Genomic DNA, 278,300 nt, shown 5'->3' on the forward strand with positions numbered 1-278,300 from the left:
CATTAAGGGAGCTCGGATCTTTACCAAGTTGGATCTTCGTGGTGCCTATAATTTAATTAGAATCCGGTGCGGTGACGAATGGAAGACAGCTTTCAACACCAGAGATGGGCATTATGAATATTTAGTAATGCCTTTCGGGTTGTGTAATGCCCCCGCTGTTTTCGATGGCTTCATTAATGAGATCTTTCGGGACTTGTTATATGTATGTGTCGTTGTCTACCTGGACGACATATTGATCTTTTCACAGGACCTGCCGTCTCATCACCAACATGTGGCAGAAGTTCTTTCCAGACTCCGGAGAAATTCATTATTCTGCAAACTAGAAAAATGTTCATTCGAGTTGTCCCAGATTCCATTTTTGGGTTATATTGTCTCCGGAGTTGGCCTGCAAATGGATCCAGAAAATGTGAATGCTGTGTTACATTGGCCTCAGCCAACTACTCTTCGTGCCATTCAGCGTTTTTTAGGTTTTGCCAATTACTATAGACGCTTCATTCAAGACTTCTCTTCAATTGCATCTCCTATCGTGGCCCTGACTCGTAAAGGGGCCAATACTAAGCAATGGTCATCTGAGGCTCTCCAAGCCTTTCAATTTCTTAAAGAGTCCTTCTCCTCTGCTCCCATTCTTCGACAGCCTGATGTGACGCTTCCCTTCTTCCTAGAAGTAGATGCCTCTAATGTTGGCTTAGGAGCCATTCTCTCCCAAAGATCGGAGCAACAAAAATTCCATCCTTGTGCCTTTTACTCTCGGGGTCTTCTGCCTGCGGAGAAGAATTACACCATCGGAGACAAGGAGTTGCTGGCTATTAAAGTAGCATTAGAGGAGTGGAGATACTTGTTGGAGGGAGCTCGTCATCCTGTGACAATTTTCACGGATCATAAGAACTTGTCATATCTACAGTCTGCCCAATGCTTGAATCCTCGTCAAGCAAGATGGTCTCTTTTCTTTTCTCGTTTTGAATTAATCATAACCTTCAAACCAGCTGCAAAGAACAAGAAAGCTGACGCTCTATCCCGAGCTTTTGTGACGTCCTCTGACGTTGAAGAGGTTTCCAACCACTCTATACTAGACCCCAAATGTATTTCGCTGGCTGCTTCTTCCACTAAAGTGCTACCATTTGGGAAGACCCTCGTGCCTCCTACTCTTAGGAGAAAAATTCTTTCGTGGTTCCACTCTTCTTGTTTTTCTGGACACTCTGGTGAACACAAGACTTTTGAGATTCTCTCTTGAAGTTACTGGTGGCCTTCTATGAGGAGAGATGTCAAAGAGTTTGTAGCCGCTTGTGAATTGTGTTCTCAGTTTAAGACTTCCCGCAGAACTCCAGCGGGTTTACTTCAACCACTACCCATTCCGTCCAAGCCCTGGACCCATATTAGTATGGACTTTGTTACTGATCTTCCTCCTAGTAAAAACTGTAATACTATTTGGGTAGTGGTGGACAGATTTTCGAAGATGGCTCATTTCGTCCCTTTGTCTGGTTTGCCTTCCTCTTCTACTCTGGCTGAGCATTTCGTCAAAGAAATCTTTCGTATTCATGGATGTCCGTCTGAGATTGTGTCAGATAGAGGAGTACAATTCGTTTCCAGATTCTGGCGGGCCCTTTGTAAGACCTTGGGCATACGATTAGCACTCTCATCTTCCTACCATCCTCAATCAAACGGACAAACTAAAAGGGTCAATCAAGATCTTGAAACCTTTATAAGGATGTTCTCATCAGCCAATCAAGACAACTGGGTAGAATTGCTTCCTTGGGCTGAATTCGCTCATAACAACATGTACCATGAGTCATCCTCCAAAACTCCATTCTTTGTGGTTTACGGTCACCATCCGTCTTTTCCGGAATTTCCTGCCCTCCCTCCCACCCAAGTTCCTGCTGTAGAGACTGTTTGTCAGACCTTCAAAAATATTTGGTCCCAGGTCAAAACCTGTTTAAAGAAGACATCTGCCAAATATAAGTCTTTTGCAGATAAAAAGAGGCGGGCTATTCCACCATTGAAAATTGGAGATCGTGTCTGGTTATCTACCAAAAATATTCGTTTGAAGGTCCCATCTATGAAATTCGCTCCTCGTTTTATTGCTCCGTATAGGATCATTCAAGTGATAAATCCAGTTTGTTTCAAACTTCTACTTCCTAAGAATCTTCGTATTTCCAACGCCTTCCATGTATCCTTGCTCAAACCTTTCATCATCAACCGGTTCTCGGTCCCTCCTTCAGCACCTCAGCCAGTTCAAGTTCATCAGGAGGAAGACTTTGAGATTACGCACATATTGGACGCAAAAATTTCGCGAGGAGTTCTTCGTTTCCTCGTTCATTGGAAGGGCTTTGGTCCTGAGGAGCGTTCATGGATCAAAGCTGAAGATCTCAACGCTCCAGCTCTTCTTAAGAAGTTTTATTCCAAATTTCCGGACAAGCCCGGTTCCAGGTGTTCTGTGCCCACCTTTAAAAGGGGGGGTACTGTCACTCACCAGACTGTGAGTGCTTCTTCCCGTATGTTTAGGAACCGTGGCCGTCCACCATCCTGAGGGTCTGCGCATGTGCAGCCCTTTCAAACCTTCAGTATCCGTTCCTTTGAGTTAATTGGCTGATCAGGCAACACTCCCTATTTAAAGCACCTGCTGTCTATACCTGGTTGCCTGATCTTGGAGTCTCATTCCCCATGAGCCTCTGAAGGTGTTCCTGTGTTTCCTCGTGTATTCAGCCCTGCTGATTTCTGTGGTTTCCAGACCACTTCAACTCCCTTGTGGTTTCCAGACCACTTCAACTCTCCTGTGGTTTCCAGACCACTTCTACTCTCCTGTGTTTCATCGTGTCCACTCCCGCTGATTCCTATCCGATGCCTCCGTGCACTACAGTTATCAGCTCACTTCAACTCTCCTGTGTTTCATCGAGACTGCACCAGCTGATTCCTATCCGCTGCCTCTGTGCACTACAGTTATCAGCCCACTTAAACTCTCCCGTGTTTCATCGTGACTGCTCTAGCTGATTTCTATCCGCTGCCTCCGTGCACTACAGTTACCAGCTCACTTCAACTCTCCCGTGTTTCATCGAGACTGCACCAGCTGATTCCTATCCGCTGTCTCCGTGTTCAACAGTTCCAGCTTACCTCAACTCTCTCGTGTTTCATCGTGACTGCACCTGCTGATTCCTATCCGCTACCTCCGTGTATCTGCAGTGTCCTGCTTATCGCTACTCTCCAGTACTCCTCGTGTCTGCAGCCAGCTGATCCGCTCTCCGTGCTTCTACAGTGTTCCTGCCTGTGTTAACTCGCCTGTCTGCATTGGATCAACGCTCCGCTGCTGTCTTCTCTGCCATACCTCTTCTACTCTTCAGAGATCTCCAGGCGACCAGTCCTATATACTACTGCTTCCTGAGTATTGTTTCCATCGTTGCTGGTCTACCTACTTCTGCGCTGCACCTACTTGGATTCCGCTTCCATTTCCCTGGGACTTCGCATCCTGCCGGCCTCCTGCCGCTTAGGTATCCCTGCACTCCTTTCTGACAGCCTGCTCTTCTGAACCACGGTATGCATACTTATCATTGACTGTGCTCGTGTATTGCATACCTTGCTGGACTGAGTTATTCTTCTCTGGAGTTGCCTATCCACTGAGACTATTGCCATCATTTGACTGTGTTACCTTGTAGTCTGGATAGTTCCCGTGACTTTGTATATTTGTGCAGTGCTGCTCAGTTATTGATACTTTGTGCATATCATCGTGGGATCAAGTTCAGTGTGCCCGTGTATACTCTGTATTACATTTATCTCCCCGTGCTCCTCCTCACATATATTTCAGTGGTACAACTTGCTAGAGGCAGACCACTGATTCCTGTTCCCTGTGTCACCTGTTTCCAGTATCCTTCCACATAGCAGTGGTACAACTTGCTAACGCAGACCACTGACTCTCCGGATACCTCCACCTAGGATTCCATTCCTTCACCTAGACAGCGGTACAACTTGCTTAACGCAGACCGCTGACTCTCATCACCTCCTCGTTATTTCTGGACATTCCTCCTCACTATAGCAGTGGTACAACTTGCTATCCGCAGACCACTGACTACCCTCACGTTTCCTTTGTCCATTCAGTTCCTCGTGTACTATTACCTATATATTACCATTGCTGCTAGTCATAGACTTTCCTCGAGCATTCTCTACCATCTGCTGTCTCCTGTTCTGTGATCACCCCGCTACCAGAGTACCATATTACCACCTATATTGCTCTGGTAAGTCCATCACCTGGTGATCCCTGGGTAAAGACTCCTAGTGCCCGTGACAATTGGTTCTGTTACACTGTAATTCAGGAGCAGATAGTATTCGGTTTATTATTAGTCTATATATATATATATATATATATATATATATATATATATATGTTGATTATATGTACATTGTAGTGTTATTAAAGGTTTAGGTAATAGGAAAGGTGTCATGCCTGATATCATATTGAAGCCCTAATCATAAGCAGCTGTCTGGTGCAGTCGGCAAAGAGATCGCACATTGCATACTTTAGTTATTGATATTAGAGAGTAAACCTTTGTATGATACTGGCTATGAAAAGGAGCAGCCCCCTGGAGAGAAGACCCCCACCTTTGGATTCCTTAGATTGAATCAACCTATTACCTGTCTGGCCTGGACCCACCCAACGTCTGGACCTATAGAAACAATCTACGTCATCTCTTTTTTTCACAATGAAACACTGACTGTATATATATTAGCTGCATCTCACTGGGGCCTCAGTCAACTCTGACACAATATTCTATACAGAATATTGTCCATTGGGTCCCGTGGGTGCGCAGCGAGCGCATGCGATTGCAGCGGTATGTATGTATTTATCTTTTGGTATTGGCTGTGCTGTACTGTACTTTATCATTATATAATAATGTATTGAATTGTTGACTATTTACATCTGCTAAAATAAATTACTTTGTGCTTTGGACACTTATACAATTCATTGGGCAATGCTTATTTTAAAACGATAGAATTACTTTAATAAGACAAGGAAACACAGGTGGACATAATGTGCTCTACAAGGGAGTGGGCTTATAAAACATGGTAGCATCTTATAAGATTTAATTGTGAAATTATCTGTCCTAAAACCCCAGGCACAGTATATACGTAAAAAAATTAATGGTGACACGGAGGGTAATATGACCTCTTTATAAAGCCTTAAAAAATGGTAAATTTATCACAAGCACGCTAATATAAGTATTCACTTAGAGATAAATGTGGAATATGCTACATGCTGTCAGTGGTTGCGGCGGCAGCGGGCACCGCCGCGACTCTCTGGGCTCCCCTGCTGGCGTCCCGGCCGTCGCTATGGCGACCGGGACGTCACTTCTGGTTTCCGCATCCTGGTTGCTGGGCAACAAACGGGACGCTCCAGGCTTCCTGTTGCGGCACCCGGCCAGCTGGTTAATAGGCGGGCGCGCGCGCACAGGGCTAGTTAGGTGATAGCCAATCATGGCTATCCAGGTGTTTAGGAGGCAGTGTTTATGTGTGGATTATTTATTATGCAGCTAAGCACTGCATTGCTATTGGCCACCAGCACCAATATCTATTAGGCTACTCCTGTGAATACTTGTAAGGGCTCTTCCCTGATTGGCTACTTGGACTATTTAAGGCAGTGAGGACTGAGCCTCACTGACGGTTATAGTGTCCTGTTTCAGTACTGCTGCCTGCTACTTTGTCCCTGTGTTTGGTGTTTAACCTAAGATTGATTTCCCATGTATGACCATTGCCTGTTCCTGGACTCTGAACCTCTGCTTCTGACCCTGATCTATTGCCTGAACCCGGATTCTGATTCTCTGTTAGTGACCCTGATCTTACGCCTGTCCCTGGATCCTGAACCTGTGCCTGTGACCCCTGACCTTGGTTTGTTCTCTGGAAACGTTGTCTACTGCCGGGCCCGAGTCTAGCCTGGACTACACGCTGCTGTCTGTCGGTACACTCTATTCCTGGGTTCTCCTTAGCTGGTACACATCTCTCGACCCTCTGTTTGTCTGCAGCCAAGTCTGTCCCCACCACTAGGGGCAACAGTGAACACCAGACTTCAGAGCAGACTCCGGGTTTTGCTGTACCGGCTGGAGGGGTTCCTTACACATGCAATACGATTGATGATTCAAGAAAGGAAAGGACAAGCAAGGACATGGTCTAAATCCATCAACGCGTTTCTTACAATAACGGTACCCAGGAACCGGAAGCCCAACATGTGTTCTAAAGAGAATACCCAGAATTGTCAGATAGTTTTCACATGTACATCATGCTGTACATTTATTTGTAAATTGATACTTTCAATTTTGTTCTTGCAATAAATATATGATTAATGTCCAGTGCTCTCATATTCTTAAGATTCCCTCTTTATGTGGGCAGTGAAGACCGGCAGCAGGGAGAATATGGGATTCTGAAACAGCCGGATTGCCCAGATCAGCCATCAGAGCTCTCTTTATTCAGTCCAACATGTTTTATTTTTTCATCTAAGTTAAGATGAGAAAAGAAGAGAATAAAATTGTGAGTGAGGTACAGAATCTGTCATGTTACATTTTCTTTTCTATGGTTCTATGGTTTGAATTACAAGGAGATCAAAATGTAAATGGATTTACTCATTTACGAAAGTGGAGTTGGACATTTTATCAGTTTGGAAAGATGCACTTAGAAAACAAGTTTTATTTCCTCTTAAACTGATCCAGTAAAGATAAACTGTTGCACTAAATTTTCCAGTATTGATAATTACTTACTACATCATTCACATTTGTTTCTTTATCCACTCCCCACCATGCTAATGCAGTTTTAAAGCCATGCAGATAAACAATAGTCTATAAATGGCTGCTGGACCCCACAAGTGGAACAACTCTGTATTCCTCCTTTGTGTAACTCACATCTTGGTATTAGCGGTGTCACTCACCGGACCGTGAGTGCCTCTACTCTGGTGCGAGGTCCTCCATCTTTTCTCCCTACACCTGTGTGGAATCGTGGCCGCTCGCTATCCTGCCATCTGCGCATGCGCAGGTCTCGCTAGTAGCTTCACCTGTCCATGGAGGTGATTGACAGATCAATCACCTCACCCTATTTGAGGCACCTGAAACCCTAGGTAGGGGCCTGATCTTGAAGTCTCATTCCCAGTGAACTTCTATAGGTGTGTGCAGATCCCAAACTGCTTCCAGATGTACTCATTATACAGTTTCCAAACTGTGTGCAGATTGTTCTTACTACAGCTTCCACGCTGCTCCCTTGTTCAACTCAGCAGCGGTTTCCACACCGCTACAACACTATCATCCCGCTGATCGTGTCACAGCTTCCACGCTGCTCCTGGCTCCACTCAGCAGCGGTCCTCTGACCGTTCCAACGCTGACACCCTGCTGATCGTGTTACAGCTTCCACGCTGCTTCCCTGCTCAACTCAGCGGCGGTTCCCATACCGCTACAACGCTTCATCTCCCAGCTGATTCCGGATCTACACATCTGGGTATGCATTACTAACTATTGACTATTATCTATTCTACTCACATACCAGTTGCATCCATTGTTGTTTATTGCGCAGGGTACAGGTACCCATATAGACTGTGTTTCCGCATTGCTCCAGTTAGGACTGCTGTCACTCAAGCTCGTTACCTACTCACGCTACTACTTGGCGTCATTGTGCACAAACTGCTGTGATCAGCTTCTCTCCACTGCAAGGCACCAACTATATATACAGACTATTCATTGTACCTTCCAAGACATTGCTCTACTCGCGCTGTTCCCATACAGCCACAGTTTGCCTTTCAACTTCACTCTCCTGCACCTGGACAAGTCCTCACTCCCTCCACAGCAGTGGTACAACTTGCTGCACGCAGACCTCTGACTTCCCTGCTACATACCTGCACCTGGACAAGTCCTCCTATCACAGCGGTGGTACAACTTGCTACTCGCAGACCACTGACTTTCCTATTACCTACCTACACCTGGACCCGTTTCCTCACCATAGCGGTGGTACAACTTGCTGCACGCAGACCACTGACTACCCTGCTACCTACCTGCACCAATCCTATTCTTCCCATCAGAGCAGTGGTACAACTTGCTGTACGCAGACCACTGACTCCTCCTCTACCTATCATCACCGATCCACGTCCACTCCTCGTGTGTACATTATCTCCAGTTTCCAGTTTACAACTCCAAGTCGTTGATTGCCTCAGACTATCTCTACTCTCCTGCTGTTGTGTCGCTCCAATCATTCACCTGCCTGCTTTGAGGTGCGTGCCATATCCCCGCCTCTCCAGCAGAGTACCATCTGGTGAAACTCGGGTAGCAACTCCTAGTGCCCGTGACAAGCGGGTGCTCTCCCAGAAGAACATGTATTATCCCACATACAAAAGAAAACAGATTCTGATTTAGAGACACTCCTTAGGTTCACACTATGAACTGCTGGTTGACCAAAAGGTGATGACACAAAATCAGCAAACACAAGTACTATATAACAGGAAGTAGGATGATCCAAACCCAATGATTGGAGAGGGGACATTCGGACCCAAAGGGACTTAATATAGATATAAATATATCGGCCTTTCTATAATAATCTTTAGCCTTTACACTGGCTCATTAGTATTAGGTAGAATGAATATATCTATCATTAAAATCCATGTTTTTACTGATTACTGTTTATTGTTCAGTATAGTATTCACTTTATATATTATTTTTAATACATCGTTTTTAAGTTTTTTTTAAACATTTAAATTCACTTAAGATTCTAGTGCTTACATTTTTATATGTTTATGTATACACACAAATTTAGGTAAAATGTCCATTTATTAAGGATTATTACGGATTCTCATTGATTTCAATTCTGATTAGAAAACTAAGTGAAAATAGTTGAAGTTGATTGACTGACTGGTTTGCCCAAAAGCAGCCTTATGTGTTAGTCTGGCTTTACCTGATAGGGAATAAAATCACAGACAATTAATGGGATAAGATTTTATTATTAAACATGACACGCAGAACTAGGTGCCATGACCCAAATGCTCGTGGATCACCGTACCAAACCTAACATACAACCCTAACTAACCGGAGCTATGGTCACCATCTCTAGGTAGTGCTGTCCCGGCTGCTGAGTCACGGTTTTACCTCCTCTATCAGCGACGTAAGGACTGAGTCCAATGTCTCTCCATTTTTGGCGTGCTCACAAAGCGACAAAGTCCATGGAGGCTTCTACGAGCAGTCAACAAGCACCATTTACAAGCACCTCTCCCAATTACACTGAAAACAGTGTATCACCCTAAGGGTACCTCTGAGAGGCCTTCACCAGCACATGGAGATCGATGCACTAAACCATGTGGGACTATCATGTGGCTCATCACAGAAATGAGGCCTGTCAGTGCAATCACCTGCTGGGAAAAAAAAAGTGCATCATTGGTGGTATCCAGCTCTGGCAGCAGCTTATAAGAAAGACCATGCTGCCTTGTGGTTACTAATCAGAACTTTCCGTTAAACTCCTAGGGTCAACAATCAAAAGAACTGTCTTTCACTGCCACACTTCTAGGTAAGTTACGTACTACATACTATTGCTAAAATCCTCATTTGTAGAACTTTAGCCAGATTAAATACACAGAGGTTTATATCTGGCATAAAAGTAATATATTCTCTGCCAGACTCTACTTTTATCCACAAAGTGCTGGTTGAAGCCTGTCAGCCTTGGCATCCATCCAAAAATAATTCAAAACCATAAGGTCCTACATCCAGGTACAGCCCAGCCATCACACATAATGGCTATACTCAACTAAGCTAACAGACTATTTTGCTTCTAGCAACTAGCCTAAGTATATAAACTTTCTGGCTGTTTGTAAGAGGATTTCTCTCCACCTTTGAATTTATATATATCCCTCAAAAGCACTGAACTCAATATACGAAGTTCAGTCCACACTCTCTACACATCCAGAGTTTCTGACTCTCTGCAAGAGACTAATTCCATAAATTGTTACAGATAACTACCAAACCTTTTATCATGCAAATTTGTGCAACAAAGCGAAAAAAAGCTTCACCTGAAGTTACACTGTACTTTACGAGACAGATCTAGATGACTCTCCAGCAAACAATGGGAGACATATTAACCCTACAAACCCCAATTTTCAAGAGTTAATTTGCTAATGAACTACAAATAGGCAGTAGGACTTACTTTTACTTGATCAAGTTATAAGTCTAATATGTTATAGCTGATAATGTATGATAGTGTTCCTTACTTGATAATTAAGATTGTTTAAATATAAATAGGCTGTTAAAACCTCAATTATGGTTAATATGATCTCACACATTGGTATGGTTCCTCCCTTTTTCCGATCTAATAGCATAGGAACTCATTTATTGGTATCTTTACCTGAGCACTGACAGCTCACTACATTACCAGTCTATGATCTAAGAGAGACAGAATTTATTAACGCTACACATTCTGCATAACTATTGTAAGTAATATAATGTTATCCCTGAAATGGTAACATTATGTAACATCTCACTTTTTACACGTCTCTCTTGATTAATACTAGTCTAACCATTCCATTGGCCCTTTTCAGCAAGAATTATACCCAACCAGGATATTTTGGGAGTACTGGTTGGATCTACTCAAATCAAAATACCTCTGTTCATGAATGATGTATTAATGACTCTTATTAAACCTCACATTCATTTGTCAAACATATTAAACAAATGTAATTCAACTTTTATTGGGCTAAAAAAATAAATCATTCCAAAGCTAAAGCCCTGACCCTTCATCTTACCTAAAACGTATTGGAGCTTACATTTCTCTGCCACTCATCATCCATTCAATACTTTGGAATATACACAAAAGAGTATACTCAGAGTTAAACTAACTGTACTGCCTAGAATACTATTCTTAGTTCAAACATAACTGATTCTCCTCTCTAACCAAACAATTTTCTCCATGCAACCAACCATTTTATTTTCAATATGTATAAAGTGTTTTAAACTTAAGCACATAGGAGCAATCTGCTTATTACCTAATTATAATAAAATTATAGTATATAATAATAATAATAATAATAATAATAATACTATTCAATTGAGTTTGTTTTTTTAGCTTCAAAGTAATATGTTTCTGCTCTACTTAAAGATTCTGTTGCTGCCTTCCATAAGGCTTGGATGCCTCAGTATAAATGTAACAATTATCCCCTCCCTGGGTTTAACTTGAGGGACTTGGGCTCCGGATTTCCTATTGTTGGACTGCCCTTCTTTGCTCCCTATGCCCTTTTCCTAAATTACTTTTATATCCTTTATCCTATTCCTTCCCCCTCTATGTAATAAAATGGATGTTTCATACTGGTCTGGTACAGAAGTATTTGTCAGGTTACTATATTGCATTATCATTGCTTTTGTTACCATAAGTATAATATATATATAAATAGATGCTCCATAGAAATACAAAATAAAAAGCAAAATAGAAAAGAATTATGCCCGCACACAGCCTTGCCAGTATTATGGGGCAGCACATTGGCCTAATGGTTAGCACCTCTGCCTCACAGTACTGGGGTCATGAGTTCGATTCCTGACCATGGCCTTATCTGTGAGGAGTTTGTATGTTCTCCCTGTGTTTGCGTGGGTTTCCTCCGGGTGCTCCGGCTTCCTACCACACTCCAAAAATATACTGGTAGGATAATTGGCTGCTATCAAAATTGTCTCTAGTCTGTCTCTCTCTCCGTCTGTCTGTGTGTTAGTGTGTCTATATTAGGGAATATAGACTGTAAGCTCCAATGGGGCAGGGAATGATGTGAATGAGTTCTCTGTACATCACTGCGGAATTAGTGGCACTATATAAATAAATGATGATGATGATCTATTCATAAAGGGATAAGGACTTTCTTTTTTATCTTGCTTTCTAATATGTCCAAAACAAAGCTTATAATCTTCTTAGAGTCACCACCTTCTCTCACATCTCCCTCACTGTCGACAACACAATTTTTGCTACTTTGGTGTCACCCTTGACAACACCCTCTGCTTTTCTCCTCACATACAGTCTCTCTCACAGTTCTGTTGCCTCCAAATTTGTAATAGAATATGCTCTATTATTAACCAAAGTGCAAACAATACTCTTACCATTTTGTCATAACTTCCTCTTTTCTACCATTCTCTTCCCTCATCTGACCCCGCTCAAATACTGTATGCATCTTCAAGACTTCATCGGCCCCATCACTCTGCAAGGAGAACCTTTGGGGAGTGCAAAATTTAATCCGGGAGGAGGGGGACATGCTCTAGGTGCTATGGCTCTTTGCTATGCCCCTGGGTGACATTGAAGGAAAGCAGCCTGTGGTAAGACACAGGAAGGCTGAATTGGCGAAACAAATGATGGCGCATAAGCTGGATAAGATAAGGTCAAAACATCCATAATAGTAGAATCAGAATAGTCGATGGCAAATTATGTGTATGTTCTAATCACATAATGTTAGAGTAGGTCAGTCAAAGGATAGGAAACATGTGAGTCCTTTCCGACTGCTGCAGTAAAGGTGCTCATATAATTTTTAAAGTAGTAAATAACGCATGCTGGCATGTTTGTATATCATTACATTTTATATGGAAAAATGTGTCTCTCACACTTATTAATAACTCTCTTTTCTCTTGTGTATATGACACTTCATTACATTATTCTATAGATTGTAAGCTTTCGAGCAGGGTTCTCTTACCTCTCTGTCTGTATGTATTACCCAGTATTGTCTTATTAATGTTTGTTGTAAAGCGCTACGGAATTTGCTGGCGCTATATAAATAAATGTTGATGATGTTGATGATTATGTACAAGCAGGCCCGGCGCTCCCATTAGGCAAGGTTAGGCACTTGCCTAGGGCGCCGGGCTCTGGAGGGCGCCTGGAGGGCGGCGGTGGTGAGGTAAGGAAAGACGGGGTGAGGGGGGAGGAGGGAGGAGGGAGGAGGGCGCCGATTGTTGGGGGGGGGAGGCAGGGGCGCTGATTTTGTAAAAATGCCTAGGGCGCCATGGAGGCTAGCACCGGCCCTGTGTACAAGTAGGGTACTGAGACATGCACATTTACTAACACTGTCAAGCTGCACCCCTATAGTATCATTAAGCATAAGTACACACATTTGTAGGTCTAACATAGGGATAGTGTGATTTTAGAGTTGGATGTATTTGGAGATACTTAGCTGTTTGTCACTGTGGTGCACTGCGTGTGCTGTCTTTAAGTCCTGTATATGATGGATTTCTGAGGTGATCTTGAGCCGGAGCCGGGCGTCTATTTAGTTTCCAGCTTTCTTAGTAGGTTCTTATCTGAGTATATATGTGTGACTCAACATACACATAAATACAATTATTTTGCAACAAAATCCTTAGGTATAGGAGCGCAAAATGGGTTAAACTCTAAAGGAGGCATTAAGATAATAAAATCATAGATAAGTATTCATTTGTCAGTAAAGAAAATTTATGTTGATTAATACCACTTTCACACTGCCGGCCCGGCAATATCCCGGGTTTTTGAACCCGGGATATTGCCGTGTCATAGAGCATCCCAGCTCAACTGACCCCATTCACACAGCACCTTGGACCCGGGAATTTCCTGGATCGACCCCATTCATACTGAACCCAGGTCTGCCCTGGCAATAATTGTCGGTCATCACAAGAGAAGCTTTGATTGGCTGACAAAGATGAGGTCATTTAAAATAGCTGTGCAGAAGTCATTCGCACCACCATCACCGCCAATCTATCATCACTAATCAAGTAGAGCAGACAAAGATGTTTATTAAATATGTAAAAGATCTTTTTATAGGTTACATATTTAGTCATATGTACCAATATAATTAAAAAAAAGTGTGTGAATTTTTACAAAGGTCTGTATTCTATATTTTACACAAAAAATTTATATATAGACAGTTTTGACAAACATATGTCAACAAAACTACTGCCAGGTAAACAATTGTCCCAGTGCTTCAGATACAAACATTGTAAACAGGTAACATTCTAACTATAATTTGCTCATACACAGGCAAACATTAAAACTTTACAATATATTGTGCCATTACCTATAACTGACGGTAATGGGGGTACTTAGCCAGGTACTCAGAGTTATGTGGAGCAACCGGGCACTCAGGGTTATGTGGAGGAATTTGTTGCAGATGATGTGGGTTTTTTAGTGACGTGCCTGAGTTTGGGGGAAAAAATTGTTGCCCTCTGTTATATAAGATGGTATGTCGAGTGTGGTTGAGGTTGTTCAGGTCCTTGCACTCTTGACAACAGGCGATCAAGAAAAGTAATTTGAGATTCTCTATTTTCCCTGCTACTCTGCTCATGCATACCCATTATTTGCTTAATGAAATTGTTCTGCAACTCACTTAACATTATCAAAGAAGCATTGGAGATGTGCGTTTTGTTGCGCCTGCATAGCCATATCCATTTCTATGAGCTGTTCATCCATTTCTGTGGTCATGGCTTTGTAGCTTGTTCCATCTTTGTGAGCTTCTTCTTCTGTTGAGGAACATTGTAAGCTAGAAATGGGAAAAACAAACAAAACACATTAGGGCCACCGAGGAAGAATAAATGTTGCTGCAAAATAAAATAGCAGTCTTGTAAGTTGATATGTGCTTGAGGCCTCCTTTCTCCTGCACACTAGCTTCACACTGCAACATATACGTGTTGTTTTACTATGTATTTCCGTTTAGTTTTTTTAACTAAAAATGTTATTAAATCATCATGGATGACAGCAATCAATTAACAGATAACAGAGAGAGAAACTCCAAACACTGCAACGATACATATCAGAATTGCTTTGTATAACGAAATATGTTAATGACAAAAAGAAAAAATATTTGAACTGCATCAAGCAATAGCAGTATAATTAAGGGGGGAGTGGGAAGGGGTGGAGTGTGTGGGGGGTGGGGATGTCGGTTTGCGGCAGACTTAGGAGAGGAGGATTCTTAGAGCTGGAAAAAAAAAAGGAAAAAACTCATGGTGAAAAAGAAAACAAACAAAAAACTATGAACTGGGGTAGGGGGTATGTAATATGCAGCCTATGGGGTGGGATCAGTCTGGAGCATTACTGATATAGCCAGTGAGCCCAGATTTGGTGAAACCTGTCTTCTCTGTCTCATAGATGGAAGGTGATTCTCTCCATGTTAGCAATGAACCAGATATATGTTTTTAGAGAAGAGACGTGAAGGGGGGGAGGGGCCTCATGAAGATATCAGATTTGAGTTTGAGGAGGAGTGTCAGATAGTTCTCTTGGTATAGGGACTCGTATGTGGTGGTGATATAGATCCTGAGATACTTCAACCTTTTCTTTTGCCACCTAAAGTGGAATTGGGAGGTGATATATTGACATTCGCAGGGAGGGAGATTGAGAAGCAGAGCCTCAGATTTCGTAATATTAATTTTGTAGCTGGAAAGGCATCCGTAGTTTGAGATGGTATCAAATAAATTGGGTAGAGAGGTCCTCGGCTGCTGGAGGGTCAAAAGCACATCATCGACGAATAGAGAAATCTTGCTCACCAGGTCCATCGTGGCCACCCCTCGTATATACAGGGAAGCTCTATTAGCCGCCAAGGGTTCGATAATGAGGGGAAAAATAAGAGGGGAAATGGGGCATCCCTGATGAGTGTCGTTGCTTATCAGGATAGGGTCCGAAGGAGAGTCATTGACATTAATCTTGGCAGTAGGAGAGGAATATAAGGCTTGGATGCCAGCTAGGAAATCTCAGTCCAAAGTGCTTCAGCGTATGGGTCATAAACTGCCAGGAGATCCTATCAAAGGCTTTTTTGGGATCTAAAGCCAAGATAATTGAAGGAGTCTTCCTGGTATTAAGTATATGAATAAAGTCAATGGCTCTCCTTGTGCTGTGTCGGATTCACTGAGTCAGGCTACGGCCAGGCAGGTCAATTTAGGGAGATGGGCATTTGACAGAAAGTCCTATATGCAATCCTCCTGTTTTTGGCAGGCAGGAGTGTCAAGAGGTTGGGGGAGATTGTATAGCTTTAGGTAGTACTGTTGGAATTCAGAACAAATCATTTTTGGGTCATAGTCTAGCACCCCAGCAGAGTCCCTAATAGCCAGTAGATTGCGGGCCTATATTCTAGTGTGGAGCCGGATGGCCAGGAGTTTGTCGGCCTTATCCCCTTTTTCGCAATACCGCTGGTTCAGCCATTTCAAGTTATTGGCCACACGGTGGGAAAGCAAGAGGTTAGGCTCGCCCCTTACGTCGACTATCCGTTGAAGGGTATTAGGGTCTGGGTTAGACTTATGTTGCGCTTCCAGCTGTTGTTGGGAGGCAGTAAGCTGGAGTGTTTTAGCGATTCTCTCCTTTTTGGCGTTGTAAGCTAGGGCCATGAGGTGTCCCCTGATGTTAGCCTTATGGGTGTTCTATTGTCATGGATGTAATGTCGGGGGAGTCATTAGTTTCTAAATACTCAGATAATAGGGAATGGAGGTGGGCCACAATGTTGTGGTTATGAAGTAAGGATTTGTTAATTCTCCAGGAAAAGGATGAGGGAAGCAGTGCTAGTGAGGAAAGGTTGGCGGAGAATGGAGCATGGTCCGACCATGTGATTGTATGAATGTGAGAGTTAAGGAGTTGAAGAGTGAGGTCATGGCTGAGCAGGATCATGTTGATTCTGGAATATGTGTTATGTGAGGGAGAGTAGAAAGAATAGACTCGGGCAAGAGGGTCAGAGATAAACCATGTGTCATACAGGTTATGAAGTTTTAAAAATCATGTAAGGCCTTAGAGTTCGTCCTACGTTTCCTGTCGAGGAGGATGGCTGGGTTAGTGGATCTATTTAGGTAAGGAGTAAGACAGGGTTGAAATCACCCTCAACTATCAGATCCCCCTTGCGAACCTGAGAGAGCAATGTTCCTGGACGCTTAAAGAATTTATGCTGATCCTGATTCAGGGCATAAATATTGACAAGGGTACAGGGAAGATTGTCCAAATTGTCTATCAGAATGAGGAATCTGCCCTCCTTGTCATTATGTGTATCTATTGGGTCAAATGTGAGCTGGCGAGCAAAGAGGATAGCTTCTCTTCTGGGTATAATCATGTGTATGGTAGGTGTAAACAATATAATGTAATGAAGTGTCATATATACAAGAGAATATTGTCTTCTTACTGTTATTAATAAAACTGAAAGTCACATTATAAAGTATAATTAAATGCAAATATATGTTTTCTACTTTAAAAATTAAATGGGAATCTTCTTTATGACTTTAGTCCAAATGGAAATGTCAATGATGTAATGCAATAGAAATCCGTGATTTTATATAATATAGCTGTAATATAATTATTAAAGTACATCATTAGCTGAAGGGGTCAATACGCAATCAGCAGAAGTGGATGCTGCTTATAGTCATAGCCGGTTCCACCATTAGGCAGCTGCCTAGGGCACTTGCTCTGGGGGGGGGGGGAAGCACTGCGGCTGGGTATACACATTAATAATGTCTCAAAATGAGACATTGTTAGTGTGCTAAAGCCTGCCCACTACTTACAAACTCTGCAGACTGTATTGTGGTACTGCTACAGAGCAGCACCACATCTTAGAATGTGCCCGGCGCTGGCTCCCGGCTCCTGGCAGTGTTGTGACGTCATGATACTGTAAGTGAGAGGAGCTTAGAGAGTTAAACAAGAAAAGAAGCAAGAAGTAGAGAAGGAAGAAAATAAGAATAGAAGGTAAGTACAGGCTACAGAAAACAAGGGAGGGTAGAAAAGGGAAGGCTACAGAAAGCGAAGGAGTGGGGAAGAGGGAGGGCTATAGAAAGCGAGGAAGGGGAGGAGAGGTAAGGCTACAGAAAACTAGGGGGGGAAGAAGGCTACAGAAAAACAAGGGGGAGAGAAAAGGCTACAGAAAATGGGGGGGAAGGAGAGAAGGCAACAGAATAGGAGGGAGGAAGAAGGCTTCAGAAAATGAGGGGGGGAAGAAAAGGCTACAGAAAAAGAGATGGGGAGAGAGAAGGCTACAGAAAATGAGGGGGAAGAAAACTACAGAAAATGAGGGGAGTGAAGGCTACAGAAAACAAGGGGAGGAGAGCAAAGGCTACAGAAAAGGAGGTGGGGGAACGAGAAGGCTACAGAAAACTAGGGGGGGAGAGAAGGCTACAGGAAATAAGAGGGGGAGAGAGAAGGCTACAGAAAATGAGAGAGAGACAGAAGGCTAGAGAAAACAAGGGGGGGTTACAGAAAACAAGAGGGGGTAGAAGAAAGAAGGCTGCAGAAAACAAGGGGGGGAGACAGAAGGCTACAGAAAACAGATTGGGAAGAGGAGGCTACTGAAAACAATAGGGTGGAGCTGGAAATGTTGGGAAAAAGTGGTGGGATAAAATAAGAGGGAAGAGGGGTACACTCAGAATTCTCCATGCATTACTGCCTATGGGGCTCTATTTATTATACCATAAGCCATGCGAATATGGCTTTTTCACATGGTTTAGGCATTTTTAAGACAACTAGCTATCTAACAAAAGGAGGTATCATAGATATCGCCAGCATTAGGCAAAGTTTCTAATTAAATGCAGTTACCATCATTTTCAATGGGGACTTCGGTCTGGGGCAATGTAACAAGCTCCAAAAGCCGTTCTACCCTGTGGGGAGAGCATTGTGGTAGAGGAATCTTCTGATCCCTCACTGCAACCTTTCTCCTCTTCCCTTCGCTTACTATGGCAAAATGGTTTTGCGCAAACTTCTACAGAATGCATTGACACATGCAAATAAATGGCTAATTTATCTATATCATTACCTTTCTCTATTTTTTGAAGGTGTTAATGTATTATGTAGATGTAAAATTAATTATACTAATAGACAGCAACAGAAGAGAGCCAAGTAGTGGGCATATACATTATTGGCATTAAGTTGTTTATTTATTAATAGCTTGTGGGCAAAAGGGACATGTGTGAACAAAAGCTGGCTAGGATGCCTAAGGTATGGGTGTATGTGAGAGATAAGCCAGAGGGCAGGGGGACATGAGAGTAAAGTTGGTGTTATGTGGGTAGTATGTGTGACAAAAGCTGGTAGGCAAGGGGTGGTATATGTGAGAATAGCTAGGGGGCATTTGGGCATGTGTGAGAAAAGTTGTTGGGCAGCACGGGTCATATCAGTGTATACAGGCCCGGCGCTCGCATTAGGCAAGGTTAGGCAGTTGCCTAGGGCGCTGGGCTCTGCTGGGAGTCTCAGAATTAAAAAGCATTTATTAGTGTAGTTTAAAACTGTGCAGCGGCCGTTTAAGGTATGCTCAGCGGTCGCCGCACAGTTTTTTACATTGTGCCGGGGAAGGGGGGCGGATTTTGACATTGGGCGCCTAGGGCGCCGAGGACCCTAGCACCCTAGCACCGGCCCTGAGTGTATAACAGGTCTGTGGTGTTGTTTTTTTATTTTTTTCTGAAATCTAACATTTGGAGCATCCCATCTAGGTACATTGCATTTTCTCCTGGGCAGCAGTGAAGCCTGGACAGCATTCTGCGTCAAACATCAGGACATCTGGACATCAGTACACCTGAACTGCAGTCTTGTCAGCCAGCCAGGAGCATTTAAGAGTTATTATTTTCATTTTACAAAGGTCAAGTGTGTGAGGGGGTATTGGAGGAAAAAGGGACAGTGGGACGGTGAGCACCGAGCAACCTTGCACCAGCCCTGCTTATAGTCATCATTATTATTGTGCATCATTGTACTAGCCCTCCTAAAAGTCATATCTGCGGATGTGTCCACGTTAATTATGTAGTAATTACGTGAAGACACCCTTATTGTACTCTTGCTCACTTTTGTTACAACTTTCAATGCGAAAGGAGACGCTAGTTAATCATGTGCAAAAATGTATATATGGGCTAATAGGTATGCCCAGTGGTCAAAGTGGAAATTTAGAAATGGCGAGATGAAAAATGTGATGGGAATGTAAGTGAATGGAATTTATTAGCTTTACAATGATGCAGTAGAAGTGGCTGTATGGCATATCACTGTATACACCTCACTTCAACCACTGGGTATGCATATTTGTGCATACACAGTACAGAAATGCATATCTTAAGCAAAAAAAATAAATATATGTACATCCAACTCTACAAGAGCCTCTTAGCTGGTAAAGTCATAATAATAATTAGTGTGTAAGAAAAATATTATGAGTTCTTTGGTCAGTAAGCTTTAGTCTGTCAATAAGTTAAGAATTATTTGGTATTTAAATAGCAAATCAATAAATAGTCATTAATCAAGTCCAAAGTAGTTACAATTTGTAGTTAGAAACTATAATTTAGCAAAACCTAATGTCTGTACAGTGTTGTATAAAGACAACAGACTGCCATTTACTGGCAATATATATGAAACATTTGATATATCATTTGTCAAAAAATCATGGGATGTCATGAATATTGTGCTTGTGATAGTCCCATTCTACTATGCATTTTACATTTGGATACATTTGCTAAAGTTAAAGATTAGAGTAAGAACAAGTCTGTGTGGTATATTTACAAGTGTAATGCACTTAAAGCCATTGGTAATATTCATTTTAAGTATGTTTTACTTAATATTAACTATATTAAGACTGAGAACTATTTTGCATTTGTTGGTAATTGGATTGTCTACTCTTTTTATTTCTTCATTGTGAATATACATGGAGAACTACTCATGTACTTACATGTGTGCTAGCTAACAAATACATCCATTAATGAATAAGCCTAATTATGGGTAAAAGCCTAAAAAATCTAAATGTATGTAAAATTATTCAACACCAACTCTTTAAAACAATACATTATATAGTCAGTGCAGACAAATGCTCCATATAAAAGCTTATTTCACCCCCTTCCTACATCTCTATATGTGTAACCTTTTGCCTGCTAGCAATTATCTAGAGAGCACAGACCATCCATTCATCATGTTAAAACAGAAATCTAACAGACCAAGAACATTGGTGCATTGTACACATCTTTGTTGACTTTTAAACACTGTGTAGTTACATTACCGCACATAAAAATAATTTAATAATAAACGGTTGGAATAACAGTCCCCTGAAATTTGGCATATTTTGTGAAGTTAAATAAAGTAATATCTTACAAAACGAATAACATTTATTTAAATGTATTGCTAAAAAATGAATAGTGTTTATATTAAATGACATGTGGTTATATATTATGTATTTTTCTGTGGGAACCCATAAGATTTTTAGAATAAAATATTGAAATGCATTATTCAGAATTGGGCCTATATTTGTGTATACATATCAGAATACACCCACACTGAGCACAGTCATCTTAATCCATCCTAGCTCATTTAAAAGCAAAATGAAATTAAATTATAATGCCCCCTAAGGTGTAAGGATGTGTGATGCTTGATGTGGGAGGTGTTGTGAGTGTGAGTCACAACTGAGTGAGGGAAATGAGGAGCTAGTTTGGAAGCAGAACAAGTGTTACATGTTCCGAACTCTGAAAAGAGAATCAAGTTCTGTCTCAAGATAAGCAGAGAGCACAAGATCAGTGGCAGAACTACCAATGGTGCTGCAGGTGCCTTACACCACGGCCAATGGAGATAATGGGACCCGCTGCATGGCAGATGCAGAGGGTCAGGAGCCTCGGTTCCCTCCTCCCCACCTCCCTGTACTGGGGTCCACAGCTTGCTAGTTCCGCCTCTGAACAAGATAGTCGTGTTGTGAGAGAGATCGGAGCAAGAGAAGTCCCTTTAGTCAAAATAGACATTGAGAGAGAGAGAGAGAGATGAAATTGTTATGAACGTAGAGTCTGTGTATACTAGGAGAAGTACCTAAGTGAGCTAGAGATTGTGATTACCCATTCAAAGTTTTTGAGAGGATGATGATGATTGATGTATATTCTGCTCCGGACACATCTATAAGCTAGATATATATATATATATATATATATATATATATATATATATATATATATATATATAGATGAGGAAAGGTAAGTGCACAAAGTCGTATTTGTGCTTAAGCAAACCAACATCTTTTGTATTCAACTCTAAATCACCCTTTTTATGTATGTATAGAGATTGTAAATAGAGAAATAAATCATTTTCATTTATTTATTCAAGATAATCTTGCACCCAATCCTTTTATCTTCGGTAACTGCACTATATAACCTGCTGCATCTGCATGACATTGCTCTTCTGTTATCAACCCTGCATGGGACAATTGTTTGCTAACTTTAACCCTCTTGTTCTTGATATCTGAAAGTATAAATAAAAAATCCAGTCACTAAGATCAAAATAATACATTTTATTCTTCAGATCTTATATTCATTACACATATATTAAAGTAAGCACATGTTAAGCATGTAAAATAAAGTAAACACTCAAAGTGATGGTTTTATTTACATACCCAGGTGCCATCCCTCCAGCATTTCATCTCTCTTAAACTTCCCATAGAGGTTGACTGACGTAGCACATAGGAGTGACGACATGAGCCAGGATAGCCCTCCACTACATCCATGATTCTCATGCTTTCCTCAGAGACAATCTGCCTGCACATAGCGAGAGTGAAAATGGTGGTGGCTGATGTAGGTCTCCCCCACTGTGGTGAGTTGGTCTCAGCCAATATGTGTGTAAACTATGGCTCACAAGGATATGGAATGGGTCCTTCAGCTCATGACACTCTGCATCCTGACAGGGAAAGCAGAGCCCTTAAACTTGAGCCTGTGTGAGCCTTACCAGCTGTGAGCACACAGACAGGAATGACCCTGTCACCATAAAGTAAAAAGCGCACAATAATTTTGCATCCCAACCACTGCAGTGGAGCATGATGTTAATGGCTTCAAATCATCTCTTACCTGTTCATAAAGATGCAGATTGTTTGTGTGGTTTAACCTAGACATCTGCACAACCTACTGATCTGACTGGGAACTCAAGGTTAAACGTAAACTGTAGGTCTATGCTCTGCAGAGCCTGTCGTACTCTTGTAGCAGCAATTTTCCTCATCTCCTCAAATTCTAGCAACATTTGTTATGCAACTACAGCTTCAAGTAGATAGCCTACAACAGCAATATTGCCAGACCCACAGTATCAGACAGGTTTGTGACACTTTTGTTTTCTAGAAACCGTAGGCCTGCATAGCCAATGGCTGGTATTTTTGCAATCTCTCAGAACCACATATATTTGTGTGTCCTTTTTTCCATCAGTTTGTAAAACTGCCACCTGATGCATCTCATGCTTTGTATTCTTTTGTATTTCTTTTGTATTCTATTCTTTTGTATTCATGTCTCTGCTAAAAGTTTGTAATTTGGGGCATTTTAAAACGCGATTTTCTCTTTCATACACCTGCATCTTTTGCAGACAGTGGTCAATTTTCAAAAAAACACAGCTTAATACATTTCCCCCAAAGTGATTTAACAAGGTTTTAGAAGACTATTTTCCAGAATAAGTTATATTCTAGCTTAAGTGGACACTGTCCAAAATTGGTGTTGGGAAAGTTCTTGAATAATGGAGTATAAAGGTAGTAATTCTCAGAAACAACTTCCAGCAGTCATGGGAAAAACAAACCTAAAGGGATTTTAACACACTTGGAATACGCAAGAGAACGAAATACTACTACGTAGAATGAAGAAACTTGAGCTACAGCTGGAGCCAAAGGGTGTTCATCTAGCATTAATATTCTGTGGGTTTAATGGGAATATGCATTAATTTTTCTTTATAGAATCTGGCTTAATTACAGTCCAATAACATCTTGCTAGAAGGACCCCTGCTGCTTGGAGAAATGTCTGCTTTGCTTAATTCAGCGGAAACAAGTGGTGCTGGAGTCTTACCAAGCAGAGGGAAGGATGGTTTCAAAACATATTTATGTAATATCATCAACTTCAATATTACCCTAAAGTTGTGGTAATGTTAAACTGAAACACATTTCAGGGGGTGGATTTTCAAGCACTTGGCCAGTGAAATAGTTGCTTTTCCAAACCCATAACACACTATAATATTTATATGAAAGTTTCTGTTCCAAATCTTTTAAAGTATTGAATTGTAACTTTGGAGCTCAGTTACTAACAAGACATTTAGGTGTGACATCTATAGGCTGCAGTGCATTTTTCAGGTTAGACAAGTTTGAGCTGTGCACATACAAGATAGTATAATCTACATACACATACACAGAAGTCACTTATAAATAACGAAAACAGCAGCCTCAAAACAGAGCCTTGAAGGACCAAACAGGCAGGAGGCTACAGTTGGAACCAGCGATTGACACAGACTTAGACTTTTCTGAAGTAAAACCACTATGGCGCATGTGTTCCAATACCTGAGTGCCAAAGGCTGTTTAACAGTATAATGTGATCCATGGTGTCAAAAGCTTTTACAAAATCTAGGAAAAATACACCAAACAACTGTCCATGTTCCATTCCATTCTGAAGTTTTTGCTATTGAATGGTTTGTTCCAAAGTCAGACTGAAGCAGGCTAAAGAAATATATTGCTTTGTAAAAGCTGCTGATTTGGGAATTAAAACATTTTTCCATGATTTTAGAGAATATACTCCATAAAGAGGTAGGTCTGTCTATTGACATAGGCTTCAGTCACCACTTTTGTGGATCTGAATAATTTTAGCTGTTTTACATGCCTTGGGAATATGAGCAGATGACATAATATATTCAGTTTGGTAAGTAGAAAATCGGCCCCCCTAGATCGCCACGGGTAGAAGTATTCTCTAGATCCGCCCCTGTTATCATCATTATCATCATCTATTTCTACAGCGCCACTAATTCCACAGTGAGGTACAGAGAACTCACTCACATCAGTCCCCTGGATAAGGTCTCCCCTACTGGGCAGCACTAGTAAAGATCCATGTAAATCCTACTTTCCAAGATCTCCACACTGTAACAATGACTCTAGCTGGTGAAATATGGGATAGTGTTGTGCAAACTCAAAAATACATTCAGGCAATGTAGTGAACAGTAAGGAATTATAGTTGTAAGGATTAATAAATAACTTAACTGTAGTGAGCAAAGCATAATCATATGGGTTTGCATTGTAAATCCTGTATATCAAATGTATCCATTTATAATTTGTGTTTTACTGTAAGTTAAATGCAGACGACTTCAAAGCAGAGTCCTGCTCTCACAGGGTTAATGAATGAACTCAATGTTGCTCTGCAGACCCTAGAACTACCAGATAACATTGGCACCTTATGGGGAACTGAACAGCTTCAAAGGCTCCCTGGGGTGAGCCATGCCCTGGTACTGGAGTAGTTTTTGGCACAGAACAGACTTTCAGAAACAGCATGTGGTCTTACACAAGGAGACAACATGATGGCTTACTATATTTTATGTTGGCAAATATAATTCAATTTACAAAATACAACTTACAATCAATATATTTAGTGATCAACCACATATTCATAAATAGTATGATGATAGAGCAACCCTCACATCAAATAAAGTTGCCTGTCACTCCAGGAATGAGAGGAAGTCAGTATCAGCACAACTAATCCGCTGCACCTATGCATGATTGGTATCGGCAGATTCATTAATATGTATTGGATTTATTAATGATAAAATTGGGTCTGTGTGATATACCCCAGGAAAGTTACGTTACATTTTAGAATTTGTTATTAAAACAGGGAAGCTGCAATATGTGGGCCTCCCCTAGAGACCAAACCCCTGGAGGAGGGGAAAGGTGACAAAATGTCTTTAAAAAGATGAAACCACTTGCAAGAAAGGGTCAGTCTTTTGATAAATCAATCAACATTGATAAGCTGTCCATCTTCCAAGCCATTTTCCCTTGGCACAGATTATACAACTTGTATGTAAATATATACTCCGAACGTTCTCCTTTTATTTTACCTGTTTGCCATATTTTTTGTCATCTTTTCTTAATTGTTTTTTATTATCTGTGTCACTCACCAGACTGTGAGTGCTTCTTCCCGTGTGTTTAGGAACCGTGGTCGTCCACCATCCTGAGGGTCTGCGCATGCGCAGCCCTTTCAAACCTTCAGTACATGTTCCTTTTAGTTAATTGGCTGATCAGGCAACACTCCCTATTTAAAGCACCTGTTGTCTATCTTCGTTGCCTGATCTTGGAGTCTCATTCCCCATGAGCCTCTGAAGGTGTTCCTGTGTTTCCTCGTGTATTCAGCCCAGCTGATTCCTGTGGTTTCCAGACTACTTCAACTCTCCTGTGTTTAATCGTGACTGTATTAGCTGACTCCTATCCGCTGCCTCCGTGCTCAACAGTTCCAGCTCATCTCAACTCTCTCGTGTTTCATCGTGACTGCACCTGCTGATTCCTATCCGCTACCTCCGTGTACCTGCAGTGTCCTACTTGCCGCTACCCTTCAGTTCTACTCGTGTCTGCAGCCAGCTGATCCGCTCTCCGTGCTTCTACAGTGTTCCGGCCTGTGTCAACTCGCCAGTCTGCATCGGATCAACGCCTCGCTGCTTTCATCTCGTCTAGACCATCTCTACTCTTCAGGGTTCTCCAGGTGTCCAGTTCTATATACTACTGCTTCCTGAGTATTTGTTTCTATCCCTGCTGGTCTACCTACCTGTGCGCTGCACCTACTTGATTACCGCTTCCACCCTCCTGGGACTTCCCATCCTGCCGGCCTCCAGCCGTTCAGGTATCTCTGCACTCCTGTCTGACAGCCTGCTCCTGAACCACGGTATGCATACTTCTCATTGACTGTGCTGGTGTATTGCATATCTTGCTGGACTGAGTTGTTCTCCTCTGGAGTTTACTATCCGCTGAGACTATTGCCATCATTTGACTGTCTTACCTTTTGCCCGGATAGTTCCTGTGACTTTGTATTATTGTGCAGTGCTGTTCAGTCATTACTATATTGTGCATATCATCGTGGGATCAAGTTCAGTGTGCCCGTGTATACTCTGTATTGCATTTCTCTCCCCGTGCTCCTCCTCACATATATATTCAGTGGTACAACTTGCTAGAGGCAGACCACTGTTCCCTGTTTCCTGAGTCACCTGTTTCCTGTATCCTTTCACATAGCAGTGGTACAACTTGCTAACGCAGACCACTGACTTTCCGGATACCTCCACCTGGATTCCATTCCTTCACCTAGACAGCGGTACAACTTGCTATCGCAGACCGCTGACTCTCATCACCTCCTCGTTGCTTCTGGACATTCCTCCTCACTATAGCAGTGGTACAACTTGCTACCGCAGACCACTGACTACCCTCACGTTTCCTTTGTCCATTCAGTTCCTCGTGTACTACTACCTATATATTACCACTGCTGCTAGTCATAGACTTTCCACGAGCATTCTCTACCATCTGCTGTCTCCTGTTCCGTGATCACCCCGCTACCAGAGTACCATATTACCATCTATACTGCTCTGGTAAGTCCATCACCTGGTGATCCCTGGGTAAAGACTCCTAGTGCCCGTGACAATCTGTAAGTATTGTACTTTTTATATATTAAATCTAAAAATGTAATAAGTGCTGTCCTTATTGCTCTAAATGAATTCACTGCCTGTTTAGAAGAGGTGAATTGGCTGTGTTAACCCTTTAAATACCAGTTTAGGAAGGGTAACTATTTTCGCTATCAGAGAGCAGTGTGTACGCAATTGGGTAATTAAGTCATAGGTTTGCTACAGGCCTTATATGTAGCTGATGGAAGTTGCAAAGAGGTGGAGAAGTGTGTGCATGTGTTGGGAAAGGGACCAATTAAACCTCTAGCCTTATTGATAGGTGTGAGTGAGATGGAGACTGGAATCATGTGTGTTCTCTTACAGTAAACTTCCAAAGTCACGAGTGCGCAGGAGCAGTTTCCAGACAAAATAAAGGTGATATATTGTTTGACTGTTTGAATATATGATAAGATATTAAAGCAGGGGCTGGCAGAGGCAGAATCGTGGACACCCCTGTTTTCGTCTACTTACTATGTATTTGAGGACTCTCCAGCAAGGTGGGAATGATTGAAGAATGAGTGAGGAGATATATGGTTGTTGTATTATTTTTTGTTATTGTTAAAAGGATAAATGAATGAGCACTTAGTGTGCTAATAGCATGTCAAGCAGGCAGCAGCATATAAACTTCATACATAAAGCACTCTGCTTCAGCATCAAAAGCTACAAGACTACAATGCTATACCCTGTATGTTTCTGACTTCAAAGGGCTAATCTATTTTTTCTACTTACTACCTGGAGAGCTTTTGACAGTTGCCTACCTCAACAGGTTCACTACAGGACCTGTCACTGACATCTGGTGGTCTCCCTGCGAGCTGAACTGTTCTATTTTCACAATTCAGCAGGTCGCCCCCATCTCTCAGTCTTGCTGCTGCTGATAGCCTTATATTCCGCGGTACTCTCTTGTATGGCTTAGCAAGCGTTACTATGTTGGCAGGGAGGAGATTGCCTTGTCCAAATGTCTTGATCAGACTTTACTAAATTTTCTCTTACAGTGGGCTTATTTCTCATACTACATTCAACCTGCAAGTTCTGCACTAATTTACTTACCTCCATTTATACTTCCGAGCAAGACTTTTTTAAGTTTTATCTATCAACATGCCTAAAGGCAGAAAGTCTCATGCCCAGGGCCTTTTTCAGTATCTCCCAAAGCAAACAGTCCTTCCCACTGGGTCTACTTGTGCCTCCTCTCTGCACACTTCTGCAGACACTAACTCCAATGATAACAGATCCGCCCCCATCACCAGGCGAGACTTTCTGACTCTCATACGGAAAATGAAAGAGCTGCAAATTAGGAGTGACATTGAAGCTGTTTGTGAACAAAAGTAAGATATGGGCAGTAAGGCCAGATGGAACAACCAGAAGATCAAAGGGATCCCTGAATCTGTTGAACCGGCCAACTTAGACCCATACCTTAAGAAATTTTTCACTGAGTTGGACCCTGAGGTCGCAAAGGAAAACCTCCTATTGGATAGGGCACATAGAGCTCTTAAACTGCAAGATCAAAATCAACTGTGGGATGTTATTCTTCACTTTCTTTTTTTTTGTACAGTAAAGGAAATAATCATCAGTGAGAATTGGAAAATATTTGCCAATTGCAACGTATATGCTTATCTGATGGTTCTGACCAAAGATATCCTATTTCTGGGATAAGTTCTAGTCCCTTCTCTCCTCGCTCCTTCCATGTACAGTCCAGAAGGACCATTCTATTCCAAATGCGGACAACCATTCTGTGAAGTTGACCTGCCATATTCTTGCTGCTGCCTGTTGCCTAATTGCCAAATCCTGGAAGCAACCTGATCCCTCCCACATCTCTTCACTGATATTCTATGTTTGGTTCATAGCCAGGATGGAAAAAAAATACTTACCACATGCTTGATAAGGAAGATAATTTCGTCAAATTTGGGCTTTTTGGCTATATTTGTTGTCTTCCCACCCCTGACTCTCTGAATGACCCTGAAGCGACTCTCCTTCTCCTGCCCCATAAGCGCCTCCCTCTCACAAGCCCCTGTTTTGCTCCACTACCTCAAATACACATACTGATCACCATCCCTCTTCCATGGCGACCATCCATTCCACCCTCCTCCCTTTGTCACATAACATAAGTTGTGTTCTCAGTTCCAGTTCATTTAGCTACATAGATATTATTGTTCATTTGTTTTTCTGGTTTTGTCTTTCACTGTGATTACAATCCATCCCTGTTTTACTGCTTTCTCTATTTGCTTGTAATCCAAGATTCTTAAATAAAGAGTTAAAAAAGAACTGAAGGGATATATTTAATTCATTAATTCATGAAACATATCTGTTAAATATGCCAGCCTTTGCAGCCATATAGCATCTTCCATTAGGCCGAGAGGTCAAATGGTGATCTAAAAAAAAAAAAAGACTTGGGGCTAGATTTGCTAAGAATTGAGTATGGTGGCGGTTTGAAACTGCCATCTATCGCCGGTGGTTTAGTGGTCCAAACTGCTGCATTTACTATAGGGCGGTTTCAATTTAAAATGAATGGCGATGTATGGTGGATTGAAAATGCTAAACAGACGGTGGTTTTGTCCATACCGCCATCCAAACCGCCATCCAAAAGACAGGACAGAGCAGTTTTATTACCTGCTTCAGAATGGCTTGATAGCTCAAACATGCTGTTTGCACTATTTTGCCATTCAGAACATAAGAGAAAGCACACTTGACATTTAAATTATTTGGGCAATCATTATTTATTGATTAAGGGGCAAAATTAATTCAATATTAACTTATGGGGAGGGGTTCATTATATTAAGGGGACAAAATTATTTAATTATTATATTATTCGGGCCCTATGTAATGCCAAATTGTGCAACATAAATAATTATATTCACCATTAGCAACTAGTTAATATTATTATATATTGACATTTCCCACATAATATAATGCTATAATAGTGTCCCCTTTAAAAAATATTTTAAAAAAATTCCCTCATAAGTTAATAATAAATTAATTTTGCCCCATAATTACTAAATGATGTTTGCCCAAAAAATGTAAATGTCAATGGTGCTTTCTCTTATGTTCTGAATGGCAAAATAGTTCAAACAGCATGCAGTTTGAGCAAATTTCGCCACTTACAACTACCTCTTTCATTTTGGCTGTTTGGATGGCTGTTTTGAGGCGATTCTGAAAACCCCCGCTTAGTAAATCCGGCAGTTTGTATGTTCATCATTGTTAAAATCGGGATGGCGGTTTGTAAAGTGGTGGTTTTGAAAAATGTAAATTCTGGCCGTTTTAACGGCGGTTTGGGCTTTAGTAAATACAGAGGTTTCAAAAACGCTGGAAAAATAGCTGAAAAGTAGCAGTTTGAACCAACCGCGGGTTTAGTAAATCTAGCTCTTGGACTTCAGACCTCAGTTCAAACAAACACACAAGAACTTTGTCACATGACAGCCACCTTACTTCAATATGCAGCTGCAGAGTAACATGCTGGCTGCCAATTTATTCACATAAAACAGTAAATCTTGAATTTGTGGGTCGTGATTTTATAAAATTGTCAATTTTGGCTGCATTGTCCACCACTCCCTTTTACTTCTCAGGCATGTGTTTTGCTGTAAGAGCCTGTCTTTGTATACTGCAGTGAGTCCAAGATATGTTTACTGACAATTTCTAATATATATACAAGCAACAAGCCCAGAATCTGCTCCTTTCATTGATTTGGCACCATAAGTGCAAATATCAACACAATAAAACATTTTAATCAGGTTATAATTGTCTTCATCTGTTGTATGTCCAATCGGAGGCCGACGGAATAATATACCTTCTACAAAACCTTCATTATATATATAAATTCCTATCCGGTCAAGACTGGAAACCAGCACTCCGTATAAAAAAAACCTTTATTATTACTTTTAAAGTCCAAAATGAAGCTTTTTCATTATACAACCCATAGTAGCAAGTCAAATAAAGGCAATTCAGCAGCAAGTCAAAAAAGACAGATAAGCGGCATAATTATTTCACAGTATACTTATCTTGTGCTGGCACCGATGGAACAGAGTTCATGATAGTTTATGTCATAAAATACCCAACGGCCGTTTTGGTGCTCCTATATATATATCTAATATATAAATGCTTAGTGGCGTCTGTCTGTCTGTGTGTGTGTGTGGGAAAAAAAAAACCAAATTGCAGCGCCACCTGCTGGGCAGAGTTATACACTGACCTACTAAATTCTTAGTGTGTGTGTGAAAAAAAATTCAAAAAGGGCTGAAATTTGGTAGGGCTCAAACTCATTTTCGTGAGGTAATTTTACCTCATGAACACACATGTGTAGAGGCGTGCGTTAGAGTGTGTGTGTGTGTGTGTGTGTGGAAAAAAATATTTTCTCAGAAAGGGCTCATCCAATTGACCTGAAATTTGGTATACTGACATTATTTGACAAAAAAATTAGAATAGTCAAGTCAGTTAACTTCCATCATCCCCCCTCCCCCCCATGGGAGGGGTAGTAAAGGCTAAATTTACGAGTTGAGGGGTCAAACTCATTTACGTGAGGTAATTTTACCTCATGAACACACATTAAAAAGGGCGCTTGCGTCGGGAACTAACGCTCTTCCCCTGAGGAGGCCTGGGCTAGGTCCAAATGCATGACAAGAACCTTTTTAAGACCTTAAGTAGCTTGATTTGACTAGAATGCATGAGTATCATGCACGGGTTAACTTGTGTATATATATATATATATATCTATATATATATATATATATATATATATATATATATATATATATATATATATATACAGTCATGGGCAAAAGTTTTGAGAATGGCACAAATATTATCCCTCACAAAGTCTGCTACCTCAGAATGTCATATAGAGTGATCAGATGAATTGCAATTCATTTCAAAGTCCCTCTTTGCCATGACAATGATCTTTATCTCAAAAACAACATTTCCACTGCATTTCAGCCCTGCCGCAAAAGGACCAGCTGACATCAGGTCAGTGATTCTCTCGTTAACACAGGTGAGAGTGTTGACAAGGACAAGGCTGGAGATCACTCTGTTATGCTGATTGAGTTAAAATAACAGACTGGAAGCTTTAAAAGGAGGGTGGTGCTTGAAATCATTGTTCTTCCTCTCTTAACCATGGTTAACTGCCAGGAAACACGTGCAATCATCATTGCTTTGTACAAAAAGGGTTTCACAGGCAAGGATACTACTGCTAGTAAGATTGCACCTCAATAAACCATTTATCGGGTCATCAAGAACTTCAAGGAGAGAGGTTCAATACTTGTGAAGAAGGCTTCAGGGCACCCAAGAACGTGGGTGCCCTGAATGCAGAGCTTGCTCAGGCATCTGCACGCACAGTGAGGCGAAGACTTTTGGAGGATGGCCTGGTGTCAAGAAGGCCAGAAAATAAGCCGCTTCTCTCCAGGAACAGACTGATATTCTGCAAAAGGTACAAGGATTGAACAGCAGTGTACAGCCCTTCAACCAGGGGAGTTTTAAGAAATGTGTGGACTTGTGTGCAACATTAGTCCTTGGGCCCCCCAACCCCTGAACAAAATTCAAATAAAGATGTGCACAGATTCAAGCTAAGCAAAAAGCTATCTAGCCCACTGAACTTGCTGCAAAGGAGAATAGACTCCAAAGTTCCTACATCAAAGTTTCATATCTATAGATACTGTAGAACTACCTTGCTAGCTATAGAAAATCTGTGGCAACCTGCAGCTCTCCAGATGGTGACAGGCCATTCTGATAATTCTAACTCCTACGTTCCTGGCAGAACTTAATATGTAACCTGACAGGAGACACATCACATGACAATAAGGACAATAGTGCAGCCATTACTGAGAACCCTCATGGGAACACTTAAATTAGTCCTAGGGTTTCTCGGACCCCTAGTTGGGTATCACAGCTATTCAGCAATCACAACCACTTTACTACAATGATATCCCATTAAATTATTTCTACCTGGTAAATTGAACTCTCCTAAAAGTGTTTCCTGCTATTCACCCCACACATCTGGAATGATTATTCTGGATGACAATCAGACATTCATAATTACATAAATTATGCTGCTAGAGAACTGACTGGAGTGTTCTGAGTTTTTGCAGTAAGACCCTTTAGCTTTCAGTGCAAACATCAGTACAGATCGTTACATTACAGTAATTTATAATATTTTATGGGTTCAGACTCTCCCACACCAAGGGTATACTTTTATAGCCAGATAAAGTACTGAATTAAATCCTAGTCATGGTCTAAATATTTAGACTTTAATTGTTGTGGATTGCTAAATAATTACATTTAATTTGTAGTGAATGCAGGACTCAGAAGGCACAATGTAAAATGTACTGATATTTGTTAACAAGGGAACATAAGACTCCCAGACCATTTATTTAAAATTACTCACTATTTTATATAACAGCTGTTGCAGAACTACATCACTAATGATGACCAGAGAAGCTTGTGTGCCGGAGGCTCTAGAGCCAATTGCAATACAATGTCATTAAAACTGTATCTAAAACAAATGCATTACAGAGGTCCATGGTACATGCAGCCCTTGCTATGGAGATTTACTAGAGTTTGCTATAGCAAATATTAGTGTCAGAAACAAATAAAACATTATATATATATATATATATATATATATATATATATATATATATATATATATATATATTAAAATAGTCATTAAATTGTGACGTAAAATAAGGGTAGCAATTTAAATGAGATGTAAGCATAGTATGATACCCACCCAGAATCATAGAATATCATAGAACATTGTAGCCATTCCTAAAGTAAAGTGTCAGTTCTTTATTAAAAAATCAAACATTTTAGTAAATCAGCTGGAAATACCAAGCAAAACAAAAAACAAAATTATAAACCAATATTTGCTTCTGCTAAAAAAATAATAGCTTTTGTATATATATGTTGAATTATAAACATACATGTCTCCTGTCTGCAACGTTTTAAAACTGATATCAAGAGAAACAAGAAAAAGAGAAATGTTAAAGGAGAACATCCGTCAACATTATATTTTAATGGAAAGGATCCATGCTATTAATAAAACTCATCTCCCCAGTACCTTCTCCAGCACTAGGTACTGCTGCCTGGTGTACTTTGAATGTGAGTAGATCTGCAAGCAAGTATCTGAATGTGATGGACAGTTATGCAGCTCAACCCTCAAGAGACCCCTCTCAGATCATCACCTTATCAGCTGCAATCTCTCCCCCAGTACTTTAACTGCTGTCAAACTCTACCCAGCCTCCTCTTATCCGCAGAAATCTTAACTCTTAATTCTCAACAGTTTTCCACCTCTCTCCAACACCTTATCTTCCCAATTTCTATATTCTCCTCTCCTGATATGGCAGTACCACATTTTATTCCTTGCAACAGCCCTTGATGAAGTAGCTACTTTTCATACTCTGCGTTGACTTTGATGTCAAAAATGCAGAGCACGAAAGCAATACAAACATTTAAATCGAATGCCACACAAGAAACGTTTCACATTAAGAGCAAACTCACATGTGACTCTAAGGGAGTAGTTTATCTTATCACCTGTCCCTGTGGACTACAGTATGTGGGGCGAACAGTGAGGAAACTTAGAGTCAGGATCACAGAACATATCCGGAACATTAGGCTGGGTATAGAAACACACAGTCTATTGAAACATTTTAAGGACATCCATGGACAAAATCCATCTGGAATCACATTTGCAGCTATCTGTGAGGTAAAGGAAGACTGGAGGGGAGGGGATTTTATTAAGAGGATTAATTGTGAGGAAGCCAAGTGGATTTATAAATTAAAGACACTGACGCCAACAGGATTGAACATTGATTTTGAGCTCACCTCCTTTTTTTAATAGAGAATAACAAGTAAAAAATCTATAGGGGATTTAGAGCAGGCTGCCATTTGAACTACTTAAAGGACACTATGGTCAAACTAAGATTTAATATATGTAAAAAGGCACATGACTGCAACTTTATATTGTGCTTAGAACCAACTCAAGATGTGTAGATGCTTTTGGCACTGCGACCATTGTAACTGCAATATTGTATATGCAAGAAAAAGACAACTGGTATTTGTCCATTTTATCAATATTGTGCTTAAAATCAATTCAAGGTGACAGGTGCTTTTGCCACTGTTATTAATATAATGATGAAATTGTGTATGCAAGAATGTGGAAACTGATATATCCATCATATTGATAAGCAAGCTCTGATATATTTATTTGTATTGAGTTCAAAATATGGACATCAACATTACAATGGAGTATAGCGGACAGCAGTTCAGCTGTTCTCAGTGAGCCAACTAATATCCTATTGGCTAACGAGCAGTATATCAAGTATGGAGTTAGACCTTTGAACACACCCCCTGATGAAGTCACAATCTGTGACGAAACGCGTTGGGTCAATCGGAATCATACACGTGGAGAACACACCCCCCTGACGTCACAGGGTCCCTGTCGGCGCGCTGAGACTGAGGGCTCAGGCTGAGACGGCTGTGTGGAACCGGGAACACGGAGGCTTATTAACATCGTGCCTTCACATAAACGCAAGAGGGTGGAATATAAAGATACCTTTATGGGAATCATTTCCCCTACTCAAATGTGAGTGGTTTTAACGGATTGTTTTAATAAATCTTGTCATCGTTTTTACACTATGAGTGTTTTCTGTCTTTCTCTCCCCATATATTGAATGTCTTTGGTGAGGAGGAATTTGAACAAACCTTAAGGAGCATCCACAGACATTGACGGTTTTCTCATCACCTGATTGTGTGATATTTCATTTTAACCAGAACTGGCATTCCCCAAAGAAAGTGGGGTATGACTCTAAGTAGAATTCTTAGAAATTGTTTATTGTTTGTCACCCTATTGTTATTCTAATATCCTATCCTTTTGCGCCGACCTCTGCTTATATATTCTGGTTGAAACTTGTGGAGTATAGGTTATTCTTCACTTGAGGCACTGGCAGCATCCCCATCCCTTCCCCATATCTTGGAGAGCGCAGACCTGTCAGTTTGTTTTTCGATTCACTTTTTTAGCCTATAGACTCGTCTAGCAGCCCCATTTTTGTGTTATGTCCCCCACTACACCATTAAGAAACATGACAGAAAATATAACTAGTATAAGGGGAAGAATGAGTACCCTAGCCCTTTCAGTATTCAATCAGTTTTCAGACCCACAAGTGCAGGGTATGGATGAGGGATCTTTCTGTGATAATTTTTTGCAATTAGAGAAAATCCTATATAAGGAAGCCAAAACATGGTGGGATGCAAATACATTACAGGTTTATAGAAATAGGAATATCATCCCTAGATGCTTGAGAATTTTAAAAAAACCAACACACAACATGGATAATAACATATTTATGGAAAGATGGGATAGTATATTGGACAGCTGCTCATTTCAGCTGATGGAATTGATTATAGAGAGGAGAAGGGAGGAGCTAGAAATCCTAGATACACAAATCAAAGAATTATATGGAAAAATGGAAGAATATAAAAATCATCCACACTTCATAAAATTTGAGGAATAAGCCAGCCAGAGATTGATGAAAATAGAGTCAGATAATATTACAGTTAAAACACGGAAAGTGAGAGGGGATCAAATAGATCATGTACAAGGGATTAGATCCAACAAAACACTGAATTTGATGCTAGCCCCTAAACAAGGAGAGTCTAGGAAGGTATATGAGCAATTAGATATTACATACCAGCAATATATGAAACTCATACATGAGGATAGTAAATCTCTACAGGAAAGGAAAGGATCCACAATAGTTACTGATGCACGGATGGAAGAATACTCTGAAATAGCGAAGGAATCTTTTGACAGAGGGAGAGAGGACATGGAGAAGATCATACTAGAATCAGAAAAATTAGATAAGAATAGATCAGAGATAGAGGAATCCATTGTAATATTAGCACACGAAGAAGAAAAAATTGATGCTACTCCAATTTTGGAAAATTTGGAATATGATCATACTATTACAGAAGGGAATACTCAAGACATGCCTGATACACCTCCCACAGCACAACATTTTTTAGAGGTGGAAGGGATAGACAACACATCACCGGGAGCCACAATAGTTATGAAAAGAAGAAGGGGATCCTCATTAGAAGAGGGAGGAAAGGGGAAAGACATCTAAAAAGAGTCAAAAAATAGATCATAAGGACCAGAAAGAGGACCCTTCAGTAGGAATTTTTAATTTGAGTACCAATCATCTATCTGCTAGTGACATAACCCTTCTTCATAAGGGCCTGAAGTTTGCACCCTCTAACAGGATGGATAAGTTCAACACATACATTGATCTACAGAAGTATGTACGTAAAATAACTTTAAAAAAATTATTTTTGAGAGAAGGAGTTTCATATGAACCCAAAGTAGATGTGGACATATACAAACATTCAGGATTGAAATCAAAATCCACTTTTTATCCATCATACATCAAAGGTAACTATATCACCACATTTCAAAAGAACATTGAGGAAGATTTGAGGAAAATAGAAACCAGCAAGAGAGAGAACAAAAGTAATTTAACTTTCAAGGAAAGGAAATCCTTAGATGCATTAACTCAAGATCCATCCATTGTAATCAAGCCAGCGGACAAAGGGGGTGGACTGGTTGTTCTGAATAAAGAGGATTATTTAGAGGAAGCATACCACCTCCTGAATGATACCACTACATATAGGGAGCTGGATAATAATCCTATGTACGAGTTTAAGGAGGAACTCTATCACATTCTAAGGTCAGGAGTAGAGGAGGGTATCTTAAATGGGGATGAATTAAAATATGTCAGTAACACCAGTCCCAAACTTCCATTGTTTTATTATCTCCCCAAGGTACATAAAGATGCTGCCAAATCGCCAGGCCGCCCTATTATTTCGGGGATCAACTCCCTTACCTCATCCCTGTCAGAGTAAATTGATTTTTATTTACAAAGTATTGTAAAAAAACAAAAGTCCTATATTAGGGACACCACTGAGATCTTAAATTTACTAGACAAGGTTACATGGGAAGAACAGTTTTGGTTAGTAACAAGTGATGTCAAGACGCTCTATACTTGTATAGATTATAACCAGGGAATAGAGAGTATTAGATCTGCTCTAGAAGAAGAGGGACTGTTGACATCTAAACAAGTGGAGTTTATTGTTAGAAGTATTTACTTCATATTAACACATAACCATTTTTGGTTCGAGAATAAACACTACCTTCAGGTAAGGGGCACCGCCATGGGAACCAAGTTCGCACCCAGCTACGCCAACATATTCATGAGTAGGTGGGAAAAGGAATGTGTGTGGGCGAATCCATCTCTGGTTGCGAACTTGGTCCTGTGGCGGAGATTTATTAATGATATTCTCTTCATTTGTGTCACTCACCGGCCGTGAGTGCGTCTGCGCTGGTGCGTGGTTCTCTAGCCTTCCTGCCAGCGCCTGTCCTGAGCCGCGGCCGTCCGCCATCTTGATGGGCTGTGCATGTGCAGCATCCAAGAACTTATGACCTTTTGCTTTTAATCTAATTGGTGGATCAGGCACCTCTCCCTATTTAAGGCACCTATGCTCATTACATCGTTGCCTGATCTTGAGTCTCATTCCCTGTGAGTCTCTGAAGGTGTCTCCTGTGTCCTGCTAGTGTCTTCAGCTTCCTGCTGATTACCTGCTCTACTCATCGGGGGTTCCCATACCCGCTACTGATTCCTGTATCCTGCTCGTGTCCTCAGCTGGCTTCTGGATTACCTGCTCTGCTCATCAGCGGTTCTCATACCCGCTACAGCCGTTCAGCGCTCCTGCTGTACCTGCATATCCTCGTTGGACAAGCTTCTCTACTCATCAGCGGTATGCTTACTTATTATTGACTATCAGTTGTTACCTTGCATATCCGCTTAGGATAAGCTTCTCTACTCAGCAGCAGTATACATACCGTTATAGACTATTTAGCTGTAACGCTGCATATCTGTTTGGAACAAGTTCCTCTGTGCTCTCATTGTCTTCATACAGTTATTGACTCTTTTCATGCCTCCACTTATCCACACCTGAACAAGTTCTCACTTACTAGCAGTGGTACAACTTGCTATACGCAGACCACTGACTTCCCTGCTACCTACCTGCACCTGGACAAGTCTTCTCATCACAGCAGTGGTACAACTTGCTATACGCAGACCACTGACTTCCCCGCTAGCTACCTGCACCTGGACAAGTCTTCTCATCACAGCAGTGGTACAACTTGCTATACGCAGACCACTGACTTCCCCGCTACCTACCTGCACCTGGACAAGTCTTCCCTTCACAGCAGTGGTACAACTTGCTATCCGCAGACCACTGACTCTCCTGTTACCTTCCTTCACCTGCTCACGTCCACTCTGGTCTCCGTGGTTGAAACCTGCCTTTCCACTATAGCTGCAAGTCACTGACTCATCTACCAGTATAGCTGCAAGTCGCTGACTCATCTACCAGAATAGCTGCAAGTCATTGACTATCATCAATTCCATTGGCATCCTCTCTCCATCTGCTGTTATATATGTTCCACTATTCACCCTACTGCCAGAAGACCGCTGTGCAAACTCCGCCCCTCTGGTAAGCATAGTCAACTGGTGAAATCCTGGGCAAAACTCCTAGTGCCCGTGACAGTTTGGAAGGGTAGCGAAGCATCCCTATGTAAATTCATCTCAGAGATGGATAATAATGATCAAAACTTATCATTCACTACCATTTGGAGTAAGAATCATGCAATTTTCCCAGATTTAGAAATATCTATAAATGAAAATAAGATAGAAACAAGCACACATTTCATGCCAGTGGACTGCAATAGTTTTATTGATACAACTAGCAACCACTACCCTAAGTGGCTACAGAATATTCCTTCGGGCCTTACTAGGCTAAGAAGGAATTGTTCCAGTCTAGAGACTTTCAATATACAAAGTGGAATGTTAAAAGCCAGATTCACAGAGAGGGGCTACAATTCAGGCGAAATAGATGAGATTATAGAAAGTACAAGCAGTAGGAATAGAGGGGAACTCCTTGTATATAAAGATAAGAAAAATGAGGAACAAACAGCGAGAAGTTTCTCGTTTATCACACAATATTCAGATTCCGCTCCGCAAGTCAGGTAACTCCTTTAAAAACATTGGCACTTGCTGTTGCAAGATGAAGTTTTAGGCAAAGTACTTCCCAATAATCCACAGATCACCTTTAGGAAAGCTCCAAACCTTAAAAACAAGCTAGTACATAGTCACCTACCTCGAAAGTCAGAAAGGGAGACAAATTGGCTTACGGAAGAAGCTAAAAAATCTAATTTCTACTACTGCACAAGGTGCCTTCCATGCAAAACCTCAAAAATGCAGAGCACGAAAGCAATACAAACATTTAAATCGAATGCCACACAAGAAACGTTTCACATTAAGAGCAAACTCATATGTGACTCTAAGGGAGTAGTTTATCTTATCACCTGTCCCTGTGGACTACAGTATGTGGGGCGAACAGTGAGGAAACTTAGAGTCAGGATCACAGAACATATCCGGAACATTAGGCTGGGTATAGAAACACACAGTCTATTGAAACATTTTAAGGACATCCATGGACAAAATCCATCTGGAATCACATTTGTAGCTATCTGTGAGGTAAAGGAAGACTGGAGGGGAGGGGATTTCATTAAGAGGATTAATTGTGAGGAAGCCAAGTGGATTTATAAATTAAAGACACTGACACCAACAGGATTGAACATTGATTTTGAGCTCACCTCCTTTTTTTTAATAGAGAATAACAAGTAAAAAATCTATATTGGATTTAGAGCAGGCTGCCATTTGAACTACTTAAAGGACACTATGGTCCAACTAAGATTCAATATATGTAAAAAGGCACATGACTGCAACTTTATATTGTGCTTAGAACCAACTCAAGATGTGTAGATGCTTTTGGCACTGCGACCATTGTAACTGCAATATTGTATATGCAAGAAAAAGACAACTGGTATTTGTCCATTTTATCAATATTGTGCTTAAAATCAATTCAAGGTGACAGGTGCTTTTGGCACTGTTATTAATATAATGATGAAATTGTGTATGCAAGAATGTGGAAACTGATATATCCATCATATTGATAAGCAAGCTCCGAAGCTGTCAATTATTTGATCACTGCTAAATCTAAAGGCCATTACTTGCTACTAATTCTCCTGGATATCTCTGCTGCATTTGACACTGTTGACCACTCTCTTCTCATGCAAACGCTACAATTCCTAGGTCTTCAGGACACAGTCCTATCCTGGTTCACATCCTATCTATCTTATTGCTCTTTCAGTGTTAGTTTCTCTGGATTACCACCTCTCCTCTACCTTTATCAGTTGGAGTATCACAAGGCTTGGTCTTAGGACCTATGCTTCTTTATCTATTCCAAAACTCTTGGGAAACTAGTAAGCTACTGCTGCTGAGCCACTCTGTCAGTCTCTACATTGTTTATTGTCGAATTCAATATATTTTTCAATACTTTTACTAACATACAAGACCATCAACAAAACTGCACCAACATACATCTTTTCACTTGTCTCAAAATATCTCCTAACTTGCACCTCCTTTCTGCACAAGATCTGGGTCTCTCATCCCCACTCATTACCTGCTCCCATTCCCGCTTACAGGACTTTTTTTGGGCTGCACTCAATATGTGGAATGCCCTTCCTCGCACAATAAGACTATCTGCTAGCCTCCAAACTTTAAAGTGTTCTCTTAAAACCCACCTCTTCAGACTAGCTTATTTTCACCATTACACAGTTCACACAAGACCTGACACTGACTAACATTGCTGTGTGACTGGATCATATAGCCCACTAAGCACTTTTTACCTTTGACCACCTTGCAATGTGTAGAACTTAACCTCATGTTTCAAACTCCCATTGTCCCATAGATTGAAAGGTTGTGAGCAGGGCTCTCTTGAAGGGCCCACAGGGGGATTACAATGGTAGAGATTCACCAGAGGGGGTGTGGCCAGCCACTAGAGAGGCGTAACCAAACTACTAAAGGGGGTGTAGCAAGCCCACGAAGGACAGCTAGCACCATAGTGTAGTATATAAAGAATGCAGTGTGTATATAAAGAGTACACAGTCTTTACCTATCCCTTAGATTGGGCAGAAAAATCACCAAAAATTGGGATTGTCCCATTAGAATCAGAACTGTCCTGCTCTATCCTACCTGTTGTCACTTTCACCACCTGTGGCTGCTGATTTCTGTAGTTGCAGCTTGTCTGGATCCTGGAATGTTGGGGGCCCTATTTGCAGAAACAAAGTGGGTACATTTAGAAAATGCCAACCAACCCTGGTGTTAAATCAATAGCACCCACGATTAATAATTAGGCCTTCCTCCAGGTCCAACATTAAAATAATAGTATTCCCATTTAATAAATAGATCTATATCTCTCCAACCAAACCAAACATTAAAGTAATTGTATTCCCATTTAATAAATAAACATATTTCCTTCCCTTTACATTTAATAAATATACTTATTTTGCACAACCATCGTTACCATTAATTAATTCATATTCACATTTAATAAATAGATCTCATTTTCCCCAAACTCACCCCCACATTCAATTAATAGCCTCCAAACCACCCTATCTTAAATTAATAGCCTCCACTATTAAAGTACATTGCCCCATCATCACCCCACAAACAAAAGTGCACCCATTAATTAGCCACCACCTATTACACACACATTACATTGCCACAAGTCCCCTGTGCCATCACACAGACACACACACATTACATTGCCACAAGCCTACATGTGCCATCACACACACACACTCTACATTTCCACAAGTCCAATGTGCCATAACACACACACTACATTACCAAAAGCCCCCTGTGCCATCACATCCACACACTCTACATTGCCACAATCCCCCTGTGCCATCACAGTCACCACATATTTCATTGCCACAGGCCCCCTCTGCCATCACACACATATTACATTGCCACAAGCCCCCTGTGCCATTACACACACTATATTGTCACAAGCCCCCTGTGCCATCACACACATTACATTGCCACAGACCCCCTGTGCCATCACACACATATTACTGTGCCCCTTCACCACCACCACGCTGTGCCCCCTTATGATCACACTGCTCCCTCCATGCTGCTTTTCCCCCATTCACCTGGACCCCTTCATCACTCTGTGCCATATTGCTCCCCCCTTCATTACTGTGCCATGCTGCTCCCGCCCTTCATCACTCTGTGCCATGCTGCTCCCCCCTTCACCACTGTGTGCCATGCTGCTGCCCCAACTTAATCCTGCTCCCCCTTCATCACTCTGTGCCTTTCTGCTTATCCCCCTTCATCACTCTGTGCCTTTCTGCCCCTTATTGATCACTCTGTGACATCCTGCTCCCACCCTTCATCACTCTGTCCCAACCTGGTCCCCCCCATCATCACTCTGTGCCATCCTACTTTCCTCCCCCCTCTCCCTTCATTACTTTGTGCCATGCTGCTTGCCCTCCCCCCCCCCGCCTCCGTTCTTTTACCTACCTCTCTATTGGCTTCTTTCATCTCTTCTCTTTTCTTCTTGTCTTGACTTTTGTCTTCTTGCTTGCTGGCTCCTCTCTGTGCCGCTCCTCACTTAATGTCGGGCGTGATGACATCAGGCGTGACATTTAGTGTGAATGTGCTGGTGCCACGATGAGGTAAGTATTTTTTTACATTTTTTTTAAAAGTACCCTGCTCTCCCCGCCAACGAAGAGGGCAGAGCCATCAGGCGTCGGTGCCCACCGGGGAATACCCTGGTTCCCCGGCGGGCAGTCCGAGGACTGCCCCCCCACAGCCATTTCAGTTGGCAGAATGTACTACTTTCTCCGACCTGTTCTTGCAATTCTGACTACTACCTGCTACTGTCTTAAGCTATGTTGCTGCAGTATTAACCATCTGGAAAGCTTAGCATAGGCCCACTCCCCCATCCAGCCGTGATATTAAATCAATAATACCCACATTTAACAAGCAAGCCTCCTTCCCATCAACCAGCCCTAACATTAAATAATTAGCCCTCCCATTTAATATAGAGAAACCACGTTATGTTACTGGGTCCTACAATATATTAGTAGCCTCATAATCCCCACATTACATTAATGTCTTCCACATTTAATTAAGGGACCCCATATTAAATTAAAAGACCTCATCAGCCACTACATTACATTGAAAACTACCACATTACATTAATTGTCCCTATTACATTAATACCATTTATTTTGTTACATTATTGCCCCTGCAACATTACATTAATAAACCACCACCACCACCACCACACTTACTTGCTCTGAAGAGCAGAGCTTAAGTGCTAAAGAAAACAAACTCCTCAGTCTGCCTCCTGTGTAGTCTCTCCACACTGGGAAGCCAGCACAAGCCCCAATGAACTGAAGCATAAAGGGGTGCTGGACCACACAGACGTGGGAGGAGAAAGAGGGGAAGAGTCAGGAGAGTAGGAGTGAGAAACAGGATGGGAGGGAAGGGGATTGGCAGAGGGACAAAAAAGAGTAGAGCGGTAGGAAGGGGGAGCAGTAGGGAAGGGAGGAAAAGAAGCAAAGGTGAGCCAGGAAGACAGGGAGTAGGAGTGGATTAGCCCCTTGACCTGGCTGTCTGTGCATCCATTCTGTCAGCTTAAGCATCCTGCTTTAGGCTGACAGACAGAAAGCTAAGCCAGAACAGTGGTCTGGTCTCTGCTGACAATAGCAGGACATTTAAAAGGGTGACTGGCCACTGAGGTGGGACCAGGAAAAACATAAATGCCAGAGTTGACCCCAATAAGTTCGGACCGACAGGGACCCAGTCCCCTGCCAAACTAAGCCAGTTAAAAATAGATAAAACAGGAAAAACAAGTTAATAAACAAAGAAACAGACAGCAGGCCTCAGTGTGGATGACTGTCACCAGCACTGGGGGCTCACTGCACCAGTGTATCATTGCACTAGCCCATCAGCACATGCAAGAGATATGACTCCTAAAAGGCAGATGCATACATGCTTGATTGTGTTGTAATTACATGAATAGGCACTTATTGTACTTATCCAGGCACTGCCCGTCCTGTTACAACTCTCCATGCATAAGAAGATATGCCAGTAAATAATACACAAAAAACATTCTATGGACTAAGCTATGTGGTTTTGGTGCACACACGCATTATGGAAATACGTGCATCCCACTCTAAATGAGCCCCTATGTTGGTCAAAAAATGATCACTTAAATATAAAAATGAATTATACATTGGAAGCAGTAAAAAATAAAAAACCCAAAAATCACATGAACATATACATTTTTTTTAAACATAGAAATAGCTTTTAGAAATGTAAATGTTCTTTAGAATATAGTTTAGAAAATGTTAAAATACTGAATTTTTATCATTTTCACAGTTAGGAAACTACGTTCACTTAAAAAAAAAATATATAAAAATCTAAAAATAATATAAAATGTTTCCATAATATATCACATTGTGCATCTTGTGTAACCATGTCTTTTTTGACATATTTATAAAGGTATAGGCCTGTGGCAGTGCTGTTCGGGGGGACTTTGTTTTATTTTGAGTGATCTAGCTGACGGCTTTAACTTCACAATCCATGTCATAATTAAGCTTTATTCCATTCCATTCACATAGACGGTGGTTTTACAGTGTGTGGGAGCAAAGCAACAACAGTCCCCAATGAACATTTGTTGAGAATCAATCACATATTGATCAGGTCTGGTGGAAACTGCATTTGGATGATTACTGCTGTCTGTCAGTGTGTGAAGTCAGTAGACCTCCTTTACAAAGCCAACTGTAAATTGCTTTAGTTTTGTACTGGTGCACTTATATGGTCCACCCAGCACACTTAAAGGTGCACTTCCTACTTTCTGTCTTTGGCGACAGCTCTGGTGCACCTAGGTTTTGTATGGAGTTTTAAAAACCTGATGACATGTACTGTGCAAAAGTGTAAATATCCCAACGAAGTCTACTACAAAGTCCTACCACTTTAGAATCCCTTATTTTATTAGATTTATCTCTTCCTTTTCCCCTAAAATGCTTCTCAGTTTAGCTTCACCAATGGCTTTAAATAATTTAGTAAAGGAACATGGTCACTTTTGTGTGTTAGAAGACAGTTTTTACATTGCTCAAAGTGTGCCTAGAAATGTGCTTCTTCCCTGAAGTGCTACTGAAAAGGGCAAAATATATTTTACAACTATAGAACGAGATCTGGTTATCACCAGCTATGAGCTGGTATAAAAAGTAAGCATTTTTTTCAGAGAGAAAATAGCTATATGACCTTCCGCAAAGAAGATAATTATTATTATTATTATTTATTTATTTATTTATTTATAAGGCGCTACAGATTCTCTAGCAAAGGATACAGAAGCAAGTAACAAATAGATGAGGTAATACATGTTAGTAGTACAGATGAGTGTGAGTAATGCTATGGGGACTCACACGGACTGCAGCAAAAGATGTGACAGGACGTACGAGGGACAGTAGACAGACGTGGCACAATAGGTAGAGAGGACCCTGCCCGCAAGGGTTTACATTCTAAAGGGAGGGGTGATGAGAGACAGTAGGACCAACTTTAGATGGCAGAAAAGGAAGAGGAGGTGATGGATAGAATGGTTAGGAAGTAGTAGGATAGGCAAGCTTCAAAAGAAGAGTTTTGAGTGAGCGTTTGAAGGACTGAAGGTTGGGGGAGAGTCGAGTGAGACGGGGTAGGGAGTTGCAGCATGGCAAAAGCTTTAGGGGCGAGCATGGAGAAGGTAATGAAAGGTGAATTTAGGCAGAACAGAGTGGCCGGGTAGGTATCTACCTCGAGATGAGAAGTGGAAGAGGTGCGGTGGGAGAGGAAGATGAGCCTAGCCGCAGCATTCTGCATGGATTGAAGGTCAGAAGTGCGAGAGTGAGGAAGTCCAGTGAGAAGGAAGTTTCAATAGTCGAGACGAAAAATGATGAGTGAATGGACCAGGAATTTGGTTGCTTCCTGAGAGCGGAAAGGACAGATTTTCGTAATGTTGCGGAGGTTGAAGTGGCAGGATTTGGTGAGGGACTGGATATGAGGGGATAAAGCTAAGGGCTGAGTCAAGCGTGAGTCTACGACAGTGGGCTTGGGTGACAGGAGAAAGAGTGATATTGTCAACCAAGAGCAAGATATTGGGAGGGATAGCAATATTGGCAGGAGGAAAGATGGTGAGCTTGGATTTGGAGATGTTGAGTTTCAGGAAGTGTTGTGATATGCAGGTAGTTACAGCAGAGTGACAGCTATGTAGCTAGGTTAGGATGGCAGGAGAGAGGTCAGGGGAGGTGTCATGTGCAAGCTAATTTTTGGGCATAAATTTGCAAATATATGTTTGTGAATTACTTCCTAGAAATAGTGTGACACAGAGACTGGGTTGTATGTAAATGACAGATTCCAGCTAAATAAGGTCACAGGAAGGGGGGGGGGCTGTGGGCCCTGTAGCTGGGTTTTAAAACTGTACTGAAAATGTAACTCCTGGTTCTTCTGAGGGAGTCATTTAATTGAAGAGGTTCCATTTTTTCTGCTTCTCCCAGCCCAGAAACTTGATTGTAAGTGAGGTATCAATTCTGTGTTTTATCCTTTTTATTTTATAAGAAACAATTGCACTATATTTGTATGTCATTTTATTATCTTTTTATCTTAAGCATTGTGGATGTATTTTTCATATTAAATTAGACTTAATAAGTTCTAGTCTCTGTGTTCTTATGAATTCAAGTTTGGTCCAGACGCTACCTAATTGAAACTGTGCAAACCTTGTGGTTTATGTGAACTCTGATTAAAGTAAATTGTGTTGGATTAATGCTAGGGAGAACCGAAGGCTTCCTAAATAAGAGTGTCAGCTCTTATCCGAAAAAACCTTGGTGGTGGTAATTGGTATCGCAAAGCTAATGTGTGGCATAGATAGGGAAGGATTTAATCATTTTAGACAGACCAGGTGGTTGTCTTTGTGGTTGACCCTGTGTCACATATGCATCACGCAGACTCAGGTGAGTGCTGTTCGTGACAAATTGGTGGCAAGCTTGTGGCATATATTTTTAATTTTTTAAGAACTTAAGTGAATTAGGGTGTGTGATCCCTGAGAGAGGAAATACAGACTAATTCACCAGAGACTGAACTCAATGCTTAAAACATTATAAGACATACAGCAAATGTTTCTTTCCCTCCCCTTCTCTTTTTTTTCTTATCTTTTTTTATTTGGCATTAAACGGAGGAGATGGCTGCTGCATATAAACGCTTGACAAAGGAGGCGCTGATTTCAGACTGTGAGGATGGAGGAATTCCCACCAGTGGTAAAAGCAAGGAGCAATTGATTGAAGCTCTTGTGCAGAGGGATCAGCAACTCACATTTGTGTCCGAGGAAGAGCATAGCCAGAACTCAGAAGCGGACCTGACTGTGGATATTCCTCAAAACCAGGGACTGTTAATTTCGGATGATTCTAAGGGTTCATGTGTGGACGCTACTATGGACGTTTATATGCAAACTGCCCTAAAATATTTGGGCCCAGTGGACATTACAACTAAAATGCAACTCATACAGCAGTTCCAGGAGAAGGAAGCTGCTGACCGTCAGGAGAGAGAAAGAAGTGTGCTGCTATGGAGGCAGCAGAGAGGCACGCTGCTATGGAGGCAGCAGAGCGCCAAGCAGAACGACAGGCAGAAAGAGAATCTGCCGAGCGAGAGGCAGAGAGGAGATATGAGCTGGAGCTTGCCAAGCTCAAACGCCAGCCAGAAGCCAGAGAGGCTGGTATTAGCAGACCCCGTCCTGAGAATTTCCCTGTATTGGAAAAAGTTGGGAATTTGGATACTTTTTTGCGAGGTTTTGAAAAGACATGCCGGCAGTATGGACTGGCCAAAGATCAGTGGACACAATATTTAACCCCTGGTTTGCAAGGTAAAGCATTAGAAGCCTTTGCAGATCTTCCACCTGAGATGGACGGAAATTATGAGGCAATCAAAAGTGCCCTGTTGCAACACTTTAACATCACCCCAGAGGCGCATAGGCAGAAATTCAGAGATTTAAAACGCAGTGCCTCTGACACATATTCAGGACTTGTGGCCCAGCTGTGTGCTTCATTCAAACAGTGGGTTGGAGGGCTACAGATCCCCACCTTTGATGCTCTGCAAGATTTGATGATCCAGGAGCAGTTTCTGACTTTGTGCCCAGCTGATGTGAAGGAATGGGTAGTGGATCGGGACCCTACATCATCTGCGGAAGCAGCTAGACTGGCTGACAAGTACACTGTCACCCGGGCACCTGCAGCTAAAAGAGGAACTTTTGTGCCAGGGCAGTCGGCCTGGAAAGGGGGCCAGCCAGGAGGATCCACGCCACCCCCCTCAACACCATCACCCACTGTTTCTTCATCTTTTGGGAGGGTTGGGGCCAAGCCTGCTGTGGGAGACACCCGCAGGTGTTTTGTGTGCAACCAGGTGGGGCACATTAGTACCGCCTGTCCAGAGAAGAAGACCAGTTCACCCTCCGCTGGGGGGGTACCTTCCCTGCAATCTTCACCAGCTGTCCTGTGTGTTGCGGGACCAGAAGGGGGCCGGACTGACAACCTACAAACAGTCACTGTGGGTGGCAAGGTAACTGTGGGGTTAAGAGACACTGGTGCGGATGTTACATTAGTACATTCAGAACTGGTAGGGTTAGAGGACTTCATTCCAGGAAAATGTATTTCTGTGAAAGGGGTGGGTGGAATTAACCTTACTGTACCTGTAGCCAAAGTTTACCTTGATTGGGGTGCTGGAAGAGGTATAAGGGATGTCGGGGTCTCGGATAATATGCCTATACATGTGTTACTGGGGACAGATTTAGGAAGAATGTTATCTCAGTATGTCTGTAATGACAATCTCAATGCCACCTCTGTTACTGTGTCAGAATCAACTGAAAGTACCAAAGTTTGTTCCCAGGTAGCAGGAGGTGACAAGGAAAAGGTCTGTTCAATTGCACCTGAAATGTGTAAACCAGGATGTGACAGGGACAGGGAATGTCTTATTATATCTGATGTAGGTAATGATGCTAATGTCACTGTGTTAGAATCAGCTGAGAATACCAACGTTTGTTCCCAGGCAGCAGGGTGTGACAGGGAACGGAAATGCCATATTATACCTGAAGTGTGTAATGATTTTAATGCCGCCCATGTTACAGTACCAGAACCTGCTGAGAGTAACCATGTTTTTTCCCAGGCACCAGGAGGTGACAAGGAAAGAGAATGTATTATTGTACCTAATGCGAATAATGAGCATAATGCCAATAACAGTATTGTGTTAGAATTCAAACCTGTCTTCACACTGACATCTTGTCATGGAATAGGGACAGCGGACATTGTTATTGCAGATATTGGCATTAATACTGGTGTAAATATTATGCTTACTAGAAATGGGACAGATGCCCATGTGATTACTTCTGTTGTGCTAGAGAAAGACAATGTTTCTACCCAGGTAATATGCCCAGAAGATGCTGTACAAGGTAACTGAGAGGGCAGGCAGAGTGAAGATGTGTATTCTGTGCCTGAACCAGCTGCACACAGAGCGGGTGAGCATGTGGGGGAGACACCTAGTCCTGACCAACGGGAAATAGCGAGTGACAGCAATCCTTACCTTGCTGCTGGGACCTCTAGTTCGAATGTTCACCACTCAGATCCACATCTGAGTTCTGACCATTCATCTGAGTTTTCTATAGAGACAGGTGGGTCAGTGGCTAGCCCACACTCACTTAGCCAGCCATCTAACAGCTTAGAGGAGGTAGATGAGGGGCCCAAACTCCCTGTTACTCTACACCCCCAGATAGATGAGTCCAAGAGCGAGGGGAGCATCCTGTTCCGTAGCCCCCAAGATAAGAATTGCATAGTGTGTCCCCACCTAGAAGTGCAGTGTCAGGAATCCCAGGGCATTGTTCCCTCAGGCTTTAACTTAGAGGACATGAGAATTAGAGACAAAGTGCACACTGCAACAGGGTTGGTACATGAGAACATGACGCAGGCCCAGACAAGCCAGAAGCAGTGATATGATCCCCCTGCCAGGATGATAGAGAGAAATTGTCATGATAATCTGTTGAAGGCTCCTAATAATAGTGATGCGTGTGCCCTGACAGTCTGTAGATTGCCAGATGAGGGGAATAAGGACTTGCCATTGGATCTAGTAGCTGCAGCGCAAGGGATAGGACCCCTTAAGATTGCAGAGGTTAGCCCACAGATATTGCCGGACCAGAAGTCCCAGCTGTCCGAGATATGTAACCCCTTTGTAACCCTTCTCCCCAGAGAACCTATTGAGACCCAGCTAACAGCTATTCCATTTGAACCAGGTGGGATCTGTGGGAGATGGCTTGGGCAATGACCTGTCAGTCAATTCCCATGCCATCTCTTAAAAAGGGTAGGTGTCATGTGCAAGCAAATTTTTAGGCATAAATCTGCAAATATATGTTTGTGAATTACTTCCTAGAAATAGTGTGACATGGTTCTCTTAGAAGCTGTTAGATCAATGGGTTGTGTGTATGTTAAACTGCCCAGGGAGGCTGGTAGATAAGAGTAGCACCTTATGCCATTTATGGCAGGACGCAAATGTTAAAGCCTTTGAAGAAATCTCTTGCAAGACAATGAAATCTCACACATGTTTGGGAGGCCCCAGACATGCCGACTGCAGAGACTGGGTTGTATGTAAATGACAGATTCCAGCTGAATAAGGTCACAGGAAGGGGGGGGGGGCTGTGGGCCCTGTAGCTGGGTTTTAAAACAGTACTGAAAATGTAACTCCTGGTTCTTCTGAGGGAGTCATTTAATTGAAGAGGTTCCATTTTTTCTGCTTCTCCCAGCCCAGAAACTTGATTCTGAGTGAGGTATCAATTCTGTGTTTTATCCTTTTTATTTTATAAGAAACAATTGCACTATATTTGTATGTCATTTTATTATCTTTTTATCTTAAGCATTGTGGATGTATTTTTTCATATTAAATTACACTTAATAAGTTCTAGTCTCTATGTTCTTATGAATTCACGCGACAGTTTGGTCCAGACGCTACCTAATTGAAACTGTGCAAAACTTGTGGTTTATGTGAACTCTGATTAAAGTAAATTGTGTTGGATTAATGCTAGGGAGAACCGAAGGCTTCCTAAATAAGAGTGTCAGCTCTTATCCGCAAAAACCTTGGTGGTGGTAATTAGTATCGCAAAGCTAGTGTGTGGCATAGATAGGGAAGGATTTAATCATTTTAGACAGACCAGGTGGTTGTCTTTGTGGTTGACCCTGTGTCACATATGCATCACGCAGACTCGGGTGAGTGCTGTTCGTGACAGAAGGAAAGATAGATTTGTGTGTCATCTTCATAGAGGTGGTATTGGAGGCCAAATGATTGAATGAGTACACCAAGTGAAGTGGTGTAGAGAGAGAAGAGCAGAGGACCAAGGACAGAGTCTTGTGGGACTCCAAAAGAATGGGGGGAAGAGGGGGTAGAAAGAGTCTGAAGCAGACACGCTAAAAGAGCGGCCAGAGAGGTAGGAGGCAAACCAAGAGAGAGCTGTTTCACAAAGACCTAGGAAGTGAAGGGTGGTGACAAGAAGAGAATGATCAATGGGGTGAAAAGCAGCAGAGAGGTCAAGGAGTATAAGAAGAGAGAAGTGACCACTGAACTTGGCTGAGAGTAAGTCATTTGTTACTTTAGTGAGGGCAGTTTCAGTTGAGTGCATGGGATGGAAGCCAGATTGGAGTGAGTTAAAAAGAGAGTGGGAAGAGAGAAAGTGGGTCAGACGATTAAAGACAATCTTTTGAGAATTTTAGAAGCAAAGGGAAACAGAGATATGGGGCGATAGTTCGAGAGAGAGGATGGGTCAAGGGAAGGTTTCTTGAAAATAGGAGAGATGTGAGCATGCTTGAAGGCCGAAGGGAAGATACCAGAGCAAGGTGACAATAGACATTGGAAGAGAGGGAGTGGAGGTACTTGGAGGGGACAGGATTGAGAGGACAGGTTGTAGAAGAAGAGGAGGAGAGAAGAGAGAGGACCTCAGGCACAGTTACAGGATGGCAGAGTGAGTGATAGTGAGGACTGGTGGGGGGAGGCAAGTTTGACGAGAACAGATATCATTGTGTATAGAGTCAATTTTGTCTTTGAAGTAAGTGGCAAAGTCAAAAGTGGTAATTGCTATAAAAAAGTGTTCCCTCACCCCCTTTAGCCCATTTTATTAATTTTGCTCCACAAAATGAAACCTTGATTTAGTACTGTTATGCATTTCTAGGCGCTTGACCACTTACTCCATGCTTTCCAAGGAATGCCCATGCTCTGCCCAACTCCTATCTTGAGCACACTTGTCTTTCTCTGCAAAAACTGCCATCTTGGTTCGCAAACCCATACATTTTGGTGGAAAGCTAGGTTCACCAGAATATCACGTCACCAAAGAGAATTTTCCACCAAGCCTCGATCATTCTGCGCTTACTAAATTACCTTCAATGTGTGCAATTGCACTTATTGCCTCACTGATGTGATCCAGCTGTTTGACCAGAGCACCAAGCAGTCAGATCTATCCATGTTGAACTCACATGTGAAGCTGGATTTGCCCATGTATTTTACTGTGTTTTGCAACAGCCTAGAGACTGCTAAAACAATTCTAGACAGGAAACAAACATAGTAGATAAATCCATCACTTTAAAAGTTAAGCTAGATGCACACTACAGAAAAATTCTCTTGATGCGATATCATTAACAATTTTACCAGATCAGTCCCGATCAGCATGCCAATTCAGGTATACACACTGTGCTCTTCATCTGTCATAACTGTGATACTCAGAAAACCGCTGGGCACTAGGATCCAGTGAAACAGGACTGTCTCAGCATGATACAGGAGAGATTCTAGGACCCAGAAAAAGTCCAGTCTGTAAGACTGCTGGAAAGTTCCAGGGGTATATTTACTAAGCTGCGGGTTTGAAAAAATGGGGATGTTGCCTATAGCAACCAATCAGATTCTAGCTTTCATTTATTTAGTACTTTCTGCAAAATGACAGCTAGAATCTGATTGGTTGCTATAGGCAACATCCCCACTTTTTCAAACCCGCAGCTTAGTAAATCTAGCCCCCAGGGTTTTGTGATAGAGATTGTTGATAGACGGAGACTCAGAGTGAGTGAATACTGAGGGGACATTTTGTGAAAAGAGACATGTTTTTGCTGTTGTAAGGAAAAGTGAGGCAAGTGTTGTTGCTGAGAGATAGACTGCTGCAGAGGGCTGTGGTGTGTTGCCAGCCAGATAACTGCATGTAAAAAGACTTGAAGACAAGGGCTGATACCAGTGAGTTAGATTAGAGCTGACAACTATCTACACAATAGGAAACAGGTCTGTGTATTCTCACTCACTACACAGTATATCCTAAAATATAAGAGCTGTGAGCTAGATTTACAAAGACATTTGCTTAACAAGTGGAGTACTTCACCCAGCCTTCCAGCACATACCTGCAGCATATGACAGTTATAACTGAATTACAGATTTAATCACCAGTGCCCACTTTGATAGTAACATGGTATTTGAAGCATCCTGCAAACCAATATAACCAGAATATACCAGCAAAGGAACAGCATCATTGCTGATTTTCTTCTGCAAGATCAGATTAAAGAACAATGATAATAGCCCTGACAACACACAGCATTGTGCTATGCCTGTAGTGAATTTACAAGACCATTATGATTGTGTGCCTTCATTAAAATAAAAGTGCTTCCCTGTCTGGTTCTAATAGGTACACGTACATAAAGTCTGGCCAGTGAAAACATTTATGCTAATTAGCTCTGCTGAGGATGGACTTCTTTTAAAGGGAATTCATTAACTGTGATATTGTTTGCTTGTGATGTATTGTGTGAAATCAATGTTCTTTATGATATTAGGGGCTAGAACTGTATTATTGTCTTTAGATTGTACTTGTTGCTAATTATTCTTTGTTCAGAAATATTTTAGTGATGTATTGTTCTTGTACAATAAAACTGTTGTCACTTCATTCATTTGGTGTCCTACTTGTATTGGGGACTCAGGGGTTCTCCGTCACACTGCTGTGCCGCAATCAAGTGAAGAGGCTCCGGAGACCAGGTATGATCCGCACTAAACTCTAACAGAATCCGCCTCTAGGGTTTTACATAACCATCTGCTGAAAAGATTGTGACTCTGTAAACTCTATGGAGATCTACCTACACTGCTGAATGTGAGTGCATACACACTTCAGAATTTGCCCGACTTCATTCCATTGTTTATAGAGATTTTTTGTCCGGTTATAAAATCAAATGAAATGTTACAATGTGCTTTGGTACGATACAAAATGATTGTGGGAGCGTACACACTAATGCAACATCGGACCTAACAGTCGATTATCGTGTAATTGAGACAATAATATGGTGAAGAACCTGTAGCGCCTAATTTATTAAGGAAAGTAAGTCAAAAAAATTAGTTTTCTCCTCGACAAAACTATGTTACAATGCAATGGGTGCATATTATTTTATTATTTTGCACTTAAGTTAAGTACTGACTGTTTTTTTCATGTAACACACAAATACTTGGTAGCTTTAATTTTACCCTAAAATTTATAGTTGATACAGGGCATGCCCTATCCCAACTATATATCTGCCATCATACTTTAAATTGAGTTCCCTCTCCAATGCAACATGTTTTTGCCAAGGTGCAAAGTTACTTATTTTTTTTCTTTACTTTCCTTAATGAATCAGGCCCGTAGTGTGTACCTAGCTTTAGCTTGGTAGAAACTTGCATTTTAAATGTTAAGGCTAATGGCTAATTCATGTAGTTTAGAAAAGTTTAGAGAGAGGTCTTCACAAAGTGAAGTGGCAGGGCTTGATAACGCTATTTACACACAATCTGCATTCTTTCTTATAAACTTTACTTGAAACTCAACCAAAAATGAAAATGTATCAAATACCAAATGCAAAATTTCCTAAATATTCTACAGATTAACAGATTTTAACACTATCACTCTATGTATTTAAACACATGAATTCTGCTTTGAAATGATGTTTGTCTAAGGTATCCAGCATTCTCTGAACATCAAAGGTGACAAGGCTTAGTTCATTATACCAGGCCAGATCTAGCGGTTTTGCAAACATTATTTTATAATGCTACTTTATTTGGCTCCCTGTTTGAATTGGTAGACTGGGTAGAGCCATTGCCTCTAGCCAGTCAGTGTTTATCATAACAAAGCATACCGCAGTTTCCATTTAGTTCTTGTTAATACTACTTTCCAGGGCTCTGGTAAGCATGACAGTTTTAGCTGCTGTATTAACCCTTGCAATGATGGTACTCTAAATATAATCCAGCACTGATAAAGTTGTAAATAGGTTATACCTTTAAAAAAAATCACATTTAAGCTAAAGCTGTAATTAGCATTCCCAGTCAAATAAATGAATTGAAAATAAAAAATATAAATTTCTTGTTATTTTTCAGTTATATTGTAAATCTATGTAATAGGTATTTCTTAAATTAAAGAGGGAGAAAAGCAAAGGGAAAGTGGACCTACACAGTTTTTACTAAATAGCAGCTATCAAAACAGTTATTAAAACTCCTTCCTAATTACATGAGTAATTGGTACAGCATACTTGCCAACTCTCCCGGAATACCCGGGAGACTCCTGAAATCTGGGTCAGTCTCCCGGACTCCTGGGAGAGAGGGCAATTCTCCCAATTCCCGAACGGCTGTGGAAAAGTAAATGGAGTGGATCGGGCTTAATGACATCATGGACGCGTGATTGTGGCCCCACCCCCTAGTTTTATTGGTCGAAAAGGGTGGTTACAGCATTGGGGGCGGGGCTAACAGCACGTTTCTTGGAGCCACACCCCCACACACCCACTTGCCCCCTGGAACACAAGCTGCCAATGTTGGCAACTATGTGGTACAGCCATTTTGTGGGTGGAACCAAAAATAATTTGACTACAGGCTATCAATTCACTAGGAACCTCTGATTATTCTTTTAGTTTAAGGCCACACAATGGCATATGTCCATTGGGTGTAGGCAATGGACACACTAAAATTTTTACCTCCAAGTGTTCTTCAAAAAATTTACTTTCGTTTCTTTAAGCCAATATGGAAATCGGTTAACACAGCTCTACAGTTGCTTGCCAATTAGCATTGTCTTTTTATATTATCCTACTCTAGCAACCATAGACTCTGATTTATTTTGAAAAGTAGATTGTTGAACAAGAAACTGTTGCTGTTGTATAAAGAATTTGTGTTTCCCTTTTATTATGGCAAAAGCAAGGGTGATGTGAAATCCATCTGTACTGGGATGGGTGTGGCACACACAAACTGGCAGTATGCTGATTTCTCGTTATAAATTTTATATATCGGAACACATGGAACATTTTTAAGTATTTTTTTGAGCTTTGAAAGTGTTAGACACACTACCAATGAATGTAGATTATATGGCCTATTTATCATTATTTTCCAAATCCAGGAGAAAAAGGTCATTTTTTATCACTACTTATCAAGGAGACAAAAGATTACCACTCCTCTATACTTATCAAAAAATATTACCAGCGCAGTGGAGCATAACTTCATAGCTGAGTGGCCTGGAACGATAAAAGTTACTTGCCACTTTTCCGTGCAACTCACAGTCCTTGGGGTAAATGTATGAACGTCCAATTTTTCCAACTCGCCGGAAATCGGCGACTTTGCAGGTAAAATTTAAAGCGGCGATGGCTTGTAAAGGCAAACTTGAGTTGAAAAAATCGGACTTTCGTACATTTACCCCCTTGTGTGCATTTGTAAGACATGTTGCTGGCTCGCTTATGCGCAATCAAATTGAAAGATCCCATTTGGGTGCTCAGTTCCACTGCTTAAAAATAAAATCCAAATAAAGTATTTTTAAACACACAAGGACATGAGGAATATAAAATATAATATATAACTTATATTGTGTTACTAGAACAGTGACTGCGGCTGTGCATGCACCATTGCGATACTCGCTAACTGCTGTCTCACCCACCTATAGCTATCCCTACCTTGTCCTTAAATACGCTCCTAACATCCTATTCAATCCACCCGATCCACTACTGCTACTACTATACCTCAGTCTACCCCACTTCTTTCAATCTGTAAAATACATCTCCCACCCCTCACACTACTACTGCTGCCTACATCTCCCCTATTAGTCGCAGACACATCCACACCCCTACCTTCCCCGACCCACCAATATCTCATATATTTACCATAAACAAACCCAATAAAATACCCCCATACTTTATCCCACTCCCTCTTACCTACCCCTGGATTCTTTCCTCCTCTCCCCAATCTTTGCAATCCCACACACCCTTACCAGACGCCTCCACTCCCACCTGTCGCACTGACCCTTCTTCCTCCACCTCCACATGAAAATACAAAGAACCCACTATACTCATGAGACTGCACCTCACACACAGAGCCCAAAACACAACTGACACCATATTGAGTTACACCGATTCCTTAAGCTCTGATAACAGTTTATATCTAAGCTCACAATATTACCTCTCTTACCTATAGCTCTGAAAAGCATGGGATAAACCAGATCTGCAGGCCATGCTCTCACCCCATCTAATCCCTACAGACCACAGCCCTGATACAACACCAGGGCAACTTACTACCAGGGCCAGATTAAGCCAATGTAGGCCCCTGGGCTAAGTGTACTGTGAGCCCTCCATCCCCACTGCAGCTAATTCATTCCCCCCCCAGCCCTAATGTATGACCACTGTTTCTCCTCTCCCACCCTTTTGATATGTAGAGAAAAAGCACTTACCTATTTGCTGTCTCCTGGTCCTCTCCTCTTCGCTGCAGGCTCGAGGTGGCTCTTCATTCTTCTTGCCCTGTCAGTGCAGGCACGGTCTCTGTGCACGGTCTTAGTGTGGTCAGGTCACGTGAGATCATAGTCTAATGAGACCTCCTCACTAAGCCTCTTCACTGCGCACTGCTCCCGCACTGACAACAGCTGGGCAGCTAAGAGTTCCTTAGATTTGCTGTTAGCTGCCTAACAAGATGGAATGGGAGGGGAATGGCCACACATAATGACAGTTGGGGGTGGGGCCGACCCTCGACACGATCGCCATCATTGGTTATGAAATAATAAAACAAAAACAATTATAGAACGCTACCCACTAAAAATCTTTGTTAGGGCCCCCCAGCTGCCCGAGGCCCCTGGGCTATAGCCCAGAAAGCCCATTACGTTAATCCAGCTCTGCCTACTACAAAGCAGCGCTCCACGACATGGGGGGAGATTATGTGGTGATAACAAGCTCTTAGGTGTTTTTTTAACACATGTTTTACTAACTGAATTTTACTTTTATTTGATCAGAGATATGCAATATCCAGATTTCTGTAAAGCCTATACCTCAAACAAAAACACATCTGTAATATTTTTATGTATATTTCGGATCTTGTAATCCAAACTAAACCAGAAAATACACTGTGTTCAGTCACACAGCTGATATACAAATAAATAGCACAATGAAATGAATGAAAACGGTTATAGTCTGTGTCATTGTGCACTGCCTTATGACTTTACGAGAGATTGTAAAAAGTGCTGTCCCTCATCATGTCATTTTGATGGTTTTTTCCTTCCATCATGTCTCTACACAGACATTATTCACCCTCTAGCAGCCTGGAAACACTTTATGAAAGGCGTTTTCTTCCTGGTAGAGCAAGCAGAGAGGTTTTTTTTCCTTCTTAAAAAAAAAAAAGAAGAATAAATGATTCATTTTAATGTTAGGCATGGAGTGTAGGTAATGTTTAGCTGTACAGAACTATATAAACAGACTTTGAGCCAGCTAACAAGCGGCTCTGAGGAATAAAATAAATAAGGGCAGCCAAATGCTGCAGTGATTTAACCCTTTGATATGATAGGATGAAAAGTGGGTAATATTACTTGTTTTGTAGCCATTTAACCCCAAAACGCTTTTATTACAGGCCAACTGCTCAGTAAAAGTCTAAAGGAAAGACTGATGTTTCTTCTTGTTGCCTTGCGGTGCAGGGAAAAAAAAAGGTTAAGACCAAAGTGGTTTCATTCAGTGAAATGGCATCTTTTATGCACATCTGTCTCACTGGGCGGTATTTAAAATGCAGAGACTCAGGCAATTATGATTTACTGGCAAGCCACTCCGTCACTGCAGAGCAAGAGAAGAGTGAAAAAAAAAACTGTATGAAAGTATTGCTGTGAATGTGTTCAGCAGCAGAGCAAGGGAATACACTCCAGAGTTTTAAGCACTGCAGTCAGAAACATGGACCGGCCGCTCAGCCTCAATCAGGGAAATAACTTTGCGTTAATGAATTTGTAAAGAAGATATTCAATATTCTTGGCAATGGTAAGTCGTTTTTTTTTTCATCGACTAAAGTTTTAGAGACTTATAAAGTGGGAAACTATTCCAGATGTTTTTCATTCACAGTAGCAGCAGCTTGTCATGAGTTATTTCTAATTAAGACCGACCAAAGAAAGAGCTGTTTTATAAGAGTGCAGAAAATGCAGTATTGCTGTGGAATTGAGACGAATAACAGAATAGAAATGTATTGGTTTGTAGCGTGAAAATAGCTTTAATCGTAACCCGGAGGAGGCGAATTTGTTGATATTCTGAACTTTCACATTTTGATTACAATGGCAGATTGTCATAGAAGTAAATTTGTGGATGAAAAAAATGTTTCCTTTAGATGTTCAACATTTATAAAACAATATTTGACTGTTAATGTAAAAATGATAGGTCTTTATATCACATTTGACAAGCACTACAATTTACATGCATACTTTCATCATCAACATTTATTTATATAGCGCCAGCAGATTCCGTAGCGCTTTACAATACTTTTACTTTATTGGGCCCTACAGCACCAATGTAAGCATTAGCATTATATGTACTGTAGCATAATAACTCTACTATCTGTACTTATAGGCTGCACAGCATGGATTTGCCACTAGTTCTGATCTAAAAGTTTTAACTAACTATGAGCCTATCACATGCTGAATCAAGAGCATGGTATTCTGTATACTGGGAGTTATGTCAAATAAGTATTCTAAGATTCTATACAATCATCACAATGTCACAATCTGTTTAATGTCAGAGCGGAGCTTAAACAATGTCATTATACATACACTAACATAAGCTACTGTAAGACTTATATACACTGTATATGGCTCCTGTCTAGAACAGCTATCTCCCCTAAAAGAGAAGTTTCACGGGTTGCATTTGAAAGACAGATCACTTATTGGTGGGCTATACATTAGAGATACCATAATATTATTATCTTACCCACATGGACTAGTTGAAAAGACTTTAGTTCTGATTCTCTTCTGATGCCAGACCTGGCTGGCTGGTCTTTTGAATTGCTACTTGTCTCTAGTACAACTGTCAGCAACCTGTACGTCTCCAGTTATGAAACTACTTATCTCAGCATGCCCAGGCAGCCATGTGTTGCTTATTCCCACTTTTGATGACCCCCATCCCTTAATGCACAACATAAAGCAGCAAAGTATATGCGCAACCTAGACAGAGGAGACTGGTATATGAAGCTGAAACTGTAGTAGCCTGTATCTAGCAGTATATTTTATCAGATGAAACACAACAAATACAGATATGGGATATTTTATCCAGAAACCTATTATCCTGGAAGTACAGAAAATTAAAACGATTTTAAAAAGCTAAAAATTGCTGCTGCTTAAATATAATGTCAACAAAGGTCATTTAAAAAAGTGCAAACTGTATGCCACCTACAGTGCTTATGCAAGTTGTGTCTTTTTTACAGAAAGCCTCATGGTTTTTCAAGGGCAGATGTCGGTATCTGTGGGCTGCTATAATTGTCATACTCTGATTTTCCATCCTTGGGTTGGGGGTATTCCATGCTAAATGCACGCTTGATACATTAATGCTCCCACGTGAAAAATGAAACTTCCTTTTGTGGGACAAATTTATTTAAATTAGGGATGTTCCCTGTTTACCATTTTCCTCCCCACAAAATGACTTTGAAGTCTACATATTAAGATTCCCCAGAAGTCTAAATTTTCTATCACCGTGTATCTCAGCGAAGAAAAGAGGCGTCTTACCATGTGCCAAGCCAGTCCTGGGAGCTTGTGGTGGCTCTGACATGCGAACGGGAACTGGAAGCCTGGACTTGGGCTTCCAGTTCCAGATTCCACAACAAAATATTAAACTTTAAAAAGAAAACAAAAAAAATGTAAAAAGGGAATTAAAAGAAGAAATAAGACATTTTTCTATTTTATTACTAAAGCATTTTTTTCATATGGGCTGCAATCCTTAGTAAATATGCTTCCCCATAATTGGCATTGGTAAAGCATGGCAGGTCTTTACCAGCTTTGGGGCTTTGGTAAATAGGGAGCAGCCCCAAATCCTGAGAAAAATCCCCTTTTCGCAGGATTTCGGGCTTATCTCCATTTAATAAATAAATAGACTCCTTGAATTCAAGACGTCCACAGAGATAGTGTAAGCCAGGAGTTGACCTATACTTTCAATCGGTCATCGCTTCACCATTAGGCTGCAAATTGCTCTGACGGGACTTATGTCACTGAACGCAATTACATGTAATACATGTCCACGCACAACAGACTCCAATGTCTATGACTTGAAAGGCAGAATGTGGGTAGGAAGTGGTGGACTAACGTAGGCAAGGTACAGTAATGGCGTGCCAGGGTTGAGCGCATGCACATGTAGCTACTTCTAAGGGCATCTCATGTTTTTTTAGCTGTGTCACTTGCAACAGCCACAGGGTAGTTACCTGGACATTTAACCTGTATGATTAGCAAGTACATTGCATCCCACAAACATTGACATAGGGCAAAGCCATGATACACCCACTTACCACACTTCAGTTGGAATTAGGATTTTTAGATGGAAAGTAGTCATATTCAGGTTTCTTGTTTATGCCAAAAGGTTTCAACTTTCATTTTACTTAAACATTCTTCCAGCACTCTTCTGGGGTATGCAGGTGGTCTTTGGCAAACTTCACATAAGTGGTATTTTTTTATTTTGAACAGCAATGGTTTCTTACTTAGCATAAGTAGTGTTTTAATTTTGGTGGATTTAACAAGACTGGCATTTAAAAGAGACTGGCTAAATGGCTGCAAACTACGGCCCAAAAAGTCAGCCAATTCAAATTAACAACTGATTGGGATCTATTACATGCTGATTGAGGTTATTGCCTGCATTTGAACATGTTAGTAGTCATTGTTCAACCACACTTTCAATGTAATCCCTGCCAATCTGTGGGATCATTATGATCATTGATAAAACTACATGTTAAATTACCCTTCATAATATAAAGGATAATTCTACAGGTGCGCATACAACAAAAACTGTCTATGATCAGGTCAAATTACTGTAGAATAACAAAATGTTTTAAAGGATTCCCAAATCTTTTCCCACCACTGTACTATTATTAAGTAGCAAAGGAGAGTAAGATGATTATGTACTCATGACAGTAGGCAAAAATATTTGTCACATGAGAACGGACTTCTGTTGGTCATAAGTGTTATTATGTAAGCCAGTAGTGTATACAGTATCAACAATTCAAAAATAATTTCCATATACGTGTATACTAGGAATGAGCCATTGAAATAAATGATAATTTTTGGTCATTAAGTGTCTAATGAATCAACATTTATAAGAGTACTTGAGCTCTATAGTATATTATTATTATTATTATTATTATTATTATTAATTTTTATTTATAAGGCGCCACTAGGTATCCGTAGCGCCGTACAGGGACAGACAGAAACACGATACAGGGAGAGACAGCACGGAACAGTTAACAAAAAGCACAGTAACTCGGAATAGTATATCATTACTGTAAATCACTGCTGATGTTTAGCTTTCAACAAGGAAATACTGGTAGCATAACTCAACCCAATAAATTTAAATGTAACACATTATTCATGCAATGCCATTGAGAGATCTCACAACTCTCAATATCCTATTTAAATAACCGTTAACGTAAAGCCGATATTCAGCATAGGAGATAATGAGGTAACTCCAATAAGACTTTAAAGTTGAAGCATACAAATACCCAGTATAGCTGTAGCCATGTACTCTCAATAGGGTACAAGAACCTAAGCTTTAGAAGACCTCCATATTTAGGGTTTTTATGTTTAACCATACTCCCAAGTTGCTAGTTTTGCCAGCAGAAAATTGACTCACGTTTACTTTCCTGAAATTCTGGCCCCTGAAACACCTGCAATATATTGAATAATTGAAATTAGTTTCTATAATACTTTTACTGCATTCGGTGTCCATAAAGACGCAAGCTTCAATGGGCTGGACTTCATGTCACATAGTTGTCTCAATTTCCTGTTTTAAAACTATTACACAGTTAACTATGTTTGGTCTACGTTCTGGATGTTTTATTTAATTTTTATTTTAGAGAACTCCACTCACTCCACTCAATATGTACATTTTAGTTTTGTATGGGGTTCAGGAAGATAAGCTAAATTACAGTATAATGCTCATCCTGTCAAGCAGGCCCCAAAACCTCTAATGTTCTGATACTGCTGCTGAGAAATAGCATCTTTAAAACAGATAGAGACAAGCAATAGCTGCGTCAAACTGCAGAGGTATCAATGGACCTTCCAGATTTCAAAAAAACAAATCACTGATAGTAAAACTCTATATTTTAGCTTAACATACTGAACTTCACCCCAAACAAAATTTTCAATTAAAGTTCTATATTAATCCAATGTACAGAAAAAAACACAATATACCGCACACTCACAAAGTATACAATGCTTACAGAAGGAAACAAGATTAGTGCTAGAAGACAACTTTGCTCAGAGACAGAAACGCTGACATTGGGAACCAGCAGGGCAGTGCCCAGCCATTCAGCGGCCTAATGATGCTCTTTTCACCCCACATAAAAAAAAATCCATAAATAATTGTATATGAGTTGTGTGCACTTCACAAAAAATATCATAAAAATGTTTCATAATTATTAGATCTAACAACAATACAAATACTGGGTATATACCAGGCATATCTGTAGTGAATATTACATGTTAGCTGAATCACAAAGCTAAGAGATAATTAAAGTGCACAAGATGCAATGCACTTACCACAGGCTCAGGAATTTCACATTGCATTCCAATTGATTTGGGTTGTACATAAAGTACCCTTATTTTACACTTTAAGTATAGTCATATGAAACACTGATACATACATTTTACTGGATAAGCTCCCTTAAAAGCAGTATCATTCCATTAGGTTTAGCTATTTTATTCACAGCTACAGTGTTATTCAACTCGTTACTTAACCACAACAAATTGTGAATAAAATGAATGTTACTAGTCTTAAAACACTGCCTGTCTTGAGTAGAGCACGTGAGGCAACCAAAAATATGCTGTATCCACTGTATCATGGAAACACTGTGCTTTGTAACATGTACCGCGTGTTACAACCATTAAATTGATTTGTACTTCTTTCAGTTTTTCTTATTATGCAACTGATACAAACCAGATCTGATAATAAAAAGCACCAAATTCTAAATGCAACACTGGCATCATAAAGGCCATTTTGTATTTCGACATTTTGGAACAGAAACGTGCATTCCTTCATTTAGTTATGCTATTATGAACCTCTTTCTTTCCATATAGAACTCATTTGTGGCATAGCTGAATTACGGGAACATAGTTACAAAGTAATCATATTTTGGAAAAATTAAGCTTTATGAGCGAAGATTTTACTTTCCATTCTATACAACAGTGGATCTTAAAGGATATAACCACCTCTGTGGATATTTTGTTATATTTCAATGAAAATACTTTCAAGTTTATACTGTCAATAGTCTGATAGTAAAAGCACACTGTTTTTCTCAAAGAAATAAAAAATATACTAGTTAGTGCAGAGTGAGATCTATCTATCTCACAAAAAAAGACTTGCCTGAGTCATTCGGGGGCCAGCGTTGTAAGGGAAAGGAGCCCACCCTTTCCGCTGCATCATTAGACCTATGCATCTTTTGCATTTAAATACATCAAAATGTTTGCAGTAGTAGACATATCCTTAAACTTTTTTTAAATCAAGGATATTTTGTAAAATAAGATGAATGCAAAATTACAAGATGTTTTGTACATATAAGGTCTGAGTCATTAAGGAAAGTAAAGCAAAAAGCATGAGTAAATTTGCACCTTGGCAAAACCATGTTGCATTGGAGGGGGAAGTAAATTTAAAATGTGGGGACAGATTAATAGTAGGAGTAGGGCATCGCATCTCCTAGATCAACTTTAAATTTCAGTGTAAACATAAAGCCATGTAGTATGTGTGTGCTACATGAAAAAGCAGCCAATATTATCCTTATGTGCAAACTAATAAACTAATCTGCACCCCTTGTATTGTAACATGGTTTGTTTAGGGGCAAATTTACTCCTTTTTTATTTGCTTTGTTCTCCTTATTGACACAGGCTCATAATATTTTTAAAGTGGAAAAGTATTTTGTTTATATAAACAGAATTTCAAAGCAATCTTTACAAATAATAAATGGTGTTTTCCTGAAATAAATTAAATATATCCAAATTGGGTAAATAATGCAAAAGTAAACTGAATGTTGTTCAAAGATACTGCTGCTGTTGTCTAGCTCTGATAAGAAATTAAAATTGTGGTGTGGTCGTTGATGGGGAGATTTGCTGATCATGTTTGACATACCATTGATTCGAATTAGAGCTCCCAATCAGTAGCAATCAGAGAGACTTTCAGGATGCGATCTTTAAAAAAAAAATCCGAATAAGCTTCACCAAAATGAGAAGGGTCTTCTGCAAAATGTCATTTACATGACAGCTCTATGAGTCAATACCCCATGTGTAACTGGTGTTTTTTAGAAGTCCCTTTTCCTTTCAAAGAGACTTATTTGAAGTAGAGCTTAATTGTACAATAATAACGGTGACTGGGCTCCTGGTGGCAAGGTCTAGCAAAACCATGGCCAGGCAGCAGCACATATAATCCAGGTTTATCTTCATTAGTATATAACTTAACAGCATGGAGATTGTATATTGAGTTATCAATGTATGTCACATACATTATGGTGAAAACAGAAATGAATAGTAACATTTGCAATGTTAAACTCATCTTCCGTCCCTTTAATGCTGTTTTGTCCTCACGCTAGATAAACAACTTATGAAACAAAACTTTTATTTGTGAGTTATGAAGTGCTGTATTGATGAGGCCTGCCCTACCCATTGCAGCCTACTTAATAGGAGCCAGCATTCCGCCTCCTACAGCCTGTGGTCTCAACAACTCATATTTAGAATGCCTGCCCTCTTATACAAAGGAGTTTCTTTGTTAAACATGAGACCATGTGCTTTTCGGCCGTATGACAACCTGTGAGACATTAAAGAAAGTTCAGAACACTACTACTTGACAAGGTCAGTTTTTATTTCGCTTTGCAGAAAAAAAAAAATCGCAGGACTTTGCGATCTATCCAGAAACTGCATCCAGAAATATCTTATTCATCTATAGTTTATTATGTTAGTAATAGGAGAACGAAAGCAGACGTGTTGCTGGATTGAATTCCAATCCTAATGGCTGTTGAATATGAGTAGCCATGACACTTTCTGCATTCATTCAGCTTCAACGTATTTAACTCCTTAGATTTCAAACCCTGGCTAGAAAGTGTTTCATTATTCTGGCAGACAAACTGAATGTCATGCTGATAAGATTTACTATTCAGAGCAATTCTATATGTTTACAGGGGCAGCCTATCTGAAGAACGCATGAATTGCCTTCCTGTATTAAACATCTTGTACACCTGCCTCTGACTTGTTCAGTTCATGACATAAGTAGCCTATCCTGCCAGCTTTCTAGACTTATCTTTAAATGTGGCCACAAATAATTTTCTGTGCGATCATGTGACCTGGATGCTCCTCCCATTCCATAGCCATCTGATAATGAATGACTTGAAAACATACAGAGACAGTGCTGAAGCCACAGACTTTTTTCCACATACTTTTTTCATACCTAATTACCTATTTAAAAAAAAACAAATAAAATCTCTAAAATTCATTTGAATAAATAAGTTGAACACGGCCGGCCATACGGTCTTGCACCATAGGCAGGTATGCTCATGGGACATTGCAGAATGGGAGGACCCAATGTGTATGTCACAAACTGGGAGGAGCAAAAATAAAACGTGCTTGTGCATAGAAATTAGAGATGAGCGGTTCGGATTTCCTGACATCCAATAAAATCCGCCTTGGGGATCTGAGTAAATGTGAGCTGTGACTCATTTTTTCCCGCCAAGCTCAGATCTCAAAACGAGGTAAAACTTCATTTCCGGACGTTTTTGCAAAACACGCCCTAGAAATATATTTAAGTCCTTTCTTCTTTTCTTCAGTGTCATTTTAGAACAGACAGCGTGTAGGGAGGAGGTTAGCTACAGTACTCTGCTTTGTAAATAGCATTCAGGGTGACATACAGGGACAGAGGGACATAGAAAGCAGTAAAATCCTGTCATTACTGTAAAGCACTTCTGTAGAGAATAGTCAGCTACAATAGTCTGCTGATCAATTGCTTTTAATTTCTATTTTAAATACACTTTACATACACTAGTGGCTACTGGTTGTTGTTAATGCATTACATTGCATATATAATAGTACTAGCCAGTATACAGACTGAGATAGATAGATCTCACTCTGCACGAACTAGTATATTTTTTATTTCTTTGAGAAAAACAGTGTGCTTTTACTGTCAGACTATTAACAGTATAAACTTGAAAGTATTTCCAGTGAAAGTAATCTTGTGTGTGGGGCAGTGACAACTGAGATAATTTAGTAAAAACTTGGTGTTGGTGTGTGAGATTCAGCAGCAGTTTCACGCCCCAAAAAACTCTATATATTCTAATCTTTTAAATTTTTCAATACTTTGATATATTATGGAAGGGTCAGTCAGTGAAATCTATATTTCAAGAAGGCTGTTACTGAGGGTCAGCACGCAGCTAAACCCCCCAAAAAAGGCTAAATATTCAACTCTTTTCTACTTTCAATACATTTATATTTTGGAAGGGTCATTCAGTGAAATCTATATTTAGAAAAAGGAGTTGTTGTAAGAGTTTGTTTTCTGGTCATTTTCAAGATTCAGTGACCGCATGTAAAACATTGCAGCGGCTGCAAAAAAAATGTCCCCTGCCATGCCACCAACTGAAGCAAGCCCATTGGATAAATTAAATAACCAAAACAATTAGTGTAATGTGCAAGAGATAAAAATGTTGAAATGCTGCGCACACACTAAATTTGAAACTTTATACAGGTATTATGGCGAGTGAAGAGGCAGTAACAACTGTCGTTAGATGGAGAGAGGCATCAGTAGATATTTACACAAGTAGATACCCAATTGTAATGAGCTACTTACTAATTTGCTGCCGCTATATAAAAAAAATGAGGAAATGAGGATGCTGAGAGATAAATGTGGCCTGCATCCCTACTACAACAATTCAAAGATTAGCCACACAATACATTGCCAGAGTATTCATTGGTTGCCAAGAGTATGGCTTTCACTACCTTGCCACTACATAAATAAATAAGGATGCTGAGAGACGAAGATGTCCTGCACCTATAGTACAACAATTCAAAGATTAGCCACACAATACATTTCCAGAGTATTCATTGGTTGCCAAGAGCATTTCATTACCTTGTTTTACAATTATGCTCTGTGCCATAATGGTTCGCTTCTGAATCAAATCAGGGGACTCGTGTAAATTTGTGGGGAGAGAGGGAGGAAAAGTCATTCCCCTAGGGTAATCTTTATCCAACCACGGGGTAATGGGGACTGATCGAGACTTGCAGCTGAGGTGGTCCCCAGGACCCATGTATATAAATATGGAATGTATATAAATTATATTTATATGTTCTATTAGTGACATGTAAGAAATATTTAAAAGAGACAGTTCAGATAGGCCAATAGTGGCCCTTCGCACACACGCAAGTATGTATAATACTTACATTGATGCAGATTTGATTGCCCAAAACATGACTTGACAATGCAATTGAAAGTCCACATTCTGTGAAATTAACAGGACAGATTTTGGACCTTGCAAAGAATACATGTATAGATGGAGATATGATGGATGATGATTTATGCTATCTGATGGAGTTAGAGAACCACAAAGTATGGCTAATTATTTTTAGTATTGAATTGGAGAAAGCAAATACACCCGTGGAAGATTTACAAAATCCTTCATCAAGACAACAGTGGACAACTACAGACAGTGGCATTTGCATTAGTAACATTTAAAAGATGGTGAGAGGGCACAATGTTAAATGGTGCAAGTAATCATGGTATTGTCCTTGGAGTGAGGTACATCTGTACCATAATTATGCTCAAACCAGGAGACTTGTAAATATTTATGTGGGAGGAAGGGCGGAAAAATCATTTCCCCCGGGTTAAGCTTCGTTCAACCCAGCAGTAACAGGGACTGCCCAAGACTTTGGCGGTCCCCAAGAAGGGGCGTACTCACTGTGACACCAGGGTAACTTTGACGCCTCATAATGCTGCTGCGTCCCAGCTAGTGACAGGCAGCCAGTGCGCACGGCTATAACTAAATTAACAGGCAGAGGTCATTGGATGGACAGTGGTATGAATGAATTAGACATTTTGGAAAGTAAATAGATGGACCCATACTACAAAAATTCAAAGATTAGGCACACAATACATTGCCAGAGCATTCATCGGTAGCCAAGAGCAGGGCTACACTACCTTGTTTTCTTTATATCATCACCATCAGCTAATTATATAGCGCTGTACAGTGGACTCACTCTCATCAGTCCCTGTACCATTGGCGCCTACGGTCTTAATTCCCTAACATAGACACACACACAGACTGAGAGAGACTAAAGTTAATTTAATAGCAGCCTTATATGCTCTGTGCCGTAAGGCTGCCCTTATGAATTAAACTAGGGGACTCGTAATCATGTATGTGGGAGGGACGGTGGAAAAATTATTGCCCTGGGTTAAGCATCATCCAACTCCGGGGTAACAGGGACTGCCCAAGACTTGCAGTAGAGGCGATCCTCAAGAGGGGGTGTACTCACTCTGATGCCAGGGCAACCAGGAAGCCTCAAACTGACGCTGCATCCCAGCTAGTGACAGGCAGCCAGGGTGAGCGACTGTAATTAAATTATTGCTGCCTCTCGAGTGGATGTGTTGGGTGTGCTCTTAATCCCATTTCTCCTATCTTCATGCTACCAATTCCTGCTCATAAACTTTTACTACATTAAGTCCTGGGGGCATCCAAGTACCTGTGAGTGCGTTCATCTCTATGGGAAAGGTGGCTGAAGACCTCTCCTGATGGTTCTAAAAGCTTATGACAGTTATTAGGAAGCCATAACAACGTAAAGGATTATATCCTGGGACCAGTTGTGTAATAGCAATCTGACCTTCCACTGTTTGGTTTTGCTATCAGTTGCTAGCTGACTCGCATTGCTCCCTATGCCATCATTTTTGTTTAAATAAAACCTGTGACCTTTTGCCAAATTTAAATTGCTGTCTCTGTGGTTATTTATTTACTCAATTACCTTTATAGTAAGTCTGAACATGCAAAGGAGGTTTGGGTACAATGAAAGGAAGATATCAACACTATTCTGTTTATTTTTTTAAATTGATTCAGAGAAAGCAAATGCAATGATGGCAAAGTTTCAAAATCCTTCATTAAGACAGCTCACTGCAGACTTTGGCCAACATTGATGAAAATTTAGACTGCTGTGAAGGGATTATTAGAAAATACACTGGAAATGACTGGAAATTAATGTTAATGCTATAAATAGTAATAGAGGAGCAAAAACAGTTCAAATTGACATTATTTTACCTATTTTTCACAATTTTCAATTAAGTCCAGATCCAAAACTTTTTGCACAATTTTGATAAAAGTTCGGCAAGTGTCCTGGACTGTTGCCTGGCCAGTATGTAGTTTGGACTGTTACTCAAGCTGATCTCTTGTTAACAAGGGCTGATTTCTACCACAATTGAGATGGTGTACATTTCAAGTCCATTTGTGAGACTAAAAAGCACCGGGATGTCCTGCAAAGGCTGAATGTTCATTAGCAACTAGCCCAAGGTATGAGCACTGGGGCTTGGATCACTTTAGGGGGGAGAGCCCCATTTTATTATATTTTTTTTATTTATTGTAACCTTTTTTCGACACTGCAAAGATCTATGCTGATCATTCACGCTAATCATCATCAGCACAGATATTTGCTTCAGAGGTTGTGCGCCTGGAACAGATACAACTCATGAGAGGCTTATCTGCGGCTAAGAACAGTTAAGTGTAATTGTACACAACATACAGTGCAAAAAAGGTAATATGGTGTGAGGAAAGCTCGGACGGTGGTTACGCTCTGTGGGATTCAACTCACTCAGGCAGACCAGAATATATTCAAAATAAGGCTTTATTAGGATAGCACAACACCAGAGACTCACAAAGATACAGGGTAAATGGTAGCATGTAGCCTTCAGCAGCCTCTTGCAATTAGCCCCCCAGAGTAACAATCTCAGTATACTTCAGAGTCTTATTCTCCCACAGTATTACTGCTACCGTTTTGCTAGGTAGTCCTGTATCCCCAAGTCTGGGCTACTAGCTCACACCAACCATGTCCTGGTAGGGTTTCCCCTGGCGGCACTGCAATATCTCTGTCCTTTGTGCTGATGTCTTCTTCACCAGGATCCTCCAAGATAGAATGCATCTATTGGCATTCTGCTCTCCTTATTTTCCTGGTTGATTACACAGGAAGTAGGGTAAAATGTCTCAATCCACCCTCTTTCAACAGGGGTCTATCAGTGGACACTTAAATTATTTAACTTTTAGACATGTCTCTGTTATGTTGATTATACAATAGAATGCCTTGACTGAATTAGCCATTTGGCTGGATACACTTAACAAAGGGTTAGAATATTTTATCAGGGAATGACACTTCACGCTTGGGTGAAACATTAAGACATTTGACACATTGTATCTGCAGCATTACATGATCTAAGCCTGTGATACATTTTGATACAATAACATTCATATTAATACATATTAATACATTTTCCAATCCTATTTCAGCCAGTATAGTAATGTGGAGACACATTGTACATAATCTAGAATGTCTAGCCTAATTACATCTCAGATTACCTGTTGACCTAGATAATTACCATGGGCTGCCAGCTAGTTATTTTACAAGTCACTCAGACATCTTTCTGATTACATTATTAATAAGCCAGATCTAAGCCACACCTCATAACAATGGACATTTAAGACAAATGGTAATTACCTTAGCTAACACAAGCAAAATTGCTTCTGCTGCCCTGCTATTGTTACACAACATGGCAGCAGTCTCTATATTTCTAATACATGCAATACTGTAGGTAATAGCAAGGGCAAAATGTAGCTAATAACGAGAAACAACAATACACTGATGCTCTGGTGTATATACTTAGACTGGGCCAAGGATTACAAAGTACAATAAACTGTGAGAAACTGGTGATGAATTTAAAGTCCTCAGTCCAGTGGGACCCCGTTTCGTCACATATGGTGACATTGTGTAGGCATACAGAATGAGAACAGATATTCTGAATTACACACAGCATACACAACATGATACGGGCACTGTGCATACATTAATGAGTTACTTAGATTTCTACATAGCATACAGAGCAGTAGAAGTACAATGATGCCACTGTGCATATATACAGAATAAGAATTTATACTGAGAATCCAATGCAGCAGAATAAGAAAACGGTACTGTGAACCAAAGCAAACAGCGACCATTGTTTAAATACTAGAACCAGGGCCGGATTAAGGGGGGGGCACAGGGGGCACGTGCCCCGGGCCCCCCTCTCTAAGAGGGCCCCCCGCCGCCTTCTGTCCGCTGATCGGATCACCTTGATCCGAATCTTCTCCTGCTGGTGCAGCTGTGGGAGCCCCGCTGACGCATGCGCACACAGATAAAATCCTTGTCAGCGGGGGCAGATGTACAGCAGCACCGTGGCTGCTGTACATTCTAAGGTGCCCGAAATGGAGCTAATGCTGCGCATGTGCAGCTGCAGCAGCTCCTTACAGGCAAGGACCACTGGGAAGACGTGAAGAGTGGGCTGATCATGGCTTCCTAGGTGAGTCACACCTTCCCTGGCCAATCTTAGTTTCTAATAATAATTCATTTAAATATATCATATACAGTTTATATTCATTTATAGAGGTAATGAAGAGAATAGGAATAGGTATGTTATAGAAGAATCCCCTACTTTATTAATCATTATTAAAGTAATACTGAAGCCAGCCACTTGATTTAAAGCTTAGATTTCAGTCATTTTTATGTGTATGTGTATGTGTGTGTGTGTGTGTGTGTATATATATATACATATATATATATATATATATATATATATATATATATATATATATATATAAAATGTATTTTATATGCAGTATCGTTGCTAGTTTTCACGTGCGGCATCAATGGTATTTTTCATGTGCGGTATTAATGGTAGTTTTCATGTGCGGTATTAATGGTAGTTTTCATGTGCGGTATAAATGGTAATTTTCATGTGCGGTATTAATGGTAGTTTTCATGTTCGGTATTAATGGTAGTGTTCATGTGCGGTATCAATGGTAGCTTTAATGTGTGGTATTAATGGTAGTTTTCATGTGCGGTATAAATGGTAATTTTCATGTGCGGTATTAATGGTAGTTTTCATGTGCGGTATTAATGGTAGTGTTCATGTGCGGTATCATTGCTAGTTTTAATGTGCGGTATTAATGGTATTTTTCAATTTTTCATAGGCGGTATCAATGGTAGTTTTAATTTGCAGCATTTTAGTATGAGGAAGCATTGATTTTTCTTTTGAAGACAACCTAGGCGAGTCCCCTGGGAGCGCTGTAAGTGTCATTCTGTGGGCTTTATGCGTCATAATGCAGGATGTGCATAAAGCAGGATGTGTCAATGCTTACAGTCTTATACAGCCTTATACCTGATGGCGTTATATTACATGCATTTTATACAGTGGTGTTACAAGTACCTGCTGTAATATTCATATCTATTACATCCAGCGATCTTATCTATGTATTTATATATTACCTTATCACCTAGTTTTGCATAGACTTGGTTGTGATGAGTTGTGTCTGCTTCCCATGATGGATTAGCTGATGTGACTGCAGTTTAACAGTTAAATCATAATAACTTTCAAGTAGTACTTTTTTTCATAATTTGGGTGATAAATATAATGTTGGCAGATATTTCAGGAATATTAAAATAATAGCATTGTATTGCAAAAAGTGTCTTGCGGAAGCTGTACATTTTTCTCTTACCATATCAATAAGGTGTGTAGTCCCCAACCAGTCTGGGTTCCTTATGTCAGTGCCCTGAGAGGTGCCTATGTGTTTTGCAGAGTCCCTAGCACCAGAGCTGGATTAAGGGAGGGCCCCGGGATGCCCCCTGCACCAGGTTCTGCATGGTTCTTGGTGTTACCCCCAAATGCCGGTATACAGGGGACAGCACAGGGTCCTCCATTTAAGTGCTTAGTCAGCACTATTCGCCTAAGGTGCCATCGCGCTGGTATTATAGTGATACCATGCATGTATGCAGTTAATTTTTTTTAAGCCTTCTGGGAATAATGATGACACAGCTGCTGCCACAAAGCTGTAACTGTGATGAGGAGCAGAGAGGAGCCGCTCTGCCTCCCGGGCTTAAGGTATGTGAAGGTCTGTGGTAGTTGAGAACCTTGTTGATGAGGAGGGAAATGAGGTGAAGGTGGAGACAGAGAAGAGGATTGAGGAGGCAATGTGGATGCTAAGTAGGTGGAGAATGAGGAGTGAGAGGGAAGATAGAAAATGTGTTTGAGGGGGATAGAGGTGCAAGATGAAGAAGGGGATTCAGGAGGGGGACATGGTGATACAAATGTAGAACAGAGAGCTAGGATGTGGTGCTAAGACCTCGATTTTCTATTTTCCCTATAGCAGCTTTCATTGTGGACCCTCTCTCCCTGCCCCTGAAAAGTCGCATTTAAAAAAGTTGGCATCTTAAGAGACTGAAGAAAATGACAAAGTAAAATTGTAAAGTTACAACTGTGCCATGGATGTTATCTAATGTCTCACTTTCTGTAACCACATGGACATTTGCACTGCCTATCAGGACACTGCCAACCACAATTTACCACCTGTTTTTACCGCCACTCATTCCATCAGCTCCCCTCCTCTGGACATACACTAACTTTATATGCAAATGCATGGCGAGGCCATGTAAAAATGTTAATATTAGGAAAACAAAATGAAAATGACATAAAACACCTTCAAGCTAACTACTGCCACAGACATTAGCATCTGTTGCCTTGCCACACTCCAGACCTGCTAATGCTTAGTTGGACTAGGATGGAAGGGATGACCGATATATACATACACATGCAAAGATAATTTTATAATTATATGGGTCAATTGACATGATGGAGGACGAGCTGTCTGGGTGCAGGCTGCAAAAACAGAAAGCGGAAATAACATGTAGGAGAAAGCAGGATAGTCTGTCATCTGTCCTGAATCTGGTGGGGCAGTCCCGAATTTGGGTGACTGTGCCACTTAGTCAGAATGGACAGTTGGGATGTATGTCCCTCTTTATACTTCTCTGTTCGTGAAGGGGGAGCTGTGTGCACTTAATACTAGTGAACATAATATTGCCTGCGTATTTGGCCATATTACACCATAGGGCCCTCTCTGTCTTAAGTGCCCCGGGCCCCCCAGAGCCTTAATCCATCTCTGACTAGAACTGTATAACTGTATCAACATATGCTTTTCTAATAATCCTATTCACACTATTGTTAAAAACATTTTGCTTTTATTAAAAGCAAAACTTTTCAAAATTTGAAGTGATTTCCCCCACATGCAGAGATGCTCAGAATTATTTCAAAGTGGTTCTCAAACTGGTTTGAATTATTGGACCATCTCAAATAATAACAAGATTTGTAAATTGTTGAACATTTTTCTGCTTTCTTAAAATGAAAAATAAGCATTTACATTATCTTTCTAAGTGTCTATAAGCATAGGGCTCCCATGTGTGCCAGTTCTCCCACTGATCCCTTTGTCACACCCTTAATCTTAAACTATCCTAAAATACTAATTGGCATGCAGATGTCAGATAGATATAATTACACATTAGCTAAGCTCTATGCCTTACCTTACACATTTTAATATACTCACAAATATAAAGCATCTACGATTTGTGGAGACTGGTGGTAAATGACACAGTAGCAATGAAGAGTGTCATCACATCATAAACAAGGATGTTTCAAGGATCTACTGGACTACCATCTCTATTCAGCTGCTGGACCCATTGAGAGCCACTGTCATTGCTGTTTCCATCTTTGTTTAACCAACTATCAGTGTCTTGGAGCACATGTTGAAGCTCCAGAAGCCTACTCCATCATACAGCAGGAGCGTCCATGTATTCCATTGCTTTGCACAACTTGGATCTATTTTTCCTCCCCACTCTCTTAATACCTACCACAGCTAATCCACATTCATCCACGTCTTTCACACCACGCCACCATGCACCTATTATATTTACCTTCTCTCTTTCTCCTCTCCTCTCTCTTCATCATCACATTTCTCCACCCCTATCATTATTTCCCCTTCACTACTTGCCTCCTTGCTAGTCTGCTCCCATGAATAATTGTATTTCTTGCACCCACTTTACTTACCGGTCCACATAAGCAGAAGCAAACCTTACACCCAGAAATCATTCTCACATATTCTCCTTCTTGCTCTGCTCATTCTCATGGCTGCAAGTGACATGTCAGACAATCCTGGGCAACATGCAATCCCCTCTTTTTGCTCATGCTCCCATCCAGCCCACTTAAATGTTAGTGTCATGGGCAAGAGAGAACACTGACCCTGTTTGGAAAAGAGATAGTTACTATTCACATCAGATTTATTTCCCCCCACTAGACCCAACATTAAATTATCAGCGTTCCCAATTAATAAATATGTTTCCCTCATCACCAGCCCAGACATTAAATGAATAGCATTCCCATTTTATAAACAGACATATTCCCCCACCTGCACTGACATTAAATAACATTCCCATTTAATAGTCAGACCTATTTCACCCCTATCAGCCCCGACATGAAATTAATAGATGTCATTAACACAGTAAAACATCGGCACTCAAAGGAAGTGAAACACTAATCTCAAAAATCCATAAACGAATAAACAAAGAAATATAACTCAAGCTCCCAGATTCCAATTGTTTAAATAAAACTTATTATTAAATGTTAATGCTCTTTCCCTCACCAGCCCCAAGATCAAGTTAATGGCTTACAAATTATTAAACATAAGGAAAGAAAGGAAGTGCAAAGAATCTTCTCATTAGTATACCATCTTCATCATCATCATCATCACCATTTATTTACATACGATCTTATGCGGATTAATATAAAACACATTTTATTAAAAACAAATTAAACAAATTAACAAAAAAAAGTTTTATATAAAAACACATTGCAACCAACCATAAATATTCAAACAGTTACAAGCTCACTTAATAAACCGAAAACAAGAACCAGTCCTTTAATTATATTTCAATCCACCTACAGTGCACATATAGGGAAAGTTTTCCAATAATTAATGTTTTGTGTATTGACTCTGAATTGTATAAACCAATCACAAATGAACAAAGTCATAGATCTTTTAGAAATAATAGGCTATTCTTGCACATCACAATCATGTTGGAGGAGGTTAGATGTCAAACCTATTGCTTGAACTGGAGCCCGACTCGGTAGTCTGACTTTTGCAGACAGTGACGGCGGCTTCTAACACTGTCAGCCACAGTTGTACTGCAAGTCTGTATCAATCAATCCGTTGTATTCTCCTTGCGGTAGTCTTACCCTCTTCTCGTTATAATGAGACCACTGGTGTGGCGGAGTTACCACTCTAGGGGTTTGCTTGTATTTTTGCAGGCCCCCACGGCTCCATAGACGCTCCAGTACCACGCTGTTGTCGCAGGGAGGTGGATGTGACAAGAAGCATTTTTAATCAAATCAAAGAAATTTCTTTATGTATTTTAAACTTTTGGTTGCCATTATTGCCTATAAAAGAATACAGTACATATCATGCAGATAGAGGAAACATACATTTAAGGTTAGTGTAGTGAACATAGAAGAATTACAGCTATAAGGATTAACCAATAACATAACTGGGGGGAATAAGGCCTAATCATAACTACAGTGTAAATATGGTATATCAAATTAATCTATTCATATATTGAGCTACTAAGGTGTAAAATATGAAGTCAGAAGGTCTGAAGTGTGTTTTCCTGGTGGCCCTGGCTACCCCTATGTTAAAAAATAACAGCACCACTTTCAGGGAAAGCTGAGCAGCTTCAAAGGCCCCTGGGGTGAGCTACATACTGAAATAGGAGAGTTTTTTTGACACCGAGAGAGACTCTAAGGAGCCAATCACAGCTTGCTGTATCTTATATATAGTATATCAGTTTCCAAAATACCACTTAAAATCAATAAAAGCATAATAAAATAATAAAATCATATGTCAAATAAAGCACTCTGTCACACAGAGAAGTTGAGGAAATGAGTATAAGCTCAACTAATACACTGGACCTAGGTATGGTTGATATCAATAAACTGGTAAATTCATAGTGGATCTATTAATAGTAAAATTGGGACTGCATGACACTCCACATGAAAGTCAGGTCACGTAGTAGAATTGGGTATTAAATCCGGGGACATGCAAATTTTGGCCATAGACAGTGTCAGAGACCACAACCCCCTGAAGGGGAGAGACCAGTTGCAAGAATTTGTCAGTCTTTTTGGAAATCAATCTTTATTGATAAGCTGTCCATCTTCAAGTCGTTTTCTCTTGACGCAGGATATACAACTGTCTGTAAGTTATTCTCTGAACTTAATTCCTTTATGTCACGAACACGCTCCCAGCTGCCGTGACTTTGGGGTGTTTGCTGTATGAGGTCACACACGATTTCAGCCCGCAGCCTCTCTCACCTATCACACAGGTTCTAGACCTACGGCCCCAAACACAGCACTCTCACACCCCCAGACACTTCAGGTTCTGCCACCACCTATTGGGTACGGGCAATAGGACCCCAATACACTGTGCCACACTGGCACACAGGCGTCTAGTCATCCACAAACTAACAAGACCCACACCAACACACAAAATGTTAACTCTTCACACCTCCAGACTGTTACACAAATGTAAATACAAGCACACACAGCTTGTTAATCAAATGTATCAACAACTCACACACTGGCATTCAAAAGGTTAACTTGGTCGAGCTCTCTTCTAACAGGCTAATGGATTCGTTAGAGTATCAAGGACACAACTTATTAAATTATAGATTTAATATACAAAAATACAGGGCATACATATAAAAAAATAATGAATAACAATTAATAGATTGACATAACAATCAAAGCAGTTTAAAATGAAAAGGGTTGAATTCAGAATAGCACTTACTTGGGTTGCATAATCTGTGCCATGGGGAATTGGCTAGGAAGATGGACAGCTTATCCATGTAACTTGATTTCCCCAAAAAGTCTGACCGTTTGTCCTTTCAAAACACAGGTTTTTAAGCAAAATGAAATGGGATGGTCTACACATGGGCAGTGTTTAATGCTAATAGGGGGGCAGGGATGTCCCCTGCGTGTCACCTAAGGCCTGTTCAAAACTATTCCTAAGTGTTGGTGGCAGTTGTGGAGAAGTGTGGAAGAGTGTGCCTGTGTTGGGAAAGGGACCAGCTAAATCTATAGAGTGTGAGAGAGTGTGAGGCTTAGGCTGGAACCCTGTGTGTTCCCTTACAGTAAGCTTCAAGAGAAGATAGAGGTAATATATTGTTTGACTGTGTGAATATATGATAAAATATTAAATCAGGTGCTATTCCTGACAGTTAGATTATACTTTTCACATCAAAATACATACAAATTTATAATACCAATAAAAGGATCCAAATTCAGATCAATTTTTGCACTGTGACATTTGGTGCAAATAAGAAAGAATGTATGGTAAAGGAATGTGGAAATTCAACTTCAGGCTATTCTAGGATTAAAGGGTAAAGCACCATTTAATAGCAGTAGGATGAGGGAAGCTGAATTAAATGTGAGACTGGAATATTAATTTAAATTAAGAGAAGATGGTTTTGAAGTGAGTGAAGAAATAGATGAGAGGCATAATGAGAGGAATACAATTACATGGAGACATTACGAAATGAAGAAATTTGAGAAGTGGTCAAGGTTTATTTTCAAAATAAATTGTTCAGTAACTTTGGGGATGAACGCGGTGGTTGATGCAGATGGACAGGAAGTGAAAGGTTAGGAAATCAAGAGTAAATGTAAGAATTTGTATAAGAAGAAAGAAAGAGATGAAAAAGTGAAAGTATGGGAAGCATTGGAAGAGGGATTGGTCAGCATTAATGAATTGGTCAGCATTAATGGGTAACATAAATGAGGATAACGTGAAACATGTAGTTAGTGGGATGACCAGGAATAAGACACGAAAGGAGGATGGGTTATCAACTGATTATTTAGTATCTTGCGGGAATTAGTAGGTAGTGACGATGGCAGGGGATATATGCAAATTTATGTGGAGGAAGCAGTGGTTGTTTTGATATTTAAGAAAGGGGATAAAGGAGATTTGAAAATTTGCAGATCAATTACCTTATTGAATGCAGATTACAAAGTATTTGTGAATAAGTTGAGACAAGATATTTAGCAGGTAGTGCATGACGATCAAACTGTGGTGTGACTGGGAGGAGTACTGCAAGCAATTTAATTTATCAAATAGTGAAAAGTCCTAAATCTGTCAAACACTCATCTTTGCTGGATTTAGGCATTCTCCCTATTTAAGAAATCCTCTCTGGAAGGATTACTGTTACTAGAGCTTGCACTACTATGTTACAGAAAGTAAGCAGCAAAATCCAATGTTTGACCATGCGGTTTATGGGTGGCGCTGGTCTTATAAATTAAACGATAATTTGTTTACCAGAAAAAACTATATGTGGATTCTGGTTTCCTTTTTCACCTGCTTGCTCACTTTTGATTTGCATGTATGCTTTTTGGTTTAGTTTCATGGTTTGGAGGGTGTGAATATCCTTTATTCACTCTTCCACAAGATCTAGGAGGTTGTGTGATCCTGAGCCTCCCATCTCCCTGCACCCTTTATTGCTCCCGCCTTTTGGGATCCAATGATCAGTTGCTCAAAAGTAGCTCTGATGGATCCTAGGCTACAAGGACCAACAAGCTTTGCAGTGCAGGAGGCATAGAGATCTTTACCCCTGCCAGAGGGCTCCAGGGGTTGTGGACAAAGGGGTCCTTCTCCTTTATGAGAGACTCTGAAGACTGTATCTTAGAGTACTTTTTGGCACTTGGGTGATATTGGCCACACATCTCAGGCTTTCTTGAAAACAGAAAAAAGGAGAATCTGAGTTCCTTTCTCATGATCATTTTACAGCTCTACATAGATTATACTGGGGAGTGAAAGGCACAGATTAATGGCTGCATTTAATTAACTGAAAAATACCAGCATTCTTTAGACCTTTCTGACACCGGCCTATCTCTAGATATACAGAAAAACACATGCAGAAAATATAACCGATTTATTCTTAACATCCTTTTCAGAGTGTCAGTATGGGGTAACGTGGCTGGGAAATGATTTGGACGGTTTCTAAATTGTAGGTCAATGCCAAGGACAAGTTTATATTGTGGAACTTCTGATTCATGTTTCCCAATTGAAATCTAAAATGCACATTCTGTTTCAAAAACTATACAAGACCCTATATTTATTACTAAACCAATTAACTGACTGACTCATTGTGGCTTTTAACTTATTCAGTGCTGTAGACTCAGCCAGCACATACGTTATAGAAGCTTATCAGTTAGGGTTTACTTTGTATAAATTTTATTTCCAAAGAGCAACTGCAAACTGCTATGTTTGGTTAGATTTCTGTGGTCATACATCATTAAAACCTTCTGTTATCTCAGATTTACAGACAAAATATGCCTTTCAGCTAGGCTGTCATGATAACCTAATGTATTGCTGAGAGTAAATACTGCACTATTCCCTTGTTTCCTAGTATAGTAGAGAGTCCTCTATTATACAACACGGATAATGCTAAAACTGCAACCTAAATCACTAATGAGCCACTGGTATTGGTTGGTTTACTTATCTGTGGGCCTCCGTCAGTAGGAGGGCAAGTTAGCACAGTTAAAGTGTACATCCAACCAAAATATGTTTTAACTATTTAGTATGTGGGCACATATGGAATACAGTATGTACTTACCTCCTGCCTCCAGGAGCATCTCAGCTCCACTTTGCTGCTGTGAGCTTATCATGGCTGACCAATGCAGGGATTATTATACAGGCACACCTGCATAGTAAACATCCATCACCTGTGACATGTCCTGGCATTCTATTCAATGCAGCTATAGCAGTCTGAACCTGCCATGAACAAAGTACAAGAACATGTAAGATATATAGCCTAGAAATATATCCTCTCTTCAACTACAGCTGATTTTTGCATACCCCTATTTTTTTGGTGATGGAAATCATAGGATTGACATGAGATCTGTGCAGGAAAAAAGAGCACCTCTCAACACCTGCTGTCACTAGGCATGACTCTAATGTGCCTAATCCTAAATCTTGCCTGCATCTAATGTGCAATCAGAATATTCTCTATGAACTTGCTGGTATGCACCTCTCTGGCTGTAATGTCCTTTCACATTGTACTGAAATGGTGGCATCTATATGGAAATCAACACACAAGGAGTATTTAATCTGGGGGCTCATTTACACACATTTGTGCTTCAAATATTCAGAGAAAAAGTTGCACATAAAAATGCATACTTACCTGTAAATATTGAGTCAGATGTATAACAAACTGTGTCCAGCTGAAAAACAATAGCCTATACGTCAGGCATAAAAGGTGTATACTTATGTCCAATGATAGTATAGAGATATAGATTGAAAGCATTAGTAGTACATGGTGCATTACCCTATTTGTAGAGAGCATAATAATATCATGAAATGTCATACACAACAGACAATATTGTCTTGAGAGTCATTAATAAATGCGACAGTCACATTTTCCATATAAAATGTAATTAAACACAAACACCTCCACATCTGTTGCTATTACCTTTAAAAATCCATTGGGAATCTCCCTTCCTGCAATGGTCTAAATGGATATATCAATAAGTAATGTGAAGAGATGGCAGCAACTTTATACCCTATAGCTGCAAACCTAATTACTTAAGTACTATCATCTGGAGATATCAATAAGCCACTAGCCTATTAGAAGCGACTAGACAGTACTGGTATAATATCATACATACTGTTGCACCAGCCCTTCAGTACCCGCAAGAGAAACACCACTGAAAAAAGTGTATCTGGGGATACATCTTCATCTAATTGCGTTGCACTTACATGAATGTGTGATTACTGTACTCGGCCTGTCTTTGCCTGTCCTTTTTCGCATCTCCAGGTGTAAGGAGACACTACTTACAATGAGTCAATGATATTTAAAAATCTATGTTCTGACATATGCTAATGCATTTTTGTTGCTCATGTGCAATGTACAGTACAGAAATGCATATCTTACACAAGAAACTTATGGCCAACTCTAAATGAGGCCAAATCTCAAATATACAAAATATATACAATATGTACAAATATTATACACAATATAATTTAGTTTTTTATATACATTCTATGCTTAATTCTTATAGTGCCACAAACCCCCAAATTGTGACTCTTTTTGAACACAATCCTCCTGTGCACTTGTCTCTCCTTCGGTTGTAATATGTACATATTTATAGTAAACTGTATACTTCACTCTCACTTGTTTCCCAAATGTATCTGACCATAAGCATCCGTTCAAAGTAACTAGGAGTGTGCAGAAGTGGTATATCCAGGCACTGGCTGGCAAACATTAGCCTGGGGGACGAGACTCGGTTCAGCAGTCTATTCGGTTCAGCAGTCTATTAGGAACATTTTAAAGGAAAAAAAAAAGCAGGCAGTCCAATGACCCAGCCCAAGCCAGCCCCTGGGTATATCTGACTTTCTGTTGATCAAAACCTAGTTCTAAATCTTGATTTATACATCTTACAGTATAAAAACTGCAAATTACCTTCATAATGTAATTGGCCTCCCCCACTCCCGTCTCTCCCCCCTCCGCTCTATGCTCAATGCAACCGCAAGACTTATCTTCCTCTCACGCCTCTCCTCCTCTGCCTCCCCTCTCTGCCTTGCCTTACACTGGCTCCCCTTCCCCTACAGAATCCTTTTCAAACTACTCACCACCACTTACAAGGCTCTCTCCCACTCGACTGCCCCCTACATCTCTAACCTCCTCTCCATTCACACTCCTGCCCGCTCCCTGTGCTCGGCCAACGACCTCCGCCTCTCCTCCACTCTCATCACCTCTTCCCACTCCAGAATCCAAGACTTTTCCCGTGCAGCCCCCCTTCTCTGGAATGACCTCCCTCGTTCCATCCATCTCTCTCTTACTCTGTGCTCCTTCAAACGTGCACTCAAAACTCACCTCTTCCTCAAAGCCTACCAACCCTCTACTTAACCCCCATCTCCTCCCATTAGCTCGTCCTCCCTTCTCTCCTCTTGCCTCAACTGGTTCCTCTTGTGCCTGGTCTGTTTACCCTCCCTTAGGATGTAAGCTTGTATGAGCAGGGCCCCCTCCCCTCCTGTCTCCATACCTGTTCTTCCGCTCCGTCTTTACTGCATATGACTGGCCAGAGTTTCTGAAGTATTGGTACTTCTTGTTCATTGTTCTGTATGGTTTCAGCCTGTATAGTTTACTGTTAGTACTGTATGCGGCGCTGCGGATACCTTGTGGCGCCTAACAAATAAATGATAATAATAATAATAATAATAATAATAATCTAAAATAAGTGATGCTATGAATTTGTTAATATTGAGCAACAGTGACTAATCCTTTAATACTTGGATATTATGTCCAGTTGGCAGCTATAAACAAAGAATGTGGCATTTGTTCATAATGCAGACACCACTTGGAAAGACCTGTCTTTCGATTCACTATTTGATCGCTGCTGCTGCTGCTGCTGCTGCTAAAGGGAGAGCAGAATCCATGATTTTCAAGTGGTGTCCTTATTATAAACAAGTACCCAGAGTGTAGGTTGCAGCACTATTTTATGGTCTATTATAGGTGATTAAGTGTAATAAAATAATTATCTTTTCTCCTTGTCCAGGCAAATAAGCCAGAAACAAGCTATGAACGTCGATGTATTGAAAAACATGCTGTAAAGCAGAATGAAAGGTTAGATATTATTATTCTTTATTTATATAGTGTAATCATACTATGCAGCTCTTTACAGAGAATAGTCCCCATTGGAACTTACAGTCTAAATTCTGTACCACACTCACACACATTAGTGTCCATTTTGACAGAAACCAATTAACCTACTAATATGTTTTTGGACTGCCAGAGGAATCTATAGTACCTGGAGACACAAACTTGAGGGAGAACATATAAACAAAATACATGCAACTTGTAATCTAGCATAAAGATATGTCCATCACAAAGATGCAATAGTCACAACCAGGGTCGGACTGGCCCGCCGGTGGACCGGACTATCCACCGGTAGGCCCCAACCCTGAATCGCTCCCCTCTTCATTGGTGGGGGGAGCTAGAAACTTTAATAGAAAAAGAAAAAAAAAAAAATCACGTGACCGCAGCGCTGGCTCCGTTCGCACTGAATGCCGGGCGTGACGTCATCACGACCGACGTTCAGTGAGGAGTGCCGGCAAGACAGAGGAGAAGAAAAGGAAGAAGCAGATAGAAAAGGTAAGTGATAGGGGAGCATGGAACAGAAATAGGAGTATGGAACAGAGAAGGGGGAACATGGAACAGAGAAGGGGAAGCATGGAACAGAAATAGAAGTATGGAACAGAGAAGGGGGAACATGGAACAGAGAAGGGGGAGCATGGAACAGAAAAAGGAGTATGGAACAGAGAAGGGGGAACATGGAACAGAGAAGGGGGAGCTTGGAACAGAGAAGGGGGAGCATGGAACAGAGAAGGGGGAGCATGGAACAGAGAAGGGGGAGCATGGAACAGAAATAGGAGCATGGAACAGAGAAGGGGGAGCATGGAACAGAAATAGGAGCATGGAACAGAGAAGGGGGAGCATGGAACAGAAATAGGAGCATAGAACAGAGAAGGGGGAGCATGGAACAGAGAAGGGGGAGCATGGAACAGAGAAGGGGGAGCATGGAACAGAGAAGGGGGAGCATGGCAGAGTGAAGGGGGAGCATGGCAGTGTGAAGGGGAGCACAGACAGTATGGCAGTTTGTGAAGGGGAGCCAGGAGAAGGGGGGAGCAAAAGCAGCATGGAGGGTGCAGTGTGATTATAAGGAGGCACATCATGGTGATGAAGGGGCGCAGTAATGTGTGTGTGATGGCACAACGGGCTTGTGGCAATGTAATGTGTGTGTGGTAGGTGGTGGCTAAATAATGGGTGCTTTTCTTTGTAGGGTGAAGATGGGGCAATTTAATTTTATAGTGGGGACTATTAATTTAAGATGGGGTGGTTTATGCGCTATTAATTGAATGTGGGGCTGAGTTTGAGGAGCATGAGGTATATTTATTAAATGTGAATATGAATTATTTAATGGCAGTGACGGTTGCAGGAAATAGGTATATTTATTATATGTAAATGTGATTAATTTATTGCAGGGGCTGTCTGTTGGGAGGGAAATAGGTTTATTAAATGGGAATACTATTACTTTTATGTTGGGGCTGGAGGAAGTCCTAAGTATTAAATGTGGGTCCTATTGATTTAACGCCGGGGCTGGTTGGAATTTTCTAAATGTACCCATTATTTTTTCCAAATAGGACCCCTCAACATTCCAGGATCCAGACAAGCCGCAGCCAAAGAAACCAGCAGCCACAGGTGGTGACAAGAACAGGTAGGACAGTCTGTCAAATGTTCTGAGTCTAGTGCAGGCTTGGCTAACCTGTGGCACTCCAGGTTTTGTGAAACTACAAGTCCCAGCATACCCTTCCAGCAATAGGCTGCTATATATTGGTAAAGCATGCTGAGGCTTGTAGTTTCACAACACCTGGAGTGCCACAGGTTAGTCAAGCCTGGTCTAGTGGGATAATCCCAATTTTTGGTGACTGTTCTGCCCAATCTAAGGTGCAGATCAAGACTGTACTCTTTATTCACACTGCATTCTTTATATACTACACTATTGTGCTAGCTGTCCTTTGTGGGCTGACCACTCCCCCTCTAGTGTCTGGTCTCGCCTCTTTGATGGTTGGCCACACCCCCTCTGGTGGGCCCCTAGCGTTGCTGTCCCCTGGTGGGCCCTTCATGCCCCAGTCCGACACTGGTCACAACCATCAAAACGGAAAAATATGTCACTCCTATAGGATGTTCAAAGATATATATTCTAAAAGGCTTATCTTACGGATACAAGTCAAAATCGTTCCAAAAATTGTTATGGTTTTTCCACCTACTTCTTTGTCAAGGAATCAGTTAAAGTTCCCAACAGGCTTTTACTTATGAGAGACACAAAGCAATGTATAAAGCATGGGCTGGTTTGATAGGAGCGGAAATTTAGAGCTTGATTTGTCATGATAGACAAGGAGCAATAGAAGTTACCTCAAAATCCGTAACAATATGAACTGGCTCATATGTCTAGGCTGTGGCACATTATAATATGTTTGGGGTGGTAACTCAGGTTTGAATTCCCAGACCGGTCTCCTGCAAACTCAGCGGGGGATGAAGAGCTCGCTGTGCATAACAATAAACTATTGAAATATTACAGCTGTTTGTTGCAAAATGCTTGAAGTATGAGGCTTGCTGTAAATATTAATTTACTAGATGCTTGGTGGGTTGTAACATATTATTATGAATAGACTGGATATAAAAAATTATGTGTGGGGGATAGCTAAACATTAAAATATATATGAAGGGGTGACCCATTACTTCAGCACTGCCCAGTTACACTATAACATTATTCCGCTACTGCGTCTAGGATCCAGTCCATGTTGTCATTGTGTTTGGCTGTAACTGCTACAACTTGTGAGCGATTGTCCAAATAAATGGGTAAACTGAGTGTGCCTCTGTGTTTAATTTCAGCTTCCTTCAGTCACAACTATGTCGGTCAAATAAAGTATAGAGTCTAGGTGTGGGTCGCACAAAATAATGACTTCACAAATAGTCTTACTAATCGGTAACACTGAAACATATTATGATTATGATTTTATGATTCATATTAAGATTTTAAAAAGCAGTGACAGGTTTATATGTTATCATTCTGTAATTATTTAACAGTGAATCACGAAGGTATGAGCAATCCCATAATATAAACAACTGGAAAGTCAGCATGTATAACCACAAGATATAAATACAATAATTATTGTGTAAGCAATTAACCATAAACTGTCTACAGAACAGATTTTAATAGGTAATAAACTCTGTTGAGTCTTTTTTTAGCAAGACAAGTCAACATGAATTAGGGACATATTAAATACAAATCTACTGTAGCTACAAAACTAAAAACTGATGTAAGCCAAGAAATATTTGTAATGGTATATATTGTATTTCTGTGATATTACAAAAAACTGTTATGACACATAAAATATTTATTGTAATTTTGAGAAACAACTGTAAACCTCCAATATGATTGAAAGGCCATAGAGGTATAACAAAGATTAACGTGAGTAGAGTGAACAGATATCTGCTGTGAAGCCTGATGATGAGTGAACATGTGCCATGAATAGTGCTATTATGAAATAAAATCATGAGTTCTTGGCTTTGAAATGTTACAACATATTTATTTCCATTGTACTTCCAGCAATAATGTGCCACTGTTGGTAATATAGAAAAAACTCCTGAGATGCCGATCAAATATGGTCACGAGAGAGCCAACATCTTTATGTCCTCGCTAAGGATGGACAGACAGAACGGTGGTGGGAAAAAAATGAAGAAGACCAAAAACTTCCGTTCTATATCCAAGTCTCTTATACTTTGCAATACCAAGAACAGTGATGATGGGTCCAGTCTGGAGGAGAAATACTCTGAAATCTCCGAGATGCCACGGTCACAAGAATGTGAGTCGCCCCCAGCTGATAAACTACACATAACTAGCACAATAACAGATCCTATGACCAGGAAAAGTATCTTATCAAAGGCTGCCTCTAGTGACAAAACTCTAAGCAAGACATCTCTTAAGGTAAGTGAAGTTTTGTGCAAGGGATATATATATATACACAGTACACATTTAGATGGTGTTCCACAATAGTTATTGTTATATGACAGATTTGAAAGATCAGTTCTACAAAAATAACATGTTTCTATAATTTACTAAATACCATTCTACAGTACTGTAAAAAATATTTTAACATTTATTCATGAAAAACAAAATGCTCATATACTTTAATGGAACACAATTGATTAGGGGTGTAAAAAATAATGTTAATATCAAGAGACAGGTAATCGAGTCAAAGAGCCATAGAAGATGCGTGCTCACTGAGATATTGACAAATTACTTCTATATCTAGACATGAGTTGTACATTTTTTTTTTGCAAAAACTTTTTATTAAAGAATAACAATCAGAAGAAAGGGCATTATTACAAAAAATTTAATACAATAGCAAGTACATATGAGGAACAGATTCATAAGGACTCAACAGTAGCCAAGCCAGAGAATACATTACAAATTCTGGGGCAAATCAAACGGGTCAGAGAAACTCAAGTGATAATGAGAGGCCCCCACTCAACAGAACGATAAGTATTTTTAAGAGGGGGAGGGGGGAATACAAATCTAACAGAAATGGAACTATGGGAGGAATGTGTAGGTGGTAAAAGGTGAAGGTGGGAGGAAGGGAAATCTCAAGAATCTGATTCATAGTCTACAATGAAAAAGGAAGCACAAGTTGGAGTAAGGAGAAGGCAGGTGTATGCATTACAAAAAAGGGAGGCTGTCTAGATAAGGTAGAATACTACTCAGTTTCCTGGAATTCTCAGATCTGAAACCAGCAGAGCCTGAGGACCGCAGAGACAGCTTGGAAAGACAGTGGAGAGGTAAGTGACAGGACCTGAGAGCCTGATGTGACAGTACCCCCCTTTTGGGGGTGGACCCTGGACCATCTCTTGGACTTCAAAAGGAATTTTGCATGGAAGATACAGACCAAGCATGGAGCATATACATCAGTGGCTTTAATCCAGGCTCGTTCTTCTGGTCTGTAACCACTCCAAACAATAAGATACTGAAGATGACCATGACGAATCTGTGAATCGAGTATCCTTGCCACTTCCAACTCAACTCCTCATTGAGTTTGGATTTTAGGAGTCTTAGGGAGTGCAGAATGAACCATATTCAAGACCAAAGGCTTCAACAAGGATTTCTGGAAGGAGTTTGGGATTCGTAGATATGGAGGAAGTTTGAGTTTGTAAGCTACTGGATTGATGACTCTCTTTATGGGAAATGGACCAATGTAGTGAAGGGGCAAACTTCATGCAAAGCACCTTAAGCCTCAGGTTGTGAGTGGAAAACCAGACTTGATCCCCTGGTTTGAAGCTGAGCATTGCTCCACATTTGTGATCAGCAAATTGTTTGTAACTGGAGGAAGCCTTTTGTGACTGGATCACTTATATATAACTTCTGGTATAAATTTATTTAAAGGAAATAGGGCAGGGTGCTTATTTATATAATTGCACATGCACTTATTTTTGATATTGTGCAGATTTTGGTAAGGGAAATCTTTAATATCTGAGACCAGGGGGAAAAAAAAAAATCTTTTTTTTTTGTTTTAATCTTTCTAGAGAAGATGCCTTATTTTTGATGTATATATCTGATACAATAAGCCTTTGTTTAGAAAACCTTTTGTATATCTTGGTGTAAGGAAATGTCTTGTTTGGGGTTTACAACTTTTCCTGGGGAATTCTTTTCTTTGGAGGAAATGTGTATTCTGCAACTGTTGGAAGAAAGGACTCATGCTAATCTCATGCTAATTAGACATTTTGATGTGTGTTACAGCTAATGGTCTTATCATAAACTTGTAGAACCAGATGGAGAGGTATTCACCTATAGCAGCCGCCTTTCCCGTAGAGCTCATTATGTTCACAGGTACTCGGATGCCCCCAGAGTAGTACTGGTGTATGAACGTACCGTAGTGCAGAGTAGCGGGGTACAGCCCCTAGTGTGGTCAGGAAACAAGCTGTGGTCTGGGTCCGAAGCAGGTAACGTGGTCAGGGTCAGGCAAGATGTCAGGCTGGCAGAAGACAAGGAGAATCCAGAACTGAAGCAAAAAGTCAGGGCAACAGGCAAAAATCCAGTCCAATAAGCAAACCCAAAGGGTCATACACGGAAAATCCAACAGCAACAGGTTCAAAGGCACAAGAGCTGGCAAGTACACAGTAACTGATAACTATAACCGGCATGGAGGCTAATATACAGACACTGGCCAATGGTAGCAGGGGACCACTAGCCGTGTAATCAGCCACATGGGCTGCTTAATGAATATTATTATTATTATCATTTATTTGTTAGGCGCCACAAGGTATCCGCAGCGCCGCACACAGTACTAACAGTAGACTATACAGGGTGAAACCATACAGAACAATGAACAAAAAGTACCAATACTTCAGAAACTCCGGCTAGTCATATGCAGTAAAGACGGAGCGGAAGAAGAGGTATGGACATCCTAAGGGAGGGTAAACAGACCAGGCACAAGAGAAGCCAGTTGAGGCAAGAGGAGAGAAGGGAGGACGAGGAAAAGGGAGGAGATGGGGTTTGAGTAGATGGTTGGTAGAGGTGAGTTTTGAGTGCACGTTTGAAGGAGCACAGAGTAGGAGAGAGACGGATGGAATGAGGGAGGTCGTTCCAGAGAAGGGGGGCTGCACGCGAAAAGTCTTGGATTCTGGAGTGGGAAGAGGTGATAAGGGTGGAAGAGAGGCGGCGGTCCTTGGCCGAGCGCAGGGAGCAGGCAATATTTAATAGAATTGCACTAGCTGCACAGCGTCCCGACTGTTGCCTAGGCAACGGCCAGGATGAAAACAGGAAGTGACGCGCTGGTCATCATGGAGACTGCCGGGACACAGGTGAGTAGGCTAGTAACAATGTGTGAGGGTCATAGGACGATGTAATTAGACTTGCTGTCAGATGTCAACTGTGTCCAAATTAAGGCAGGATATCACAGCAAGGTTTAAAGATATCACAGATAAGTATACATAAGATAAGTTTCCCTTTACAATGCAGCGCCGCTTGAAATTTAATTGCCGAACACGCTGAACACGCGGGTGTTGAAGAACCCGCACGTTCATACATTTATCCCCAGTAGTTTACAGGACTGATTTCAGTGGATCTGGCCCCAAAAATTGTAATGGTGTTGTTGGGGAAAATTATCTGGAGGAAGTAGAGCAAAGTCTAGTGAGGCACAAAGGGAGGGGCCAAGTGATGAAAAACAATGGTATTAAGAGCTGCCTAGTCACAGGCTCTATAATAAAAGCACCATTCCACTCCACAGTACAAATAGCATCAGCTGATTGTTGGTGAGAGGACAGATAGCCAGAGTATTACAGCAATGAGAGGGGTCTGTTTTTGAGTGACAACCACATTTGACAGAGCAGCACCGCCCGCAGGCCTAGACACAGCATCACTGGTGCCCCTGGAGATCTTCCACTGCAGGATGGCAGCAGCTTCCACCAGACTAAGGTGCGACAGGAGTATGTCACCCACGATGCAGACGATATTGATGCAGCCAGGAAGGGCACTTGAGCAGCCGCAGTGGGCCGGGGCTCAGAGACCGAGTCCCCAGCTCAGAGTGGCATGAATCAGGTCTGCAGGGAGAATTCTGGGTTCAGTTGTAATTTTGGGTCCCAAGCGCTATGACGGCAGCGCTGCTTTATCAGAGGTAATTTAGAGAACTCTTTCACATTTTTGGGGGATGGGGAGACCCCTAATTAAGGCACCAAAAGAATCTTGGATGGAGGAGCAGAGTCAAGAGACATCCACCGTGATAGCAGGCTAATAAACGCCCCCGAGTTGTACATTTTAAGTCTAATTTGCCTCTGGGTTTTCCATCTTTGGGAAAATTAGTATGGAAAATGAGCTAGTTTGGCATATATCTCTGGATCAAAGCCTCTATATGAAGAATTTTGGTAAGTGTAACCTTTCCTGTTTTAGGCGGATTACACTGGGGACCTCCTGATGCATGTATAGGGTTTACCACTTTTCAGCAGTGAACAAACAAGCTAATAAATTGAAGTCGTTTAATGGTGGAAACCCCCCTTAGAGAGTTTGTTTTCTTCATGTTAATCTTTATGTTAATGTTCTTGATAAGCGGTTGGTAATTGCTGAGTGAACTTAAAGTGTAATTCTTGATACACATGAACAGCTGTGTATCATCAGCATAGAGGCAGTAGCTAAACAAAAAGAACTTGAAGAACTTGATGAGGGAGCCAAGAGAAAATACATGGAGGGAAATGACGACACTGATCCTTGATGTACAGCCAAGCCCTTAACAGCTGAAGAGGTATTGCCAAAGAAACATTAAAATTGCAATTTTAGATATGATGAGAACCAAGATAGGATAGTTATAGAAGATGGAGTAGACATCCAAGCCAATTGCAGCTGATAGTCCAAGAGAATTAGTATTGAATAATTCCGTTTAGATTATGTGGTATGTGGGTCATTGGCAACTTTTGTCAGAGCAGTTTCTGTTGAGTATTTTGTGTGAAAACTAGATTGAAATTTATTAAACTTACATTTACCCTGTGCTAAAAAAAAATGTGTTATTGTAACTTATTGCAGTGAAAACAATTACTTATCATCACAATTTAACAAACTTTTTTTCTTGGGTGGCAGAGCAATACTCAGCTGCCATGCCAAAGCTAGCAACTATGGGCAGAGTTATTTATCTCTCTGGAGGCCCCCATTCTTTACTACTGAGCATGCCCATGGGCTTCTAGATACACTGCTATTAATAAATAAATGAAAGTTGTTGTTTTGATAGTTTTTTTTCAGTTCTGTCCTTTTACTAACACCAAATCCTAAATCCTGAGTTGAAGGTAACAGAGTAGGCACACTTAATAATAAAATATTTTAACACATTGATTAAATATATGTATTCACATTGTGGTTTGTATTTGTACTTAGATCAAACAGTTAAAACTATGGATAGTCATGCCCAAAAGTTTTGAGAATGACACAAATATTGATTTTCACAAAGTTTGCTGCTTCAATGTTTTTAAACCTTTTTGTCAGATGTTGCTATAGTATACTGAAGTAAAATTACAAGCATTTCGTAAGTGTCAATGGCTTTTATTGACAATTACATTAAGTTTATGCAAAGAGTCAATATTTGCTGTGTTGACCCTTCTTTTTGAAGGCCTCTGCAATTCGCCCTGGCATGCTGTCAATCAACCTCTGGGCCCCATACTGACTGATGGCCGCCCATTCTTGCCTAATCAATGCTTGGATTTTGTCATAATTTGTGGGATTTTGTTTGTTCACCCGCCTCTTGAGGATTGACCACAAGTTCTCAATGGGATTAAGGTCTGGGGAGTTTCCTGGCCACTGACCAAAAATTTTGATGTTTTGATCCCTGAGCCGCTTATTTATCATTTTTGCCTTATGGCAAGGTGCTCCATCATGCTGGAAAAGGCATTGTTCATCACCAAACTATTCTTGGAAGGTTGGGAGAAGTTGCTCTTGGAGGATGTTTTAGTACCATTCTTTATTCATGGCTGTGTTCTTAGGCAAAATTGTGAGTGATAAGTTCAATGGTGCAATAAACTACGCACCCACACAGAAAAATTTGATTTTGGTTACTATTAAGGAATTCACCAGCCTCCTCTTTAGAAGGTCCAGAGCTTTGATCGTCAAGACTCAGTGTTTTGAAAATGCCCAGCAGGCAACATTGTCCTAAATAGAGTCAATGGTTATCCTATGCAGGATCCAGTGCAGCACAACCCTCAGGCTCTGAGGCCACTGTAATGTGCGTATTGTCGCTAACCAATAACGATTGTCGAACCTCGATTTGTGTTTCCAACGCACAAATATTTATTCGCAATAAGTTGAAAAAATATGCTCAAGCGATGTAATAGTAAATACAGCCGTTACTTAACGCAGGCGCTCTGGATCCAGTGCAGTCATTCAATCCTGAAGTCTGGGGACAAGAAGTCTGCACTCTGGATCACAAGCTGCTGCTTATATACACAATCAAGTACAGTAATACAATGAAGATGGTATGGCTTGCATCTATTGGTCCGGGTCTCAGGAATGTCCAAGGGGTCGTCAATCATTGGCTGGTTCATCCTAAGGAATCCAAAGGAGGGGGTCATCTCTGCAGGGGGTATGCTCTGCTCTTCCCGCCAGAATTCCTTCCTCTTAAGTAGTTCATAATTCCCTATCATTCATAACTTGCGTATGCACTCTGCGATTCCCTCGCAGAGCGCACCAAACAGTAGGATATGTAACAAGGTTCATTATGATACCACTCATGATGTTATTCCTTTAACCCGTTCTGTGTATTTCACTAATATGCATGTAACTCTGATATAACATATAAATACTACTATATTTCGACATAACTGACTATGTGTTGCAACTACCAATAATGTGTACTATTTTATAAGTATGCGTGTTTGTGCAAATGTATGGTAAAAGACCAATTACTGTTGCTGCCACGTGTAGTGGATGCGTACGCCCTTTCACGCCGTAGCGTGCCCTTGTACGACATAGCGTACCGTACGCATCTTTTCAGACAAAGACAACCAAGTTTGCTAGACTTTAATTGAAATGACTTTATCCAATTTGCTGACTTCGACAGTTCCACCCTTTGATAGTGTAATAAACTATCACCCAATCACCGTTTCAAGTTCAGGATTATACAATACTTCTTCACAGACCATGATCTCGGTATCTGGTACCACCCTTTCAGTCTCTTTCTCAGTGTTACTCTTATGAGACCGTTTTCCACACTTCAACACAGTAGGAACACATTTGACAACTAAACCAATTGCTAAGATGACACCCAGTATAAGGAGAAGGAGCTTACCTACACTCGCAATCATTTCCTGTACCCACTCCCCCAGACCAGAGAACCATTTTGCTGGGTTCAACCATGAGAACCAACCCGCCACCTTTTCCCCGACCTCATATAACGAAGAATTATGGCTCTTTCGAAATTCCCATTTCAGCTGCAAAATTTCATCCATCTTCCGGTCTATAACCTCTTTAGGGTCTTCCGTATTATTAGTAATGTACGTGCAACATTTGACACCGAACTGGGTGGCCAGTGTCACACAGTACCCACCAGTAATAGAGGTGAGATAATTTAGTACCAGTCTATGTTGCACCAACTCCTTCTTGTACGCTTGTAGCTCCCTTCCAGTATACCTGAAAGTGTCATCATACATCTCGGTGATATTATCTATTAATTTAGCTAGGTCTTGGATATACTTAAAGTTTAATGTTCCCCGAGCGGTCCTGGTGAGATCTAGAGCAACCATAACTTGGAAACCAGCAGTTTCACTAATCAATTTTGTAGCTATGGGTTCCTCACCAGGAATCATATTTCTCTTGCCACGGTGTTCATACTGTGTGTGTATGTATGGTGGTGATGTAGTCTTGTGAATATCTACCATTTCTTCATGAGTAATAGTCATGATTTCAGGAACCAGTTTAGCTAAGAAACACAAGCCCTTGGAACTCGGAGTCACCCAGGAATAAGCTTTCCTCCCACAAACAAAATACACATCATCAGGGAGAACATAAGGAACAGTATGCCCATGAATTATATCACACAGAGTTTTGATAAAACTACCCATGCCTAGTGTCTCCATCTGCTCTAGACACGTGTCGGCATTAATGATATTTTCACATTTATCTGTAGAGACTTTTCCAATAGATACCTTCTTATGTTTGGTTATACGCCCTAACTTGTGACTTCCATCAGCATTCCTGCCTAGTAGTGACCTTGTGGGTCTCTCTCTAAAATGAGTGTGGCGAGCCATTGTCTGATCTGATAGGTCAGCCTCCCAATTCTCCAGGCGCTTTGCATGAGATATGTTTAGGCACAGCAACGATCTGCCTATGGAGTATTGTCGAAGCGTCAGACTAGGGGACCTAGTGTTATTGTACCTCCCTTCTATGGGCCTCCCACCCCTTAATTCGAGTACTTCGGATATGTTTAGCGGGAATGGCACTAGTCCTATGTTATGCTGCCCTTGAGGCACGTGAGAGCACACCCAACACTCAGTTTGGTTTAGCACCTTACCCACCAGGGAGTGATAATCCTCCAATGGATGCCCGCCTATATTCAGAGTACTGGGGGACTGGCATCGTTGGATGCATCTCTCGTCAACTAGGGAGTTGCAGAACTTGCAGATACAATACTCATCAGACAATAGCCCCTCACACTGCCTCCGAGTTCCTGAGCTAGCAGACCTTTTCATAACCCCTGGACCAAGTTTGATAATGGGCTGCTCAGGATATCCTATTAACTTTTCTTCGGCCTCCATTTCATCCGTATCACTCCCAGAACTCTCCTCCATCCTCCATTCTCCTTCACAAAAATAGAATGTCCTAGAAAAAGTAAAAACAAGGAAAATCCTGGAACAAAAGAAAAACAAAAACCGCCACTCCATCGCTGGAAAGATAGTTCTGAGGCAACGTCTCTGGTTCAGGTGTCTTAACTGCAGGCTTTAGGTCTCCCGGAACAGGCTCACAAGTGACAGCTCTATGTCGTCGGTCTGAGTCTTGTCTTGCACTTTCTCCGGATTATGGACTCTCCTGCAGTGGGTGGAATGGACCCAAGTGTCTCTCTCTGCAACCTTCAGTGATGTAGTACTGGTCAGCAGCACTTGGTACGGGCCTTCCCAACGGTCTGTTAAACAACCTGAACGTAAGAAATTGCGGATCATAACATAGTCTCCAGGTTCAACATCATGACAGTTCGTTTCTGGCATACCAGGTGACAGCATTTTTAGTTTTTGTTGTTGTTGTTTCAGCTGTCTACTCATTCTTATAAGATATTGTACAGTCACTTCATTATTACACTTTAAGTCGTCTTGTGGACTCACGATCAAATGAGGTTGTCGTCCGAACAGTATCTCAAAGGGGGACAGATTAAGAGGAGGTCTAGGAGTGGTTCGAATGCTGTGGAGGACCAACGGCAAAGCCTCAGGCCATGCCAACCCAGTTTCAGCCATTATCTTACCTAGTTTGTTCTTGATAGTACCGTTTACTCTCTCCACCTTACCACTGGCTTGTGGTCGGTAAGGGGTGTGAAGTCTGCTACTGATTCCCATGAGTTTACACATATTTTGGAAGACATCACCAGTAAAATGGGTACCCCTATCACTTTCAATGATTCTAGGGATACCGAACCTACACACAAAGTCTTGTACAATTTTCTTTGCAGTGAACACAGCAGTATTAGTGGCTGCCGGATATGCTTCTACCCAACCGGAAAACACATCAATACACACTAACACATACTTCAGATTCCTGCACGGTGGTAGTTGGATATAGTCAATTTGTATTACCTGAAAAGGTCCGTCTGTAGGAGGGATGTGGGATGGCTCAGTTGGAATAGTTTTCCCAACATTTTTCCTCAAACAAGTAAGACATGACATTGCTTTCTTACCAGCTTGAGAGGAAAATCCGGGAGCACACCAGTATGCTCTCACCAGTTTGCACATACCTTCTTTACCCAGGTGAGTCAGGCCGTGTGCTGCTTCAGCCAGGCTTGGATAGTATGTTCGGGGAGCTACAGGCTTACCTTGTCCATCCCTCCAGAGTCCTGAGGACTCTTGACCACATCCCTTCGCCTTCCAGACCGCCTTCTCCTGCAGGGAACACAAATCTTGCATTTCAATTAATTTCTGCGTGTCTAATGTCTGAAAAACCATCATAGTCTCGGTCGATACAGTCATAGGTTGCCCTGCTGCCCATTTAGCAGCTTCGTCTGCCCTGTTGTTGCCCAATGACACTGGGTCTTCTTCAAAGGTATGGGCTTTGCACTTTATGACGGCTACTGTTCTGGGTAACTGTATCGCTGTCAGAAGTCCTTTTATGTGTTGTGAGTGTGCCACTGGTGTACCTGCTGCTGTCGTAAAGTTTCTAAGACGCCAAAGGGCCCCAAAATCATGCACTACCCCGAAGGCGTACCTAGAGTCAGTATATATGTTGGCTGATTTACCCTCTGCCAATTCACACGCTCTCCTTAGTGCTACTAGTTCCGCCACCTGGGCTGAGTGAGGTGGACCAAGGGGTTCAGCTTCTACCACATCCTGATCATCTACAACAGCGTAACCAGTACATAGCTCTCCTGTCTCTGTCTGTCTATGGCAACTTCCGTCTGTATAAAACGTAAAATCTACATTTTCTAAGGGGGTGTCACATATGTCGGGCCTTGCAGTAAAGGTCTGATTCAGGTGTTCCATACAGTCATGCGTGTCAGTATTCTTGCCTAACTCATCATCAACCAGGGTCTCCTCACCTCCCACCCTTTGTGTCTCTTGAGACACATACGGAAGGTATGTAGCTGGATTTAGGGTGCTACATCGTTTGATGGTGATGTTTGAGGGTGCCATCAGGGCTAGTTCCCATTTTGTGAATCTAGCTGAAGAAACATGTCTGGTTTGGGCTGAATTTAACAGAGCTGATACAGCATGGGGTGTATAGATGGTTGAATTATGTCCTAATACTACATCCTCGCTCTTACTTACTAGAAGGGCCGTTGCTGCTACACTTCTGAGACATGTTGGGAGTGACCTTGCCACATTGTCTAATTGTGCACTGTAGTATGCTACCGGTCTGCTAGCGTCACCATGTTTCTGTGTGAGGACACCTGCTGCACAGCCATCAGCTTCTGTACAAAATAGCTCAAAAGGCTTTTCATAATCAGGTATTCCCAATGCAGGTGCTCTTGTCAGACTATCTTTAAGATTAAAGAACGCTTGCTCCGACTCTTCTGTGTGTATGACACGTTCTGGTTTTGAGGAAGAGACTAGCTCCTGCAATGGTAATGCCAGAATAGAAAAACCTGGGATCCAGGACCTACAGTATCCACACATCCCCAAGAAAGTACGAATCTGCTTCTGGCTCTGCGGCAGGGTCATGTGTTGTATGGCCTCAATTCTGTCGGTTGTCAGGTGTCTTAGCCCCTTAGTGAGGCAGTGTCCTAAGTATTTGACCTTAGTCTGACATGGCTGTAATTTATCCTTTGCCACCTTGTGCCCTGTTTGTGAAAGATGAAGCAACAACAATTTAGTATCATGTAAACATGACATAAAAGAATCAGAGCACAACAACAAATCGTCCACATATTGAATTAGAACAGACCCATTGTGGGGTTGAAAGGATTGCAAACAGTCATGTAAGGCTTGGGAGAAAATACTGGGGCTGTCAATGAACCCCTGGGGTAGTCTGGTCCATGTGTATTGCACTCCCCTGTAGGAGAATGCAAAAAGGTATTGGCAGTCAGGGTGAAGAGGGACTGAAAAGAAAGCAGAACATAGATCAATGACAGTAAAATGACTGGCAGACGGTGGAATCTGCATGAGGATGACAGCTGGATTCGGCACTACGGGGAATTGGCTCTCAACAACTTTGTTAATTCCCCTTAAGTCCTGGACTAATCTATAGCCCCTCCCCCCACTCTTCTTCACAGGGAAAATGGGACTATTTGCTGTACTGGCTGTACGAATTAAAATCCCTTGTTGTAACAGCCTCTCAATAACAGGATATACCCCTAGTTCCACCTCCGGTTTTAATGGATACTGTGGGATTTTTGGGGCTATCCTACCACTTTTTAGATTGACCATGACAGGGGCTACGTTTGCCATCAGTCCAGTGTCCTGTCCATCTCTGGTCCATAGGGAACCTGGTATTTCCAGCAACATCCCCTTTACTTGAGATGGACTTTGTTCTATAACAGGAGAGTGTAACATTAACCTTGGAGGGGTGTCCAATATGTCCTGTACCTCCTGTGCAACCTTCTCGGGTATATCTAGGAACACACCATCTGAAGTACAGTATATGACACATCCCATTTTACATAACAAGTCTCTCCCTAGCAAGTTAGTAGGAGCCGCTGCAGCCAAGAGAAACGAATGCTTAGTATGCAGAGGCCCGATAGTAACTTCGGCGGGTTTAGTTAGAGGATAATGTAACACTTTTCCCGTCACCCCCATAGCTGGAATAGTTTTGCTGGTCACCTGTAGATTGAAAGGAGAGGTTATCACAGATCGGGCCGCCCCTGTATCTACAAGAAAAGTTTGTTTCCTGCCAGCTATGTCAACTATCATTGTTGGTTCTTCACTCTGACTCTCAGTTAACCTCACTGGCTGTAGACTACAGGTATGACCTGACCCCTAGCGCTGACTATTGATTTCCCGCGCAGCATTTGCTGCCGTAATATGCGCGGGTAGATGTGAGTCTTCTAGTCTATGTGAATCCTTTCTTGGAGGATATCTATGTGACCCACCCCTATGTGTATTGGGTCTTTCTTTATTACAATCTCTCTTGTAATGTCCTTCCTCGTTACAGTTGAAACACCTGATCACTTTAGGTTTCCTGTTATATGGGTTGTATGCTGGTGGTCGTGTATGCACCCCTTCTAGAGCCTGTATACTTACCGTCATTAACCTATCACTTTTCTCTTCCCTTTTTCTAAAAAGGTTCTTGTCATGCTCCACAGCAGACTCCCTAAGGAAGTCTACCGTGACGCCTCTCCAATTAGGTAATGTGGTTTGTACTCTCGTCTTTAAATTTTCCCTAAGGCCATCCATCAGTACCCCTACAGCTACCTCTCTGTGATGTGGGTCCTCACTTATGTTGGATATCCCAGTAAATCGTGCAATCGCTGTTATAGCTCTAGCAAAGTAATCTGAGGCAGTTTCACTATCCTTTTGTTTAATGGTGAAAATCTTACTCCAATTTACTACTACTGGAAAACAGATGGCTAAGTGTTTGACAATTTGTTCTATATTCCGTTGGTTAATCTCATCAGTCAGGGTGTCATCTTCCTCCAACAAACAATCTCCAATAAATTTTTGTATGTTAGTATTGGGAGGAAGACACGCCCTCAACACTACCCGCCAATCCTTACTGGTTGGTTCATGAGCATTCCCTAAGTCTTTAACAAATTTCTGACATTTAGCTAACTCTTTTCTAGGATCTGGGAATTCAGTCATAATGGAACGTAATTCTGATCTAGTCCAGGGACAATGCATTGTAACATTTCTTAAAGGAACTATACCATCCTTATCTGGTTTCCCATTGGGAACTGATATTGTGCGGACCGGGAACACACCCTCTGGTACACTAACTTCAGGGGACGCTACAGGATTTACAGGCCCTAGATTTAGAACACTTTCACTCCTAGTGATCACGCTACTCTCACCTATCTCAGCCATTTTCTCATACTTGCGCTGAGCCTCTAGTACATTAACAGCATGGGCAATGGCCGAAATCACAGTGGGTTCATCTTCGTTTTCAGATACACTTGATTGAAACTGATTTAAAACAGGGTACAACTTAGTAATTTTTCTATTTTCAGTTTTAACAACGGCTGTACTTACCCCTCCCGCCACATAAGGTGGCGGGGGCGCGCTTGCGCTGAGTTCGTCACGCTTCTCAATGGTTACATCCGCCTTGCGCGCGCTTTTCGCCACGCCTATTTCCGGTTTGCATTCGCTGCTCTGCCACGTGTTACCTTCCATTTGCCACAATTTTAAACAATCATTATGTCTATTTCTCTTTTTCGTTGACTTGATCAACCATATTCTATCTTTTACAGTATTCAGTACCTCTGCATTAAAACTCCCTATTGTTGGGAAAGGCCTATCACAAGCTTTGGTCATCCCGACCCACGTGTCACAATACACAGTTGCATATGCACCATACTTCTTACACATGAGAAACCTCGCTGAACCAATAGGGCCTTCCTTAGGCAGTACACTGACCATCTCTAGCGTATGCTTAGCACCCATGTTGAACAATATACCTTCTACCCGGAACACAGACACACCGCAATGCTCTGTTCCTTCCGGCCAAATGTGAAATACAGACACACCGCAATGCTCTGTTCTTTCCACCTAATAATTTCAACTCTGTTGCTATACTCACCGCTAGAGATCTATAATCCTCGGTGAACGTATTTCCTTTAGCCGCGCTCACTCGCTTTTCCCTAATACAGAAATATCACTGTGGGCCCCAAGGGCTATCAGCTCCTCGATACCCTGGCTAAACCACAAAATCTGCTGAGTTTATTATCGCTGGGAGCGCAAAGTCGATACAATCAACCTGCCTTTCCAGTATAATTCCTCCTAGCTGCTTCACCAATTCGCACTAACGGTGCGACCGGATCGCACTGCCTACCAATACTAATTATTAGCAAACCTTGCGATCTATTGGTAGCGCTTTGCGAAAACCCAGTTTTCGCATTCGGTATACCTGCCCTGTATACCGTCCTTCAGTTGGGCAATCCGCCTCGTCAGACAGCAACTGAGCACCTCAACAATAAAACAGTGTATCTACGTTACAACATCACACACTATACACCTTTTCTGCGCAGAAAATCAAAAGTTCCCAACAATAGTAATAATGTCTCAGAGGCTTTCACAAGTAATTATACTATGCATGTATAATAACTATCAACACGATTGTTTAACCACGTGGCAAGTTTACCGGAAGTTCGCGTACGCACAGCAGGAAGTACACATACGCTAAACAATGCAATACAGTTAAAACGCACAATGACAGAAAAAAGAAACAGTTTTCTCTTTTGTCCCTAGGTTCTAGTTAGCGTGCCCTAGATAATGCAAAACGGACATTCGGTTTCGCAACACAGAGTAAAATTCAGGTTTTGAACACCATGCGTTCTTACCCGTTTATGACGCGTCTCCACCCTTTGTTGAGGAACCGAAATCCGTTGGTCTTGCGTATCATCGGCAACGAAACCTCCAAAGCTCACGAGCCCCCAAATTGTAATGTGCGTATTGTCGCTAACCAATAACGATTGTCGAACCTCGATTTGTGTTTCCAACGCACAAATATTTATTCGCAATAAGTTGAAAAAATATGCTCAAGCGATGTAATAGTAAATACAGCCGTTACTTAACGCAGGCGCTCTGGATCCAGTGCAGTCATTCAATCCTGAAGTCTGGGGACAAGAAGTCTGCACTCTGGATCACAAGCTGCTGCTTATATACACAATCAAGTACAGTAATACAATGAAGATGGTATGGCTTGCATCTATTGGTCCGGGTCTCAGGAATGTCCAAGGGGTCGTCAATCATTGGCTGGTTCATCCTAAGGAATCCAAAGGAGGGGGTCATCTCTGCAGGGGGTATGCTCTGCTCTTCCCGCCAGAATTCCTTCCTCTTAAGTAGTTCATAATTCCCTATCATTCATAACTTGCGTATGCACTCTGCGATTCCCTCGCAGAGCGCACCAAACAGTAGGATATGTAACAAGGTTCATTATGATACCACTCATGATGTTATTCCTTTAACCCGTTCTGTGTATTTCACTAATATGCATGTAACTCTGATATAACATATAAATACTACTATATTTCGACATAACTGACTATGTGTTGCAACTACCAATAATGTGTACTATTTTATAAGTATGCGTGTTTGTGCAAATGTATGGTAAAAGACCAATTACTGTTGCTGCCACGTGTAGTGGATGCGTACGCCCTTTCACGCCGTAGCGTGCCCTTGTACGACATAGCGTACCGTACGCATCTTTTCAGACAAAGACAACCAAGTTTGCTAGACTTTAATTGAAATGACTTTATCCAATTTGCTGACTTCGACACCACGTCAGCAGGTTCCTCTGACACGAAGGCCAGGGCAGCAGGGAAACTCAGGTAGCTGGCCATAGTCAGGAACCCCAAGTGGCTCACCACAGAGAGGAAATCCTGGGAGCTGGGCACAAACAGGGACCTATGCTAGCTGGTTATAGGTATGAAACTCTGGCAGAGCAGTTGTCTCGTGGTACCCTGGGAGTAAGCCAACAACAATTCACTTAGGCAGAGAGACAATGACTGATATTAGTCTCCGTTTGGAGACTGAAACATTTTCATCGACACTGGTACTTTTTTCTTTGATGTTTACCAACAGTTTCTGTCCTAATTAATTTTAACATATGCAGGAGGACTTTGTCTTTATGTACACGTTCATTAACAATAATGTTTACAGTAGTGCTACATGCCACATGCTACAGTAGTTTGGTCAGTTTGGCATCAATGTTGGTTTAATGCTTTATTTTTTTTTCAGTATTCCATAACTATAGAAATACTAGAAGCAAAAAATTAAGTTAAACACATTGGTAATACTCTGCTCCTCATTTATTCATGCTTTTTTACCTGACCATTATTAATGTAGTATCTTATATATATTGCATGCAACTATATGTAGCTCTGTACACAGATTTCTTTTTCTGAAATTTTTCTTGTCCTGTAAGCATCTTGTTTCATGTGGGACACAACAAGACAACGTAACTTGTCCAAAACCACAAGGAGCTAACATTGATTTTTAACCAGCAATTTTCTCAGTGTCATTATTGTGCAGTCAGCCATTTAACCACCAAGCTATTCTTTCTTTATATGTAAAACAAAAAAAATAACATACTTCCAATGAATAATAAGATGGTTTGAAAATCCTTGTCATTATGTTTTCATGTTGTCATATGCTAAATCTTAAACGGTTCGGTTACAAAGCTGCTCCTCCTCTGCCTCCCCTCTCTGCCTCGCCTTACACTGGCTCCCCTTCCCCTACAGAATCCTTTTCAAACTCCTCACCACCACTTACAAGGCTCTCTCCCACTCTACAGCCCCCTACATCTCTAACCTCCTCTCCATTCACACTCCTGCCCGCTCCCTGCGCTCAGCCAATGATCGACGCCTCTCCTCCACTCTTATCACCTCTTCCCACTCCAGAATCCAAGATTTTTCCCGTGCTGCCCCTTCACTGGACTGACCTCCCTCGTTTCATCCGCCTCTCTCCTACTCTGTGCTCCTTCAAACGTGCACTGAAAACCCACCTCTTCCTTAAAGCCTACCAACCATCCGCATAACCCCTTCATCTCCTCCACTCGCTCTCTCCCTTGCCTCATCTGGCTCCCCTTGTGCCTGTTCTGTTTTCCCTCCCTTAGGATGTAAGCTCACTTGAGCAGGGCCCTCTTTCCTCCTGTCTCCTCACCTGTTCTTCTGATCCATGTTTATTGCTTTAACCTGCCTGGAGTTCCTGAAGTACTGGTATCTCTGTTTATTGTTTTGCACTGTTTCACCCTGTATAGTGTACTGTTTGTATGGTGTACGGCGCTGCGGAAATCTTGTGGCGCCTAACAAATAAAGGATAATAATAATAATATATATCAATCAGAAGTGTCTCAATTATGTCAAAGCTACTATTACCAGAGTACACAGCCTAGAACGAACAATGACGCCAAAAAGGTTTCTGTAGGTGAAATAAAAATGCAAACAATATACAGTAATTATTAACTAATTATTATTTGGCTTTTGGTTCTTTGCAATACATATATTGGTGACATACATTATTTGTCCATTCCATACAGGCATACCCCGGGCCATTGCTACCGCTAGGTCAAACTGGGCTGTTGCCCAGGGTGTAAGTGGCGCCTAAAACTCTGAATGAGTGACTTTATGCACACTTGCCTACGTTCCAGAAATGTCAGGGAGACAAATTTCAGGGTATTCTCCAGTAGAGCAGGGCACCCTCCTGGATCCCGCCCACTTCACCAGTGAAATGGGAAGGGGCTCAATGATGTGAATTGCGGCAATGTAGCCCCTTCGCTGCGTGATGACGTGAATTGTGGCAATTCATGATGCGATTGCTCTGACATACCTCACTTCCTGGAACTGCCTGGGAGCGTTACAAAGTTGAGAAGTATGTCATAAAGTCATAATGGAAATTCTGCACCTACGTTGCCTATTTTATACCATTTTTCAAAATGTATCTATTAGTAGGTATATACATGCACAGAGTTCTTTCTTTGTTTTTGGCTTACTTTTTGGATATATATCATATAATAAGTAATAAGTATGTAGACAGTAATCTACATTGTTTACACACACATCATTCACCACTATTTGATTACTATCACATTTACAATGTTATTTTATAATAGATGACTGTTGTCCCTACCTATGCTTAATTCAATTACTACTGCTTCATTCATTATTATTATTATTATTATTATTATTATTATTATTTATTCATATTTTTAGCAGAAGAAACATTTCTTTTTTACAGGTTATTCACCATTGTATGTTGCATGTTTTTCCATAAATATGTTTCTTTTGCTAGGGTTAAATCAGAAAACATTGTTGAGCTGAATCTATACACAAAAAATGTTTTCTATAAGTAAACGACAGGCTGCCAGAACTTTACCACAATTGGCATCTGGCTCCTCTCATAACATCCATTTGGAAGACCACCTCAGAATTGATATAGACAGATTAACCGCAGCATACATAGCAGCAATCTTAACTCTTTCTTGTTTTCTTTTCTGCTCATTACTATTAACAACTGTGGGCCTGATGCAGATTGAAGTCTGTTTCAGTTTGCATAGCATATCTTGCATGAAATCACTCTGCGTGTGCCCTGAAAAGTGACAAGATGCACATACGCTTGTCTAAGCCGTATTATTTGCGAATTGTCAAGGGCAGGCGCGGATAGCAGCTAATAATAATGATGACAGTCACCAGCAATAGCGAACTAATTGTGATTGGCTGTTAGCTAATGCTCCGCTAACACTGATAGGTGTTTTCTTTATTACACATTTATAAGTTATGCTTTTGTGTTTTTCCTGTATTAGAGAGAACTGGGCACATTCATTACAGGTGCAGACCTACATGTATCTTGTGGATTTACATATGCCTGCAATTGCTGCTTTTTTTAAGAAAGCGCAATCTATGGCTGTGATTTGGGGTGGAATTGCGGCCAACTCTACATGAGCCCCTGTGAGTTAAACTGAATAATGCGAAAAACTTTAATATATATTATTTTTATCTTTTTTAGGAAACGGCTCTGAATGCTTTTGTAGAAAGTCAAACTAAACTGGAAAACCACTGCCTGCTACAAATGAAAGTTCCGTGTGTCAGGACACGTAGTAATTCCACAAGTATGTTCTGTCTTTTGTTCTGTCTTTTTGTGGGACATTCTAATCATTTTGTTCCATGGATTGGTTGGAGTAAAGCAGTGAGTATTTCCAACCATAGTAAAGGGGTGTAGATATACAGCAGCTATGAGAAGATATTCAACCCCCTTAGACTTTTTCACATTTTGCTGTGTTGCAATATAGGTTTATTTGAAATGTATTCCCGTCAATCAACACAAATAACTCTATAATGTGCCCAAAACAAATTTAATCCAAACATTTGTCATGCTACATGAAAAAACAGTCAGTATTTTACTAATGTGCAAAACAGAATACTAATTTGCACCCCTTGCATTGTAACATGGTTTTGTCCAGGAGACTGAAATAAGAAGTTTCTTAAGTTAAGATCTTTAATGAATCAGGCCCTAGATCAGGCTGTCCTCCGAAATAGAGTGTCTGGGTGAGAAGAGCTTTAGTAAGGGAGGCCAACCAGAAGCCAATATTAACTCTAAAAGAGCTACAGTCCTCAATGATGGAGATGGGAGTAAATGTGCATGGGACAACAATGCTGTATGTTTCAGAAACCTGGGAGGGTGGAAAGAAGAAGCACTTGTTGAAATAAACTCACATCAAAGTCGAGCTACAGTCTGCCCTAAGACATGTGGAGGAAGTTTCTATGGTGTGATGAGTTTAACTTTTCAGCCTCAAAACTAAGCTCTATGCTTTGGCGCCAACCTAACACAGCACATCACATTGAAAACACCATCCCTACAGTGAAGCATGTTGGTGGCAGTATAATGTTATGGAGATGATTCTCTGCAGCAGAGACTGGACAGCTCATAAAAATAGAGGGGAAATGGATGGAGCAAAGTACAGAGAAATCCTGGAGGAAAACCTGCAACTCTACATGGATGTTTGAACCCAAAGCATACAGTAAATACCACAGTGAAGTAGCTTACCACCATAAGGGCTTACCACCATAATGTACTGAAGTGGCCTAGCCAAAGCTCAGATCTCGATCCAATTAAGCATCGGTGGCACTATTTAAAAACTGCTGTCCACTATCCAACCTCATGGAGCTTGAGCAATTTTGCCAACAAGAATGAGCTAAAATTTGAGAGACTGCAAGGGCTAGATATACTAAGCTGCGGGTTTGTCATTTTTTTAGAAAGCACTAAATAAATGAAAGCTAGAATCTGATAGGTTGCTATAGGCAACATCCCCACTTTTTTAAACCCGCAGCTAAGTAAATCTAGCCCAAAAACTGGTAAACACTTATCCAAAGAGACTCAGATGGTTCTACAAAGTATTGACTCTGGAGAAGCAAATATTAATACAATCAGGGTTTTTTTCAGTTTGTCCATATTAATTTGATTAAAAAATGTTTTGCCACATTATCGAGTACTGTGCTGATCAGTGGGAATACATTTCAAATAAATCCATCATGGTTCCATGTTGTAAAACAGCAAAACATTAAAAAAAAATTCCAAGGGAGATGGATACTTTTTAGATCTACTATACATATATAAAGATTGCAGAGGTGTGGTGCACTACTTCATGCTAGCACTTAGCCTTGGCTGTTAGTGATAGATTATGTGCCCAAGTTCTGTTTAATTCAGTTCACGGAATCTGATTGTAAAAAAACACAGCGTTCATAGTGCTCCACAGTGCGTAAGCTGCTGTTATCAATCTGGCTCCCACTTAACTCATGTGCACTTGTATTACGCTATCAATGGAAAAACAACTTTTAAAAATAAATGAATACATTTGTTCCAGGGACTTGCTATTGCTACACTCGGGAGACCTAGAAAAACACACTTTAGGGTACCTGTTTGGGGTTGTATGTAAATAGCTTTGAGAATAATCATGAACATTTTTAAATTTTCCTTTTCCGTCAGTTGACCCCTACATAAAAATAAAATGTATTTATTGGCATATGTTACCCAACTATGGTAGATTCCCTGTGGGTGTTTTGTAATGTTAAACTATTCAGTTTGTAATACAGAGTTATGGCAAACACAAGTATTAAAGCATAATGGTGGGTTATTGCTGTTGGTAATGATGTGTGATTCCGCAGATTAATAAAAAAAAGTCGAAAGAAAAGCAACAAATTATTTTCTATTTCCAAAAAGGTTATTGGGGATTAAAGCTAACATAACTAACATTTAAACAAACATCTAACAAGCCATCTACTGGTTGTAGCCATATTAGCTCTTACAGAAGCCTGTCTACCATCTTTGCTCTCTCTCCAACACATGTTATCATATATCCAGGCAATGAAGTACAGGGGTGCCAAGGGGGCAGTGGTCGGGAAATGAAGTATAAAGAAAATATCTATTTTTATTATTTTTGTACAGCTCTTTAACATTATAGTTAAGCCTATATATACATGAAAAGCCATCAGCTATTTCTGTAGTGTTGGTGAATGTTTTATTTTGCTTTGTCTTGTGCATTAGGTGTCAACCCATACTGGATTGGTGAAATAGACCCTTCAGCAACCAAGCAACCATCAGTGTTCAGAGAGAGACCACCAAACCTGTGTAGCAATAGGAAGTCTTTGTCTCAACAGTTAGACAGTCCCACAGGTGTTGTCCAGGTGTGAAGCAACTCTTATCCTGTAAAAAAAAATCCTGTGAATTTCGACATCGATACAGTGTAAAGTTGGACACATACATAAAAAATCTAAAGCTCATTGTCGAATGGCTGGATCTGTGTCCAATCTGGTCACTTTTTTGGTAGCTAAGTTGGATAGATCCAGCCATGCCAAGGTCAGACCACAAAATTACATCCTGCATAGAGTACCGTTAGTGTGGGCAACTAATGAACATATTCAGTTCGGCTGCATTTTCAGCCACATATGAAATTTGAGAAGATTTGAAACATTCAGGGTCATCTTTTGCGGTTGCTACAGCCACAAGAATGCAGTGCTGCAATATGTTGCACACGCGTGCCAGACAGAAAGTACAACAATTAGTCAAATGAAGACGAAAAGGGCTGCTGTACGGTGACATGCCATACCGCCACTTCTCCTACTGCCTTACATATATATATATATATATATATATATATATAAAATTCACTGTACCAATGGTTTTGTGCCTGGATAGGTTAATGTTATTTGCATTCACTTTTTTAGAATTTTAGAAGAAATATTTTCCAAAAAATGTTGCCCATCAGCGATTATTTATGATATTATCATTAAAGAATATTTTCCAGTGTTGGCAAATTAAATCCTCCCACAACCATTAGTGTGACTGACTCCACAGAGATCATACTGTCCTATTTTATGCTTTCAGGGGCTCATGTTGAGTTGAATGCAATTTGCAAAACCGGTGCTCTGTTCACATGCTCTGAAGTAAATAAGCGTATTATATGCCAAAAACGCAAATCTCACCTCAGCATGAGTCCCGATCTCAAACACTTGTTGAGTGCATCAATTTAATGCCTATGTATAAAAACCCTGTGTGTGTTTGTAGTTTTAGTTATTCTTCATTGTATTTTTACTTATATGTATGTAGGTAATAAGATATAGCTGTGGAAAGACAGTCATTTCGGGTCTGTATATACCGATAAAAATGTAAAAAGACAAATTTTTAATTCCTGATCTGTCACATTAGAAGTATCCCCTTAATTAATCAATTACTATTTTCATTTTTGTCCCCTAAAGTGTTGCTCGTTGGATCCTCACTTGTGTTTTATAAGTCAAGAGAGGCGGATATCACTTACTATGTTTTTCTGAAAATGTAAAATGCACACAATTACTTTATAGGCAAGTTCAGTATACATGTTCCAATGTGGATTGTAATTTATAAAGGTTTGCTGAGTCAGTAAAATGCTAGCAGCTATGCAGATCATGTTAAAGTTGTCAGTCATGCATGCTCAGGTCACACAGTACCTCACCCAACCTAACGTCAAAGGCAATCACTCCGTCACAATCATGCTCTCTCATACCTCCCAAATAGTCTATTTTGGCAGGAGTCAAAATGGGATAAAGTTTGTGTACCACAGGTGAGATTTTGGCAAATCTGGGTGTGTTTAGTTTAGTGTGTTGGTTTAGGTGGATCATGGGAAGGGTTTAATTTTTATCTTATTTTGCTTTTTAAAATGCACTGCAAATATTTTGATGTGTTGCCCTATCAGCTCATCGCACCTATAAAGCATAGGACCTGGTCTGAAAATGTAAACAATTGTTTCCAATTAATTCATGCACACTCGTGCTGTCACTCAATCAGAGCATTATGGCAGCAGTGTGTTTTTTGAATGTTGCCTGCTCCATTTACAGAACCCTAGGTGATCTGAACGTGAGTAAAAATGCTGTTAATAACCACATTTTAAATGTGTTTGTGTTTGACATGTGGTTTCAGTGGTATATGTAATTTTTAAAACACAACGAACGCCAATCAAATGTCAGTGAGTGCGAGGCCTAAGCCTCAGTAGTAAGCTTCGGGAGGAGTTGGTTTTCTACACATTAGCATCATCTTTTCGATGTAGTGGAGGAGAAGGTATTGTGTGAATAGAGCATGCTGTCTGCTCTGTAAATAAACTGTATCAGAGCATGACTTATAGCTTTGACACAGACCCAACTTAACTGGGGGGGCCAAGGGAGCATCAACAATGCTAATGAGTTCACTAACAGACGCAGACTGAGTAGCAGGGAAGGCATTAACATTAGGGGAACCTAATCATTTGCCTAGACACCAATGGTTAAGGAGCGCCTAAAACACTGAATGATGACATAATGTCACCCACCCAGTGTCTGTACTGTCAATGTCGCACCTCCACAGGAAGCTCCAACCTCTGACATGGAGGAGAAGCAGCCGGCAGCTTCATACCTATGATGCTGTCGGCTGCTGCTTCTCAATATCAGTGATGATCTGAGTGTTACTGGGCTATGATTTCACTGTCCAGCACCACTCTCCCACCTGCTAGAGTAAGAACAGCGGTAGTGGCTGCACCATAGCTGAGGGGAAACAGTGTTTCCACTGGCCCAGATGAGCAGGGAGGGAAGCCTGAAAAAATTAGGAAAAACACAGTAAGTGATATACATTATATTCATAAAGATTTCATTGTGATTAATTGGGCTATATACTATAATAACTTATTTTCATTTATTTCATGATAGATTTAATTTTACTTTATAAATTGAATGTGAGTTAATATTTTCATTATCTTCCTATATTGCAGATCCATGTTAAAGGTACATTGGGAGACATTTATTAAATCCAGGCCACAGCAGAAATAAAGAATTTTCTTACATTGTCCTCTGCCCAGCACAACAGTTATAGAAATGTACTTTATTCTGCTATGTCCTTTTGTACCTCTCTTATGTCTGATCCAAATGCCATCACATCAATACTGATGTTAATTGTGAACCTCTTTGGGGGCTCAACAATATCACAAAAAAAACTTGCTCAGTGCTGAAAAATTCTTGCTAAGCCACGACATTTAAGGCGACAGGACATGTAAAGACGCACCAGTTGCAAACAAGAAAAAATAAGGTGCATCTACAACTATAAATAATTCACATTTTGTGTGCAGCATTTTTGCACTTGTTTTCCAGAGCAGGAGCTTTAATAATTGTCCCCCTTCTTGTGCACCAGGCATCAAACCCAAGTAGAGTAAAACAAATGTATTTTCATTATACTCCCCATCCCCATTAATACTTGAACAAATTAGCTGTATGAATGAAAGAGGGATAAAATGGGAACATCAATGTTATCTTATTAAATCCTCCATGCTTACAGGGTGTTTCCCGTTCATCAAGGTCACTGAGTTCAGCACAGCTAATGCACATCAGAAGCTCCACACAAGCCTCTGTTATTTCCAATATCATTTTAATGAAAGGCCAAGGCAAGGTGAGCTTCGTATTATTATTATTATAAAGTGCAGACAGGTCTGTTATTTGTAATATTTAGCATTTCAATTTTCATGGGGATGGCACGACTTCTGTTAAACTGACATGTGGAATATAATTTACAAAATGATGGTCTATTTAATATTTTTGTCAATAGAAAGTTTAGACTTGATTACAAAGAGCTTCATGTATATCACTATATAACTGCTGGTCCTGCTGTCCCCAGATGTTTTCTGTGACCTTAACGTTGTCTAAGGAAATAATGTGTTCACTAAAAACAAAAGTGTTAGTTTTTATACTACAGTCAAGTCAACATACTTCTATATCTTTCTATCCTGCATACAAGAGGCGTTGATGCAGGAGCATCTCCTGTTTACCCTCACGCTTGCTTTGATCTCAGATGCAGAGCAGGGGACTCATAAGGTGGAATAACACCCCAGCCCTCACCAAATATCTGACAGGGAGCCCTGGAAGCACCGAGCCCTCCAGCCGCGCCTACCAAGCTCACTGTGTTCTGCCAGTTCTGTTTCCAAGTCTAGTAAAGAGAACTTGCGCTTGTTATGTTGCCATAGTAATGCTACCTCTCAAACATAATATGTCCAAAACTAACCTCTTCATCTTTCCCTTTTCAATTATCTCTTCCTCTCTCCTTGTCTCCCTCATGGTTAACAACATCACGCCCTGTTCCCCACGCCTGTAAGCTACTCTAGAAAGGCAGGAGCAAAAACTAACATTTTAAAGTGAGACATCTTTAAATTAGGATATCAAACATTAGAATAGTGAGACTCAGGAAGAAACAGTGCCTGTATACAGACAGCGATTGATTGCCGGGCCACGACTTAAATACGGGAGTTTGCACGAAATGCTGCAAAAAAGGTACCAAATGGCATTTAAAACGTACAATTGGACATAGGAAAAAATAATAGAAAAATAATTTTTGAGCAAAATTAATTTTGATTACACCTATTTTCATATTCCGTATTTGAAGGACATAACATTTATACTCTGGAGCAGGAACTGATCTGCCTTCCTAGGTTTGGATTTCCATTTTTAACCCAAAGTTAGTGTTTTTCAGAATGAAAAGTCTATAAAATCTGGCGTAATGTATCAATATGGCAGCCTATAACATGTTTATCATTTTACGGATTAAGGCAGAAAATGGGGTTTAATCTTTACTAACCTTTTGATGCACAGATCTCCAGACATTCAACATATATCTGAGAAGGTCTGGGAATACTAGATTGATGGTTCTAATTCTAGAATTTCAGAACAATTTCTTTTCTCCTTCAATTTTTTTGCAATGCATAATATGGTAGTATATATTTTACACGTATGATATTGTTGTTTGATACATATAGTATTGAACGGTCAGTTCTCAGTTAAAAGTTCTTAAAAAAAAAACAACATAATACCAAACAGTCATTTAACTGTGATTGCATTGTTGTTGGTCAGGGATTAGGATTCAGTATTGTTGGTGGGAAGGACAGCATTTATGGACCAGTTGGCATCTATGTAAAGACGATATTCCCTGATGGAGCAGCTGCTGCTGATGGAAGACTACAAGAAGGTAACTGTTTCCAAAGTGTGTATTTCTCTATACATGCCTCCGTGTGTGTACCCTTCCCCTGCCAGAAGAATGTGTAACTATCAATTATCATGTGCCAGCAGGGCCGGTGCTAGGGTCCACGGCGCCCTAGGCATTTTTAAAAAAGCGGCGCCCCCCCCCCCCCCCGCAAAAATCGCCGCCCCCCCGCAAAATTCGCCGCCCTCCTCCCTCCTCTCCTTACCTTGTCTCACCACCGCCGCCTCTCTGCTCCGTCTCCTCCCCTCCACTCACTGACACTAGTAAGTGGAGGAGAGGAGACGGAGCAGAGAGGCGGCGGTGGTGACAAAATAGCCTCCTCCCCCCCTCCCCGTCCATCTGAATGCTGTGCGGCGGCCGTGACAGGTATGGTCAGCGGTCGCTGCACAGTTTTAAAGTATTTCACAATTCTGTGGCGCCCTCCAGAGCCCGGCGCCCTAGGCAAGTGCCTAACCTTGCCTAATGGGAGCACCGGGCCTGTGTGCCAGGAGGAGGTAGCAAAGTAGTTGAAGTGACAAACATGGAAGAACCAGATTTAATTTGAGGACGAGTCACTTCAAATATATAATTAATTAACAATGTAGAATTGTATTAATTTCATTTTAGCAGAGCAACATACTGGTGACCAATACCCTAAGTTTTTGGAAAATATCCACTTTACAAGCTAACCCATAGAAATCAACTGCTAATTCCATATACATCTTTACAAACTACTATGGATGTTATATATGAAGGAAAAAAGAGCTGCTCCACAGCGCAAATACAGCTTTGGACCCGCTGCTCCCCTTGAAATGGCTGCATTTGGAGAAAAACAGTAGTTTGCAGTAGTTTACACTGAATTACAAAAGAGTGCTCCTTGTTTTGCAGAGCAGTGAAAAAATGAGATTTCATTTTGCGGAGTAAGATTGCTGTAATGATTTGGAGGGGCAGAGAAGTCACATTTTTAAGGGTGTTACAAAGGCTGTTGCTGAGTCTTCTGCCAACCCCCCCAACCCGCTCAAGGTCGGTGCATGTGCCGTAAAACCCAGTTCACCACTACAATGCACACGTGCGGAAGAGGCATCTGTATACCCATTCACTTGCTCTTATGCCCACGTTCTCTACAGAGCAGGGAACTGTGAATGTGGAACAGGAGTCGCCGACCTGCCTGTGCCAGAATATTTTTTTCTTACTATGGAGCTTACTGTTTTGCTGTCCCTGGCCGTTACGTACCATGCAAAGGGGCACATGACCATTTACACTCTGCAAAAGGACTTCATTTTTGCACCAGCTTAGAGTTGGCGGAATCCAGGGCATGTCCTATATTTTTTAATGGCACAAAACAATGCCCATACGCTGTGCGGTGTGCCGTAAAAATAAATGGATAATTTAAAAAATGAGCAGTGCCTCCAAATCCTCAGCAAGCACCAGTGATAGATAGCTTGGACTGATGTCCACTAGGATGGGGTTCCCCAACTACAGTTAACACTTGTTTTAGGCTGATCAGCACAGGTCTGGTACCCTTATAGGGGGAGTACAAGAAAGCTTGCCACCCCCTCCTAGGGGCTGTCATCCCCCTCTGACCAGTATAGTGAGCCAAGGAAACTAACACCATAGTTATCCAAGTATAGTGTACAGGGGTCTTTACAACCAGTGCCCATTATAACGACAGGATAAAAAAAAAGCACAAATAAACTTTAATTGAATATATGACTCCCCAAAACACTTGTTCACCACTTTATCAACTAAAATATTTTATACTTTCTTCTTTCATAATCTATTATAGTCCAAATAGGAAACAGAAAAATCCCCCCAATAATGACCCTCCCGCACACAAGGAACAATTGATGCTCTTGAGATGTCTTTGAGTAAAATAAACCATGAAACTCTATAGCTGTGCATATAAACAGAGCTGGTGGGAAACACAGATGGAATCCAGAAACATAAACACATTTAGTAAAGGTTGCAGATTTAAATGGAATATCTAGTAGGCTAAAGTCATCTGAAGGTGGAAACACTTATACTGCACTGCATGTTGATGATATCAAACTATGTAAAAGATTAAAAATCATTTCGGAGGTACAATACTGTATATGATATAAAATAAATATTACATTTAATCCTAAAATTCATCCAGTGTAGCATTTACCAGTGATGTCATGAATGGCACGATAACTGAAACAAAAAATATTGTCCTATTTTTTTTTTTTATTCTGGGTTGGTATAATCATCATTTATATTATGCTGTGAATTGGTACTGGATCTTCATACTCTAATCTTGTCTCTCACCTGCACTTTCACTTTCTACTTCTTGTCTTTACTCTCTAAATCACTGATCCTCTGTAAGGTGACTTCCCTATATCTCCAGGGCCGTCTTTCCCATTGGGCACAATGGGCAGGTGCCCGGGGGCCCTGCAGCCCAGGGGGGCTCGTCGGAGGCAGCAAAAAAAAAAAACCTGGAAAAAAAAAAAGACAATACTTACCTTGCGGTCAGCTGGCGATCCGGCTCCCTCCCTGGTCTCCTCCTCCGTACGGCGCACGCAGTGCATGTCGGGCGTGACGTCATCACGCCCGCCCGACATCCATTGCGGAGCGCGATGGAGGAGGAGACCATGGAGGGAGCCGGATCGCCAGCGTCTTTTTTTTTTTTTCCAGGTTTTTGGGTTTTTTTGCTGCCTCCGACGGGCCCCCCTGGGCTGCAGGGCCCATATATATATAATAATTTTTTAATTTTTTTTGTATATATAGGGGCCCCGGTGCACTGCTGTGCCCGGGGGCCCAAGATGTTCTTAAGAGGACCCTGTATATCTCTATATATGTCTGCAATTTAACCTCTAATTATTTCTCTTTATGAGGCTATTAATTAACTTTTCTCCCCATTAAGTCACCCACTCTTACCGCTTCCACTCTACTTGGGGTCGATTCAACTAGCCGCAAATTTACGTATTAGCCTTGCGTGTTATGTTTAGGCTCAAAAAATGGAAAATATGGTGATGATAACATCGCTCATTTTTCCTCACACCAATATGAGGTGCAAGCAAAAAATGAGCAAAGATCATTACCTAAACATCCCACAGAATCATAATGCATGTTGCTACTAGGGAATCTCACGGATAATTGAATCGGCCCCTATATGTTCTCTTGTCATCAGTCTCCTTTTCTTCTGCACCCTGCTTTTTTAAATTACCCCTTATAGTCTCTCCCTCCATACTCATTAGCTGAGTGTTAAACCCTTTGAATTTTATGTTGCTGTACACATGATCTCCGGGTAGTAAAAAACCCACTAGATATCACTTAAATTAATTTCATTATTGTTGCAAAGAACAAGTACTTTTTAAACTTCATGGAAACATACAATAATATTAAAATATACTCAGAATGATTGCAAGCACTATTCAGTAGTTAACACTATTACAGTGATCCCAATTGAACACACAATTCTAACAGTTCTAATGGAAATAAAGCATAATTGTTTCAACATATGTAGAAACAATTATGCTTTATTTACATTTTTCATAATAAATTCTAACTATATTCAGCCTGTTTTTTATTAGTAGCTGAACCAATAAATCATAATATATTTGCTGTTACATAAATACACTGCTTATACATTTAAAAATTGTACATTTGTTGAATGAGAACAAAAAATAATTTATATATAATATGAAAAAATCTTCAAAAACTCAAATTCTTATTAGATCATTTAGATTTATTTCTCCAGGGGGTAAGAACACTGTATTGAAGAATGTGCCACTGAAGTTGTGAAACCCTATGCCTCGCCTTGATAATAGATTTGCTACAAATATCATATTTCAGTTTGTTCAGGGTTACAATTTGTTTTCCTACTATATTGTTTGGACAACAACATTTAAATTGTATACCTTGTTTACCCTACATATGCTTATCCAAAGGAGCATTTTAAAAGATAGATTACATTACTGCTCTCACATGCATATAACATGTACACTGATAAATTGTTCCCTTACTCAGATAACGTATGTTGTCCCCTCTAGTGATTGAATTGCATGCATGGCACGAGACAGGGGAAAGTTCGAGAAGTGGCTAAAAAGGTTTGTTTAGAATATAGCAGATTAAACTGTTAAATTTCCTATTTTCTTGCTTCTTTTGAATGCTAAGCATGGTGAGTTGCTAAAGTACTTACCATAACCAGGATCCGTTTGTAAAATAGGCCATTATTTACAGATCATTTTTTTAATTCTTACATTTTTGAACAATAAGTATGCTTAAAATATTGTGGTGTTCCTCCAGTAAAATGTTTCGAAATAAAAGTCAAATTAATGATTTTTTCCTCACTTTTGTTACAGTACAAAATTGTGTTTATGTTGGTCCACTTTGCCTCAAAAAGATCATTGCATACACATAGAAACAGATCATTTGACGACAGATAAGAAGCACTTGGCCCATCTAGTCTGCCCAATTTTTAAAATATTGTTATGTCAAACCCTATTTGATCCTTTATTCTCTGTGAGGACATCCGTATGTCTATCCCAAGCATGTTTAAAGTGCTCTACTGTATTAGCCTCTATCACCTCTGATCAGGGGCGGATCCAGAAGTTAATTGTACCGGGGACGATTTAGGGGGGGGGGGCGATTTAGCCCCGCCCCCTTTTTGACACCTAAGGCTGCTGACGGCTGCTCTGATTGTGTCAATCAGAGCAGTTGGGCAGGACTCTCTCCCTAACTCTCTCTGCTGAACGGATCTGCACATAGTGTGCAGCCGCCTGCAGCAAGCCCCTGCTAGGGGGGGGCGATCGCCCCGATCGCCCCCCCCCTGGATCCGCCACTGCCTCTGATGGGAGGCTATTCCACTTATCCACTACCCTTTCTGTGAAGTAGTTTACCCTCAAATTTCCTCTGAAGCTACTTCCCTCCAGTGTCAGTGCATGTCCTCGTGTTCTAGTACTTCTCTTCCATTGAAGAATGTTTCCCTCCTGTACCTTGCTAAAACCCTTGATGTATTTGAAAGTTTCTATCATGTCCCCCTTTTCCCTTCTCTGCCCTATATTATACTTAGTAAGATGCTTTATTCTTTCTGGGTAAGTTTTATGATGTAGGCCATGCACCATTTTAGTTGCCCTTCTTTGTACAGTCTGTAATGTATTTATATCCTTCTGAAGATATAGTCTCCAGAACGGGACACAGTATTCTAGATGAGGTCATACCAATGATCTATACAGTAGCATTACTTCTTTCTTCCTGCTACTGATTCCTCTCCCTATGCACCCAGACATCTTACTTACCTTTCTCATTGCTTTTTTACAATGCTTACCTGCCTTTAAGTCACCTGAAATAATGATTCCTAGATCCCTTTCCTCCTCAGTAGTTTCCATTATATTGCCATTAATACTATATTTAGACTTTGGGTTTTTTATTTTGGGATGTAAGCTCTTACAGGCAGGATTCTCTCTACCCTATGTCTTATGGCTGTCCACTCTCTGTCTTTCTAGCATGTCCCTGACATGTCTTATGCTGAATTATGTCTGTGTGCTATGCTATCGGTTTACTCACACGTTTCGCACTGTATCTGTCCTAACCATCATTGTGCACACAGGACTTATTCTTGTATTGTTTTATCATATTGCTATACCCTCTAGAAAAAGAATGTTACTATACAATCATTGAATGTCAATAATGACAAGCAAAGATTTTTAGAGTAAAAAAACTCTAGTGGTGCTTTAAGAATGATCCCTTCTTTTCTAACATATTGTCAGTTTTGAAGCTGTTGGTAGGATCTTGATCTTGATGTTTTTATAGTGATCTGTATTAGACTGCCTCAAAACATCACTCATATAGTCTAACCTGTCCCACAGTAGCATCACCTTTGTCTGCCTTGTTCAAAAAAAAAAGAGGAATCTCTTTCCAAGTTTCAGAATGATAACATTTTACTAGGATGCATGTTTACTTTACTTGTGATCTGTAAAATAATTGTCATCTGAAGGCTAAAACTATATTTATTGAGGTGCTGGTTCAATATATGTCAGAATATTTCATTTTTGAATTTGACGTCCAGCTGTACCTTCCATACAATTAGAAATCTATATAAAAATATGTAAGTGTCACCAAGACAACAAATCAATAAAGTACACTGAGAGAATATAGAATGTGAAAAAGGCGCTAGAGAGCTAATTTTATTAAATACCCCTAAAACAGTATAATAAACATTGTGTGTCACTTTTACAGTATAAACCAAAGACAATGCGTGAATCCTTTATGTGGGATATCAAAGAGGCAACCTAAGACTGCAAATATAACTCTACAATAAAAGAGGAAATTGGATGATAGAGAACCAACAACAGAAATTTTAGAGTGTCCCAGAGGACAGATAAGTGTTTTGTGACTTTTGAGTGATAAAAGGTAAGAGAGATAGGTTGCAACACATACAAAAAAGAAACCCCTCTGCGAGAGCCTTCTGCTAAAGGTCTTTAGTTCAAGTTGGTCATTTTTGGTAGGATCCAACTTAAGTCTTTGATAAAACTTATCATCTTCTATAAATATAGTTTTAGCCATTAATTGACACAATTATTTTTGAAATCACAAGTCTAACTTGACATCTACCTTCTTGAACATACTGAGAGGTGTCCTGTATAATACTCCCACCTCTCTCGCCGGCAGGTTTAATAAATAATAATAATAATAATAATAATAATAGACTGATCTGAGGTAAGCATCTTACATTTAAGGGGGAGGATTTAAAGCAAAAAATTCTCTTGATGTGGAATGCTTATTTTTTTTTAATATCAAGTAGAATAGGAGGAATTGTAATAAACTCTGTTTGTTGAACCCCAAATGCCAAAAAAGTTCATATCATAATTCTTAGTATTGCATTTAAAAGTCCTTAATTTGTTTGCCACCATATCCTAAGTTTCATAATTGAATCAAAAGACATGATTCCCAGGAGTGGCTTCTAAATATAGTATAGTAATCAATGGCGAAACTACAGGGGGTGTGGCTGTTGCTGGTCCCGGAGGCGATGGGGGCCTAGCAATGTGGAGTTGCGCCCCCCCCCCCCCCTGAGGCCCCCGCTGTGCTCCTTTGTGAGTGATGGCCTCGGAGGAAGGCTTCCTCTGAGACGGTGCTTATGTAGTAGATACATGTGGCTGACCATGCATGCTCAATAGAGACCCAACTCTGCTCATTTGAGAGTGGGAGGCCTGGGAAGCTAGAGCGGCCTACCTAAATTTCGTTATATGGCCTAGCGATGTACTTGGTAGTAGCTATCTCAGAAATGGAGCACACTGACAATTAACTTTGAATAATATTTTAACTATACATATAAATTAGCCAGTAATAAACATTGGAGATGTAAATGATGTTAGAATTCTAACGTCAAACAGGATCTCTGTAATAGTAATGGTTACTGGATACTATTTGCAAAACACTATGAACTTATTAGAATATTGTTGTACACTTCCATGAAGTTTAAAAAGTATTTGTTATTTCAAACACAAGTGATATTTTGTAAATTTTTCACTAACTGGACATCACAGTAGTCAGAGTGCTGTTATGAGCGTTTTGTCACTATCCAATAACGATTGTCGAATCTCAATTTGTGTTTCCAACGCACAATTATTTATTCTCAAAAAGTAGCAGAATAATTCAAGTGAAATAATAGTAAATACAGCCATTACTTATCGCAGGTGCTCTGGATCCAGTGTACAGTCATTCAGGTCTGAAGTCTGTGGTCAAGGTGACTGAACACTATATGAGAGCTACTGCTTATATGCAAACAGAGATACAGTGAAACAATGCAGGTGGTATAGCTTGCTTCTATTGGTCCAGGCATCAGGAGGGTCCAGGGGGTTACACATCATAGGCTGATTCAATCTAAGGAATCCAAAGGTGGGGGTCTCTCCAGGGGATGAGCTCTGTTCTTCCCGCCAAACTGCTCTGTTCTTCCAGCCACACTCCAATTACAATCAGTCCATTTGCATTTGACAGTTAGTATTATTATTATTATTATTATCATTTATTTGTTAGGCGCCACAAGATTTCCGCAGCGCCTTATCATATTAAAGGTTTATTCCCTAACATCAATAACTAGAGTATGCAATGTGCGATCTCTTCGCCGAATGCACCGAACAGCTGCTGATGTAAAGGGGATTAATATGATATTAGACATGACACATTTCTTTTAACCTGAACCATATGTATCACTAATATGCATATAACTTATAATATTACACATAAACACTTCTATATTTCGACATAAATAACTATGTGTTGCAACTACGATTAATGTGTACTATTTTACAAATGTGTGTGTTGGTGCGAATGTATGTAAAAGCGTAAATGCTGTTGTTGCCACGTGTTGCGGCTGGGCACGCCCTTCCACGTCGTAGCGTGCCATACGCATCTTATCAGACAAAGACAGCCAAGTTTGCTCGATTTTAATTGAAATGACTTTGACAATTTGCTGACTTCGACAGTGCGTTAATATCTACACGGAGGTTTATTAGCTTTTGATTCAAACAGGGACATTTTTTTCCCATACATTTTGTAATCACATTGCTTGAGCACTTTAGTCACTTTTATTTTTTTACTGCTTCTACAATGTTACATTTGCATTGACAATTTGTTCCACTTTGTTACAATCATTTTATTACATTTATACAAAGCTATATATATCAGTTTTATTTATTACACGTTTCCCTAACCAATTATGAATGGCTTGGACTGTTCCTTTTAAAGCAATTCATTCAATCATTCAATGATTGTGTTAGGAGCCTCATACACAATTCATTGATTTAGGATTGCTAATACTACATTGAATATTTGTTATAAACTTGATACACTCTATATTTTTTGTAATGATTTCTCCTAATTGACATAACAGGGCTGATGCAGACATACGTCAGTTTGCATAGCGCATCTTGCTTTTGACATCGCTGTGTGCATGCCCAGAAATTGGGCGCACACATCTGCACCTATGCAGACTTGGGAGTATCTGGCACTTATGCCTGCACCTGGAGGGGAGGGACAGGGAGTGAAGGGGCGTTCTACCGCAGGCCGAGTACAATAAAGACATATTTTCATGCAAATGCTGCTCTTGGAGACCTGATGAAACAAGCATATACGCCAGTTAAGAGGTGTATACTTAGCAACTGCTAAAGGGCAAGTGAAAATATGCGCCGATGTTGATGACTTGTTGTAAGCCCGATGCATATGCTGCTGCTGCAGACGTGGATGCATCTCAAGATGCTTACGGCTCTGTATATGGTTGGAAATATGCTTGTTTTCAATGCTTTTTTAAGAAAAATTGACTACCTTTTGCATCCAGAGAGATGTTCTGGCACCTATTATTATTTTACCTTACACTTGTACACCGCTACCCTTGTAGTATCTGCCGCCCCTGCAATGTATTGTTACTAAACTTGCAAGTACAGGGGTTCCTGTCTGCCTAATTGCCCATGAAAATCCATGCAGACATAGACTGAGACAGCCAACCCTAGGGTAATACAGAGGTAGGTGCCTCAGAGATATGGACCTGCACCACCCAGCCAGCTACGTTGCGGTAAAATTAAAAGATAAAGATTTGCAAGAGATACTGTAGATTTATCTAACAAAGCAGTGTTTTGCATGCAATGTCAGGACATATAGCTTATGTAGGTGACGGTCCCTGTGCTAGGCTAGATGTGTCACAAGAATTTAGCTGTAATATAAAAAAAATGAGTGTGTAACACACTTTCCTAAATAAGGCCAAGATGAAATGTTGCTCAAATTTTCACTAAAAGGGAGTTTATAAATATAAGCTTTAAATGTACAGCTCCGGCTAATGTTAATTTGCCTTCCTGCAAAAAGTGAATATCAAACGTAGAAAGTATAATTTATCTGTTACAGTTGAACAATGAAATTGATTGAGAAAAAAAAATCTGTATGAGTAAATCAAGCAGCCAGGGACACACAATCTTTTAATTAATATATTGGATGGAACATGGGGGGGGGGGGGGTTATTTCTAACAAAGTTTGCAGAAAGATTGGACATAGAATGACTTTACTAATGGAACATATAATTAACTTCCCAAAGTGTTTTATTACAGGGGATGAAATTGTGGAACTCAATGGCGAATCGATGCATGGTCTAACACATAATGATGCTCTACAAAAATTTAAGGTGAGTATTTCATATAAGGTCATTATATGCTCTTGTTATGCTACCATCTTCATCTAGGCCTTTGCAAGTATACTTCATTAACAGGGATTGTCATTTAGAAATGAGGAATATGTCAAAAGAGTAGTCAAAATGCATACATACTGTATACACAGTCAGAACTAGATTAAGGTCTACGTCGGCCTGGAGCTGAAAATTATTAAGGGCCTATTGCTAGCAGCACTGTCTCATTGGAGGGGGTGTGACCAACATGTGTGAGAAAGCTGTATTGGAAACAATAGAATTCTTTCAGCTGAAAGAAAATAAATTTACACTTATGTGAATATTAGTGACTGGGCTAAGCTCTTTGGGCCTCAAGCTGATTCTCAATGACCTCAATGTAGTGAGAGGGTAGGATTAGAGAGGACAAGAAGGAGTGAAGTTAGCAGTAGGTGGATGGATCGGACATTGAGGATGGTGTGAGATGGATACAAGGGATAGAGGGAGAAAAAGAGCAAAAGATAGAGGGAGAGAGAGCAAGAGGAAACAAATTAGGGCTAAAGTACCAGGATGTTGGTGAACTGTGCTGTCCTCTTCTACCTTTTATTGCAGCTTTCACAACCTGCTGCTGCTTACTTGTCTGGATCCTGGAATGTTGGGGCCTGTTTGGAAAATGTATAGGTACATGAATTATGGAACACAGTACACAACACAGATCACACAGTACATAATGCATACAGCAAATCTTCAGAAGGGCCACACATTACCCGTGAAGATGAGAAAGGAAAAACAGCCCAAAAACAGACTCAGCAAGCTCAAACTACTCATTCCATAATGCCCCCACATGCTCCTCACATGCTCCAAAATGCTATTTAGTTACAATTGTATTGTTTTTAAACCCTAGCCAGCACGGGCCCCTTACATCGGTCCCCATCCCACCCCCACTTCTAAAATTTCCATACCGTCATTTCAATTTTGACTTCTGCTTTCAACTTATCACATGGCTACTTAACTTTAATACTTAATTTTCAAAGTTTAAGATAAGAAAAACACTTACATAATTTTGTCTTAACATACAAATGTACCCACACATCTAAACAAGCATAAAAACCTGCACAGATATACATACAAAGGTACGCAGAACAGATGCATGTGCATGTTGAGGGAACCACACAGACACATGTTTCATACAGATACACAGTTATAAATGATTTTCATATAGGAAACAGAAATACCCTAATCATCCCTTTTGGATTTGCACCTGCGCTGATCTTGATGGACCTATTTTAGTTGGAGGCCTGGAGCTGCAGCTCCACCAGGCCCATTATTAATCTAGCCCTGTACACAGTGCAAATGCCAATTAAACCTATCTTTGTGCTTCTGCATATATTTTTCTAGATAAATAGGGTAGCACAGTAAGATAGAATAGATTGTAAGTCAGAATAGATGGCCAAATACGAGTGTTCCATACAGAATAGTTTCAGCAGTACAAGTCACATGATTGGATGTGTGGTGATCACATGATGATCAAGTCTAATAATTTAGTTTCTCCTGACTGATAGCATTAAATTATTAGATCAGCTGGGGGATAGTCCAACGCTTTTAATGTTATTTGTTTTAAAATAATATAGGGCTCATTCTAATATTCTTGAGATTTAAAGGTGTAGGGATCATAAAGAGTTGGATGCAAATCCAACTAAATGATACAAATTTTTACATGGGATGCAAATGCCACATGCAGGGAATATACTGCCTTTGCATGCAGCACAGAAATGCTGAGCAGCTTTATTTTGACACTGCTATTTACAGCTGAGCATGGATGCATTTCACTGTCTACTCTAATCATTCACTTTCCTTTGTAGCATTGTTTTGCCAAAATGCAAAATTACACTTTCTATCTAGGTTACTGCTAACTCTAAATGAGTCTCACAGTCTTTAAGCTGGTTGCATTTACATAATTTAATACAAGAGGAAAAATACCTTGATAAAAATAGTTGTCTTAGCACCAGTTTGTCTGGCATGCATGTTCACTGTGTTATATAAACAGTGTATAGTGTTATATAGACAGGAATAGTCGTTGTAACATCTTCTTATAAGTCAAATAATCCATTTCCTTATTAAACTGCAATTAAGGTTTAACAAGGTGCCCTTACATAAGATTTGCCATGTGTGTGCACCTTTGGGAGACCAGATGTCGAGAAATTCCCTACCTTCCTTACCTTTTCTCACCCTGTTCCGACGAGTGAGACTGCTGCCTATTCATAGATATATGTTTTTATTAATGCTGCATTTTTAGAGTGGCTGGTAATATGTATTCACACGCTGATTGATGCAAAACGCTATAGTGACCTTGTATTGCCTATGCAGTACATGTGTATGATACCCTTTTGCATGTATCCTCACAGGTGAAGAAAGGAGTGCTCACACTTACAGTTCGGACAGGACTCAGTGCCCCAGATATCAAAGCCTGCAACTCCCAAATGGTCCGCTCAAAAAGCTCCAGCACCTGCGCCGTGAGAGAGCACAGTCCGCTTCAACCAGAGAGCTCTAACCCCAATGACAGGGTCTTTATGGAGGTGTCATTACAAAAAGGTACTGACCAGACAGTAGGCACTTATCCTAATAATAAACATATAAGCATGTATGTACTGTATTCAGCAAATACACATTACAGATATAATACACTTAATGTAATCAAAAATTTTGCAGGTGCAGATTATTACTAAACACAAAAATATAGCACGTTAACCAGATCCTTTTCTGTACAGCAGTTGGATCTCTCGGATTTGGAATCTCCTTCCTCTTCCCACATGCCGCATTACAGGAAGTGATCCCAGCAGAGGAACTAGCGGGCTGTGGGTCCCTTTGCCATGCAGCAGGCCCCATTATCTCCATGGGCCCCGGTGCACCAATGGTAGTTCCACCATTGGGTGCCAGCATTCTGATTGGTTTACCCATTGAAAACTGAATCACAATCTACTCTGCAAAATTGTTTGGGCCATGAAACCCGGCAATATTTTATATCTCAAATACTAAGAACATAGCAGTTTAGCCTTGCTAATTTCCATAGGTCTGCCCTTTAAGGTGTATTTGTCTCATGATTAAGCACCTTATTGTGTTAATTGTCATCTCCAGCTCATCTATGAAGTCTTCAGTATTGAAATGGGTGGGGATAGAACAAACTGAGAATGTTCACAGCAGGAGATGAGTGTGCTGACCTTGTTGGGGGTAGTGACCTGTCCACTCATCTGATTATGTTAGTAAGCACAAGGCTGCATGTGATGGGGCAATTTCATTAGGGGCCTGATTTAGAGTTGGACATGAGTCCATTTTCACCATGTAAAATTGCAACTTGCATATAATTTGTCACACTGTGCATACATACAACTTACAACCATATATTTAGTTGTTTCCAAGTTTATGAAGATGACAGTTACATTCTGGCGCCAGACGTAACTTTACGCTAGCTTTAAACTTGCACGTATCTTAAGACACAGGCAATTTAAAATACAACTGCAGTAACATAATACAAAATAACACATGAAAATTGCATTGAAATCAAAGAGCTGTGAAAAAAACCTTGACATTATCATTCATTGCAACCCAGTCATCCAGCTGAATATTATATCTTCTTACTTTCTCTTCTTACTGTAGAAACATAGTATAATTACACATTTCTTTAATTGCAACCCAAATAGACAGATGCTATCTCCGGTTCAGAAGGCTCAGTCTTTGTTGAAAAAAAAAATCACTTTATAAGGTATACACAGACAGACACACATATACACGTGTCAGTGTACTGCAGTGTTACTTGCCCTTAATTTCTTCAGAATCAGGTGTCGGGCTGGGGATCGGATTGTGCAGTGTTCCAAACTGTGGTGGCATTTCTGGAATATTTATCCATACACTGTCTCCAGGCTCTGTGGCCCATATGGATGGGCGGCTTAGGTACAGTATAACTTGTTTCTCAATAAAGGGTCCAAGCAGAAGCAAAATAACAATTTAAAATGCACAAAAATAAACATTTTTTTTTTCAATTATTCACTAAACCCTACAGGTATACCATGATTCCATTTGTTCCAGAAATGATGAAAGGGGTTCTCTACCTATAAGAAAAAATGATGCTATTGTAATGCATGCTTTTCACTGCTACTCCTCCATAAACTGCCCACAGGCAGTATATACTTCAAACTGTTTTAGGTGTCTACCCACTTAATCTAGTAATTATTTAGCCAATTTTTTATTTACCTCCTCTGTTTCTGCTGGAATTTCTTGCCTAATAGCTGTGGTGTTTATACACAGAGACAAGAATCGGCAGCATTAGTGTAGAAAGATAGATGGCTCCTATAACTGTGATGAGTGTATATGGGGTATAAAATGCATATTCCTATGATAATAAACACGCATTAAGGCTTTAAATGCAACAATGCAGTTTTAAGTGTGGAGGTAGATTTTTATAGATCCACCGACATTCTACTACATGATCAGAGACGATTCAGGGACATGTTGAGTATCGTACAGGTAGAATAAATGCTATATTGAATCCACTAACGCTTTAATGCTTGTAGGTCATAGCTGTTCTCTACATTTAACCATTTAACACTTGTAATTGGTTCCATGGGCATTTTACTCTATGAGCAACTACAAGTTCCCTTTTCTCCTTGAAATACAGCATTATTAATATTATCATTTACTTTAATTCAGTTTTCCTGTCCCCCATGATTTTACATATTGTAGAATTTGCAATAATTGCATGATTCCAGGAAATAAGAGTTCCTTCCAAACAGGCCATGGCTGTATGATATCCACAACTAAGCAGAGGTAGCATAAAACCAACGTTTGGACTCAGACATTTCCTTAGGATAAACCTGAAAGAGCTCCCAGCACAAGCTTATGAGGCTATATAGAGTGCAGATTATGAAACATAACAGCACATTTCCTCTGTAACCAATGTATTTGTCTCATGCTTCACTTTTAGAAAAGGTGATGCGATTGTGGAAATAAATGAGTATGCAGTCAGTTACAAGTCTTTGAATGAAGTATATGCACTGTTAAGTCACTGCCACCCTGGAGCAATCATTATTCTGATAAGCAGACATCCAGACCCTCAGGTAATTCCAACCAAATTTAAATACTTAGCAGTAGACTGGCATAAACATATTTAGCTCTGGTGATAAAAGTCGAGCATAAGGATAAACAGGCACACACCGATATTAATGCGCTTTACCAGGCACTTAATCATAGCGTAGAGAATATCATAAGACAGTGGCGCACGCAGGGGGGTTTCTGGTTCTACAGAAACCCCCCCTCCGCTAGCTAAGTGCCCACCATAGCGGCACTGTCCTATACAGCGCCGGACAGCGCAGCGGCTGCTGTATAGGACAGCGCTGCCGAAACGGGGGCATGCGCAGCAGCTCTCTCACGTTTTTGGGTTTTTTGGGGTCAGGGGGGGAAACCCCCCCTGACAATCCTGCGTGCGCCCCTGTAAGACGATGCATTTACAGCTCAAACAAAAATTGTGCTCAGACGGATTGGTTAATTGTTCTACATGCAATAAACTCATTTTGAATCCTGCAGATATGCAATAGCAGGTGTGTAATAACATTCTGCTGCATAAAAGGGTGGAAATAGAAAACAAACTAAACACAACACAAAACCTTCCACCGTATTACAGACAGAGTCACATATAGCACAATAATTCTGTCCCATGGGAAACTTTCCTTTATTAGGTCAGTTTCTATGTAGGATAAGGATATACAGTACTGACTATGTCAACAAGAACTTTATATTTATATAATTAATGTAGTGTAGGGATAGTAAAGGTTGAAGGGCATAGGGTGATATTATTTATATAACGCCACAGAATTCCGCAGTGCCATAGAGTACAGAACAAAGACGAGGCGGATGAACAGACTAGATACAAAACGAGCAGAGGCAAAATGCATGAAACTCAAAAAGCATAAGTGTAAGACTAGCAAGACATCAAACATACTACTGTACATAAGACATAATAGGCAACGTTTATAACAAACAAGTTTTGTACAGAGTACAGACACAAAACCTGATACTGATTTTGTAAGCATGGGTGAGAGAGTTGGTCTCAGGATATCCCTGTGAGAAATGACAGATTGTAGTCTGCCTGCACAACATGACTTTATTGTTCCTTTATGCAAAAATTAATTTGCTGTTATTTAAAGGAACAAAATTATTTAGATGAAATGAGTTTTCGAACGTAACCCCCCCCCTCCAACCTCATATTCATTTAGCCTACTGAATTCACATATTGTGGGTAATGAGCGAGTGGCCTTTCCTGAAGCTATCGTCATAGAAATGTTTTTCACTAACATCCAATAATACACGTTTTTCGGTACTCACTGTGTTGTTTGAACATTTTGCAGGTCTCCGAGCAACAGCTGCAGCAAGCTATGGCTGAGGCTGTGGAAAAGGAACATCCTCAGTGGAACATGGAAGGTAACGTTTTAGTAACAAACAAGCTTAATGGGAGAGTGTTCTATAGAATCCCTGTACAGTAAAGAAATATATGTGATATCAAAGACTAGGGCCCCTATTTATTAATTACCACATTTCTAACACAAACCCTTTCAAACTTTATGGCAAAGATAAGGATTGAAAGATTGTGTGTATTTATAAAAATCTTCAACAGGAACAGTAGTCACGAAAAACTGCTGTTCTTGCGAAGACCCCTCTACTATCTTTCCTATCACTATCACAAAGTGACCACCTTTGTGATAATGACCGGAGGGGAAAGCAGTAAGATGCGGTGAGGGATCCGAAGATCCCTCTACCGCAATACTCTCCCCATACAGCAGACCTGCCAATTTACACATACAGTAATGTACCGTATGTGTAAATGCCTTTTCATTCCTTATTAATTTGCAGTATAGAGCAGTCCCCATAGACCTCTATGGGGACTGCTCTGTATTTCAAAACAAAATGCAATGCGATTCAGCCATTCAGTGGCTGATCAGCTGTTGTGACTTTGTGTCTGCAGCTGGTGAATCACACCTTGCCCACCACTAGTTTACAGGACATAGGGTCATAATATGACCCTCTTAGAACTTATACTGCCATCCAGTGGTTGTAGAGTGAGCATACAGCACAATATGATCTCAATTATCATACCTACTCACTCATGAGTCTATATTTACAGAAACTGCACCTAATTTAATACTATTAAATACCATATGGATATTTTGATTTATAAATTGCCTTATATATTTGGACCACACCATATCATTGTTCACTGTACATTAACACTAAATATACATTTCTTTTTCTTTTAAAAACAATTTTCCCAATGGTTGTTTGACTATCATACACCGATTTAGAGTCAAGAGCAAATCCAGATAGAAAGTGCAATTTTGCACCTCGGCAAAACCATACTGTGCTGCAAGTAGGGGGGCAGTTTTAATATGTGTAGACAGATTTATAGTGTGGATGGGGGTACTACCTAGCCCAACTTTAAATTGCAGAGTTAAAATAAATATTCCCAGTATGTGTGAGTAATATTTTCTGTGCATGGGAAATTCCTTTGCATCATAATGTTGTTTATCCAGGTGCAAATGTCTATCCTTTTACTGGATTTGCGCCTAACTGTAAATGAAGCCCTTAGTGATAACGGGCCTTATTTATAGCTGAATGCGAGTTGTGTCTCGATACAAAACTGAGTCCATACACTTATGGTCCTGCGGCTGTTTTGAGTTTATGTGTAACTTTAAAGATGCCACAATCGGATACATCTCTAAGAAACATGGTTGACTTGTGTATACACCTTTATTGTACTGAACTTACGCATGAAAGCCATGAAATGCCTCTCCAAGTGCAAATGCAACATACGTGTCACTCAAAATATGGAGGCAAGTTTTGTGTGGCAAATTTTTTGCAAGTTGCATTTTTGCATGGTGCAAATGGACTTGTGTCTAACTCTAATTGAGGCTCAATGTGTTTATAATGCTGTCTACACAAAATGAAGGCACACATTATATAACTTACAAATATTTGAAATGATGTGACATGTATTTAAATTGCAGGTGATAAAAAGATGGCATCATGCTGTCATGGGAAATACCAGTGTGAGAGCTGTATAGAGAGGCACGTGGCATACTTATATTACAGCCGGAGGGAACAGAAGCAAATGGTTCGCTCCAGCAGTGACAGCAATTATAACCCCAGGTCAATGTGTGCTGGCACAGACCTCTACCAAGCCTATGACATGAAGAGCAGGGTGCATAGTGTGGATGTCCCTGTGAGACTGGAGAGTGCACAGCTGCATTATTCTGCCCCAGTGAATCTGGAAGACCATTCACCTCTTGCCAATGAGCATCTGCATACAACTCAGGTTCTCTGTAAGAAAAATAGTGGACACTCAGGAGAAATCATAGTTAAGAAACTTACATCAAAACCAGCCCCACCACCCAGGAAGTACTATAAGCAAGATACAAGGGATGATGTAAGTGCACTTGTAATCCATCTGGTGTCAGGACTGTGTAATCCATGTGTGTTAGGATTGTGTCCATCATTGTGTAGACACACAAGCTATGGTGCCTTAAGCACCCCCACCTGCATTAGCCCCACATTTTACACAGAACATACTGTAGGTTTGCTAATTGTGTTACAGACCAGGATATAGTGCAAAATTCATTACCACCCAATTAAATTTAGTGCCAGGGCCGGCGGAACACGTTAAGCACGGTAAGCGTGGCAGGAATGTGCTGTGCCTACTAGATAAGACTTGGGCATTTGCCCCCATAGCCTGCGAGTCCCCATTCTGAACAGAGCAGGGATTGGAACAGGCACATGGAAACTTCTGGCAAGGGGGCATTAGGTTTTCCTCTTCCCCCCATTTTTTTTGTTTGCTTTTTTAAAGAAAAAACAAAATAAGTTTGAGATACAGACAGATTTGGGTAGCAACCGCCTCTCAACCTTTGAAAGTATGAATTTTTCAGCTGTAACGGAGCCAGTATTTAGTGTTAAATAATTTATCAGAACTTACTAATTATTGAAGGCAATTTACTAACTGCAAAACATGCGTACAGGCAGCATAGTTAGTTTTGCATATATGATCCTATTTGTCTACCTTGTGCATACGTATCTGCATGACCCTTCCTGCTTTGGTATGTGCCCAGTGTACACACTCTGAATAATAATGTGTGTGTTTTATTGATTTTTGCATTTGGGTACAATACAAGCTGCATTCCTGCACCTTGCCAGCAAGGAACACTCCAAACTCCCATCAGTAGAAGCAAAATGTGCACCTACCTAGGGTCATCTCCATCTTGACACACTAAATCATGCACTTGCTGTATAAATGGGCAGAATCATGCAGAAATGCTGTTGGAGCATGATGCCACAAATCATCAGAACTGACATCACACTGTCTCTTTACAGTGTTATGTACGGTGGCTAATAATCCCAATGCACCTTTGCTATGGCGTCACAAAACAGCATTTGCTCTGCAGGACACCGTTTCGTAAATGCTCTTTATAGATATTAAAAATAACAGTGCTGCGAAGACATCATAATAATAGATATTCATAGTAAAAACCCAAGCACAAAGAAACGTGAAGACAAACAGAAGAAACACAGGATGTGGTTTAGCAGAGGAAGTTCGAGTTTGTGCAGTATATCACACAACACATTTCTTTAGGGGATCAGACGTGCCAAGGGGTTTGTAACAACAGATGTACAATAGCAGATTATTCTGTTCAAATTCCATCATGATTTTTAAAAAGTGTATACTCCAACATCAGACGTATGGTCATTATAGTGATTTACATGTGTGTCATTGTCATATTACTGTACCACATGTTACTGGAGGAAAAATGAAATATTTATTATACTGTATAAATAAAACATTGCTGTTTGACAAGTCTTCACAAACATGGGTCTCTCTCTACCATCATACCTCTCAATCTTCCACAGGTATAAAGGCAGCTCTTAACATTAGTGCAACCATATGTACTTTTATTTGTCTCTCAACTACACACATGTGCACATCTCCACATACTTACCACACACAACCACACAAGCAACAGCCTACACTACTAATACACAGGGTTTCTATAATTATGTTAAATGTATGACCACATAGATAATTTTGGAAGCCACCAAAAAGTTATAACTGTCTCTCTATATAATATATAGGAGGAAGGGAGTCAGTGCTTTTATGGAAATAAAGTAACTGCTCTACAAATGTTTGTTGACTTATGTTAATGATAGCTATGAGTCACCTTCTCTGTATCATTGTATAAGGCTGTGATATCATATAACCTTCTGTCATGTCCTGTCATATCCTGTGTGACATTATTACATTGGAGCAAACAAAAAAACCTCTAGTAAATCCATATAGTAAGGAAGAGATACATAGCTTGTGTGACGAACAAGAACATTGTGACGGTATTTAGGGACATAAACCAGAGGTATAACTGTCAGGCTTGCAGGGGAAAGTGGGGACAAAATGGGCTATCCAAGCCTTGTGCTGATCGCTGAAACAATGCCCACATTGGGCCTGAATCTGATTCATTAAGGCACACATACTGAACTTAATGTTTTAAAACGCAAGTAAAGCGTGTAATATATAAGCCCAAACTCAACAAGGAACGGATTTGAAGATACATGTGGTGATGAATTTAGGTCTAGATCCACTGTGCTCTAACAGACAATATACTGCAGGATACATCCAATATATATATGGAATATAAAACTGTAAAACAATGCACAGAAGAAAAACTATTCAATTACTGTTAATAATATAGGCATTAATGATAAAGCATTTAAAAATAAAATAGTTTTTTTGTATAATTTTTTTTCTCCATGAAATACATGTATTAATATGTTATAAATGACTACTCTACATAAAATACATTTTTATTGTTGCTTTTGACTGCAAACACATGCTATAGCATGTAAACACACAGCCGTCATCACTAGTAATCGGCACTTCCACTAGACCTGTAGCTGGAGCACGAGATACAGCTGAAAAACACCTGAGAGATGCCCAGAGCATGAATTGGATGCTGCTGTGTGTGCTTGAGATTGGCACGCTCTTACTGTACACTGACTATTGGCAAACGCCACTTCCCCACCCTGACTCCTCCATGATAACGTAAGCTGTAGTAAGCGTATTCTGTGCTCGAAGTTGAATTGAATGTGGGTGCGGTCTGTGGCGTATGGTCCGGTTCTGGTTCCGAGTGAGTTTGCGGCTTGTACGCACAAAATCCCCATTTACGTTCCTTGATGATTCAGGCCAATTATGTGCAGGACATGCCAGAAATCTCTAAGTCCCCTTTTGCTCAGTGACTATTCCACTTGCATAAATTGGGACTACAAGGGAAATGCATATTGTCCTGTACCCATTTGTATACTATGTTCTGCTATACACATAAACTGAGGCTGTGAATTTAACAATGGGTCATTGAAAATCCAATAGATTAGCATCTGGCTTACACCAATGTCTTTAATTCACTGTGTAACACAATAAAGAGTGTTGAAACACATCATCATTTAGCACCAAAACACTGATAACGCAAAGACTCTTTGCCTAACCAAATAATGCAGTAATGTATACTTATCACTGAGCAGTACCCTCTGACACAGATTGTGGTTTTCATGGTGCTGTTTTTGACATGTTTGCATTATTTCAATCAGGAAGCAGGAAACTTGCTACTGAAGGGAAACCAGCAAATGACAGCCCACAATGTATTAGATACATCGTTATCTTCCAGTGAGTCCTTGCACACAGCGCCTGCTGATCAGAAGTCTTCAGACACAGGTATGTCATTGCCTGACCCAGTCTCATGCAATACAGTGCAGCAATATGCATCAGAACATATATCATAGTGTTCTGTATTTTACATTGCAATCATGCATTCAAATCTGAATCAAGAGGAGAGATTATCTTATAGTAATGTACTGCTTAATTTACAATGTCAGTATATAGAGCATACTTAGTATTATGTTTTTACTTGTTAAGAGTCTTTACTTGCTAAGTGACGGTATCAGACTTATTTAATAACTTTTTAACTTTAACTAATAAATTGGTTTTCAACAATCTTGTACTAGGTAGACACAAGAATATGGGGTTCTCTACATTTACTTTAGTACATGGTATTAAATACAGTGTTTTTGTATATTGTCAAGATATAAACTTTATAACGTTGAAGATTTTAGAGTAGGCTTTCTATTAGAATTATTAGATTTACATGGAGCATTTATAATAATTCCATATATAATTATGCCAAGCTTGGTCCCATTCAAGAGCCCCACCCAAACATACAGTACATGTGAGTGGGTGAAGCCACTAAAGTCCAATCTGGCAGACTTTGAACAAACAGTCCATCTGTAGTTCTGTGGCATTATGCATACATCACAAAACACTTCTAAGACATAATGTACTATATGCTGACAAAGTAGGCTCGAATTATGAAAAGAAAGGCAAGGGTTGTTTATATAATATAATAAGCAACCTGGAATTTTTTGGGGTCTATATAATCCGAATACTTTTCCAATAGAACATAATGAGGAGAGGGGCCTTTAGATGAGATCTAGCCAACGCAAAATGCCAAATTACTTATTAGAAATGACCCTGGGGGAGGTTTATAAATTAAATCTTTTTTATGTATTTATGCCAAAGAAGAAAATTCTGCACTTTAGAAGTGGAAGATTTACCTGGAATTTAAAGGGTCCCAGTCACAGTAGAGAATTCAAGTGACAAGTCCAGGGGGGCTAGGGTGTGTGCCGGCGAATCACATCATTTTGGGCCCCACCCCCATGGTAGTCCCCATCTCACCATATGCAGTCTTTTGTACAATTAGATAACAAATTAGAGGACACACATTAATTTCATTTTGACAATGGTCAGAGGGGTTCATTGGTGTGACTAGGTAGATGCAATTATTGCACCAATCCTGCACAAAACTGAAAAACAAAAAGGAAAAATGGTGGCTCTGCAAATATGATACTTACCTGAGTGAAGGGTATTTGATAAAGAAAACTTGTAGACGTGGCCTTGATTTGTGGGTGGCCACAGAGCTTTTTTAAATACAAACTGCATTTTTATATCTCCTAAGATGTGGTGTAAATCTATTCTAATCTAATGAGAAGCAATATGTACAAGTAGGCATGCTGATACACTTGGACTATCATGGACCCCATTTATAGCATGTACTGGGTGCTCAGCACAAAATCCCTTTGTTTTGCACCAGTGCACTTAGACAGTCCTCCCAGAGTGCATCAAGGAGCATACCTACTCTATAGTCTTAGTCCCCATAGGTGGGCAAGGAGGCAGAAAAATCTGAAGAGTCGCACTGTGCAAATGTAAAAAGGGTATTAAAATCCAACCTCACTTTTGAAACATTTATTCATTTAAGAAAACTTTAACGTTTTTCTCCGAAAATACTCTTTTCCGCATTTATGGATTTAATTAATCATGAGTAGAGATGTTCAGGCTCGGTTCCCGAGAACCGAACACACCTGAAGTTGCTTCCCCCCCCCCCTGACCCCCCAAAAAACCCACACGAGAGAGCTGCTGCGCATGCGTATCGGCAGCGCTGTCCTATACAGCAGCCGCGGCGCTGTCAAAGAAGCATTCGCGGCGGTGCTGTATTGTTGAATACTGAAGTGCTGAAACAGAAATAATAGTTCTGGCAGGCTTGGTCTTCTAAATCTGCAGTCACATTGTACTGTGTTATATATGTAACATACAAAGAGGAGAGCTCCATTGCTCCATTGCTAATTGTCATTGCTGAAATACACATAATAGGGCTGGCAGGCTTGGTCTTCTAAATCTGCAATCACGTTGTACTGTGTTATATAGGTAACATACAAAGAGGGAGAGCTCCATTGCTCCATTGCTAATTGTCATTGCTGAAATACAAATAATAGGGCTGGCAGGCTTAGTCTTCTAAATCTGCAGTCACATTGTATTATGTTATATAGGTAAAACACAAAGAGGAGAGCTCCATTACTAATTGTCATTGCTGAAATAGAAATAATAGGGCTGGCAGTGTTGTTCTTAATCTGCAGTCACATTGTACTGTGTTATATAGGTAAAACACAAAGAGGAGAGCTTCATTACTAATTGTCATTGCTGAAATAGAAATAATAGGGCTGGCAGTGTTGTTCTTAATTTGCAGTCACATTGTACTGTGTTATCAAAATGGATTTACAGCAGTACACAGAAGACCAGGAGCACCAAGCAGCTGCTGGCACCAGTCATGATTATAGTAATCCCTCTTCGTCATCTGCTAAATCCTATGTTAAAGTGCATAGTATTTTTAATTCAGGGAAACAAAAATGTAAAAAAACACCTTTTACCTTGGTAAAAAAAAAGACCTGTAATCCAGGCAAAGTTATCTGCAGAGAACAATAAAATTGCCAGCATGCCATTCTACACATGCAGTGGCAAGGAAAGAATGAGGCCTTCGCCTTTCTCTATGAGTGCTAAGTCTGCAACTGTCACTGAGGCATCTTCTTGTGAGGTCAATCATGACCAAGCAAGACCTTGTCATTCTGACTCCAAAAGTGGTGTCCAAATACTTTTACATGTAAAAGCCGAGCTGTAAGAAAACAGTAAGGCATTAGAGGAAAATGTATGTTCAGATTCAGAAATTACACAATTCCCTGGATTGGTCTTGGTCTGATAAATGCATTTATCCTGAGGGGGATTCAGCGCTCGTCGCAATGTATTAGCTGTAGAATTACCACAGTTATCCAAGGAACAGTTAGAGCGAACAAATGAACCATAACTGAATTCATGATCCAAGGACAATTCCATCTTGCACCACTTTTCTTTACTACCACTGCTGTGTGGCAATGTTTCCTAGATGTGCTATGAACTGCCGTGTGTTTGAGTCATTGCTCTGTCACTTAGCATCCAGCCAGGTCGCTGCAGTCTTTGTTTGAAAGTGTATGAAAATAATATTGTGACCTGTGAGGTGGTCAAAATTGACTGCAAATGACTTGAAATTAGTGCTATTGAGGCTAATAATAATAATGTAGTAGGAAAAAAAGCAAAAGTCTGTGATTTTAGCAACAAAAAAAAAGGGATTTTAGAAAAAAAAAATTGAGATCCAAAACCAAAACACGCAAGGGCGGTTTTGCCAAAACCAAAACACGAAGTTAATCCAAATCCAAAACCAAACCCAGAACACGGGGGTCAGTGAACACCTCTAATCACGAGAGTGAAAGAAGATAGGGACTGACTTTATTACAGTGTTAGTTTTTTGTGCTTAAAATGCAACCCATTAAAAGTATAGGAGAACATTAACAGGACCAGATCTCCGCCAGCTAAGAGCTTGTGCAAAAAGCAAGACTTTTTTGTAGAGTGGAAATATTCCTGGGCCCAGGGGCAGGCTGGGCTCGGGGGACAGGGGGCATCTGCCCCGTTCCAGTCCCATAGTGGCCTACCTTTGGCTGGACCATTGGGTCACCTGCCTCTTTCTTCCCTTTAAAATGTTTCTAATAGGCTGCTGAGTCAAGTCTTGCCCTCTGGGCTAAAATTTGTCAGCCCTCCCCTGCCTTGGCTCCTCTGCACAGCAAAGAAAGTCCCTAACAATGCACCCTCTCCACCTCTTTATTTCATTTTAATAACCCTTGTTTTGCAAATTGAAATCTCATTTTTGCACTAGTCGGCACAACTAAGGGTCCTGGTGCTCCATACTTTGGAGCACCAACTCTTCCCATGAGCCACTGCAAGCACCTTGTCCTCTGCCACGATCACACCACCATTGATCCACAAATCCATGTGCTTTGGTGGAAATCTAGGCACACATGCGCAAATCTAGGTGTATGGCAACACCAAGGAGGTTTTTTTGCTTTGTATCAGCTATTTTGTTTTTCATAATGAGGCCCGATATGTGCACGGAGAAACCAATGTTTTTAAAATATTGAATAAGATACAGTTCCTTTCTCAGCTTGTGAGAAAGTTAGTGTTTAGATGTAAGTTTGCACTTAAGAGCACATGGGTTGTGTACAAGTACAGCTATGGTGTCAGCATACCATGTAAAATACGTATGCTGGAGAAGAATACATTTAATGTATATCATACACACCTTAAGTGTATCATACTGTAGAGAGATGCCTGTCATTTGCATCAATTTGATGATGATGAAGACTGGCCTGTTAATGTGTTTGTAAATTAAAATAAAACAAAAATGTGCCCCCCCTGCCAAAGAGTAGCAATTTCAGGGGACGACGAGTGTTAGATCCTCCCCTCAAGATTTGGCTGGTCACACTATAACAGGGAAACCTGCAACATGGGGTCCCCATCTCATGATATTAACCAGTATTTGGCTTTTTTACATATGGAGGAGGGGGGGAATTTTTGGCAGCCCAGTTCGCCTGTTTGACATTATGAAAGAGGAAACCCATGTTGCGGATTTCCCTGTTTTAGTGTCTCAAGGTCAGCCTGTGCTGGTACCAGATTTTTCAGGGGTCCCATGCTGTATTTCCCCATTAAATATCTGCTATCACTCTAAGCTATGAGCTCTAGTGCTGGTAGCACCTTTGGAAGGGGCTGCTTGCAAGGTCTATTCTGATGAATTTACCTTAGTCTCTCTTGGTGTGTGTGTGTGTGTGTGTGTGTGTGTGCGTGTGTGTGTGTGTGTGTGTGTGTGTGTGTGTATGTTAGAGAACTTAAGCTGGGTAGACACTGCAGTTTTTTCAGCCAAATATCGGGCCAATCACCCGATAAACGACTGCTCGGCCAGTTATCGCATTAGTGTGTATACTTACACGATGAACGACAGTCGTTCCAAAGTATCGATAGTCGTTTCATTTGGTTGGTCGTACTGTTTAATAATTTCGTTCCGATCACCTTACGATCCTGCACACTGCACACTGCACAGTGACAGCCCCTATGGTACCCGGAGGAATCAGTGACAGTTACCCCTGCCCCAGTTACCAGGCTGCTTGCTGTGAAATATATAGTATAGTATTGATATTCTAAGTAGTACAGTGCTAACAAGTGGTTTGAGAAGCGAGTGTTTTCTGTCACTAGAGTATTAGAAATGACACAGACAAATCTCCAGTAATGCAGTAACGTTAGAATGCCAAAAATCTGCAAAAGGTTATAGGACACTGTTTTCTGTGTCTTCTGCTGATTTATTCCTCTGCACATGGTTTGGCACAACAATACCCAAATTTTGGGTCTGTTTCAGTTCATAAAGATTATTTCATTCATGCGCCTGTCACTTGCCCCGATCCTGGATCAGCATGAGTTTCAGGGAGACTTGTTCCTGTATAATGCTTTTATGGAAGAGGATGAGTATCTTGCCACCACGGAGACTGTCATCAGCATGGTACAAGAAAGTACACTTTTACACTATTTCTAGAGATGGTCACTGACCCCCGTGTTTTGGTTTTGGATTCGGTTTTGGATCTGGATTACCGTCGTGTTTTGGTTTTGGTTTTGGTTTTGCAAAACCGCCATTGCGTGTTTTGGTTTTGGTTTTGGTTTTGTTTGGTTTTGTTTTGCTATTTTGTTGGAAAATCCATGTTTTTGTGCCTAAAATAACCCAATTTAGTGCTCCAACTGTTTTAGAGATAAGTAATCTAATTGTTGAGGTAATAAATCATCCAAAAAAACAGTTTAATTCTTTGTTGGTAGGCCTTCATTTATTCTACACACAAAACAGATTGTCTTCCTCTCCATCTATGCATATTGGCAATGCAGCCATCGTCTTTGGATGTATATTACACCCTACACTTATACTTAAATATGTAAAGAAATGGAAAAAGACAGTTTGCTTTCTGTCTCTATAGGCCCCCCTCCACTTTTTTAAAAAAAAAAAAAAAATTCAGCCATTATAGACTGTACAATATTAATTGACATGGAGAAAGCCAGTTTGGTTTCTGTCTCTCTAGGCCCCCCTCCACTTGTATAAAATACTAATAAATTCAGCCGTTATAGACTGTACAATAAAAATTGAAATGGACAAAGGCAGTTTGGTATCTGTCTGCATCAGATCCTCTCTCCACTAGGAGTAAAATAGAAAACTATTCAGCCGTTATATAATCTAGAATATAAATAGAAATTGAGAAAGGCAATTTGGTATCTGTCTGCATCATAATCATCAACATCATCATTAGCGCCCTCGTCGCCTACACAAATCTCCCCCTCATCCTCTTCTAATTCCAAAGTGGCATCCTCAATTTGGGTATCACCGGCTACACTCGGGCTATTAAGGCACACATCAGCAGAATGCTCACGATTAGACATCCCACTGTTGGATGGACTCTCTACAGGGATTGTTGTCATTTGGGAATCAGAGCAAACATTCTCCTCTAATGCCTTACTGTTATCTTGCAGCTCGGCTTTGACGCGTAACAGTAGTTGTGCACCAATTGTAGGCTGGGTAACTTTTTGGGATCTGCCACTAATAGCCAAAGGTGAAGGCTTCATTCTCTCTTTGCCACTGCGTGTGTAGAATGGCATGCTTGCAATTTTTTTTTTATTGTCACTTAACTTTTGCTCAGTTACACTTCTTTTTCGCTTCAATACAGTAAAAAAAATTTTGTTTTTTGTTTTTTGCACTAATTTGGAAACACTCTGTTGTTTGACATCGCCTTGGCCAGATGACGTACTGGGAACACTAACATCAGAACTGGTGACAGAACCTGGTTGCTCATTCTGATCATATGTGGACTGCTTTGAATCCATTCTGAGCGCAAAGCACTGGGGAGTGCTAAAAATTATTTGGTAGATACTGCTGACAGGTATGACTTTTGACAGCCAGAAATATTAATGCACAATTAGGGAGGACACCCCAAAAGCACTGAGGTGTGCTACAAATTATTTAGTAGATACTGCTGACAGATATGACTTTTGACAGCCAGAAATATTAATGCACAATTAGGGAGGACACCCCAAAAGCACTGAGGAGTGCTAAAAATTATTTAGTAGATACTGCTGACAGATATGACTTTTGACAGCCAGAAATATTAATGCACAATTAGGGAGGACACCCCAAAAGCACTGAGGAGTGCTAAAAATTATTTAGTAGATACTGCTGACAGATATGACTTTTGACAGCCAGAAATATTAATGCACAATTAGGGAGGACACCCCAAAAGCACTGAGGTGTGCTACAAATTATTTAGTAGATACTGCTGACAGATATGACTTTTGACAGCCAGAAATATTAATGCACAATTAGGGAGGACACCCCAAAAGCACTGAGGTGTGCTACAAATTATTTAGTAGATACTGCTGACAGATATGACTTTTGACAGCCAGAAATATTAATGCACAATTAGGGAGGACACCCCAAAAGCACTGAGGAGTGCTAAAAATTATTTAGTAGATACTGCTGACAGATATGACTTTTGACAGCCAGAAATATTTATGCACAATTATGGGGGACACCCCAAAAGCGCTGGGGAGTGCTAAATATGAAGAAAAAATAATAAACCTCTATCCTCCTCTCTGCACTAGCGATTTTGGTTAGAGCAATTGCAAGAACAATATTGTATTCTCTGTTCCTGCTCTAATTAGCCTATGACTACACCCTGCTCTCTCCCTGTCAAATGGCGATGGATTGCTGTGGAGGCGTGTATTTATAATGTTGAAGTATCGCGAGAACCGAGCCCCGAGATCCGACGACGTCACAATGACGTTCGGCCTCGATTTGGATTCGGAATGGGCTGGAGAGTACCGAGCTGCTCAGCTCGGTACTCGGATACCCAAAGTTCGGGTGGGTTCGGTTCTCGGAGAACCGGACCCGCCCATCTCTAACTATTTCTTCACTTTCTCCCGTTGTGACAGCAGAGATTGCTGTCTTAGATATGCCGGACAAGGTTTAGGAGATGCTTCTGCAAGAGCTGTAAGAAATTCTTCTATGCAAACTGCTGAAGGGAGTTAAAAAGTATCCTCGAGCTAATTAAATATTGACAGCTCTATAGTGCAGATGATTCCTTTTAACCCATTGTGACAGCTGCCCAACTGAGCATGAAGATTTTGCGCAGGATGTGTCATGTGTGTGACAGGTGTGCTATACATATGTGTATATATTATAAGTGGGCATAGCCAGGCTTCACCTGAGGGTTTTACAAAGCTGTAAGGAAGCACATTACTTTTATGTATAGCAGAAACAATGCCACTTTCAACTATAAGTTTCATAAGCATTCAAACATATGTAATGTGTTCCGCTATTCACGTGTTTCTCTGGTAGTAATGAAGATTTATTTCACTTTTGAAATATAAAGGATTAAAAGTCTGAGGGGCCTCTCCTATATAACGATGGTTTTTGTTATTTATGGCCAGGCAAGATTTATTGCACCATGCACCGTAGCTGTAAACGTGGCATTAAAACATAGACACACTTGCTCCTTACGGCATATTACAATGACAGCACATGAAAGGAGAGAGTCAGGCAGCGTAGGAGGGCAAGGGAGGCAGAAATTCACTACTATGCATTATTACAAAATAAAGCAACATTTTTGTTACATCAGGAAAGGAAGTATCATTGTAGCAAGATGCGATTTACAATGTGGCAGTTTGGATACACTTATAAAACAATAGCAGAACAATACTATAATATGCTGTTAAATACTTCAGTGATAGAAACAGTTTGGTGCAAGCAATCCAGTGTTACTACACACTATAATTGTGACTTAATGCAACTCTGGGAATATAATTTTAGAAATGTGGAGTTCAAACAAAGGTAAAGTTGGGTCTCGGCATCAGCTCCCTGCAGTTTATTAGATCCCTTGTAAAGCTTACAGTCTTATTGCGATAAAAAAACCTCACTGCTGCTGCATTTGATGCTGAGGAGGTGTTTAGCTGGGTACCAGGAGAGGACACTATAGAGAGACACTATGCTGCTACTTCTCAGCTGGTAGTTAATGACAGATGAATAGCACCGATCTGGAGGTAATCGAGTGTAGTGTGTACCCATGTATTGGCATGCTGATCGGGACTTTTTTTTTTTTGTCGTTAGCTAAATTGGTAAAATATCGTATTGTTAGAATTTTGTAGTAGGGTGTACCTAGCTTTAGACTGTATGCTCCAATGGGGCAGGGACTGATGTGAGTGAGTACTCTGTACAGCGCTGCGGAATTAGTGGAGATATATAAATAGCAGATGATGATGATGATCTTGAACCAGGGGTCGAGCACCCACAGCATACGCCACCCAACAAGCATAGGTAACAGGTGCATGAACATGCCTTTACTGTACTTGGCCTATGCTTGCCCAAACCCTTCCATCCTCTGTTACGCCTCTCAAAGCGTACTAGTTAGTAAGTGTAAGAGGCATCTGAGTCTGCATAGGGCTTGTGCTTACACTTTTTATTTTTGCACTTGTGCAGTAGGGAAGTGTGTATTTGGTGCAAAAAATCACTTGCATCCAACTCTGCATGAGCCCCTAAGAGATTTATAAGTAGATGTATTTGAAAATGTTAATGAAAAATGTATTCCCAAATTTAAATTATATTTAACAATTAAATCACTGCTGTGATTAAGATATGTAGCCACAAACACTAACTGCCACGTGTAGCCTCTTAAATAGGAGGTTTTTGACTTAGACAAAAATTTCAACCATCTCTTTTAAAACATTGGACACTGAACAAATTACACCTTTTTATTGTCAGTTAAGGATATATTCTTCCCTTTATTGTAGTTCCCATTTAATGAACTGAATACGGTTTGATAGTGGATAACATATACTTTATCCAATTGCTTATTGTCTCTTTTATAAATTAAATTAAGCAATGTTTATACTAAAATATACACATAACAGATGCATTGAAAGGATATGCCATGATTCATGTGCTCAAGAGACTGTGCAGAATGATGTAATCATTAAACTATTGTTCCTCATGTTCCGTAGGAAATCCTATTGTATCTCATCACAAGCCATTACTGAGACGACAGGCACGTGTTGACTACAGCTTAGATACAACTGCAGAAGATCCGTGGGTCAGAATTTCTGATTGTATTAAAAACCTGTTCAGTCCCAATATAACTGAAGACCACAGCCTAATGGATCTAGATGGAAACATCAGCACAGGAGAGGATAGCTCATCACTTACTCTTATAGACAGAGGACATCAACAAACTCAGGGTGGTGACTCCAGTTCTCAGATGTGCAGAACTGAAGATATTAGTAACTTGAAAAAAGGACCACCCGTGGCCCCCAAGCCAGCCTGGTTTCGCCAGAGTTTGAAGGGATCTAAGAATACAGACCGAACATCAGACAGCACTTGTCTTGTTAAGTCCAGGGAACTTAGTAATAGTTTTAGGCCACAAGTTTCAAGCAGGACATCATCAATCAAACAGAAGATAAGTTCATTTGAAACTTTTAGTACACCGCAACCAATAACAAAAGGGAATGATAGGCCCAGCAATCGATCTCCAGTGCAACATGAAAAACCAGCTAACAAGGAAGTAGAGGTAGAATGTGTAACCGTTTCTTTCAACAAAGTAACTGTGAACTCAGTTGAAAATCAAGTTAAAGAAATTAGTGATCCTCAGATAGTTTATCCTAAACCCGTGGAAAAGAAGGAAACCAAAGTGTCTTCTTCTCCACCAAAGATCAACTTGTTCAGCAGAAGAAGCAGCAGTACCAGTAATGAAACACAGCTTCACTCTTCATATATAGAGCTCACTGAGCCATTACCATACAAGGCTCCAAGTCAAAGATCAAGGAGTTACCCACTGACCTCCTCTGCATCAACGGATAACACAAAGATAAGTGAGAACTGCAGCAAGATATACTCTATTAGCAACCAAGTGTCTTCTGCCCTGATGAAATCTTTGTTGACTTTCCCTCAGTCTTCACACTTACAGGGCATTGATCCCTGGCAAACTGAGGCCACCACAGCAGAAGAAAGTCCATCCAACTCATTGACTGAAAACCATCACTTGGATACTGGATTCTCTGTGAAGTAAGAAAGCATGTGGCACAAAGTACACTAAAGGGACATAGCCCTACACACTAAAGTGTATAGTTGACACTTTCACATAAACAAATGCAGTGGTGAAAAGCCATACAGGCTTGCATATGAGCTGCCACAAACAGAACACTGCATGACAATATTTCAAGCTAAATCAATAGGCCCCACATATTATAGTGGACTTACATATATCAAGTTAGAGAATTGCAGTGATCATGTTGCTTTATCCACATTACATAATATGTGAATGAGCATTAAACTGATAAAATATATGAAACAGAAATCAAGTTTCACATTAGAAAGGCTTTTAGACTGTAAATCAGGTGACAGACAAGCTTACAGATAAGTTACAACAATGAGGCATCCATTAACCTTCCTACAGGACTTGGGACACCATAGTGATTAGCGAGCTACTCTTCTAGTAACACAAGTTGGCTGGTTCAAAGATGTCAGTGTTCTAAAACTATTTTCACATTTGTCAATACATTTACATAACTGTTACTGTAAACAAAATCTACTTATATAGTTCATACACTTATAAAATTTGCTATATAAATTGAGTGGGACAGAAGAGTTACCTGTTAAAAAAAAAAAGCACTAAAATTGGAATTTTCTAATATGAACCATGACGTTCTGATGTTCTACTGCATCTGTTAAAAAGTAAAGTATTACCTTCCAACTCCATTACAGGCAACTGAAGACCCTCCCATATCTTTAGGACAATGCCCTAATGGGACTCGATACAGGTCATAAAAGCTATGAACACAGTCATTTTAGCTAGTATGACATCACCATGTATGAGTACATCAATTCACACAGCGCATTACTGCAAAGCAAGTCTCCCTTAGTTTGCTATGGCAGCCTAGCGCAGAGGAGCGACCTTTTTACTTAAGTATAAATAGTCCAGTAATTTTGAGAATATTATTATCAAGTGTATTAATACACTGCCATTAACATATTAAAGTCAAATAGTAACTTGTTTTTTAATTTAATATGCAATTTTAAAAAATGACTATCTAAATCCAAAGCTAAGTTTTAAAGTTAAACCCTCATCACCACATATAGTAAAATCATACGGGTCCTATGCTTAGGACCTAAACAGTTCAGGAGATACTTGGCCCTCTGCCTAGGAGCAAACCAAAAAGAAGGGAGCAAACTTGCTCTTGGAGAAATCCTGTTGTAATGCCAGGTTTGCAAATGTATTTATTTTATTTTTTCTGCATGCAGGAAAAATTCTAGCTAGTTACACAAATACTGGACAGCTTTATTTTTACACTGCAGTTTAAAGTTGAGATAGGACATGTCCCCTTCTGACTGTAAGTCTGTCGAAACATTTTAAATTTGCAGCGCAACATGGTTTTGTCAAGGTGCAAATTTGTTCCTTTTTGAATTGCTCAAGATGAGGCTCAAACGGTGCAGTTGTCAGAAATAACAGTAGCTCTGTTTAACCAGCTTCTGTCTCACAATCCAGCATAGTGTAGTTTCCCTAACTGGGGGAACATTAGTGGCTATCTTTAGATGATAAAGACATCCTTTGTATGGAGCAAGCATCTATTTTGGAGATTTTGCTTTGCTTTTCTGGATATCTGTGTGTAAACCAAACTGGTGTGGATGTGGCTAGTGACAATGTGTAGCAAATCAGAGCATTAACCCTTAAGCTAACAACCAGCGTGCTGATGCAGAGTTGGCCGTTATTGAGCACCAAATCAAAGATGGATCCAAAAGCATAATATTTGCAGGTGCAAGAAAGAAAGCACCTATCAGCCTCAGCAGAGCATTCACAAATAGCCAATCACAAGCAGTTCTCAACCGTCATCATCATCTGCTATTTGCATCTGTCCTTGACCACTTGCAAACAGCATGGCTTGGGTAACACACCCCTACTGTACTCGGTCTATGAATGCCCCTTCCCCATCCCTCCTCTCCAGGCACAAGCGAGCGTAATTGCCAGAATCACAGAAATCTCCATAGGTGCACATGCGTGTGTACACTTCCTTCTATCCCAGTCAGTGAACAGCTCATTAACATATATTGAAAATGTATGTTTTAAAGCATCATTATGATCATTCAGGTCAAACAACAATGTACCAGAGAACAAAAGCCATTTTAAAGTGTGTCGGTCCATGTGTTCCCTGTTTTAAAGTTGTCAGGGATAGAACAACCTATAGTCAATCATATCAGCTGAGTGTTGACAGCAGCACAGATTTCAGGAGATGAGTGTCTTCGCTCTGTTGGCGGTAGTCCATTCATGTGATTGTGTAAGTGAGGACAGGGCTGCATATGGCAGGGGCTGTATATGATGTAGGAGGAGTAAAAGAGGGAGGTCTCAATGCTGGGTTCCCTAACATTCATTTATGGTGGAAGGGTAAATATCTTTTATACATAAAATTAAAATAGAGGAATTGCCTTTTAACAACAGATTGGAGGTGTCAAATGTACTTCCTGGGTACATAAGATAACCTCAAATTCAGTTCTAATAATCCTCCTTATGTAATATTATATACGCCACAATTATGACACTTGAAATAAATTAACTTATTTTGCATCTTTGGATTTTGTGTGCAGAGCTTAGTGCATTTGAAAGCCGCCATAAGCATGTTAAACCAATTTAAAAAGTGGACAATTTTATAGCACATTCACGAACAAGCTTAAGCTTGTGCTGGACATAAATTTAAAAATGGCACAAAACATGGTACTCTAATTTAAACTTTTCTTCTCAGACAGCATTATGTAGATTTGGACGTACCCCAATTTGTTTGCAATAGATACGTATTTCCTTACTGAGCACGTGTACCAAGAATTTATCCATATTATGCCTGGGGAGGTGAAATGGGGCAGGGAGGTGTAAGCTGAGTAAATTCGGGCATGTTCACGTAAGTGCGACATATTTTGGCATGGCCGCATCCCCTGGCATTCTTCTTAAGAGGCCCATATCTTGTGGGTACTGGAGGTTTGCTGCAGATACGTAGTGTTGATGATGAGGACCACCAGCTGTCTAGCAACTTCTGATTGGCTGCTAGTGTCATCTATTCGCTTTATTTATTTGTCATTTCCATTGGGATTACTGCAGTAAAGAAGATTGCCACTGGACAATGGCTGTGGATGTGTTTGTATTTCATAACAATTTATATGGAAAAGGCAGGTTTTGCATTTATTATAACTCAAATCAGTATTCTCTCATGTATGTGACACATCATCACATTATTATATTATGTACAAATAGGGTAATGCGGCTTTAGTATTTACTACTACTAATGCTGTCAAGCCACATCTCTACACTGTCGTTACGTGTAAGTATACATACTTCTATGCCTGATATATACGCCTGGCGCAAATCCTATTGTATTGGAACTGACTGCATCTTCAGATGCATCCAACTCAACATACACACTTAAAAACTCTTTTTTGGCCCTATCAATCCACATTAAAGTATGTATTTAATTATATTAACTCTTTGAGCTCATAAGATCTATTGACTATTTAGGTAATCAACTGTGGCTCTCCAGATGATGTTGAATTATAAGTCACAGGGCAACAACCAGAGAGCCACAGGTTGCCGAAACTGATTTAATCAAATAAACAATGTTGTTTGCACTTGATTAAAATTCCCTCCATTACAATGTTTTTGACCCAATAATGTTCTTTTTACCAAAGCCTTTCTGAGTTAAAGGGGTACGGAGCCGGGCAGCCCGATAAAGAGAAGGAAGAGAATGTCTTCGAGGCGACACTCTGCTCGCCTTCCACAACAGCAAATACTAGTCAGTCTGTCATTTCTCTACTTCCCCTCCAAGAACTGGCGCAGCTAATAGAGGAAGTCAAAGAGCTGGATGAGGAAACACTGAAGGTCTGAAATTCTGTTTAAAACTATTGTGAACTTGTTTACGTTTTGTTGCTGTATTTTCCCCAAAATATAACTATATATTGATTATAAGTGACATTAGAGAGTATAAGTAGTACATAAAGGTACATATAATTGTGCAAGATGTGGAGTTTCTCCTCTATAATAATGTTTCTTATATTTTCCTGCGAAATCCTTAATACAGTATGAGATTTCTAAGCATATTATTGGAGACAGGGGGATTTTGTTCCTGCATTACACCCCCATCTCCGGACCTCGACTGTGAGTGCAGCGATGGGGCCAGTCCCTGTGATCTATACAAACAGCATTCAAATGTGAATATTGTGTGTACCATACAGCAGTGTCAGGTTATATCTGCAGCTCTCTACGACCTTGATATAGAGCACAAATATTAAGTATCATTGGAACAATTAAACTAACACATTCCAGGGTGATTTTCTGCCAATGCTCTAAGTATGTAAAAGTTACTATGGGGAGAATGATAGAAACACAATATCCTGTGATCTGTGTCAATGCTAATGCCTGAAAAATAGAAAGTCTTCTATTTCAATATGCTACAAAAATAGACCACTATAAATCCCGATGCAACAACCAAATTAACCACCACACACACCCACACTGTATACAGTATGTATAATAGACTTTAATAAATTAAGAAATTAAACATAGATTTGCTGCAAAACTTACAAAGTGAGTCTTGAGGGTGTTCATTTATAATGAGTTATACCTCTGCTGTTCAAGGTTTTCCAAGTGGGCATATTATGGGCATGCATAAAAGGTTATAACACTACATGTAACTCCCCTCAATTTGTTACATTATTGCTCCAATGAAAATTATTTACCATATTCACAATGTGAACACATGCTCAGTTTTTAAGTGCAATTCCACCTTTGTGAAACTTTAATATGTCCATTTGTACACAACCTCCTTTCACCTCATCCTAAATGTATTGTTTACAATTTCATTTGGTGATTTTCAGCAATGCCTTTGTCATTGTTTTAAGACTTTTATTATCTGTGTCATGTCCCATGGCAGTGAAAATAAATAAATAACTGTATCAAATGATATACCGTACATATATGGTTGAAAAGCATACTGTAGGTGGAGGCTAGAAAGAATCTAAAACACATTCTGTAAAAGTTGCAGGGGGGTTGCACAAGGCTGTACATTTTTTGTGTATATGCCACCTGAATGTGATTGAATGCTACATAAATTGTATGGTATTACATTTATGTTTTGCCTGTGGTGATCTTGAATTATTCTTATTTTCATGGTAATTATGCATACTAGAAATCAGTTATCTCTTTCCTGTATAATACCAAGACACTTGCAATAAATGATCTTGCACTGATGCATCATTAGTGAGTGCAGGTGCAGAATGCAGGCCAGGACTCACCGCAATGTCTGATGAGCCACAGTGCTGCTATCTCTGTTCTTTCTTACCTTCACAACCCACATAAAGTGGCACTGATAATACTGGAGCTGTACCCCAGCCAAATGTGTCAGACAGTCCAAAAATGTTTGGTGTTTTCTATCAAATAAGCAAATAGTCTCTAGTACTGCAAAAATAAGCACTGCGCTGGTAATGCAAAAATAACTTTGCATGTTTCCCTGATACAGCAATTTGATGACATCCATGTTGTGGTCCTACACAAAGAAGAGGGCACTGGTCTAGGCTTTAGCCTGGCTGGAGGACTTGATCTGGAAAACAAGGCGATCACTGTACGTACTCACACAATGACATTCTAAGTTTCATGTGCCGTTAGTCTCGAAATACAGGTTATCATTATGTTATTGGAATGATTTGGGGGTAAATGTATCAAGCTGAGAGTTTTCCTGCGGGCTTGAAAAACCAATCAGATTCTAGCTATCATTAATTTAGTACATTCTACAAAATGATAGCTAGAATCTGATTGGTTGCTATAGGCAACCTCTCCACTTTTCAAACCAGCTGGAAAACTCTCAGCTTGATACATTTACCCCTTGGGCTTAGTTAGAAGTAAGATCAGCAGAGCCTCTGCGTTTCTCTCATTTTTCTTCCTCAGCCCTGTCTCCTGGGTTACGTACATGCTACCCTCTGTATTATCATGACAGCATACACCAGAGCTTTTTAACTAACTTAGCAATTAGATAAAATAATACTAAATAAATTAAAAAAATAAATGCAAGTAAGGAGCTTGGCAGACACAAGAGAGAAACAGTAGACATGGACCGTCTGAGCCTCTTTCTCAGTAAGGCAGTGCTGTGATAAGTATATACTTTGTAAGACATTTGTATTTGTTTTTTGGTACTACAATTTTCTTACTATACAAAGCTGTCATACAAAGATAGCTACATCATTCTTTTCTACATCACATCATTTTTAGATTTGCTGCTCTCTATTCTTTTCAGCAAAGTGTCTTAACAAAAAAATCTGAATCTTGAATATCCAGTTGTTGGTCTAAAAATGGTTATTATTAGGTCAGAATGTTGCCCTAGTACAGGGCTGCTCAACTTCAGTCCTCCAGTACCATGGCAGGCGTGATTAAAGAAATCCTGAAAACATGACCTGCTGGCGGTATTTGAGGAGTGGAGTTGAGCCCTTCTGCCCTAGTAGTTATTAAATGTAATTCTTGTTTCAGGTGCACAGAGTTTTTCCTAATGGGCTGACTTTTCAAGAAGGAACAATTCAAAAAGGAGATAGAGTTTTATCCATCAATGGGAAGTCATTGAAAAGTGTCACTCACAATGACGCTGTGGATATTTTGCGCCAGGCTCGCCTTCCCAGACAGGCTGTCATAGTAATAAAGAAAGAAAAAGATGTAGAACAAAGTTTGGTCTTATCAGACTCTGATTTCTGCATGATCACTGATGACACAACACCATCAAGTAAGTGACGAAATATTAGCTGTGTGATATTACATTCTATAAACCTATTGCATGATATTATTATAGATACTTCTTTGGTCTCACTCAGATTGACCTTTTTCTTTTAAATAACCTCACACATTGCATTCCCATCAATTCAGATGTGTTAAAATGACTCTGATAATGCTGCTTCAACAGGGATCATTGATTCCAATGCCAACATATTGTGGTGTCATCACATTGGGGGCCTCACGGGGGAATGGAGGCGTCCTTAGCCCAGGGGCCTCCATTCCCTTAATCCGGCCCTGGGTGTCATGAGCTACAATATTAAACAAGTTTCAAACTACATGCACATGTATAATGTTACATATATTTGCTTAAGCCGAATTTACCAGTGCAGGTACACACGTGTTAGCATAGGGCTCATTGAGAACTCTCCCGTTACAATATATGTTACAGCATAGGTATTACTCCTGTATTTTACAGTAGAACTAATTAGTTGCAATTACATGGTAAATTAGGGGTATATTTACTAAATTGTGAGTTTGAAAATGTGGAGATGTTGCCTATAGCAACCAATCAGATTTTAGCTATCATTTTGTAGAATGTACTAAATAAATGATAACTAGAACCTGATTGTTTGCTATAGACAACATCTCCACTTTTCAAACCTGCAGTTTAGTAAATATACCCCTTAGTGTTGAAAACATACTAGAGAAGTCAAATATCTACATTTCTCTGTATGATCAGTAGATGGATCAACAATAATAATAATAATAATAATAATAATAATAATAAAATTATCCCCAAGAGTAACATGGGGCCTGATTCATTAAGGATCTTAAATGAAGAGGATCCTTATTTCAGTCTCCTGGACAAAACCATGTTACAATACAAGGGGTGCAAATGAGTGTTCTGTTTTGCACATAAGTTAAATACTGACTGTTTTTTCATGTAACACACAAACACTCGATAGCTTATTTGTACACTGAAATTTAAAGTTGATATTTGTGTGCTACATGAGAAAACAGTCAGTATTTAACTTATGTGCAAAACAGAACACTCATTTGCACCCCTTGCATTGTAGCATGGTTTTGTCCAGGAGACTGAAATAAGGATCCTCTTCATTTAAGATCCTTAATGAATCAGGCCCAGGGTTATTTTGCACATACATCAATTACACTGTCCTTTTTGTATTACTTATTGTTAAAGGTGTTCTCTGAATCCTGACAGATTCCGAGGATGCAGCATGTATAATAACAGTTACTCTTGAAAAATCTATGGCTGGTCTAGGATTCAGCTTAGATGGAGGAAAAGGCTCAGTTCATGGAGACAAACCTATTGTCATCAACAGAATATTCAAAGGTGAGGAGCATTTATGTATCAATATTATTACTGTGGAAGACAGATTTAAAAACTAGAACAAATGATAACTGATATAACAGAGTTGCTAATGACTTGACCAAATGTGCATAGTATGAGCTGCTTTGTGGCTGCTGTAGTCATTTTTGGTTGGTAAGAAGAGAGCACCCAGATATAAGATCATTATATGGGTATTGCCTTCTAATATGGGAAAGATAAAGATCCACATTTAGGGAGCAGTTACACCAGTTACATGAGGATTGGTAACAATGACTGCACAATAACTTATTAAGTGTCTAATGGAAACACCGTTATTCTACGATAAAACTTAGCCAGACTGAAATGTTTCCATTTATTCCATCGCTTCTAGTTTACAAGTGGGAACGGTCCTGTCCTATTCTCACTACATGTAATAACTGTTTTGTTGTTTTTTTAGCCCATAGCTCCCAACTGTCCCGTCTGGATAGTCCAAACTGTGACAAGTAACAAACGTTTTGGTTTTCTGAAATAAAACCATCTTAGGAATTATGTATACTACATAAGCGACAACGGGTACTTTTTGAAGCTTTACATTAAAAAGAGCTTACATTCTACATTCTAGATCTCCCTCTAGAATGAAAGCTCTCACGGGCAGAGTCCTCTACCCTATGTCTCATGTCTGACCGGTCTCTGTCTCCCTTGTTTGTCCCTGTCATGTTTTATGCTGAATTGTTTCTGTATGCTATGCAATTTGTTCTGTTAATTGCACCCATGCTTTTATTATGCTCCTCTGCACCCATATACATGTTATTATATCTACTGTTTGTGTTTTCATGTATGCCATATTTGTACTACTATGTTAGGTTTACGGAATCTGTAGCGCCATATAAATAAATGATAATAATAATAATAATATAAAACAGACAAACAAAATAACATTACTGTTTCTGTTTGAGATTATCTCCAAATACCGATAGAGAGCAGTTGTATACTTAGTAGAGGAAACAATGGTTTCTAGGTATTGTTCATCACAGTAATGCAGCAATCACTGTACAAAGAAAACAATACACAATGAGACATAATAATGCTTCCTCCACAAGATGTGCATGTTAGTGTGATAGAGGAGGCTTGTAAATGAGGCATTGTTGAAGTGGAACTAAACCTGAAAATTGTTTTGTTTTAAACCGTATTGCCTTGTAAGCTGGCGAGCAAGGTCCTCTTATCTCCTCGTCTGCCAGTTAATACCCAGCTTTGTTTTATTAATGTTTTTGCTCCCAATTGTAAAACTCTGCAAGATATGCTGGGTTATATAAATAAATATTATTTATTAAATAATTGCTTTCCTTGAATGTCAGAACAGCTCTCAGTAACCAGAAAATAATTCCAGAGTTGCTCACTGGATGTTGACATATTTCTGTAAGAGTCCATACCACATCCTTAGTCACTGACTTTTATTGCAAAATAGACTATTGTGATCAACAATACATGCTGCTGTAAGCTTTTCTTTATACATCCATTATATGTAAACATACTATTTATAATAATAATGGAAATACAAATGGCTCTTTTTATAAGTTAGTTTGCCGGCAGTGTATAAGAGCGCCACCCAATGTAACAAACAGCATCATTACAGCTCTCAGTCAGAACAGAGAAATTACAAAACATAACTCGTAAAACATAACAATAACAAAACATAATATGGAAAACCCATTTTTCATGTGTATGAATGTGTCTCATTCAAGAAGTATTCAAATAAATGTTTTCATTTTAGAAGCTTAGTTCCACTTTTACTGTGCATATTTCTTATTGTAACCGCCCTATTCACCATTGGTGTATGAGTCAGTCCTATACACGTTGACATTTATAGTATAAGTCACTAGTTGTTTGTTTTTGTAGGTGTGTCAGACAAGAATGATGCCGTTCAGCCTGGAGATGAATTACTGCAGTTAGGAAATATCACTTTGCAAGGTTTTACTCGGTTTGAGGCCTGGACCGCCATCAAGACATTACCCAGTGGGCCAGTACAGGCTGTTATTAGGAGAACTAGCACTGCTGGCTCTGTGAACCAATAAGAACAACAACCCGATGGAGGATACATCTTGCAGCACAATGCACAACTAAATTTGTTTCTTCTGCAATGACAGATTATTCACAAGTGGAGGAATTAAAAGGAAAAGACTGTGGCAGTAATCTTCATTATGACACCCGTTATAAAGGAAGCCACACTGCTCATAAACATGGTATATCAAATTAGCAAATACAGTTTTACAATACAAAGTTGATCGATCAGGGGCCTTTCTGCCTCTCCCCAAAACTTCTCTGCTGTTATGTGATAATGACATGTGTGATGTTCTTATACAAACATATAGGCAACTCACGCCTGCATGATTATGACATATCAAAAATAAATCACCTAAGTTCTATTAAAAGGCCAACACACCTAATGGCAGAAGAGTATTTAGACTCTAGAGATGTTGCCCACTGTTCCACTATTTGCTTATGTTCAGATCAGAGACCTTACAATTGGTAACTTCTGGTCAACTTCACCTACTTATTCCTGAACTGGTATATAGAAAATTATATTTAATTAATTTGATCACTTTCTTTGTTGGTTCAGAAGATCACACATCTGTTTATAGAGTACTCCACAGTGAATCCACTGGATACATTCCATGTATGAAAGTCTACAGGAGATTTGACTATGTTTTTGTTTTTGTAAAACTACTCGGAACAGCCAGTGTTAATATTTTTTTTACGTTCTACTGCCCTGAAAAACCCCACAAAATTAACATAAATTTATGCAGAAAATCAGTGCAGCAATTTTCATTAGCAGCTGTCACAGTTTATTGAACTGAATAAATGTTCCAATTACAAATTTAATAGTGCCATAAAATGTCGAAGAAGAGTATGTTTTATGCAAATTAGCAGTATATCCAGCTGCAGATGGAACCTCAGAGTACCCTGCTGTCGTTATGACTAGTTACATTATTTTGCGTTTTGTGTACAGTTATGTAAATTTGAAGCTAGCAGCTATAATATTATGAAATGATAGAATGTTAATATTAAACAAGCATGTAAAGCTATGACATAAGGAGGACGGAAATGTATTAAATAATGGGACTAAACGAATAATATTCAGACAATTAGAAATAGAAAACAAGGCAGTTTTTAAGTCAACAGTTGAATTAGTATTTGTAGATATAGTAGAATGGCCATATTAGCACAGTTACTCAGACTGTTTCAGGTCCTGGTACTGATTCTGAACCAGGGCTTAATTACCCAGTAGGCTGACTAGACTGCAGCCTAGGGTGCAAGGCTTTTTGGGGGCATAATTGTGACAGGGACAGGTATAAACTGAAATTAATTTTAAAATATACAAGAATAGTTGTTCTGCAAGAAAAATGTAAGGTTTTAGTCTAGAAGAATTCCCATGGTAAAGGCTATGGACAAGGAGTCATCATTGGGCAGGCGCTTGAGGATAAGCGAGAAAGAGAGATGAAGTAGCGCTCGTTCATGCCTCTCTTCTGCACCTTAGTTCTGAGTTTAATGAAAACCACAAATACGTGACAAGTGGTGCTGAGTTTAGAAAACAAGGGAACAAAACAATTGTGTGTGTGTGTGTGGGGGGAGGGCGGGGGGTTTGGGGTGAAGGAAATCAGATTTTAAATTAAGGACATGTTCGTTTTTATCTGGTATATTAGCCTGGCGTGTGAAGCGAGGGGGTGCTGCGACCATATTAGCCTGGGGCGACTTGAACCCTTAATCAGGCCCTGTTCTGAACATACATCGTGCAAAACTACAGGTGCCTATATTTCCATGAGAATGCCCATACCTTGGCACTTAACTGTAAGGCATGCACTTGTGTATTGGGAGGATAAGTGTAAGCAGGACAGACAGTACCAAGAGGTGCTTTCAAGAATTCTGTTTAAACCAGAAAATGTTTAAACCACTAGGGATAGAGCTGGATCCCCCACTGCTCTAAATCCCTGGTTATAACCTTGTACCACCATGTAATAAGCCACCACACTATTAATCACACACACTGAACTAGCTATGATATATCTTGGGAAACTGATAAAAGGCTGAATAGTATGTATATATTAACAATACAGGTTGATGTAGGGCATGCACTTAGCAGGCAGTGGGTGTATATGTAATTTACATGCAGTATTAACCCCCTCAATTGCACTATTTCATTCCTTCTGATTATAGTCCACATTTTCCTCCCAAATTCAAAACTACTCCACCAATAACCCTACAGTAATGGCAATATGTGTACATATGCACACATAGGCTTTTTAGTATAGCTATATATGTTTTTTTAGATAGTTTTCAGTGTAGCAGACAGATTGTCATCTCACCATCATCGACGTGGACACAGGAGAGATAGGTACAGTGGTCTGACATTCCCCAACTTAACCAGAAATACTGAATGAGCCTGAGACATGTTTTGCAGGCTATGGATATATAGAGAATATAGAATATTTTTTGTGAAATACAATCATAACTTCCTCTGTGTAAATCATGTGGTTACCCCTGATGGCTACAATTAAATAACAAGTTTACTGCATAGTCATTTTCTTTTTTTGGTTTACATAACGGGTGATTGTAGAACAACAGCCAAAAAATTTAATGTTAAGGACATTAACTTTTGTTACACACAGCCTTATTAATTGGAATATTACGAAGATGTCTGACAGCAGATTAAGTCTAACATTTAGGGATTCAATTCTCAGACCCACACATTATTAGTTACTACGATAATTTCTCTGCAGAATGTTGCTCGCAGCTCATAGAGCCGTGAGCAAAAAATCAGCAGAGAAATTACCGTAGTAATGGTAATAATGCACAGTTCACGTTGCTCTTTAGAACAACACGGCTAATTGAATCTACCTCTTAAAATTAGAATGAGAGGACCACTTCTACTGCATGGATAGATAATTAATGTAGATTAATAAATGAGCTTTAGTTTAAAGGAATGTAACAAAAGTCAGTTTTAAAACCCCTGTGCAACATATGTGTGACATCAACTAAATCTATGCAATATCCTGTTTTCATAAATATTTTATTAATTGTGTGGGTAAATAATACATGTAAATATGTATGGTTTTGTAATTGCAAATAAAAAGTTTCTAATGCATTAATGGTAGCCAAATTGGATCAGTGTGAATAATTAATAACAAATGCATCTGCTTTAGAGTCATTTTAATGTTCTGCTCCTCTTTTGACAGCTTAATTTTAATTTGCAGTAACCTGAGCTGGATTCAAGTTTACCTATCATCAAGCGATAACAAATGTATTTATAATTACAATTCACCTTACCCTTGCTGGTGGCATACAGAATTGCTTACCCTTAGTACTGGAATTCCCATCTTCCAGTGCATAGAGGCCAGGGTTCCAACACACGAGGCTCTCTGGATGTCACTAGGTGTGGGGCATATGCCTCTATTACTGCTGGATTTGAAGCTTGGTAAATATAGATTGATGCCATCTGTAGGTAGTTACACTTAAATAGTTAATGTTAAAAAAACACCTTTAAGATCAGTTACTTATTTCAGGTGAAGCTAATGCAATTAGAAAGTAAATGAGAGGAAAATGAGCAAAACACTGAGGACCTCATTTAGAGTCGGACGCAATGTGCGTCTAAGACATGGAGGAGTGGGAGTGTGCCGCAGCTTGGTAGGGTATTACGAGTGGCATGCAACCCCAGTTGTGTCCCACTCGTAATACCCTACAGAGCTGTGAGCTGTTCCTGCAGCTAGCTAACTACTTGCACCACCTATTTCCTGCTGCACATTTTTAGCCCTTTTTTGAAGTGTGCTGCGTCTGCGCCTCACTGCGTCTAGGACTTACTTACAGGGTCACGCCTTCACTACTCCGCGTTCCGCCCTTTCTCTCGTAGTGAGACGCAAGCTGTCGCAAGTGTTATTTGCAACCAAGATGCAGGCGGATATGGTGCTTGCTGCACATGCGTGATAGTGTTTTTTTAGTTGATGCGCCTAAAATGGACTTTGCGTCCGACTCTAAATGAGGCCCTGACTGGCATGGATCAAGTTAGAAAGATGAGCATCCATGAAATCCATATATATGTTGAAATAGGTGTCATTGATTTCAATGCTTGAATGAATGGCTTGTACACACAAACACTTAATAAGAATTCATGATGGAACAAATTATGTTGCGTCACAGTTTGTCATTTCATCTCAATGACACAGATCTGTGGTTGACTTTATTTAGTCCATAAATTACCTGTTTTTAGCTAGTTACAGAACCTGTTTCATTTACACATGTGCATAATTAAAGAGAATTATTGGAAACTCTGTCTGCACCCGTGGTGTGTCATGAGCTAACACCCATTCAGGATCAATGAAGGTTTCAGAACCAACATCTCAGGTATTGTGTTAGGACTTTACTGTACTGTAATGTACTATAATGCGACTGTACATAATATTTAGCAATAGCAAATTCACTTATCGTTTTCTGTACTTCTAACTTCCCATCACATAGCAATTATAATTATACTTTATTTAACACAGCAAATATGCTTTTCTAGATTATGAATATGGGTATATAAAGGTGAATATGGGTATATAAAGGCTTTTCTAATTGCCGTTTCATTAATCTCCCTTAAGATACTGTGGCACGACACCTTTCTTTTTAAGAAACAACTAAAATAAAACCTCCTCCACTGCATATAAAGTTGTTTATGCATGGTGATCTATTTATGCAGGTGTATTTTGCTTTCACAGGACCTCATTAAGCACATTGGATATTCCCAGCACGCACTTCAATGTACACACTGCCATAAGGCAGATATATCATTAAATAAATGTTTTAAAAAGAAAACGGTGTGCCATCCCCCACCCCCTTTCTTGCGCAGCTTTATCAAACCTAGTCCTTCTAAACTAGGCTGGTAATAGCAAGATCAGGGGGACAAAAAACATGAGTTCCCCCAATGTTACTGTTACCAAAACAGGGCTTGGGTTCCCCCTGTCATAATGCCAAACCACACGGCTTAACACCCTAGGGAGATCAGGCCCGCAAAAAAAATGTGGGACCCCCAGGTTTACCAAGACTTGTGCTTACAGCATTAGGGCTGTGGTTGTGGGGTACACAACAGGTTACACAACATGTCCCTGTTTAAATAGACCCACCACTGTAAAAATGACTTTAATTGAAATAAAAACACCCCTACCCAACCTTTATTTACCCTCTTTATTGCTCACCTGCATCCTGGGTCTTCATCTATAATATATTGATGGATCCTGGGCTTGGTAAAAAAAACAAAACCCTTATACACGCCGCACAACCAGCTTCTAAGAGCTGCCGCCGCAAATGATCTTTTAGCGTCCATACAGTTCTATTTATAACATGGGGTTTTTCAAGCCATAAATAGGACTGTACTGGCGCTAAATGATCATTTGTGATGGCATCTCTTAGGAGCTCGTCGTACAGCTGTGGGAAATCCCCATGTTATAAATAGGACTGTACTGACGCTAAAAGATCATAGGAAGGGGGGATCCTAAAGACCGTATATTCGACTACCTCAAATCTTGCATTAGAGACCTCATAAATTCAGCTACTGACAATGTGCAGAATGTACATATTAAAATGTCTGTTTTTAACACTCACTATCCATATGGTGAATAAGTGGATAATTGTAAACTCGTTCAGTTTCAAGCACTATAAAAACATTAACATTGCTAGATATGCAAAGTATGTTTCAACATTTCAATTACTGTCACAGTGGTTAGCATTGCTGGCTCACCACATTACGGCTGTGGGTCCAGTCCCAACCAGGGCCATGTCTGCACTTTGTATGTTCTCCCCGTGTTTACGTTGGTTTCCTCCAGGTGCTCCAGTTTCCTCCCAAAGTCCAAAAACTTACTGGAGAGTTAACTGGCGTTGAACAAAACTGACACTAGTCTATGTCTATGGTAAGGAATTTAGAATGTAAACTCCAATGCGACAGGGACTGATGTAAATACTTGCATATTCTCTTTATAGTGCTGCGTAATATAGTTAGCACTATATAAATAAATGACAAGGAATAAATAATAACACTTGCAGAAACTGCTAGGCGTCAGTAAGAACAGAAAATGTCAAACTCAAGTTGCCAGAGTCAAGTACAGAAATGTCACATTGGGGGACATTTATAAAATGTGTCCCACATGCTATTGTGTAGAAATGCAGGTGCCGGCCATAGCAAACAATCAGAAACCATCATATAGTTTTATCAAATGCCCACTGTGTTTATTAAGTAGTGATATGAATAAGAAATTAAGAGCTCCCATACGTTTCAAATAATAAACCAGGACACCCCTATGATCTGTTTGCTCAGGCCATAAAATCCAAATCATTGTTTATTATGATTAGCAAGTAAAGTAAAACAGTAATGGGTACCTTTCCCAACTTATCCTGTTAATTTGTGTGCATCCGGGGTCTTGGTTATTGGAAAATACACTGTTAGGTATATATTTCTAGTGGAGGGGGGAGGAGAGGGACTGTCTTTGAACTAAAGAACCATATAAATTACTTATCCATCTCCAAATTTAACACTAGACTTTTAGTTGACCTGTGCAGTCCGAGAGCCTCAGCTACAACTTAGCATACAATAGAAGCATGAAAGGGTGGCAAATACATATATTGGTTCTGTACTAACTCTCTGAAACCACTGTCCTGTGAGAACTATTCCCATTGCTACATTTGTGCCACACTGTTGTACACCCCATTAACCCAATTTTACAGTGGTAGCTGAACAGATTCAAGGACTATTATTACTCTTCATTTAGCAGCACTTCTCTCCACAATAGACTGTATGTTCATAAGCTCTTAACACAATCAAGGAAACAAATGTAAACCGTATAAACATGTTCTTAAGTATATTAGGGTTGTGTTGCTAGAAACATATACAGTAAATACACTCATTGGTAAAAAAACATAAAATATGCAGATGAAAAATATAATCATGCATACAATTTAATAGGGTAACAAATGACCATGTGCAACAGGAAAGGTTTCCTCGGGTCATGTGGTGTAAACACTGTAGTTTCTCATTGGATCTCTCAATCTCTTCCAATCAGAATTGCTGTGACCTCCATGCAGCAATGGTAAGTGCTGTATGTCATACATCTAATGTTCTAACAGCTTTGGTGAGATTGCTGTAAAATTGAGTCATGCTATATGGAAAAAAAGATTCCACCACAGATTTTGGAAGGTACCCACTAAGATCAGTCTGGAAAAAACTTAAAACCTTTGTTTTCATTGGTTCTCTGAAAGAAAAAACACAGAAGAACAATGATAATTCATTCAATTATGTAGTCACTGTTAATCAAACTAGCATACAGACATAAAAGTGATTTCTTAGTCATAGGCATGTTTTTAGATGGAAATAATGTCACAGAATTGCACACACTAAGCAGCAAACTATCACCTGTATAGCATACATTCTCAAAGTCTAAGCTTATGTATGGAACAATGCAGGTGGCACCCTAGAAGAGTGGCTCACATTTCACCCATTTATAGAAAAACAGATTCTCTCCTTAAATCCAATGGACCTTATGAGAAATAAGGTATGACTTGGGGTCCCTAGAAGAGGGTCTTTGAATCTGTTTAGCTGCAGTAAGACCAATCTATATACTGCAAAGTACTCAAGCTAGATTACAGTCTCCCGAGGAAGAAAAAGAACAGTATTCACCTTCTGGCTGTTTATTTAATTTACAGGTATATCTTTGTTTCTTCCTCTTCTACAATCAACCACTAATTATTTAGCTGCAGAAAATCAAAGGGGAGCAGGCAGGGAATTGTGGAAAAGCCAGGGTGTGCTACAGTGGCAGTCGGATATAGAGCGAAAGATAAAAAGTGGCCTAAGGAGGAAAAAGGAGTTTCGGAGCCTGAATATAAGGTCTCCATTCAGTACTGAGACAGAAATGTCTATGTTCCAGATACAAGAAACCTTACAACTTCTATAATGTGACAGCTCCATATTCATGCACAGTGACATCTACAAACAAGAGGTGACAAACCCTACAACATTCATTAATACAAATATTTGTTATTTGATAAAATGAGTTCCTAGTGCTCAGCACAAAATTTCATTAGGATGCTTCCAAGTCAGTCCCCTAATGGAGATGGCCCTACTAGAATTTACTGCCGAAGCCTAGCCTGAGAATAATTCTGCAAGAGGAGAATCTGAAGGTAAAGGTTAGTCAGGCAAAAGCATCAGGAATATATCATGCACACCCCAAAACTGTTGTTATGGCTTTTATTGAAGCAAACAAAACCTGGTGGAAAACCAGGACACAATGTCCCTTCAGCCAGACATAAGACATAATAATATAAAACACATAAATATAATTCAAAAATTAGCAAATTATTTTTTTTACAAAATCACCAAAATGGATATGAATAATGTATGAAACTATATTGTCCAGCTCTGACGTTCACGCTATCATCATCATCGAGTATCTCCTAAGCCTTCAGGACCCATAATACATATCCCTACAAGAGGCAACTCCAGGTGGCGTGCTGCTCTTACGTGTGCAGCGCCTACTTTACACTACGTGGCATGACCATGGTTTTTACGTCCAACTTTAAATCAGGCCCAATGTGAGCAGATTGCTGTATATTTTAATACCGTTAACCTAAGCAAAGGAAAGAACCCGTGTTTCTTCAGAGGATAACTACAGCAAAATATAGTCTTCACAAATGCTACTGCCTCCTACAGAAAAGTAAATCAACCAGCAGTCATCTGAGCATCTATTTACCACTCATACCTTACTTTTACCTATGAATTACTGTCCTGCTCAGCGGTAAGTAAAAGTTGCAGACTACCAGGGAACTATGGAAATTTGATGAAACATTGGGAACATTTCTACATTTTACATTATTTAAGACCCCCTATGCATCTGTCAGCTAAAAAGTAGAGGTGGCGGTTGCGCTCCACAATCACACACTACATCACTCTGATCTGGGAAGGGTGAAGTAGAGTCCCAGCTGTGTGGGGTCCTCTACTTTCACCAGTGACCTCTGCATGATCAGCTCTGTTTGGAAGGAGATCCTGGACCCATTCAGAACTTCACTCCGATCAGATAAATACTAAATGGGCACAATGCCGTCTTCTTGTGTGTCTCTGCATTCAAATTGATGGAGCATGGAAATTTTTTGGGGAGATTTGCTCTTTGGCGGTACAGTATTGAATCCACTTTGTACTCTGTGTTTAGACAGGTGCTTTGTACACCAATGTCCTTTAAACCAAATAAACATGGTGATAGCCAACAGTAAGAATTCCATTTTCCAACCAACAGTAATCATTTCAAATTTGTTCTCTTGTGTGCAGTAATTCTCTGCTAATGCAGAATGCAGCATAACATTTGTAATATTTGCTTTGTGAGTAACAGCTAAAGGTACTCCCACTTTCCAAATCTTCAAATCCAGAAAACATAAAATATTCACTGTCTAACAAGAGATAAATGTTTCGCTGCAGGTAACTATCAGCCCGGCTTACCCAGAAACTGGAACACAGAAGCAGCCACAAGGATGGTTAAAGCCTCTGACAAAATGTCGTTGGGGAGAACAGCTTGGGTGTTCAACATTTGTAGCTAAATGACATGGAAAATAATGAGTTAATTAAGATATTTTATATTCCAACAGCAATCATTACAAAACAGAACCTAAAGTACTATCAAAGCGTTAACCTCTATTTATATATATATATATATATATATATATATATATAGTAAAAAAGTAACTAAACCCAAAGCCAACTGCTTCCTCACTTTTCTGAATAAGGTACACGTCTTAGGAAGCGTTGTGTACTTTGTGTGCAGTCTGTGAATGTCACTGCTTTTACTAAATTTGAACCAAGGAGGAGACCAATCTCTGACAAGGTGTGCACCATGTGTGTATAATGGCAAATACTTGGGACAATGAAAACACAGTTTTTAGCAATCATTTTTGTCCCCTAATTATCCTTAAGTCCCCAGTAGTGTGTATGAGTGTCATTGGCTATGTGCACATGCATTTGAAATAAATTTGTTTCCCTTTCATTCTTTTTTTTGACAGGTAAACTAAAGATAGTTGGAACATAGACAACCTTAACCTCTATGTAAAGGTACTGATAAAGTGCACAAATCCGCCTTATTGAAGTGGTTAGCGAGCAGTGATGGTAAGGGAAAGTCATGTCATACTTCTCACATCCCTGTTCCAGCAAGTGTAAGATGGTCAACCGTCATCTGTCTCTCCTCCATTCACTTGTTACAATGGAACAGATGGAAGGTGACTTATTTAATGGCAGTGTGCACAAGCCCTAACACCCCCATACTATGCATCTGTTTCCACCTCCCAAATAAATAACATTCAGTAAATTAAATAAATACAAAATGATAGCAGTACAGGTGAGCCAGTGCTAAATACTAGTGGCAAAATGGGTCCACAAACGGAACAATTCATGCTAATAGTGCTACTGAAATAAATGTTACTCACACCCGCACTCACCATTAGATGTTATGGAACCATCCTCATAACGCTTGACCAGTACTACATCTACAAAATCTCGAGGAGCAATAATCCCCATGGCTGCTGATGGTGTGATAGTTCGACAAACAGAGACATCCTGGAGACAACAAAATAAGATTGCACAATAAACATAACAAAATCCTATTTGCAATTCTCTGTTATAAAATATTGCAATATATACATAAATATTTAAAGTTAAATGCTACAGTCAAACTATACAAGTCATCTAAAGAAACGGATAAGACTAAATAAAATAGATTTAGTTTGGAGACTGAACATGACATTAAGTAAATCAGTATAAATAAAGTTAATAGCAAAACAAATGGATTGAAAACATATATTTTTAGTTACTGACACCAAATTCAGTTTTATTTGTGAATTTTCTATCAGTCTAATTTATTTGTATACTTTTTTTGATATGTCTGTGGCGAAGGCTTTAAAATGACTTGCCCACTATAAAAATCTGTATCTACAGAATTAAAGTATTTTTTTAAGATCTATTAAATGAAACATTCTGGGCCTGAGTCACTAAGGAGAGCACAGCCTAAAAACGGAGTAACTTTGTACCTAGGCAAAACCATGTTGCATTGGAGGGGGAGGTAAATTTAAAATGTGGGGACAGATTCATAGTTGGGGTAGAGCATGTCCTAGATCAACTTTAAATTTCAATGTAAAAACAAAGATATCAAGTATTTATGTGCTACATGAAAAAACAGCCAGTATTTTCCTTATGTGCAAAATAATAAACTCATTTGCACCATTTTGCATTGTAACATGGTTTGTCCCGGAGAACATTTACTCTTTTTTTGCCTTGCTCTCCTTAATGACTCAGGGCCTCTATGTCTGTTTAGAGTTTAGTAGAATTTTTATTATGATCAAGTACAGTGGTCAGTTTATGTTGGGTAGTTGTATTGTTCTCTGTCTGTATAAAGTGTAATAACACTGTATTAGTGGCCAGGAGGATAGATATAGTGCATATGTCTGGTTATAATGTAATAACATTGAAGTACAATGTTCATTTCATGAATGAACTTCACTACTATTCAATGCAGAGTAGCTTTCCCATACTCACCAATCAGAGTCACTGTGCATTCAAAAGAAGCTGACAGGCAGCCTAGCCTGTTATACGTATTGCGGCTTCTGACCGATTAGTGCATCGTAGCACATGTTGGTTTTTTTTAAACCCAATGGATTGAAAGCTGAAATAATTGAGACAACCCCCCATGGCTTATGGTCAAGGTAAAAGCAATCAACACTATGGTAGCCATAACATCCTTGGCAGTTTATAACGGCACGTGCCAAGGAGACCAAATGGATGGATGATAGGAAACAATAACAAAAACATGACACATTTGGTAGCTGGCGCAATCCTAAGACTAGTCATAGTGACTACTGGCCATTCTGGCTTAAATAAATAAAATATGCCTTATTTAAGAGAAACACAGGGAGACAATTATTGACCACGCTAAACTCTTCATAGCAGAAGATTCCGTGAATCCACTGAGATTGGTGGCTTAAGGCTGTTTGTAGCAGCAAGAACACTATGGCTTAAACTATAATAGGAGGATACAGTATCTAAGCCGAATCTATGTCTTCTTCCATTAGAGGGAAAACTCTTTGCCCAAACTGGAATAAGTCATAGCAAGGGATTGTATGCTCCTTTAAGCAGTGTCATCTCTCCTCCTGTCTTCACCACTCAACTCTGCTCTCCAGCTACTTAGCCCCCTCCTCGAGGACCCTCTTCCCCCCCGTCCCCTCCCACTCCCCCCTCTCCCCTCTGGGGGTTTCCCTGTCATCCGTGCCCTCCCTCTTGGGCTCCGTCATATGCGGACCTTCCCCTCTCCCCTCCCCCACCCCTAGCTGTGCTTTGAGCTCATTGAGTTACTGTGCTTATTGTTTACAGTACTGTGCTGTCTCACCTCGTATTGTAATTTCGTTTGTCCCTGTACTGCGCTACGGACACCTAGTTGTGCCCTATAAATAAAAATTAATAATAATAAAAAAAAGGGATACAGAGGGAAGAAAACTTTTTCTACTCCACCCCAGAAGAAGACACGAGACGTCAGGGTCCAAGGTTTACAAAGAAGCAAAGCTTTATAAGCGTATGCCCAACAGAATTGCAACAGTATTGGAAATATAGGCAGACAAATTACCAACAGATTTAGGAGTCTAATAAAGAGGTAAACAAAGGCCTCTGGAGAGTATTTATTTTAATTAAAAGTGTTTAAAAATCTGTGTCTTTTTGCTTTTTTCAATTAGGTACTATAATGATATTACACATTCCACAGGCCATACCAGCCAGGGCCTGTTGATGTTCAAGATTCAGCATGCTCTGAGAGCCATGGGTATGCTGGCTCCTGCAGTTATATAAGCACCCGCATGCTCAAGCAGTCAATGGTTATGTCTTGTTGGGACTTGTTGTTCCACCATAATACTTAATCTATTTTTTAAAGAATAAGGTTGTACCAGGTATAATCCAATTGCTATTCAGCACAGGGCTGGTTTGCCCTGAGTGGTAAGGGAGGGCACGCTTCTTTTGCTGGCCTGTTTTTCCTAGGGAACTGTCCCGTGTTGAATGGACTGGGGTTGATTTCACTTTATGGCAGGAGGACTCCATGCTGCAGGTATTCCTGGTTTAATAAGACTGTCGGGATCAGCAGTGGATTGCAGATAAACAATAAAATGGGAAGTGGATCCCACAGTAGGGTAGAAGTGTATCCTGGGAAATCTTATTATTAACGGCCATCATAAAACTGATGCACACAAATAAACTAAGTAAACTAGGAGATGATCAAACAAGCCAGGTTCTAGGAGCAGAGAAACAGAGATATAACAGGGGATCAAAAGAAATGGGTAGTCAGACAGACTGGGGTCAATACCATAAGTCGAATTAGACATGTAACAAGACACAGGCACAATAGACAAGACAGCAGCAGGATCAACACAAGGAGGGAGACCGACCAATAACCCAAACTGCTTGAAGAACAAGCCACTGCGTGTTCTTGTTCCCATAGCATCTACCTTTCTCCTTGAGTCTCCCCTCACGTACTAGGATGCCCCAAGGACTTGGTATTGCACGAGGAACAACAGAACTCTAGCAGGGCAACAGAAGGTAACTGTCCCAGGGCAGGAAATCAGGGAAGGCAACAGCAACAACAGGTACGAACAAACACAGGAACAGGGAAACCAAAGTATACAAGGCCAAGTACAAGAACTGAGATAATACCAGGGGGTAAATGTATTAATGTCCGGATTCTTCAACTCCGGCGTGTTCAGCGTCTTCGGTGATTAAATTTAAAGCGGCGCTGCATTGTAAAGGTATGTTACATGCCTTCATTTAATGACTTCACGAGTGCACACACTGGGGCATATGATAGAGGATGTAACGTACTGTGAACCCCTAAAGCCCAGAGATGATCACCCAGTAATACAGACTCCTGTACTTACATCAGTAACTGTTTCTATCAGTTGAAAATCATCCACATTATTATCCCATTTAACTCTCAGTCCTCCAGGCTCCGGTTTTAAACATTCCCAAACATGTTCTGGTTTTCCCATCACAATGCCTTCTCCTTTGTATCTGAATATAAAAATAAATCATCATTGTAACAGAATAAATATAGTAATCTTGAAAACAAAAAATGTTTTGAGTGGGTTTACTTGTTGAGTAATACAACTAAAGATTGTGAGCAGTTTAATTATGAACTGCTCACAACTGAGTGCAAACAAATGCAGATCTCTATTGATTCTCTTTATGCTATTTCAGAACATTGAAATAGTAGGAAGGACAGTGCAAGAGCCATTTCTTCCTGATTTGTCACATCATGCATCTGTTTGTCATCTGCTGAGCCTCTTTAAATGGACACAAATATGGACTCGCAATTGATAATATGGTGTCAATTATGGCAAATGTTTAAATCAGATATCTCCAATAATATGCCTCAATTTGCACATATATAGAAAAACAAGAATCTGTTTGCAGGATGAGATACACTAACGAATGTCACAAGGTATAGTGTTCGCTAATTTGGAAGGTGCCCATTTTACTTGGAGTCTACAGAGCCTCAGTAGTCAGAGAAAACGGAAAGAAGATGGCTGCTTCTTTCAATGGGAATAACAATGTAAAGCCATAAAACTTGAAATAAAGGAAGCCAGTTATTCTCATGATTTAAATATGATTAATACAAAGGCCTCAAAGAGGTCCACATGTGCTAACATGGTTTTTGTGTAAAATATCTTCTCAGGTGGACAATGAAAATGCAGGATGGGGACGTGCTCTAATATATGCACTTAGCAGTTTGCACGAAGAATAACGCACAATTCTTCCGCATGTGTTCCTCTTGCAGTGATGCCTAGCAAACAACATGAACAAATAGTATCTGGCTCTTTGCATTCATGGTGTCATGTGACAGTGAAGATTTCCAAGCTGTGGAGTATTCTTACTGTAACTTACTGTCGTTGTTGTAGCTTTTCCTCTCCAAAACACTGTATTTATTATTACTTAATATTATTATATTTATATAAATATACATTATGCATGTGGTGTTAGTCCTAGTGAATTTATAAGCTAAATACTAGTTTAGCCATCATAATGGCTACCAATGCATGCATTAGGTACACTTTAAAAAATGTTGTTTTATGTACTTACAAGTTCCCAGTGAACTCGGATGATGGTCTCCAGTAGACAGCCACTTCACCCTATAGAGCAAACACATTTTAAATTGAGGCAGGTGAGGTGGCCACAGAATAAATTAGTAATCTATATTAATTTCATTTTGAAAACCTAGTTGACCTCTTAAGAGTTATAAAAACTTGCAATTAAAATTCTGAAGATGAGCATGACAAATGAATCATGCCCAAGTCACTTTACACATGGGTCGTAAAGTCCAGATTTGGTAACACCCTGGGAGGTTTTCCGTTCCAGGCCCAGAGACAAGATTAAGGATAGAGAGGTCCATTTCACATAACAAGCGGTGAAGAACCATGAAGCTGGTTTAAATCCTGGCAAAATGCTCTTTCACCACTTTTTCTTATTTAACAAAGGGTTAACGCTGGAGAAATCAGAGCTTACTCTGGCTTTAACCTAATTACCAGCACTTACCGCAGTCCCCATACAACTCTATGGAGACGCCATGAATAGCACTTTCTTCATTCGCCAGCGATCACTTTACTCTAGACTATTCACCGGTATTGGCTCCTATAGGAACCGATGTCCCAGCTAATTCATTTTAATAAACTGCCTTGTTAATTAATTTTTTTAACATTGATGAATTCATTAAGATACTTAACACAAGCAATATGTCATAGGTCATAAATAGACCCCATTAACTTTTTTTTACACTATATTCCTGTTTGTATGGCAAATTGGTGATTTTTCAAGCTTTTCAATGCTTGGGAGGCTTTTAAAACAGAACAATCCATCTAATGTGTTTTATGAGACACAAAGATAAGTTATTGGTGACCTGGTACTAATTTAACCTTTCAGTATCCCCTAAATCATTATAATTATGAATATTGCTATGATTCGTTTTCTTTGCCGAAATTATAAGTTTTGGGGGGAGGGATATGTGAGCAAACAACCATTTTTGTTTTTGCTTGCATTATATAAATATTTTGAATCAAATATATATATATATATATATATACCATGTGTATAAGCCACCGTATATGATTGTGTTTTTGGTTTGCTGGCTTCTGTGGATCTATAGCTTATCAAGGATAACATGATAGTATATATGTTAGATATTTATCACACGCTTAGTGGAACATTTCCGTTCTTCTGTGTTATAAGTTGATCGTCACTGCTGTAAGTGTCCAATGAGAACAAGTCTATGGACATGACACGAGTGTATGAAATGGGAGGGAGACGTATGTAACTCCTCTCATACCCTGCTTGCTCTGGCTATTTGCAGTGTGTCAGCCCCTACAACAGTACATAATAATAACGATAGAAATCGCTGCAACATAAGCACCCTCAGACACACCACCACTCACTGCAATGCTATATACAAATGACTGGATAACATCGGTGATGTCGTTACACATACAAACTCTATTACATTTCTTTATATAGCAAACAAGACAGTACAGCGTCAAAGGTAAACACTGCAGTTCAGTGCAGTCACCGGGCATTCATTCGCTTACAGCTCTCTTGCAGAGTTTCCAGCCGGTTTGGTCCTTACTGTAGGAGAGCAGTTTATCAGCTGCTGATCTGGCTGCCTCCGTATAGTCCATGATTATAAGGCTCCCAAGACCAGAAGTAGTAGCCTTAATACAGTGACACAAATTGCTTCAGAAGGTGACAAGTATTCAGCTGTAGATAGGAGGTACTCGATGAATGTCCCTCCCCTCACCTCATCTCTCTACTTTTCTCCTCCCAGCCACACGTCAGACTCTGTGACAGATGGGAATGGATTACCCTTCCTATGGCTAGATGCTACATAGCCACTAACTAGTGGTTCCTGGATGATCTAGCAACGTGTATACAAAACATTTCTTTTTAGCATAGATATCTTGTTTTATTTTTTTCTGCTTAAGAGCAGACCAAACATGCAGAGCAATATCATGCACAATTCCCACAATCTCAAAAATATGTAGACTATACATAATAACAATGTATTAAAAATTACAAAAAATGAAAAGAAAAAAGACAAAAAGATCTAACTAGTAAGAAGCATCAGATAAACTGCACTATTTCAAAAGCCTCATTAAGGCCCAAAGGTGCAAGAGTGCCCAACTTAAAAATCCAAAACATTTCCCTACAAGCTAGTTTGGTAGCAAGATCCCCCCCCCCCCCCCCACCTTGGACCTAACATTACATGTGCTAACGGTATAGTGCGCACATCTGACTATATAGTGGTTTGGATCGTTTTTTTCTATAATGTTTATGTTTGCTTTCTTGTGAATTTGCAATGCAGATTTAGTCTGTCATAATGGGTTTATGTGATATATCTCACTTGCTTGATATCGGAACAGACGGTAGTGACGTGTCGCAATGAGTGGGAGTGATGTCACTGGATATGGGCGGAAATGGAAGGACGAAAACTCGGCCAAGATTTTTTCTTTTAATTGGTACTTCTCAACGATTGGTTATGGGGACTATATAATGGAGAACTTTTTATTGTGTTAAACATACCCTTTTGATAAAGTCATATATTGACGAAACGCGTTAAGAGAGCAGCTGTTTCTGTTTATCCCAGTCGGCAGTGGAGAGTGTGCTTTTCCTTGCGGCCAGAGAGCTTCCTCCCGGGACATCTGAGGGATTTATCTACCAGATAAGCTTGCTGTATTTATATCTGATGTACCGGCATTTGCTTGGTTTTTATGTATTTATATATATATATATATATATATATATATATATATATATATATATAACATCAAAAAGACAGGGGCGCTTCCATAGTGTAAAATCCAAGTAAAATGTTTATTCCCAAACAATAAAATTGCACGTACCAGAACTGAAAAGTTTTCAGGCATAAAACAGTAGGTATCTAGCATCCATGTGGGGATATCATATCAGTACGATCCTCACAGATATTCCACAATCACCTCTACGCGTTTCATCCTTGAGGACTTCGTCAGGAGGTGTGGATCTCTCTACAAAAGGTTTGGCTATTTATAAGTATTTACTAATTGATTCACAGGTGGAACATCTCTGCTCATATAACGGAGCAGCAAGCACATATTAAACAGTATCAATATAATTTATACAACAATTGTAACTGTTATAAACATCCAATTGGAACATATAATATGTAAAAAGTTATACAAAGTAATAAGATTATAAAAATGGTGTGATCTCACACCCTTCATTAAGACCCAGCGGGACAAAAGTATTCAAAGTATATATCCAGAAAGTCTCTCTCTGAGCTAGCTTCAGTAAGCGATCACCTCCTCTTTTATTCATTTCTACATGTTCGATCGCCTTGAAACGAAGAGATTCTGGATTAGCATTATGACAGGCAGTAAAGTGTTTAGGAACACTATGGTTGTCTACTTTATGCAAAATATTTCGTAGGTGTTCAAACACTCGTATTTTGACTGATCTCTTAGTCTTTCCCACATATCTCTTTCCACACCCACATTCCAACAGATATATTACATAAGTAGTATTACAATTCATGCAGGATTTAATAGTTCTTTCTTTCTTATTATTCGAATCAAAGAAGTTTTTGTGATCTTTGTGGACATAATAACAAGCTTTACAATGTCCACATGCAAAAAAGCCCTTTGTTGGAACTAACCAACTCTTGTTTTTATTAATGGGTTCGTTCAAATACGAAGGAGCCAAAAAAGATTTTAAAATCTTAGGTTTTTTAAAAATAATCCGTGGTTTAGCTGGTAAAACACTCGTAAGAGACGGATCCAGTTTTAAAACCGGCCAGTGTTTTTCTAAAGTTCTCTTAATTTGCTGATTTGCTATATTGAATGTAGTAACAAATGCACAGTCAAATCTATCAGAGTTAGACACTTGTTTCTTCTTATCATTATACACAAGTAATTGAGTCCTATCACATTGTCTGGCTTTAATTAAACTATCCACTAAAATATTTTCTGGATACCCGAGATCACGGAATCTGTCTATTAAAACTGCAGCTTGTGTTTCAAAAGTGTTTAAATCCTCACAATTGCGTCTAATCCTCAGCAGTTGTGAAACAGGTATATTATCTTTCCACTGTTTTAAGTGATAGCTCTTATAATCAATGTAACTATTGCTATCAACCTTTTTAATAAAGGTGTATGTATCGATATTAGATCTCTCTTCAAACAACTGTGTATCCAACACCAAATCTAAAAATTCTATTTTATCTTTGTTAACAACAGATGTAAATTGTAATTCGTAATCATTCACATTAATATCTTCAATAAATGATTGGAAGTCTGTTTCAGATCCTCTCCAAATTACCAGAATATCGTCTATATAACGCTTAAATAAGACAATATTCTCCATATAAGTACTATTTGCATAAATCACATGATTCTCCCAATAGCCCATATATATTTTAGCATAACTGGGTGCCCAGGGACTGCCCATCGCAGTCCCTCGCACCTGATGGTAAAATTGGTTCAAGAAAATAAAGAAATTATGTTCCAATACATATTTGATGCATTCCACAAAAAAATCACATTGTGTAGTATTTAATTTACTATCATTATTAAGACATTCTCCAACTGCTTGTAACCCTTTCGCATGTGGGATTGCCGTGTACAATGATTGTACATCTATAGTACACCAAAAATAATTAGTTTGCCATTCCACATTCTTAACGATTTGCAATATTTGAGTGGAATCCTTAATATAGGACTCCAAGTTTGGTACATGACTCTTTAAATAAAAGTCTACAAATTCGGATAGATGTGCTGTCAAGGATTCGATACCCGAGACAATAGGACGTCCTGGGGGTTGATACCGGAACAGACGGTAGTGACGTGTCGCAATGAGTGGGAGTGATGTCACTGGATATGGGCGGAAATGGAAGGACGAAAACTCGGCAGAGATTTTTTCTTTTAATTGGTACTTCTCAACGATTGGTTATGGGGACTATATAATGGAGAACTTCAAAGTCATATATTGACGAAACGCTGTTTCTGTTTATCCCAGTCGGCAGTGGAGAGTGTGCTTTTCCTTGCGGCCAGAGAGCTTCCTCCCGGGACATCTGAGGGATTTATCTACCAGATAAGCTTGCTGTATTTATATCTGATGTACGGGCATTTGCTTGGTTGGTATATATATATAATATATATATATATATATACACACATTTAAATATATATATATATATATATATATATATACGTACATGGTGCTATGGCATTTTTTGCCGCTATATAAATAAATGATGATGAATATATATATATATATATATATATCTATCATAAGTTACTGGTATAGCGCCAGCAAATTCCGTAGCACCATATATATATATATCATCATCATCATTTATTTATATAGCGCCACTGATTCTGCAGCGCTGTACAAAGAACTCATTCACATCAGTCCCTGCCCCATTGGAGCTTATAGTCCCTAACATACACACTGACAGACAGAGAGAGAGAGAGAAACTATGGTCAATTTTGATAGCAGCCAATTAACCTACTAGTATCTTTTTGGAGTGTGGGAGGAAACCAGAGCACCCGGTTGAAACCCATGCAAACACGGGGAGAACATACAAACTCCACATAGATAAGGCCATGGTCGGGAATTGAGCTCATGACCCCAGCGCTGGGAGGCAGAAGTGCTTACCACTTACTTAGCCACCGTGCTGCCCCAATATATATATATATATATATATATATATAGGGTGCGGAGTCTAACAAACCCCCCTGGTCTTCACCAAGAACCTCCACAAGGTGGTGTGGGCTTTGGCGCTGGAGGTCATGGCCCCTGGAAGAGCCCTGACGTGAAAATAGATAAGGTGGAGAGACTGCGGTAGAAAGAAGTCAGTCGCCAGAGGACGGAGCACAACAGGTAATGTGGCATAGAGGGAAAATCCAAGACAATGTCAGAATAGCTGGGTCTGGTACACAATCGGGCTGTGCAGTACAAGGGAGAATGGAGAAGCCGGAGTCAGGAGAGAAGCCAAGGTCGATGCCGAAATGCTCAGAATACACAGTACCAAAGGAAGGGAACGTAGTCAGGAAGCCTGGTCATACACTAAAGAATTGAAGCACAAGTACAGGAGCAGACTGAACGCTGGGAACAGAGAGCCGGGTCAGACACTGACAGGAACTGTGTTGGGCTAAATAGCAAGAGGGATTTGAATTCCCCCCACCTTGGTAGTCACATGACTGCACTGCTGAGAGCCGATACCCGGAAGTCGGGTAGCGCGATCGGCAGCAGAACGGAACCAGAATCGGGGACAGGTAAGTCTCTACTGCTGTACGCTTAGTTTGGTTTTGTGAGACTAGTACATCTCACGTGACCAGACTAAGCACACAGACCGCACCCGTATCCACAGGGTGGCTTACAGCATCACATATATTGCCGGCTGCCTGTCAATAAGCAAGAAGAGTTGGAGCCTGGAGGCTGACTAAGAAGAGGAGCAGGTTCAGAAGAGAGAAAGGTGTCACAAACCTCTCTGCTCACACACCTGTGCTTCTGATTACCTTTGTCTCTGTGTTAGATCAGCACTTCCCGGATTGTGCGGTCACATGATTGTGGCTGGGAGGCGGCATATTCTGCAGTATATATAAAACTCACTCTGAGGAGCATATTCAATTGTTGTTTTTCCGCGCCGCAGAAAAACAACTACAGTCAATATGGTAATTTGTAGCTGGATTTCAGCTCGCGGCTCAGGGAGCGGCGAGCTGAAATCCAGCGAGTAATCCAGCGAGTAATCGCAGGATTTTCGGCGATCCCGCCGACAATTGAATATGCCCCTGACACTCTAACCGTGTCAGAGCAACAGGTTTCCATACTCAGACTGACTTCCTGTTATGCTATATTGCTGCTGTCCTTGGTTTTCTTTGTGAATCCTTCTTGGAAAGTGCTTATGCCTGCTAACCCCTCGTGTTCCAGTACTTGCTTGTTTTGACCTCTTTCTTGGATCCTGATTTTGTGCTGCACTACTGCCTGTGTACAAGATTCCGGCCTGTTGTTAGTCTTCCCTTTTGCATACTGATTTTGTACCTCGCTTCTGCCAGTGTACCAGTCCTCGGCTAGTTGACCTGCTTTCGGATTTTCATTTCTCTCCACTGTGTTACGCCTAGTGACTGTTCAGAGGGCCGCGACCTGCGTGTTCCTGGACGCTAAAGTCCATCCTGCCTTGCGGCGATTCTTGGTGAAGACCAGGAAAACTCCGCGCCTCTGTTCGGTCAGTGCTAAACCAGGCTAACACGTGTATCTATCTCCCCAGGGATCTCTGCGTTCAGACAAGACAATTGTTACAAAAGGTAAGTGTTGCTTCTTAAAAATCAGGGAAATGAGGAGGTGATACATTGTCTGTGGTGGGGGGTAGATGGCTGGGGGGGTGATGAAATCACAACTGATTGATGGCTTGGGGGTGATGAATTAGCTGGGGGTGATGAATTGGATAGGGAAGTGGTTAATAAATTGGCTGAGGTGGGATGATGAATTGACTAAGGAAAATGGTTGATGCAATTGCTGGAAGGGGTTATAAATTGGCTGCTGGGGGTTGAAAAAATTACTAAGGGGGGGTGATTAATTGGCTGGGAGGGGTGGGTGCGCAAATGAGTGGTTTATGGGTGATGAAATGGATGAGGGGGGTCACAAACTGACTGCTGAGGGTTGATAAAAATAGCTGAGGGGGGTTGAATTGGCTAGTTGAATGTTTTTTTTGTATAGTTTATTAAGAAGTATCTAAACAGCAGCAGTGAAGTATTTGTGTTTATTTATTGAAATAATAATATATATGTAGTGGTCAAAGTGTCTTCATATACATTTTGTATCAGTAATCAATAATTAAATTAAGATACATAATTACAGATTTGTAACTGAATACAAGAGAAACCATTGGTTGGGGGGTGGGAGTGGAGGTGCAGCCTGGAGCAGCTGGAACCCTTAATCAGGCCCTGAAAATACACAGCTACAAGCCCCTGCCAGTGGAGCCCAGTATGCTCCTGACAATTTGAAAGGTTCCAAAGTTATGTGCTATTCCAAAAATGTAAATTTCATCCGAGCTTGGATTATCTGTATTTGCTTCCAATGTCCAGCAAGGTTAAGACAAACTTAAACAGAACAATCACCTGATGTCGGTAGGGAGCTGTGGAAACATTTCTGCTTTTAGCAAACAAAACACCCCATTAAGATTTAACAAAATTATTCAAGCCTGACCATTAATCTATGTTTTTCATTCACTATCTGCTTTTAGTATCACAGAATCCAATTGGTGGACCCAAACATGAAACATCTGTTTTATTCATCAGTGTGACGGTTTGTACATTTAAAGGGAATGTATGAAAAATTTAAAATGTGAGTTAAATTTGTATTTTTATTATCTTATATTTATAAAAGTGCCACAAAAGGTCCACAGTGCTGTACATGACATTTACAGTATTACATAATAAACAGACAGCAATGATAAATAAAACAATACATAATAAACAAAATAATACAAAGACCAGACACCTACTGTTTAACAAATAACACACAAATAACTTGATAACGGATAACAAGAGGTAAATGTATCAAGCTGCCATTTGCATTTTTCCGCAATTTTTTTTGACAGCTGCAGATACAGAAGAGCCCCAGGCAAAACTTTGCAGTTCCCGGGGATTCACTATGGGGCAGGAGCAGATGAGTTCAAATTAAACAATTTAACCTGGAATACAGCATTAAGAGCGGTTTTGTATGGATAACATTTGTACCCAAAAAGTAAACGCTTTTGACTAAGTTGCAGTTTTGCCCAGATTTAAATATTTTATCACACTTTTACTGTGCCCATATACTCAACACATTGTCAGAGAGCTCCATGGTCCCAATCTGATTTTCCTTTATACTGGTGGGTATGTGTCCACTGATACTGTGTCTAAAAAAAACATATATAGAAAGTAACAAAAAACTATAAGTTTCTTAGATATAAATGATCAGCCTGCTGCCTCTGGAACAGTGGACACCCTAGGCCAGGACCTGGTTGGGTGACTTCCCTCTGCATGCCCCTACTGTGCTGAACCTATACATGAATGTCATAACTCTATAACTTTATATAGATCTCATAATGCCTCTTTCCCTGAAGATATTCTAAACCTCCCCCTTATCAATATATATACATAAAGTTAATGAATTACTATTAAGTGAATACTTACATATACACCATAATGACCAATCATTACAATATTTAGTATACATGGTCTAATTGAATTAAAGAAACGGTTTTCATTTTGGATTTTTTTTGAGAGACATTTGTTAATTGGATTATTGAATTACTTAATGCAGGTTTGACAGACATTTCTTCATCTCTGTCCAAAAGAAAATAAACCAAAACAAATCAATTTTTTATAGCAAAGGTGCCGAATCAGTGGCGCTATATAAATAAATGGTGATGATGATGATGATGAAGTCATATTCAAAATCTTATGTCATTTTTGACTGTGGAGGATCTCATATTTTTGAGAAGTCCTTTTCAACTGACCTAGATAAAACAACAATAAATTACAGTGTGCACTACTTAGCTGTGTTCCACATACAGAATATCACAGCCTGTGTGTACTAATTTGATTTAGCCAGTAACTCATGGAAAGATCGCGTAATTCTCCCCCAATAATGACTCGTATGATCTTCTCCTCTCTGAAAGCGTCTATAGTAGGTGAAACTTCTTCCCAGGTAAGCCTTTGATGTAAGCTATTGTCATAGTAAGGCCGTTGATTATGATGTTCAAAATGTGTAAATTCCAATACTAAGCCTAAAGCTGGTGCTATAGGAATTTTGACCTTGTCTTTTTGCACAGACTGAGGAAGACAATCAGCTGAAACAACTCCTTGTGCCAATGCTATGATAAGACCAACCATTTTACGGATCTGGTGCAGCATGAAGCTCTGTCCTTTGATTAGTATGCGTGCAAATTCCACATCATGGCGGACAAATGGCTCAGAGCAAAAAATGTCAAAAATATGTCTGTGTGCACTTTTATCATCAGCCAATTTTCCTTTTGTAAAGTTGTGGAAATTGTGTGTCCCCTTATAGAAGGAAAGAAGTCTGATGATGTGGTGGAAGTCTTCTCGGGGCAAACGGAAGCTGGTGTCAGGAGTAGAACCAGCGTATCTTGAGAGTGCAAACGTGGGCAATGTGTATGAATAGGTGCGTGCATCACACATCTTATTGCAAATGAATCTCTTTGGCACTCGTTTTATGCCTGAATAAGAAACAGAAAAGGGAATTTAGAAGACAAACAGGCATTGGACCTAATCTCATTATTGATATTTTGTTTTTTATACAATTTATGTTACTATTATTTACCTGTGTATATTCCATTCTGCCGTTTTTCCTACTGCTTTGATTGTAAAACTATCGAATTCCATTCACTTACATTCCCATTACATTTTCCATACCGTTACTTCTAAATATTCATACCACCATTTCTAAATTTCCACTTCGACCACTGAGTGTATGGCTATGGATTGGGGCAATAGCCTCAAACAGTTGTGATGGGTCTCCATTTCTCCTTCCCTCTTCCAGAATAAGTAACCCATTTGCCCTCCAAATCCTAGTCAACCCCCCTGATTTTTCCATTTTCATTGTTATTGGTGTAACTGTGTTATGGGAAAACTCAAAATAATTTAAATAAAAAATAAAATAATATTCAATCATATAAAACGGTTACCTCCTAAGAAAACAAGGACAATGTTTTCTGTTTGATCTCTATAAAGTAAAATAAATAGTTCATATTGGCAGCAGAGATAATACAGCATTCAAGTGTTCCATTGGTCAATCGTTGCATGTTACAGGTTTATCCTCCAGCTTCCTCCAAACCACTTTGGAAAATCAAAACTGCACTCAATACTTGATGCAGTTAAAATGGCTTTATTGTAGATGGTATTGTAAAAGCAAGTTCATCAATGTTTCACATGACAACTGCTTCTTTATAAAACATATCAGCCCAAAAGGCATACTCATAATAAGGCCATTTGAATTTCAACACATATTGAGCAATAATATGATTTTGGAAAATAATATTACATTGTAATAAATAACAGACTTCAGTATTTGGTGATGCTGATATGATTTTTATGTACCTAATACACGGATTTCTGGTGGAAGGTAGGAGTTGATTTTCTCCATAGGATTTGTGCATGTTTCAAACAGATTTAGAGAGACAACTTGAGCCAAAGCAGAAACTCCCTTGCAAAAAAAAAAAGAAAAAGATAGTTGGGTTAATGACTTCTTCTTCAAATGAAAAACCACATATAATAAAATATCTGGGTGTGCAGTGGTATAGCTTCTAAGTAATTATACTTGCATTATGGAAGAGATATTTGCAGTGTGGACACAACATATACCGATTGATTTAAAGGATTGTTAAATATAATTATTTTAACAGACCACTAAATCTTAGAATTGAAATATTCTGGTATGAACCATGAATTTGAAATGCAGTGTTCCACTGCAACTCTGCTAGAAAAATAAATATTGCCTCCATAAAACATTACTGACAGGTGAAACGCCTCCCACATTTAGCACAGTGTTCTAGTATAATCTTTGTGTGATGTTTTCGGTGTAGAATGCACATGACTGGTGTTAAATTGGCCATACAAGGAGTAATCTCTCCATGTGTGGGACACAGAACCAGACAGCTAGTGGAGCCTGAAGAGAAAAAATAAACCTGTGCTTGTTTAATCCCATATTATATAGGATTAACCGAGCACAGGTTCACTTCTTCTCTGATTATGTTTCAAAATATTGCCTTGTGTTGTCTTAGCAGCTGTCTATGAGGCCTATATAAGGCTCATTTGGGTGTGGCTCACAAGCCAGCCCTTGTTAGATGTAAGCCCCTATACCTGGACAGTTAGTGCATCTGATTTTAATAGCATTTTAATGGTGTTTGATGCATATAGTCAGTAGGACCTGCATATAATGACCCTGGGATGCATGCTAATTATCCTACTAATATTTTGATCAAAATATGAATCAATACTTCATGTTTTCATTCTGCTAGCGACACACACATATCCAGTGTAAAGGACAAACGCTGACAACAACTGTCTTTTTATTAAGATAATAATAATAACCTGCTGAGTGACCAGATTCAATCTGACCTCTGTGGTCTTCGCTCCACTTCTGGATGAAGACCCCACTCTTACACCGAGCCAAGTGGATGAAACAAGCCTGCCTAAGTAGCAGTGAGGAGAGCAGAGCTGAACCTCTGGAGCCCAGGCAAGTAGAAAGGTGTATTTTATAGTTTAGGGAACTCCACCCAAAGTAAATAAATATTCCTATACTTTAGCAGGATAAAAAGATTTTTATAACTAAATGTGTGTAATATTTGAGGTGGTGATTCTTTCTCACTGTAATGTTATTATTATCTTGTACTTGTATAGGTTCAATATATTACAAAGCGTTCTACTATTAGGAAATTTTACTTAGTCACATTAGTCCTTGCTGCAGTAGCGCTTACTAGCTAATTACCCCTCTAAAGATACACAGATGCACACACACACTAGGGTCGATTTAGTCTGAACATATTTGAGTGAGTATTTGCAGATAAACCATATGTTCTATATAATAAGATCTACATATTTGACATAAAATGTAAGACTAAATAAACCCACTATATTTATATGGCTATATTTTCTTTCCTTTCTCACTACCTTGTCTGTGCGAGCACAACGCTGGAATTGCAGTAACTGTAAATCGGAAGAATACGTCTCAGGAATACATTGAGCTTGTACGAGGGCAGAAATGAGTTCTCCTTCAATAGTCGGTAAACCGGATTTCGTTAACTGTATGGAATGGAATCAACACTATTAGTCTGCAGAACTTCACACATTCAAGAAGGAAACAATATATATGGCACAATATGCTTTAACAAATAAGATGTTTAAGTCTGATCTAATGTTTAGTAACATAATCGCTGACAATCACAATACAAGTTTCAATATACCAAGAATTAATCACTTATTAAATTACGAAACGCAAGTTGTCATAAAAAAAACTTGCTATTTACAACTAGTTTGCCCACTAACAAGATCAGTTTCTTGACATTTTTTGTTATGGTTTATCATAGTAAATTAAAACAAATGATTGATTAGTAAGACTGCTTCATATGGAATCCCCCACAGTTTGCATGATGATAGTCTTAGGTTTGCTTACTCATGTCCCCTGTTTTTTCCAAAAACATTATTAACTCCACTATATTGAAAAATAGCAGAACAAATAATCCTTTAGCCCAGTGGACCCCAAACTTTCTCAGTTCGAGACACCCTTAGGGTCTCCATAATTTTTTCAAGGCACCCCTAAGCCAAAACAGTTACCAAGTAGTCACCTGCTTTGCTTACCACCGGCCCTGGCTGCAGCACCCCTGTGAGATCGCCGTGGCACCAAGTTTGGGAACCACTACTTTAGTCTGATGCTTGAGACTGGGGGCTTTATGGTTAAGGGTTTTATTTCTAGAATTTTGATCACCATTCCTAGCAGGGAATTCAATAAACCTCGGAACCTCGCATAATGTGCTCCTTCGAAGACTTCTGGTTATTACAGTAGAAGAATCTCTGCTCACTTTTACCTCTCTGAGGTGAGAGGTAAAATGAGCGGAGATTCCAACCAGAACATGCCTGCGAGGCTCTGTCGGTACTTTGCTCCAAACTGAATTCCTCCCTTAAAGTCTAAGGGGTAAAGTTATCAAACTGCGGGTTTGAAAAAGTAGAGATGTTGCCTATAGAAACCAATAAGATTCTTGCTGTCATTTTGTAGAATGTACTAAATAAATGATAACTAGAATCTGATTGGTTGCTATAGGCAACATCTCCACTTTTTCAAACCCGCAGCTTGATACATTTAACCCCAAGACGTTTTAAAACTACTTCTTTCCTGAGTATTCCCTTCCTCGTTACACCTTGCAGTAGCTGTAAGTGAAGGTGCTCACTGATCACACCTTTTTCTGAGTGTATGAAATTATCACCGTCCAGCAGCATTTGTGTTCTTTTTTTCGTTTCCGGAAACAAGGACTACAATACTTTTAATTGATTTGCAAATGTCTTTATATATGAATGAAAAACCATTTGGAAAGAGCACATTTATTTTAAACAAATAAACTAATAGCTAGATTTGATCAATGTTTTCCTTGTTTAACAGTAAAGGACACCTACCTGTAAGATCAACAAACTCCTTCCATGGAGTAAATTGGAATAGACTGTTAGAAGCATGACGGAAGCACTATAAAATGAGTCAGAGGTCTTTCCAACTAACTGATAGTGATTCTGGAAACGTCAATTCTGTTGCCCAAGTCACGTGTGTTATAAATACACGGTTGTGGGTGAACTAAAATAACGAACGCAATGTTCTGCAGTAGAAACTATATAAATTGAAAACACTTACCTGCATACCATGATATCCACTACCACAGTAAGCCATCAACATGGCAAACTTCTTTAGAATTGTATGGGTATTCTCTGACACATCTTTAGGATCACTTGTGGCTTCTTTACATAAACCTTGATCAAATGTCTTCTCTTTATTTACTACGCTCTAAAGGGAATAAAGACAACACAAGTGATCATAACAACTGATTCATAAACAGACTGCTAAGATGAGGTAGTGGGTTAGAAAAGTGGCTGCAACATTTGCCACCATCGAATGTTTTTTATTAGTGGGTGAAAAAAAGCTGTTCTGACAGCTAAGAGAAAGCAAGTCAATTCAACCTGCACAGATATACTTAAAATATATGTAAGATATGTAAACAATATTGTTTTTGCTTTATTTTCATTTAATTACCATTGTTTAAAACCACAAAACATAAGTCTAACACACAAATTGCCATATATAAAAGAAGCTATAACATGCAATCACATATTATTAATATTAACAACATTCAGAAATATATATGTATGTAAAAGTTCCCATACCTTGACAGAACTAGATATTTCTCATTGTACTTTCATTTGCTAAGCAGCTAAGTGCAAGCTACTGTTCCTTCTTATCAGTCATTTCTGTCTAGGGATAGGCTGACTGCAATTACTGACAGGAAAAGATCTCCCCCCACAATCACAACTTTATCTCAGATCTTGTCTGATAAGCTGCAGCAGCTTCTACATATATATTTATGAATGTTCTTCATAGCAATTTTATATAATTCTAGTGGTATTTTATGTGTAATGGCCCTTTAAAATAGGTTGAAAAGTAACTCCGTACCTGGCATGGAAATCCAACTGTCATACTTATGGAGCGAAGAACATTTTTCTGACTGATACTCCTTGAGTAAGTACCCACAAGTGTAATATTCCTCATTTTCTCCCTGATAAAACATAAAAAATATGGAAAATCATTGCATTATTTTCAATGTTTACACAGTTTGTTAGAGATGGCTATCCTCAAAAGTCATTCATTTGTATAGTGCATTTAGAGAAAGAATATGCAGTTTTATCTTATTAGCTATAACGCTCCTTGTCCTCTTCCTTTCTGAACCAGAACCTTCTTGGTCACTGCCACCTTACCTAAAATTCTCAATACTCTAGAGACAAACATAAATTGTGCTGCAGTTTTTATAGCTGCCAGACAAGTATGCATTTACCATATAGGTCACTATGTACATGTCTAGGACAGCATAGAAATGACTTAATGTTCACTTTATTTTTCTTTCTTTTTGTGATACTCTGGGGTCTATTTCTCAAAAAAAAAAAATCTTCTATTGGACAATTTAACAAAAAAAATGATGCAATGCTCAGCACCCCAGTAACATTGGCCAGCATCTGTTATACCCCCATTCACACCGCCTATAAAACCTGGTGTTTTTGCCGAGGCGAGCTCCGACGACTCGGGTCGTGGCTCAGTGTGAAAGGAAGTCAGTGCACAATCCCGGGACTGGTGACCCGGTGATTAGACCTAGGACTTTTGCAGGGTTATTCCTGTGTCAGTCCTGGGTCGCCTACAGTGTGAATGATGCGACCCGGGTTTTTCAACCCAGGTCTCACATAAAGAAGCTGATTGGGGGGATTAGGGACGATGACATCATTTCAATGCTGCAGACAAGAAAGATCGGCGAAAGCATGGCACACTGGCTAGAGGAAAAAGTGCGTGAGCTGCTGGTCATAACAGGAGAGGAAATCAAAGCACAGTTTGAAAGCATTTTATAAACCATTTGCTTTACAAAACAGCCAAAAACGCAATTAAACAGGCTACACAATAGTGACTCGTCGACCATGATTAAAGAAAGCAATGCTGTGAACAGTCACCACCCACTTTGGCCTAATCTGTGTGCAAAAAAAAAGTCCCCTTTAAATGACCTCACCACTTTTCAGCCAATTAAAGCTCCTCTTGTGATGACTCACACTTATTGCCAGGGCAGACCCGGGTTTAGTATGAATGGGGTCGACCTGGGAAATTCCCGGGTCTAGTGTGAACTGGGCCTCTGAACTGGGATGCTCTGTGACACGGCAAAAACCCGGCTTGAAAAACCCGGGAAATTGCAGGGGTGTTATGTGAAAGTTGTATAATACCCCATTCATACTGCACCAAAATCCCGGGTCTTGGTGCAGTATGAATGGTACAAGTCAAAAATCCCGGGTCTAAAAACCCGGGTCTTCAACCTGGGATTTATCGAGGGGTAATTCCCGGGTCGCCTGCACTATGAATGGTGCAACCCGGGATTTTCAACCCGGGTTGCACAGAAAACAAGCTGATTGGCTGTCTGCCTGTCTCTGGAGGATGATGTCACTGGGACTTTCCAGGTAAGCTGGTGACCTAATGGGGCCACCCGTGTTGTGATTCAACAACCGCAGCAGTCACCGTGTGTGTTTGGGGTGGAATGTAGGACTTGGCAGAGAGCTGTATACAGGTGGTGTGTCACTGAGGTGAGATCAGGAGAGAGCAGTGTCTGGGGAGAGTGGATCTCAGAGATCTGGGGGTAAATTTAAAAAGCTGTGGGTTTGAAAAAGTGGAGATGTTGACGATAGCAACCAATCAGATTCTAGCTATCATTTATTTAGTACCTTCTACAAAATGACAGCTAGAATCTTATTGGTTGCTATAGGCAACAGCTCTACTTTTTCAAACTGGCAGTTTGATAAATTTACCCCCTCGTATCTAACTAGTGATCTACCAATGAGCTCACTACATGCACTGCACCTGATCCTTAATATCCAGTCCATTCTCATCAGTTTTCCCAATTGATTGCAGAGGAATCACATCCATTAGACAGACTTACAGAGTAACTCAGCACTGCAAATCAAAGGCATACTTATATATTTATATTATATTTATAGTCATCTCCATACTGTCAGGGTTGTGTACTCCCTATGCATTGTGTAAACCCACAAGTACACACTGGAATAAAGTAAAATGAGAGGTATGTTAATATCATGCCTTAAAACTTACAGCACTTCACAACTGGTTATATTTATTTTTTTATACTTCAATGCTATCTTATTTTGTGTCAGATAGTATGCAGGTTGTGGCCATGTTTATACAACATGACACTATTATGTGTGGCAGCCCTACCAGATTAATGATGATGGGCTGGGCAGAGACACCACCACTTCAGAGGTGCAAGACTCGCCTCCTCTAGCTCTTGGGTGTGGACCTTTTTTCATCTGTGAAATATTAGGGGTGATGATGCTCGAGATAGTGGTGCACCAAGATCAGCTTGGACTGCCCTGTGTGTAACATGCTGTCATCCACCCTCCCACCAGTAAAATGTCCCTGGAAATTATTTTCAATTGTTGGCAACTAACAGCTATTATTAACAAGAAACAATGCTTTGCATTGTCTATATAGAAGAGAAATAATAAGCCGAACAAACCAGTTGTTTACTTTGTCCTATCATAGCTTAACCCCTCCGGGCACAGAATGGTTTGTACAGTTCTTAAACGCAAAAAAACAACAGTGGAAATAAGTACAATGACAAATACTAATGACATGAACAAGTTGAGAGCCAGAGTTTTTCGGGAAAACACAGTACCGTTCATTGATCACACACAGGAAACACGAGAGATGGGGAAATAAACTACTACTCCCAGAAACCCCTGCGCCAGCCAATTCAATACTGCAAAACTTTATTAAGCGTTTCACAGGTGAGGAAGTTTTATTTTAACTTGATTCCCTTACTCACACTTTCTATCAATCATGATCTGCAAAATGTGTCTTTTCTATAAACTGATATTAACCAATTTTCAAAGTAACGCTTAACAAGAAAAGGGCTTAAAGTTTTGTTGCAGACAATATTGAAGTTAGTTTACACATATAGTTGGTGTGTGTATAATGTATTTTGAGTGATTGTTGTGATCTACAAACAAATCATGTAACAATAAGCTAAGCACACATAAGTTTATGCCTTTATAAGGCATCTGGATATAGACTGTATTCGTGTATTCTTCATAATAATAATAATAATAATAATAATTAATTATTATTATTATTTGTAAATGTTTTGAATCAATATTCACTAATATTGATATTATTAATTTAATATGATTTTTTTTTTTTAAATAATACAGCTTATATTGTTTTGATTGTTGCTAGGTTTTGATCCCTGTTGCAATTTCCTGACTTATTTGCATTTGGGTTATGTGTACATATTGATATGTGATTTCTATGAAATGCACTTGGAACAAAAGGTATCCCATTGGCCCGAGTTTAGACAGATTATTACAGATATCTCAAATTATGCCCATCATAAGAAGCAACTATTTGTTCCTCCAGTAATAAACACAAAATTGTTGTGCTCAGCCATGTGCATCGCAAAACAGGAAGTAACAGCTTTTTCATGTTTATAAATGACCCCCAATTTATCTAAATTACACTTTACAGGTACCTGTGATATACCAGGGAAGGGTGTATAAAAAGCACTTGTGGTATTGATAATTGGTCCCTACTGAAAATTCACTAAATGTATGCACAAATTTTTATGTATAATTTATGTTGCTGAAAATGCTAGACTATTGCCTAATGCACATTGTCTTATATAAATATTCAATATAATGCTGATAAGCAGATAGTGAGCCATAAGGTGCCAGATTGGCAGCAGTACACAATTCAGGATCATGTGAACACAAGAACTGCTGGATGGAAGTGAAGTTAAAAGAAAGTGTCACAAGCCAATGGGTTAAACACACAATGGGCAAAAATGTATGAAAAATCTTTTCCTTGTGAGTCATGTAGTTTCCAGCCCATGTCTGGTATGACAAGTTTGACCGGATTAAATTTCAGATTAAATACAAAAATACATATAGTTAAAATCAACTATTAATATATATATATATATATATATATATATATATATATATATATATATATTTGTACATAAATATATATATGTATGTATGTGTATATATATATATATATATATATATATATATATATATATATATATATAGATTTATGCATTTGTAGGCAATTTTAATGCATTACCCACAGTAATTATTTCATTATATATATATATATATATATATATATATATATATATATATATACACATATCCATACATACACCAATTAGTGACAACATTACAACCACTGCTAAGTGAAGTGAATAGTATTGCTTATCTCGTAAAAATGGCACCTGTCAAGGGGTAGGATATATTAGGCAGCAAGTGAGCGGTCAGTTTTTGAAGTTGATGTGTTGGAAGTAGGAAAAATCGATAAGTGTAAGGATCTGAGGGCCAAATTGTGATGGCTAGACGACTGGGTCAGAGCATCACCAAAATGGCAGGTCTGGTGTTCCTGGTGGTCCGAGGCAGGACAATTGCTGAACCAGCAATGGGGTCATTGGCCCCCAAGGCTCACTGTTGTGCGTGAGGAGCGAAGGCTAGCGTGTCTGGGCCAATCCCACAGAAGAGCTTTTCTAGCACAAATTGTTGAAAAAGTTAATGTTGGCTATGGTAGATAGGAGTCAGAACACAGTGCATCTCAGCTTGCTGCATATGGGGCTGCGTAGCCGTACACCGGTCAGAGTGCCCATGCTGATCCCCGTTCACTGCCGAAAGTGCCTACAATGGACATGTGAGCACCAGAACTGGACCATGGAGCAATGGAAGAAGGTGGTCAGGTTTGATGAGTCACACTTACTTTTACATGTGAACTACTGGGTGCGAGTGCATTATTTACCTGGGGAAGAGATTGCACCAGGATACATTATGGGAAGAAGGCAAGCCTGCGGAGGAAGTGTGATACCTTGGGTCCTGGCATTCATGTGGATGTTACTTTGGCACGTACCGCCTACATAAACATCGTTGCAGACCAAGTACACCCTTTCATGGCAACTTTATTCCCTGATAGCTGTGGCCTCTTTCTGCAGGATTGCAGAACATTGCACTGCCACATTGCAAAAATTGTTCAGGAATGGTTTGAAGAATTTGACAAAGAGTTCATGGTGTTGACTTGGCCCCCAAATTCCCCAGATCTCAGTCCAATCCGACAATCTGTGGAATGTGCTGAAAAAATAAGTCCAAGCCATGGAGCCCCCCCCCCCCCCCCCCCCTTTGCAACTTACAGGACTTAACATATCTGCTGCTAACGTCTTGGTGCCAGATACCACAGGACTCTTTCAAAGGTCTTGTGGAGACTATGCCTCGATGGGTCAGAGCTGTTTTGGCGGCACGAGGGGGACCCACACAATATTAGGCAAGTGGTTTTAATGTTGTGGCTGATTGGTATATATATTTCAAGACTTTCTGTACCTTGTAATATCTAAAAGCTCCTTAGATATTACGTTGATCACACGCATACATAATTCACAGCTATATAACCATATATAACTTTTATAAGTAGAATGTGCATTATTATGTGCATTCTATATCTCCATTTAATTTAATTGTTTGTAAGCAATGATTACCAGTAAGATCACACATTTGTTTAATAACTACACTTGCGTCCCGCTAATGATGATTAACCTCTGCCTATTTTACTATATATACTCTTGAGTATGTTGCAGTTCTCAAAAGCCGCTTGTTCATGAAACAATTATATATGTTTCTCTAGCCTGTCTAAGTGTTGCAGTGTCTGAGAGCTCCCAAGCATTGTATTATTCCCCTTATGCCACAATCATAACTATTTTGCATCCACTGTATACTTGGAAACCATATTTTTGTCTCTTGTTTGTTAAGATAGCGAATAATGCTTTGGGAGAACAAAAAAGTGATTAAAAAAAGATTATATAGGGTAAATCTACTTGTTCATGTTGATAATAATTTTTTTCTTTTGTTATACATAGCATAGTTCAGTTTGAAGCTTTACTCAAAGTACAAATGTAGCAACTTGCATATCTAGCACATTAAATTACAGGCTCCCTCTTGTGGTGAATTGGAGACACAGCTAAGGACATCATGTCCAAAAAAAATATATAATAAATAAAATGATTAACTGTCAACCTGGTGACATGTTCTCTTTAAACTGATAAATGTCTGTAAATCATTGATAGAAGAAAAACGGTGACGGGGGGAGGGTCAATTGTAACTGTCAAGCCCTTTACAATTCATTACCAAGTCAAACTGAAACCCTGTTGTAATAACAACATTCAAACACAGTGATAGCTTTCCCTCTTATATTGGATCATTTATTTAAATATGTGCCATTCCAATGATTGCTTCATATTTTGCTTTATTTTAGGTAACATAAAGAAACATTACAGATTAAAGCAATAACAAAATAAAGCTCATAATTACACCAATAAAATTAAATAGAATATAATAATATTTCCTGTACAGATACTCCTTTAATATTTTTATATTTTATTTCCTGTCTCATCATAAATATATGTTCTCACTTCCGTTGTGGTTTTAATCAAGGGTGGCGTTATAAAATTGTGTGGTACAACGAGGGAACAATTTCTATGGTATTTTGACACGTTTGTTTTGACAGATTTTGTGTGAGGAACTATAACTAACAGAATCCAGGTATACATCGCTCTGGCTTATTATATTAATATAGATTACTGTGTAAGTGATTGGACTGGTATTGTATCATTACTTTGGGAAAGGAGACATAGGGGTATGTTTACTAAACTTCGGGTTTGAAAAAGTGAAGATGTTGCCTATTGCAACCAATCAGATTCTAACTTTCATTCATTTAGTGCATTCTACAAAATGACAGCTAGTATCTGATTGGTTGCTATAGGCAACATCTCCACTTTTTCAAACCCGTAGTTTAGTAAATCTAGCCCATAGCTTGTATGGAAAGTATTTTACACATTTGAACAAATTAATTCATTCAACGGAGAGACATTTAAGTCCACACTGGCCTTTGACTTCTTTTTAGTTAACTTTCCACTAGCTTTGACGTATTTGTCTTTATTATGAATAACCTGGATGTATTGGTCAGTGCTGCTATTTTGCTGGTCACTGCTAGATGCATTAGACATTGAGTCAGACTCTGTAAGACAAGGGTCAAGTTTGCGCTTTGACTTCACTTTCCTGTGGCGTTCCACAAAGTGTTCATCAAGGTCAAAATTCCTCAGATGTAATTTTTTGCGATGATGTGTCTTTTCTGAGTCGGTCTGGAAACCTCCTTCCCAAGATTTACATTGCAGCCGAGCTAGGTCTCTTTCTGTACGATCACCAATGTAAAAGCGAGGAGGGTGATGGAGATCTGTTAGAGAACGAGGACGGTTGGATCTACGGATTAAATCTCTCTGAAGTTCTTCTTCCTCCTCGCTGAGGTGCGGAGAGTAAGACCGCCGTGATGTCTGAACTACAAATCTTCTGACATTTCTTGGGTACAACTCCACTATGTCTCCAGACTCGTCCATTCGGAAGTGTCTTGGTAGCCTAGATGTTGACCGTAGGAGTTTCTTGCGAGATTCATGCTCATTAACAATAAAATATCTTGTGTGAGGCCTGTGAGAGACAACACTTGGTGCACTGGATCCATGATGTTCAGGTGTTATATGTCTGATTCCTTTTCTGAACAAAGGCTCTGATTGTACATCTTCAGCTTGCTTCTTCTGTGCTCCTGGATTGTAGTTCTTTGTTCTACAGACATCATTAGAACTTCCCAACTTTACACTGGCTGACCTGCAAACAAAACTGCATTAGTGCATACATGTCAACATTTCACTGCAAGTTCTACTTATTTATTACTGTATAAGGCGGAAGCATTTCTCTATTTTGGAATGGGGAAGGAGTGGAGGGAGTGCACAGAGCACCAACACATCACATATTTCAGTAATCAGTTTGCAGTGCCCAACTGAAGAGAAATATTCTGTGGAGATTAGTAGAGTCAAACGCAAGTGAGTGTATAAAAGTGAGTGTATTGTTTGGCCTACACCAGTAACGTTTAATTGGAAAATGTTGTTGAATGAAGATATTATAGTCATTATTTAAATTTTCACAGAAGATATAGCTGCTTTGAGATTGGCAGTGTGCCAGGGCAGACCAGGGCATGGTGTGGCTGTATCAGGGGCATGGCCAATTCTGTCCTGGTGTTATTTTATTCTGGGATGTGGGCAGACATGGTATAGCATTATTTATATGGCTGTATTGGTTACACAACACTTTTCATGGAATACTGCACTGTGAGTATTGGCATAAAAGAAATATAAGGAAGAGGTTCTTGGCTAAGGAGCTTACAGTCAAATTAAATTTATGGGGAAACAAAAAAAAGGTCATTGACAGATTAGTGGGTAAGTCAAACAGGAATATAAGGGTCAAAATGCAGACCAGAGGTCATAGTCTTAAACCTGCTTTACTCAGCAAGTGGTTCTTGTGGTGTGAAGGTATGAGGAGAGAATATTAACATTGGAACATTGGGCTTTCCAAACATAAGGAACAGCATACGCAAAAGGTGTTAGATATAGTCATATTGGCAAAGTAGGTATAAAACCTATGAACCACAAAAGAGTGCAGAAATTAAGCAGAAATACAAGGGAAGAGCCATGAAATATAGAAGTAGGTTTTGAATTGTGTATTAAAGGGGTTTTTGAGGGATGAGCAATTATTCCTCTATTATAGCTTCCCCACAATGTAGCAAATTAGGGGGAAGAAAGGAGGAGTTGATAACTCCTCAAATCTGCCCATTACTTGAAGTGAGAAGCATCACAGAGCCAATTTAAACTGTGATCTCTATGCAAGAGAGGTGGCTCTGTATAGTCCTCTGCAGTGCTACTAAAGAGGGCCGGAGGATGTTAGTCATTTTGTAAGATAATGCGTTTTAAAGATATGGCATAGTATTTGCCTAGAAGTTGAGATGAACCCATGTTGGCATGATTCGTATAAATCAGGCCAGCCAAAGAAGAGTGTAGTGACAGGGCAGGAATATAAAGTGAGTCTGTTCCATTCATGCTCCTGACTTCAGGTACAGATAATGGGATGAGGGGTTTCCTGAGGGAGTGGTCCTCTCCTGTTTGTGACATGGACTAGTCATAAGGGGGAAATAATTACTGATTGCTTGAATTCCTTGCTTTATGTATATTTTAATGACAAGTCTAACCTTTAGCAGGCATTGGTAATCTTACTTTTACCATTACAGAGTTAGAAATATGGTCCTGTAAAAAGTATAAAAGTGAAAGTAAATCATATTTGTAATGTGGGTACAATTCTATTTAAATCAATCTTTTATAGGTCATATTTACCCAATAATGCTCAGTATTATTTTTACATGGTATGTACCTGGCTGACACATGTTCTGCCCTCGGTGGTTTTACTCTGGACACAGAAGGGCTCAGGGTTACATTTGAAGTTTGTGGAACAACCGCACGTGGAGCAGATTGCGTGATAGTTTGTATCCGGCTGCGTTTGGTGACTGGAGACTCAAAGTTCACCACGCTGCCATTCTTTCTCGGTGTGGAAGAATGCAGGGATGACTCTTGGCTGATGATGTCACTGTCTTGTTCTCTCTTTTTATCATGTCCATCCGTATTCTGGAATCGGGCTGAGAACACAAAATATGGTTATATACAGTGTCACTCCAAAAAAGATAAAAGTCCACTAAAATGGTCACTTGCACTATACCTTAAAAAAGCAAAATCAGGTCACAAATAAGCCCTTCCCATTATCTCCCCAAGCCACACCCAGATCCACCCAAAACACTTACACATCACCGAGGGGACATGCCTCTTTTGGGGTCCACAAATGGAAACAGTCCCACTGAAATAGAGACTGAAGGTATGACTAAACACAGTTGATATAGCCATTTTATGAGAATGTGGCACATCAATTTACTAGGAACCAGTACTTTATGAATATAAGTCAGGCTTCCTTAATATTGATCAAGTAGATTCACAGGCTGCAAACTGGTTGAGCCCATAAAATGGATACTATTTTGTTTTTATTTTTGCATTCTAATTTTCAGACATCTTGCATACCTCCCAGCATTGAAAAAAGCAAATCAAATAGGTCTATACCCCACATCAGTACAGCCATGCCCACATTCTGTTAGAGCCATGCCCATTATTCCCAGTAAGCTAATCCTCTTTATTGTGCTGCAGATCAGGAAAGCATAGCCAAATTCAGGACTATTGGGAAATTTGCATTTTGAGTAAAAATTATGAAAACGGTTCAGGTAACTGTATAACATCTGGTGCTACCAATCAGATGATTGCTTTTCATTTTGGTGCACTGAATGCTGAATGTACACCGCAAATCGATTTGGTCTGGTGCTTCTAGACCAGTGATGGGCAATCTGATATACTTAAAATGTCGCATGTGCAGCCTTCTAGCCTTCAAAAGGTTAATTTTATTAGTTAAAAAAAATCCCTAAAATAGCCTCCACACTCCCAGATCATCCCAAAATGCCCCTGTTTGCCACTCAGACCCCCCCACTATCTTCAAAATTTCCTCACATGCCCTCAGATCCGCATGTAACACAAAATACTCCCACATGTCACTCAGAGGGTAAATGTATCAAGCTGAGAGTTTTCCAGCGAGTTTGAAAAACCAATCAGATTCTAGCTACCATTTATTTAGTACATTCTACAAAATGACAGCTAGAATCTGATTGGTTGCTATAGGCAACATCTCCACTTTTCAAACTCGCCAGAAAACTCTCAGCTTGATACATTTACCCCCAGATGTTCTACTTGCCACTCACTCCTCCCATTTGACACAAAATACTCTCTTCTGACTTCCTGATATGTCACTCAAACCCCCCATTTACCCACACTAAGTAACTGTGTTCTTAGTGATCCTCAGATTTTAGTCAAGTCCTGATATGAACCTGGAAACCTTGAATTTCAGGGTCAGACCCCCATCATTTCCAAATATGATATGTATCTGTTGTATGTAATGACTGTTAAGTATATATGTTTGAATCATGTCCCCACATATTGCACTCACCATTGATAAGAGTGAGCCTCTTGAGATTCCGTTGATTACACTTCTAATTCTCTGCTGATACTGACATTCCTCTCTGCCACAGCAGTGTTCCTATAACTGCAGATTTACTGGGGGTCAAATCACCTCTCACCTGCTTATACTGCTCACTTCAACCTCAATTGGTCACCATTTTTTTAAGCCATAGAGTGTGCGAAGAATGGAATAGAAGACAAATACGTAAGGAGCCGTCAAGTAATCCATGCTAGCCTGGATGGTGATGTATTAGCAATGCACAGTTGGAGCTGCTATTAATCTTATCTGCATTATATGTTTGTGAAGCAGAATGGAGTCATAGAGCTGGAGGCTTCCTGTTGCCCATTACTGGTCTATATGGTCCCCTCTGCAGACTTTAAAGATCATGCCTACTCTCCACAAGATAGAAATGCGTCTAGGTGGATGGGGAATTGGAAAATTTTCAAGAGATGCCCTGTGCAAAAGTGTAAATGTAATCAAATTCCAACCTCCTATGACTTTAGAACATCCCTCGTCAAATAAAACATTTAGATTCTTCTAAAATACGGCTTTTTTTTAGCCTCATTTATGACTTTGATTAGTCATGAAAGTGAAGGGATATCAGGACTGTTTTATGACATTTGACTCTATGTGTTTGAAGATTTTTTTTTTACATTGTTTAGAAATGCTCATGGGGGAAACTGCATTCCATTATAAGTATAGGGAGAGGACAAGTCTTTTTGCGTGGTGTAAATGGCTGTGCGTCCGCCGTTGAAAATGTGTTCATCTCATCGAATACTGTATCGCATTTATGTAGTCTGGCTCCTCAAAATTAAATCTTGTTTTGCACTGGTGTGCTGTGCACTTTGTATAAAATACTCTACTCAACTCGACACCTCCCATCAGTCGCGTGCTTCTTCACAGACACCGTCATCTTTCCTCTGCAAATCTAAGCACTTTCGTGGAATACTTCTGCTCACCAGAGGAAATCACAGGTAATGTATTTAAAGAGGGTTTTGCACTGCTCCCAGGCCCGGCGCTCCCATTAGGCAAGGTTAGGCAATTGCCTAGGGCGCCGGGCTCTGCAGGGAAAAATTAAAAAAAATGACTATGGTCATTTAAAATTGTGCGGAAATCCACGGGGAGGAGAGGGGAAAAGGGGCTATTAATCTTACCTGCATGAAGCTGCTCCTCTCTGCTCTGTCTCCTCCCCTCCGCTCACTGACAGTGACAGGCCGTGATGATGACATCATCACGGCCCGACAGTGTCTGTGAGGGGAGGGGAGAAGACAGAGCAGAGTGGAGCAGCTTCATGCAGGTAAGATAAAGAAAGACATGGGGAGGGGAGCTGAGGGGAGGGAAGCTCAGCGCCAATTTTGACAGGGTACCCACGGCGGGGGGGGGCACCGATTTTTAAAGGGGGAGGGCGCCGATTTTCACACTGTGCCTAAGGCGCCAAGGACCCTAGCACCGGCGCTGACTGCTCCTCATCAGTTTTGTGCACTGTAAGTGAAATCTACTGACAGCCTTTCAGTAATGAGTGATGTGACTCAAGACTGTGTATTAAGTATATGAACCTGACCCACTGCTCTCAGTGTTGCCATCCCTTTCCAAACAGTACTTAGTCTGACACATTTTTATACCACACCCAATCTCTGCAAAAAATAAAACCGTACCAACCTCTAGAGGAAATTTTTCTCAGTTTGATACTCAAGTACCTACAACAGGCCATGATATGAAGATTTTTGTCTGTGTGAGCAGGTGGGATAATTGCGGATTAAGTTAAATACACTAGATCACCTGTGCTCAGTTATGGAAACCCTGAAAGCATGACTTACATGGCGTTTTGAGTACCGTTGTAAAACCCTAATGCAAAATGATTGCTTTGTCCTTTTCATAGGAAATAATTTCAAAAGGATGTTAGACCGCTATGTTTTTCTTACTGATAAACCAAAATATAATTGTAGCTGAATTTACTGAGTAAAATTGCTTAGAGTTGCCAAACATGGTTGAACAAGCACAAACTTTAAGTCACTTTGGTTGGCATTTACCATTTTTCCTTGGTTTGTTTCTTCAGGCTACCATTAATGGCCTCTAATTCCGTAGTGTCTTGGACCACCATGGCAACCACAGTCACATGGCACACGATGTAATGAGCAGAGAGGCTTTGGATCGTCCCTCTGAGCTCTGTGTACTGTAAAATACTTCTCTCCCCCCTCTCTGCAATCACATGACATGCTGAAAGCTGGGACTCTGTGTATGTGTAGCTGGCAGTCATAATTGTAACCTCCAGAGAGATTTTGAGAAGGAGTTAATGAGTTATAGAAAGACACCTAAGAAAAATGAATATCAGGTGTATGCTTAAAAGGTACTTAACTTGCTATGTAAGGAAAAAATATAAACCTATATGGATTTCTGATTTAAAATATATTATTTTTAAAATGACAAAACCTACCTACAGTCAATTGAACTTTTTTTTTGTCCTCAGTTCTGTCCTAGAAAATAAAATACACTTTAATAATGATGATGATTACTGCACCAAATAGGCCTCAATACAACCTCCTCAAACCTGTACTTACAGTTTGAATCTGTGCTCTTAGCTGATTATTGGTGAACTTCAGGGACCTTGCAATGCTCTGAAGGTAATATATTAACATACTAAAATAAAGAAAAATAATTTTAATGCACAGAAAACAAAATACAAATAAAAACTCTAGACAATATTTAATTTAAAATGAGACCAAGACAGATATTTTTGAAAGGGGTGGAATGAGAGAAAACATTTTTAGGTAAAAAACAAATTAATTTATTTACACCTTATTTTAAAATGTTACATTCAGGGTTATTTTCCACGTCAGGAAAATTAAGTTAATTAAACATAAAAATTTGTGTTGGAATCTCAAATTTGACTTTATTTACCATTACATTGTCTATAAAAAGTATTCACTCCCTAAGACATTTTATTTTCTTACATCATGAAATCAAAATATTGTAATTATGTAGAAAAACAATTCTAAAGCTTTGTCTTAATTTATGACAAATAAAAAAACAGGCATAATTGATTACATAAGTCACTCCTTTTGCCACAATACACATACATTAACACTTATACAATCGTTTTCAGAGGTCTCGATAATTAATGTGATTGGAGTCTACTTGTGAACAATTAAATAGTTAAAATTGAACTTGCAACCTGTGAGAGGTTCCACAGTTAGTGTATTTCTAAACCAGAGTTTCATTATGAATATCAAAAAAACATTCATAGGAAATTCAAGAAAACGTTATTGAAAAGCACCAATCAGGGCAGGAATGTAAGAAGGTTTCAAAGATATTTAATATCCATCAGACCACTGTCAAGTCTATCAAAAAGAAATAGAGAGAACACCACACAACTGTGTTTGTCTATAACAGGCCATCCTCCAAAACTAAGTACCTGTGTAAGAAGGAAACTTCCAAAGAACACTATCTCTACAATGACACATCCTATGGGGATCCTACTCTACCTCAGGGTATGGAAAATCTGTCAAATTAGAGAGCAAAAAATACGGAGCAAGATATATACAACTCTGCAAGAGGACTTGTTTGAATATTTATATTCCAGCAAGATAATGACCCAAAGGATACAGCAATAGTGACATTGGAGGGGTTCAAATACAAAAAAATAAATGCCCTGGAGAGGACCTGTCAAAGCCCAGACCTCAATCCCTTTGAGAACCTGTGGATTGAATAGAAAATTATTGTTCACTAACAGTCGTCATCTAACCTGACGGAGCTTGAGTAATATTGCAAAGAAGAATTGGTGAAAACTGTGATGTCCAGAAGTGCATAATTAGTACAGACTTTCCTAAGTAGACTTATGGCTGTAACTGCAAAACAATTAGATAAACGCTTATGTAACCAATTATTGTCTATTTTTGGTGATTACCTAAGAAAATTCTTTGAAGTTGTTTTTTTCCCCAAAGTTGTTTGATATTACCATCAAAATCCATTATTTTTTATTCAATTATGTAAGAAAATCAAAACATGAAAATGCCAAAAGGGTGAATACTTTCATAACAACAGATTATCTTATAAAACATGGAGAAAACATTTGTTATTCTTTTTAAAGTTAAAATGGAATAAAAAAATTACCTGGTTATGATTTACCGCTGTAAAAAGCTTCCCTTTACAATGCAGCTCCGCTTGAAATTTAATCGCCGAACACGTTGAACACGCGGGTGTTGAAAAACCCGCATGTTCATACATTTACCCCCTAGACTCTGATTGGTTGCTATAGGCAACATCCCCACTTTTTCAAACCCGCAGCTTAGTAAATCTAGCCCTTAAATTCACTGTGCTCTTCAGAAAAACTGATTTTGTATCACAATGTGTTCAAATGGAGACTGCATGGCAACAGGTTTGATTGAAACACCTCAATTCAATATTTAACAGGTGTGGCCAAGTACTTTTGTCCATATAGTGTGTGTGTGTGTGTGTGTATATATATATATATATATATATATATATATATCTCCACACAAAACATAATAAGCCATTTTTTAGCACAATACTACATAAGGAGAAAATTGAACCAAGGGTCTTTCATTATTATTGGCACAAGCAACTCATGTTCTTTCTCCAAAAGACTATAGGACTTGTTGCATACATGTCTGTCCAGTATTCACTGAATCCTCAAGTGTGCTGACTTCATAAATGTCAATGATCTCTATTTACAACCGTGAGCCATATAGCAAAACCAATGTTGTAGTTTAACCTTGGCTGTTTAGTCATGTATCACTCCTGTCTTAATGTTGACTTTGGAATATCTGGCTGTGTTTGAAGCCAGGCGCATGGTTCAAAGAGCACTTACAAGAGAAGAAGTAAAGCAGGAAGGACCACGACAGGACTGCTGACATAGCTCATCACCTTGTTAAACCAAGCAGGAAAATCTGTTTCAATGGTTTCTGAAATGATGTCATAAATTTTCTCTTGTCCACTGTTGAGATAATTACCACAAAATTATTTATATAGTACATATGATAAACTTTTATAACAGATAGTGATAGAAAAGTTTGTGTTATTTCACACATTTCTTAATAGTTTTTACACATCTTGTACATTTATTACCATAGCAGTATACTGATATGATGTCTCCTAAAAATTGGAAGTTGTAATAATGTACAGTTGGAAGCAAGCTATTGTATAATGAAAAACATTAGTGTTTATTTGGATTTAATTTATATGTACTTAGTATAGTTGATGGAAAACATGCTATATGCTGTGTGATCCTAGATACATTAGAAAGTGCATATCATTCGCGTTTTAATATGGCATCTGTGTGTCTCCAAATGAGCTCAAATGCATGTGTTATAGGTGTAAAATGTACATACTTTTAAGTTCTGAGGAGTGCATGTACTTAATGCCAAGTGATTAATGATGCACTCATCAATGATACAGTGCGTTGTAGTGTACACAAGGATGAGATCCCATTAACATTAATAAATGGCTCTGGTAGCCAAAGATCTAAATAAAAGCTAAGAACTAAATAAAATGATCAAGGGGGCCATTTTACTTACTACAAACTTAGGTTGCGGTATATTACAAAATGTCATTTATATCTGCAGAAAGAAAAGCTGATGTATTGCACTTGATGTAAATGTTTAGACTGCTGAAAAAATCCCAGGAATTGGGATGAAACATGTCAGCTGTTTAAGTAGTATCTAGTGGACGAGTGAAGGGATATGATTACATACTGAATTAAGTTGGCCAGAACAAAATGCTCCTCATCTAAGTTGCAGAGTTTTATATGGTGACATCTGGACAAGTGCTGCTGGGATTATTAAAATATCAGAGAAAAAAACTTAATTTATTGTGACTTGTAACTCTGTGAAGTTGGAATTATTTGGGAATAGTAGACCAGGGAGAGTGCCTAATGGAATCCTTGTAAATATTCTAATGTTGTCTGTGGACTGCGACTCACTAATTACTAACAAATACTTGGAAATGCCACTGTGTGTCTTTCTTTTGGAAGGGCCTGTTTAAATTGCCCCAAAAAATTGCTGAGCCTTGTGTATTTATTTTTCTTTTTGCATGAACATAGCTAAGAAAGGTGACCGAAGAAGCCATATGTCAATTAAAAAGTTAAAAGCGTTAGATGCATACAATATACATATATAGCTTTGCTACATTATAAAAGAACATTGATATCTATGATGATCAGGGGCTGGCTGGCAGATTTTAGTTTGGGGGGCAAGCACACAGTACTGGCCCATAAGTAGTGGCCCATCCTAAAAGGGTGGTTTTCAGTACAATATGTATTTATCAATATGAAAAAGAGGTTATTTTAGTGTTGCTTAAACCAATACTTTATTATTATAAAATATAAATCTTAAATAATAAAAATAAATAATGCAAGAAAAAAAACAACCGTTCCCCCTTCATAACACTTCTGCCCCCTTTACCACACTGTCCACCTGTAGCACCTGCAGCACACTGTTCATCATCATAATCTCTTTATTTATATAGCACCACTAATTCCGCAGTGCTGTACAGAGAACTCATCAGTCCTTGCCCCATTGGAGCTTACAATCTAAATCCCCTAACACACACACACACACACACACACACACACACACACACACACACACACACACACACACACTGAGAGAGACTAAGGGCAATTTAATAGCAGTCAATTAACCTACCAGTATGTTTTTGGAGTGTGGGAGGAAACCAGAACACCTGGAGGAAACCCAATGCAAACACGGAGAGAACATACAAACTCCACACAGATAAGGCCATGGTCGGGAATCAAACTCATGACCCCAGTGCTGTGAGGCAGAAGTGCTAAGCCACCATGTGTTCCCTTTTCATCACACTGTTCACCTTTCATAACACTACTGTCCCCTTCATCACACTGTGCCCCTGCATCCCACGGTGCCCCACTTCACACTGTGTCACTGTATCCCATTGTGCCCTTCTTCACACTGTGCCCCTCATTACACTTTGCCTCTTATCACACTGTGCCCCTCATTACATTCTCCACCTCATTACTGCACCCTTATTGCATTGTCCCCCTCATTACTGTGCCCCCCATTACATTGTCCCCCTCATTACTGTGCCCCTCTATATACATTTCTAATTGTCTTACCTTTCTATGGTCTTTTCTCTTCTTCTCTTCTTCTTTTCTTCTCAGCAGTTCCTCCCAGTGCTCCTCACTGACAGCGTTGGGATGTCATGATGATATCACACTCGTCAGTCAGTGAAGAGGAGGATTCCTGTAGGACTGTCATTTGAGAGATGCAGGTAGTCTATGCAGTCCATGCATAGGCGGCCGCATTGCATAATAATAATTTAGCTAATTCTTACACATGTATGGGAAATACATATTACCTAAATATAGCTTACTTAAATGTAGCTTACCTAAATGGTCCACAGTTTATGGATGGCTTGTATCTTGCTATAGAAAAAACAGTTGGCAACATACACAGGAAAAGCATGAACAAGAGCATAGCAAGGTAGAAGTTATTGGATCTGCAAAAGAAGAGCTTGTTGAATGTTCTACATCATATATGCATCTGATTATATGTAGGTTTCACATTTTATTAAATAGAATGTCCTTGCTTCTGTGTTTGTTATTTACTGTTGTATTACAAAAAATTCTCAAATAAAATGATGTTAAAAAAAAAAAATAGTATGCCCTAACAAACAGGTGACATGAAGTGGCACATTCAATTCTGTACAAAGAGTGGCTGGAACATTTCACAATGAGAGTCCTTAGTAAACGGTAGTGTGCGCAGCCGAACATCATAGTGATGTTGCTAACACTACCCTCTGTTTCTGTCCCTCAAATCCACTGCCTAGGTGTCATCCTCTACTCTCTCTCCTTCAAACCTCACATTCAGTCTTTCTCTAAATCCTGCCACCTCCACATTCAAGATTCGGCCCTTTCTCACCATGGAAGTCACCAAAACTCCCAGTCACTCCCTTGTAATCTCTCGCCCAACTACTATAACCTCCTTCTCTCTGGCCTACCCATCTCCTTTACATGCTTCAGTCTATCAATACTGCTGCCCACCTTAGTTTTCACCAGCCACTCTATCTTTGTTTTCCCTCTCTGTCAGTTGCTACAATGGCTCCCTGTATCCTACAGAAATAAATTTAAACTCCTCACCCTCACCTACAAAGCTCTCAACCAATCCTCTACCCCCTACATCTCTAACCTCATTTCCACCCACACTCCTTCCTGTCCCCTCCACTCTGCCATTGACTTTTGCCTCTATACCACACTGATTACCCTTTCTCACTACCAACTCCAGTACTTCACCCAGGGTGTTCTGCTCCTGTGGAATAATCTTCCATGTCCTATCAGATTAGCCTCTACTCAATAAGGCGGACGCAGGGGGGTTTCTGAGTCTCCAGCAACCCCCCCTGCGCTAACTAAGTGGCCGCTATAGCTGCACTGTCCTATACAGCAGCCGCAGCGCTGTCAAAGAAGCGTCCGCGGCGGTGCTGTAGTGTATACAGCACTGCCGCGGACGCTTCTTAGACAGCGCCGCGGCTGCTGTATAGGACAGCGCTGAAGAAACTCTCACTCACTGTCCCATAAATAACTTGATCTGCATTACTATGTTATCTGTGTAAAATGTGTTAAATAGCAGATGTCTGGTCTTTGTATTATTTTGTTTTTTATGTAATGTGTTATGGATTGTTGCTGTGTATACTACTGTAAATTTCATGTATGACGCTGCAGATCTTTTGTGGCGTCTAATGGCTAAAAGATAATAATAATGTCCAGTAGCACTTTGCACAGATTTGAATCTGCCTGAGAGTATTCTCAGTCAATAAAAGACCCTCTTTACTTTCTTTGAATGCCATATACAACAAAATAGCAGTATTAGCATATTTACATCCAATCTTTGAATTATGTGAAAAAACTCTTCAAAACCATAGTGTGAAAGGTGCTGGTTGGACTGTCCGTCAAAAAAGATTATGATACATTTTGCAATATGCGCTTCCTACAATTTGGACTCTGTACATCTTTGTAATATAGATATTATGGTAAAGAGCAGAGGTATTGTGCTTCGGTTCATCCAACTCTGTATATTACTGACCTTGAAGCTCGGAAAACCTGCTGATGTGGAACATTACAGGTTAGTACTGCCCAGCTTCTTAAATACATCAGTCCTATCAATTTGAAAACATTAAACGCTGGCAGACATGGAGAAAAAAATGCCCCCATCCTGAAAACACAGAAATAGCAATTTATAGTCTCAACATAAGTGTTTGCGTATACATAATATTAAATGTGCTGAATGTATGTACCAGATCATTCCTTGATTGTAGACCAGATGAAGAACATTCTCAGCAATTTTGAATTCACCATACTCTGGCTAAAAATATTTGGGCATAAAAAAGCAAATTGTAAACATCAATCGTAGACTAAACAATGCATAATATTTGCTTAAAATGTTATATTTAATGAAGGACGTTTTTGCTCAGACATTTATTAGTGAACACAACACAAACATTGCACAATATCAGTATGCATCTGGGGTTAAATTCGAGCAACAAAACAGGCAAATCAAATTATATCTCATTGTCTTGTTAAACATCCAAACATAATTCAACCTAATGCATATCCATAATTAACAGTGAAGATAGGAATGAAGAAATAATATCTCCATACAACATTATATTTACGCATATTAAACGATTACAGAGAAGCATGTCAGTCTGAATCAAATCTTATATTCAACAACAGAACCTGCCTTTCCCCGATCCCATAATGTGTGCTCAGGATACTAGTTCAGTGTGTCTATGCACAACTCTGCAACTTGTGAATAGTAACTTGTATCTGAAACTAAAAAACCAAAGTACATTAGTACATTCAGTGTAATGAGCTTCTTGGTTGTTTAATGCTGACCACACATGCATCAATGCCTCTTGCAATATCAGCGACTTGAACTGATATTACCATGTGTGTGGTCCCAAAAATGGCAATGCTGAGAATGATCCAATCAAACTTCATTGGCTCAGTATCCGGCATGTTTGTTAAATGCTGCAGTAGATAACTGCAATTGACTTTGTGTATCTCCAAATTTGAAGGTGTTGCTTGACATTGGGCTGAGCAGCATGATAGGCACATGAGTGATCAGCATTAGAATTTGTGGGTGACATCAGAGCTCTTTAAAGGCTATGAATAGATTTACAGCTTGGGCTAGGTTTAAAGTTAAACTATCACTGCTTAAATGATTGTTAGTGTTATGTTTAGTGCTACAAGCTTGGATAAATAAAGATTTTGAGCAGGGGTTATTCCTAATGTTAGAACTAGAGATATGACTATAGGTTACGATTAAGGAGCACAACCAACAATAGAATTAGTTTACTTTTTTTTTTTACTTTTTCAAAATTAGGTTACTTTTTTTTTTTTACTTTTTCAAAATTTAACCTAAGTCTTATTTGGATCAAACTGTGAATTCCTCTTTCAAATAGGAGCTTTTTATTTGTTGGCTGAGATACATGCTATTCTATAGGTTGCATTATTAGTAATATGGTTATTAGTTTAGATTCTATGTGCCAACATGTGCTCCTACAGAAATATATATCTTTTTCTAAATAGCTTATTCAATGATTATTTGCAACGTTTATCTAGAGCTATGATATAGCTTTTTCTAACATTCTCAGATGTTGAATCTCATACTCACAAACTTGCTTTCTAGATCCCAGCAGCAGCAGTCACTCAAATATCGCACAAACAGGCCACGAAAGAAGTCAATTAAGAGTATACTGGCCACTGTGAAAATCATATCAATAATGGAAAGCTTCAGCATCTCCTGAAATAGGAAATAGGAACATGTTGCATTGACAATATCGTACAAGTTTAAATCTAGCAATATCACGCTTTTTCAAGGGCTGCTAAATTTAAAACGCAAATTGATCCAGCATGAAAAGCATGTGCCATGTGCAGAACTGAATTTTTTCTCCCTTGTCCTTGAATGTTATGTGATGTCCCGATGCAAAAGAGATCTACCGTATATACTTGAGTATAAGTCGACCTGAATATAAGCCGAGGCGCCTAATTTTACCACAAAAAACTGGGAAAACTTATTGACTCGAGTATAAGCCTAGGGTGGGAAATGCAGCAGCTACTGGTAATTTTTTTAGATTTATTCATTATTATGTTTTTTATTTACATCTGTATATGCATTTTTATTTTACACATTTTTATATCACGTGTGTTTTTGATTGATTAGCTACTGAATGATTCATGTATTTTTAATCTGACTGGTTCTTTGGACATATGCACCTTTCTTTATTAAAAATGAATCAGTGGTATATTGCTATTTGTACAGATATACTGTTTGGCTTAAGTCGGAGGATAGGTGAACACTTTAAAATACACTGGGCTGATGCAAAACCCAGGCTTTTTGTGGCGCACACTGAATGTGCTTCAAAAGTGACCTCAGCTAACTTTTAATGGATGGAAAAAATATGAATTGTGCTCTTGTTTTGTGCTCCTTCTACAGTGCAGCTGTAATATTGAAATTTCGCACCAGTGGCGGGTTAGGTGAAGATTCATTCACATAAAACATTGTTTCCTCAAGTTCTCCTTTAAACAATACTAAAACTAAAAAAAAAGAAGTTCAATGTTGCTATATTAACATATTATACATAGAGAATATTTCTTGGTACACAGAAAAAATTATTGAACTATTATTCCTGAAACAGAGTTGATACTAAACTAAATCTTTTTTGGCATGATATCTGTCCCCTATCTTGCAGAAAGCAGGCATGAAAACAACCAGCTTCGGGTGCATATCTAGAAAAAGCAGGACTGATTTTGAACATGGTCTTGTAGGTGTGACACCCACCATCAATTTTAAAAAAAAATACACAGACCATTCAAAGTAAGGTATCCTGAATAATAATGTATTATGAGACCCAGCAAATGCCATATCTGAAATTCACCCCCAAGAGAGAGAATGAACTTACCTGGTCTCCGGTCCCTCAGCTCTTAAGTTCCGCAGTAGAACGCATGAGAGTGCGTTCCACTGACAGGAAGTTCGGCACATGCGTTCCACTGCGGAACTTAAAAGCTGAGGGACCGAAGACCAGGTAAGTTCACCCGTGTATAAGCCAAGGGGGGCTTTTTCAGCATAAAAAATATGCTGAAAAACTCGGCTTATACACGAGTATATACGGTAATTAGCTCTCTGCTGTGACCACAGACATCATATGTATATAGCATTCCAGACCTATATTCCTGAGCTCCAAATACAAAAGTGCTCAGAGAGGAACTTTAGCTGGTCTGTACTGGGCATCAGCCCCCCATGTGGGCAGAGCTCGGAAAACACATCCTGGTCTCTAGGAAAGGCAGGATAGCACGACTGTCAGATCTTTAATGATCCATTAATATTACTGAAATTGACTCCACCACCATTACATGCAGAGATTTATGCCTCTACATAAGGTTACTCATCTTCAATCAGCTATCTAATAGTGAGGTTGTCTCACCTGTCCTACATAGGTTTCCCAGCACTCATTCTTTTGCATAGGGACAGCTGAGGTAACAGGGGACGATGTCCGGTTTATGAGAGCCATAGGTTTTGTAATATTCTGCTCCAATTCTAAAACAAATGTAGAATTCCTGTGCATTCCCAAATCAGGAATTGTGGGTAAAACAGTGGCTGCTGTTGTGGCAAATAATGGTGCCGCATCTATGAAGGTGCCATTGCTGCTGTTCTGAAAAACATTGGTGAACATGTTACAGCTTATGCTCATACAACTGCACAAAATGTAATAATACAACAAGTAATGCAACAGTAGAATGTGAAAATCCCCCAAACCCTGGTTTAAATCCCTGTACAGATCTTCCTGAGTTGTGAAAATGATCTGTATTAATATAGATTAATTTACCTTTTTTTTTTATCACACTCTGGGCTTAATTCATCAAGAAACGTAAAATGAACATAATGTATGTTTTTTAAAACCGCATGTACATATACAAAAAGCCTCGTTTTCGGAGCTTGAGTCCATTGGCTAACGCCATTCTACCCTATGGGGACAGCATTGCGGTAGTGGTATCTTTGGATTTTCGCATGCACAAATCCACTTTATGATAGTAACCGGAGGGGATAGACAGACTAATACAGATTAATGGTAAGGAAAGTCATCGCCAGGACAGTCTCCTTTCAGATGCGCTGTCTTGGGATGATTCTTTTAATAAATGGAGCCAAAAAGTTATTTGTCATCGTTGCGATGATAGATTGTAATTAAGGTAGCATGGCAAAAACCTGTTAATTATTAAATAGGCCCCTTAGTAACATGTATCGACTCCAAATTGTGGCTAGACAGTAAACCTTAGGCATACCCATATTTGCTCCATTCACTTCATTGCCCCTTGAGAAAGTCTTCTATTGAGACGAAACACGTTGGACTCACCTCTTTCTTGACATCACTGGAACAGGCAGTGCAGCCCGCGAGTGTGTTTCACAGTGGAACGCACACACGGACCGACTGCAGCAAGCTTACACACTTCATCTTCCTGGGTACCTAGGGCTATCATCGATACTTCTTACAGCAAGTATACAATGGACTATTCCACCACTTATCACTTTTTCTATATGATCTTTGTGACTGCCATATTTCCTCATTCTGGGTTGGACTATCATTATTAATAGACCATCGCTGCCATCTGGGTATCTATGCCCCGGATCTCACACCAGACCAGAGACACTTTATTGGTTTCTATATATCCATTTATACAGCCATTTTTTAGTGCAATTAGTAAGGGTGCCCTGAATTTGTGCTGATATTGTTATTTTTGCACTTTAGATACAGGATTGAGTATTTTTTATGTTAAGATATTTTAGCTATGTCTATCTAATTTTAATTTCTATATTAAAGTGCGTTTTCATTTATTTCACGTCTATTTTAGCTTGGTTCATACATAAGATTTAATTTTCATTCCTTAACAGTGGCATACATATGCAAACAGTTAGCCTTGTCATTAGATCATATGATCTGATATGAGAGCACTATTTCTGTCTATACCCATATTCGCCCCACTATATCTCATACTTGTCAAATTTGCTGTCTCCTCATCCTAGCGGGGAGGTCAGCTGTCAAGTGTGGGAGAGGGCGTGGTCACCGTACACCACCCCTGGTTGCGATGCGCAACATTGAGTGATGTGTGCTGCTTTTAATGCTGCCAATTGTGTCAGTAAGTTTACTCAAACAAATGACACACCAACCTTAATTTTGTTATTTCTGCTTGCATCCAAAGCCATCTAATATCCACATATACCACATATACCATTTGGAGGCAGAAAATGAACAACTCTACTGTAATGTTGACATGTTAGTAAGAATTATCACAATATCAGTTTGATTATTTACTTACACTCATGCTGTTTACTTTGTCCAGGAGAGCAATAATTAAACTGTATAGGTTCCCCAGATACAATACAAGAACTCTGAAAGAAGAACAGACACAATGAGCATATTGATGTCAAACCTCCATTAGAACAGTGTCACTCGGGGACCACCTATGTGCTTACTCCTCATTCATACCTTGCCAGCTGGAACCGTAATGTGGTTCTAGGATGATACATTTCCAAGGCAGCTACAAGCTCAAATGCTGATGGAGCAATCATGGTTATTAGTGAAACCACAACGCTCACCTGTAAAGAGGTAAACAGTATGTATATAAGGAGATTGCTAGTTCCAAACTCAGATTATCTGCAATATACCTTACTGTGTTCCTCATTGAAGGAAACATTTTCTTCAGATAGAAATTGAAACAAAATGGTTGGCTTTCACCTAGAGATCTACAAGGGTAGGAGTTGGGGCTGAAGGGACGATGAGGTTAGACTTCTAATCCCTGATGATGCCCTGAATTTGTTTCTATTGTGGTAACTGAAGTAACCCAGCAAGTATCACCAGAATAATTATTTTTTGCAAATGATCACATATGTGTTATACATATATAATGCATAGAAAGTTATTTAGTACCACAGCAACCAATCATCAGTTAGCTTTTTTTTTAATCTGCCTATGGTTTTAATGCAGAGTAGCATCTTTATGAAATGTTAGTAAATAGCCCACACACTGTTTGCAACCTATAAAATAACTTTAGAAGTAGGTATGGAAGAGAAATGTATTTACCTCATTTTTTTCCCAAAGGCTTAGTTCTATTTTTGTGCGTTCCAGTTTCTGTGATCTGTCCACCACAAAATAAATGATGTAAATGCTGCCAGCTAGCGAGAGCAAAACTAGGATGTTTGCAAGAATCCGTAGGCTTATTGTAACTGCCCTAAAATTGAAACATCGTCGGTTATGGGACCAGATCCTTATATCTTTATAACATAACTGTTACATATAATCAGAGATTCAATATCATTACAACTAAGTTGTTTTAAATCTACTAATGGTAAGGTGTCATTTGTATTAAAAGGTATACATGGCATCGTAATACACTCCATAGATCCATCAGTTTGCTAAGCTACAGTGAGGTATTTGTGATGATGAACAATGTCCGTCATTGCCCAGCTATGTACAAAGCCTGCAGTGGGAGCTCATTACATCATTTTCCTTTGCAAGCTGGTTTCCCCCAGGCTGCATTGGGTGACTGATATTGTTTAACATATCAAAAATGCCCTGAACTGATGCCAGTTGCCTAGAGATTTAAAGTTTCCTCTCACAATTTGTGAGTTAACCTATATCTAATGTAATGCAGCTAGAATCCAGGGACATCATTGAGATACGAACTTGGAGCATCAGTCTGCACACTTGTGTTCTTAAAGATACAGAGGGAGTAAGATTGTAGCTTTAGGCAATGGCACTATTAGGTGCCTGATATTTTTTTTCTTCAATTGGATGGTCGAAAGATTGCACCGCTTGGATAAAAGAACCAGGTTCCATCTATAAAGATGATCCATGTTGCCAATCCCTGACTAAGTGATGATGCTATATGTTCAATAGGGTTGGTCTAGAGCAGGAAGGTAACTGTGGATGTTCTCTACTTCAGTTAGGCCCTAAAAAATTGACATTACTCTTAGTATGGCAGTGCCCAATACCCTACTCAGCCCCTGAGGTATAGTCTGTAATGACCTAGGCAACACCCATGATTTACAGGAACTTGTGGGTACCATTGCTGCATATATATGATATAAATATCTGAATATCTTGTATAGTATGATGGTGAAATAATAATATTGTTACCTAGCTAGGTAACATTTACATATGTTCTTAAAGTATGCAACAAATGTCTCTGCTTTCATCTCTGGAGATTGAGTCTATTTTGACTTAAAGAGCAAGAACAAGCAGAAGAAGGAACTTGGCATTATACTTACAAGTTTTTGCTTTTCCTTTTTTCCTGTTCCTCTAATATTGCTTCCTTTATTAAAAACAAGAATAAAAAAGTAATTGAGTGACCTTGCACAATAGATTTGGTGTTCAGCATAATAACCAGAGCCAGCGTCATTACAAACTGTCCCATCCCCCTGGATGAACATCTGCTACAGTGCCTCTGTCTCCCTTTATGTTACTGGTTCCATTAAACTACACTAACACCAGCAGTAATTATAAATCAGCTGCAGATGAGTAACAGTCAGTGCGGCCCCCTGGCACCAAGTTGGAGATGGTAACCAGAAATACTCTTCCACGATAGCTGTGCCTTCTGTTCTAATTTCAGTTTTTTTATGTGGCTATCAAATGAGATTCTAATAGAACTTATTTTCATTCAATAACATACACATTATAGTCAGTGTAAGGGGTCAGGAAAATCATAGGAAAAGAGGAGCTATCAAATACCAGAATTGCTCATAAAGTGAAAGCTGATTTTGCCAATATATTTATTTATGTAGTTTTTATTTCTTCCTTTACAGTTCTAACTCAGTATTTAGGGGGATTCAATTCATAGCAAAGTCCCATCAGAGCCTGAACATGATGAGGCTCTGTGGGATGTTAGAGCAGTAAAACATTGTTGGTTTTTTTGTTCACACCTCATATTATTCTTTATCAGAAGGCAGCATGTGACAGGGAGCTGAGAGAAGTGGATGAAGAGATTAGATAATTCTTGATTGCATGCATGCTCTTACTGCTGATCATACAGAGGAGAGTCTAATTCTAACTCTAGCATAAGTATGTGTGACTGCCAGAATGATCTCTCGATCAGTTCTTTCAATAATTATGTCTGGTGTCCTGCAACAAGTTTGAAGATAATAGCATAAAACACACTTTGCTGTATATAAAAGCACTATGACAGAGGTAAACATTAGAGATGAGCTGTTTTGATTATGTAAGATTCAACAAGAGCTGACGTTGGAAATCGGAGTAAAACCGAGTCGTGATTTGGTTTCTCCCGCCAAACTCAGATCTCAAAACGAGGTATAATGTCATCTCAGGGAAATTTTTTTGCAAAACTATTGCAAGTTTTGGATCGCCATCTTTTGTATATATAGTCCTCCCTCCTTCCAATTTAGAACAGACAGCGTGTAGGGAGAAAGTTTTCTGCGGTGCTCTGCTCAGAAAATAGCGTTCAGGGTTAACAAGGGACATAGGAAAGCCATAGAATTCTGTCATTATTGTAAAACAGTCAGTAGAGATTAGTCAGCTAGAATAGTTTGCTGATCAATTGATTTTAATTTCAATCTTAAACACACTTTACACGGACTAGTGGCTACTGGTTGTTCTTTATGCATTGCATATATATAACAGTACTAGACAGTATATACTGATATCATTCTGAAGTAAGTAGTATATTTTATTTTTTTGGGAAAAAAACCTGTGCTTTTGCTGTCTGGCTATTAGCAGCAGAATCCATGTGAGTGTCAGCAGCAGCTGCGCACCCCCAAAAAACACTATATATTCTAATCTTTACTATTTTTCAATTCTTGTCTATTTTGGAAGGGTCATTCAGTGACATCCATATTAAAAAATGGTGTTTGTGTGTGAGGGTCAGCAGCAGCTACACACCCCAAAAAAGAGAGTGTTCTTGTCTTTGACTTAGAGCAGCACAACTCCCAATAAAATATAAAAGTTGTCTGTTAGAAGTATATTGCAGAGCAGTGTCATAAGAATTATAAGATAACATTCAGTAGTACTACTGTTATGACCTCTATTAGCAAAAAAAAGGTAATGCGGAAAGAAAGTTGACTAAAGCGTTCTCAAAATCCAAACACTATTTGTCAAATTCAATCTCAAAGAAAACATCAGCTCTTGATGTAAAGAGGAGGGAATTTTCTGATGAATGTGGTGATTTGTCCAAAAAAAGAAAAACAGCTAACATTTCATGCACCACCTGCAGTGGCAAGACCACCCGCAGTGGCTCAGGCTATGTCCACATTTTTACTGCTGGTACTGGTATACGCAGTAGAATGGCCATTCCAAAACAGAGTTCCCAACACGGTTGTGCATCTTCCTCAATTTCTCGTTTACCACCTTGTCGCTCAGAGTGTACGTCTGTTACTGACAGCTCCAAAACAGTCAAATCAGTGCCTGAAGATAACACTGAAGAACAATTTGGGCCCTCACAGAATTCTGGAGACAGTCTAAGGAGGTTATCCATAAGTGCTATATGTAAATCTGAGGTTTCAGATTCAGACACTGTAATAATAGAGCAGCCTCCTTCAAAAAGTCTTCAACCATTTGGAAATGTGAGGGTGGGTAGTAGTAATATTAGTGTTGATGATGATTTACCCATATAAATTGAGGAGGCTACTATGGAAATTTCAAATGTGCAAAAGAATGAGAGGAATAATTGTGGATCTGAAAATGAATGTGTTGGACATGGACGAGAAAATGAGGAGGATGATGATGATTGTGTTCAAGTAAGGCAGCCACCAGTGTTACCACCAGCAGATGTCCATGATAAGCACATGATCATGCCAGGACAGAAGATAAAAAAGGACCTCTTTTTTGTTTGGAAATATTTTTCTCTAAACCCAGACAACATTTGTCAAGGTATCTGTAGCTTTTAATATTTCAAAATAAGTAGAGGTAGGAATGTTGATCATCTAGGCACCTCCTCCATCTTACGTCATTTGCAGCAAGTTCATTCAAGTTGTATTTCCAGAAGTGGCAAATTGTGTATAGTAGCGAGCAGTCCAGCATCAGCAAGCAGCCAAATGGATAGACAGTTGCAAACCTCACTAGCGTCAAAACCTTCATCATCAACCTCCTCATTATTAGTATGTAGACCTGCATCCAATTTTCAAATTCCAATTGACTCCCCTAATGCAATCTATGATGCAGAAGAAACATCCTTGCACACTACAACTGCTGCTGGGGGTGATATATCAACACAGAAGAAAAGCAAGGCAATTAAGCATGATTTTACACAATTGTCTATGAAGCAAGCGTCTGCAAGTAGAAACGAGTATGACAACCAGCATCCTGTGTGAAGAATACTGTTCTTGACGCCAATTAACAACAGAATGTGCAGATTCCAGTGGGGACTAATTAATATTGTGTGATGAGGATAATCATGACATCAGTGTTGAGGATGATAATGAGGATGATGATATTGTCATCAACATAGAGGAAGATGACCACTGAGCCAAATGACCATTAGTAATTTGTATAGAATTTTTTTTATTAAACTGCTATCTATTCTGTCAAGTTCATCAACTAACAAAATGTTTTTTTTTCGGTGGTAGTCATCATTCCGATGACCACCAGTCCGAGAAGAGCTATAGCGACACTAATATAGCGATCACTATAACTCCGACTTTGAGGAAAGGCAGACTTACCTAAAAACTGATATCAAATATTTCTGACAACACTACAATAAAGCGCGACAGCACAAAATGTCGTCAGATTTTCCTCACAAAATGGCGTGAGTCACATTGGTGTCCTTTTCAACATTTTAGTAGGCGGCCCCAAGGACAATGCCATCTTGCAAGATTTTGTCTCCTCCACTTCAGAAGCTTTCGTTATAGTGCATTGTTACACCAAAAACTCCAATTTTGGGGGCTTTTGTAACTCATTGCAATGCCTAACTGTTTTCAGCATACAAGTTCCAAGCATACAGTTACAAGTGCTGCCAACTGTCAGCTGACTGCTGGTTGGGTGACCAATATGCCAAAATATATCTCTTAATTTCTCAGAATGTGGAGTTTCAAATTCAACTGCATTGTCTTGTCAAGACAGATGTTTGGTACCCAAATCTGCATCAATATAAGTTATACATACTCTGGTAAGGCCAATTATTGCCCAATCTAAACTGTCTAGTTTACATATTTTTTACACTTTACTCATATATCATATATGTATTATTTATACATTATTATTATTATTATCATTTATTTGTTAGGCACCACAAGGTTTCCGCAGCACCTTACATAGTACAAATAGTAGACCATACAGGGTGAAACATTACAGAAAAATAAACACAAAGTACCAATGCTTCAGAAACTCCGGGCAGACATATGGAGTAAATATGGAGCAGAATAGTCGGTATGGAGACAGGAGGAGAGAGGGGCCCTGCTCATGCGAGCTTACAGCCTAAGGGAAGGTGGGCAAAACAGGCACAAAAGGGAGGCAGTGATGCGAGGGAGAAAAAGGGACCAGGGGAGAGGGGGAGAACAGCAGAGTAGATGAGGGGTTAAGTGGATGGTTGGAAGGCTTTCAGGAACAGGTGCGTAAGGAGCGGGCAGGAGTGTGGATGGTCAGGAGGTTAGAGATGTAGGGGGCAGTAGACTGGGAGAGAGCTTTGTAAGTGGTAGTAAGGAGTTTAATGAGGATTCTGTAGGGGAAAGGGAGCCAGTGTAAGGCATGGTAGAGAGGGGAGGCAGAGGAGGAGCAGCGTGAGAGAAAGATGAGTCTAGCAGCCGCATTAAGTACAGATCAGAAGGGGGCAAGATGGGAGAGGGGGAGGCCAGTGAGGAGAAGATTCCATATTTATATACAGCATTGCAGAATTAGTGGCGCTATATAAGTAAATGATGATATACATTCCATAATGATATACATGACATATTTTATATATGACATATTTACATACTTCTGTTTTACCCAGTTTGTTTATTAGTTTATTACGTTTGTCCCCAATTGTAAAGCGCTACGGAATATGTTGGCGCTATATAAATAAATGATGATGATGATGATGATACTTGCAAATATATACGAGTGACAAGTTTCCTTGTTTGATTTACAAGGGTAGCATTACAACACATACTAATTTCTATTCAGCCAGATCTACCTTACTCATACCATAAAAAACACTTATGTGTAGTGCCGGCGGACATGATGGCCCGCACATGTGTACTAATGCCAGGGATTGATAAAGCTCTGACATCACTGTGAGCAAGGGAGCGAGGGAAAAGTGACAATTATGTGTGAGAGGAATGACTTGCAACTGGCAGTTAACGTATAGCGGTTGGCCTGGAAAAAGGGGGCAAGAGAAAAAGGAGGTTGGAAATGAGAAGTAGAGGAAGAAAATGACAAGCAAGAGAACGGACAGGAGGCAGAAGTGAGAATTTGGAACGGAGAAGACAAGAGGAGACTGAACAAAGTGACATACACAGCAGCAGGCTAAATTTAACCAATGGAGTGGGAAAAAGAAATCAGATTGCCAGAAGCAAGACAAACTACATTATTAAAGCTGACAAGCAAGAGATAAGACATCGTTCACACCACTTTAAATACCTGTATCCTGATCCTGAAGAGATTGCATGTAACTGGACCTGAAGCAATATATTGATAAATACCCTTTGTTTTATTATACTTCCTGTTTTACTAGAAAGACTGCGCAAAATGTATATATTAGTTTAGTTAGTCAGGGACCAAGTGGGAAGTCCTGAAGATTAATGATATATACCCTTGTTCTGGGACTAAATTACATGGGTAAGTTTAGGGATAGTAAGCCAAGCTTATGGACTGAGTCATATAGGAAATTAGTTATAAGAGTTCAGTTTTATTATGAAAACCACTCAAGAGAGGCTGGAGTTCTGCTACATGTGACAAGCATTAGAGAAATCTGTGTTTATTACTATTTTATTATTGCTTGCTTTAAGGGATCTCTATCATAGGAGTATTGCAGTTACCATTTTATTTCTACTGAGAACTCATATTGTGTTACTGAAAGGTAACAAACTGAGCCTTTATATATGAATATCAAATACATTTTATGATGTGTGTTTCATATTGCTATATATTGGACAGTCATATTTATATGTAAAAGTTATATTGGTTTCAACTGCCATGTTTTTACATGTTCCTGTTTAGTGTGAACTGTTCGCTAGAATAATGTTATGATGCGGAGATACCTCTGAAGCTAGTCTTAATATTAATAATATTAAGAACTGCGTGTTTTATATGATAAGCTAAACGCTAATCTGTTGTTTAGTTTACCTGTGAGCCGATATACTGTTTTAAACGTGCACTTCTTATGCAAACTTACTAAAAGAGAAACTAGCCTGGGGAACCACTCTAGAAAGAAATGTGTCAGTGGTTTCTAAAGCTAGCTACAGAGTGGTGTGTGTTATCTGTATTTGAGCCTGGGGTAGAGCGTAAGGGGGCAGAGGGTTTGTTGGTCTCCCTCTGGCGTCACTGAACAAGGGCATTACCCCACGAACAGCTTACTGTCTGAAGACCAAGGTGGAGGCACTGCGCACCGAGAATAAAGATAAACTAGTGGGCCAGGAACCGAAACACATCCACACACATCCATACTCATACATGCCTTAATCCTAGGAAAGGGGTGTTACATATAGTAAAACAAGGTGTTTGAAAGCTCTACCCAACAATAAGTGCATAGTAAGTAAACAGATGAAGGTGTAGACTACCTTTGTCTATTTAGTTTTATCAATATATAATGTATTAATTCTACCACTGTCCATCCAATGAACTCTGTCTGTTTCTGTAGCAAAACTAGTCTTTGACGTTTTTTGTTATGGATGCACTCCACCTTTGTTGATAATCAAATTATGTTACACTTTATAATTAGGTATCTACCTATTAAATCTCTTCTGAATTTCTACTAGTGTGCATAGTCTTTTAATTTTTTTTATTATGGGTGCAATCCAACTTCATCTATTTAGTATTATCAATGTCTAACTGTATTAATTCTACCACTGTCCATCCAATGAACACTGCCTGTTTCTGTAGCATAAGCCTCTATTATGGATGCTCTGTTTTAGCTGCATCAAAGAATAGGTGCTCAATGCCAAAGAGTGAGAGTTGCATAGTCTCAAAGCTCTTAATGAAATCAATTGATTTGCCTAGTTGATTTCTAAAAGGCATAATGCATGTTCCTTCTTTCCTGAATCACACCTAGAAAGATTAATGAAGGTACTTATGATCTCTAAAATGATCTAAATTTTTTTTACAAGGCTGGCGGATCGTCTATTGTGTCCCCTAGTCTAGGGATTGTATCTTTTAGTAAACTGCAATGTATTTGTGCCATATATTTGTGCTACTGCTCTGTCACTAATTGTAGCCAGTCTGCTCACTGCAGATTTTGGTCAAAGTTGGTGAAAATAGGGACGCTTGTAAAGGGATCATTAGAAAAACATCTAGAAACGACTGGAAATTAATATTAATGACATAAATAGTAATATTGGAACAAAGCAGCTCAAAATGACATTCTTTTACCTATTTTTCACAATGTTTAACTAAATCCAGATCCAAAACCAAAACCTTCAGTGATTTTTTGTCAAAACTGGTAGCAAAGCTGAAAAATGAACGCGATTTAGAACCGGCACTCTAGTAAGCAGTGATGTGTGTGTGTGGATAGGTCTAGCGTTACACAATAGGGATAATAGATTTAGAACCAGCACTCTAGTAAGCAGTGATGTGTGTGTGGATAGGTCTAGCGTTACACAATAGGGATAATAGATATAGAACCAGCACTCTAGTAAGCAGTGATGTGTGTGGATAGGTCTACGTTACACAATAGGGATAATAGATTTAGAACCAGCACTCTAGTAAGCAGTGATGTGTGTGGATAGGTCTATGTTACACAATAGGGATAATAGATTTAGAACCAGCACTCTAGTAAGCAGTGATGTGTGTGGATAGGTCTACGTTACACAATAGGGATAATAGATTTAGAACCAGCACTCTAGTAAGCAGTGATGTGTGTGGATAGGTCTACGTTACACAATAGGGATAATAGATTTAGAACCAGCACTCTAGTAAGCAGTGATGTGTGTGGATAGGTCTACGTTACACAATAGGGATAATAGATTTAGAACCAGCACTCTAGTAAGCAGTGATGTGTGTGGATAGGTCTAGCGTTACAAAATAGGGATAATAGATTTAGAAAAAGAATCCTAACAAAAAGCCAAAAAAGCACTTACTCTAATGTTGTTAACTATGGCAGCGATTTTGCTCTCTGCAGCTTCTGTATTTCCAATGAGATAATCCCATGCACAGAAGATTCTCCAGCAAAATGTATAGTTTTCATCAGATGTACTTGCCAGGCTTAACCTGGAGTTCCTTGCCATTCTAAGAAAATTGAAATACAAACATATGAGAAAAGTGGAAACTATTTCAAAATTGAAGGCGAGTTATAATAATATCTGATAATAGCAATTTACTGTTAAGGTTAAGAACAAATAAGATCAACTAGCTTTGACCAAGGTTTAGGATGCCCAGTAACATTTGTTGTGAATACATTTAATATCCTAAATTTGCCTAATCTAGAATCCTGTTATGGATGTTCTGAAATAAACAGATTTTACTTTATAGGACCAGTGGAAGGGTACTTGGTGCTCTAGGTGCCTCTCTCCCCAGACTCCCCCTCCTCAGAATATCCATCTCTCAGGCACTCCTCCAACTGCTTCTTACCTTGTGTGCAGTAAGCAGGCACATACTTGCCAACTCTCCCGGAAAGTTCGGGAGACTCTCGGGTCAGTCTCCCAGGCGAGCTGGCATTTCTCCCGGATCCTGGAATCATGCCATTTTGGAGGGCGGGAGGGGGCGGGCCGAGGCTATCTGAGTCATTTTGGCCCACCCCCCCAAGATGTAAATTATGGTTTCATGGGGGGCGGGGCCAAAATGACTTATTTGGCCTCGCTCCCCCCTTCCGTCGTCCAGTCACGCCCCCTCTGTTTCCGGGAGTTGGCAAGTATGAGCAGGCAGAGGGGGGTAAAGTCAACCTCAGTGTTGCTCCTCTGTGTCAGTGACACAGTGACAGGATAGGAGTTATGCTCTTGCAGTCAATTACTGCCACAGAGGAGCAGCAGCATCACTACAGAAATTGGAAGCTAACAGTTAATTTAAGTGATTAAATACACCAATTCTGCCCTGTTATTAGCCAATGAGTGCTGGCAGACTGTGGTTGACTGTGACTCATAATGGAACTGTAGGAAGCTGTTAGCTGTGAGCCCATTGGCTCTGAATTACAGTATCACATGAGATTACTGTCACAGGATATTCAGCCCATGGCAGTAGCTAAATTAAAGAATGTCTAAAACATTTTAGCAGGAGTGCAGGAAAGATACATTCTAATGAGCTACCATTTGAAAGGAAAAATATAAATACTGTTAATATGATGCTAAAAATAGAAGTTTCATGTAAACGTAAATTTAAATATTTAAACAGTTTAACATTGTATTTGTGTTCTTCCAGTAAATAAATATATATTGCATCCCGTGTAATAGTCATATTTGCTATAGGATATTGGCAATTATTGTCTGACATTTAACTGCATCACATCTAACAAAAGATAAACGCCATCATTAGCGATATAATCACAGTGGGTCATTTCTGAAGAACAGCGCTTGTGTCTATAGTGCATCTATAGATATTCACAATTGTGAAGATGTTAACAGGTCCACACATAAACAGGTAGACGCCCCACTGAACTCCTTCATGGTCCATCTATGCAGCTGTTGTGTGCCATTGTTTTCATTTGCTTTTTTTTTTTTAAATGGTCAAATTTGAAATGGTCAAATTATACAAAAAGCAATTATACTGTAAAGAGTTACAAGGCAGATGAGGAAGCACACATGTGTGCAATGCCAAAAATAAGCTCTTAATTCAATTGCAAGAATCGTAATAATGTATACCATTGGGACAAAAACATTTCTCTTAATAAATTAATGTAATGGATTGTCCTGGTTGTGAACCCACTGTGCTGCTAGCTATTGGCACTGGCTAGACCTTAGCTGTGGAATAGCAACTTCTCTGGACATGGCCTCACTAGCCAACAGCAGAAGTTTTCAGAAGAATGACACAGAAATCAACAAAGAGGCCATGGTCAACGCAAGTAGAATTGGTTCTGAAACATATAGCAAGTTGGGGTAGGGGTCACAAGCAATCGTCAGAGTCAAGAACAAGCCTGGTCAGTAGTATAAATTTGGCATGATATTACTTAGATACCGCAACACTACACAAGGCACCAGAGAATAGATTTAGCAAGTTTAAATAAAGAGCATCATACATAACAGGCTTGTGTCTGAATGCACATTTACCAGACATGTAGGGCCTGATTCACCAAGGCACACATTCTCAACGCAACCTGCATTTAGTATTAAACACACATATTTTGACTCTGCGACTCCCGAATTCATCAAGGCACGGATCTCAAGATACGTGCCCTGTTGAAAACGAGGGCAGGTCTGCTGTGCTCTACTCCACAAGACGCTGCAGGATACGTCCAATACCTATTTGGCCAAAGAATGCAAAGAAAAAAAAAATTCTTGAATTAATGTCACCTGTTATAATAAAGGCATAAATTATAAAACAGTTAAAAAAGTTTTTTTTTTTAAATGAAATACATTTATTAGGATGTTGATAATGTCTACTGAGCATAAAATTAATGTTTACAGTTGCTCCTGATTACAAACACATGTTATAGCATGCATACAAGACTGTCATCACTACTGATCAGGACTTAGACTAGCCCTTTAGCTGGAGCAAAAGATACAGCAGAAAAACAAGTAATTTTGAGATGACCTGAGCTGGATTTGGACATGACTGTGTGCTCTTGAGTTTAGAACGCCCTTAATGTAAATCGACCTGGCAAAACGCCCTTGCCTCTTCGTGTTCCCTCCTAGAAATCGTAAGCTGTAATAAGTGACCTTTGCGTTCAAAGACACACCGGACAGGGCTGTGTTGATTGACATATCTCCCGGGTCTGGGTATGCACAGAGTGATTATACCTATGATACGCACAAAATCGACAGATACGTGCCTTGATGATTCAGGCCCTTAGAGTGACTAAAATCCCATAGATATAAAAAATGTGTCTATTTAGGTGCGACTATTTAAATGTTCCTAAGTGCTTGTTCATAAAGGAGGACAAGCAGGGACACAGTGCCTGAGTCAGCGGAAATGCAAAGTCGGGTTTATTACAATACCCATTTCTTCTTACAGGTGACCATCAAACAATAGAATGTAGAATATTTCTGAAAAATTCTCATATTCTTATTCAATGTCCACACATTGGCTTTGGAAGTCTTGTTGCAAAATGTAAAATTATTGAGAATAAGAAGTTTTAGCCAAGATACATGAACATATTTGGATATTATCTGATGAAGCAGCATTGATTCATTCAGAGACCTCGAAACGACCAATGAAATATGGGTAATGATTTATGGGAGGTCATTCAGCCTGGCCTTAGGATTGTGGATGATAGCATGGAAATAAGTTTAGTTTGACTCCCAATTTCTTACCGGAGACTATCCTGAACATGTCCATAAATTGTACCTAAGTGCCAAGATGATTTCTAAAAATTGTTAAATGAATTATGTCCTTGTTGAAGCTGTAGACAATAATTAAAGTAGAAGGAAGACCTTCCGTAAATATAAAATGGCACATTTTGGAGAATGATCTACTAAAACCCATATAACAGAAATACCTTTAGAATTCAATTGATCTATGATGCAGTCCATTGAGATGTGTGTCCGGCATTTACTCGTAAAATGAAGAAGCATTTAGGGATCCTGCAGTAGTCTGTTACAGGTGGAACAGCCTTTTATAGACTAAGCATCGCCTTTCTGAAAGACCCGGACTACATTAACTTTGATAAATAATTTCCAAATTTTTTGTTATCCTCGAATACCCAGCAAACCTGGAAATATGGATCCAAGTGAGTAATTTAAGCAAACATTATTCAGCTACAAAGAATTTGCCTGTGCTGACCTTTAAAGAGGAGATAGATGTAGAGGCAAGCACGTGGTTTGAGTCAACAGTAAAACATATTGTGAATGGCTGGCCAGTGAAGAAGACTACCACCTTCAATGATTTAGCAACAGTCAGTGCTAATGGGTCATCAGTCGAACTTGTAGATATTTTCTCCGTTGGAGTAGGAGTAGTATTCTCACAATGCAACAGACATGTCGTCCGTGTGACTTATTTTCTGAATAATCTGTGCTGATGTGCCAAGGAATATTTTTAAGGGGATTTTATAGAGGGCTCTTTAGTTTTCCATTTGAACTAAGTTGGATCAAGAGAGGAGAAAATATTTTGTACATTTTAATAATGTGGTGGACACCCGTTTTTTATTTGAAAGAGAGTAAATTTCAAAATTATGTTTGTGGTTTTTTTCTTCTTTTGGTTTACTGGAAGGGGTGGCAAAAGAAACATTCACCATTAAAAAAAAAAATATTATTCTTTATTCTTTGGAGAGGAGCAAACTTCTCCTAATATATTTTTACTCCAACTAGGCTATCAAGTTTCCTGGCAACTGAGCACATTGCTTGACATTGGTTGACAAAATGACCCATAGTTCCACAATGTAACCATAGACCCAATGTTCTTCTGTGGATATGTGCCTTTTCATTTACATAAGCTCTTTATTAGAATGATGGAAGGGTTGTTGAAAGATGTAAGTCAAGAGAACAGATTTACAAATGCGATCCTTCCCTTACTTGCGTTTTCTGAAATGGATATCCAACTTATTGTACAAGGTGACCAAATCTTTAAGATGTCATTTGGCCTTGATTCATTCTGAAAGATCTTGCTATTGAATATGGGTATAAGTATGTTCTGGCTATACGGCACTTGCCGTATGTAGACATACACATCATACTGCAGTATATGCACAGTACAGTATACGCACAATGCATAAGTGAAATATAAAATCCCATCAGAACGCACATAAAAAAATATTATCTATATTAACACCTGTAAATACTAATAATCATTAATAAAAACACATTTTTTAAAAAGGTATCTTTTTTTTAACTTTAAATACATATATTAGGATGCCTACTGTACATAAAAATAATTTTTTAGTTGCTGTTACTTACAAGCACATGTTTTAGCATGTATACACATCTGTCATCGCTATCAATCGGCACTTACACCTCCCCTATAGCTGGTGCAAGTGATACGGCTAAAAAACACATACCTGAGAAATTCTCAGAGCATGTGCTCGACCTTGACACGCCCTTATTGTACATTGCATATATGCATATTCCCTTTCACTCCCCTGTTCCAGGCTTCAAATTGTAGACTGTCAGAAGTGTCATTTGCGTTCTAACTTGAATTGCATGCACTTGCGTTCACTGGTATAAAGTCCGTTTCTGAGCATGCGCAGAGCTATTTCACGCAAAATACGCCACGCAATGGGACATAGAATCAGGCATACAGTTGCAGAAACTGAATAATTACTTGAAACCAAAATGTCTAGGGGAAATACCGATAAAGCCCAAAGTGCAGTTTATGCAGCTAGAGAGACCTTGCAACAAATCTACTATATTGCTGTTTATTTTCCTTCTTCTCCAGTTGCTCAGATAGATCCTAAAGAGTCATGGCCAGTAGCAGAACGTCAGTGAGGACCATGGCCTGAGCAAACTATAACATATTGTTTTGGGTGTGAACTCACCGGGCTGCTAGCAATTGGTATGTCTAGATCTTAGACATTTGAACCTCAGTTTCACCAGGGGCCACTACAAGGTAGTGATAAGCTTCACTGTAGAGAACCCACAGGTTGCAGCCCCAATAAATAAGTGTCATCACAGGCATTATAAAGGAAATCGCACCAATCAGTCAATGGTGCAACTATATAAAATGATCATGCTAGTATTAGATGGTGCAAACTTGCTTTTGAAGGAGGATAAAGCGCCTGAAGCGACGAGAATTCAAGGACATGTTTCCTTATAATCAATAAAATGAGCTCTTCGAGTGCTTCATTAAGAATTCTTTCTCTTTTCTCTATGACTAATCAATAAAACTAAAAAGGCTGCCTTATATACAACATGACATTATTATGCATCAATTGCTTTCTAAATTCTGTCCAAGATTATTCATTGTACTAGTCTATATAATTTATTATTATACAATTAAAGCTATAATAGTTATCAGTAAATGATAATCAGAGAAACCATAAAGGAAATGAATAACAACATAAAATGAACAGTCTGGCTACATGGCTGAATAATATCCTCCAACATAACTGCAATGTATGATTTCTGCAAACATTGTTCACAATCTGCTTGTCATTGTGTCAGTTATTACTAATCAATCATTACTTCCAGTTACACAAGTTGATAAGATATTTGAGGCTATCACTATCATATATTCATAAACTGCATTGGTATTCGTTATCTAAATAACGTCAGACAAGTGTAAAACATTAACATCCTTCCGATATCTATAGCTAGTAATGCAGCAGTAAACATTATGAATCATAATTGTCCTGTGCACCTTATGAAATGTGTTGTTGCTTTGTTTTTCTTGTACTAATGTTCTCTAGAAGATATAAAATAACATATTACTTTCTCAGTAGTGTGATGAAACTGTATGCAAAGACGGCCATTCCCACAAGAAAATACGCCAGCGGCAGACGGTACCCAGCTCGTCCTATTTTTCTTTCTCGGCCATAGTAACCATAAAATAACACAGAATATTGGAGGTAACCCTGTAAAAATAGACAGATCTCTGTCAGAAGAGTGTATTTTTACCAAGCGACATTTTTTAATATCTGTCTCTTTAAGGGACATTAGTTCATCTATACATGTATGTCAATTTTTCAAAAGTTTATGTTCAGTGATAATAACCTGTGTGGCTGCAAACATTTCCTATTAGATATCTACTGTAAATATACTATATACACTGAATGGCCCATGTATTTAGTCTCTAATTATGAGTTGCATCATTATTTGCCTTCAGCACAATCTTAATTAATTATGGCATGGTAAAGTACACACAAATATATATATTCCCAATCTGTTACGATGGGCCCACGCATCTCACGCATTGACATTAAAAGACACAGGAACTATTTTCCAGAAATTATTGGTGGCCTACTTAAGAGTTTTTTGCAGCCTGTTCCACTTGCACTCAAAAATATCTTGGTCCTGTACATCCTCTACCAATTCCAGACAGGCCTCGGACACACATTTTGATAGGTTTTGTCACTGATCTGCCCTCCAGTTAAGGATAAAATCCCATCTGGGTGGTGGTTAATAGATTTTTGAAGGCGGCTCACTTTGTTTACTTGAAGGGGCTTCCTTCTGCTCTTGCTCTAGATGATCTGTTTGTCAAAGAAATATTCAGATAACATGATTGCCTACAAGAGATTGTCTCTGATTGATGCAATTTGTGGCCAAATTCTGGAGATCCATGTGAAAAGTTTTTGACATCAAATTAAATTTTTCCACTGCATATCACCCGCAGTCAAATGGGCAAACAGAGAAAGTGAACCAAGATCTGGAGACATCCATTAGGATACATACTTTCACAAGACAATGCAACTGTTTGAATTGCTATCTTGGGCTGTGTTTGCTCATGGAGGGACATCCATGTATTTGTTTTTCATTCTATATGGTTGTCAAACTCTTCTTCTGGTACTCTTTTCCGTTCCCAGTTCAGAGGTTCCTGTTGTTGACTCTCTGTTACAGAAGTTCGCTGACATCTAGAATCAAGTTAAAATAAATATGATCAAAGCTTCATTTCTCTACAAATCTACAGCTGACAAAAGAAGACACACCATTCCTAGTTTACTTCTTGCGGGGACAAAGTGTGGTTATCAACCAGGAACCTTCACCTACGTATACCCAGCATGAAGTTTGCACCACATTTCATTGGACCTTTCAAGATTCTCCAAAATATTAACCAAATGGCCTTCAAATTAGAGTTACCAGCCGCATTACTTGTTTCCAAAGTGTTTCACATGTCCTTACTCAAACCTTTAGTAATTAATTTGTTTACCTCTAGAAATAATAATCCTTCCTCGATATCTGTTCACCAGCAAGAGGAGTATTAGGTTAGCCAGATTTTGGACTGTCATGTTTCTAAAGGTTCATTTCCTTGTGGATTGGAAGAGGTATGGTCCTTAGGAGCGCTCTTGGGTCAAGGCTTCTGACATTAGTGCTCCCTGCCTAATACTCCCTGCCTAATACTCTGGCACAGGCCTGTGCCAGAGTATTAGGTTCCATACTTTTACTCCAGCGTTCCTGTTCATATTGTGGCTGATTTCTGTATATTATGACCTGGACTGTTCCTGACTTCTCTTCTGTCTGTCGTTTATTACTGTTTATACCTGATTGTTGCTGACTCAACTTGTTCTGACACTCCTTCCATTGGCTGATTTGGCACCCTGCAGTCCATTTTTGTGCCAGTTTTGGCTACGTTGACCAGACCCTTTATCGCTGTTGACACCAGCTCATCACACCCGGAGGCAGGAAGCTGCAAAGCCTTTTTCTTTCAGCAAAAGCACTAGATTTCACCTGTCCTCCTAGGTGGAAGAAATATGGTCTTTATCTATTCTTTTAGTAGGTCTCCTTTTGCATCTTCTAGCCACAGTTCATACAGGAAATGGTATAACACATTAAATTGTTAATGACACATGTAATAAAGATAGTCCTGATGTCCCTTTGATCTCATTACATATTAAAGAACTAGTTGAGCAAAAAAGTAGAAATGTTGCAATAGATGAAGAGGTTGTAAAGTGATATTAGGCAGGTCTTTACTTTTTCCAATATGTGCAATTCCAGTTGGACAAACAATCCTGTACAGATTGATTTTCTGAGGTCAGTCCCAAAAAAAGAATATACATCTGCTTCTGTTGTATATATGTGCTAGTCAAATAGGTAGACTTGTGCAAAATAATTGCATTGAGTGAGGCATTTTTTCCAGTTTGTGATTAAAATGTTAAAATGTTCGATATTTGTTGTATGTGGTGCATCGCTACTCTGAATAGTTTGTTCCATCTCATCCCAATTCCCTCAAATGGAATGGAATTCTGTGACTGAGGAGGCCACTTAATTTTCAGAACTGTTCCAGGACTTTCGTAGGCAGGTATGGAGTCTTATCTCTCTGGAACAGGTTATCTGAGGATGTGTTCACAGATGCTTTGTTGCTTGATTGGTTATCCTATATCCGGATTCATTCAAACACAGATGTATGTAAATGCTGTGGCCCATTGTATGCCATTAAACCTCTCATCAACCAAACCATTACATTGATACCACTAGCTTGCATTGTTTACACCTAGCAGGATGGATGTCATGCAGTTTTTACTATATCCTGCCCCTCCCCCATCAGTATGTCATTGCAAGAACAGGTGATCATGAGACTAGTCAATGTTTTTCCAATCCTCCATCATCCAGTGCATGTGTTTCTTAGCTCACTCCAACTACTCCTCCTTTTTGCTGACGGGATTAGAACTTGGTGATGTCATCAGATGCCATATTCCATTCATAAGTTAAAAGATGTTTTACCTCTTTTAGCAACACTGTTGTAATCTATTGGTTGAATGACTAACTCTACACAGGTCATTTTAAAATAAATCTGTCCTTTTCATGAGAAAGGGCCTGTTTCTAAATAAAGGACCAGTTTTGGCTGCGTGTTTGCATATTCAAAAAAAATAAATGTGTTATAATGGCATTTATGAAAACCCCAGAGGTGTTACTGTTCCTGTGGCACTCATGCTGGCATTCCTGGCACCCACTACCATCCTCTATTCAAGTTCAGGTACTTTTTTTTTTTTTAATTGCCTATTCTCCCTCTTAATTACACACATACACACAAAGGCCCAAATGCTATCGCCCTATCTGATTTCAATAGAATTGTCTGCACATACAATACTCATTCAATTGTATAGTTAAGGTAAGTTTATCTAATAAAGTGACCACTCAGTGTATAGAGTATGAATTATATGTTCTCTGTAGTGATAAATGCTGTAACATATAAAGGTCAGAACATAAGAGCCTTGCCCCCAGTGACCAGATGGTGTTTAGGTCCTGTGCTGATGGAAGTTCCTTATCAGGGATTTTCTTATTGACAGTGCTTCCAAACGGAGCTCCCGCTAGGATCTGGTGAGACAAATAATTAAGAGTTGAGACAAAGATAAATGATCTCAGTGGTTAATGCACTGACTGTATAACAGTGACACAGAGGAACTTGCAGAAGGCCCTTTAACAATTCACTTTATCTCTTATCTCAATTTAACGATTAAACTGTGTCAGGAAAATTCTGTGTAAAATTGCATGCACTGTCTGAAAGACAAATAATCATTGTAGTAATAATGATATAATAGTTATAATACAAAAACAACCTTCAGAGAGTTAAGATAACACATCAACTGAACTAGTAGGAATTTTTTTAGTGACTAGCGACAGCATTGCCATTGCTGAGCGTGGCTGCTTCTGGATTTACAGTGTTGTTGCTGAACTGAGAGCAAACACTCTGCTTTGTGTTGCCATGTGCCTGCCATGCACTGTTACGTGCTTTGACTTGTACCTAAACCCTGATGTTAGGAACCCTTGCATTATCTATTAGACATGTCAAAATGACACAAAATATGTGCCTAAAAGCAGGAAAATAGAAAATATTATATCCACAAATCACAAACAGTGACAGATTCATCACAAGGACACAATACACCAAAAATTATCCATCCATGGAATTGCAGAAGTAGATTGGGGCTCACATCTGTCATAGCTCATAGGGTGTCATATTTGGTGGTGGTAATAAATGTCTTATGTCTTTTATTGGGGTTATAAAGTAGTGGTCAAGGAAGAAAATAATAAATCAGCTTGAGGTTTGTATAGGGAACATGGCTGTGTGTCATCAGCTAACTCTTGTGTCTAATCAGCCGCAAACCAGTGTTGACATTGCTGTATAAAGTAATGCACTTGACTATCCAAATTTGTCTGTGAAGATATAGCTTTTACTGCATGAGCAAACTACTGATGTAGGTTGGATTGCAAATGACATTAATGTTTGCAATGTGCAGTGTTATTAGTGTGAGCAAGCTTTAAGGTAACAGCTCTTACCTCTGGTAACACTACAAAGGCTCCGGTCAAAATTGTGAGGACAATATTAATTCCGAATAACCATCTTAAAAAGATAAAGTATGAGGCAACACCAGACCCAAAGTGACCTAATAGAACAAAAGGTAAAGTTTTTACGGAAGTTAGTTCATGGCATCTTGATTTTAGTATATTAATAACATGTGCACAGGGTGTCCCTCCGTTTTTGTACTATGCCTCATCATTATTGTGTGCCTTGGCAAGGGATATATAGGTTGTATTGCCTTTTACATACATGTTGTATTATGGGGGTCTGACCCTTGCATTAATAAATCAGTTTAGCACAATGATTTATTGGTGTGGTTGGTCTTTTATTTTTCTTGTATCTATCTCCTTATACTCCCCTATCATGGTTATGTTTGTGCTCCTTTTCCCTTACTCTTGAAAGAAGTAGCTGGTACATAAAGTTGGGTTTGTGTGGCTGGCACCGTGGCTAAATACACATTAAACAGACAATTAAATAAAAACTGTTGGTTATTCCCCATCACAATTTGACATACTTACTCTCTATCTTCTTTATTCTCATTTCCCAAGGAATAAAAATGACAACAAAATTGTAAGACAGTCGAATAAATTTTCTCCAAAGCTGCAGCAAGAAAAATGATTATTAATTTTAGTGACTTTAATCAAATTACTTGTTTTTTAAGATTGGTCTCTATGTTAAACAAGGGTATTTATCATGGTGCTATATATATATATATATATATATATATATATATATATATATGAGAGAGAGGGAGAGAGATCTATACATTTTTATGCATTGTTGTTATATGGCATTCTCCAACTAAGCATCTCCTAAACTGTCACTATTTATGTAACATCCATAACATATAAATGTAGAGATATACATGCTGGTCAGATGGTCAGATGGTGAGGGTCCCAAGATTTTATTTTGGGGTACCATGACTGTAAATTATATTAATCTTCCAGAACAATGATATGTTCCCCAGTGAATTATATTTTGGTTATATCTATTCAAATGTTCTTAAAATGCCATTGTATGTAACTGCTTACTAACCTACTGGTTTTCTGATTTTCTTACTTTACGTGTTTCCTATTTTAAACATATATAAGAACATTTTAGTCTTCCCAATGACAGAATATGTGTATAAAATTCTATAGTATATAAAAGGTTATTAGTTGGTAGATATATTACACTTTTTTAATTTGATTGTGTCTGCTTTAAGCAGCATTCAGTGGTGCATTGCAGGAAACATGTGATTGTTAATAATTTTATCCTACATCTGCTTTTTCAAGAACACCCTGGACCATCTCTTGTTTAGTCCTGGCCTTGAAACAGCCCAGCTTGACAAAGAACCGTAATTATTCACTTGAATTAAGTGTTATATTATATATGCTTGGTGTCTGTCGAAGACAAAACATTGCTAGCTGAAGATGTAAACAGCTCTAAATTGCATACAACAAGCTGTACACTTGCTTAAATTATATCAGTATCAAGCGATTGATGATTATTTTGCATTGTTGCCATTCAGCTATCATCACCAAATCAATACTTAATTATCTGTTATTAATGTAATTAACCTATTCAATACTAAGACCTACATGAGAACATGATGGGCAGTTGTAACCAGATATTAACAGCATTTATGAATGAACTATTTTACTTGAGTTAGTCAGTAGATAATTGTAAATAGTATAAAAATGAACGCTCACACTTTTAATAAGGTTTATATGTATTACTCTTTTTTTCTACAGAATCAGACTAAACATGTTTTAGAACCCAGGTCCGTGCTATACTGCAGTCCATTCACAGACACATCTATTTAATTTTACTATATTTATGTCACCTGTAATGTAACATATGAGAATTGTCCATTATTTAGCCAGATATTCCTTTTTATGGTATACTGGAATACAAATATTTTTATTTTAAGCATAATGTTTTGGAGACAGCAAAAATGGAGAACAATACAATATGTTGAGATTATTTTAACACAATTAGTGTATCCTGATTAATTTATTCCAAAATGTGATTAACAACGTTTCCCAAGTTTAGGATAAGAAATATGTGTACTGGACACTAGATTTGGGTAATTTGTAGTTTGTAATCTGTTAGAAATAAGATTTCTTTTTTCCTCAGTGAATTATATATTTTTAATCAGAGAAGAACTTGAAGAGTCAACTCAGACCCCAGTAGGAAGTATTGGATTTGGAGTAAACTGGATTATATAGTAACTGATAAGCTAGCTATTATTACATCTAGTTTACATAGATATGAACAAACCAGAATATTTACATATTTATCTTCAGGCCGTTATATATATATATATATATATATATATAGTCTATCCTGGGACACTCTGTGTTCTTGGAGGTTATAATATCTGGGATATGTGCATAGTACATTTAGCAAACAAACAATTGACTGCATTTTCCGCGGATAAAGCAGACTTGCCATTTCTATAAACAACTGCTCTATAAATCAACATGGGATAGTTAATTAATTTTTACAGAGCTATTTCAAATTTTATTGCGCGACTGAAGTATTTTAATTAAACAAAGAATTAGCTGAGGCTGCTAACGGCTCTAGAATCTACCGTACTGGGTTCTTCAGCTTGAGAGCTGTTGTTTATTTGTACTAAAGACCAGTCAGTAGGTTAAATTGATAACATATAAATTACACTTTGATGTCACTGTAAGGAGCCTGAACCAGCACTGATAAAATATTCTGTTCTCTCTTCTGGTCTCCCTGATGGGGTGAGAGCCATGCTATACACAGATGGAGTCATTTACAGTCTGTATAATTTAACGTTTAAGCTTTGTAACTTCAAGTATCCTAAATGATCCAGCTCACAAAAAAGATATAAATGATTTGCATTATAAATTATAGTTAGACATAGGCAATCAAACCACTGTAACAAATAGTCTCAGGGGTTTAGATGTTTGCAATGAATATTTGCATATACCTTTATAATTTACTGTATTGGAGATAAGTATTTTACCACACAAGGCTAAATGTGCAAAGCGTGGACATTTATGTATCTTGCAAACCTACATTAATTCGGGATGACTTGAGGGGGTTGAGGTAAGGCAATGGTGTTGTTGTTGTTGGGAATAGAGTCTATGTAGATGAATGGAATGACACACAGCAAGAGCAATTTCTTAAATTGTAAAATCAATATGCTCCTTACATGTCTGCACAAGGCAAGGTGCAGTGGTTGTACACACTACGCACTCATGTCCCTATATACATCACCACTCAACAGTAAAAGGATAAAAGTTAATCCAGAAACAGGGGATTCTGGGCATGCGCACAACTCGCTTATTCCAAAAGTTGTAAAAAAAAATCATATTATAGGCCAAGAACGCTATTTGTGTTCAACTTAACTTAAGCCCTACATTGTGTAAATGTTTCAAAAAAATACAACATCTTCGTGACCGCATTAACATGTATTAAAAAAATAGATGTATTGACAATTCAACTTGCTGTTAGAATAAAACCTGATGAAATCTGTTAACATGTTTACCAGGGTGTTTTCTTGATTGCAAAATATTTTACATAAAAGTTATAGGTGTCTATTTCGTGCAAGAAAAAATGTCACATATATGTTGTTTGCATGTGGTTTAAATGGGGTTATAGCTTATGAAAAAAATGCATTGAATTTAAAATCAATTAATCATAACAGGATGGTCCATACAATGATTTCTAGTCTGCTTAAGCTGGGCTGTGGTATTTAGAAAACAACATACTGCTTTTTTCATAATTTGTTTATCTTAACTTTAATCCCCCATTAACACAGAAAAGTTACATACTCAGAGGCCTGATTTCATTAAGGCATATAAATTCCGATACATGCTGTATTTTGCACATGCCCAGAAATGAACCATACGGCAGAGAAGGCAGCAACATCCAATTCATGTTGGAGCGCAAAGGATCCTTACTACAGCCTATGATTTTAGGGGTAGAATAGAGGGGGGTCTGGGACGTATGCACATAGTCAATGTATAGTAAGGGCGTGCCAAGCTCAAGAGCATGCAGCAGTGTCTGAGTTATTCTTTGAGTATATCTAAGGTATGTGTTTTTCTGTCACATCTCTTGCACTACAGTTCTGGTGTAAGTGCCTATTACTAGTGATAACGGCTGTGTATGCTAAAACATGTGTTTGCAATAAGGAGCAACTGTAAAAATGCATTTTATGTACAATAAACATTAATAACACTCTAATAATCGTATTTTATGGGGGGGGGATGATTTTTTTTTTTTTAAATGTTTTAATGTTTTGTTATTAATGACTATATTATTAACATATGCCATTAATTGAATAGTTTTTTTCCCTTAGCCTTTGGGCTATATATTCCACATATGTATAGGAAGTATTCTACAGTGTCTGTTAGAGCAGAGTGTATCTAGACCCGTGTTCATCAAATGAAGTACCTTCAGATCGGCTCCATGTTGAATATGGAAGTACGTATGCTGATGTACGTGCACTTTTTAAAATGATGCACAATACGTTCATTTTGCATTGTTAATGAATCAGACCCCCTCCCGTGTTCAACACAAGGGGGGGAGGAGGGGGGCAGAATCAGCACTTTTCAAAGTCCAGGTGGGTTGTGGATGCAGCTTGTTGCATCTGTGATCTGTTTGGTGACTGTGAAAACTGTAATTAAAACAGTAGGCTCTGATGTCCTGTTCCTCTTCCAGTGAACAAACCACAGTATAACACACCACTGGCAGATGTACCAGCACTTGTGGGTTAAACTTCCAAAAAAACAAACCCAAAAATAAAAAAACAGGACCCTCCAGAGAAAAATCTAGATATTTGAGCCTATAGCTCACTGCAATCATAATTAACCTAATGGGTCAATCATTTAAGTCACATTGAAACACACACAGCAATATGGCACCATCACTTCAAACACTTTAAACATTAACCGGCTAATTTCGTTCATATATCATGTGGAGTGAACACAATAACCTGGCGTGTGTGTGTCATTAGTCAATACTATATCAGTCCCAAAAGACCTCTTCATCTACAGGCCTTTCACAAGTGTAGACAGATTTTGCCTAGAGCATTATTCATGCAGATCAGGTAATATATCATGAGTATACCTAAAGCAAATGACACTCAATTTTCAGGAAACTAAACTGTAACCTTTTGCTAAAACCACAAATAAAGGAGTTCATTGTAAGGTTAGCAGAGTCTCATTGGCCAAACATGCAGTAATCTTTTTGCTTTATTTGTGAAATTATATTATTATTATTATTATTATTATTATTATTATTATTATTATTAGTTAGTTGTGTCTCACCTCTGCTCCAGCTGCCTGATAACCTCGTGTTCTGGTTAATCGCCCTTCATACTTCAACACAATCTCTTTAGCTTGCCTGTTGAATAAAGTCATAGTGCATTGATATTTCCCACTAATTAACAGCTCCAACTCAAGGTTCTAAAGTGTATTGTTTTTATCTGATTCAATGCTTTCTTCCTATTAGTAGCAATGCAAATAACATTTCTGAGATGAAAAATAATTATGTACCATTAAGTTATTATTATTATTATTTATTAATAAGGCGCCACAAGGTTTCCGCAGCGCAGAACACAGTACAAACAATGGACAGTACAAGGAATAACAGTACAGAACAATAAACGAGAAGTACCAAGACTTCAGATGCTCCAGGGAAAGCAAAAATATTTAAGTTGGAGCAGAAGAGAAGGTAGAGAAACAGGAGAGAGAAGGGCCCTGCTCATAAGAGCTTACATTCATGACTTTTCTTTTACACAGATTGCAAATAAACAAAGGGAATATTAACACTCTAGAGCCAGTTATCACATTGACTATTATTGCAGTAACTTGCACATACTTGAGAGAGCGCAGTTTCTGCCTCATAGGCCACGGTCTACCTCGAATATTTGCAATAATTTCTTTCTGGATTTGTATATTCTGAAATATAGTTTCAGGGTCATTATTGTCCTCATTTCCTTCAGCATTTTCATCTTCGTCTGAATTACTGCCACAGCAAACAAACAAAATATAAAAGAAACAATTCTGCTTGAGCATAGCTAAATTATTCCAATTGACTAAAGTTACAACTTAAACTCTTCAAGTCATAAGTTTTTTTTTACTAGGTTCAAGCTTCACATTCCGTGTACATTCTTGTTATAGTACAGCAGAACTGCTACCGATGACTTATAGCTATTTAACAAAATAGAACAAACACATAAAACAATAAACTGCAGGTAACATAGCTATAGAGAACCATATAGATCAGCTACTCTCCAAGGTGCTGAATCCATCAATGCAAAAAATGTATGTACATGAACCCTGGACACATTAATAGTAGAAATTAGTTCAAATGAATTTACCTACATAAATAAAGTCAGTTATGTACAGTTTCCAAATGTACAAAACAGTATTTGTCTTTCACATTATATGAACTAGTTTAAGGTTTGCAATCATATGACAAAATATATGTTCATTATATCTGTTTAAACAGGTTGCTGGTAAGTCGACTTGTGAATAAATATATGACTTACCTATGTGGTGGGACTCTGTAGATACTGGTATTCCTCCTGACACTTTTATACCTCTTAATTGACTTTGTAGGCTTTAGTGCTGCAGATGCACTCACTGTTGTCATTGTGGTACAATCCTTCCCCTGTCAGGGGGAGCTGATCTCTGTGTTTAGTAGAGCATTCTCCTCCTGTTTTATTGCCTGTACCGCCCACCTCTGTCACAGAACTGAGAGCTAGAAGTCTCTAATGCCAGACTTCCTAAACATATTTAAGACAGCAGCAAATACATTGTGTAGCTAATTGTATTTAAGAACAACTGCGGTATAGAATGCTTGATTTCTCATATTTTATAATATTCATAATATAGAAATATCATAATGACTGAAAGGTGATAGATATCTTTCTATCTAAGAGAATTGAGGGTATTCTAAAACATGAAATTGTGTAAAAATGTGAATGATCAAAGATGTTTTTATTATCTTTATGTCTGGGAAAGTAACCAAATGTATCTAAACAATTGAAATAGTTTATTATGAAAAACAAAGGGGTCTATAAATAAAGGCAAATCTAAAGGAAAGAGCTGCTCATTTCCATTCTTTCCCCCATATAAGTCTCCGCACAATTGCGCAAAATGCCCATCCGGAGAGTATGGGGGGGAGTAAGTGTGCGCCATATGACAGGGAGATTAATCAGTACCATGCAATGTGTTCTGCAGCTTTTTCCACACCTCCCTACAATAAAATCCTCTGTCACCTCTGCTCCATTTTCAAGCAGACCTGTATTCTACGTAATAACTCAGTATTATAATATGGTGCTACTCTGCTCCAAACACAGTGCACTGGTGTGTCCTGTGTGATTCTTTCGGCATTGTATGTCGATCTATTTATATTCTATTCTACTTATAAATTTGAACTCAATTTATAGCAAAATGACCCATGACAACTATCTTAACTTCCCATGTTTTGTTTTGATAAATGATTTGAGCCATTGGAACAATAGTTCTTATTCATTCAAATCGGTTTACAAGGTGCTTTTGACAAGTGTTTGGGCACCTTATTATCTTCACCTCCTGCTCATATGTGATATCCTTAGTTTTGAAGAGGGTGGAGATAGAATCTCCTGTATCCAATGCGATCATCAGAATATTGAGCATGCTAAAGATGTGACATGTCCATTTGTGTAGGGACAAGTGAGGACAGGCTGCAATGTGGTCTGGACTGAAGCGAGCAGGAAGTCACAGACTGAGTTAGATTGTAGAAATAGCAGTGTCCCAAACAAGACAGAGTAGTGATAGTAGGCTCCTGGTCAAAGAAAGAAGCACCTTTCATGCATCCATCTGTTTGAAAAAATCACTATGGAAGCTGAACTTCTATATGCAGTTGCTTCCAGAAGTATTTGGTGACTATTCCCCATATTTGTCCCCCCCATGTTTGTCAAAACAAGATCTGCAGTAATAGTGATGATCAGGTTCAAAAACCCTTCAAAATAGAAACATCAGTTACTAATAGCTATGTTTGTGAGCAAAACTTCCTGCATTTACATAGTAACATAGTAACATAGTAACATAGTTGATGAGGTTGAAAAAAGACACCAGTCCATCAAGTTCAACCTATTTTGGATCTCCTGCGATCCTGCACTTATATTTGAAATTAATCCAGAGTAGGCAACCGCCCATCTGTTTCAATTTTGAAAATCCCCCCAGACTCAATATTGCAATCCAATTTTTACCCTATATCCACTACTATCCTTTATTTTAAATTAACGGTCGTATCCCTGGATACACCTTTCCGCTAAAAATTTGTCTAACCCTTTCTTAAACATATCTATTGAATCTACCATCACAACCTTCCCTGGCAATGAATTCCATATATTGACTGTCCTTACTGTAAAGAACCCCTTCCTTTGCTGGTTGTGAAATTTCCTCTCCTCTAACCTTAGGGGATGACCACGTGTCCTATGTATGGTCCTTGGGGTAAAAAGTTCCCATGAAAGCTCTCTGTATTGACCCCTAATGTATTTGTACATAGTAATCATATCTCCCCTTAGACACCTCTTTTCTAAAGTAAACATGCCTAAACTGGCTAACCTTTCCTCATAACTTAATGACTCCATACCCTTTATCAATTTTGTCGCCCTTCTCTGAACCCTTTCTAGTTCCAAATTATCTTTTTTATAGAGTGGTGCCCAGAACTGTACTGCATATTCAAGATGAGGTCTTACCAACGATTTATACAGTGGCAAAATTACACTGTCTTCCCTTGCATCTATGCCCCTTTTTATACATGCCAATACTTTGTTTGCCCTTGCAGCTGCTGCTTGACATTGAGCACTATTGCTAAGTCTACTGTCTACGAGCACTCCCAAATCCTTTTCCATTATAGATTCTCCCAAATTAATTCCATTTAATTTATAGATTGCGTTCTTGTTTTTGATCCCTGAATGCATAACCTTACATTTATCTGTGTTAAACCTCATATTCCATTTAGCCGCCCAATCCTCCAGTTTATTTAAGTCCCTCTGTAGAGAAGCTACATCTTGCTCTGATTTTATTACCTTACAGAGTTTAGTGTCATCTGCAAAAATAGAAACTTTACTCTCTAAACCATCACCAAGGTCATTAATAAATATATTAAAAAGGAGTGGTCCCAGCACGGAACCTTGAGGAACTCCACTTAAGACCTTTGACCAATTAGAAAATGTTCCATTTATCACAACTCTCTGTTCCCTATTCTCTAACCAGTTTTCGATCCAAGTACAAATTTTGATTTCTAGACCCAGTTCCCTTATTTTGTAAATCAACCTCTTGTGTGGCACTGTATCAAAAGCCTTTGCAAAATCTAAGTAGACCACATCTACTGTCCTGCCCTGGTCTAAGTTCCCACTAACTTCCTCGTAGAAACAAATTAATTTGATTTCATGGAACCAGTCAAATTTTGAAACATTTTAGAATGTTTTTCTCAACAAGAGTTGGAAAAATGACGGTTATTTAGACACACATGAACATTATACCACCAGACAACATTCTAACACAAAATGTTACAATTAGCAAATGCCTGCCTTTTATCTGCTTTAATGATAAAATAAATCCATAGTATCGATTATATTGGTGCTCAATTTATTGCTTACAAATTCACAGCAAGAGCATATTTATGATGTACTACAATGCTAACAAATGGCGACATGCAATGGATATAATGTTAAGTAACAAGTCAGAACTGAGCAGTGAGGAGTTTTTGTAAAAGCTACATAAATTTTTCCATAAGTGGAGAACCTTGGTTAATAATACAGTGCAACATGAAAGATATGTATATACCAGTAAAAATGCTAAAGCTAAATATTCAAAAATTTGGTCTATGTGGTATACATCTAAATACCAGGTTTGTTCGAACGATCTGGTGTCCCTGGATTGAAGCTTGAGTCATGGTTGGAGGGGCTGGGTGCCTGGGAGGGGAGACTCGTTCTGTGCAAAAAATTACAAAATGTATAAAAATGATGTGGATTGTAAAGATGTACATTGTGGGGATCTTGGAGTGTAAACTATGCATTAATATGTTGTTAACAAGCAATGTCTGATTGTTGGATCACTCTATAATTTGTCTATTTCTATAGCTATAAGGTCGTGGATGGTATAGGCTATAAACTTTACCTCACTAATGTCCTGATCCTAATGATTGGAATGAGATTAATTCCAAAATACTGAATGTTGCAGTTATTGTACTTAGCTTGTTCCATGTGTAACTATGTATGAAAATAGCTAATGTACCTGAGAAGCACTTCAAGGCTAATTGTGGTGTATGTTTAATTGTTTTTGTTAGGTCACTTTTCTGTTATGTGTGACTGAAAAATCAATAGAAAAGTATCTGATTTAAAAGAAAAAGCTACATAAATTATAACCGATGACATCATAAAACTTTTAAAGGATAATAGAGTTTGCCATTCCTTTTCCATCCTATCTGAGAGTGTGCTGGATACAATATGTACTGTATATGAAAGAAAATCATATAGTGGCTTTGGAAAAAAACAACTAATAATTGGAGATTTGAGTTTAGGCAATACTACATACATAATGTAGCTCTATTCAACAATTTTGCTTACTTTGCTAATAAATAGCGGCTGTTTGCATGATATATATAAAAACTATGTCAATAGAATAATTTAGCATTTTATTTATTTATTTTTTTAGTTATCTGACAAATGAGGGTGGTGTTAAATGTTGCTTATCATTATTCACTTTATGCACTAAGACCATATAACAAGCTTTCTTTTTCCTTTTACTTACAATCGCTCCCCACTGCCTTCCCATCTGATTCAGTAAAGGAAGCTCTTAGCTCATACACATGGCCTGTAGATGATGTCTGCACAAATAGAGAAATAGAGAATCAGTTTAGGTTGATATATGAATCTCAGAGGAGACACATGTTGTGACCCTGTTGATCACAGGCAAAGTGAATTAAATGGAAATCACTCAAACGTGATTAAAGTCTTTGTTATCAATCTAGAATTTCAAATGCCATTGTAGTACAGCAAATGTGATAAATATGTATGAAACCACCCAATGAGAGTTTGTGAACACCACAGTCACAGCTTGGTAAAGCAAGTTCTAGCAGACCGACAGCCCTGAAAGGAGTTGTTTGTTGTAAGGAGGAAGTTCTTAAAGGGAATGATAAGCAAAATATATTTTATAGAATGCAACCCAAGCTTAAATAATTGGTAAAATGGTTGCAAACAAATGAGTACTATATCTCTATTGCTTTAATAAGAAATTCTCATTGTGTTTCCTGTATAACACTTGCTTTAGTATATACATTCAATGGCTAATTTATTAGGTACACCTTCCTAGTACAGGGTAGAACCCCCTTTGCCCCCAGAAGAACATGAATTGTTTGTTGCATGGATTCGACAAGATGCTGGAAACATTCCTTAGAGATTCTAGTCCATGACATGACAGCATCCCACAGCTGCTGCAGATTTATATATATATATATATATATATACAAGTTAACCCGTGCATGATACTCATGCATTCTAGTCAAATCAAGCTACTTAAGGTGTTAAAAAGGTTCTTGTCATGCATTTGGGCCTAGGCCAGGCCTCCTCAGGGGAAGAGCGTTACTTCCCGACGCAAGCGCCCTTTTTTAACGCGGTTTTGTCCACATGTCACCACCTCATCATTTTTCTACATCACCTCATCCTTCATCTTTATCACCACATCTATCCAGATGTCTATCCAGACACAGGGATCTCTCTCAGCGGTCCTGAGTATCACACTCCTCTCACTCTGTCACCCCCGGCAACCACCAACCACTCCCCACTGTCACCCCCGGCAACCACCAACCACTCCCAACTGTCACTTCTCCTTCAAGAAATATATATATTTTTTTTTAAAATCTTTATAAACACTTTTAACAATTAACAAATTAAATTAACAAATTAAAAACATCTTAGTATACTAAATTTCAGCCCTTTCTGAGTTTTTTTTCCCAAACACACTAATAATTTAGTAGGTCAGTGTATAACTCCGCCCAGCAGGTGGCGCTGCAGCAAATTTCAGCCCTTTCTGAGTTTTTCCCCCCACACACACTAAGAATTTAGTAGGTCAGTGTATAACTTCGCCCAGCAGGTGGCGCTGCAGCTTGGTTTTTTTTTTTCCACACACAGACACACGCCACTAGGCTTTTATATAGTAGATATATATAAATATATATATATATATATATATATATATATATATATATATATATATATATATATATATATGAAGTGATTAATGCGAATACATTATATATGGAGAAGATTGTCTTATTTACACGTTACATAGACGATATACTAGTGATCTGGAGAGGTACTGAATTGGAATTTCATTCATTTGTACAGGAAATTAATACCAATGAGTTTGATTTGAAATTTACATCTGTCATTAATAAAGACAGGATAGAATTCCTGGACTTAGTGTTAGATACTGATCTATTTGAAGAAAACATACCATCAATACTTGTACTTTTTTAAAAAAAGTGGATAGCAATAGTTATATAGACTATAACAGCTGCCACTTAAAATGCTGGAAAGATAATACACCCGTCTCTCAGCTGACGAGGATAAGACGGAATTGTGAGGATATGGAGACTTTTGAATTACAAGCTTTACTTATTAAAAAAAATTTAGAACAAGGTTATCCTGAAAAGATTTTGACAGATAGTTTGGACAAGGTCCGACAATATGACAGGACACAATTGCTGATGTATAAAGAAAGGATTCTAATACATCTAATTGTACTTTTATTACCACCTACAATGTAGCCAGCCAACAGATTATTAAAACATTAGAGAAACACTGGGCAGTTTTAAAACTTGACCCGGCATTATCTAGTGTATTACCGGCAAAACCCTGCATTTTTTTAAAAAACCGAAGACATTAAGATCTATGTTAGCTCCATCACATCTCAAGGAAATATCTAGTAAAATAATTGGCTACTACCTACGAAAAACTTTTTTGCTTGCGGGCATTGTAAAGCCTGTAAATATGTACATTATGATCAAAAATGTTTTTCTGATACGTCTACTAACAAAAAAGAGAGAGTGATTCAATCCTTTATGAACTGTAATACCACATATGTGGTGTATTTGCTGGAATGTGGATGTGGGAAAAAATATGTGGGTAAAACCAAGAGACCAGTTAAAATAAGAGTTCTTGAACATCTACGTAATATTCAGCATAAGATAGATAATCACAGTGTACCAAGACACTTTTCTTCCTGTCACAATGCCAGTCCCGAGTCCTTACGTTTTAAAGCAATAGAACATGTGGAAATGAATGTGGGAGGAGGAGATCGATTATTGAGATTATCCCAGAGGGAAACCTTCTGGATTTATACTCTTAATATGTTTGTGCCCTGAGGACTAAATGAGGGTTGTGAAATTACACCTTTTTTATGAAGTGTTAAATTAGGCTTTTGTTTTTATATGTTTGTTTCCGAGAAAATACTTTTATCAGTTTTTATTAAACATGGTTTTTTACTAAGCATGTATAAATTCAGTATTACTGTTATGTATAGAGACTTGTTAATCCCGAAAATAAGGTTAATATGTGCAACTACTTAGAAATGAAGTGAATGAGTGGAGTGTGTTCCACCTGTTAATTAATTAGTAACATCCTAGAAGTAGGGGAACATTGACACAAAGATCCACACCTCCTGACGAAGTCCTTAGAGATGAAACGCGTAGAGGTGTTTGTGGATTCTCTTTGACTTAGAAACTGCTTCAGATTGAGCTGTCCGTGTCTGGAGATCAGAACTGAGCTGTTGTGTTATATATGCCTGAAAATATTTACCATCTGGTACGTGCAATTTTACTGTTTGAAATAAACATTTTACTTGGTTAATGCACCATGGAAGCGCCCCTGTCTGTTTGATATTATAGGAGTTGGCTGTTTCCCCGTGGAGATCGGGTGGTAGAAGGGAAGGACGCGCAGACTATATCCTGCTGGTGTTTTGAACTTTGAAAAAGAGATTTGTCACGAACAAGCACGTTTTAAGACTGAATTGTCTATTATATATGAACTGTGTGCACCGTTTTTTGTATTGTGTATATATATATATATATATATATATATATATATATATATATATATATGCAAAAAAATGGAAAAATGGGCAAGCGAAAGGATCTGACCGACTTTGACAACTGCCAAACTGTGCTGGCTAAATGACAGAGCATCTCCAAAATGGAAGGGTTTGTGGGGTTTTTCAGAGATGCATTGGTTAGTACCTATCAAAAATGGTCCATTGACAAACGGTGAACCTGCAGCAGGATCACCGGCGCCCAAGGCTCATTGGTATGCATGGGGAGTGAAGGCTAGCCTGTCTGCTCCCATCCCATGGAAGAGCTACTGTAGCACATATTGTTGAAAATTTTAATCCTGGTTATGATAGAAAGATGTCAGAACACACAGTGCATCGCAGCTTGCGGTGTATTGAGCTGTATAACTGCAAACCGATCAGAGTGCCCATGCTGACCCCTGTCTACCACTGAAAGTGCCTACAATGGGCACGTGAGCACCACAACTGGCCCATGAACAATGCAAGAAGGTGGCCTGGTCTGATGAATCACATTTTTTTTCATCATGTGGATGGTTGGGTGCGTATGCGTCCTTTACCTGGAGAAAAGATGGCATCAGGATGCACTATGGGAAGATGACAAGTTGGCGGAGGCAATGTGATGCTCTGGGCAATGTTCTGCTGGGAAACCTTGAGACCTGGCATTCATGTGGATGTTACTCTGACATGTACCACCTAACTAAGCATTGTTGCAGACCAAGCACACCCCTTTATGGCAACTGTATTCCCTGATGGCAGTGGTTTATTTCAGCAGAAATAGTTTGAGGAACATGACAAAGAGTTCAAGGTTTTGACTTGACTTCCAAATTCCCCAGATCTCAGTCCGATCGAGCATCTGTGGGATGTGCTGGAAATGCAGGTCAGAGCCATGGAGGCACCACCTCACAACCTACAGGACTTGAAGGAGCTGTTGCTAATGTCTTGGTGCCAGATACCTCAGGCCACCTTCAGAGGTCATGTGGAACCCATGCCTCGACGGTTTAGAGCTGTTTTGAGGGAACAAGGGGCACCTACACAATATTAGGCAGGTAATTTGAATATATATATATATATATATATATATATATATATTCATTGGCCTATTTGTTTGCTTGTCTGTCCGGATATGCATTTGGACACCTCTGCACTGATTAGGTTTAAACCAAAGTGAGGTGGTCCAGTTGGATCCTGGCCAGGTTTTATGGGGGTTAGGATCCCGGTCAAACCTCCCATTGGTGTACACTAGTCAGAATTTCCACCCAGGTAGCCTGTTTTGAGCCTTCCACTGGATGAATTTGGACAAAAACTTCACAGACTGGTAACATTGGATCCCAGAACACATACGAGGGGGTTGAAGTTCCGGTTAGACCTCCCATTGGTGTATGCTGAGCATAACTTTGACCCAGGGATCCTTTTCTGCCCCTTCCACTGGATGGATTTGGATGAACAATTCACAGAGGGATGGAAATTGGTCTTGGATGCCTAATGGAGTGTTTGGGGTCCCGGTCGGACCTCCCGTTGGTGTGCGCTTGGCAAAACATTGACCCGGAAAGCCTGTTTTGGGCGTTCCACTGGATGAATTTGGATGAAAACTTAACAGAGGGGTGGCAAATCATCTGAGATGCCTAATGGAGTGGTTGTGGTCTTGGTCGGACCTCCTGTTGGTGTGCACTGGGCAGAACTTTGACACAGAGGGGCATATATAATTAGGTTTCCAGTCCCCGGGAACGCGCCGGAACGGTCTGCGAAGTCAATCCATGGTACCGCAATAATGTGGATTTTTGTGCGCACCCCATAGGGGTTGCGTAGGAAAATCTGCGTTATTGTAGTACCGTATTACCGTCAATATTGCGCAGGTTCACGGACCGGAAACCTAATTAAAAATGCCCCAGAGCGTCTGTTCTGGGCCTTCCACTGGATTGATTTGGATGACATCTTAGCTGATAATTATTTTTAAAATGTTGACAGTGACATCGAACTCATTCATAGCTCAATAAATTAAATAAATTAAAATTCGAAAATTTAGACCTGGGCAACGCAGGGTATTTCTGCTAGTGTGTGTATGTATGTATGTATGTATGTATGTATGTATGTATGTTTATATATATATATATATATATATATATAATATATAAAATGAAAGATAAGTATTTATAATACACTTTTTGCTGGCTATGTATCAAATCTGGTAAAAGACAGACGTCGTAAAGGACATGTGATGAGGTCAGAGGTGTAATAGAGGCAAAGCTAAATCTGGTGATATAATGACCTCTGTCATCATGCTATGAGTTACATTAACAGCAGGAAATATTATAGAAGATTGTATCTGTGAATCTTTTTGTAATACTATGACAGTCAAGTTAAGCATTTACAATGAAAATAAAAGTGGTCATCAGGAAGACAGACTCACAAAAAGCTTTTCCAATTAATCTACTCCTTATTTGGACGATCAAAAGAGGTCAAAGGTTAATTACACTTTTTTGCTAATCAAACCGTTGAAGACTACATTTAATTAACTGAACCTTCATAGTAATGTAACAATGTAACAACATTATCTACAGTGGATGAAAATATCCACTAAAATAGAATGTTATATATCTATCTACGAAAAACATGAATTAGTGGGAGACATTACAGTACCCGTTACTTGAACACAGTGGTCACAGCCAATTGTGGGCTGAAGCAATATTCCTGAGGATTCAGCCTATTACTTCACTAGCAATACGGGCAATACGGTGGTTCAGTGGTTAGCACTTCTGCCTCAGAGCACTAGGGTCATGAGTTCAATTCCTGACCATGGCCTTATCTGTGAGGAGTTTGTATGTTCTCCCCGTGTTTGTGTGGGTTTCCTCTGGGTGCTCCGGTTTCCTCCCACACTCCAAAAACATAGTGGTAGATTAATTGGCTGGTAACAAAATTGACCCTAGTCTGTGTCTGTCTGTGTGTGTGTATGTTAGGGAATTTAGACTGTAAGCCCCAATGGGGCAGGGACTGATGTGAGTGAATTCTCTGTACAGCGCTGCGGAATCAGTGGCGCTATATAAATAAATGTTAATAATAATAATAATAATATCAAGCCTCACATCACCAAGACCAATGTAAAGCGTATACTCATATGGTTTTGTTTTAAAACATTCTTAGCAATGTGGCTTTTTTAATGGTTAAATAAATAAATAAATATGCATAAAGAATTGTGCAATAGTAAAGAACCAATGGCTTTTCTTTTTCTCCTAAACAAGAAAATGGAGAGTTTGAACCTGGAAAGGAAAATTACAGTTATTAAGTATTTTCTTTTCCTCTATATGTAGGAATGAACAAGCTGAGCTGATACAATTTATAGTAATCCTACTGACACCATAATTTAAACAAAGCACCTCAATCAGATGGATCCATGAATTCTCAGAGAGCTTAGTCAGTTGTCACCACTCCATTAACGATACTATGCTGTATGGAAAATACAGACTGGGAAAACGAATGTGTTGCCAATATTCAAAAAGGGCTGAGTTCTACATCTGACCACCATAGAATCTATAGTGGGGAAGATTTCTCAGGGTTTAAAAGGCTACAGTCAAAGGTAAAAAATAAACTTTGAATTGAGAATATAATAAACTTAAATAAAAAGAATATTGTAATTAGCAACATACAACATGGGTTTATGAAACGCTGCTCATGTGAACCTTAGGGATGGAGTAAGTTAAGAGTCGGACAGTACAGTTGCAATGGATTACTGCATAAAATTAGTATGTACCTTGTCGAAGTCAGCAAATTGGGTAAAGTAATTTCAATTAATATCGAGCAAACTTGATTGTCTTTGTCTGAAATTATGCGTAGAGCACGCTACGGCGTGGAAGGGCGTATCCAGCCGCAACACGTGGCAATAACAGTTTTTACACTTTTGTATACATTCGCACAAACACACACATTTGTAAATAGTACACATTAATCGTAGTTGCAACACATAGTTATTTATGTCTAAATATAGTAGTGTTTATGTATAATATTATAAGTTATATGCATATTAGTGATACATATGGTTCAGGTTAAAGGAAATGTGTCATATCTGATATCATATTAATCCCCTTTACACCAGCAGCTGTCCGGTGCATTCGGCGAAGAGATCGCACATTGCATACTCTAGTTATTGATGTTAGGGAATAAACCTTTAATATGATGCTGACTATAAAATGCTAATAGACTAGTTGTAACTGGAGTCTTGGTGGGAAGAAAGGAGCACATCCCCTGGATAGATGACCCCCACCTTTGGATTCTTTAGTTTGAACTAGCCTATGATCTGCAACCCCCTGGACCTTCCTGAAGCCTGGACCAATAGAAGCAAGCCACACCATCTGCATTGTTTTACTGTATTTCTGTTTGCATATATGCAGTAGCTTTCATCTAGTGTTCAGTCATCTTGCCCACAGACTTCAGACCTAAATGACTGTTCACTGGATCCAGAGCGCCTGCGATAAGTAACGGCTGTACTTATTATTATTTCACTTGAATTATTCTGCTACATTTTGAGAATAAATATTTGTGCGTTGGAAACACAAATCGAGATTCGACAATCGTTATTGGATAGCGACAAAACGTGCATAACAACCTATACATGTATATAAAATGGCTTTGGAGAACCCTATATGCATTTGGTAATCCAGAGAATCAGAAATGTTTCATAATATGCTAGGAATTGTTTATCCCCATGGTCTGGGACCAATGATGTATATCTTTTTTTAATTACTAGGAATTTATTTTTATTGTCATCCTTGCATTTTGTGCAATTGGGCAGGACTTGGCCAGCAAGGTTATTATTATCATTATTATCTTTTATTTATAAATCACTGATATACTATGTAGTGCTGTACACCAAGGGGGTAAACCATACCGTCCATCCTCTGGTTTAGGAAAAGGCTTTTGTGCTTATGCTGCACAGGCTCTCTTGTGAATATCTGCCAACTTGGAGTAGCTGTGAGTAGCCTGTGTCTTACTTCACTATCATGCTACTGAGATTCTATGTTGATTTATGGTTATAATCATGCTCATTTGTTGTGATATAGCGTTTCTTCTTCAAAATTCTGATTATTTCCCACTCAATGCAATAACTGGTCACCGTTGAAATCTCACACAACTTTAATAAAAATACTATGCTCCTTGCAGCTTTCTACAAACATCTACACCACTTCCTCCCAATTTCCTTTCCCTCTTCCCCATTTCTTGTTGTTGTTACTCCCATAATGGTAATATTTGATCACACTCAGAACTGTTTACTTTCAATAACTTGTGTTTATTTAATCAATTGCAAATATTTTGAATGTGATTCAGTGTTCTTATTGATGGGATAAAATAGCAAATGATAAAAAAATATGCATGCAGTTCACACCTTAAAATTGTTATACTTTAAATTCATAATTGTCTGAATCCAGGATGGGGATACTAGGCCACACCAAATTGCTATATAAAACAACAGGTTATATTAAGCGGTTCTGAGGTATACCGATCCTTTTCTGGAATATGCTAAATACACACATCAAACTATCAAATCTCAGTTACACTGTAATTAACAGTTTCATTTCATGATCTTACCAATGCTGTGGATCATTTGAATTCTTTGAAACCCATTTATGTTTCCCTCAGGAGTCATTGTTTTGCTTTTTTCTCTAGGCCACTAAACTGACTTATAAATCATTTGGAACACATGCATTAAGGAAGGTGCAGGTCGTGCTTTGTATGTATAAGTCATGTTGGCATCTGAGCCACCAAGAGCTATGTTTAGTACTCACAATAAAGCATGCTGCTCACTTACATTGAAATGTTGTGAGATCAGGTGCTCAAGTATCCAATTGTATCTGCAATAGATTTAAACTTGAAATGAATTTGATAGAACAATCTGCAGTGTACATCCTTATCTTTATGACACAGAATTTCTATAAACAAATAACATTTTTATCTCTTCTTATCAGTGAAGCAGGACCCAAAGTGAAACATATATTTTATATATAGCAGTGCTTACTTATATGTAAGAGGTATACAATGTTTGATTTCTAGCTATTGTCATTGAATTGCATCATAACAGTAATATATTTTAGTACAGGAATTTATGCCTCACAAAATTCCTAAGAAAATCGGACAAAAGATGTTTCTTTTTTTTTATTTTTGTTTTGCATGGAATTCATTTATTAGGATGTTCTTAATGTCGACTGAACATAAAATACATGTTTACAGTTGCTCCTGATTGCAAAGACATGTTATAGCATGCATACGAGACTGTCATCACTACTGATCAGGACTTAGACCAGCCCTGTAGCTGGAGCAAGAGATACAGCAGTAAACCAAGTAACTTTGCGATCCCCAGAGCTTGAGTCGGACGTGGCTGCATGCGCTTGAGTTTGGCATATCCTCATAGTAAATTGACTATGGCCAAACTCCCCTTCCTTGCCCCGTTCACTCCCCGAAATCCTAGCCTGTAGTACATGTAATCTGTGTGCAAAGACGGAGCAGGTAGGGCTGCGTTTTCTGGCGTATGTTCCAGTTCTGGGCATGAGCACAGTGATTTTCCCATAGGTACACTCAAAATCAGCAGACACATGCCTTGATGAATCAGGCCCAAAGATTTGGGGCAGGATTTCAGGCACCAGGCCTGTGCAGCAAATAGTCGGGCACAAGCCCCAGGAACCCCATTAATTTAAAGGTAGATTTTATATAAAACATTTCAGGCTCTAGCCTGCTCTGCATTTTAATCATGGGCCTCATATAAATCAGCGTATAAAATCAGTGCACTGATACAATCATTGATATCGTTATATGGTGGATTATCAAGTGACTTATGAATTTTTGGCAATTGGTACAATATCGGTAGTCTTGGATTATTAATTGAAAGGAATTTCTGTTCTGTTTTGTTTAAAATCCCGTCTCTTGCTGCTTTGCCCAATAGGATATTTAAATCCTTCTGATAATCATTTAAAGGGTTGCATGAAAGATGCATATCAACTACCGGGTAAGCGATCCTTCGGGCACACCTTATTGAGAGACCATTGTGCCTCCAATTACCAGACTGCTTTTTGACAATAAGAGGCCATCGGTCTTGTACTCTGTCCTCACTATTAGAGTGATTATTTTATTCAAGACAGCTCATAGCTGTATGAGTAAGAACGGGGCACCTATTCTCACATACACCGCTCGGGTCTGGCGGCAATCAACTACTATGGATTGCAGATAAGTGATTCGCCGCCTCATTATCCCCGGAGGGCTTGACCCATATGGATATATGTGTTATATTGCTACAGCTGTACACCTTGTGAGGAACTGGAACGGGACATTGTGCATTCTTTCAATGAACAAATTATCATTTGAGTATTGGCCACAAGCAGCTTGTGTTTAGTCTGTATATGATTGTATCATGAATTGAGATGCACAGTGATTATACCTTTATATATGAGCGTACCCTTACAACACTGGATATTTGTATGTAAGTGTGTAACGATATCAATGATTGTATCAGTGCACTGATTTTATACGCTGTTCAACTGTAATGAGAATAAATCTGTGTTTACAGTATATATTATCTGGCGCCTTTGGGATTATCTATTTCAAACTTATACCATGGAGGGATGAAGCCCACCCCTTTGTTTTACACACCCTATAGGCAGCCTACCTACATTTACGTATAGGAAGCGCGGAATCCACCACCTTTTTCACCTCATATAAATCAGGCTTAGAGCCTGTGGGCACAGATTTAATAGGCTCAGAGCCTAGGAAATGGGACATTAATTCATCTCTAGGCCTGACAGCAAATAGAAGGTCAATTCCATTTCTTTTAGAGACTGGTATCGCTATTGTTTTAGTCCACATTTACCTACCCAAAATCCCCGGCGGCCATTTTTGTAAAGTGTTCACTTGGTCCTGGTAAATTATTCCTGTGTCCTGCATTTTCTTCACCCTCTGCTCAGGCCTCTATTAATGATAAGCCTGGGGTGGTTCCTATTGTATTTCGGGAAAGTATTGTTGAAGCATCTGTATTGTTTGCATTGTCTTGTTATTGCTTTGTGCGCTGCTATTCTCCCCTATCCATGCCATAGTGCATTATAGTGATTATCGTCTGGTCAGGGATAGTGCACCGAACCTTGTCAGCTGCAGTGTTGCACATGGATTCAGTGCAGTTGTTGTAACTTTGTTCTTGTAACTAGACTAGAGTGGGTGGGATACATTACACGTAGAATAGGGAAAGTCTGCTGTGTGGGGATTAGTTTAGAATTAAGAATGTATGAATGTAAAAATGTAAGCTATTCAATGAGCAGGGTCCTCCATATCCTTTGTTTTCATGTCTGCATTTATTTTGTCTACTTTATATGCAAGCATTTTATGTATGTCCTGTTTTCCCTACTGTATGGTGCTGCGGAGTAGTGTGCTGCTTTACAAATCCACTATAATAATAATGGGGAGGGGTTTGTTCTGTTTGCCCCACAGTTGCTGAGAGAGTACACAGCGATCAAGAAAACTGACATTTCTGGTGAGTGGTCCATGTCTTTGTGTTTGTATGTCCTTATGTCTCTTGTGTTTTTTTTCCTTGCAGAGCATTGTTGATGCGGTTACAGAGAAAAAGACCTGAATATGGCCAGATATTGAGGAATCCCTGAAAGGATAATTGTTACAAGATTTCAAGCATAATTGATACACCCTATCTGGAGCCTTTTTGCGGGTGTCCTAGTGGTTGCGTAGTGATCAGGTAAGAAATCTGTGCGTCTTGTCGCTACCCGCAGGCATTACAGCGACACAGATGTGCCTAGCTTTGCAGAACAGTGCAATTTTGCAGAGTGAGATTATTAAAATGCAATAAAGAGGTGGAAGGGCCCATTGAGAAGTGTTCTTTGATTTGTGGGAGGGCACGTAATCATTTTCATTCTGCTACAACATTGATTTTTGTCCCAGGTCAGAGGTGGTGATCTCCAGGTCTCATCCGATGCTTTTAATAGAATGCATTTTAGACCTTCTAGTTGCACTTCAGGGAAGAATCACATTTCTAACCACATTTTGCTCATTGTAAAAAAATAAAATAATCTTCAACGCACTATAAAGGGCCCCATGTAATAAAGGCAATACCTTCAATATGATTAATTTCAGCCATTAAGGAGCATACTCGCCTACTTTCAGCAGGCGATGTCCGGGAGAGGGGCGTGACTAATGGGTGGGAGGGGGCGTGGCGGGGCGCTTCGAAACGCGTCATTTCCCCCCCCCCCCACGAGTAAAACAACATTTTGTTGTGGGGGGGCAGGGCCAAAATGATGCGATTCTCTGTTTATTACCAAACTACCAACCAGTAGTTTAAGAGAAGAGCTGAAGTTTTATTTAATGAAAGGGGTGGTTGGACTTTTATGCAACATTTACACTTTCACACAGTGCTCCTCAAATTTGTTTTAAACCCCCCCCCCCCTGGCATTTTTAGTTTGCAGACCTGAAAGTAGCACCTTGAGGTGTACTATGTGGATCATTTATACGCACCAGGGCACAACCAAAGCCAGCTATAGTGAGCTTGCTAAATGAGGTCAAGTGTCAGGTACATTTATAGCCAATTATGTGAACAAAATCTAAAAATTGATAGACCAATAACGTATAACACTTGATCTAAATCTTGTTAATTACAAATTTTCTCCACATAAAGACACTTTGCTAATATATCAAAGCGTGAGCCAAAATAGTAAGAACAGAAATACAATTTAAATGAAAATGTTAATATAAAAAAGATTAATACCGCTTGTCTGCCTTAGGCCCCTGCACGTACATAGGTTTTTAGCAGACATCTGGCAGTCGCAGTGAGCTGCAGTTCCAGCAGATGAATCATTTCAGTATAAGGTTTCATGTGCTGCTGATACATTAGTTTAGTGAAAAAGTGAGATTTACCAGTGGCTGCTGTGTGGAGCCAAACAATGTCTAGAATAGCTTCCCTAGACATAATAAACCATATAATGCACTTGTGATATACTGTAATGATCATAGCAGAGCTCAGGAAAATCAGTTTAAAAACTTATATGAATCATGTATAAAATGTCCTCAAGGTCATAAGCTGCAATGCTGGCAAATATTTCTTATTAAGTTGGATATTTTCAGATTAGTAAGGCATTTACAACTTTCTATGATAGAGACAGAACTAGAAAATGCAGGAACATTGGAGTCATATAACATCTCAACTTCCTCCATAGATGGAGCAGCAATCATAAATGAAGTTCATGTTACTTGAATTCTGGTTTCTACTTTGTAAATGCAGCAAGTGAGACATGCACATTTGTAGCTGACTGTAAAAGAAAACAGTTAGCGCCAAGAAGTAGACAAGCTTGGATTTAGGCCACAGATCAGGTTGACATGCACCCAAACAACCTCTTCTCTCCGAAAAGAAAGATCAGCTCTAGGTGAAGTTCTGTAAAATAATTTCTACAAACTACACCCAAATCCTATGTGCACAAAGATTTCTCTCTTTACGCTCTCATATTTGTACTTTGCCAACTTTTTCAAAAGCCCTTGCAGGAGTTCCCGGAGAGGGTATGGTCAGAGGGGGCAGGACTTAGTGGGTTGTGTCATTTGGCCAAATTGGCGCAATTCCCTAAGAACTGCGGCTCTAATTCTGCCCACTTCCCAGTGAAGGGATGCGGGAGGTTTTCCTGCTCTCCGGGAGTCTGGGAGACCTATGTACTATACGCAAGGAGAGCTGCATTTTCCCAGAAGAATACGCAAGAGAATGTGCAGGTATTCCTCTTCGTCTGCACTATGCCATTAAAGGTCACCTATTCTCTGTCCTGTCTCCTCCTCCATTTCCTAGCAGAGAGGAGGAGATCTGTGTATTTAACAATAAGTGTTCCTTTTCACAGCTGTATACTGTAATTAGCTTATTGTAGCTGTGAATACTATAATATAGTGTAATGTGATATACTAAACTGTTACTAAATATGCAAAATGTTATAATTGTTACTAAATTTACAGACATATTGGAGAAAATATTAACATCAAAATCCAAAACATCTGGTTCAATCTCTGTATTACATATTACATTCATAATCAGTGCATATAATAGACTTAATGTATGTGCTGTTTCTGGTTGTCTTATCCTCAAACCACTATCTTGCCACCAGGTAGGTGTATTATCAAGGTAAATCAGAAACAAGGGTAGTTACTGATTGCTAAATGAAAGGAGGTAGGAGGATACTATAATAAAATAGCTACTGCCTTCTCCACACTGTTGGAGGTGTGGGAGAAGTTTGAGATTCCTGAGTCAAACACCAATGATACCATTTATTATACAAGAGAGGTGTATTTTTCAGGCCTCAAGACAAGTGGAAAGTCCAGTGCCTAGCGAAAGAGAGTTGTTTGGGCATCTGTTGGTGAAATAATTGAGGTATCCACATACCATTCATGTTGTTCTACACTTAAAGCATAATGAACAGAATGTTAGTAAAGTTTGTAATTGGATTCCTATATGAAATTAAGGTGTATACGCATTCCACAGACTTTTAGAGAAAAGACCATGGACCATGAATGCTGAACATTCTATTTTGAGTTTGTCATCTGTTGTGTAAAAAGCACGTGGATTTGCTTCTCTGGCTTAATATAGGGATTAAAAATCCTTATGAAATTCTTAATTAGTACTCCACGTACCATGCTGTGACTGATGGCAACTGAGCACAGGGGAATAAAGCGAACTGCCTGTGTACCTGGCCACTCGTGACCATACTCAATGACCTTAAGGTATATTAGACAAGGTTAACAGGCTCACAGCTGTACAAGTGATATTGTTGAAATAATGATGTTTCCGAATAATGTTCGTTTAAATATAGCATTGTGAAGAGAACACATAAACCCAGATAGTGAAATGCTGTTATGTCCTGGTGAGCAAGATGAATACATAAGACAAATCGGTTATATTCTTGACAGAAGTCAAAAGCAATAAAAACCTTAGCACTGCAATTATATAAAATTGGTGATATCTCTAATGATACATAGACTTAATATTAAAGTGTATGTTGGAAAATTTAGTGAGACGATGGCTGCTATAAGCTATGTGTCCAGTCAAATTCTGACCTTACTACCAGTTCCCAGCAAAATCAAGAAGTGATACAACTGTTTGGCCCAAGCCCCATACAGCTTAATCCTTTCCGATTTGGCCACCTACTGTGATCCTGTCATCCAGTGCTTGGGCAAAATGATTGAACATGCATTACAATCATAGCTGAACAGCTTGATAAAATTCAATGGGATGTTCCAGTGCAATTGTAATGCAGTGGAAATTGTCTGCACTCCATACTGACCTTAACACTTGCTGATGATGGTCCTAGTTTTCCATCCCACCAGGTCAAATTCATCTGGTCAGCTTTAGATTGAAGGGACCATACATTGTACAGGGCTTTAGTTGAAGTGACCAGATTGACAACCAGAAGCTTTACTGGCATCTACATCCTCCATTAGTTGGTATAAATGGGAAAAGAGACAGGTTTCCATCATAAATGGTCTAAAATTGTCTTCATAAATGTCAACTTTCAGTAATGAAAAGAAGTAAGTAGATTTGTTGGTGTTATAAAACAATTGGAAACTTGAGCATTGAGTGCACTCTTAGATTAGGTTAGTTGTGAAAGACTAACAAGAAAATCCAGCATAAAAAAAAAATGTGAACAGTCATTGACAAGATGATAATGTCTAATTCTTTCCCTTTTAGATGTGACACAGAATTCTTCCCAGTATCACATTGCTAAGAAGATGGCATGTATGTAGACAATCTGTCGACGCTAAACCTGTTGACTGTCAGACTGTAGAGACCAAAATGTCGACAGTCAGACTGTCGAAGAGTTCATCGTTTCTACGGGGTGTTAAAATGACAACATTGTGACTGTTGACTGGTAGTAAAGTCGACAGTCACAATGTCGACATTTAAATGGCTATGTCACCGCAAGCTGGCGGATCCACCGACAATACAACCGCCAGGCCCAATGACACAATAGAGCCACCAAGCCTGCAGGCACAATACAGTACAATACATTTGCAACAGTTTACATTTTTAATTTTCAGTTCAGATCGTCAAGAGCTCACTGTCTGAAAATTAAAAATGTAAACTGCTGCAAATGATTGGACAAGCAACATGAACAGGCTCTGTCTGGATGCCTTGGGGTTAAGGAAAAAGCTCAGAAATGCCAGATGTAAAAATAAATATATTTACGCTCATATGCTGAGTCAGAGGTTTCTCTAGATGCATCTAGCTCTGCACAGGCAGCATATGGGCCAGGTTTACGTCAGGCTTACATACACCCAGATACATTTACATCCAATCAGGTCATAAACACAAAAAAAGTTTTTTAACATTTGTTTTGATAAAGAAAGACCCATTAGCTAACAGGTTTGATTTAAATAAAAAACCTCTATGCAGCAAGAGTTTGCAGATTGGGGTATCTGCAAACACTTGCTGCTTAGCAAACTTAGTCACCTTGGCGAACTTGAATAATAAACAAGACCCAAATAGGTTGCCATAGACAGTTACAAACATCTCAATAAAGTAAAATCTTTAAATAATATACAGGGTGGATGGTAATATAAATCTATGGACAACATCTATACAAGATGCATAATAGACAGAACATTTGGAAGGGTGGAGAGGTTGTTTGGAATTAACTCCAAAACAGTAACAGTTGGAAAGTGTTTCTGCAGTCCCTGGCAGGGGTGCATGCAGGGGGAGTTTCTGGGTCTCCAGAAACCCCTCCCCTCCGCTAACGAAGTGCCCCACATAGCGGCACCGCCGTGGACGCTTCTTTGACAGCGCCGCGGCTGCTGTATAGTACAGTGCTGCCAAAACGTGCGCAGCAGCTCTCTCATGTTTTTCCCCCCTAAAAATCCTGCCTGCGCTCCTGCCTGGCTAGTGTGAAATGAAAAGCAACTCATATTGTTTTTACACCACGGACTATGTTATAGTTTCTTGTTTGTGTTGTGTTTGCATAGCAGTGCACAGTATAAAATACAGTATAAAGATTTTCCTCTTGTGCAGTATGATATACAATGATTTTCCTCTTGGCAATTCCTAACACTGGTTGATGCAGAAATCATTTTACTGTTTAGTTGATGCAGCTCAATCTGTATTGATGTGTCTGGAGAGTATGCATGTGAACAGTGTTTGTTTATTTCCTCAAGAAACACTTGCAATACTAGCAACGTTAAACATCTACCTGTAAATAAATAAAACAGTCTATATGATTTATATTAAACTTCTTGTAATCAATGTGAAAGATGCCCTTGTGCAGCATTTATGCTCCTCTATCAATAAGCTCCATGTTATACAGCACAGACATTTGTGTATCTACCCTTCACACTGACCAATATTTATTCCCTTTGATTTTATCCTTTCTCTGCGGTGCTGACTGTGCAGCCTCAGACTCAGAGATCTGCTCTTGGTTTATGCTGTGGTGTTTCATGTAGCTGGGGAGAGAGAACATAGCTCAGTATGGGGTCTATCTATGATCTATTGCATTTTATTCTGATTAATTAGCATTTCTTTCATGATAAAAATTTACTTAATGTGGCATATTAAAATATTTTTTCAACAGAGACAGTGGGTCCTATAGGAGCCTGTTTTAGCGATTAGTCAATAATAAAGCTATCGCACTTTGCTTCCAGGTCCTGTCCTGGCCTTTGCCAGCTGGGGAGGTATCCGAAGATCCCTCTCCTACGATGCTCTCCCCATAGGATAGAAAACATTTTGGAGCTTGATATATTCATCCAAACCACAGCTTCCATTGAAAACAGTGGTTGGCTGGGCTAGCTGGGCTGGGGGACAAGGGACATCTGCCCAGCAGGCCAGTCCCATAGGGGGCTCCTTGAGCTTGGTCACTGGACTAACTGCATTTTTGTCCCTTTAAAACGTTCCTAATAGGCTGCCGAGCCAAGTCTCGCCCCCTGGGACAAAATTTGCAGGCCCTCCCCTGATTGAGAATAACGGGGACTGCGATAGTTTGATTAATGCAGGAGATATCTCTAATATCTCTTTAATTAGATTAATGTTAAATAGTAGCTTAACCCAATTTTACCAAAACCATATGGAAAGAGAAATATCTGCATGGTTTTAGGCTTCATAAATAGATTCAGCAAAACAGTATTTTTTAATGTATTTGTTCTCCTATATTCCTTCCAGATACTCAATGGCATTAGAAATATGTTAAAATATTGGAATATTTGGTCATCCAGTTTAGTCATATTCAACAGAATAGGCTCAGCATTATAAAATATGTGAGCAAAGTTTATATTATCATATATTATTTATATATATTATAAAACCTTGTTGTTAAGATCTTATACATGGGCAGCAGTTTTCTCGTCCTGTGTTTTTTTCTCTAGTGCATGAATTTATTTCAAGCAATTGGTGTGGATCCGTTAAAAGCAGCTTCAATCAAGACATATGCAAATAAGCTATAGTTCTTTTGAATAATGTATGCTGCTTTTTGCCTAAATCTTGATTAATGGTTTACTAAAATACTATACCATGAGCTCCCTTTATTCCTATTGTTTCCATTTTTAGATTACTTCCACAGCAGGTTGTGGATTGTTGGAAGAAAGGAGCTGCTAATTTGGACATTGAAATATGACTTTTTCTTTATGTTCTTTGATTATATTTTCATGCTAATGTGTGTAATGTGAGCGCAGTTAAGGGATTCATGATATTTTACGTTTATACATTAGAAAAAAAATTGTTTTGATACTAAGTTTCTTTTACTTTGAAGAACCATATATTGTTCTCACATAAAGGGGGGGAATTCAATTGGCCGCGTTACTGTAAAAAGTATCGTGGCCTGTGCACTATTACAGTTATTACGGTAATAGTGCGCTTAAATATCCGTTTTTACGGCAGTTTCAACGCCAGCTTTTTGCCCTGAGCTGCGAGCAGAAAGCCGGGTTATTTTTACCGTAATAACGGTAATAGGTTTAGCACAGCGATTCTCTGGGGGAAATTGAATTCCCCCCAATCTGTCTGCCTGTATGTGTTTGATTAACAGACTTCATCAACTTGGTGGTGACACTCCATTTCAGAAGACAGTCACATACTGTATGTGCTGATTATATTGGATACAAAGCCCATTGCGCTCCGGCTAATGCAGCATCACGTCAGAACCAAAAACCTCTCATATATACAACTGATTATGAGAAACATGTGAATGCACTTTATTTTAAGTAAATATAAAAAAAACAAATAGTAAAAAAGATGTTTATGGGCCTATTTAACAAGCCTAAAACCATGTAGAAAAGTCCATGTCGGGATGGTTTAAGAAAATGAAGTTATGGGGCTATTTATCAGCAAAATCTCCTGCATTAGGAAAACCACCGCAGAATACCTCAGTCTCCATTATTTTCAATGGAGATTGCCGTCTCATTTCTTCCAACATTTAGAATCCAGAAAGTGGAACCTAATCAGCCCCACCTCTGTTTGGGCCAAGCCCCGCACACAAATGGGCATATTTGTGCATAACTCCACCCACTTTCCTGTTAAGTCCCGCCCTCTTGCGGCCCACAATTTGGGATGTCCTGCCAAAATTGGGAGAGTTGGGAGGTATGCAGTCTGAACCTATTCACTTTTCGGAGCTTATACCTGATTGCAAACGCCATCCGAAGATGGCTTTATTAGTTCTAACCTATAGGGAAAGCATCAAAGGAGAGTGATGCTTCAAGCTCCTCCCTTCGCTCGAATCACTAATTGTATTCGGAGCATGTACGGCCTGATCATGATACCCTATCATGCTGTTTTCTAAATACCACTGCAGATTATAACACTGAAATTGCAACTGAAAATTAAATGGTAAGGTTTTTCGAAATATATACACGTTTCATAAACATTTGTTTTGTACATGTGTAGCCATTTAATGCTGTTCTACTGTGTGTGTGTTATTTGTGATTCCATACATTAGCACTAGTACCCATTCATTTCTGCAATCATTAAAAGTAGACAGGATAGATCCTAGGTAATATACTGTTCTAGTGATCCATAGAGAACTGTGAAAATGCTGAAGCCATGCTGTCTGCAGATGTAAATCTTGTTTGCTCAATAAGCAATGAAAGGCCATACAAATATGCATAATGGAAATAAATATAAAGTGTCACCTAAAAAATATTATCCAGAAAATAAAAAGATGCATACAAACATGTATAAGGTTCAAAGCTCTAATTATGTGTCAGTAGGAACGCTGCAAGCCCTGGGGACACCACTCGAAAGCAGCAACCTGTCCCTTGGGCTTTGCGCCCTCACCGCGCTCTGCTTCTTACCTTACTCGGTGGGAGGTAGGGGCTGCATCCTTAGTTTCTTAGAGTGTGACATCATAGCTAAGCACCCCACTCCCAGCTGACACTGATATGAAGTAGCAGCAGCCAGCACCTCTACCGGTAAGAAGATGCTGGCTGCATCTCCTTCATGTCAGTGGCCGGCGCTCCATGTGGGGCATTAAAATCACTGGATGAATGACATCATGTCAGTGTTTTAGGCTCCTCACTAAATTCATAGGTTAGCCTAATGGTAGCACCACGCCTGCCAAATATTGTAAATTATATTTCTTAAACAGAAGTTTCTAACGATCATAGCTCAGTGTGGTGTGGTAAAATGAGGGTTATGAATGTATAGAGATTTTAATAAAAATCAATAAAAGGTGCAATATAACAGATGTATTCAAAACAAAAGTACAGAATAAGGAATATAGGAAAAGGAAAAAATCTAACCTGGAAAATTGTCAGAGAATCAACTGCCACGCTTTAATGCTTGAATAGCAAAAGCATGCACGTAATATCTCAAATGATATCAGCAAAGTTAGCCTAGAGATCACCAAAGATATGTGCATCAATGCAAATTGTGTTTTTGTGGTGTATAATATACTTTCTTACATTTGAGCATACACACGAGCCATGTTTCCTAGCTAGTGCTTTTTGTCGTTTGCATAGAGGTAAAAAAGTGTATTTGACGGCAAAAATGCAATATGCTTTCAACTCACCATGAGCTCCACAGTATTTATAAACGTCCTATTGTAAATCCCTAGAGCCAAAGAGAATGGGAATTTTTGCCAGTGATAAGGCTTTATTTTTTAAATAGATCCCTTAGATCTAATTGTTTTTAGTATCTCAATGAAAGGAAAAATCACTGTAATAATCATTATGAATAATAAATAAATAGAGCCTTAGAATTAATTGCTTTCAATATCTCAATTACGGGACAAATTTACCGAATGTAAGATTTTCCGACTTCCCCCGCCCCCCCCCCCCACACACACAACAAACACACTAGTAGAAATATATATAAATGCTTTGTTAATAACGACGGTGAATGGGAGTAGGGTGGCCTGATAGAGCTCTTCTGCAAAGTTTCTCAAAAATTACTCCATGGCTCTTGGGTCTCAGCATAAGAGGAGAGTGGACTCCTCTAGACAGCAGTAAAATACATATGTATGTATATATATATATATATATATGTATATATATATATATATATATATATATATATATACACATATATTTTTCAGAAAAGTTTAGCAGATTTTCAGGATAATCAGGCCTTAATCCTGCCAGCCTTCTTCAAGAAACCTCCATGGAAAATTGTTACATTTTGAGGAGGTTGTCAGAAGACAGCATAGTATCTTTTTCTTGTACCACCATCAGTAGCGCAGCATTCACATACACTTTTGCTGATGTCCATGTATTTATTTGGCTGCTCCACCTCCTATATGCATATTGGAATCCACTCATACTCAGCAGCAGACACGCTACCTATCATACTCATCAGTAAATCCATTGCTCATTATGCTCATCAGCAGACACACTACCTATACTACTCATCAGCAGGTGCACTACCAACCATATTTATCTGCAGAAACTACCTGTAATATTCATCAGAAGCTTCACTACTTATCATACTGACCAGCAGATCCACTATCATCCTCATCAGCAGATCCACTACCTATCATACTCATCAGCAGATCCACTACCTATCATACTCATCAGCAGATCCACTACCTATCATACTCATCAGTAGATCCACTATCATCCTCATCAGCAGATCCACTATCTATCATACTCATCAGCAGATCCACTACCTATCATACTCATCAGCAGATCCACTACCTATCATACTCATCAGTAAATCCATTGCTCATTATGCTCATCAGCAGACACACTACCTATACTACTCATCAGCAGGTGCACTACCAACCATATTTATCTGCAGAAACTACCTGTAATATTCATCAGAAGCTTCACTACTTATCATACTCATCAGCAGATCCACTACCTATCATACTCATCAGTAGATCCACTATCATCCTCATCAGCAGATCCACTACTTATCCTACTCATCAGCAGATCCACTACCTATCATACTCATCAGCAGATCCACTACCTATCATACTCATCAGCAGATCCACTATCATCCTTATCAGCAGATACACTACCTATCATACTCATCAGCAGATCCACTACCTATCATACTTATCAGTAGATCCACTATCATCCTCATCAGCAGATCCACTACCTATCATACTCATCAGCAGATCCACTGCCTATCATACTCATCAGCAGATCCACTAACTATCATACTCATCAGCAGATCCACTAACTATCATCCTCATCAGCAGATCCACTACCTATCATACTCATCAGCAGATCCACTACCTATCATACTCATCAGCAGATCCACTACCTATCATACTCATCAGCAGATCCACTACCTATCATACTCATCAGCAGATCCACTACCTATCATACTCATCAGCAGATCCACTACCTATCATACTCATCAGCAGATCCACTACCTATCATACTCATCAGCATATCCACTACATATCATACTCATCAGCAGATCCACTACCTATCATACTCATCAGCAGATCCACTACCTATCATACTCATCAGCAGATCAACTACCTATCATACTCATCAGCAGATCCACTACCTATCATACTCATCAGCAGATCCACTACCTATCATTCTCATCAGCAGATCCACTACCTATCATACTCATCAGCAGATCCACTACCTATCATACTCATCAGCATATCCACTACATATCATACTCATCAGCAGATCCACTACCTATCATACTCATCAGCAGATCCACTACATATCATACTCATCAGCAGATCCACTACCTATCATACTCATCAGCAGATCCACTACCTATCATACTCATCAGCAGATCCACTATCTCTCATAATTATCAGCAGATCCACTACCTATCATACTCATCAGCAGATCCACTACCTATCATACTCATCAGCAGATCCACTACCTATCATACTCATCAGCAGATCCACTACCTATCATACTCATCAGCAGATCCACTACCTATCATACTCATCAGCATATCCACTACCTATCATACTCATCAGCAGATCCACTACCTATCATACTCATCAGCAGATCCACTACCTATCATTCTCATCAGCAGATCCACTACCTATCATACTCATCAGCATATCCACTACATATCATACTCATCAGCAGATCCACTACCTATCATACTCATCAGCAGATCCACTACATATCATACTCATCAGCAGATCCACTACCTATCATACTCATCAGCAGATCCACTATCTCTCATAATTATCAGCAGATCCACTACCTATCATACTCATCAGCAGATCCACTATCTCTCATAATTATCAGCAGATCCACTACCTATCATACTCATCAGCAGATCCACTACCTATCATACTCATCAGCAGATCCACTACCTATCATACTCATCAGCAGATCCACTACCTATCATACTCATCAGCAGATCCACTACCTATCATACTCATCAGCAGATCCACTGCCTTCATACCCATCAGCAGATCCACTATCTCTCATAATTATCAGCAGATCCACTACCTATCATACTCATCAGCAGATCCACTACCTATCATACTCATCAGCATATCCACTACATATCATACTCATCAGCAGATCCACTACCTATCATACTCATCAGCAGATCCACTACATATCATACTCATCAGCAGATCCACTACCTATCATACTCATCAGCAGATCCACTACCTATCATACTCATCAGCAGATCCACTATCTCTCATAATTATCAGCAGATCCACTACCTATCATACTCATCAGCAGATCCACTACCTATCATACTCATCAGCAGATCCACTACCTATCATACTCATCAGCAGATCCACTACCTATCATACTCATCAGCAGATCCACTACCTATCATACTCATCAGCATATCCACTACCTATCATACTCATCAGCAGATCCACTACCTATCATACTCATCAGCAGATCCACTACCTATCATTCTCATCAGCAGATCCACTACCTATCATACTCATCAGCATATCCACTACATATCATACTCATCAGCAGATCCACTACCTATCATACTCATCAGCAGATCCACTACATATCATACTCATCAGCAGATCCACTACCTATCATACTCATCAGCAGATCCACTATCTCTCATAATTATCAGCAGATCCACTACCTATCATACTCATCAGCAGATCCACTATCTCTCATAATTATCAGCAGATCCACTACCTATCATACTCATCAGCAGATCCACTACCTATCATACTCATCAGCAGATCCACTACCTATCATACTCATCAGCAGATCCACTACCTATCATACTCATCAGCAGATCCACTACCTATCATACTCATCAGCAGATCCACTGCCTTCATACCCATCAGCAGATCCACTATCTCTCATAATTATCAGCAGGCACACTATCATACTCATCAGCAAATCCACTACATATCATACTCATCAGAAAATCCACTACAGATCATACTCATCAGCAGATCCACTGTCATCCTCATCAGCAGATCCACTACCTATCATACTCATCAGCAGATTCATTACTATTAAACCGTCCTTGTTTCACATACACCTCTAAACAGTCTAATATATGCTTCTGGACACTCTGACATAGTATCATAAAGTATATTATCATATACATTGCATTTTTATATTATGTGCTCTAAAGATGAGTAAAGTATGCTTGGTTCTATGTACAATCTTTGACTTGAATTCCATCTCAGAACGGTGACATTGAAATGTCCTGGTTCATTTAGCTGCCTTTTCCTGCCTTCCCCAAAAAGCTCCCTAAATCTTCTGCGGTGTCACTTTCTTCATGCTCCCATGACACATAGAGGTTTTACAGATAAATTATATAGGAAATGAGGCGCAATGTAATTACAGTGTCCAACAGATAAATAGTCAAAGCGTTATAAACCATTTCAACAATGGACTTTCTATAAAAGTCACATTAATACCTTTAATCATATAAGAGATATATCAAGATACCACCTAAATGGTGCCATTATCACAGCATCATACCCAGGCATCGGAAGGTTACAAATATTATGAGGCATTAATGTATAGGGTTTCTTTTTTGTCTTGTTATTAAAGTCATTCCCCATTTGACTCATCGGTATGTGTATCATAGAATGTCTGGTAAAATTACATCTCACTGTTCACAATCGAGTTAACTGAAAATAATACATTTCCACTGGGGGTTAAGTATAACATTTAATATTCCATTAGTGTGTTTAACAGCCAACTAGATAAGGTTTTCTTGTGGAAACAAGATGGATTTTAAAACATGGATTATTATGATTTATTTACGTAAAATGTTTGGACAATGTCAGGAATTCAAGTGCAATCTGATAACAATTTCAGATTAGGAGAAACAGACCATTATTCTGGAATAGTTGATATCTGGGGTATCTAAATGGCAGCAGATAGACTATGAAGATGAGATTGCCCAAAGGAAATATATTATTTTTATTACAGGCACTAAACAAATTTACCTATAAATTTGTGTTTTCCGGGTTCTCCTAGTTCACATACTTCATCTTTTGCAGAATATTACCATGTTCACTGTACAGAAAAAAAAACACAATCTACACCCTGTGGGTAAACACTCTCAAATCAAGGCTCAATGAAAAACCAACAGAATAGATAACAAGGTTAAAATATAATTTTTTTGATAATAATTTAAGTTAAAAAGGTTTTTTTAACCTAAATCAAATTTACAAATGAATCTTAAGGTGAATTTGTAGTGAACACTCTTCCTTGCCTTAAAAGCAGTGTTTCCCCTCACTGATCCAATAGAAATATCCGAACTGTGGACTAAAACAAACTTGCTGGGCCTGATTCATCAAAGCACATATCTGCTGATTTTGAGCGTATTGTATGCAAAATCACTTTGAGCATGCCAAGAACCAGGACATACACCAGTGGACGCAGCTCTGTCTGCTCCATCTTTGAACGCAGAGGACACTGCTCTGGTCATCTCAAAGTTACTTGTTTCTCTGCCGTATCTCTTGATCTAGCTATAGGGCTAGTCTAAGTCCTGAGTACTAGTGATGACAGTCTCGTATGCATGCTATAATATGTGTTTGCAATCAGGAGAAATTTTATTATTTTTTGTTTAGTAGACAATAACATCATCTTAATAAATGTATTTCATGGGAAAAAATAAATACCCACCTTTATTTTTTAGTTTTACCATTAATGTCTTTATTATTAAAGGTGGCATTAATGGTGGCATTAATTCTATATAGTGTATTTTCTTTTCCTGTGCATATTTTTGCAAATGTATGTTCTACATAGGCATTGGACGTATCATGCAGTGATTTGTGTAGTAGAACACAGCAGACCTACTCCCAAATTCAACAATGTTTGGATCTTGAGATTTTGATGAATTTGGGAGTGTGCAGAGCTGATTTACAGGAATTTTAAAACAAACGCAGGTTGCACTCAGTATGTGTGCCTTGATGAATCAGGCCTGCTGTCTATAAAGCTATACAATACTTATTAGGAATGGTGATAGCACCATCTTAATACACATATACAAGCATAAGAATAAAGTTTAAGCTACAAGGCTAAAATAATCTTAATGGATAAAGTGTTCTTACATTACTAACACTGTATGCAATGCTAAGTGAAGGAGGAGCAAGGGAGAGAGAAGGTATACACACCTATGCAATCATCGTGCAGATCCCACGATTCACAACCGTTTGGTCAGATAAGTAAGAGTGTATATACTAGAGATGGGTGGGCTCGGTTCCCCGAGAACCGAACCCACCTGAACTTTGGGTATCCGAGTACTGAGCTGAGTAGGCTCGGTACTCTCCTGCCCGTTCGGAATCCAAATCGAGGCCGAACGTCATCGTGTTGTCGTCGGATCTCGGGGCTCGGTTCTCGCGATACTTGAAGATTATAAATACACGCCTCCACAGCAATCCATCGCCATTTGACAGAGGGAGAGAGCAGGGTGTAGTCACAGGCTGATTAGAGCAGGGACAGAGAATACAATATTCTGAATCCAATTGTGCTAACAAAAATCGCTATAGAAGATAGGAGGATAGAGGAGTTTTTTTTTCTTTCAATATTTGGCACTCAAAGTGCTTTTTGGGTGTCCCCCATAATTGTGCATAAATATTTCTGGCTGTCAAAATTACTATTTGTCAGCAGTATCTACCAAATAATTTTAAGCACTCCCCAGTGCTTTTGGGGTGTCCCCCATAATTGTGCATAAATATTTCTGGCTGTCAAAATTACTATCTGTCAGCAGTATCTACCAAATAATTTTTAGCACTCCCCAGTGCTTTTGGGGTGTCCCCCATTATTGTGCATAAATATTTCTGGCTGTCAAAATTACTATCTGTCAGCAGTATCTACCAAATAATTTTTAGCACTCCCCAGTGCTTTTGGGGTGTCCCCCATAATTGTGCATAAATATTTCTGGCTGTCAAAAGTCATATTTGTCAGCAGTATCTACCAAATTATTTGTAGCACTACAAGTGCTTTGGGCTCAGAATGGATTCTAAGCAGTCCACATATGAGCAGAATGAGCAACCAGGTTCTGTCACCAGTCTTGATGGTAGTGTTCCCAGTACGTCATCTGGGAAAGGCGATGTCAAACTACACCGTCTTTTGAAATCATCCCAAAAAATACACACCAAATAAAAATTTACGCTGTTGAAGCGAAAACAAAGTCTAACTGAGGAAAAGTTAACTGCCGATAAAAAAAATTTTTGTCAACATGTCATTCTACACACGCAGTGGCAAAGAGAGAATGAGGCCTTCGCCTTTGTCTATTAGTGGCAGATCAAAAAATGTTACCGAGCCTACAAGTGGTGCACAACTACTGTTACGCGTCAAAGCCGAGCTGCAAGATAACAGTAAGGCATTAGAGGATAATGTTTGCTCTGAATCACAAATGACACCAATCCCTGTGGAGAGTCCATCCAACAGTGGGATGTCTAATTCTGTTATTGTACCCATAAAGAGGGGCCCTTTCAGCAGTTCTGCAGATGTGTGCCTGAACAGCCCGAGTGTAGCCGGTGATACACCAAGTGATGATGACACTTTGTCTTTAGAAGAGGATGTGGGGGAGATTTGGGTATCCGATGAGGGCACTGATGATGATGCGGTTGATTATGTAAGTCCTGCACCAGAGGCAGCAGTGTGGCACCAGTGGCAGCAGTTCTGGCACGTGACGTTCTGGCACCAATTTGCACTTTCCAAACACAAGCAGGGATGACGCGCACTCCGAAACAGGAGAGGTGGCAGGGTTTAGTGATAATCTTCCTCAAACAATACTAATTCATCCCACCATCATAGAAGTCTGTGTAGTATGATGTAATTGCAGATAATGGCCTTCCAAATAGAATGACTAGTTGATTTTAGGGCAGAGCTGTCACGATTTTTGGCCAATTCTTTTACAGTAGAGTCCGCACAACATTTTGATATTTACAAATATCAAAATGTTGTGCGGACTCATCTGCATCACCACTGGGTGTCTTGGGAAAGCAAATTTTTTTTACAACAAGCAGTTGCCAGATAAATTGAAGGAGAAGACGTCCAAACAAGATGTTGATAAGTCTGGAATCCTTGCGAAGAAAATTAAGTATTTAATCTACAATTAAAATGTAGTTAGCATATTTACTTTGTTTTATTTCACACTATAATTTTCAGTAGCACATTTTAAAAATGTATTATTAAGGCAATGACTTGACTCAAGCTAACCGCGTCAGCACTTTCTTCACAGGTAACTACTTCGCTGGACTAAAGTATATTCCCCTCAAATGCTAGTCTTCTTGCAGCTGCTGCATTCTCCCACATGCTGTTGCAGAAACCAGAAATTGACCCTAAATGTTTCTGGACACAAACAGCATCTCCAGCATGTCATTTTTAAAAAGTTCTGTAACACCAAGTTGATAGTGTGTGCAAAACATTAAATGTGATGGAATTCAACCCCGCTGTAATGCTTGACCAATATTGGGGTCGTAATCAGAAATGACATAGCCTCAGGAGAGTCCAAGCAGGATTAGCCATCTTTCAATGACATCCCTTAGTTTTTGGAACAGATTGTCAGCTGTATGCTCCTTACTAAAGCCGCTGATACACAAGTAGCCTACTTCTCAAAAATGTGACATACCTGGGTACATGCTGCTGCTGTCCATGCTAGGGAAGGTACCCAGGGCGTCTGTGATTCGCTTTGCGACTGGGTGACAGCTTTCATTCTTGCTTCCTCTTGCAAAGGATTGTTTAACTGGCAATTGTTGGTTCAGGGGATATTGATTATGAAGGTGTTGGGGGGGAAGATTGCAGGTGCTGGGATGTAGATGAGAGAAGGGAGGTAGATTATGCTGGGCTGCTTGTTGTTATTTTTTTTAACCTAAGTTTCTGATTTTCCCAAAAGTTTTCCAAGAACTCGCTGAAAAATGCTGAAACATGGATGAGGATCCCAGATGGTTAAGGTCCCTACCTCTACTAAGTGTGGCTTTAAAAACGCTACAAATGGATAGACAACTGTTGTCAGGATTTGTGTAAAAATAATTCCACACTTAAGAGGTGGATTTTTGGTCTTATGCCCAGGCATGACAATGGCCTTTTTGTTATCACTGGCAAGAACTGCAGCAATTTTACTTTTTAAGTGTATGAAAATCATATTGTGACATAGGAGGTGGTCAAAATTGAATAAAAAAATTACTGGAAATTAGTGTTACTGAGGTTAATAATAATGTAGGTACAAAATAATACCTAAATTATGTTATTTTAGCTCAAATAAATGTAATTTTTTTAACAAATTGCAAAACAAAACCAAACAAAACCAAAACCGAAACACGCAAGGGCGGTTTTGCAAAACCAAAACCAAAATCAAAACACTAAGGTGATCCAGATCCCAAACCGAATACAAAACCAAAACACGGGGGTCAGTGAACATTTCTAGTATATACTACCACGATTATGAACTTCTTAAAAATCACAATCAACGATGGAATTATGTTGTGCAAATGTGGAAGTGTGTACGCACCCACTACCCTCTCTGCAACAGCCGAGATGCGAGATGCTGTATGCTGTATGCTGTATGCGAGAAGCGAGATGCTGTATATCTGTAGCAGGGGTGGGCTGGTAAATTTCAGCCCATGGGGGGTCAATACTCGACCCAGCAGCCTATTTAAACGGAAAAAATGCAGGTGACCCAGTGACCCAACCCAAGGTAGCCCACTATGGGACTGGCTCAGCCTGCCCCTGATCTGTAGAGTGTGTGTGTGCAGAGTCACAATCTTTTCAGCAGATGGTTATGAGAGATGACAATCACATATCTGAAGATAAATTGTACAGGTGTGTGTACGCATGAATCTGCATAATCATCAGGAGTTTCAATCGTTGGATAAATTGCACCTGAAGTATGATTGCATAGCTTTATACCCAGCTTTAGAATACTGAAGAGTCCTGTTACGAATGTGTTGTGGTGAGAAGCTCTGCAGCTGCTTTATTATACATTGCTGGGAGCTAATGTATTGATAAAATATATAATCCCCTCAGTCCAGACCTCTCATTA

General features: G+C 39.4%; 4 protein-coding genes across 10 annotated transcripts; 1 reads left to right on the top strand and 3 right to left on the bottom strand.

The window, feature by feature from the left end:
- The first annotated feature begins 60,317 nt into the window (after positions 1 to 60,317).
- Positions 60,318 to 162,954, top strand: IL16 (interleukin 16). 7 transcript variants are annotated; one of them, XM_075207889.1, is made up of 20 exons: positions 60,318 to 60,541; positions 86,417 to 86,484; positions 90,032 to 90,409; positions 109,243 to 109,345; positions 111,778 to 111,917; positions 115,066 to 115,176; positions 116,628 to 116,742; positions 126,795 to 126,868; positions 129,250 to 129,436; positions 130,675 to 130,792; positions 131,823 to 131,955; positions 133,243 to 133,315; positions 134,896 to 135,314; positions 138,512 to 138,635; positions 148,692 to 149,748; positions 153,412 to 153,601; positions 155,238 to 155,339; positions 156,239 to 156,485; positions 157,698 to 157,829; positions 159,702 to 162,954. In XM_075207889.1, exons 3-20 carry the CDS (start codon positions 90,074 to 90,076, stop codon positions 159,875 to 159,877), a joined length of 3,837 nt encoding a protein of 1,278 aa, XP_075063990.1. In that variant the 5' UTR covers positions 60,318 to 60,541; positions 86,417 to 86,484; positions 90,032 to 90,073; the 3' UTR covers positions 159,878 to 162,954. The 7 variants fall into 7 exon arrangements, with proteins under 7 accessions (XP_075063990.1, XP_075063992.1, XP_075063993.1 ...); XM_075207891.1 differs by lacking the exon at positions 86,417 to 86,484; XM_075207892.1 differs by lacking the exons at positions 60,318 to 60,541; positions 86,417 to 86,484; positions 90,032 to 90,409; positions 109,243 to 109,345 and having other exon boundaries at positions 111,809 to 111,917; positions 115,086 to 115,176.
- Positions 162,955 to 166,663: 3,709 nt separating this feature from the next.
- Positions 166,664 to 176,680, bottom strand: STARD5 (StAR related lipid transfer domain containing 5). The gene is made up of 6 exons (XM_075207897.1): positions 176,466 to 176,680; positions 174,970 to 175,019; positions 173,769 to 173,901; positions 170,301 to 170,418; positions 169,312 to 169,405; positions 166,664 to 167,077 (listed from the first exon to the last, which is right to left on the bottom strand). Exons 1-6 carry the CDS (start codon positions 176,553 to 176,555, stop codon positions 166,930 to 166,932), a joined length of 633 nt encoding a protein of 210 aa, XP_075063998.1. The 5' UTR covers positions 176,556 to 176,680; the 3' UTR covers positions 166,664 to 166,929.
- Positions 176,681 to 182,793: 6,113 nt separating this feature from the next.
- LOC142151842 (pseudouridylate synthase 1 homolog) lies at positions 182,794 to 192,914 on the bottom strand. Its single transcript, XM_075207898.1, has 6 exons — positions 192,890 to 192,914; positions 190,126 to 190,228; positions 189,313 to 189,462; positions 187,587 to 187,718; positions 186,015 to 186,120; positions 182,794 to 185,134 (listed from the first exon to the last, which is right to left on the bottom strand). Exons 2-6 carry the CDS (start codon positions 190,219 to 190,221, stop codon positions 184,476 to 184,478), a joined length of 1,143 nt encoding a protein of 380 aa, XP_075063999.1. The 5' UTR covers positions 190,222 to 190,228; positions 192,890 to 192,914; the 3' UTR covers positions 182,794 to 184,475.
- A 4,090-nt stretch (positions 192,915 to 197,004) lies between these two features.
- Positions 197,005 to 242,981, bottom strand: TMC3 (transmembrane channel like 3). The gene is made up of 22 exons (XM_075205922.1): positions 242,878 to 242,981; positions 242,205 to 242,351; positions 241,652 to 241,727; positions 236,882 to 236,963; positions 236,342 to 236,448; positions 235,280 to 235,378; positions 231,839 to 231,981; positions 225,470 to 225,617; positions 217,520 to 217,563; positions 216,333 to 216,480; positions 215,739 to 215,848; positions 215,569 to 215,641; positions 213,681 to 213,908; positions 211,871 to 211,999; positions 210,489 to 210,556; positions 210,278 to 210,406; positions 208,587 to 208,697; positions 206,035 to 206,160; positions 203,765 to 203,843; positions 203,641 to 203,680; positions 199,530 to 199,791; positions 197,005 to 197,936 (listed from the first exon to the last, which is right to left on the bottom strand). The coding sequence occupies exons 1-22, from the start codon at positions 242,979 to 242,981 to the stop codon at positions 197,108 to 197,110; spliced, it is 3,282 nt and encodes a 1,093-aa protein (XP_075062023.1). The 3' UTR covers positions 197,005 to 197,107.
- Between the last annotated feature and the right edge of the window lie 35,319 nt (positions 242,982 to 278,300).

Source organism: Mixophyes fleayi, chromosome 4, assembly GCF_038048845.1.
Source record: "Mixophyes fleayi isolate aMixFle1 chromosome 4, aMixFle1.hap1, whole genome shotgun sequence".
In the NCBI taxonomy this organism is placed as follows: Eukaryota; Metazoa; Chordata; class Amphibia; order Anura; family Limnodynastidae; genus Mixophyes; species Mixophyes fleayi.

Excerpts from the sequence above, each read along its gene's own strand:
- STARD5 (XM_075207897.1), bottom strand. The coding sequence starts at position 176,555 with ATGGACTATACGGAGGCAGCCAGATCAGCAGCTGATAAACTGCTCTCC. Across the intron at positions 175,020-176,465 it reads GGAAACTCTGCAAGAGAGCT|GGTGAAGTGGCTGTCTACTG; the intron begins GTAAGCGAATGA and ends TTTGCTCTATAG. Across the intron at positions 170,419-173,768 it reads TGATAGAAACAGTTACTGAT|GATGTCTCTGTTTGTCGAAC; the intron begins GTAAGTACAGGA and ends TGTTGTCTCCAG.
- IL16 (XM_075207889.1), top strand. The coding sequence starts at position 90,074 with ATGCCGATCAAATATGGTCACGAGAGAGCCAACATCTTTATGTCCTCG. Across the intron at positions 126,869-129,249 it reads ATGCTCTACAAAAATTTAAG|GTGAAGAAAGGAGTGCTCAC; the intron begins GTGAGTATTTCA and ends GTATCCTCACAG. Across the intron at positions 133,316-134,895 it reads TCCTCAGTGGAACATGGAAG|GTGATAAAAAGATGGCATCA; the intron begins GTAACGTTTTAG and ends TTTAAATTGCAG.
- LOC142151842 (XM_075207898.1), bottom strand. The coding sequence starts at position 190,221 with ATGAGGAATATTACACTTGTGGGTACTTACTCAAGGAGTATCAGTCAG. Across the intron at positions 187,719-189,312 it reads GTGGATATCATGGTATGCAG|TTAACGAAATCCGGTTTACC; the intron begins GTAAGTGTTTTC and ends CATTCCATACAG. Across the intron at positions 185,135-186,014 it reads ACCAGAAATCCGTGTATTAG|GCATAAAACGAGTGCCAAAG; the intron begins GTACATAAAAAT and ends TTTCTTATTCAG.
- TMC3 (XM_075205922.1), bottom strand. The coding sequence starts at position 242,981 with ATGACAACAGTGAGTGCATCTGCAGCACTAAAGCCTACAAAGTCAATT. Across the intron at positions 215,642-215,738 it reads TTACGGTTCCAGCTGGCAAG|AGTTCTTGTATTGTATCTGG; the intron begins GTATGAATGAGG and ends TTCTTCTTTCAG. Across the intron at positions 203,844-206,034 it reads CCTGCTTTACTTCTTCTCTT|TATGTTAATATATTACCTTC; the intron begins GTAAGTGCTCTT and ends TCTTTATTTTAG.